General features: G+C 41.2%; 3 protein-coding genes and 1 long non-coding RNA gene across 14 annotated transcripts; 2 read left to right on the top strand and 2 right to left on the bottom strand.

The window, feature by feature from the left end:
* The first annotated feature begins 41929 nt into the window (after window positions 1-41929).
* Window positions 41930-153811, top strand: ZNF827 (zinc finger protein 827). Of its 6 annotated transcripts, none has more exons than XM_074823759.1 (15): window positions 41930-42157; window positions 42406-42475; window positions 67836-68846; window positions 73508-73680; window positions 83868-84351; window positions 96778-97011; window positions 113825-114073; window positions 114781-114838; window positions 119390-119493; window positions 139875-140012; window positions 141553-141724; window positions 143212-143378; window positions 146362-146553; window positions 146648-146825; window positions 149674-153811. In XM_074823759.1, exons 2-15 carry the CDS (start codon window positions 42433-42435, stop codon window positions 150479-150481), a joined length of 4011 nt encoding a protein of 1336 aa, XP_074679860.1. In that variant the 5' UTR covers window positions 41930-42157; window positions 42406-42432; the 3' UTR covers window positions 150482-153811. The 6 variants fall into 6 exon arrangements, 5 of the variants coding, with proteins under 5 accessions (XP_074679860.1, XP_074679861.1, XP_074679859.1 ...); XR_012623208.1 differs by lacking the exon at window positions 41930-42157 and adding an exon at window positions 148130-149391 and having other exon boundaries at window positions 42232-42475; window positions 149674-149744; XM_074823760.1 differs by lacking the exon at window positions 41930-42157 and having other exon boundaries at window positions 42232-42475; window positions 73514-73680.
* Window positions 153812-165723: 11912 nt separating this feature from the next.
* LOC141922371 (uncharacterized) lies at window positions 165724-168394 on the top strand. The gene is made up of 2 exons (XR_012622967.1): window positions 165724-165867; window positions 167226-168394. It is a non-coding gene; the product is annotated as an uncharacterized LOC141922371 (long non-coding RNA).
* A 7913-nt stretch (window positions 168395-176307) lies between these two features.
* Window positions 176308-183433, bottom strand: MMAA (metabolism of cobalamin associated A). 4 transcript variants are annotated; one of them, XM_074823757.1, is made up of 7 exons: window positions 183415-183433; window positions 182059-182532; window positions 180847-180969; window positions 179314-179484; window positions 178914-178999; window positions 178167-178316; window positions 176308-176663 (listed from the first exon to the last, which is right to left on the bottom strand). In XM_074823757.1, exons 2-7 carry the CDS (start codon window positions 182477-182479, stop codon window positions 176376-176378), a joined length of 1239 nt encoding a protein of 412 aa, XP_074679858.1. In that variant the 5' UTR covers window positions 182480-182532; window positions 183415-183433; the 3' UTR covers window positions 176308-176375. The 4 variants fall into 4 exon arrangements, with proteins under 4 accessions (XP_074679858.1, XP_074679854.1, XP_074679855.1 ...); XM_074823753.1 differs by lacking the exon at window positions 183415-183433 and adding an exon at window positions 183090-183408; XM_074823754.1 differs by lacking the exon at window positions 183415-183433 and adding an exon at window positions 183166-183408.
* Window positions 183434-205577: 22144 nt separating this feature from the next.
* Window positions 205578-254015, bottom strand: SMAD1 (SMAD family member 1). Of its 3 annotated transcripts, none has more exons than XM_074823749.1 (7): window positions 253692-254015; window positions 231301-231924; window positions 217937-218194; window positions 215133-215249; window positions 211182-211403; window positions 208878-209134; window positions 205578-206987 (listed from the first exon to the last, which is right to left on the bottom strand). In XM_074823749.1, exons 2-7 carry the CDS (start codon window positions 231698-231700, stop codon window positions 206844-206846), a joined length of 1398 nt encoding a protein of 465 aa, XP_074679850.1. In that variant the 5' UTR covers window positions 231701-231924; window positions 253692-254015; the 3' UTR covers window positions 205578-206843. The 3 variants fall into 3 exon arrangements, with proteins under 3 accessions (XP_074679850.1, XP_074679853.1, XP_074679851.1); XM_074823752.1 differs by lacking the exon at window positions 253692-254015 and adding an exon at window positions 251996-252128; XM_074823750.1 differs by lacking the exon at window positions 253692-254015 and adding an exon at window positions 233564-233687.
* Between the last annotated feature and the right edge of the window lie 31219 nt (window positions 254016-285234).

Genomic DNA, 285234 nt, shown 5'->3' with positions numbered 1-285234 from the left:
TGTAGGCGAGCCATTTGTGCCTTTACCAACAGATAACAACCTTTTTCAGAGCAGATTTGGATGACACAGTAATATGAATGACAGCATCTGCTGGTACCTCAGGAGTACCGTAGCCTGAGCTAAGCTGGCAGGCAAAGCTGTAAGTACCTCTCTTCCTCAGGCATTGCTTTTGTGACAGTAGCCACTATGAGAAACCTTGTCACATGGGAAGACAGGGTTAATGTACTCTAAAACTAGATGTACTTCATGTGAATAGAAACACTTGTACAGAAGCTGTATGAAAATCTAAGGACTCCTGGCCAACTGGTTAAGAGAGAACAGGAGAGCATGGCCAGGCCTGTGGCTGTCCTGCTGTGCACCTGCAGCTTCCCGTCTTCTCCTGCCCTACTTCTCTGGTGGATCAGAGCTTGCGTTTACCCAAAATACCACCAGAACAAAGCTTGGACAGGAAAATAACGTGAGATGGATGTTCTTGGCTATCTGGGTTTATTCTGGTTGCATTTTCTAATGAAGAAAATAATTTTGTGTTTGTATATCTATCTGACCAAACAGGAAGGGTGTTTGCCACACTACCAAGTTACATACAAATAGAGTGATGCACTTGGGACAACAGAGAACTCATCTAGACTTCCCATACAAAATAATTGTTTCTGAGCAGCCTATTGTCACTTGGGAGCAGGATCTTAGGGCTATAGCACGTCATTAATGAAAATATCAGCTCAATGCTGAGCAGCAAATCAAAAAAAAAGAGAAGGCAAATTACACATGAGGGGTTGTTAGAAAAGGAAGTGTCATGGGTGAGGCTGATGTAACGCAAGTGGGGAATGCAAAATAATTTCTGAATGCAAGCTTGATACCACAGCATGGTCCTTGTTACCCTTACCAGTAGCTCAGAAGCACATGTTTTGTGACTTCCCAAGGCAGCAGGTTGATCAGGCACCTGCCACTGCGGGCAGCCAGCCTGGGGCCTGTCAGCGTTGGCTGCTCATGGCATGCTGGTTTTCTTCCCCACCCAAGGCTTACGCTGGCTTTCTGGCTGCTGGCCCTCACCTGACCAATGGTTAGCTGGTTGCTGCCTCAGTCGGTGACATGTCAGTGCCTCCTCCTGCCAGAGAAGATACCCAAAACCCAGCGGTGACAGTCAAGGGTATAAGCATCAGCCATTAAGACATTTTGGTCTGGAAGAGGGATGGCAGAGAGGGGGTATATTAGCTGTTTATAAAATCATGACTGGCATGAGAAGAGCCAGTAAGGGTTGGTTGATCGTTGTTTCAATACAAGAGCTAGTATCAAAGGAAGGCAACACATGGCAGGTCAAAACAAAGAAGTTGTGGCAATTCTTCATGTGATACCTAGGCAAGCTTTGTGGCACCACTTGGCACAGATGTGGTGGGTAATGAAAGCTCAAAGGAGAGAGCACATGGTTGTTAAGGAGGCAGAAAGTACCCTTGGCTCACAGGAAGGATGAATCGTAAATTGTCAGAGGCCAGAGCAGTCTCTGGCAGCATGCACGCCGTAACAAGGACCAGTTAGCTCTGTTATTAGTCTGCTTTTCCCTTTGGCCACTGCTGGGGACATGGAACTGGGCACGGTGGCCCTTGGTCTGACGTAGTAGAGCTGGCTGGTGTTCTTACATACTTACCATTTACCTCTGGTGTGCTGCTGCTTCTGGAATGGAGCTTTGCAGATGTATGGACACCTAGAGCTCAGCCTGATGGTCATACCTGGGTGAACGGAAGCTTTGGCTGTTGATAATAGAGGATACAGTTAAATAAATGTCTTCAGTAGTGTTGCTGGTTGACAACTTTAGCACGTTTTATGATATTTGATGTTTCCAAAGTCACCAGTTCTTGGAGTTATGGGAGAATGCAGAAATATCCATTTCCTTGCAGAGGTTCAGGTTACACAAGCTCTTGGGTTTGTAAGCTGTCTGAGAGGTCAAATCCAGTCAAATGCTTGTGTGGCTTATCTTGTATTAAATATTGCAGTAGTCATCTTATCTATCTGAGAAAGGTGAAGGGTTCAGTGACCCCGAGACTTGAATCTGTGGTGCCAGGGAGTCAGGGAATTTTTCAAACTTGCTGTATTATGCTTATCCTCTTAGAGTCAGACTTTCTTTAAAAGGTGGTGGTAAAGATTGCTATACAGTTTAAAAAAAAAAAAATCACTCTGATTGTATTAATTTGTAAGCCTTGCTTATGCTCTGATCCTACAAATCACCAAGCATCTCAAGTGAAAGGGATTTTAACTTCTGTTGGCTTCAGTGGGAATTCTTGTACTATATGCTTAGTCAGAAATCGGAAGAAGAGAGGGAGCTTGTGCAGGGTTCAGAAATGTCTTTTGAGTCCACTCATGGCAACACTCACAACCTTATCACAAGGTCATGATTTTTAAGGGCTTCCACAACTCTCAGCTCCCATAGCTGTGGTAATGCAAGGATGTTTGCTATCATTATACAAACAAACAAATGTCTAACCTTTGTGACTGAGAAAAATGTAAAAACATTGAATCCATTTATCTCGTCTTGGGATTTTCAGGCTTATTTCCTCTTTTCCCATTGTGCTTCCTAGTTTAAGTTTTGGACAACAAAATTCCTACATCTTTTTGCACATGGGAATAAGCTAATCCTCTAAACAATTCTGAGAAGAAGACTGCTTGTCTTGATATAGTTCTTATGGGTAGGCTGCTGGATCACTACTGGCCCTCTTAGAGGTGGTACTAATGCCTACTGTGGAAGGGCTTTCATCGATTGAGCAAGCCCTGCTATGTGTTATAATATGTTGGTGTTTTCTCTGCTGCTTCTGATACATTCAAAATCATTTCACAAGCTGTTCCCACAAACAGTGGGATCAGGTTAATGTAATAAGCAACACCTTCCCTGTGAACCCTGAGCTACTATCTCATCCAGGCTCTTCATATGCTTAAATGATGAGAAGTATTTTTGTTCAAAGCTCTTGGCTATTCTTTTTGGACAGAAGCACTCTAATTCCGTAAAACTTTTCCAAGCAGCTCTTCTAAATAACACTGATACACAAAAAATGCTCTTCTGATTGTCTGCCTGGATTATGTAATCTCATATCTGAACAGTGTAATTTATTATCAATATCTGAAGTGGATTGCTGCAGCTTCCTCAGTATATTAATAGCTGTATCCATTATTTTCTAAAGAAGAATCTCCTGGGCCTTTCTTGTGATATAAGCATTACTGCTAACTGGGTAGCTGGCTGGAAAGGATGATAGTGTCCCCTGCTATTATAAATCTAGTGAGCTCACCTTTAAATGTCTGTCTTTATTCTCCCCTTTGGGCATTGTTCCAGTCACTTTTTGGCCTTTTTATTTTAAAGAAAATTCCTGTCCATATGGTCAAAGGAGGAAGTATACTTGTCCTCAGATTCAATTAATGTGGACTTGTTCTATATATTTTGGAACCAGACTGCCATTGTGCGGGAGAGAAAAAAAGAGATCCATCTTCAATGGAAAACTAAATTAGTAGCCTACATGCATCAAACAGGAATAAAAGCCCACACTAGAGGATACAGTAGATCTAAATATGCATGCCCTGATTCACGTAGATGGCCAAACTCTCAAACAGAAACATAATTTGACCTATGAGGTAATTAATGCCATGATTATGGGGAGGGAAGACACCACGGTTCAGGCTGCAGCCAGACTGCTTTCCATTAATAGAAAGCTCTATTATCCCCTCCCCCCAACACACATACTTATCTCAGTTTTAAAAATTACGTTGGCTACAAAATTTCTCTGTCTGCACCGAAAGCATAGCAGATTGTTTCTGCAAAATTTCAATAAAGTTAGTGTGAGTTTTTCAAGTTATCCAATTCTAGGTTTTTTCCTCCATTATTTGAAAAGGGTATTTAGGCAGTTTTACTGAAAAGGGTAGCTCACTTCTTCTTCAGTCTTGCCATATAAATCCCTTTTACCGGATTTTTGAGAAAGATAGATTGGCTTCAATTAAAAGGTATTTATTGTTTTTATTCTAGGTAGTTCTGAGCCCAGCCTCCCACACACCGATATCAATGGATTTTTTTCTGCTGGATTTAGCAGGAATAGGAATACCAGCACATGTTGCTTAGCTGAAATCTGGAAAAATCATGAGCATTTTTTTCACACAACCTGTAATCAAACTGTGGTACTCATTGCTACGGGATTTTGTGAATCTCACTTTTTTGTATATATTGAAAATGTAATCAAACAACTTCATGAGAGAAAAACCTATCAGGGACTTTCAAATACACAGATAGTAACTCTACTTAAAAAAAAAATCCTTGAATCATAGATCACTAAAAACTATAGGACTATACTGAGTCTGTGTCACTGTATGTTTGCCCCTTCTTACTCACTTCCTTAGACATTTGCTATTGGCTTCTGCTGGAGGAAAGGTGGCATGGACCTTTCATTTGGTCAATATGGCCAGTCTTGGTTATGTCAACAAAAAAATCACTTTGGCTCAACAGAAAAAGCATTCTGATCTAGTGGAAGGTGTCCCTGCCTGTGGCAGGGGGAGTTGGAACTAGATGATCTTTAAGGTACCTTCCAATGCAAACCATTCTATGATTCTATGATTTTAGAACTGTGGCAACAGCTTTTTAATCAATCACACTAGAAATTCAGTCTTTCTGTTTCGTTTGATACACAGAACAGTTCTGTTATATTCTTCATATTCTATAATCCCTTTTGACAGTCCCAGAGAGTGGTGGTCAATGGAGCTAAATCCAGCTGTCGGCCGGTCACAAGTGGTGTTCCTCAGGGCTCGGTGTTGGGACCATTTCTGTTCAACATCTTTATTGATGATCTTGATAAGGACATAGAGTGTATCATCAGTAAGTTCGCAGATGACACCAAGTTAAGCGGGAGTGTTGATCTGCATGAATATAGGGAGGCTCTACAGAGAGACTTGGATAGATTGGATCCATGGGCCAATGTCAACGGGATGAGCTTCAACAAGGCCAAGTGCCAGGTCCTGCACTTGGGCCACAACAACCCCCTGCATGGCTACAGGCTTGGGGAGGTGTGGCTGGAGCTGTCTGGAAGAGAAGGATCTGGGGGTTCTAATTGACAAGCAGCTGAACATGAGCCAGCAGTGTGCCCAGGTGGCCAAGAAAGCCAACGGCATCCTGGCTTGTATCAGAAATAGCGTGACCAGCAGAAGTAGGGAGGTGATAGTCCCCCTGTGCTCTGCACTGGTGAGGCCACACCTGGAGTATTGTGTCCAGTTTTGGGCACCTCAATACGAGAGAGATCTCGAGGTGCTGGAGCGAGTGCAGAGGAGGGCAACGAAGCTGGGGAAGGGCCTGGAGAATAAATCCTGTGAGGAGCGATTGAAGGAGCTGGGACTGTTTAGTGTGAGGAAGAGAAGGCTGAGGGGAGACCTCATCACTCTCTACAACTACCTGAAAGGACATTGTAGAGAGTTTGGTGCTGGTCTCTTGTCACAGGTGATTAGTGACAGAACAAGGGGGAACGGCTTTAAACTCCAACAGGGGAGGTTCAGACTGGACATTAGGAAAAAATTTTTCACAGAAAAAGTGGTCAGACAGTGGAATAGGCTGTCCAGGGAGGTGGTGGAGTCACCATCCCTGGATGTGTTTAACAGTCGTTTAGATGAGATGTTGGGGGATATGGTGTAGGGGAGAACTTGTAGAGTCGGGCTGATGGTTGGACTCGATGATCCCAAGGGTCTTTTCCAACCTGAATGATTCTGTGATTCTGTGACAATTACAAGGAAAAGGAACATGGTCATATTTTCAGCTTCTAGGGTAAAATATTGACAAATAAACTGTAATCTGAAACTTTTGCATTCTTTGAGGGAATACTTTGTCAGATTAAGAGCCTGAAGATTTCTGGTTTACTTTTTTCCTAAGCACTTCCTATTTCTTTGTATTTCTGAAAATTATACTACTACAGACTGAAATGTAAGACATCCATAAAGGGCAAGGGTAGAGATTTTTTAAGAAATTGTGGTTATTTTTATGAGTAGGTCTCTCTTCATTTGTGTGAATATGGTGAAAAAAGGTAGGTTTTGTTACTGAGCTCTGCTGATCTCTTCTTCTAAAAAAAAAAGTTTTAAAAATATCTTTGAAAATTTAAAGAGAACTCTAGGATATAATCGATGGCCATTCTCTTCCAAAATGTTCCTGAGGTACAGGGCCAGGCCCAGAACTCATGTCTCAGTTCTGCTACTGAAATTCTCCATCCTCCCTAGGCCTTATGAGGACTGTGTTCATACCATTTCCAAAGGTCAGACCCATTCCATTATCCCCGTTTTCCAGTGAGGTAACTGAACGTCTTGCCAAGGGTCACTAGAGAAGCCTGCTGCAGTGCCAGGAACAGAAAACTGGTATCATAGGTTACGCCTACATCCTTGACAGAACCTCATTTGTAAACGGTCCCTATCTCTCCACTTAGGACAGCTATAAAATCAAGCTAATAACATTTATACTTAGTTTTGGAAGGAGCTTTGAGAGTTAGAAATAAATGCTTGCTCTGCAAATGCGAAGATTTATTTTTCACATGGAGTAATTGCAACTGAGTAAAAATGGGAAGACAGTCAAAAAAATTTAGATCACAAATGACTGTCAGTGGCACTTGTTTTCCTTAATATTTTAGATGCTTTTTGTATATCCTCTAGGGAGGCTAATCTACATCCAAGAAAAAGTTTTGGCATTACGTTACCTAACTTTTTGATGCCTGGCCCCTGATGTGCAGTTCAAAACCTTACGTTAGGCACAGTATTTCTGGCTGTATGAATATTGAATACCTTTAGCCAACAGGACAGCAATGAAGTTGCATCAGAAGACTCAGCTTGGAGGCAAGGGTCCTCTGCTAGGTGGAAATTAATTTTTCAAAGGAGCAAAGTCTCTACTCTTACACAAATTTCACTGGGACTTCAAGATACTTCTTGTTTCAGGCAGATACTTCTTCATTTAGGGGAGATTTATCCCAAGGACCTCAGATACAAGAGAGCTGGGATCCTTTGGAAAAACCCATTTTATAATAAAATCTGTATTATAAATACTGGCCCTGGCCTTAAATTAAAAAAGGAGAATTTATGGCTAGAGTTTAAGACTACTTTCCTTGAAGATGTCCAAAGCATAAACTGGGCATCTTCAAGACCTGATAGGGCAGAGATGAATGAGGAGAAGGTTGGCTGTCAGCCAGCAAAGCTGACCACAGAAAGAGAGAAGTATGATGCACTATACCTCGGCCAGCCTGTGCCGTCCTGACTGCAGGCCGTTCTACAAAAGACGTGTGAGGGCAAAGTTGTGATTGGAAGAAGCTGAGGCAATGAAACTCAATAGCCTGGGACCACCCCTGCTTTAAATACCAGCCTCTGAGAATGAATGAACTCAGCTAGATGCAAAATCCATCTGTAGTTAAAATCCATGATCTTTCCAAAGTTTTAAAGCCCAATATAGTAGCGGGGACCAAGAGCTGGCTCTGAGAATGTAATGTTTGAATACAGGGGTCCAGTCTCAGTACCCTGGAAGCAAAGCACCGGCTTACGGAATGGTTAATCCATCTTCCCTCTCTGTCTCTGCTGCCTATAGTTCCTGCTCATTTGAACTGTCATATCCTCTCTCCATTATGTAATAGCCTAGAGGTCACACATGTTCCTCTGCTTTGAATAATACATCTCTATGAAGCCTTAGTATCTCTGTTTGAAAATTTATTTCTTTCATTTTAATATTTTATCAATTTTGTCCTAAATGGATGACCTTAACTGGTTGCAGTTCATTTCATTTCTTCTCTGCTTAAATATTTTAAAGGTTCCAGAGTACAAACATCATTCATGCAGTGTGTAACAAAAATGCTCAGCTTGAGCTTTGGATTATTTAATTGTAATTGTCAAGCTATTATTAAAATTGATTATTTTTTTCTTTTTGCAATTTCTTCCCCCCACTCCTTCTCCCCATTTCTAACTTCATTTGTTACATCCTAATAGCTGGTATTTAGCTACATTTTCCAGTGCTTATAGAAGAGCTACGCAATGCATTAGTACCATTACTTGTAAACAACAGTCAAAAGCCAAAATCATGATGCAGTGGGGATAGGCATCGCATTCAGAAAATACCTCAGTAAAATAACTGATCCAGTACTGAATACGGTATTTGGTGTGAGGTACGAGTAGAGCCTTTTGCCCTTTATTTGAAGAAAAAAGAGCCAAAGTTGTATTTTGTGAGCTGGCACCACCTTGGTGCTGTGGTCAGTCTGGACTTTGTTAAGCTGGAAAAGGTTTGTATTTGAATGGTAGATCATCACAACATATACATGTACAACAGGAGGTAAAAGGAATTAACAAATACCTGGCAGTCTTAGCTGTGAAGTGGGTTGTGCTGTTAGAGGTGTCATTTTGGGCCGATAAGGTTCTTTGTAAGAGTAGCAGTCCTACCCCTTCTCAAGCCTTTTTAGGTAATTAAATTCTATCTTCATGAATTTCAGTATCGGTTGACTATGACATTTGCGCTTCCTGTCCTGAGCAGCTTTGTGTCACTACATGCAGCTTCACACTGACAGTTTCTGAGTTCCTGGTCTTACTGACCCTTCTGATGTATAAAATGCTTTGGGTTATTTAGAAATGAAAGGCAATAAAAGCTAGCAAGCACAATTTAATTTCATGATTGTTATTCTGTGTTTATACTGTGAGGAAGCAAAACTAAGATATGTGCACTTCACGCTATGGCATTTTTATTAAAAATAGGAATAACAACACTCTGAAGGAATCCGACTCATCTCCTTGAGTGCTTTTAAAAGAACTGTAGCTGTTCTGTGTTTGCAAAATATAAAAATCAGCATACAATCAATTTTTTATATTGAAAGGATTTGATTATTTGGGATGGGTCTGTATTTATGCTGATTTTTACTTTCCTCATTTTCTTTTTTCTTTTGTTCAGCACTAGTCTTGCATGACTGTGGCTATATCAGCAGTGTTAGTAAGATGTGGATTCATGCTTCATTTCTGACATCTCTGTGTCGTGTTACAGTGTCACAACCTGTGTTCTGGTTTGGCTATGCAGTATTTCACATCAGAAAGCCACATTAAATCCTTTTCTTTCCCACTACGTCCCTAACTACTGTATTGAGGAAAGCATGAAAGAAATGGCACCACCTCTTTGCAGTGGCTGTAGGATTTTGTTTTACCTTGTGTCACGTCACCACAACAGATGTCATTCAGGTCACTAAAATTCTGCATCTCTGTGCCTCCATGTGAAGAAATGGGGACATCTTGTTTTCAAGTGTGAGTCTTGGGCTGTGCACAGAGGTGAAAATGAGCTGAAATGAGCAAATGCCTCTTGTTTGCTCCTGGGATGGAGATCGTTGGACATCAGCCATTTAGTCCTGTAAGGTGTTTTTATGGTAATCCTGTTTTCCCCCAAACCATAGAATAGTTGTGCTAAAACTGGAGTAAATGCTTTGAGTTGTTGTTTAAAAGACTCTTGAAACACTTCTTACATAATTTTTGCCCTGTAGAAATAGCTCTCCTGGTTTCTGAAAAAGTGACGGAAGGTAACCAGTGTTGCTTCTGTAACTACAGGGATTTTCTTATTCAGGTGGTGTGGCAGGTGAGGCTATCTTGCCTCAACAGAGAGTATGTTAATATAATCCTTCAGAAAGTTTTTGCAAACACATCCTCCACATCCCTAATTATATAATTAAAGAAGTATAAGCATTGAAAATCCTTCTAAATACATATTTAAATCCTAAAGGATATCCTTAGACTGGAGTATTACACTAGATAGAAAGCTCAGAAATTAATTGTTACTAGAGCCTACGTTACAATTATGAACATGTTCTCTTTATTAACTAAATATTAGTAATGGTACTGTGAGTAGTGCGCCTTGTACTTAAATTTAAACAGTGTTAATATACTTTTAAACTGTATTTCTGGCTAGTAGACAAGACAGACAAAACATGGTGTGGGGGTAGAAGAGTAGGGCGTACAAGGAAAGACCAGGAACTGGGGCACAGAGACAAATACTGAAACAGTTCAGTCTGACTCCAGTGTCTGTTCAATAGTAGCCAGGCACAGATAAAAAAAAAAAACAACAAACCTGTAAAGGAACCATGGCATTCTTCCAGAAGTAGTTTTCCCTGGGAAATATGTCACTTTGGCCGAAGTGAAAATGCACTGCTACTCTTTACCTCAACAGAGTAAACATGGTCATGAATATCAGTATTTTCATGTGACTACAGCAGCTCTTTTAACTCTCTGGATAAAGACCTGAATTTTAGGAGCTAAAGGTTATGAATTCAAATCCCAATTTCCACTTGCAGATGTGTGTATACATCTGGCTGGAAACAATGCTGTCTGTATGTATACAGCCATGGATCATTGCAGCAGCACAAGTCAATTAGCCTCTGTGACACGCCGTTGTCCTGTGAAATAATTTTATGAATACTTCAGGGGCTGTTGTCAGAAGGACAGTGCTAAGAACTACAGGACACAAAGGATAAGACTAGCAAAATAACCACCTTTGCCATAGGTTTCCAAACACTTCTGTGTTTACAGACACCTGAACGTCTCTATGTTTCTTTGGTCTCTCTTGGGAAATACAAAGGATAACAATTAACCTTTACTTATTACAAACCACAAAGAGCAATAGGAGAGTCTCTAAGGTGGCATGCCTCATTTGAGCTTTCCTCTGGTGTCTGCAATGATAGACATGTCGTGGAAGTCAAGATAGGTAGAGCTGAGCCTGCTAATTACAATGTATTTTTATAGACCCCATTTTACTTTTAAAGGCAATGATACACAGTAGTCTTCAGCTTTGACCTGCAATGTAGGAATCAGATCATAAAAGATAAATCTCCAACCATTCTTCAGTAGTTCCATTTCACTGCAAGCTATTCTGTTAAAAAACAAAAGACAAGGTGGTTGTTCTCTTTGACCACCAAAATGTTGGGGTTTTTTTACATTTCCTATTTCCATCCCACCCAGAAAATCTAAATTAATATCTCTTAAGAAATACTGAAATTTTGTAACTTTTTTTAAAAAAAAATTTGCCAGCTGCAAATTAAACAGACCTCTTGTCTGGTTTTTGTTTGTTTGGGGGTTTTTTGCCTTGCCTTTTTTGGAAGGGAAAAGGTGTGCATGAGGAAAACTTTATATTTTCTTTTTAATATGACCTGAAATTTGAAAAACTAACAGGTTATTATTTTCTAGTTTTAAAATTTGTGGTTTGAGTTTCTCTCTAATGGAAGCATGAAAGATTATTTTTTTTTAATCCCATTGCTCTGTGTTTTGTTTGTTTGGATTTTTAGCTTTTTCCCCCACTGGAGAAGTATGGAAAGGCTGCTTTTCTGAATAAAACCAAGTGTAAGTAAAAGGAAGTATCACTTTTTTCTTCAATTATCCCTCCTGCCCAATTTTGAAATGGAAAAGAAAGTTTTCATTTTGCAGAATGTTTACAGAAAATTATAGTGATTTTTCTTCCACTCCATCCACTGTGCTTTCCTTCCCTTTTCAATGTTTTTCATTGACTCTATATGTGACATTGTATATTGTCAGGAGGTGAAATTAATGTAGAGATTAAGTGTTAGACATGTGGGAGGCTTAACGGGGGGCAACAGAGGAGAGTAGAAATAGAAGAAAAGAAAATTACTGAGGAAAAGAGCTAAAGATATAATTGTTTTGTTACTGTTTGACATGTCTTGAAAAGAAATTGAGACAAAAAAGTAGGATAAAATTAAATGAAAATTTATGCTAAATCAAGAAAACAGTGTTTTTTATAAATAGACACCCCCTAGTGTAAAAACTATGCCTTTTTCTGCAGGCGGCTATGAGATGGCCATTGGGCACTGGCCAGCCCCATGCCAGTGGTGCCCAGTTCCCCTAGCATCTAATGGGAAGTCAAACATCCGACTGAGTTGAAGCTGGAGAGTCCAACTTTCGAATTAATTCACTTCATGGCTGTCAACTACCCCCTTCAGCCTCATGGCTTTTCAGACCACCTATGAGTGCCAAGCTCTGGGCTGCAGCTCTTGCTATCTCCCACTGCGGCTGTGGTTCTGTCCTGCCAGGCCTGCTTGCTGCTCTCCTCCCAGGGCTTGAGGCATCTCCAGCTTCACCGCTCTGGCCTGGCTATTGCTTACCACCTTCACTGCATATTCCTTGACCAGCTTCATTTCTTGACATTGCTGAAGCAGACAGTAACGTCTAATCCTGGCCCACATTTCCAGCACCTTGAGATTCATCACTTTTCACAGGAAATTATTACTGCCACCCATCCAGCTTTTAAAATTTTACTTAAGCAAAGACAAACTAAAGGTCTTGTATACCGCAGACATGCCACCATCTAACCATGAATTGAAAACAAGACATTGTCATTAAAAGCCTACTATTGTACATGTTTTGATAATGAATTATATACAGAGACAAGCAAGGTAATTATTCTATTTGACAGTCCTGTGCAAGCCTCATTTGCAAGGTTTAGTTCAGTTGTGGGCACCAGGTTTGAAAATTACCTCAGTATGTTGGAAAGACTTCAGCTGACAGCAACAAAAATACCAAAAAGTTGAAAAATGAGGCCTATGAAAAGAGGCTAAGAAATTTTGGCATGGTCTGGCTAGAAAAAACAAAGCTGAAGTGAGACATAATAATTTTTAAAATAACTAAAAAGGGATGTTATAAGGAAAAGTGGGCTCAGTCTTACAGGCTCAGTCTTACCAGTGAAGAAGAACAGGACAAGTTCAGTCTAAACTGTAGATCTAGGTGAAATGTAGCTGGTATGTTAAGGCTAGCTCCATCCGAGGGTTATGCCAGAGAAGACCAGGTAGAAGGTTGAGTGTTGGGGTAAGGACTTTGTGGTGGCAGACAGTCACCTTCTGTCTTTCAACTCAAGCTGGCAAAGGAGAGCACCAGGAGTTCAGCTTGGGGGGCAGAAGGAGAACAACACTCATGCCATGGGGTTTTTGGGCTGGTACCCCAAAGCTGTCCCTAGCCAGCAAAATCTAATTACCTGGTTTTCCTTCTTCTGAATCCACAGGAGACTGAGGCAGTTTTCACCAGATCTGGCAGGTACAGTTTGACTCTGGCCCCACTTTATTTCTGTAGAACTAGAAAGGGCTGTCAAGGGAGTGCAGAAATAGCTGTCTTAGCTATGGTTGAGGTGAGATTTGGTATGTCTCTAGTAAGAAGAATTTAGGAGTAATGAAATCAACTGTGTTCCTTGCAGAAGAATGAAAGTAACCTACTAACAATCCTGTGTCACAGTATCGATTCTGTTCTTACATTTTCAGTGCTTTGAAACTGCTATGGTCTGTTGGTTCATTAAGTTACATTTACAGGTTGTCCCTAAACACTGGCTTTTACATAGTCTGCATTTTAACACTCTTTAAGTGCATATCAATATGTTCTGTCCTCTGTGCAAACCACAGTCAAAGAAATCCCATTTCTGCAATGGCTAATGAGGTACCAGAGCAGTAAAATAAACAGAAGAAGGAATTACACAGTGTCAGGAAGCTCGACCAAAGAAATGTCACCTTCAGAGAAGCAGCAACTGAGAAATGACCTTTCACTTTATTACAGTGTGCCAAATTTGGCTGGATTTAGACAAGAACCTACAATTACTGAATATTCAAAAGTGTATACTCTTATTCATGAGGAAGCTGAATAGAGTTGGGGGGCTTATGTCATAGAAGCATATATTATGAAAGATGGGTTTGACATGCTGACAAGTACCGTGACTGAAATTACAGTTGAATTATGCAATTAGATTTTATTAACTATACATATTATTAAGGATTTTTCATTACAGAGGAAAGGATGTCAGGGTCCTGGTGATTGTACTGACCTCTTGTGCCACTGGGAAAGACGTAGAGAGGCTTCCAAAAGAGCAATATAGTTTCTATTTAATCTTTAAATAAGAAAAAAGGTCAAGGAACCATTGCTGCTATTTTATTTCTCTCAAGTCTTCACCAAGGAGGCATCCCATTTTAATGTGCATTGCCTTAAATGTATACATTAGTAAAATATAAATCACTGAAAGATTACATACTTTAGAATGAACTTTGCACTGTATTTATAACAGAACTTACAAAGTGTAGTATGTGCATATATGTGAATCCTCAAAATTACGTAACTAACGTCTGGAGGTTTCTCATTTTAATTCACTTCATTTCTGATACAAAAATCAAAAAGAGAAAAGAAAGCCCTCCAACAGATTACTTAAGATCTCTGTAAAGATGTCATATCCACACAGACACTCACATCATGCCAAAGTAAGAAAAAAAAAGGTGGCAATTTATATTTATAATGTAGTTTTAGTTAAAAATTAAATTAATAATTAAAGATAAGTAAATGAAGGTCAGCATGCAGGAAACAGTTGGTTCAAGACAGGTGGAGAAAAAAAAAAACAAACAAGGTTTCAAGCACTGGTGTAATTACAGGGTTTTCCTCTTTCCATCTTGAAGTCTGACAGTTATGCTGCAACTTTGGCAAGAAGCCTAATTGTGCCTTAAAATTTGTACTTCACTTCCAAACTGGGAGTGACCCTTTCAGAGCAGGCACAGCCCAGTTCTTCGAATGGCTGATTGCTCAGCAACAACCATACCAGAGCTGGTCCTTTATCAGCAGCTTGGTCTGGCTCATTTCAGTAGGTAGAGCAGTGCAACCTTAGTCTTCCACAGCTTCCACTTCTGCAACACACAGAAAGCTATGTTAAAAGAATATTCAGTTAGAGTCCAGAATTAAGCCTTCAGGATTTAGGAAGTGCCAGTACCAATGCTGCAATACAACCTTACATCAGGCCCTTGGGCATGTATGCTTTATGATAATCTTCAGTTATATGGTTCTTATTTTTTGCAGTGGGATGCAGCAAAGGAACACCAATATTGCAGTGGAAATCAGTGGAAACTCAAGTTCAGCTCTGGGCAGTGGTCAGCACCAGACCAAAGTGCACACAGGCAAGTTTAACAAACTTCAGCCCCTGCTTGTCTCACTCTCTGTAAGTTGTCCCTGTCCCAACCTTGTCACTTTTCCATTCGTGGCCTCCTTCCCTGTTCTTTTTGCTTAACCTTAACTTCTGAGGCTTGTCATCCTAATCCCAGTCTCTTTATCAAGCCAGACCTAGTTTGTCTTCTGGGTCTCCTTTCAGAGTCTTCCCCTGACATCCACCCACTTTCTTTTCACACCCAGGCATATTTCTCCCAGTCCATTCCCCATTTTTCTATGGATATAGTTTTTGATATGTGTTTTAATTAGACAGTTTCCTCTTATCTACTACATGGATTCCTATAAGTCAGTGATGTGACCAGGAGCCTGTTTTCAGTTCTGGTGTCCAGCAAGCTGAGAGTGGCCATTATAAAGTATGTCCTTTTGGGCTGCCATAGGTGTTAGGGCTGCACTGTGGTCATATACTCCATAGTATGAGTTCTCTGGTCAGCCCTCTAATTTCAAGCATGCAATGAGGTTGGAATTTTCTGAGGTTTTAGGTGTTTAAGTTCTAACAGTTCTACCTTGCAAATAATGATTTTCTGTTCCAGACCCTGAGGATATATAGAATATTTCAAAACAAAAGTCTCAAACATAATTTGCAATATATTTTTTGCAAGTCTCGTTCTCAGAAAGAGCTGAACAAGGTAGTCGTCTGACATGGAAAATTTCAGCTCAATCACTTAACATTTGGTCAAGTTATAAGAAGTTGAATATAAAATAATAGAGCAGAAAGCAAGAAAAAGATGGCATTCTGTATTTGGTCTTGAGTGTACGCAACACTTAATTCAAGAAATAATAGTGGGATAGCTGCAGCCACAATCTTAAAATTATAGTGGGAGAGAGAAAGCTAAATAAATTCAGTACACAGATTTTCAGTTTAAGGACAGGGAACTATATAAAAATGAGGCACATTCTCAAAAAAAACACCTTATAAGGAGCAGTGTGAAAAGCAAGAAACCTAAAAGCACCCTAAAGGCTGTTAAAAGTTACTGTGTTAGAAGCCTAGGTAAAAACTGTGCCACAATTCAAAAAGAAAACAAAAGAGTCCAAAAATCCCCCGCATGGCTCAATGTGAAAATGAGTAGTCCATCAAAAGAAAAAGGAAGGCTTTTAAGAAATGGAAAGCTTGCTCAAATAAGAGCAGGAAAGCTCATAAAAATGGCCCATAAAACCCCCTAGAAATTAAGAAAGCTAAAAAGAATTTGAGAAGAGCCTTGCAAAGAATGCTGAAGCTGATAGTAGATAATTCTGTAAATACACCAAAAGCAGGAAGCCAGCTGAGGAGTAGCGGAACCCCACAATGGCCAATGTGTAGAAGGGGCTGCAGCAGGTGAAGGAAGCTCAGTGAACTCTCGGAGATGTTTTTTACAGCAGAAGCTGTCCAATTCCCAGTTCTGATGCATTCTTTGTAGCAGGTAAGTCAGAAAAAAAAGATCAGTTTGAAGTCAATACACAGGATGTATTGGTCCAAATGGACAAGTCCGATGTCAGTAAGTCACCAGGACTGGATAACATCCACCCAGGAATCCTAAAGGAACTCCAGTATGAAATTGCAGAACTGCTGGCCGTGATGTGTGATGTAATAACACAGAGCCACCGTGCTGGAGGGCGGGTGTGTGGCCATCTACAAAATTGCAACTTCCATCTACCAAAAGGGTGCTGGGTGGGATCTTGAGAACTACAGACCAGTGAGCCTTACTGATTCCTAGCATAATGGTAATCTCTAACAATAATGATAAGGAATAAGATCAGTGAGCACATGGATAGACTTGGCTTGTTGAGAAGGAGTCAGATTGGCTTCTGTAATGGGAAATCCTGCCTCACTAAGCTGAAGTTCTTTGATGATGACAATAAGAGTATGGATAAAGGGGATCCATTTGACAATATTTAGATATTCCTAATGCATTTGCCAAGGTTCCAAAGAATAAAATAGAATTGAATAGTTCCGTAGTTCCAGCTGGAAAGGGACCTGCATCATCTGATCCAGCTGCCCAAGGTTATTGAAGAAAGTAAATTGCAGTAAGACTGGAGGAAAGGTCCTTGTATGGACTGAAAACTGGACAAAGGATGGGAAGGAAAGAGTAAGGCTTAGTGGGCATTTCTCAGGATGGAGAAGAGACAGCAGTAAGGTCCCTCACGAATTGGTCCTGGGACCAGTCATCCAGTATTTTCATCAAAGAGCTGAAGAAGGGAATGTACAGTGAAATCTTTGGGTTTGCAAGTGATATTAACAGATTTTGCATCACAGGTTTTAGTGTAGATAAAAGTGATCTAATGAAAAATAATCTAATCCCTACCTACATGATGCTGAACTTAGAACTGAGGTGCTGAGCTCCTGAATTCAGGAAAAAGATCTTGGAGTCATTGCTGTCACTTCTCTGAAATCATGAGCTTGAGGTGCTGTGCCAGCAAAAAGAAAAAACCAAAACAAAAAACCAAAACAAAAACAAACCCCCAACCACCAAGGAAAGTACTGAGTACAAAAGAGAGATGATATTTTGTCACCATACAAAGCTGTGATGCACCCACATACGTGCAGTTCTGGTTTCCACATCTCAAGAAGGGGGCAGTGGAATTAAAGAAGATGCAGAGAAGGTCAGTCAAAATGCTTGTGATGATGGAGCAACAGCCTTGTGAGGAGAAACTAAAAAAGCTGATATTCTTCAGTTTGGAGAAGTTTGGGGTTCAGTTGGGTGAGGGAAGATGTGATAAAGGTTCACAAAATCACAGGTGTGATGGATGAGCTGAATCTTACCAGTATCAGAAAGCTCAGAAAGGAATTAGACAACTGCATGGACAGGATGTGCATGAAAGGATACTAGAATGCCTACATGGGAAGGTAACCTCTAAAATCTTTACAACAACAGCGGATGCTGGAGCAGTACAAGGGCAATGCATTGCCAATAGTTGCAAAATTCATATGCTCTCCCTAAGGCTTTTCCTTTTGTTATTATACCCACTGGCTGCTTCTCCACTGTGGGCCAGGCATTAGCCAACCCCCCCCAAAACTTTCCAGGGAGAAGGATCTAAGGGAAAAGTAAATAAAGGTGAAAAAAACCAAAACTATTTGAGGATGTGTGAGAGACTGCAATGTCATATGACTGTCTCAGAGCTTGCCTGTGTCTGTGCAAACCTCCAAGAGCAGCTGCTGCGGCCTGTGAATTGGTCTGGGGGGATGTCGCCCAGAGAAGCGGGAGTGTATTGAAGGATGCACCCTCCCATTTCTTTGCAGTTGCATTGTCCAGACTCTTTAGACAAGCCTCAGACGTGTACTGAGCTGGCCCCATCCTGTAGCCATTTGTAGCCCTATTGTATAGGCCAGACCCCATGCCTGCATTGCTAATGAACTGATAGAGGCAAACCTTCCTGCCCTGAAGCCAGATGCAACAAAACCTGTGGGACCAGAGAAAAAAAACTAAAGGTGGGCAGATATGCTGATCAGTGGATATGATGAACTTAAAAAGGCAGCAGAATATTTTGCTCAGTGTACATCCACCATCGAAGCCAGGTCCGTGTGCACCCACCACCGAAGAACTGAAGACTGAGGACCAACGGGACGCTGCTGGATCCATGGTGGTGGCTATTCTTGCAGCCCTATCCCACATCCTTGCTTTATTTCTGCCTTTTCCTTCCATTCTGTCCCATCGCTACCCCTCTTCACTTCTTTAATAATAAAAACCTGGTTTGGGTATACGGCATTTGACCTCGTTTGTGTCTTAATCTTGCTCTTGGGATCGTATCGAAACCTCCCCTGACATTGGATCAGGACAGGATGCAACGACAACTCATGGTGCAAGAGCTAAAAAAAAGGGAAGGGGTATGAGGGTCAGAGTATCAATAACATATGGATAAGGAAGTGGAGGGAAACACGGAGAAAAGCGCCCAGGTGTGCCTACTAGAGCGCCAGGGATGAAAAAATGGAAACAGTTGCCAGAACACCCCCTCCTCCCTGTTCTTTTTCCTGCTGTCAGAGACACAATACCAGGCTGGATGGATCATTGGTCTTACCCCAGAGGGTGTTTCTTATGTTTGAATGCTCTTTTATTGGAGGCATTCTTGGCCATCCTGGAATTCAAGGAAAGAGTTGTGACAGGTTCTACAGAGGGTTACTGCATAGTTTGTTTCTGTGTTAAAAAACCTTTAAAGCACAGTCTCACTTTCCAACAGAGAGGAGAGTATAGGGTATTGGATAGAAGACAAGCAATACATGGAAGAAACTGCTACAGGAAATATTTAGGATGGATATAAGAATGTAAAGCTGTATCTTACATAAATCAGTGCTTTTTAATCCTTTTTGATTTCCAGTGTAGGTGTATGGCAAATTTAACCTACTTAGACTAAGTTTGCTTCTTTAATTTCGTTTTGCAGATCCCTTATTTCTCCGTGAGTTCTGCAAACCACAGGTTGATAACCACTATAGAAAAGATATCATCTTGGAACTTACCTGTTTCTAGATTCTTTCTGCAAGGTAAGAGCAAATCTGCATGGTGACAGACCAGACTATAATACCAATGACCATGCTGTAGTAATATTTCTTTTATAGAGCTGAGTAATTGTACAATGCATAGCTGACTTTGGGACTTAAGTTTTTAGACAGATGCTCCTCTGTTTAGAAAAGCAGAGGAAAGGCTCCAAATATTACACGTGATCTCCCCCCAGGGTACATCTGTTCAGCTCAGACTTGCAAGGCACTGAGTTGTCATCATTTGTGAAAGCGGGTCACAAACAAAACCAAAATCCTGGATGTTGAGGCTTACGTGTCAGGAAGTAGTTTTGTATTTTTTGTTTCTTCAGGACCTAATAAGGATAACTGTGCTTATCTTTTGTGATTCCCAGGTGCTACTGTACTGAAATAACGAATGCATCTGTTTCCCTTTCTCTGATACCAATCAAATGCCACATTGTGAAACAGATCTTAATTTACAATAAATCAACACAGGTCTATTAAAGACAATTTCACCTAAAGGGAGTGAGAATTTGGTGCTGTATTTTGTATGTGAGAAATAAATGAACTTCATTTAAAACAAAACAAAAAAAACCAAACAGACAAAACCAACCCTGTATCTTTTGCTATCTATCAACTATGCAAATATTTCCGATAAAATAACAGAAGGTTGCTGGAGAGCATTTGGTGAAGAGAAGAATTAGATAATAGGCGATTATCTAATATCTATTAGATATTAGACTCTAAAGCTAAAATATATGAAGACATGCCACACATTAATTATTTTACATCACCCACTTTCCCGACTAGAGCATGTAGGCCTGACTGTGACAGCACTAACATATAGTCCCATCACATATCAGTCCTATTAAGAGAGAGACATCCAGTTAGACTATTTTTTATCTTAATTCCACTGACTTATCACTTTATAATTTTGAATTTAAAACCTTTCAAGAGAAACAATACCACACCGCTAGAATAAAGTTTTCCAAAACTTCATGATCCTGATTGCCATCTGCCTCACCCCTTGAGTAAGTCATTTTGGCCCTGCAAAACTTTGTGGTGTTAATCTGGTAAGACATTATACCTTCTTTGTATAAGTGTTAGTGTCCCCACCAAGGTAAGATGGTAAAATCAGGTCCAGTGGGCCCATTTGCTTCTATTATACATCAAAAATCACATGTGTGTGTGTGTCTGTGCGTGTGCATGTGTATGCCTAAAACTGATACAGTAAAACAATTGCATACTGAAGTCAACAGTGTAAATTGGGGAGGTAATTCTGCCCCTTTTTCTTCTATCCTCCCCACTCCAACTCTTCTCTTAGGTTTTGTTTCCTTTCTTTACACCACTTTTATTTTCATTCTTTATGCTGATTTTTCTCTTCCTTTTTCTTTCTGCATAGCTACCATGCTCTTACCCCTTAATATACGAGTTGTTCAGAGTTATTTTGAAAATAGCCAATATACTCACTATTACATCTAGAATCCATTTCATTTAGGACCCAGCTGTGATCGCCACTGAATCTGAACACTCCTTTGCCTTGCGAGAGCTAGGGAATACAGCACAACTCTGCATGACTAAAGGTATTGCAATCTGGATCTTTGTGTTGAAACAATTATTTTAAAGATTTTTCAGATTAATTCATTTATCTTTGAATTGTAATTTGTATGAAAAGTTTATGGACTGAAACACAAAGAATGGCTGCTTCAGAGGACTAATTGTTCATAGCCCTCAACTTGTTTCATACATCAGCATGCATCTTTTGTAATTAATATATGAAATTCCTTTGAAATAACATGGTTCAGGGAGTATATCCCTGAACTGCCTACCCAGATACACATCCTGGTAAGTGAAATAACCTGGGACTTCTGGAATCCTGAGAATTTTTTTGTACATGCTATTGACTGGATTGCTACTATTTAGCTTCCCGAACCCTTTTTCAAAGTATGTATTCTTTTATTTGACTCACCCCAAAAAGCACCTTGGCTTTACATAAGCTTGAATGCGATTCACTGGCTGCAGGAGGTCTTGAGGCAGGCTCATACACAGAGGTTGGAACAGAACTGGCCCGTCTGTGCCTCTTCAGCTGCATGTGGCTCTCCTAACTATTGAAGTACAACTCCTGTGCTGGCTGGCATGGCGGCTGTGGCATAATCCCTCCTCTCAGAAGCAGTGGGTCAGCCAGATGAGTGGATTTCCCTGGCCTCTGCCTGTTTGTCTAGATGAGCCCATTCCTCAGGTGAACTCCACAAGGCCGTGTTATCACCAACCTCTCTGAACTGTTCCTCATTGCTCCAGAACAGGCTAGACAACTTGAGGCTTTCAACACAGTGAGGTTTTTGATGAGGCGTTTGGAAGGCTGAGGAGATCAAATAGTATGGGAAAAGATTGTGAAATAGTCTGATAGGTTATGTTTTTAAATTATATCTTTTTCTCAACCACAGTAAATTTTTTTCCAAGCCATATGATCCTCAAATTACGAATACAAATGGGAATACAATTAATATTGGTGCCATACCTTTATAGGGAGCATCACATTTTTGTGCCAGGAAGGCATACCTTTTATTCTATTAAACTGAGCAAAAGTCTTCTCCTGGGCCTCATCTTCTCTGTATGGTGTCATCTTTTCAGGAATACTTCATCATCAGAGTGCTTTGTCCCAGTGATGTATTACACTAATACATCTGTTGCCTTAATGATATATTAGTGTAATACCTTATCAGAGTGATGCATACCAATGATCTATTACTCAAAAGGTGGTGCCATTCAGGAATGAAAGAATTCCTGGACATTTTCAGTATAATTATATAATAAAAGCCAACATACATTACACTGGAAGCTGTTTTCATGGAACCAAGAACACCAGTATTATACTAGCCTGTTCAGTGCCATTTTCTAGTGCCATTGCACTAGATTTGTAATGCTGAAGTTGTTACATCTCTTTTAAACCTTTTAAATATACTAAGAGCAACTACCATTAACCTTGGGTCACTGTGAAGCAGACTGTATCCAGTTACATTATTTTTACTATATAGTAGTACAGTACTTACTTACCCGTAACCATATGAAACCAAGTAACATTAACCTCCAAATAGTCTGAAGAACATATCATATCTCATTATAATAATCTGGGCTTCATCCTTTGCTTGACTTTTATTATTGTCCATTCTCAAACATTTTCGATTACATGACAGTTGAACTTCAGCCTGTCATTAACTTTAGGCCTCTTTAATCCCAGCCTTCATTATCTTTACCATTACATTTTTTTTCATTACTTTAGCCAATGAAAAACAGATGGTCAGTCTGATTTATATTGTTTTGCATGGTATGTTATTTAAACATTTCAAAACACCATCCAGAGATTGCGGCAAAAAACAAGCTCTACCCTCTTTTTTAATCTTTCACTGTAAAGAAGGGTAGAAGATGTAAACCAACAATATAAAAACTCAAAACTCAAAGCTTTTTCTGCTCTGCCTTAAGTTCCTCACTGATTGGGTCCAAGCTGAAGAGAAAGAGAATCAGAACCACATTTTGTCTTACCGTAATTTAACTGAGGTATAAAGTATTGATTAGCTTATTTACATTTCCTTTAAATGTGCTTTACACCAAAGTGTGAAGAATGTTGCTTAGTAGAACACTAAGTCCTCCAACTTGTTTCAGTTCATCAGAGCAGGGAAAGGTATGTAGGACCCTCTAGAATTTTTGCCAAATAATCCAACACAAAACAAGTAGTAACACAAATGAGGGAGAAAAGGACAGGCAAAGTATTTATAATATGTAAATACTGGATTTTTTTTCCTCTTTACTTTCTCTTCTGTTATCTTTAGCTTCATCGCTAGTGACAGGTATCATTTTAATTTGCAGAGAGGGTTGCTCTAGCAACTTTCAGGAATGCACTTAGTCAGGTGCAAACTGAATTCACAGAAACTGTAAATGGGGATACAGTGCGATGGATGCAGAACATCCTACTCTTTACATTCCTACTCCTCCAAGGTCGCTCAGCTGACCTGTGACCTTCCAGTTTGGAAACTGCTGAAGCAGATCTTTCTCCTGCCCCACGGGGGGCTGAAGGGAGCAAAAGCTGTCTTTGTAAGAGTCTGATGCAAGAAGTAAACTGCTCTTAACGGCAGAGCCAGACGGAGTAGAATAGCTTGTGTAAGTGTTATGGAACGGCTGGAGCAGAAGGTGGCGTAACAGGTTACAACAGAGGGTAAGGTCTGCGGCTGTGCAAATGAGGCAGAAAGATACAGATCAGTGCAGAATTTCTGGGGCAGCAAGTGGCACTGGTACTGGTGGGGGCCTTTCTGTCAGAAGGCTCAGGCTCATCACAACCAAACTAAGCCTTGGCTTAGTGTCAGGGTCTGAGAGGAGGTTGCTATAGCTGAGTGTACCAGTCATCATCCTGTGAAACACTTTGGTGTTTGTTTTTTCTCTTTTTATATTATAATCTCATTTATAATCTGGGAATTCACGGGTGAGGCTATGCTACCTGATCTCTGCTGGAGGTAGAAGCAGCCTGCTAGTACAGCATGGCTGCAGCGAGAAGAGGGTTCTTCAGCAAGAAACAGTGATAGATTTATTCCAATCAAGAAACTTGCAAGTTACCTAATTGCATCTTGGGGGTGCAGAGGGGTAAAGGCATCCTCTTTATCTGGCCTGAGAAACCCTAAAGCTCGGTAGGACTGACCTCCAGGACCAGGCTAGAAATCAATATCTTACCTGAAAGTATAATTGCTCAAGACACCATACTAGGATATTTGCAACCTTTCCTGCTCTTCTTATCTGAGGAAATCAGCTGTTTCGCTGAGTATTTACTAGGATTCATCGGTCCCGAAAATCTACTGGACCTGGCAGCTGAAGTTTCTGTAGTATTGGCCTTCTGGTTGTGGTGCGTCTAGTACATTCCCTGTAGAAGTCTGATCTACGACAGAAGCCTCTCAAAGCATTGTTAGCAAACACAGTAACTGTTAATTCTGATAACAAATTTGTGAACAAATAGACCTTTGCGGAACTTGCCTTGTGTGCTGAGCAACTGGAAGGGACAGATTTGGTATGCGAAGAGAGACTAGCAGGTGGGCTTCTGATACTGTTGCTCTTCTTGTGTACATACTTACAGAGCGTATGCAATAACATACACATTAACAGCTCATGATACGTAATATATTTAGGGTCACAACAGTGTAGTAAGGTGGTGGTGGGGGGTGTTAGTCTTTTCTTAAGAGATGGGGATCTGCATGGAGAAAGAATAGAGTGAAATGCTTAATAGTGTACAACAGCCTAGGGGACTGCAGGCAAAGTGTGTGGTCTTACCCGGCACGGCTTTAAAGGCCATTCAGTGGTAGGCAGCCCTTGTTTTCTGCTTTAGAGGTGCTGTTTGTGGGGTCTTTGGGAACCCATCTGAATGATGAGTGACTCTGGGTTTTTGTTTTTCTGAGTTAATATTAGCAACATCTGTTGTCCAATCTTGTTCACTGTGTGCTACACAAATGCTTTTGCTGGTGTGGTGCAGAAAAGGAGGAATGATAGACAAAGTGGGTGGCAATTGCTTACATTTGCTCAAGCTGTACTGCCACTGAATGTCAAACCGTGCCATGTTACTAGGCTGTGTCAGAATGTGTGTGATGGCTTAGGACACAGCACTCCTGTTAGTTAAATGGCATTCCTTTTAGTTCAATGAATGCTGGAATGATAATTGATTTTTAAGAGTTGGAGTTTGCCTTTAAGCTAGGTTTAGGTACCTACAAATTTGATGTTTCAGGCTGAACCAGCCTTTCAGCTTCCTCTGTAGTCCATGGAGAGAGGAAGGCTTCTCTAGAGAAATTCATCCTACCTTCCACAGGATGGGGAACAATTGCCAACTGGTACTGCTTAACTCTTTCTTTTGACAATAGGTAACCTAGAAATCTAGGTTACGTTAAATCTCTCTATCACAGTGAAGACTAGGAGAATTTGCATTTGCTACCTACTGCCTAAAACTCCCCAAGGCTGGTATATTCCATTAATTTCAAAAAGCTTTGAAACAAAACCTGACACTACTACATGTCTGAAACTCTGTCAACAACAAAGTGGCTAGATGAGCTGGAATTGGTTTGAGAGGGGAGAACTGCGAGGTGATACACAACCTCTGACAACTTACCTGTGTTCCTCTGGTACAGGCTGCTACCTACACAGCACGTCCCCAGCAAAAGCTAAGTATATCACCCTATGTTTTGTGTTTCTTAAAATAGAAAAAAAAGGCCACAAAACAATAAGATTTCAAATCTGAACTGGGAAATGGTTAAGGCGGAAAGTGAAATCAACAGAACAGAAGGAGGAGGAAGGGGTGCCAGGGCATCAGAAATGGGTCAACAACCACTTAATCTGGATCAGGAGCAACTAGCTGTATTTGCCTGACTGTATCTTAACACCTGGACTGCAAAATGCAGTGGCTAAGGTGAAGGTATATGATTAATTCTGCTGACTCTGTTATGACAAAATTGACTTCTGACAAAGGGATGGAAAGAGCAGCTGGGGGCAGTAAAATGGCTCAAGCCTTGGAACAATTTCCTTTGGTGCATGAGAACTAGATAGCTTCCACGAGCAAAACCCCAGCTATGAGCAGATCAGTGAGGATTTTGTCATTGATTGAACTGGGATCAGGGCTTCACTGTAATTACTAATTATGGCAAATGTGCAACAGTTATGCTGCTGCTTAGAGCCAAACTGTTTACTTCTGGTTTGGGGGTTTTTTTTGTCAATGATAGAAGCTGGTTCCTTCCCTCTCCCAGCTTTTTAGCATGGGAAGCACGGCTCATAGATCCCTGTGCTACTTGCTTTTAAAATGTGTGACTTAAAAAGTAGGATTTGGCTGATTAGGGTGGATGCATGGAAGGACCATTCAAGCAAATGAATGGTGAGTTCTTTCCTCTTCAGACCCTGAGGCACTGCTTGCTGACCTAAGTGCATTAAATAACTGCATAAAATATTTGTATGTACTCAGGTACAGTAGACAAACCTGATTTAAAAAAAAAAAAAAATAAAGGAACTTGTAGCAGAAAAGGGTCTTTCTGTAAAATGCTGATACTATGTCAGTGGTAATACAGGCATCCTCATCTCACGTTGACATGATAGCCATTTCTGTTTATAGATACTTCTTGGGGAGATTTTTTGCAGAATAGCTCTCTTCTGTTTCCAGCCTAGCTGGTCTCCAGAGAGCTGTGACAGTCAGTAAAAGATATATGAGCCTAGAAAACAAGTTCATAGTACTGATGGCTTCATCAGGACAATTGAAAATTGAGAAGAAACTGTTAAAATTTGAGGTCATGCCTATTAAAAAGTCTGAGGAAAAGCTGTTTTTCATTTGGAAAAAATACTGTTTGGGAAAAGTGTGCAGAGGACTGTTGATTTATCAGAAGTCAGTTTTCTCTAGCAGTGTTGACTTAGGTGACCAGCTGAATATTCCAAACCGAGTTATATATGTCCTGGCTAGTGGGCCCATCCTTTAAAGCAGAAAAATAATATACTTGGTAGGATTTCAACATTGGGATGTGATTCACCTTTTTTCCTAACACCCACTCCTGGGGGGGAAAAAAAAAAAAAAAAAAAAGGAGGAGAAATGCTGAGGTGTTCCACAAAAGGAAAGGAAAAACAATACTTTGATCAGCTGTATCTGTAAGTCTCAGTCACTGGATAAGCAGCCTGACTGCCACCTGAGTCTGTGTTGGAAGGACAGCTGGATGCATTGGCTTCTGGCCTGCCTGGTTTCCTTCAGAAGGCAACTCTGATTCATGGAGAGGCAAAGAGACTGGTGACCAGGAGAACTTCCCTGCAGAGAAGATGCAGTTTAAGACAGACTAACAGAAAGGTAGCTGAAGACTAACAGTACAATCTTGTTATTTTAGCTCCTTATCTTTACAGGATGTTTCCATCAAGCACCCAGGAAAGCTCATTACTATTTCTCTTCTACAGAAATAGACTGAACTATTGGAAGTGGTGGTGGGGAAGATACGCTGAGTTACTCCACACTTCTATCTGCTCAGAGCATGTTCAGGGGCTAGTGTTCAATGGTTGTTCCCAAAAACCCAAAATAAAAACCTCAAACCCACCCAGCCTCCTTCCACTCCCAACCTAAACCTTACTAACATCTAAAACTGCAATTGGCAGAAAAAAGCTTCAGTTGCTATTTAGCTCTGGGAGCACCTAAACTCAGCTTTCACTGTTAAAAGTTTTCCAGATTCATACTGAGACTGAACCATATTACACAGTTTGACCAGTGACTGTAGTTTAGCCATGTCTGAATCAAGAACACGTCCACCAGCCTCCATTGATGGAGGCAGTGGTGACTGGGCTACTCAGGAAAGGCATTGGTTGATACTGTTTTCTTCCAGATTAAATGAGTGGATGAGAAGGGAAGAAACGAAAGGAAAAGATGATGACATGCAGTCTTTCATACTCTAGACCACTGGTTAGTGAACTCCAGGATACAGGTAAGCTAAGTTCAGTTTCTTTCTTGAAAGAACTGTTTCCAGCCCATAACTTACGCTTTATAAAGTGTGCCTATATTACCTGATATTTGGTTATGTAGTATGGGGAAGCTTGTTGAGGAAAATGCTTAAACATCTAGTAAAATTAAAATCTATTTTCTGCCAGCCCTTGGCAGCTTCTTAGTGCGTGGGTTGGCCACAGATCTGGTTCTGAGGCACCTACAGTCATGAGCTATGTAGGGACCTCAGTAGCCTAACACAATTCTGGATTCTGCCCTAGAGGTGAGACTACAAAGACTCATTTTTTTAAAGCAATTTTTCTGTATTTGTGCATTGTGTGGTGCTTTTTATCACAATTAAACATGAGTGCATCAGCAGTGCTATTGTTATGACCAACTTAATAAAATCAAATTAACAAATAGAAAGTGCAGGCCTGAGGAAATCACTCCCTGTTTTCAGTGATCATAGTAGCGATTTTCTAGATGGTCAGTAAATGGTCATCAAAAAGATAATAAAAATGGTAGAACTAGAAAAGGTTAGTAGTGACAACTGAAAACTTGGCTTTTGAATCCAGGATGAGTTGGCACATTCAGAGTGACTCCTTTATTTCCAGTATGTCCTCCAATTCAGAACTTTAAAAACCCACTGGTTTAGCATTGTACTGACTATCGGAGGCTATTGAGTTACAATGGCATAATGAGGTATCTGACTGCATGGTTTTCTCATCTCTGGCACATTTGAAGTGAAACAAAGGTATTTTAGTCTAACACCTTATACTTGCCTTTATAACAGTCTAAGAGGGTGCGCAAGAGCAGTAAAGGAAGCTCAGCTGATGAGCAGCAACTTATTAAACCACAGCAATTTACCATGTGGGATTACCTATATCCTAATTTTTGTGTTTAATTCTTTCTCTGATGCTGCTATGGAGCGTGTGCATTTTAGCAGCAGTTGCTCTCTGTGCTTTCCTGGGGGTTAGTAACATTCATGAATACCTTGTGAAAAAAGGTCTGGGATAGAAATTGCAATACCAGAAAACTTTTTTGGCAGTTGAATGGTTAACAGCATTAGCATTTACACATTTGACTGGTTTGAGATTAATGGGTGAAATTCATAACCCCTCTAGAGTCTCATTCACATCTTCTGTGTTAATTCACAACTTCTGTGTTAATAATGAGCAGATCTGCAGCTAAACCCCCATGAAAATGGCCTGAGCAAAAGCTACTGTTCAAGTCCAGTGGCAGAGTTTATATGATACCAGACTGGGGAAGCTTGTGAGGTGGTGAGGTGTTAAAGGCCAGACTTTGGTTCACCGAGAATCTAGTAGAGTATGTGGGGAGACTTTAAAAGTGCAGGTGGACATGCTGTTCTACTATGTCATTTTCTTTAAAACGTTGCTACTCATGTTGTAGTTTTAATTAAGCGAAAGGAGAAGTTGGCTGCTAAACAGAGCATCTTTGAGCACATGGTGAGACACAAATTGAACCACACAAATAAACTACCAACCAGCTTGGGTTATTTTTAAGATGGCATTGATGAATTCTTCTGAGCTGTTTTTTTTTCCCTAATTCTTGTGTTAATTTACTCAAAAGCTGACATTATTACAGTTTCCGCAACATGGTAGCTAAAGGCCTGCCTGAAATTTTGCTTCAATCATCAAATTTTTTGTGATTCAGCATATTTAACTTCAAGGAACAGAAATAGTAATGCAACATTGTTGCATGTGTTTCCAGGGGACTTGTTTTTTGGTTTTTTTTTTTTAATGGTACTTTTTTTAACTCAAAGGAACCTAAACATTTCCTTTAAATGGAGCATGGTTCCACCAAAACAATGTTCGGAATCACTCTGTGAGAATTGGAGATAAAAACAGAAGCAAGGAAAGCTAAAGTTAGGGCTAGAATCGCCCCAACAGTCTCCAACATAACAGGGCATATCCTTAACTCGCTTCTAAAAATGCTCCCTATTGTGCATGCTAATGAGCCGATGGGCGCATTGCTCTGTGCCCTCCCAGGGTGGCATAGCTATGCTGTGCCAGAAGGGCTCCCCTCACACCTCGGGAAGGAGACCTGAAGAGCCAGAAGAGCCCTTGGGAGGAGTTGGTGCTGCTATAGGTGTGCTGTCTCTTCTCACCTGATAGCCAGGTTCCTTCTGTTCAAATGCATCAAAAAGGTGTGGTGGGTTCCAAAAGGTAGCCGCATCTCAGGCTGATTGTGAATGATGAGCTTGACCTTGCTCAGTAAGATGTAAAAATCACTTAAATTCATGCAGGATTTTTATTCCTGCACCCAGAAATAAGTCATTATCTTCAGTATTCTTAACCGTATCACTAGGAAACAAGTATTGGCCTGTAACTTAATCTTTCTGCATTTGTGACTTCATCTTTCTCTGTACATTAACACAGCCTTTTCCCTCAGCAGATTTTCTCCCTTTTGTGAAAGGGATTTTGAATACAGGAGTTGCCTGTCTTAAAGGACAGGTGAGCAAAGTCCAAAGAGTTGCCTGGCTCTTGGATGTGGGCCAAGAGAGAAGCACCTTCACCCAAGAATCTGCTAGCATAGCTGCCTCAGTCTGGGGTCTGAAGAAGTATGGTCCCTTAGGACAGGGCTCTAAAGGCCCTTTGGGTTTCTTTAATATTTTTTTTCCCCTCCTGACTATGTGGCAAAATCACATTACCACTTTGTATGTAAAATGGCTTTACTGTGTCAGGAAAAACCTGAGGCTCGTTTGTTCAAGGAGAAGATAAAAAGCGTAAGACAGTAAGTAGTATGGGAAGCCTCACTGGGGACAGTGACACTGAGATAATGGGAGACTTTAACAGGGCCTGGAGATGAGCAGTTTGTCAGAGAAGGTCCATTTGAAAAGTATAGGCAACCCATTTTGAAAGACACTGGAGAGAAGTCTTCATACTACAGGAAGTTGTTGAAGGCACAGCAATTTGGAAATGGGAAAGAGTTTGGGAAGAACAGTTGATTTTTAGCAAAAAATTATGCTAGATGCTTTGAATTACATAGGATGGTTGATCAGAGGAAGAATATAAAGTTCAGGTGTTCGTGTAGGTTAGAAGAATGCTCTGGGGCAGGGTGAAGGGGAGGGATGTGCCTCAGTCATAAAGATAAAATGGGAGAAGCAGGAAAGAGTAAAGATCTGGATGAAGCAAGAGTTCAGAGGTAATTTCAGGAAGAGAGTGGGCCCATAAGCTTAAAAGGTTTATAAGTTAGATATTCTCTCTTATTATGTGATGGGGTGACAATTTCAGTCAGCTGAAATGTTTGATCAGTCAAGCCAGCAAGCGTTAAGACTTTCCTTAGAACCTAAAAAGTCTTCATCTTTTTAGAATCTTCTGGTCGTCTGTGGATGGTGTTTTATTTTTGTTTTTCTTTGTTTGTTTTGTATTTTGGAACCTGGAGAATCTAGCTCCAGGTAACTTGTTGGACTTTATTCTTTTTAATAATATATAGGCACTGAGAGCATAAAGCAAGACCTTTGATAAAAGACCATGTGTTGTGAAGATCTCCAACAATATCAGCAATGGAGGGTGACAGTCTTCATATTTTTACATTTTCTAGTGAAGAGTGATGAGCTCTCAACATTTTTAATAAGTTGATTAAAAGCTATGGAAGGGAGGGAAGTAGGTGGGGGTCAGACTTGACCCAGCTTCTTGATTAGCAAACCCAGTTGGGCAGCAGAAGTAATTATGTCTGATGTGGTATCACAGCTGTGGGGACTGGAGGGTTGTATGAATCATCCTGAATGGGAGAGTTCCTGTCATATTTTCTGCATTACTCTTCTCCACTGAGCAGACTTTCTTTTTTTACACTGGAAGATCAGAAAGACGTTCCACACTGTTTCTTCCTAACCTCAGTTCCAGTGCGGTACTTTCTCCAATGCTGTTTTCTCTTGGAAAGCTGAGCTTGAGTACCTTCTTGGCCCTCTTCCCAATTGTTTTGCTACTCAGCTGATGATTTAAAAGCCACTGATTTTGCTTGTTTCCCCCCAGGTAAATGAAAGCATCCCAGTGCCTCCCTCTTGAGTTGACTTGATACAGGTCTTGTAGGGTTCATGAGGCAGCCAAAGTGTTTTGTTTCTGCTGGCCGCTGTTCTTGGCACTTTGGGGTAGAGACCACCTAACTTAATGATTACTGAGACCAAGAAGGCTTACTTGTTTTCTCTTTAGTTGCCATTCAACACATTGGAATGAAGAAAACCTCCCAAATATAATAAAGATTTTGAAGAAAACCCAACTGAGCCATCTTAAACTTGATAGGCCTTGCACAAGTCAACTGCCTTGCTGGACCTCTTCCCTGATAGTTACTGACTTTGATCTTTCCCTTTTATCCTCTGCTTGATGACCTTCGTAAGGCTAGGTGGGTGATCCATACTCCTCCCTTTACTTTAGGAACACTTTGGCTTCTCTCTTTCCCACTTTCTTGTTTAATACAAAAATAAGGGGGGGGTGTGGAACATATACAAAGGGATAAACAGATTCACTCAAATGCCTCCTAGTATATGATTCCATTTTCAGAACCTCAATTCTTCATTCATACAGTTGCTTTTCGAGGAGGGAAGCATACAGAGGGGCAAAACCCCTGCCCCACAACTCCTTTATTTTGTTTGTTTGTGGCTCCAGTTGGGGGGGAAGGTGTGTGAGGGCGTGTTGCATGGGCCTGTTACTCCCTCAGCAGGCAAGAGCATGCTGCTCTTTGCCCAGGGCCACCATGTCCTCTGCGCAGTGTTGAGCACCTTAGGTCTCCAGTAACACTGCTGGAATCAACGGGTGTTTCTCTGTGTGCAGCAGTATTTGTATCTGTCCCAAAATCTAAATGAGAATAAGAGAAACAAGAAGTCAAATTATATGGGTACCTCATGAATTTTTCTTCCATGAAATAGGAACCTTTAGGGCAAGCAGGTAACATATATAAGGGGATATACAGGTAAGCTGTATGCTTATTGGTAAAAGAAGAGAATTGCACAAAGGAAGCATGGTTGCCGGTTAGCAAGAAAAGCAATTAAATCCTGTGGCCGCATCACTGACACATCAGGTATGTGTTGGTGATAATGGTTTGCTGGGAACGGCAGCCTTAAAATTCTACATCGAGCTTTGTTAGTGAGCTACCAAGCGCTGCTGTTGGAGGCAGAGTGCATGTCCCCAGCTGAAAGGTGGAAGTAGCGATGCTTTGCAAATGTCTAAGAAAAGTCTAAGAAAAAAGACAGCAAACTTCCATAGCATGCATTTTAGAGGGGTTAAAAATATAGTCACTCTTCTACCTGCTCTGCAATTACCTTATAGCTTCTTTTAGTTTGTAAAATCTTCAGGCTAGGAACCATACTGGGGTAAGAAGAGTGAGGGAGTAAAATGCCAACCGTGGTTTTGGAATGATTAGTGAATGTTTTCTGTTAGGAAGTACCTCATAAACCAGCAGGAATTTTAAAAATAAGTATTTGGACATTAAAGAATTCTGGATATCATAAGGGTGTTTTCAATGAAGAGTACCAGTAGCTAAAAAGTAGAATGGAATATTTGTATTCTGTAAACTACTGCCATAAAACCAGACATGAATACCATGTTTAGGGAACGGTAAATGCTCATGTTATAATACTTTCCCAGGACCATTTAGTTGGGAGGGCCCTCTTGAGATCATCCAGCCCAACCTCACTGCTCAAGCAGGGTGAGCTAGAGCAGGTTGTCCAGGCAACCTCTCTGGGCAAGCTATGCCAATGTTTGACCATCCCAACAGTAAAAATGAGCTTGTGTCCATTGCCTCTTGTTCTGTCAGTGGGCACTGCTGAGAAGAGTCTGCCTCCTTCAACTTCATTCCTGCCCATCAGACATTTGTACAAATAGATAAGAACCCCGAGTCTTCTCTCCTCCTGGCTGGACAGTCTCAGCTCTTTCAGCTTCTCTTCATATGACAGACGTTCCAGTCCCTTAATCATCTTTGTGGCCCTGTGCTGGACTCACTCCAGTAAATCCAGACCTTTCTTGCACCAGGGAGCCCTTGGTGAGACGCGGCACTCCAGATGCAGCCTCACCAGCTCTGAGTAGGGGTGCAGGATCACCTCCCTCCACCTGCTGGCAACAATCTTTCTAATGTTGGCCTTCTTGGCTGTGAGGGTGCGTTGCTGGCTTGTGGTCAGCTGCTTGTCTACCAGGATCCCAAGGTCCTCCTTTGCAAAGCTGCTTTCCAGCTGGTAGGCCCCCAGGATGTGCTGGTGCTTGGGGCTTATTCTTTCCTAGAAGCAGGACTTGGCGTTTCTCCTTTTGAACTTCATGAGATTTCTCTCTGCCCACTCCTCCAGCCTGTCAAGTAGTACTTCTGGAAGGTGGCACAACCATCTGATGTATCAGCCACTCCTTCCAGTTTTATATCATTTGCAAACTTGTTGATGGTGCACTCAGCTTTACCCCGGAGGGTGCATTCCTCAGCTTTTTTGTGTGGAAATGTAAGCTGCTTCCCTCCAGGCATTACCTCTTTTCTTCCTACTCATGAAGCTTTGTGCTCCTCTGTGTGACTTTTTCATTGCTATTAGTCTACTTCTTGTGGACAAATAATTTGTGTCTTACTGTAAATTACAAACTTAAATGCACTGGGTGGCCTTAGTGTCACTGAAAAGTAGGGACTAGAAACAGTATTTTCGTCAAACTGTGTCAGCAGGGGTTGAGGAGACTAGACTTTATTCCTAGTGTCTCAAAAGACAAATAACCTTTTCCTCTGCTCTGTTTGGTACGATGGGGAGGTGCCAATGCAAGAAGATATTCCCTTCAGGAGGGGACTGGCCACATGACTTCATGCTCAGCAGGCAGTGGTGACAGCAGGCTGACTTGCAGCCCAAACCCTTCTGCCTGCCAGTAGGTGAGGGCTGATTACTGAGGACATGCAGCATGGTGAAGCATAGCTGAATGCCATGTGAAATTCATCACACCAGGCAGGTGAAGTCTGCTAGAAGCTTGATCTCCACATACTCCTCCTCTCCTTTACTTTAATGTGTTTCTTTTCCCTGGGAACACAAGATCTCAGCACCACCATGTTTTCTTGTCTCCCAACTGCCCTTCTATTCTATCTCACCCTTCTTTAAGTTGTTAAGGTGTTGTAAAGAGGGCATAGTTTGCATCAGTACCGCTAACATTCACTTCTGTGCCTGCCTTGCTCCTGCTGTGTTTCTGGTACAGTGCTATGTCAGAGAGAGAGATGAGTTTGGTAAATGCACGGCCGGAGACAGTAGATGATCTTCTTGGGATGTTGCCAGTTCTTGGGGTCCGGAGCAGTCTCAGTATTTTAAGCAGAAAACTAGCTAGTGAATTGAGAAACCAGAATTTATTTCCATGAGGAATTTGCCACCTTGCTGGTGCAGGAGAGACTCTGCCTCTCAACGTATATGTAACAAGGTGTTTAAGAACTTAGACACACTTTCATTTAGCAAACAGCTGTGGCTTAAAATGCTATTGCCTTGCTACTTAACTAAGCTGCAAGACTCCACACTGAAGCAGATGAGGAGGCCAAATGCATTCTGTTTTGCCAGTTTGGGGGTGGAAGCAGATAGCTTCTCCAGGAGGATGGTATTGTCTTAAACCATGGCAGGTGTTTGCTAATGAGCATGTGCCTAAATCTTCAATCATCCAGTGACTAACAAAATGTTAAGCGGAAGCGCAATGAGAGAGGGAGTGCTCTGAATCTCACTCTGATTTAACTTCAACCATTCTTAGGATGGGGTAAAGTTATTGATTTCAGTGCCTTTAAATGGTGAATGGAAAATGATGCAAAAAGATCAGGACTGGAGCAGATCTTTATTGGTTTTTATCTCCATGTTTGTAATTGTCATAGCCCTGAGCTAAGTGTTCCAGACCCCAGTTGACTCTCATCAGTTCAGAAGTTGCTTAGTATTTTATGTGTAAAATATTAATTTTTTTTCTATATTTAATCTGTACTGGGTAAGACATTGCTGGCTCAGATTTGGGGGAGAAATTCTGCATTTCAAGTATCTGTAGACTTAAGTCTACTAGTCATAGGCTCAAGCGAGTTATTTTGCAAAATGTGCTTACAGAAAAGGGGTGTGAAGAGGTGGTATAATGAATTATGGAATTGAAAAGCCAGCTGCACTTATGGTAAAATAAGAATCACAAGACCTCCTTGGTAAATCTGAAGAATATTTGAGTAGCAACAAAGAGGTGCAGACACTAATGTCATCCCTCTCCAGACCTATAGACAATGTATTTCTGGCCTGCAAAATCTAGGATTATATGTCAGCATGGGTTTAAGGCTAGCAGCTTGAAGTATTGATTCTTATTTTTAAAATTTGTCCTGGGTTTGAGTGAGTGGTGGGGGTTTTTGGTAGCAGGGGAGGGGGCTACAGCGGTGGGCCCCCGTGGGAAGCTTCTCGAAGCTCCCCCAGCCCCAAGTCAGACCCACCTTTGCACCAAGGCTGGGCCAATTAACTGCACCTCTGCAATAACGTATTGAAAAAGAGAAATCTGGGAGGAGTTCAGGGAGTTGTGAGGAGGAGTTGTGAGGAGATCATTTGTGTGAACACCAAGGTCAGTGGAAGGAAGGAGGGGAGCTGCGCCGGAGCAGAGACTCCCTGGTAGACTGTGGTGAGATGGCAGGGCTGCCCCCACCATGGAGGTCACCAGCGGAGCAGAGGTCTGTGGGGGGCTCCATGCTGGAGCAGGTGACTGCACCCGAAGAAGGCCAGGACCCTATGGGAAGAAGGCCCTGCTGTTGTAGCTCGGCACTGGGAGGGCTGCAATGCGCGGGGGTGACCCACACACCCGTGGGAGCGACTCATGTTGGAGTTGGCTTGTGGAGGACTGCCCTGTGAGAGGGGGACCCTGCGAGAACAGGGGAGGGATGCCAGGAGTTCCCCTCCGCCCCGAGGAGGAAGAAGTGGCAGGAAGGTGGTGGAGTCACCATCCCTGGATGTGTTTAAGGATTGTTTGGATGAGATGTTGGGGGATATGGTGTAGGGGAGAACTTTGTAGAGTAGGGCTGATGGTTGGACTCAATGATCCCAAGGGTCTTTTCCAACCTGAATGATTCTGTGACTGACTGCATCCCCTATTCCCTGCCCACTGCACCACTGCGGGAGGAGGAGGTAGAGATATCGGGAGCAAAGCTGAGCCTGAGAAGAAGGGAGGGATGGGGGAAGGTGTTTTCAAGATGTGGTAATGCTTCTCATGGCCCTACTCTGTCTGTTAAGTGTTGTTGTTGTTAGTGTCTGTATTATTAAATTTGTGTTCTTTTTTTCTTCCCTTAATGAGTCTGTCTTTTGCCTGTGACCATAACGGATGACTCATCCCTCCCTATCCTTATCTTGATTCCTGAGCCTTTTGTTTTATTTTCTCCTTTCCAGCACTGGGGGTGAAGGGGGGAGTGAGCGGCTGCATGGTGCTAGGGTGCCCTCTGAGCTCAAACCACAACAAATTTAAATTAGGAGCTATATCACCTTTCCTAGGTACTGTGCTATACTAACAGCTGAAAAAAACCACTGGTTGTTCTGAAGAAGTATTAACATGTTAAATTTACATTTCAACTAGAAGCATCTCGTGTTTAAATTATTATAAAATGATTATGGCTAGTTTGTTTGCCAGGATTTAGACAAGGTTCTGAGAAAAACGGTTGTGGTTTAGCTCAGAGATGAAGGATATCTTGCAGTCCTCCTTCTTGATGCCTCTCCGCTCTGAGGCTGCAAGATTGTAGTGGAATTCATGAGAAACTTGGCTTGAAGAACATTCCCGATTCACTATGCTCTCTGTTCCCGAGCATGGCATAGGCAGCTAAAGATTTGGGAGAGCGCTGCCAGTGATTTCAAGGACTGCAAAAAGAGTTCTTGTCTAGGTTGCTGTGATAGTTCACTGACTGTGGCCCTTTCATTTTCCTTTCATTTTAACAAGGAAGAGGTTGAAAACTTTGGGGAAGGAGAACCTCGTTGCGTTTTACAAAAGCCTGTCTGTCGTTTAGGATCCACTGGTTATGTAACTCCACTTTGTAATTGTTTGTTATCTGTCCCAAGGTAATAATCATCAGTTAGTAATGACTTCTGATAGTTGTTTATTGGCCTTTGTGAAACTGGTTGGTGGCCTTGCCAGTCACTAACTTGGCATTATTTATTATTATTACAAATCCATTACTTAATGTGATTTGTTATCAGAGCATTTGCAAACATGGGTGATGGTATCCATAAGCTGTTATCCTATGGATTTGTTCATCCCCTTGTGTTCGCCTCTTAAATGCTGTAGAGCAAAGACGAGTTTGTAATCAAATCTTGTTTGCAGGATTGATTCATAGTTACTGCTGAGCATAGAAATATTGACATCAATTAAAATAGAAAAGAGGAGGAGTTTAGGCCATTGAGGGTATCCCTCCAAGAGGTGTAGGAGAGAGAGGGTAATTTCGATGCAAAACAGTGTGCCTCATATTAGATATTGAAGATACAGAGACTATTGGCAATATCTGCTATGTTCAATAGGAAATTAATCTAAAGATAGGAGTACTGTTAAAGAGAGCCCGTGAAGCCTGAATAGCACTCTCTGCATGCTCAGGGACACACATCTGACCTGACCATCATTTTGGTAGGCTGTACTTTAAGCAGAGGTGGCCCAATACCAGAGTTTGGTTTGGGGCCCAAGAACTGGTTCAGATAGTGCTGTTTTTCCACTCAGTACACTTTTTTAAAACAATCTGAGCTTGGGAACAGAACTCTTTAAAGTTTCAAAGAATATAGCAAAGATGTCAGCTAATTTTTAAGTTTCTGTTTAGCAACCTTTTCAAGTATTTGTTACATTACATAAAGATAGTTTGGATGCTAGACACCCTGCAAAGGTTTTAAGATTTTACACAGTAATAAATGATGTAACATTCTTATTTACTCAATTTGTTTCATTTTTCTCATGTGTAAGTGAAGAAAATATTTACTTTGTTCAAAAGTGGTTTCTGAGGCTGAACTTAATTCATATGTGTAACTAGGTTTGGTGTTTGGAAGGTGCCATACAATCATTATTTATTGATAGCGGGACCTGAAGAAGCAATGCATTATTTATATTATGTTATCTGTGGAAGACTTGCAACTATTTTCTTGTGTTTGGACTAGAAATGTTCAAAAGTATGGTCAGCTGACTTCATTCTTTTTCCTACTGTACCACCAAACGTATAACGGCAGATTATTTTCAAAATGGGATGATGACCTTGGTCATTTTCCTTAAACCAATGTAGAAAAGAATGTAACGTTAGGACTGATGAGTCTTTGATTTCAGTGTGATGGCTGGATACGATCTGTTGACTAGGACAATATGTGGAGTAATGCAATTAGCCGGGATAGATGTGAAGAACCAAGTTGTCCCCATATTTCCAGGCGTGGGATTAGAAACTCTTCAGAGCTAGAGTATATAAAGTTTCCCCCTGATAATTCATTCAACCACTGGGATTTCTTTCACTGCAGAACAGGCTTAAGGCTTGGCCTACTAAACTCTTAGGCAAACTATGGGGATGTCTATCGAAGCCAAGGTCACCCTCGGAGAGATTTAGTGCTGCTCTATTGCTTGCTCTAGTCCCCATGGCCCTTTCAAAGAGCTGTGTTCCAGTAGTGTCTTTGCTGTAGCCACCTCAACTCCCCTAAAGGGGGTTTCAAATGGTTGGAGGGGGAAAAAAAACCCCACACAACATATTGTAAATTAGCGCTGACAATGTCAACATTAATTTACGCCAGAAATGTGTGAGGAATAGAAGGTGGAAAGAGTGATGATGCAGAACGCAGTGTTTCCTACATCCTGTTCTCCTAGAGCAGCTGAAGAAGGGCTGCCACGGCAGCCGTGGATCATAGCACAGAGCCAGCTCTCCGTCCCTTTCGGAAACGGCTACTTTGCGGCCTCCTGCACAGATAGGATCATTCAGATGGACAGAAAGCCACTGCTCGCAAAGCTGGCTTAGTTCAGCACAATTGCCACTAGAATGTGTTTAAAAAATTATTAAGAAGGGTTTAGCACTGCGACTCTTACTAGTGAACAGAGTTCTGTTGCTAGTCCCAGGCATGTCAGAATTGAGGTTTGTGAGCAATAGTAAAGAATGCCTCTGATATTTTTGGTTATCGTTACTAATGCTGTACAAATCTCCAAAACCAGCATACTCTGGAGAACTGAAAGAAAAGGCGGGACCTAAATATTGTGAGGGAATTCTGACTCTGGTACTCTTTCTTGATTACAAGTAAGTGTAAGGTAGTTGTTTGGATCCATCTCCACCCCCAGAAATCTCCAACCCTGTTTCTGTCAGTTATACACTTTGGTTTTCACTTCTGGATTAAAAATAAGTAAATCTCTCCATGAAAATAAAGCATTTTACCTGTATTGAGAGGTGATAAACCATCTGAAGTCAGGAGGAGTCTATTTTGTCTCAGTAAAAGTGTGCTCTGTACGTGTGACTTTGAAACTCAGAACTGCACATGCATGCTAGTGAACCTGAGATTCTTATATATACAGTCCTTTAAATCTTATTTAGTGGTTTTTTTTTTTTTTTTTCCCTGTAGAAAAGATAATTGTGGCTGTAAAATGGGTATAATATTATTTTAAGATATCCTAACTTGAGGTGTTAAGAGTATAAATTGACTGTATAAAAGATTTAGGTTGCAAAACTGCTGTTTTGTGTTTTCCTAGACAGTTGGTTTTTTGGGTTTTTTTGTTTTTGTTTTTGTTTTTTTTTTTTTTTAAAAGAAAGTATTTTGAAGTTCGGATAAAAAATGATGTGATAAAATGATGAGTCAGGTTGTCAAAAGCAAAAAAATTCTAACAGGTATACATGCTAGAATAATGCTTTTTTTTTTTTTTATTTTTGCAACATCTGACTCATGATTTTGATTATGCATTCTGCCAAGTTCAAAGTTTCCTTACACAAAGAGCTATATGAAACAACCGTGCTTCAAACCATTTTACTTCAATTGTAGTAACAGGTTTTAGAGTTTAAATCATTAACAACCTCTGTGTGAACTTTTATCCAAATGACTGCAAGTCACAAAGAGAGCACTTCTCTTTCACGAAGTACCTTTTGTGCTTTAGTGAGACCCAATCCCTCTTCTATTTTTTTTTTTTTTTTGCCCACCTTCATGTCTGTCTTTGAAAAGATGTGTGATTTGTGAAGTAATGAAAGTATGTATCAGTTAATGAAAACTGCTATCCTGGCTTCATAATGCACGCTGGAATTGCTTCAGGATAAAGCTTCCTCTACCTGCATTACAGCAGGGAAAAAAAGTAAATTTCAGAAGTCCAGATTGCTGTGTGCACTGCAGAAGTATCATGTAGCAGTTAAATCAACCATTAGGGGTGACCTAATCTTGATTTCCTCCCCCCCTCCCCACAGAGACACACACACACACTTCTCAAGGAGTTGTGATTTTCACGCTGCTGCTTTCTTTCCACTTTTTTAAAACCTGCACTAGAAATTGTCAGAGCCTGATACCGCAACAGCGCATCCACACGCGAACTTGCCCACCTTCCTTTCCCGCTTAGTTTGTACACTTAATTTGGCACGGAGGGAGTCGGAGCTAATCACCCCCTTCCCCCCACTCTGTGCTGAAGTTCAGTTCCAGCGAGCCCCTCCGGCCCCCGGGCTTTGTGAAGGAATAGCTGAACACAGCCAGGAAATTCTGGGGCGTTCGCTTTGCCCTAGGACAATTTTTCTTTCCTAACACAGCGAGGCAAACCGTCTTATTTATTTTTTTTTTTTTAAAAAAGGGGTGGTTGTTATTATTTTCTTTCCCACCAGAAAGGAGGGAATTACAGCGCGGATGGTCGAGACCCACACCACACACACACACCCCGCGCGCTTTATTTTATTATTTTATTTTTATTAAAGAGCGAATTAGGCGCGGGTGCAGGAGTGGGGCAGCGCATCCCTCCGCCTGCCCCCCGCGGGGGAGCGCGGGGGCACCTTCCCCTTTGCTCTGCGCGGGGGGTGCGTGTTCGTGTCCGTGTTTTTGTGCGTGTGCGTGGTCTGTGTGTGCGCGCGTGTGTGTGTGTGTGTGCACGCGTGTGCCCGCCCGCAGGGCTCCGGGGGTGTGTGTGTGTGTGTGTGTGTGTGTGTGTGTGTGTCCCCGTCCGCCTCTCGCTGCCCGCCCGCCGCCCGCCTCCCGCGGGCGAGCCGTGAGCGCCGCCGCCGCCGCCGCTGCCCTTTGATCCCGGCGTTAGTGTTAGTTCTAGGGGCCGGGAGGCGCGGGGGGCCCCGCCGCCCCAGCCCCTCGCCCCGGCACGGCGCCCGGCGCCCGCCCGCCCGCCGGGAGCACATCCCCGGCCGCTGAGGGATAACCGCGACCGGGGACAAGCCAGGTGCACGACCGGGTTGGGGGCGGGGGGGGTGGGGGGGGGTGGGGGGAGGGAGGGGGGGGAGAGGAAAAAGAAAAGAGAGAGGGGGAGAGGGAGCCCTTCGCGGTGGCTCCGGGAAAACCGGCTTCAGCCCCCTTTCCCTCGGCGAAGAGGGAAAACCCGCCCCGGTTAGCGGCTCCCCCGGGGGCCGCGGCTTTGTGCCTGTCTGTGCCCCCCCCTCCCGGTCTTATTTGATCTCCCGTTAAACCAAGGAGGAGAATGTGAAAAAAAGGGGGAAAATGCCCAGGAGGAAGCAGGAGCAACCCAAGCGCCTCTCTTCACGTAAGTGCCCCCTCTTTTTGCCATTTTCTCCTTCCTCCTCTCCCCGTCTCCTTCCCCTCTGCAGCCGCCTCCGTCGTTTCGTGCATTAGTTTAGGGTTACAGAGGTGAAGCTGACAAAGACACAGCCTGGGTTATTCCTCTTTTAGGTCTGAGCTAAGGCAGCCATGTTGGTGATGAACAGCCTTGTGCCCTTTTAATTTCCTCTCTCTCTCCTTTCCCCCCTTCTTTCTTCGCGTCTCTCGCCCTTTCCTCCCTCTCCCTCCCCTCGCCCGTGATTGTGCATTTGTGCTGGGGGGGGGGCGGTGTGGGTTTCTCTTTGGGGCCGGAGGGAGGGGGGGGGTGTCTGTTTTATTGGGGTGGGGAGGGGGGCTAGCACCGGAGGGGAGGGCGGCGAGAGGGGAAGCGGCTGCTGGCGTCTTGTGCGGAACCAGCCGAGAGGTCCGTCCCCGGCTAAAGGTTGCGGCGGGGCTGGGCGGCCCGGGAGCGGGGAGGGAGGGGGGGAGGCTGGGGGGGAGGCGGGCAGCGGCCGCGGAGGGGGCCGGCGGCGGCGGGGGGCACCCCCACCCCCGACCCCGCGGCCACCCCCGACCCCGCGGCCACCCCGTAGGGAGCCGGAGGCGGCGGCGGGGGAGGGGGAGGCAGACGGTGGCAGGCGAGGTCCCTGCAGAGCGGGGAGAGGCGGCGGCGGGCTCCGGGCTCCTCCTGGCCGCAGTGAAATGAAGGGTCAGGCGGGACTCGGGCTTCGGCGGCGCTGCCCCAGGCGAGAGCAGCAGAGCACAGGGCTAAAGTGCATCCCGATCCTGCGCCGGCGGGCACCCCGCACCCCCCCCATCCCCTGGCACAGCTCGCCCTGCTCCTTCCCTCCCTCCCTCCCTGCCTATTTTCTCCCCTCTTTGCAAAACAGTTAACTTTTCTCCCGCTCGCTCTCCGCCCCCCCCCCCCCCCTCCTTGTATTAAGCGCTCGGCAGCTATAGAGAGGGAGGCGGAGGGGAAGGCACCTAAAAATACCCTGCCCCTGCTTGGCCCCGGGGTTGGTTTAAGGAGAGCGGGGGGGCTGGGGGGGGCCGTGGATGAGGGTCATTTGTCTGTCTCCGGCACATCTGCTCGCAGCGTGCCTGCAGCCCCTCCGCGCCGGGCTCGGGGCAGGGCGAGAGCTGAGCCGCCGCTGCCGGAGCCGGGGCTCGGTCACCGGGAGTTCACCGGGGCGGCCCCGCTCCCTGCCCGGGGGGCGCCGCTGCGGGCGGAGCGCGGCCCGTGTGTCTGACCCCCCCCCCCCGCCTCCTCCTCCTCCCTCCGCTATGCGGGCGAAGGGGATGGAGCAGCGCTCCCCCCCCCCCCGCCCTTCCAGCACCGGCACGGGCCGGGGCCGGGGGTGTCGGCGCGGGGGGGCGGCACTTGCAACCCCACAAATATTTCTGTCTCCTTTTCCTTTGCACCGGAGTCGAGTCAAGGGGTTGAGTTGTGGTGGGGGTCCGCTTGGGGGCTTTTCGGTGGTTTTTGGTAGGTTGGTTTTTTTTGTTTATTTTTTGTTTGTTTGTTTGTTTTTTTTTTTTTTTACATTGTATTTATTTATTTATTTATTCGTCTCTTTCCCCCCTCCTGTCGCTGTTTGCCCCCTGCGCAGCCCTTCCGCCGAGCAGCCGAGCCGGCAGCGGGGCGGCGGGAGCGCGGTGCCCGCCTCTGCAGCGCCCCGGCCCCGGTGCGGCGGCGGCGGCGGGCGGGGGCAGGGGCCAAGCCCGGGCGCGCAGGGCCTTGCGTGGCCGTGGAGGGGCGTTTCGTGGGGAGAAGGGGGGGCTGTGTGTGCGGAGGGGGGGCGAGCCCCGCCGCCCCGGCTTGGCAGAAACCCCGCGGGAGAGCGAGAAGGGGCTCCGGGGGCGGGAGGCGGCGGCGGGGCGGGCGGCTGACCTTGCCCTCGCCCCCGCCCCGGTGCGGCTGCCCTCCGCCTGCCTCTCGGGCTGACATCAAACCTGGGCTCCATTTTAGCTCGCTCGGGCGTGCCGCTGCCGGGCGCGGCGGCGGCGGAGGCTCGGCTCCGGCGGCGGGAGCTCGGCGGCCCCGGCCCCCGGGTTGCGGCGGGGGCTCCCCTCGGCCCCGACCTCCTGACCGCCGCGCCGGGGGAAGGCACGGCTCTTTCTGAGCCGGGAAACAATCGCCTTCATTGTGCAAACCGAGTTCTGTCTGTGTTGTTTGGGTTTGGGGTTTTTTGGTGGTTTTTATTTTTTTTTCTTTTTTTAAATGCACGGCCTAATTTGCGGTTCTTTTGGATTAATTTTTTGGTCCAATTTATGGGAGTTTTTTTTTTCCTGATGTGTGAAGCACGCACATGCTGCATGTCCCGCATGAATGTTACTTTTTAATGGGATTTATTTATTTTAATTTCTTTTACAGCTAGATTGCACTGGATCAAAAGCTATTATTTGACAATAAATAACAATAATAATAATAAATCAGATAATTCAGGAAGAATTACAGGAATACTGTTCTAGCCTGCAGTCCTGCAGATTCAGAAAATGCTCTGGAATCCATTGCATTCTGTGTGCAAATGCTATAAATAGTGATTTATTTTATTTTTTAGCAACATGTTGCTTTAATGGGTACTCAGTGTAAAATACATTTTTATTCTACAATTCCTGCTGGTTTTAGCAAATACATTTCTTAGAGGAACAGTGTGTGTAGTTCATTTTGAAATATTAATGATTTCAGGAGAATGTAAAGTGCACCACGTACATCTAGAAAGAAGATGGCTAATACCGTGCTCACCTTAACTCTGCCCCACTGTGGGTATTAGGCTCTCATCCACTCCTGAGTTATGTCACAGGTTGCTGCTGGCGCAGGAATGCGCACTGCTATGCCTAAATGATGTAGCATCTTACTGAACCTCTCTGTGATATTTTGGATTCTGTTGCAGTTGTTTGGGAAGTAAATAGTAAGGTGTTGATACATTCTACCACTGGTAAATTATACTGTGTAACTGAGCAAATGTAACTTGCTCTGGCAAGTCCTATGGACTCAAGTATAGCTCAAGTAGGAGTGTTCTCAGGATCTCTAGGCCTTAATTAATTTCTTATAAATTGTCGCGTGCCCTGAAATGCACCTGAAGAACACTGCCATGCTTCTTGAAGTGACGGCGGGCGGCTGCTGCTGACCAGGGCTCTGATTTTATACTTCTGTCCGTTGACTTCATTGGACAGCCCTTGTGTAAATTTAGAGGTGATTTCACAAGAGAAGACTGCACTGCCAAAACACACTCTATGGTGAAGAAGTTCTCTGTAGAAGAGTTTGCTTAGAGATATCTCAGGCTGGTGCAACAATTAAATTTAGTTTCAAGGGAGTTGCTAAATACTGATGCTTCAGTGGTTGAAGGAAAACCAGATTGATACGATTAGATGCAGTAATACTGTGTTTTGGTGGCATCTGCTTAAAAGGCCAGAGTTAAGGTTGAGCTCTTTCAGTCTCTGGAGTTTTGCAACATTATTTAGTTTGGGAGGGTCCTTCAGAGGTTGTCTGGCCTAGCCCCCTGCTCAAAGCAGGATGAACCTCGGGGTTCAATCAGATAGATGGGCCCTTTGAGACTCCCATAGTAACGTGTATTCTAAGCGGGGTTTCCCTGCGTAAAGAAGGCAGGTTTTAGTCACAGATGCCAGCAGAATGTCTTCGCTCACACTCTGTGAAGTACAAGAGAAAGCGCATCCTTTTTAATTTAAGATACAAGTGGATGAGGAGAGGACTCTAGGAGTTCCTGGACAGACAATGGCTCATTCATACCCCAACTAAACACTACGGCAGTGTAGAGTCAGTTTACAATGAGAGAGTTAGGTCCATAAGTTAAGAATTTGCTCAGTGCACATGTGTCTTGTGATTACTTTTGGATGCAACTAACTCAGACAAGTCAATTCATTTTCACTAGAACGTTTAAAGGAATTTTACTCGTTCCTTAGTGTGTGTGTGCGCCTGCATGCACGTTAGGGTTTTTTTTTTCCCCTTCAGCTACTTCAGCACTTTATTTTTTTTCCTCATCTATTCAGTTAGCAGCAGAATCTTTAAAATAGTATGTATAAATACAATTTTGCTCTGTTTTTCTTCTCCTTGTTGCCTTACTTTCCATTCTACCTCACACTATTATTTTCTTTTCTGAGAATTCCTGAAAGTCTCTTTCCTCTGAACTGCACAAATGTGACTTGGAAGAGTTCAGCCCGGAAAGTAAAAGTTTTGGGAAGTTTTGAGGCGCTCAAGTAAATATTTAAGATGTAGACCACTACATTGCCTTAAGTGTAGCGATCAATACTCCTTGGGGTTTGATTCTGTCTCAGAGGCTTGTAAGCAATGCAGTTTGTGAATGAATGCCACAATACCATTTATACAAAGCTTGTATTTGTTATAGACTATCAGGCAGAATTAGATGCTACATTGAGAAGTTTGAACTGCTGCTACTTCCTGAAGAATGTGTTTAATGTAGGACAAACTGCAGTGGTATTTTCTGTTGGATTTATTTTGTTGAAGAAGGAGGTGCAGAATTGACATAGTATTAGTTTCACTATCAAAACTAGATATGTGATAATGAGGGAGCATAACTCTTGTTGCGTTCATGGTCAGGTATAATGTTAGATATTCCAGGTACTGTGTTGAAGTGTTCAGCTGTTTATATATGGTAAAAAAAACCCTTAAACTCTGTGAAGCTTTTTATTATATTGTTTTTTATTGCTGGGTTATATCATCGGAGTGTAAAGAAAATACTGTCAAACAAATAAATTAGCAGTGATTTAGAGCTTCCTTCTTTCTGATTTCTGCAGCTTGCTTCATTTGATACTTTCTGATAGCAAGAGAGGATGTGTTGGATGGGTTTTTCAAAAGACTTCCCAATGTCAGAAAAGCCTTTACTATCATTCAGTGTTTGAGAGTTGCCTCCAAGACAAAAGGCTTTTGCCAGGAACAGGAGTCTTTTAATAGTGTTTATTACCTTACTAGCAGACATTGCATGTACAAGGGGAAGCTTTTAACATATTTTCTATTTACTATTTTTAACCTCTCACCGCTGCAGGGATCATGATGTAGCTCATTGTTGACAAGAGGATCCATGTAGGGAAAATTATTATTCTTAGCATGATTAGGTTAATAATTTCATTGCTATCATCATGGTTGTCCTGGTGGTACTGTAATGCACCTCTTGAGTGAACAGCAGCCTTTTGGTGGAGGGAGTAGCGTCCGCATTACTCCACCTGAAAAACACTGTTCTTATTTTGTCCCTCTCATGATAGCGAAGTCGTCATAGACTACATTTCAGAAATACTTTCTCCCTTTATGGGGACTCTTTCTGATGTGAAGTCTCTGTCTCTTTAAACTTGTATCCTAATTATTTTTTCATTATGCAAACTAAGTCACTTGTATAAAATCATTCACCGATCAGTGTCTAAAGCCATTCAATGGTAGACTATGCCTTAGTGTTGTTTGATAGTACAAAATACGAATAAATCACACTGGAGTATAAATTGGACTACCAAAGAGTCAGCATTGTGCTCATTAAGCTATTTAAGCCTTTAGGATATTATGAATTAGATTTTAGAGGGGGCAGGAGTGGAAAACATCATAGAACAAAATAGCAAACTTTTTAGTTGGCCAAACAGGAAAACCTGCAGGTAGACCAGTGGAATGGGAAATGTAAGAACATGCAGACAGAATGCATTTTTACTTTTAAATTTTAAAACGGATGAAGAAGGAATATGACTTAATCTTTGTAATAGAGTGATTGTTGTCTTCTTCATATGTAAGAAGGCAGGAGTAGGAGGAATTAAGTTTAGAGAAAAAAAAAATAAGTAGAAGAAGAAGAGCCAGGAGGAGCTGGCTGTTCAAAGTGAAGTATTAGTAATTTCCTATAATTTAATCAGACCAGATCCCAGAGCAAGATAATGAGAGCATGACCTACAAAAGAGGACTTTTTGGAAGTTAAAAGGGTTTCTAACATGAAGCTTCACAAGGCATGTGATTTGTCATGAAGCAACCGTATAGAGGACTTTTTTTCTTTCACGTTGCGAAGAAATTGTAGTATAGACATTAGTTCAGATGGTTAGGGAGAGCTAATATGGCTTATGCCTGGAATCCTTTTACTATTACAGCTGTTAAACTACTCCAGAGTCATGCTTGAAGAGTGTATCTTCTAAATAATACTTCTGTCTTGGTTTCTGGTATACCATATTTTGTTGCCTAGTTTGCCATTCATGGTACATGATTTGTATCATTTAGGTTTATGCATACAAAACCCTTCAGGATGTATGTAGGCTGAAGTATCGTGTTTCTTACAAAAATAATAGTATGCAAAAAATCTGGACTACAAAGTAGCTGGCAGTATGTAAGAGAATCTAGTTTTCAAGGGGATGGGGGGAATTGTCTTCCTCTCTCTTTCTGCCCCCCCCAAAGTAAAACATTTTAATTCCACTTTAAAAAAATGTTTTCTAGGAAGAGTAATAAATGATATGGGCATGAAGAATATAAATGGTATTGGACTGAAGGAAATAAAAAATCCCTCAAAAGGGTGGATAATGCCCCTTTCCCCAAGGTTTGTGGGTTGTTTTTGTTTGTGTTTTTTTTTTTTATGTAGTTAATAAAACTCAGAGTTGACCCATACTTCGCTTGAAAGGGTGCATGCTGAAGGGTACAGTCAACACTGATTCTGCACATATATACTCTGTTGTGGCTACTTTAATGAAGGATTCGGCAGCATGTATCCATAAGCTCACATGAAAGCTCGTCTTTTATTTTTTCTTTTTTATAGACTAACTTAGGGTCACAATTATGGAAGTGTTATGCTCCCAAAGACAATTTCCTTGTTCTCACTTACCTTCAGTAGCATTTACTGATATCCTCTTTGGTCTGGACTCCAGAGAGTTTGAATGCTCAGTCTGAACCTGTCGGTTTAGTAGTTAGCTCTGTTCCTTAAAGTTTCTCCTGCCTTCCGAGGGATTTCCTGCTTGTGGTATAATTACACTGAGTAGTAGAATCCCAAATTAAGCCTAATGCTAAGACAGGCCTGTTCCGTTTTGCAGGTTAAGAATTCGGGCAGAGTCCATGTTCGATTAATTTGGAATCATGAAAGAGTTATGGGGGATTTTTTTTGAGAAACGTGCAGCAAGGAGAGAAAAACTGTAAACAGTCCTTTCCCTCATTCTTTTTGGTACTCAGGCACTAGGGATGGAAGCTGGGGGGAAAGACTGACTAGTGTTGGTAGTACAGTAGGCCAAGAGAGAGAAGTTTTTATGGAAGGCTGATGATTTAGCTGCTGTTTAGAATAAAACGTGTTAAAAATGAGAGGGTTACTGAGTGGTAGAGGTCTTGTAATGAATGGTCTAACGCACAGTTTCAGAAGGTGAAATTAGGTTCCAAACATCTACATTGTTTTGTTTCTTTTATTTGGGATGCTCTCTCACTAGGGTAGAAGTAAAATTTTTGAAGCAACTCAAAGCAAGCTACTGTCATCATCCTTTTGAATTCTGCATGGTCCTACCTCTAGGGATTCCCTTCTTCAAGAAGGTTTTATAGCTCTGCTGACCCACATCTGGGGTTTGCTGCCTGGGTGAGTTTTTCCTCTATTGCAGGGCTTTCTGTGTAGGCACAAATAATTCTTGCCTCCGTGGTCTTAAATTAGCAGCATGGAAGTTTTATCTGAAGGTTTCTGTAAGGAAGAAGATATGGCACAAGCTTACTTTAAAATTACAACTTCCTATTTTTGGTGAATGTTTTGGATGTGTCCTGGATCTTTGTGCCTGTTAGAGTTTGCAATATGCCATATCAGGGCAACAATGAGAATTCTGGTAAATTATTAAGAATAAATGGCAAGTAACTTTTAGGAAAAGGCATTAAAAGAATTGATGGCTTTAACAAGTGTGTATTTAGCTTGATGAGTGATCCCCGTGTGTGACTTTATTAATGAACACAAATTCTTTGAAAACTACTTTTAGATTTCACTTTGGCTTGTGTAGTAGTACAAATAATAACTCATCTGAAAAAAAAATCAAAAATTAAAATAACAGCTAGATGATCATGCAGTGAAAAGTAGGTGAGGAGCAGAGAAGGTGGCAGGCAAGTGGATTTAGATAGCAGCTGGTGGTGTAGCTGTTTGTGTTTGCTTGCTTTCCTGAAGCACAGCCAGAGTCTCTCCCCTTAGACTGCTGTGCCAAATCTAGACCTGGCAACTAGTGACTGAGGAATTTCTTTATCTGTGTTTGGAGCAGAACTTCCCCTTATCTACCTCTGTATTTCCAGCACTTTGAGCCCATGAAGAGCCCTTCTCAGGCACCAGTGTAAGCATAACAGCCTGGAGCTGCTCTAATTTCTGCTGCTCCCAGGCTCTCACCCTGCTCCTTGTTCTGGAAAGGAAGGGCTGACACGATCCTTTTGTCAGTTCTGCGTTGCCAAAGGGAGTTCTTTGCACAGTGAATAACTCTGAAGGGGGCCCTTCTGCCCGCCTTGAGGTACTTTTACATTGCCCCTAAGGTCTAAATAGACTTCACCATAATTGTTTATATTGTCTTCCTGCACAGTGCTATGCCACATTGAGATAGCAAAGCAAGCTCTAAATAAGCTACCTTGTGTACAGGAGGCAGTTATCACAGCAGTCTACCCAGGTTAATTCAGCTATAATACTTGTGGGCATACTCAAGCTGGCTCAGATATCACCACATAGCACTGCGTTATTTAGTATAGACACACTCTCATGAGAATCAGAGTTGTTGTCTTTGAAGGCATTTACTGGCCTGCATAAAAAGTGTCGGTAAAGCCCACAGAGTTTTCAGCCAAGAAATTCACTTTGAAAAAATAAAATCAAATCCCACTGCCATTGGCAGACTTGTTTGTTTGTTCAGCAGAAAAGCCAGCAGTGGAATGGACATGAACATGAAACTTCCCCTTCGCTTCTAGCTGTTCCTCTGCATCTGAATTTTAGGTGCATTTTTAGGCAGAGTGTAGAAATGGATTGCTGCCATTTATGCAGTGTCTATGCCCTAAGTAGCCATAGTATTAGTTTCTTGTGCTAGGAGCTTGGCACAGAGTATCTCTTTAAAATAAGGTTTGAAGAATGTCCACTTTTTATTCAGTGCTTGCACATTAATTATGTGACCTCTGACTTTTCCTAAGGTTGAAAGCTGAGGCAGTGCCTTAAACAGTGTGTCTAGGAGTGAGGAGTGCCTATTCCACATGGAAAGGTCTGCTTCTGTGTGTTAGCCTACCACTACAAGTAGCTTCCTAATCCTCTCTTATTTGGCTTTGCTTGTTAACCCCAAGCAATCCTCTCAGGGACAGAGAAAGCAGCTGTCTTTGGTAGCAAACACAGCACGACAAAACAAACACTTCTTGAAGCTTCCCTTAGATACGTTACCATAATATCGTCCTTGTGGGAGGAATTAGAAGCACAGAGAATATAATTTGCCATGTTTTAATCTGACTTTGGGAGAGAGGAAAAAATTAAATTATAGGGAACTAGATTCCTGTGACATTCACAGGAAGAAATAATTTCAGTATCTAAAACTTAAACCTTTTGTTTCTGAACCAATCAGAAAACTAATATGTATGAAGCACCTCAGGTGAGTAATGGGGCAGAGTAAAATGGTAAATCAGAAGCACATTATTTACCAAAAATAGAGCAGCAGAAGCTGCATATAGCAAACAAACAGAAATTAATCAAAAACAAAGGAGATCTTTGTTAGAGCAGGTATGCTGGCCTGATGTCACCTGCTATGCTTGAATATTCCCATGCATGAGGTTTGTGAGCTCCTCCCTTCACTTTATGACCCCTTGACAGAGGTTGTAAACACAATAGGGATCATTAAAGGCGCTGCAGCAGCTTGATCTGAGGCTTCCTATGTTTTGTTTATTGCAGCCTACATATTAAGGTGACATAGGCACTTCTGGTTGATTTTGTTGTTTCTTTTAGTTTATTGATCACTGGGACCACCCGCACAAATGTGTTCTAAAGCAACAATTCTGTACATTTTAAAAGTATTTTTCTAAGAGTCAGTGTTTTGAGTGGATAGTGCGGGGGTTCCTCTTTCTGTATTTTAATAAAAGGGAAAGAAAGTTCACAGTATTTGCTGTCACTACCTTTCCAACTGCAATATTTAGAATAATTTAAGATGACTTCACTGAGTTCCACTTAACATTTAAAGTAGGACTTAGTGTTTATTATCAGCAATGGGCCAGCTTTGCAGCCTTCCTCTGATCTCCCTTGTGCTGCTAGCGTGATGCAAATATTATGGAAGTTGCCTTGGCCTTCCCAGATGGGGATTCTCATTGCATGGGGATGTTCCTATGGGGAAATATATACCATTGTTCCACACATCTTCATATCACTGTGACTTAGAATAGGCTGTGAATCAGAGATGGAAGGGGTCAGAGATGAAGCCACAGCTGGAACACTCTCAGATCTACTTATTGCTAGTTAACAGCCATTTCCAGCTGCTGTTGATGAGCCAGTCTCCAGGCTGAGTCTAGGTTAGAAAACACAAAGGAGAATCAGAGAGCTGTAAAGGCTCATGCTGTGTTCCTCCTTTGCCAGATACATGTCACACAGGAGAGAACCTGGCCCTATGCATAAACTGAACAGGAGTGTCTGGATTATTGAATATGTAGGGGTAGTGATTCTTCTGAATGGAGTGGAATGAATTGCTTTTGCCAGAATGCCACTGGGGCTGTTGGAAAGTTAAGATGTCTTATTCGTGCTCGGAGAAGGAAATAATGAGCTGACCAAAAAAGTCAAAGTAAGCATAGGTCAGAATGTACAACAGTACATCATATCATCAAGGCAGGCAAATGCAACCACTTCTTTGACAGTTTTTCAAACTCCAGTATGTCCTTTATATGAAGAGCAGCCAGCCAACCTCCTGCAGCAATAAAGAGGCAGATAGAGACAGCGGCTGTGTCCTTCCTTCCTTCCTTCCTTCCTAGAAACTAACTGGGTTAACTTTGTGCTCAGGAGATGAAAACCTCCCTTTGGCATGCAAGAATTTTTCTCTTGCTCTTTTACTGGTGCTGTAAGTTATTGAAAAACCTTGAAACGGTTTTTGGGTCCAAGGGTTCTAGACTGCAGTGACAGAGCTATTGAGGTTGTATGATGTCTGTGGGGATGTTTGGAGGCTCAGCAGGACGGTTTACAGACATGAAATCTCCAGCTTTTTTGAGTTCTTGTTTTTTCTTTTTTCCCTGACTCAACAGCAAGGTCTCTTCAGAGATTCTTCACACCTATTGGGAAAGCTTCACAGACAGCTTTTTTTCAGCTTTTATCCTTGTGTAGCACTACTACACTGAGGACTAGTTTTCTTCCTTCTTCTCTTTCTCCAAAACCACTTGTGGTGTAATCACTGCTTTTATCACTGATAATTATTCTCTTTTTTCATCCTTTGCCAGTCAATATTTATGGTAAGTTTTCTAGACCAGCTGGAGAAGATTGTAAAGGTAGGAAAGTAGAGAAATACCCATTTTTCATTTTGATAATATCACTACTTTATCAGTGTCACTGCCTGAAGACTACTGGCAGTTTCAGAAGTTAATAGAATGAGAAGTTGTTTGGAACTGGTTCAAGAGAAGACACAGCATGCCTTTAATCCACTGGAGAGAAGAGGAAAAGGGAAGGCTGCCATTTGTATTATCCCTGACATTGTTGACCTGGCTTGGGAAATTAGAACCAGTAGTCATGGAAAAAGCATATCAGAAATACCATATTCTTCTGTAGGACTTCTGATTACTCTTTCACCTGAGTGTCTCCTGGATTTCTGTTTTCTATGGTAGTGATTAGACATCAGAAAGTGCTCTCAAGGATTATCTTGTGTGTGACAGAGACAAGTAAATATTGTTTCCTTCTCCTTTGTTGTATTTGTATAGTGCATAGGAGTACAAGCCAGGGAGTCAGCCTGCTGTCCTAGGCACATGTGACCCAACAAAAAGATAGTTTCAGCCTGAAAGAGAGGTTGTATTCTAAATTAGATGTCCCGTAGGAAAGATGCGCTTAGTTTCTTAGGGAAACCGAGGTAACAGTGGTTGAGGTTGTGCATTTGTATAGCAGTTGTCCCTTGGAGGAACAGAGGTAAGCGGGCAAAAAAGATGGGAAATGTGCTCCTTGAAATGGCTAGATATGTTCTGGATGTCGCTGTATGTTTTTACAGTGCTGTTGAAACCTTCTAGAGAGCTTTCTTCGAGTATTGAAGCTATGCTGGGCTTACATTAGTCTGTCCCTGTACAAACCCATGTGGGAGTTCTCCGTTTCTCAATTCCAAAATCTGACTGTGCCTTTGAAGAGATGCAGAAAACCAGATCTTTGGTTTCACAGGATTGCACTGTACTTTTTATTTAATAACTTCTGTGTGTAGAGGAAAAAGGATGATGTATCATTATCCTTTGGGTTTCAGCTTCTGTGTGATTAGTCAGGTATTTTCTGTACTCCTTTTCTGGAAATCTCTTGCTATTACCAGTGTGAGAGGAAGTACAGAAAGGGAAATTTTACCTGAGATCATGCATATCTACCTTGGCATAGTTTTGATATTCCATTTTGAGCCTAAGCCAGCTCATTGGCAAGGACGATGGCCTTCTGCAGTTTTCCCATACTCTCCTGGCACCTGGCAAGACTGGATTGTTCTTCAGATTCCCACCTGGGGTACTAAAGCATCTCTGCCATGAAGATGAAGGCAGTAATTGCCGTGCTTCAGTAGTATTTGCCCGTCTTCCCCTTCCTCTGTATGTTAATGATTTCTTCCTGTTTTATAGGGGCTTGGGGGGGAAGGTGGTTTGGGCTTGATAGGAAGGAACTGAGGGGAGACTGGGAACTTCATGCCCTGTGTGTATATCTGCTCAGCCATGCTGGGGATACCGATGGAGAGACAGCAGCTGCTCTCGCCGTGGCGTTCAGGGGGGCTGAGGGAGCACTGAGGGTTGTGCACAGACCAGGAGTAAACGTGGAGACAGCAGCCTCAAATAATGACAGCAAGGAAGCTTTGTTTTCTGGAGTTTGGTGTTTAGAAACCTTTTTAAAATAAGCCTGTTGTAATCTTGTTTATAGTAATTAAGGATTTGCTAGTAATTTAAATAGTGGGTTTTGGCAAGGTTCAGATCATCTTCTCATAGGTACTGGTAATGTAAGGATGAAAACATTTACAGAAGAATAAAAGTTAAGGAAGCAGGTAATTGACCGATTTATCAACCTTAGCAGACAATTTTTTTCTGATACATTGTGGTAGCTATGGTAAATTTACTCTGGATTGCTTACGGGCACAATCCTTTATGGTGTGTACAGCACATGAGGGCAGCTCCTTGAAATGAATGGGTGGAGGAGCAGCTAATCAGCCAGTGTGGTTTTGGTGCCTCCACTACCCTTCTGGTCAATGATTTGTCCCCTAGAAAAGTTTGGAATTGCCCTGCACAGCACAGCTCAGAGCATAGGTGACTTACGGCTTTTTCCTGGAGCTTTTAGAACAATTTTGGGAATGTGAGAACTTTCTGCAAACTTACCGCCGTTCCCAGGCCATAATGCTCAATTGCAGTTGTGATCAGGGAGTTACTTGTTTTCATTGCAAATTGTTTGTATGCAAGTGGCATGTTTGAACACTCTTCTCACTTTGGTCAGCCCGTGTTGCCAGCTCAGTTGACACTTGCAACTTCTCATTTGCTTCCTTTCCAACTGTAAGGGTGACTAAAGTCATGTTGCTGTGGTGACCCTGTCAGTTTTAAATAACTAGCCACACTAAAATGAGTTGCACATATTGAGGGTAAATCAGTGTTACAATAATCCATAGCGTAAACAGATCACTTTATTCTCAGCTGCTGTAAATTGTGAGGATTCTTGTGTCTACTTTTTACTGTTGGGGTTGTGACTGTGCTGAGGCTTGCAGGGCATTTCAGGCAGTGAAGATGCATTTTTGTCGCAGTAAAGAGTTGAGACAGCTATCACTGCAGTCAGTTCTGGGGAGGTGGCAGGTCAGGTGCAGGCCTTAATTAATTAAGATGGATTGTTAGCTGATGAAGGCACTAAGAGCAGGCAGTTTATAGATGTAGCTCAAAACTGAGAGCACAGGTATGCAAAATAGAGTGGACTACCAATTTGTTATCAAGTTAAATGAAGATTAGAAAGCAAAGCTTTCCTGCTTTTTTTGGCATCTAGAACATACAAAGTGTGATATAAGAAAATACACTATTTATGCTTAATGCCTTACTTCATTTTTGCTATGGAGGTTTCTTTTCTTGGGAAGTGCACGCTACATGAAAGTGATACCATTAAGGGTGCTTCTCCCAAATTTCTTCTGGTGTTTGCCAGTCTTGAGGATACCACTGACAGCCAAGAATAATATAATCACTTTAAGATGCCTTGAGCTATCCAGCCAGCCGATAGATCCTCTAAACCCTGTTTTATACTTAGTCTTTGTCATGGAGACTGATCATCATGGTGCCAAAAAGCACTGTAGGGTATGCAGAAAGAAATTGTGCTGGCCTTACTTGAGCTGTTCAAGGCAGAGGCTCACCTCTCTGAAAAGGAATAAATTTCCTTTATCTCTGAGCCTTTTATTCCAGGTCATAGGTCAAGTTTTTGTCTAGTTCCATGAACATTCACAGGTGCCCACCTCCTTTCTTGAAATCCATTGCCTTTTGAGGGATGCAAGGTATAAAGAACTGAGGTGGTTATTCTGCTTATCTTAATAACATAGTATTATCTTTCCATTTTCTCAAGCAGAATTGTCCAAGTGAATGGATCTTGTCTTCCATAACACCTAAACAGAACTGTATGATGATAGATTGAGAGTGCTGAGCTACTTCATTGCTTGAGCTCATAGTGATTGTCTCGTCTGACCACGGTTTTCCTTCCTGCTATCTCTTTTTCAGAGAAGTCAGCCTCAGATCTTGTCAGGGAAAAAAAAAAAAACAACCTGTATTTTGATGTCCTCTACCCAAATATAGAAGATTATGACCTAGAATCGAACTGCTACAAAGCAAGTAGCCATTTGGAAATGAGTAACTGAACCTCTGGTTTACAGATAGACTACGTTTAAGATAAGGCAGTTTTGTGTTTCTGCTTAGAATTTCCTAGTAGACACACTAGTTCTGTGTTCCATAAGCAACTTCTCAAAGAAGATTTCATTAATGACTTGCCAAAGGAATAAATTTTTTTCTCATTCATAAAGTTAATTGTCATTCAAGGATGACTTTAAAATATTATGGATTCCTATATTGACCATTTGGCAGTCATGCAATTATCTCCCACAATAATTTGATCTAGAGTGGAAGTAAGTTCCCTCATTTAGAGATCTTCTGGCTGTAGCCAGCTTTTCCAAACTGTTTGCTAGGGTTGTTTGGGGCTTCATTTCTAATGAAGGCCCATGGTGGAAAATCTTGAAATATTTCCCCTCCTTTATGAAGTAGGCTGAGATGATAGGTCTTGACTCTGTATGCTAAGGATAATAGAAGTCTTGAGAATAATGCTTAACTCTTCTTATTTTGGAGGTGCCAGCATCCCTGTTATCTTTTGGTATTCAATACTTTGTCACTGCAACAGCCTGTTGCCATAGACACGTATCTGGAGCAAAACAAATGAACAAGCAAAGTGAATTTTGGCTAGGTAGGAATAACTTTAAGGAGTTTTTAAACTTCCTTATAACTAAGAAAAGATAGAATTTCTCATCACTGTACTGAACTTAACATGTTAATGCACCCACAATGGTAAATGTGTGCTGACATAAAAGATACACTACTGCTCCAGGTGCAGGGAATCTCTCTGTGTAGACTTGTACATGGACCATTTGAACCATCAAAGATTGTTAAAGCTGACTCCCACTTCAAATAAAGCTGTGGGAATAACAGTTGATCTCCCGCATATTTAGTTTGTCCTCAAATTTATAATATTCTTTCAGAGTCTTAATCTGATACCGTAGCTGGTTTTAAAAGATACAGGGAAGCCCAAAATTTTTGATAATCTTGAATCTGGCTCAGAAGTTGCTGCCTAAAACAATGTTTGGTTTTATTTCAAATGGTTTATCATATTTTCTGTTTTCACCAGGCAAAAGAGTATTCCTTTGATATGTTAATGTACAGACTTTGGGTTTTCAGTTGGCCATATTCCTTTAGGGTATAAATCTGTCTGATCACTATCCTATGCTTTATGAAAGGTGTGCCCAAACTCAACTATAGGTTGTTATAGGATGTTCATGAGGGCCTGTGGAAGAAACTTTCAATAAGGCCAGCTGTGGTATTTTGCTCAGTCTCCATAAAAGTGTTACAAGGAGTACATCAGTACCATAAAATACGTTTTGTAAGGAACATGATTTTCTGTTGTTATACTGACACTTTATGTGCTTTATGAATCTGTCTTGGGGCTACTAGTGAGCCTTTGCACCGTAAGCTGACTTCAGAAATACTTGTTTCTTCTGAAAACCTCAATCATAAAATTCAACTGTCTTTGTCTACCTTCTCTCCAGGAGTTCTAGGTATTGGTCAAGTCAGCTGATGAAATCTTTTTGCATAGGATACTCTTTTGTGGCATACTGCCTGAGAAATGGTCTTCAAAAATATTCCCCTCCTCTAAGGCCATGTGTGTTCTGTTTCATACACACACCTCAAATACTTCAGCTCACTGAGCCTCAAATAGTGGCAAAATCCAGCTAGAACAAAGTGATTCTAAATTGTAGTGACACAAATATTATGCATATATTATTATACACATATACTATATATATGTACTTATATAGAGGTAACATTGTTAGATATGACACTGTAAGACATACTGCTCTGCCCACCTACTTTTCAGTTGCTGGTTACTGGGCCTCACTGTTAAGATATTATTTCTGGGTCTTTATGACTTTTCTTCTCCCATGAAGATGCTGCCAACCAGTACTAGAGAAGAGGTTTTTTTTAATTGGTATCAGAAGAATCTATGGTGGCCAACCCAGCTGCAGATGTCCCAGATAAGGCTTCTAAAGCAGCCCGCATGATACTGACTGCTGTGGCCACCCTGACTGCAAGGGCCAGCTCTTCTCGGAGAGGTGTGGTACATTATTGAGGTTTGGGATGCGAGGGAGATCCTCTGGTGTTTTTCGCTGATGGGACATGATATGCTTTGCACCCCAAAAGACCTCAGGAGATAGGGGGCTCAGATTGCTGACTCTTCCTTCTGCTTCCCCATTCCTGCCTCCTTCACATTTTTGTTCTGATTTCTTGTCAGAGTGAGTGGTTTTCTGCCAGATTAGTGAGTTGAAATTGGCTCACCAAGCAGTCAAACAAACAACAGACCAAATGTAAGGGAGAGCACAGGACCACCACTTCTGTCGGTCTTGAGCTTTTGTCACCTTAACAGTGTCTTCTAACTGTACTCTAAGGCAGTGCCTGTTCATTTGGTGCTTAAAATCTCTGAGTCCTAGTGGAAGCAACACTCCTCAAACACTGATCCCACAGCTACTGACTATAACCTCTTGCCTAGAACAGAACGGTTATTCTTTCTTGGAGGCAAGATGTCAAACATCCATCGTACTAGGAGTTATCTTTTGAAGAACTTGTTTTGGGGGAGATCAGACTTGTCACTAGAAGGTCCTGTCTTGTGGTCTGTCAACAGCCTTGAGAACCTTCATCAAGCAGTGACAGCTCACCTCAGGAGAAACCATGTATTTCTGTCCTCTTCCATGGACACTTAGTAAAAGAAGGCTCGTTTTGGCAGGTAACGAAACCCACTTGACGCTTTTATTCTGGGGCTTGTGGTTGAAAGGCCACTGTCTCTGTTTCCCGTTTATCACAAAATTCTTACCCTTTGAGGGAAAGGAAATAAAGGTAGTTTTATGCTGTCTGACAAGCTTTTTCAGTAATCCCGCTTTCTTCTTCCTCGGGAGAATCCATCACACCTGGATTCTGCTTTTGAGAGGAAACCAAGGTGCTGTACATGCATTTTGACCTTTTGTGGTTGTCTAGCAGTTGGCAAACCTGAATGCATGATACTTCTGCCCATTCACAGTTGTTTGTGCATATGGACAAAGCATCTTGAAGAATTCCAGTTACTGCAAGGTAATTAACTTTCTCTAATCTTGTTTGCCTTGGAGCCCTTTTTTAAAAAAGCAGTACTAGAGAAATTACTAGGTGAATATTCTGGGGTTTTCTTGTAAGTGAATTTTTTCAAAGTAACTTTAAGTTGGGGATAAAAGTAGAGGATATATGCCTTGTCTTTAAAAGCTGTGCCCTTCTTTTCCCCTCTCCTCCTTCCCTCCAGTTAGGAAAATCATTATTTTAGAAGATGTGGAGATGAAATACAGAGTCCTACCTAGGGCTTCTTTTCCTGTCTAATTGTGTGAGTATTTTCACACTTCTTAAACACAGGGGAGAAGGACAGAACAGAAGAGCTATGGCTTTTTGGCAGTTCCTTCTTGCAGCTGTGCTGCTCTTCTGGGTCAGCCTGCAGTAGAGAAATTTGGTTCAAGCACCAGCAACACTGCTAAACCATTTTGTGACGAGGTCAAGAGTTGAATAATCATCCCGTTGATAAGTGAGCGAGCCAGAAATTCCATTCAAAGAGGACAATGACTTCCTGTGCTGCTTACCTATTATAGGTCACAGAAATCATGAAGGGAAAATGGGGGACTGAGGGCACTCTAGCACATGACTGTTTATGTAACTGACTTTTAAGTTTTATTTGCTGCTGTTGATATAATAAAAGGAGTTAAGGCAGGCCTTTGCGTCTTTATTAAAATCATGATTTTCTGGGAAGCATCCCTGTGGAAAAATCAACATTGCTGCTGCTCTGGATGTATGGTCTAATCAGATGTGGCTGTAAGTGCTTTTTAGAGGTGGAGCCTGTGGGATGTCAGTGCAGTGTGCCCAGGTTCTCTGAGGCAGTCCTACAGCACCCATATCCACATGGTCTGGTGGGTGTGGGAACCCACAAAGGTTGTTCAGCTGAAAGATGTGACATTCACTTCTTATTTGAAATAGTTAAAAACTAACCTGAATACAAAAAGCGTAGTTTTGTAGGCAGCTAGACTGAGCAATTTGTATAGGGTACCACAGAATAGACTTCCCAGATGTGACTTCCACTTTCAGGCCTGTACATGCTGCTTTCTAAATTACCTCGTTGTGAAAAGGGTTTGTGTGAAGCTGACACCCAGAGGCAACGTGAACTAGAAAGTGATGTGATATTAGCAAGTGATCTCTTGTAATTATTTTTTACCATTGCTAAAATGATGCACTTACACAGTGTGCATAGTTTACCTGAAGGTATCTACTGTACTCAGTCTTTAGCTCCTTCGTTCTTTTATTGTTTGTATTATCTGGTCTGCACTAAATTCTGATGTGATGCTTGTGGCTGATAGTTCTCACTGAATGTACCATTTGCAGTTAGGACTGCAAGTTCCTCTCCTCTAACTTCATCCTGGAGCTTCTCCAGTATGTCTTATGCTTTCCTTGTTCCACTAAAACTGTGCTGCCCAGGGTGGCTAGCAACCAGTCTTTGGCAAATTTCAAGGCTTCCGTGCCAGTGGTACTTAACTGGGTTTGGCTGAAGGAAGTCAGCATCCTTCTGTATTCCAGTTCTAAAGGGTGTAAGTTGGCTGACTGTCACAGAGCTAAGATGGAGACATCATGGGCCTGTGTTCTCTTCTTGAACGTGCAGCCATCATGTGATGGGAAACTTCTCTTATTTGGATGTGATGCTGGTAGTAACAATCATGATGGAACCTGGGTTACAGTGCCTGTAAAGAGAGGGTATTCTGAAATGGACTGCCAGAAGAGCAAAGTTTGGCTTGTGGCCTGATCCATAATACTTGTTTGAAGGTTCTAAGAAAGCAGACAGGAGGGAGTAGGACATGGGAAGCCATCTTGGAGGCCAGATATGAGCACCAGTTTACTTTCTGTCTTACCTCTTCCTTGTCCCTGACTAGTTAAATGCCTTTACAGTTGTCCATGCCTTCTCTGTTGTTGGCTGCTGTTTCTCTTCATTCACTCCCTTTTTCTTGCTCTTCTTGATAAAAGTCACATGAGGCTAAGTTCTAGGTTGTTCAGATGTTGTCTCTGCCTTATTTTTGATGCATCTGCCTATTTACTTGGCTTTAAACTGATTGTTCATTTAAGTCAGTCTGTGTTTCCTCAGAACTCCTTATGGATGGCTTACTCCTTCATTTAAGTTTAATGCGTCCTTTAAAATTCTCCAGGTATCTTTGCAGAACTCCTCAGTTCCCTAGTGTAAACCTATCACTTAATCCTAGCTCTTTCAGTAGGCCTGGTTATAGTGATAATACAGAGAATGGATTATGATAGGTGTTAGAGATGGAGTAAGATAAGATGTTGGGGCAACAAATTAGGAAGATGATCTGGGTGCCAAATAGACAACAAATGCAATTCTAAACTTATTTAGATTGACACAAACTTGAATGATCGTATCTGAAGTTCTTGTATAGATCAAGATGTTTGATATCAAGATAGTAAAAATGAGGTTTGGCTCTCCTATCCCTTTAAATCCTGGTCCCGTAGATTCCTACATTTTTCTTGAAATGTAACTGCTGAAGTTAGGGCAATCTTACCTAATTTATCTCATCAGCAATTTTCCTGTGCGCATTTCTTTGAAATTACTTGACTTCTGCCTACTTATATATATTTGTTTTCATTTTCATTCTGTAATCCCACAATTACAATTTCCATATGTTGTATATCACTGTAGCATATGGATTTGCAATGTTAATTCTCTATTGAGGTTCTTTAATTTACTCATTGCACTTAATGATTAAAGTGAAATTTTATCTTTCTTAGCATGAAAATTCAGTCTCTTGGAGGTGGGTTCCTTAGCTGTAGCCTCTTCTCAGATACTTTGTGGTGGTCCAAATGGTGTTCTTTCAGTTGTGTTTTCACTGCCCATGTTTGTTGCTTAGTGCCACAGCTTGGAGACTCCTCCCCTTTTCCATGTACTGCACAGACTCTTTCTAGATCTAGCCTGCCACATTCATATTTCTCCACTCCAAGTCCTACAAAGTGGAACTGTGGATCATCTCATACTTGCCACTTTCAGGAATGGCATATGTCAGGTACAGCTAAAGTTTCCAGCATTTCAATTGGGAGGCTCAGTAATCAACAAACATGTTTGTCTTTTTCAGTTTTCAGATATAAATAGTTTGGGCAAGTTAATATTTACATTTCTATTGATACCAGGGTCAAATTCTAATCACCACTCTAAATGAAAGGGCAGATGCTCACAAAGTGAAATAATGTACTTCGGGATCAATAAGATTTGTCTGTCAAACTGATCTCTTGAAGACGAAACAGAACTTCTCTGTATTTGAAAACAAGCAGATGAGTGGGCAAGCGAGGGAAACTGGCACTTCTTCAAACAGTGCTTCTGCACACATTTGTGGCTTTGCCAGAGATTGTTTGATATCGGGCTACATCAGTGGCAGCAGTTGCCTAACAGTACTTCGGTGCCTTTTGTCATCACTGACAGGAGTGGGAAGTACTTGCGTGAGGCTCCTGGGTGCTGTGTGACGGGGTAGTTCCGAAGCATGCAGGACACCTGTAACTTCCACTAGCCTCTGCCAGTGGCAAATGTTTTGGGAAGCAGTTCCAGAACTGCCATGGAAACCAGGAAAGAGAAGCATCGACAAGTCTTGACTCTTGAATCATGTTGAGAAGAGGCAACCTGATGAGCAGTTGCGTGGTAAAAGTTGGTGAGATTCCCAGCCAGGTCTTGTTCCAAATGAAGTCAGTGAGAATTTGCCTCTGACTTTGAAGTTACCTTTTCCTGCTTTGCAACTTCCATGTTTCTTACCCAATGCTTAGCATTTCAGGCTGCAATAGAAATGAAATGCGAGTAGCTTAACATTCGTAAGTAATTTTGTAATAATAAACTATGGGATGTTTATGGTGGAGAGAAGAAATTTAAATGTGGTATTACATTTCTATTCCTAGCTGTGAGGACTTCTCACTGTAGCTTCTTAGCTGTGTTGTGAGAGAAGGGAAAAACATGTCATGCAGATGATCTGCCACAGATGTGAAATGCAGCTGAAATTTCTTGACAGGCGCATGGAGGTTGGCTCCTACATCAGACAAACCTGGTCTGGGTGTCCCGTGAACCATCTGAGTTCTGAGGGAAGGTTTTATTGAATTTGAAATCATAGGAAAGTTGGTGGATTGGGCTGATATCTCCTGGAGTTCTCAAGCTTGTTCAAACTCACAGGCTCACAAGTCAATGTGAACTAAAATCCTGCCCTGAAGGCCTTGAATGGCAACTTTGCTTAGAAATGAAATTGCCAGGCTTCACTGTTATGCTTCTAAACCAATTCACTGCTGTTTAAAAGGAGGCTTGACTGAGCTCATGATAAGACACTGATGCTGGCTTTTTCAGCATTAACCTTACAGCCTTAAAATACAGTGGACTTGATACCGCAGCAACTGAGGGAATTACTGGGAAGAGGAAAATTAGAACTGTGTCAGCAGTTAGAGGTCTGGTTTCTGGGTACAGAAAGAAAGTGCACTGGTGGAAAAAAAAAAAATCCAGATGTTTTTTGGCATAGACATGCTGCAAAGGAAATTTGCCCTTGTTATGGAGACTGCTTGGAGATTTGAGAGAGCTTGAGTGGTTGAGATCAGCAACAGGAGGGGGAGCTCTCACTGTGTTGCCCAAAGAGGAGGGAAATTCTGGACTTGGTAGCAAGCCTTTAAATGAAGAGCACTGCACTCCTGCTGCTCACTGTCCATAAAATGTTGGTGGCTGCTCTTCATATAGGCAAGACCAGTGGAGAACATGCACGTTTGGAAAAAGAAAGTCAATCCATGTCCTGTTCCTATCTCTCCTGCTATTGCTACCTTACTTTTTTGATTCCAGGCGTAGTGTAGTTGTGTTACTGTTGAAGAAAGCTGTATTGCAGCTCTGCCATAGAGGATGTACTTCCTCTCCCCCCATCGTTATTATCAACTTCGTATACCAGTGCCCTGTTTCTCAGCTACTGTAAGTGTTCCCTGAGATGTCAGCTTTAGAGAGGAGGAATATATAGTGATGAAAGTATATGTGGGGCGTTACTTCTATGGTTAGAGCAAAAATGGGTGCAGGTGAGAATGAAGAATTGATTTCCGGTGCAAGTGGGATGAGCAAGATTGAGAGATTTGTAAAACAATGTTATTTAACTGGTGTTTTAAAGTCTGGTTACAACTGGGTAGCATATCAACATCAAGAAACTCAGAGGTACACAGCAAAGAACAGAGAAGTTTGGGGGTTTAGTAAGCTGGAGATTTCTCTAAAACAAACCGACTTCCTCTTGTAACCATTTACACTTAAATATCTCTCAAACTGTAATTTTTGGATGACTTTGAAGGGAAATGGAGTTCTCCCTATTTATGGATGGGGAGCAGAGACACAGAGAGAGTAGGGCTTGTGGAGGAGAGGAGGGGTTGTTTTAACACAGAGATATGTAAGCAGACATAAGGATGTAAGTGGTAGGAGACAGGCTAGCTTTGGCTCAGAAGCTGTATAGTAGTGTCAACTCTAGGCTGCGTCCCAGAGGATGAGCCCTGCTCTTGGTGTATCAGTTCTGGCAAAGTGCCAGTAAGATGCTTTTCTGGCTTCCCATCCAGAACTTGCTTGCATCTGGGATGAGTGTACGGATTTCTCATTCGAGTGCACCCAACTGTACAGTCATGCCTCAAGTTACTTTTTAGTGTTCACAGGGTGAAAAGGGAATATGTTCAGTTCTCCTTTAACCTGCATAAGTGCTGGTTCAACTGATTAACATCTATCTTCTTCATTTGAATATGCATGCTATTGGCCTTTTTGTGCATGTTATTGTTAATCTTGCTGTGTCTGTGATGTTAACTTGGATAGCATCAAAATAATTTTAGGTGAGTGCTTTGGCTTTTGTTTTGAATAGGAAAGATGCTAGCCCCCTTCTGCTTGAATTACTAATCCAAGGCAACTGAGTGGCTTTGTTGTGGGCTATTAAAACACTGGTGAATTTTTTTTCAAAGGGTTTTGAGTGAAAGGAACTTACTGTGAGAGACTATTCCTCATATTCTGTATAAAATAAAAAAACCCAAAAACTTTGCTGTCAGAGTGTATGTTGGTATCTCTCTACACTTGTGATACATTTGGCTGGGTTTTCCCTCCTTAAATTCATTGGATCAAGAAATAATATAAATCTAAGTTTTACTTTATCAACTTCTCTCCAAGTTTTGTAATTTGCTGGAATTAAATAGGGAATCTGGGAATAATACATGATCATAGGTACAATACATATCATGCAGGCTTATTTCCAGAATGTCAGTGCAGGGTTATATTAAATCCTTTTGTTTTGCTGTAGTATGACTACAAAGATTCTTTTGTAGCTTGGGACATTGAGTCTAAAAGCAAGAAATGTGAGAGGTATCTGGCAAGAGAAGATAACATGAATTTAATTTTAGCATTGCTCTTGTTCTTAACTATGTTCTAAATGGCCATCAAGATCTGCAAATAAAGTCTTGGTCATATCTGTATGACTTTGAATACCTATCAGGAAGAAGAGCAATCCAGGGTCACAGTGATTTAAACACTGTCAGTTAGGTCTCAGGGGAGACTGGAGTGTTGCAGCTACCACAGAGGAGAAAATGTAACCAATTGCATTGAGACCAACACTTTTTTTCTCTCTTTTTTTTTTTTTTTTTTTTTTTCCCCAGCTAAATAAGTTCAGTTTAGGATGGTCTTTAAAACTTTAATATTGATGAAGAATGACAAGCAAATGACAAGCAAGTAGTGGCTATATAAGAAGAAAAAACTCCAAAGATTGGTTGTGTGTGTATGATACTCCTTTCCCAAATAGTTGGAGAGATGAGAGCTTTATCCTGCATTCATGTATTAGTCATTCCAGCTATTCAGGAATGAATTGTGTATTATTGGTACAAATTTTATTTTATTTTAGATAGGGGTCACTGCAGGATTGGGCAGAGACTTAAAGTCACTGGAAGAAACTGCTTTGAGTAGCTACTCACCTGATCTGCTTTTGAAGGTGTGCCTGTGCCAGCTGTACAAAGACACAAGCAGCCAGTAATTTCTGGGCCTGTTAAATCTCTGCTTCATACCACAGAGTTCATAATATTTTGCAGGATGTACAGACTATACCGATAATGAAATATTTGCAGTATTTGAATATATATTATGTGTGTATTGTTGCATTTAGTTGTGCTGACTGAAAGATGACAGGCTTGTCATGATTTCTTCTTCAAAGAAAGATCTATTCATTTTCAAAAATCTTTTTTCCTGGTCACTCAATCCAGGCTGATGCCAAGTTCATGCACTTTAGGGAGACATTAGGTGGCTGTTTGGGAGGGTCATGCAGAGGCCAGACATACTTCACGCAAAGAAGTTATTTTACACAGATTTGAAAGTAATACTGCTGTTCTTGGTTCCACACAGATGGTACCAGACAGGAAGAAGTGGAAGGTGAGCTCAGTGAAGAAGAACGCTGGTTTGGAAATTCTTCAGAAACTCCTTCGGAAGCATCATATGGAGAAGTCCAGGAGAACTTTAAGTTGTCTCTTGAGGACAATATCCAAGAGCAGTCCACTTCCCCAGATACATCTTTGGGAAGTGCAACTCCTAGCAGCAACACAGCGGAGCTGGGATCCATTGAAAATGAGGCACTAAGAGACACATTACAGAGCAAGGAGCACCTTTCCCCTGATGTGCCATCTCTGTGTGAAGAAGAACCTCCTGGTCCAAATAAGCCACTGAGTAGTAACCTGAGGCGGCTACTGGAGGCTGGCTCCCTCAAGCTGGATGCTGCTGTTACAGTCAACGGCAGAGTCGAGTCCCCCGTAAATCTTGGCTCAAATCTGTCCTTCTCTCCACCTGCTCATCATGCCCAGCAGCTAAGTGTTCTTGCCAGAAAGCTTGCTGAGAAACAGGAACAAAGTGACCAATACAATGCAAGTAGTCACTTTATATGGAATCAAGGTAAGTGGTTGCCAAACTCAACCACCACCTGTGGTTTGTCCCCTGATTCAGCTATCCTGAAACTGAAAGCCGCAGCCAATGCCGTTCTGCAGGACAAATCTCTTTCAAGGACTGAAGACACTATAAGATTTGAATCCTTTTCCTCACCTTTTAGTTCTCAGTCAGCCAGCTCCACGTTGGCAGCTTTATCTAAGAAAGTGAGTGAAAGAAGCATGACTCCTGGGCAGGAGCACCCGCCTCCGGCTAGTTCTTTCCTTTCTCTGGCTTCCATGACCTCTTCAGCTGCCCTTCTCAAGGAGGTTGCTGCAAGGGCTGCAGGCACCCTCTTGGCTGAGAAGAAGAAATCACTGGTTGCTGAGGATCCCCTGCAGCTTTCAGAGATGAAGCAAGAGAAAGCAACGCCACCACAGTCTTTGGAATTATTGTTGCTGCCAGTCCCTAAGGGAAGAGCATCCAAACCCACTAGTACAGGTATGGATACAGTTTGAGCCACTGAGTAGAATGTATTTGTTTTGCTATAGGCTTATGTAACATCTCTTCAATGGGTCTGGATTTGGTTTTATTCCAGGTATTATGAGAATGAGAAATAGGTACTTTAGGTAAACAATAGAAAAGATTTTTAAAATACCACTTAAAGAACAAACTGTCACAAATCTTTCTGTATTTGAAAGATGTGAGTGTATGGTTCAGTTCTTTTTTTTTTTTATTCCATACAATGGTATTTCCCCCTCTTACAAAGTTCAGAATAAATCCACAAAAAATATTTAATGGAGAAGATCAAAGAATCTCTGTGAGGGAGCTCACGGTATCAGTGATCATGGACAAAACTAGTGCTTTTGAAATACTGGACAAGGGAGAATTGTCCCTCCTGCTGTCTCTGTCACAAATGGACTTTTGTATAATCGCTTACTACCCTGTCCTAATTTACCAGAGTATATTATTATGTTGCCACTTTTCATTAAAATTTTTTGCAGCAGTTCAGTATTTTACAATCCTTTGTTGTTTAAAAAAAAAAAAAAAAAGGGAATTGCATTTCTCTAATTTGCTCAGCAAGAACCATTTTACAGTTCTGACTTCCCTCCACCAGTTCCAGCTGTTGGTCAAGGAATCAGGCTTATAGGGAATAAGAAGAAACAGTCTTGGTAACAAAAGTTTTCAAGAACTGGCAAGCCATGCAGGGAAATTTAAATGATCCATCTTCGAAATAAGGAAGAAGAAGGTATCTTTCATCTCTTTCTATAAAAAGTTCACATTATGGATTCATATTTTTGGTAGAACATACAGCTTCAGGTGTTGTCAGTGTTCTCCCTGGAGTGGCGTTCTGCTGCAGAGGGGAAGGGAGCATGACAGCTCTTTTCACAAGATGCACGAAGTGGTTCTGTATGTTAGGGCTTTATCAGGCTGTGTTTTATCAGGAATACTAGCTTGACCGTACAGGCGGAGCTAGCCAGTGTACAGACATGAAAGTTGAAATGGGCGTTGTATAATTGCACGGCTGTCTTTCTGACCTACCCTTTTTGTTTAGGAGTATTATGAGGTCTGATCTGTCCCTCTGCAGCTCTCGGTAAAAACTCCTGGGGTAGAAGCTATTGGATGCACAGCAATGCTCCTTCCTCCCTTGGATGAGGAGAGGGAGGGATGCGATGAGATGCAGCCGGTACCAGTTTTTTGCTCTGAGTTACATGTGTTCTACAAATGCTTTGCTGGTGTGTTTTGTCAAGACAATTAAAGTGGCATGGGTCTGGCCTAAGGTTTTCATTAGTTTAGATGAAGTCCTTTTTGGAGTAACATAAGCTAAACCAAGAAAATATGGGAACAGGATGGCTACACCAGTGTGACTGTGGTCATTAATTTAATGTAACTTAATGTAAGAAGGGCAGCAATGTATAGAAAAGGAGTAAAGACAAAATTTATTTGAAGTTATTAGTTTATTTCCTGCTGGAGAAAAGGCTGTTCACAGTGTAAGTTTTTACTGGGGAAAAGTAAATGGTTATAGTAAAATCCAGGTTCTGTGTTGGACCAACAAACTGTGGGATTTGTCTGTGCAGCTTATACTAGGGGAGTGCTCTGTACCAGCGTGCAAGTGTGCTGGTAGCAATGGCACTTTATAAACTAGCTCTGATGCAGCAAATTCCTAGCAGCAATTCTCTTTGCTGAAGGCCCAAGCATACTGTGTTACTAAAAGATAACAATGGGGGCTGACTGCCTCAGGTCCTTGGTAACCAAGGAACAACTATTCTTTTTTTTTTTTTTTTTTTTTTTTATAATATATGGGACTAGTATCCCAAGAGGAAGGGTGTTTCCTTTCAGTTCATACGCACTGGGCCAATGCCAGTTGGCATCCAAGCAAACTTTATAGTGTAATATTAATAACAAAAGTTCTTTAAGTCCATTTTCTGATATGCTATTAAGTTTTTTTCCTTACTAAATATGAAGCGACTGAAAACAAAAAGCAAGCTGTTCGTTAGCATATCTGGATGTTGACTATGGAAAGCCAGACTCCTTGATTCCTTCAGCTGTGGAGAAATGCGGCTTGCAAAAAAAGCTCACTGTTTAGTAACCTTTGCTTGAAGACTTCACTTCTGTAAAAAGTTGAGTAGGGCAGCTGAGTGTGTATATTTGCCATGAAAATAAATGTCACACGTTCCTGATTCCTTTTGCACCTATGACCTTATGGCACTAAAAGCAAAAAATAATATTTCATTTTATAATGTTTTATCTTTTTGTGTCTGTCTGATTGCTCCTTGAGACCTGTTTTTTTTGTCTTGTCCCAGAGAGAGACATCTTTTCCCAGTAGGCATAGCTTGAGAGGTGGGTTTTTTTCCCTTCCCATATTTTGAACTTTTAAGGCACTGGTGAGCTTACCTTGTTGTTACAAGTCTGATTCACTTACCCACCAGCAACATCTAGCTTTGGTTATGAGATCGATACTCAGTGAGATTAATTAGATGTGGACAAGTAAGGAACTACTTGCTCAGAATTATTTCAGTCAAGAAACTGTAGCATGGCTTATCAGAGCACCTCTGAAACTGCATGTCAGGTTTGGTGGACCTAATCATTACTTGCATAGGTTATAAAAAGTGGTACAGAGAAGACTTAACTTTTCTATCAATCTGTTAATATTGCCAATTTTACAAAATGCTCATGTGTTTGGGAGGAAATTTAAAAGAAAGCCTGGAATATCTGTTAAAGTTCTGATGTTGTTTTTGAAAGTGTGGGTGGCAGACCCTTCTTTTACCGACTGAATGCTTGTTTGGTGTTAACTTTTTGCCTGCAATGCTTGCAGCTTTGATCCTGAAGCTTCTTTGGGAAGCACCGACTGATTCTCTCCTCACTGGAGTCACTCTTTCCAACTAATGGACACCATGTGACATAAAACAGACATCAATATAAATGAAGGAAAGTTGAAGCCCACAATTTTCTTCTTATGTTGAGGTTTATGTAGCATAGTAAAGAGCTAACATGTTCAGCTTTGGAGAGCATTAACATAATTCCTGTGTACCCTTCGTTGTCATTGGTGAAGTCACATGCATTCAGTCCAGTTCTTTGCATATTTTGTAATGTGCTAAATTACTGTTGATCCATCTTGTTTGCAGATTTATTTTTAATGGGGTGGAAAACAGGTAATAGCTTGTTACACGTTTCTTTTCTGGATCCTTTGTGATGATAACCACAGGCTAGAGAAAAGATATGATAGAAGGAAAAGAAAGGATAGGTAAAAATGCTACCAATATATTTTTTTCTGTGGTTTGTCTTTCTCCTGCCTTTTGTGAAGAAGTAAAGATATTTAAAAACTGAAACACAAGCAATTATAGCATTGGTTTTGGCTTACTATTTAAAGGTGCAGAGAGGGGAGCAATTTGATAATATGTTCAGTGTGATAGAATATTTCACGAGGAGAATTTTGGAACTTGCAGAAGTGCATGCTTTGACAATGTGTCCTTTTTTTTACTTTCATAATAACTACCTAATCAGTTGAATTATGGTGGTTTTGTTTCCTACCTAATAGCAAGAGTTTTATTTTAGGCTATGACAAATCTTTCTGGAGGTTTTTATCACTTGGTTCCTCATCAAGGGAATTTGATGTTTGCTATATCCTTATCAGTAGGAAATAACTGATAATAATGAGATTAAATATTCTGAGAGAATTTCTAAATAGCAGGATGCACATTGCTGAGCTCTGGATATTTGAAAATAGTCTGCCTCTTACAGTGAGGAAAAAGGTTTCCGAATCCACAGTAATACTAGGCCTTTCTTTATAAGCAGAAGAAATCGTGGTGAGAGGATGAATGGAGGGTTAGTTGTGTGAAGTCAGCAACAAGGAATTTCTCTTTCCTTCAACCTTGTGATGATTCCACACTCAGTAGACTAACCATACTTGCCTGATAAATGCCACCAAATCCTTTTCTTAGGTGAATGGGGCAGTAAAGCAAAGTGCAAGCATTTAGGAAGGCAGTAGATTTAAACCCCTGGCAACTAGAGGAGCAGAAGGAAACCCACAACCCAAAGACACCTGATGGCTGAAGTTGCAGCAGCATCTGCTCAAGCCACAACTGAACAATTTCACCAGCAGGGGTTCTGCGGTCATTCACTTCTGGAGTTAAATATATCTGATACACAATACCAGCATGCTTTTCAGTTAGGTTGTGGATTGCTCTGTGCTTTATATCCCGCTCCCCTGCTGGCTAACAATCAGATATGGAAATGGATCATTTTTTTAAGTTAAGCATATTTTCCATACCCTACTACAACCGGCCTTTGATAGGAAATGAAGCTGCAAAGTGACAATTATGAGAGACATCCATCTCAGTTCAGTTAAATTATAAGGAACATTAGGACCAGGTGAGATAGAGTAGCATCCCCTACTGATTAGCCAGAGGATGTTTGGGACATTAACCTTTATAAATTATGATGACCTTTCTGAGAGGGAGAATAACTAGATTAAGGGGAAAAGGGATGTGCAGGGGGGAGGAACTGAAATTTCTGGTACATGTTGTTTAACTGATGTGTCTCTTTGCAGATGAAATTCTAGCAAAAAATTGAAAAATGATATCTTGAGTGTGTTTACAAGGGGAAAGTACTCGACAAGTGGCTGTAAAGGATCCTCTCTTTTTCTTCCCTCTTCTGCTAAGCCTCAGAAGAAGAAGGAGGAAAACCTTTCCAGTGTCCGATCTGTGGTTTGGTTATCAAGAGGAAGAGTTACTGGAAACGGCACATGGTGATTCATACAGGTTTGAAAAGTCATCAGTGTCCACTCTGTCCATTTCGCTGTGCACGCAAGGACAATCTCAAATCACACATGAAGGTAGGGGAAGTGTTTACTGGCAATCAAAACACTTGAATCATCAATCGAAAAATGATAGTATAACAAGCCTATTGCATTTGCATTTGCAAGAATAAAATTTCCCTAGTTGTACTACTAATGATGCCTTTATTTAAATAAAGACCATAAAAAGAGAAAGAAAGAACTTTTTTTCCTTTGCTTGCCTTTCCATTTTACGCAATGTGGAAACTGCCTTGGGTCATGTCAACTTGATGCAGCACAAGCTGTCTGTGACTGATTTAGCTCTGGACCTGGAACCACCAGAAACAGGGATGCTAGCTGAGATGTGACCATGCAAACACAGCAGTGCTGCTTTTCAGGATGCCAGCTAGTATCTCTGCATGCCATTACATCACACTAAGTGGGCATACCAACTTGGCCAGCACTAGCAGGGGATCTCTCCATTATGTTCTACAGACAGGCCTGCAGTTTGACTTTTTCTCAGTGTGTTTTTTAACTGCAGGCACTTCAGCAGTGAAGCATCCAAACCAAAATGAATGACAGATTATACTGTAATGTTTTGTTTTCAAGTGTTCCCATTAAATTTAAAGCATGCTTTTAACTCAGCCTAAGTTTTAGGCTCAAACTGAAGATGACCTTTTGAAGGAAGCCACATCTGTGTTGATAGAAAAAAATATGAAATGTAAAGAAACTCTTTGTCTGCTTAGCTGAAGTACTACATAGTTGCAACATTCAAAGTGCCTAGTCTTTCAAGTTGTAGAACATGCTTGGTGAAGTAAAAATCATGTGTCCCATTAGCCCATGGATGAAGAAGCTGAAGTTCAGAAAGTCTCCCTTGTTAATGCAGTTGAGTTTTATAATAACAGTGAAATGTTTTATTATAGTTAGTATTTTGTCTCTTTAAGACAAATGTGTGTAACAGAGTACCAGACTGGTGTGGAGGGGGACAGAAATGCCTTTTCAGCTTTTATATATGCTATTGCAGAATCTGAGATCACTAGACAGGAGTCTAACCTTGCTTACACCCAAGTAACTATTCACTTCAGTGTAAATGATTCAGATGATTCCACTGATCACAACAGCAGATCTTGCTGTATTTCAGGTCTTTGCTAGGTCTGAAATCATCCCCCTAAAGTCTGAAGGCTCATCCCTTAACGCTCCTACTGTGGATCAATGCAATATTCTTGGGTGTATCATGCTAATTCTTATCAGGTACCAAGTAGGTTTAGTGTTTATGGCCCTTCCTTTCAGGGTTTGGTGTTCCGTGTTGACTAGAGGGCACAGATGGCCGTCCAGAGTAGAAGATGAGTAGAAAGAATATGAACACAGCATGATAAGAAAATGTTTTTTTTTTTTTTTTTTATTTCAGTTGCTGACAGCCTAAAAGCTTGCTATTCCCTGGCAAAGACCTGTTATTGTCCCCTGCTTGGTAAAGGACATCCCTATTATTCCCTGCAGAAATTTTTGTTGTCTGCTTTTTTTGCCTTTTTGGAATTATTATTTGAAGGTTGAGGGCCTATCCCTTCCTTTTTGGCATGGTGATTTCCATAGGTGGAAATGGGTAGAATGTTGGAGAAAATGAAGAACTTTTTCCCTGTCTCTGTGTGCTATCAAATTGATGGCTATCTGAAGCCCTTGTGCTCTTTTCTGCTCCCCACCTAACATAAACACCTTCATTTAACTGAGCCCATGTCATCTTAAAACAGACCCCTTGTACAAACATGTGACATGTAGTGTTAATTATTTGGTAATATAGTAATTATTACCAAGTGATGCTCAGTTAGATATCATCAAGGTCAGAGTCAGGCCTAGAGCTGCTTGACACAATGTAAGAAATTAAAACCTCCTTTAGCCTTCCTTACCTTGGAGTTAAGATCTGAAGTCTCCTCAGTCAGTGCAGTCCAGTTATGCAGGTCATGGTGGAATCGGTGGTCTTTGCTGGTAAAACTGCTCCCTATTTAAGATTAAGGCAGTTGTCTTACAAAACTAGACGGTCTGTATTTGTTTTTTTGTCCTTGTTATAGTCTTATGGATAGATGTAAAGAATCACAAGCACAAGAATCTGAAATATAATGTTTTACCTTAATTTCAATATGTTTGATACACTTTTCTCAACTGAGTAGGCCATCCGTAAAAATGTTTTTTCTGTCACATCAAAATTGAAGCAGGTGAATGAGGTGGGGGCATATTAGTCATGTGTCAGACATAATTTGAATTCCCTTTGGTGAAAGTGTAAATTGATAACAAGATTAAAAATAAAAAATATCAGATTTCTCATTATAAAAAAGTGCAGCTTTTAAATCTGTATGTAAATAAGTATAAGATTATAATAACTGACACATATATAAGCCAACAGTGTTCAAAATGGAATGAATACACATCAGAAATGGTACAACACAGCTGGAAGCTACTTAGGATGCAGTGTTTATGCCAGTCGGATGTTTCAGTTCTCTTTGTTGCCTTAGGATCCTTTGGGAGCTAACTGGCCTTATCTCCTTCCTGGCAGGCAACCCATGAAGGTAGAGCTTCCTCTAGCTCTCCATCCCTCTCTTCCTCCCCATGAGTCAACTGCGGCTACAGGTGAAGGCACGTTTTTCAAAACCAAAAAGGCTACTCAAAATTTAGGGTACTAGGCTGATGTCTGTCATTCATTATCAGCAAATTTTTATTCTGGGATGCTGTTACAAGCCAAGCTTTTTTCCTTTATGCTACTCTTTGGTTTTCAGGTTTTATGTTCTATTGATAAGGATGACAGGCAAATCCTGTTGAGGTGTTTTGTCCAGCTGCAGTCCTTAAAATCTAATAGTGTTGTCTTTGTTGTCCCCCTGGGCAGCATAGCCATGAGCTGAAGCACCTCCTTTTTTTTCTAGGCTCTTGTAGATATTTTCTGTTGAAACTGGTTATTTAGAGATTTAACTTCCATGAGTGGTTTGTGTGTGTCCATATGGGCCTTCCTTATTGTGTGTATCTTTAGGCTAACGAATGATAACTATATAATATAAATACTGTGTAATTTTATATGTAATTATAACATGTCAAACTGATTGACCCAGAATACAACATTGCCAGCATTATTGGTGTCTTGTCCCCTGCTAGAGAAAAATCTCAATAGAGAGCTGGATTGATTCCAGCCCTGACCCATATTCAGATCTACATGTGCTACCCACCATGCTGATGAAGTGTTCTTCCTGTAAGGGCACTTTGCCAGGACCCACTCACAACTGGAGGCGAGGAAGTGAAAGGCAAGAAGGGAAGCAGAAGGAAAGTTTCCACACAGATACACAATGAACAAGGGAGGCTGAGTAGACTGCCTTTTAAGGCACACAGTGTTATCTATAATTGTTATATTGCATTTAGATTCCACAGTGATAGGCACCTTAGAAAAATCCAAAAATAGACACAGTACGGAATTTTATTAGTCTGTTTTGGAGACAAATTATAGTACATACATAACCACAAGTTTTGGCCCTTATCCCCAGGAATCTGCTTGATCTAGACTTGATTCTGCTATCATAGCATGGTTTCCAGGGGTGCTGAGAATACTCAGAATGAATGGGTAACTGAGAGGTGTCGTGTCCAAGCAGGCAACAAGGGTTGTGCTTGAGTCCTTCTCTCTGCTTATCTAAACATATATTCAGTTGGAATATATTGTTTTCTTCTTGAGAGAATCTTATGTACTACTTCTGCAGAAATCAACAGAAAGGGGTGGTGTAATTCAACAAGATGTATTGAGGCTTTTCTATTTTTCCTGGTAGGGAAGTAGGGATTAAATTTACCTCGGAGCAATACCACAAGCATCAGTCAGATTTTGGCCAATTGGTGTCTTTGGATCATGCACATATCTTCCTCAGCAATTGGTGGACGGATAGGGTGTGAGATCATACAGATATGTTCCAAGAAAGCAACAGGATATTAGCCTGAGTACTTGGAAGGAGGAATGAGGAAGAGGAGCATATGGCCAAAAATAATATCTATAAATGTTCCTTGTGCTGCTATATAGACATAAGGCAGAAATGGGTGAGCCAGCTCTTCTAGCAGTGGAAAAGAAGTTTGGCATTGTGAACATGTGCTGAAGCATGATGGTATGGCAGAAAATGAGGGAAGGGAAGATTAAGCTTAACAGAAGAGTTAGATGCAATGGCAGACAGGTCACATGATGCTCAACCACGGGATCTTCCTGTTTCTGTTGTGTATGAAGTGGGACCATGTAGTGAAATCTCAGATTAATGTGCCTGTGTAATATGGAGAGGGTTATAATCAGCCTCCTGGTTAGGGAGAAGCTGTTAATTACATGATAGTGGGAATAAGGAAAGGCCCTGAAGAATGTAGGCAGGTGCTCACTACCCCTTAGTGATTTGTTTTTCCCCCTTTCTTCCTCAGTTAGGGTCAGACAACTGAATAAACATTCCTGATCTGTTTTGGTTTGAAGTATAGGACAGGTTATTTTAAAGCATCTTTGCCATATTGGGAGAAGGAGGTTGACTGTGTTTTTTGGGAGGGTTTTTTGTTTAGTTTGGTTTAAGCTAACCTTAAAGAGCCCTGGGAGGCACCTGTGATTCCATTACCGCCCCTCAGCCGAGGGGAGGTAATGCAAACTTGCACAGCTTTTCAACAAGTGAAATCTGTGCCTTGAGTCTCAACCAGGTACCCCAAGTGACTTCAAATATCTGCCTTTTAATCTTGTCACTTTTTGCATATGAGATGAGGGTAAGACAGGGTATGCATTGATACCTGAAATCCTAAAGAAGAAAAGAAAAAAAAAATATTTTGTTTGGAACACCTAGTCCAGTCCTGCCCTGCAGAGAGGCTTTTTTTTCCTCTGCTTTCAAGCAAAGCAAGGAAATAGTTTCAAAAAGAAAATACTATATAAATAATGTATGTGTCCTGAGGGGAAGGATCATATCAAAACTAGCACCATAGCATTAAACTTTTGAAAGTGCAATATTTTAAAAATGAGGGAACCTGTCAGAAAGGAGCATGAAATGAAAAAGAAGAGGGCACAAGATAGATGCAAAATGGAGACCTCTCAAGCGTACTTAAATGCAGTCGCATAATAAGGCATTTTACTAAAAGCGATTAAAAAAAAAAAGGGGGGGGAAAAATCAGTGGGTAGGCAGGTATGGCTAAATGGCTAGGTTGTAGTAGTTGTTGGTTGTAGCAGTTGCTTAAACAGATGCCCCTCATGGAAATCTTAATCCACTTGAAAATTGGTGAGAAAAATAAAACCTGTAGTAGGTAAAGGAAAAAGTGATAATTAGGTCACAGAAAGTAAGTAAAGAGTGACTAGACTTATGTTCTGATTTTGCTTAGGGATGAAGGTTCTCAGAAAAAAAACATTTCCTCTTATTCTGAGTGTTTAAAAAATAAGAACAAAAAAACCCTGTTAGGTCCCACAAAAGAAAGGTGAATGCCAATCCTTTCCTTCTTGTGCCACATAACTAGAAGGGAGAGTCTCTGCAAAGTGTTACCCCAACCTTAAGGAAGGGAAAAAGAAAATATCTACCTCACCAGTACTACAAAATTGCAGGACGTGCCTGTGTCACTGTTTCCCTCACCACTACTCCCCATTGTACCCTGTTAGGTGGGATCACCTGTATTTGTAACTGTGGTGCATCTGTACGGGCCAGCGTGTACTTCCCGTGATTTAAATTGGCCGGTAAATCAGCAGGGATGTTGCTTTTAAGTGTGAAAAGATGATTCAAGAAACTGCTTATGATTGTTAGTATGTCAACAAAAACGTAACAGAAAAAAACCACAATGATACGAATGACAAATGATGTGAAATGATAGGGACATGAGGTTTCTGTAAAAGAAAATAATGTGTTCTTCTAATAAGATGTTTTGAGCATGTCAGGAAAATCATGGACTTAAGAATCAGTTGAAATTTATTTGGTCTTTAAAAAAGCCTTTGGCAAAGCTTCTCACTGAAAAACTGCCAAATAAATTAAGCAATATGATGTACTACGGCACATTAAGAAATTCACCAAGAGACAGTAAAACAAAGGGTAGGAAGGAATCAGCAATTTTAAGCATGACAAAAGGCTAACAGAGGGGTGTTCCATTACTAAGAGTGGAATTGTGCATATTTTAGCAAATGTGATCTGCACAAAATGATGTCTGTGGGTAAGAGAACTGTAGATGATACAACCTTGTGTGCATGAATCAAGATTAGCAAAGGCAAAGCTTGAAAGGAAATGAAAAGGGCCTGGCTGACAGATAAACAAGGGGGCAAATGAAGTTATTGTTGATAAATACAAGGCACTGCACCTTGGAATCAAGAGTCTAATAATACACCTGGGTGTTTCATATAATGAACTGTAACTACTGATGGAAGATATCTGGGTATTGTTGTAGACAGTTCAGTGAAAACCTTTTCTTGGCATGTGCAGCACTGGTTTAAAAGTACATTAGATATATGAATGTCAGTAGAATAAAACAGAAATAACCCTGAAAATATTACAATGCTATTATTAACATATGGTATGCTGCCACTTAGGATATTTACTTCTGGTCACTGCATCAAAAAGCTGTATCAGAAATAGAAGGGATTTTAAAAGCTGGCAATGAAAATGATTAGTGGGATGGCAAGAACTCTCTTTGAAGAAAGAAGCTGAAAAGAATGGGACTGCCAGGTGTAGAAAGGAGATGTGATCAAAATAATGCATGTGATAGAGAAGATAAATCAAACAGCCTCTTTTTTTCTTTCTTGTAATGTGAGAACAAGAAGGCAGAAGAGAAACTGAAAGAAACAAATAAAAAAAAGATAAATTGGACCAATAGATGATTTGTACCCAAGTCCTCAAGCTAGGCCTAAAGTTTGTAAGGAGTATATTATTCTGTTGAAAATAGCTGTGTACGTCATATCAAGCACACACTGAAAGAACCACGAAATATCATTTGAAATTGGGAAGACTGTGGTGTTAAAATAAAGATGATACAAGTACTTTGCACAGTCAAGGAGAATATCCGTGGCTAAATGAAATAAACTCAGTAGGTAGAAGTCCTTAAATGTTTCTGACACAAGTCAAATGGTAGTTTTATGGGATTTTGAAAGAACCATTCTCTCTGAGCAGGTTGTGCGCTGTGGTGTGTTGCAGCGTAATTCAAAGAAATCAAAATCTGGCAGCAGCTGGGCTTAGGCTGAGACTTTGGAGAAAACCTGTCAGCTGCCCTCTTGTCTCCTCCTGCCTGTGGTTCTTGCAGGAACAGCCTAGTTGAGTCTAAAGAGGACATCTGATGGTTTGGGTAGCATTAGCACAGCGTAAGAGCCCTTCCCTGTCTCACGGAGGGAGAAGGCAGCTTTTTGTAACATTGCATGACCTGGATCTCCCCTGTGGCTTTCTGTGTAGCTCTACAGGGTTTCTTGTTTCTTATTCTGCAGCAAGTAGTTGCTGCCTTGACTTTCCCCTCCAAATAGCACAGAATGGCAATTCATGGCTCTTTCAGCTGCTGTTGGATGAGAAAATAAGGGTTAGTTTTTCCTTTAAAGGGACTTTCATTGTTAGCTTCTATTTCTAATAGTGTTCAAATTTAAAATAAATATTATTATTTAGTTTTGAGAATTAAAAAAAAATATAAAGTCTTATGGTGGGACTGGACCCAGGACGCTGGGCACTAAATATTGAACTTGCTGTTTTTTTCATGTATTTGGGGTTTTTTTTTTTGTAGATATAAAATTCTTCCTTTCAAACCTCCAAATATTTAGGTTTGAATTCTGTCATTCCTTGGCTGCAAGTTATAAATGTATTTTATTTTATGAGAAATCCATTGGTGGTGCTACTATTGTCTTGGGGCAGGAGAAAATTCCAAATCAGATGAATCAGTCCCCCATATTCTCATCCATTCTCAAAAGATATTGCAGGGGTGGCATGCCGTGCTCCTGGGAAGAGAAGGTGGGCTCCCACACACTTTGCCACCTGACTGCAGCGGTGACAGCCTTCAGAAGGCATCATATTGATGATTGTGATAAGGGGCCTCCAGAAGAAGTGGTTAAATATGTAGGCAGGGAAATGTTGATTGAAGGGGATCCTGGAGAGAAACCCTGGCACACAGAATCTCAGTGGGTGTAAGAGATAAAGTTGCCATGGTGAGAGTGCTTGCTACCATTAGTACATCTCGGTGCTCTTCATGAAGAAGAGTGCTTACATACTGCTGTGCTCACAGACCATCCTGTTTCCAGTAGTGTAGACAGACAATCTGGTTGGCATTTCTGTGGTAACCTGTTAATATTTAGAATTTATTGTGCTGCTATTCTTCTGCAAGGTTGTTGCTTTAAAACTGTCTTAGGTTAGCATTAGCTTCTAATATTTTTTTTGTTGTCAGGTGCAGTTATAAGATTCCAGAATTACTTTGTCTGTAAATGTCATGTTTATACGATACTGAGAATGTCAATCTGTAAAGCGGCTGGCCAAGAGAAAATTCTCTCTTGCTGTCTGTTTGTTTAGTACCTAATCTCCGGAGCCCTTGAAGAACTACTGAATGAAAAGTTACACAGCACTAATGAAATGGGTCTTCCTTGAAAGCAAAAAAAACTAGAAGAGAGATGTCTCCCAGCTTCACATTTTAGCAGACCTGAATTTAGGTCCTGTGTGTGTAGAGCTTGCAGTGTTGGATATGAGCTTGTGACTCAGTTCCTCTTACGATATATAGAAAATTAACTGAGCCAAATCTACAACCATGGGAAACTCCAACCTGAATTTTGACAGAGATGTGTTTGGGAAATGCTGCTGTTACCCCAGAGCCCTGCAGTGTCTGCACCAGGGCTCTCGGGATCTAGATCTCAGCTCTTCAGGAGACTGGAAAGTGCTGAAAGCCTTAGCTAAAGCTAGGTTTTCCAGGCTCCCTGGTGTAGAGCTGAGCTTTGATTAGAGCTGGAGTTCTTGGGGCTTTTGGACTCCCAGGCTGTAGCAGCAAGCCTTGGATCCCTGGCACAGCTGGCTGCTTCTGAGCCAAGCCCAGGGAGCGGGAGGTAGAGTGCCACTCAGTAGGGTAGGGAAATCACGCTTTGTTTGCCAGGAGTTCATCAAACCTCTTCGTGTTTCAGGTGAAATATTTTGCATTCAACAAATTGCCATTTTCCAACAAAAATCTGTCTCACTGAAATGTTTCCAACCAACTCAAGTCACAAGTGAAAACGAATGTGTGGAACTCAGTCTGGTGCCAGTTTGTCCTGATCACATGTTCATCAATTAGTAAGGAAAAAAATTATGTATTTGCCAGTCTTTCTGCAGGGAGTAGCCCGGAGTGCTACTGTCAGGATTTAAAATTAATTTGTGAAACTATAGGGAAAAAACTTTTCAATATATCTGCCACTATTACACTGGGCTTGATTATTCCTTCCCTTTCATGAGTACTGTGTTAAAGAAGAAATTGTATAATTATATAATTTATATTAATGAGTGTGTTCAAATAGTATGTAAACCATTACATATGGATGGATGGGTTGAGTTCTCTTTAAAAGGTGATCAGGATCGGGCCTGAGGATACTAGGCATTGTAGTTATACTGGAGCATGCAGTCTCTATGAGGAAGAGCCTGCAGTCAAAATATGAGGACAGTAGATTAACTGTGATCATTAATTGACTGATAAAATAGAATAGACGGCAAACACCATCTCTCATGCTTGTATTTTATAACAGAGCTGTTTATTTTCTGGTAGAATTAATTTGCAACACAGTCTTTCAGCAGCGCCTTGGTAGTGCCAGGTGCTGTGTTTTTACTCTAATGATACATGAATTGATGATGGACATTGCTGTGCAGGTTGATTTTTTGCTGGATTGTTCTGAACAATTGTTTATGAGGTTGCACGGAGTGATCATGCTTAGTAGATCATTTAATAGATAGGTGTTTGTTTTTTAATCAAGAAAGCTACTAGTTATAGCTTGGAAGTCTTTTTATGCACTGACAGGTCATCAGGATCTGTTTGTAAGAACTATTTGATCCAAAGCAGACTTCATCATTTCCATGCTGCAGAAACAGATGTTCCTGATTTTATTTTTTTTGAGTCTGATGTTTATGTTCTTTGACTTATGTGTGAAAGAATCCTACTGTTGTTAGTGCCTGACCTCTTTCCAAGTGCTCAGAATGAAGAATTTACTCTGTTAACGTTTTTTTTTTTAAATGGTGTGAGAAGTGTAGAGTTGAAATTTCTATAATGCTAGTAAACTGTTTCGCTTAATACATGCTTTTATCTTTCACCTCTTGAACCAGGTTCATCAGCACCAAGACAGGGGTGAGACCTTTCAATGCCAGCTATGCCCCTTTACCTCCTCCCGCCACTTCAGCCTGAAACTCCATATGCGTTGCCATCAACATTTCCTCAGGACAGAATCCAAAGTGAAGGAGGAAATACCAGAAACTGAGGTGAAGGGGTCACCACAGCTAAATAGTGACTCCTGCCCGGGACCACAGAGGGAAGGAGGTGGACCTGACCTTACGGGATCAGCATCTGTATCTAAAACACCCGATGTGGCTGGGCAGCCCAGTGGAGGTATTCCACCTTTACTAGTGAAGGAAGAGCCCAAAGATGACAATGGCATCTCAGCTGCACCTTTTGCTCTTAGCACTGTTGACAGAGCCCCCAACCACACAAAGCTGAAAGACTCCTCTGACTTTCTGGCCAATACAGCATCAGCACTATTCAGCCAAGACATCTCTGTCAAGATGGCATCAGATTTTCTTATGAAGCTGTCAGGTAATTGAGCAGCGAGTGGCAGCATCAGCTGCTCCTTTATGGGCTAAGAAACACTTTGCCTTGGGTTTGCTAAGTCATGGAATTGCAGGGATTAAAATGTTGCAACTTCTTAACTTACAATTTCTTGTTTCTTCTGATAAGGAGAGGTGCATGACGGAGGGAAGAGGGGAAGCGGTGAGAGGAGAGAGGGATTTTGCTGTTTAATTTCTGGGATTGGGAGTGAGAACTTTTTATCCAGTTTTCCATGTTCGTTGAGAATTACCTTGGCAATCTCATTTGGTGTGTTTTTCAGGCATGCTGAATACCTGTAGTTCTCTTTTTGAAATCACTGAGGCTTGCCCAGCATGTTAGAAAATTCATCTCTTTAAGTTCTCTGCCTTTACCCATCTGTTAAATAGGACCAATAAAGTATTGGTCACCTTCCTCTAGGAATAGTATTTGAGGTCTGACTAGTAAATATGTGTGAAGTATGAATGTTACTGCATTTCTTGATTATTAACACTTAAAAAAAGATAGTCCTAGAGATTCATGAACAGCTTTTAAATTTTTTTACTATTTTAATTGAAATCCATATCTAATGCAAAGCATGTGTTAATTGTGTTTTCTTTCACTGTCAGATTATTGCTGTAAGAATGATATTCATATGTAAGACTGAAGTGGAAGATGTGTTTAAGGGTGAACCTATTATATTTTATGTGCTCTTTTATTGATTTGACTGGACACTTCAGAATTGTGGACGTGCTGGGGGGGATGTTCTATACTAAATGTTTTCCAAATTGGCCTTTAATTTTTAAAGAGAAAGAATTCAAGAAAAATGTCGCTGAAGAAACTTCTGTTTCACAAGGAGATGGCAGTCTCTATGGCAAGTTTTAGACTTTGGCGATAGAAGACATCCTTCCTCAATAGAGAGTAATTGGTCACCTTTTTCCTTTAAATGGAATGTAAGTTGTATTTTAGCAAATTTTATTGTCAGGTAGACTAAGGAATTAGTTCTGTCCTAATGCCATTGCCTTGGTGAAACCACAGCCATTTATTTTGGGAAGGATTGCTGTCCTTATCTGCCCAAACTTTTATACCTCTGGCATTGCAATTCTGTGGGGAATAGAGTGGAATGGGAAAACACAAGAAACCAAGCCTGAGGCTTCGTGGAGCCAGCCAGGAAAAGACCTGAGGACAAGCAGGACATGGGCTGGCACAAATGGTTTGCTGTGTGGGTTGGAAGAAGCCAAAGAAACCTCCCCTTTTTTTAAAAAACAATAGTCTGTTGATATCATTTATTATTATGACCAACAAAAAATGAGTGAGGATGAGTCTGGTTTGATTTGCTTATATGGTTTTTTGCTTGTACATTTTTTTACTTGTACATTTTTTTAATTGAGTTTCAGATTTGGACTCTATATGAAATCCATTTTTTTCATGTTGTCTGACAGCTGTCCCGTATATGTTGTTGTTCTGATGTCTATCTTAAAATTTGGGTTGCTGTGCACTAAGTGGCTCAACACACCAACTGTATTGATCTGTAGATGTTAGTGCTCATGATGGCTGCATGTAGCAAGAATGAGAGCGGAAAGCAGGAGAGAGGGGAAAGCCTGAAAGCTGAGAAAACATACAAGATTTTGATGTGTTGTTTTTCATGTAGCAGTTGATGGGGAGCTGTTTACAGTTTGGCAGGCGGTCATGTTTTCAATGTCTGATCTATTGGCATCAGAAAAAGGATACAAATGTACATCATTCATGCAAAAGGCCTGTGCAGTTATTTTATGGTGACTTACTAAAGGTCTTGAAACCTGACTTGTATGCACTGTTACCTAGCAACATGTTATAAAGTCACTGGGGGAGTGAGATGTATCTGTAATTTTGTATGTGTGCATATTTGGATGAAAATGTACTGCCAGTCACCAAGTTTACTGCACAAGAAGAGCAATGTTAAAAGGAATTTCTTTGCTCCTGAGATTTATATTGTGTTATATACATTTAGCTCATGCTTTCCTCCATACAGTGTGCATAAATTTAGAGTAGAAGTAATTCTCTTTTAGCAAGTTGGCTAAATATCTGCTGCATTTTTCTGAGTGCTTGCTGTGCTGAACCAAGTTCGTTTGAGTGATTTCTTTATTACAATACTCTCGTTAGGCCCGTCAGAACTTCAATTATTGGCCCTACCTTTTCAATGATATAAATCTTTTGACATCTCAAGTTGTGTAGGCCAATTGCAACAGCCAACACAGATTTGTCGAGACCAAATTATGTCAAAACAATCTAATTTTCTTCTCTGACAGGCCTTGTGGCTGAGAAGGAAGCAGTGGATAGATATATAGACTTTAGAATTTGGCATTTGTTCTTATTGAATATTGATGGTTTAAATGAACATTTATTTTTGCTTGCCAATATTTATTGCTCCTCTTCTTGGTTGGTGTCAGTTTGTATGCCTCCAGTTTCATGGGAGACCTCAGGGCCTGTTGGGTTTCATTTCTATGCAGTTTCAGCCTCTTCTTTTTCCAAGCGTGTAACACAGAGGAGTGCTTGTCTCCCTTCAGACCTAGGAGTTACAGTTTCCAGAAGTTTAATTGGAGCGCCTAGCGTGAAAGACAGTACAAAATTGGTGTTTACTAATGATTATGAATTTTAAAATTGAATCTTAATAAGCATGTATATAATCTTCACTCTCAGTATTATTTCTTACTGTGCAACGCAGTACCTTTCTAGTCTAGATGAAGTGGATATCAGATGGTTGGAAAACAGTACACTGAAAGTAGTTCACAGGCAAAAGAGAAGAGTCACAGTCAAACGAGAACTGTAAAAAAATGTGCAACTGTTCATCAAACAAATACAAAATACAAATACAAAACCAGGAACAACTACCTAGGTAACAGTTCTGTGGGAAAGGAACAGGAGTTTTCTTTCTGTGGGAAAGGAACAATGTCATACTGATACTAAAAAGGAAGTCATTGTACTGGGATGTATATACAGAGAAACAGCCTCAAAGAAGGGGGAAATAGTCCTGCTCTTCTCAGTCTTGCTGAAGTCCCAAGGTTTTGGCACTATAGTTTATGAAGAGTGTGGACAACTGGAAAAACTTCAGAGGAGAGCAGCAGAAATGACTAGAGGTTTAGAAAACATGTCCAGTGAGGATGGATAAGAGGGAGTGAGTTGTGAAGCCTATGGAGAAGAGAGTCATTAATAAGCCTTTAATGCATAAAAAGGTTGTTACGAGAGAAGGACATAATCTATTGGTGATTCATCCTAATTAGGACCAAAAAAAAAAAAACAGGTTTATGCTGCTGTAGGGTTTAAATTGGCATTAGGAAAAATCTTTCCAAAAGTTGAGGTAGTTAAACCTCTGTGATAGTTTGGCTGGAGAGATTGTGGCATCTCTGCTACTGGAGAATTTTAAAAACAGGTTAGATAACCACCTGTCAGATATGGTTGATCACATATTAGGCAGTAGGATGGGCTAGATCTGTGTATGTCAGTCAGTGAACCATAGGACATCAGAAACAGTTGTAAGAAATTTCAGCTGAAAGAAAATAAGCAGCAAGCTTTAGAGAAGCAAAGTGGGGAAAAAATTTACAGATGTTCAAAGTTAGACCTGATTTTGACTGGGTCAGAAATGAATTGTGATGACACTGCTCAAAATGTCCTCTGAAATTTTTTCAGAAAGGCTTAAGAGAGCTTAAAATTCAAAGAGGTTGAGAAATATTGGTGTGGGTGACCTTTTGATGAGATCCTTTCAGCCCTAATTCTGTGTCATTGCTTGCCAGAAAGATTTTTAGTTACGTGTTCTATGAAATAAGGCATAACACAAATCACCAAATGTAAATCTAAAAATAAGTCGTGAAATTTTTTTCCAGATTCCATTCTCTAGGTCCTAGTTTAAGGTGGGAGATGCTTTTAAATTCACCAGAAATTTAAAAGTGTTCTCTGAAATTTTATTTAAACTTGAAAAGGGTTATTGTTTGTAAAGACAATTAGTAGATGACTCAACATAAAACCAGAAGGATATTTAAGCATGGGCATGTTTTTACCTTCAAATCTTCCCCCCTCTTATTTCAGTAGGACTGCTTGTATGCTTTAAGTTGCCTGAATACTTTGATGGATCAGTGCTTTGCCAGAATGTTTTCTTTCCCCAGTCCATTAATTCCACATTGAAACTTTGTAAATGCATTCATATCTTAATTTGCAGAGTATTTGCTTTTCCTGTTTCAAAGGTTTCAGTGGCAGACATTATACAACACATCTCTTTAAATACTGATGTCCTTCCACCCACTTTTAAGGCTTGTTTTCTTTTGTAATAAAAAAAAAAGGCTTTCACAGTGATCCAAATTACAATGGCCGGTGTACTCTAGTGAAGTTATTACTGTGCCTGTGTTATGTGCTGCAGTTACTTTTCATAACATTCAAAAATAAATGAATCCCATCAAAATGAATGGGATTCTTGCATTATTGATCTCAAAGGAATTCTGTGTGGAAACAGTAATTGTAAAGCATACTTCATTGCTGGCCTCTTTCCCCCAGCTCTCTGTGCATTGCTCTAGAAAGCATGTCTCTTCATCTTGTGATGATGTATATTACCAAGTGTGCCCTGCTTCTGCGGTTCTGTTGATGTTCCCCAAATTACTCACATGAAAAAACTTTAAAATAGAGGGGAGGAAGGAGAGATAACATGCTGAGGGTTTGGGACTGGCCATGTTAAACAAATGAGAAACTATGTTTTCTCCCAGTTTAAGTCTTCTCTCACTATCATGTGAGGAGTCAAATCTTTATTTTGGAAAAATAATGCCACCATGGGATTTTGGTGACTCCAAAGTACTTGGACTTTGCATTTATGTTTTGTTAGCTGATTCCATTAATGGAATAATGAAATAGTAAATCATCAGACAGCTACATACAAAATATTAGTAGATTAGTTAAGTGATCACTTAGATTATTTGTTCTGTTTGGCTCTTCAAAATTGCTGCATTCCTTAAAGGTAACACAAGCAATTTGAAATGTTTTAGCATTTGCCATTGACAGTGCTGAACTGACTGGCTAGAACTCTTTAAACAGCTATTTTTAATAAAATAAAAGCATGTCCAATTAAGTTGTTATAATTGATGTATTTGTACAGCAAGTTCCAAGGAAAAGACCATGCCTATATTTAGGATTCATAGTTTATGCCAGAATGTAAAATTTCAATTAGAATATGTAAGCGCACAGGACTGGCAATTAATAAGCCATATCCTTAATTTAAAAATACTGTGAATTCCATAATGCTGCTGTCAGTGTAAATACCCCTGATGTCATCAAAATCTTTTTGAAGTGTCTCTCCAAATTCAAATTTTCATGATTTCCATATAGACCTTTAATTTAAAATAAAGCTGAAAAAGGGCAATAGCATGGCTAATTAAAACTTGGGCAAATAAAAGCTTGTACTAATCTTTGCCACTGATATATCACCACCTTTATAATCTCTTTTCAGCAATTGCTAGTCTTACATCCACAGTTTCCTGACATCCTTAAAACCATACACATCATGTTTTACACCTTGAAGGAATATCTAGAATTTAGCATGATAAAGCAGCGTAGACTGTGTTCTAATTTAATCATTTAAAATGCAGGATAACAAACTGCTTTTTTGTGTACTCAGCCCAATACAATTTAAAAGAAGACGTCAATATTATTCTGGGCCAGCTCTGTGCTTACACTTTAGTTTTAATATCTACGCAAACTCTTGTACTTGGAGTTTAAGACTAGACAAGACTGATGGCTCTTTTTCTTCCCTGATTTACACTATTACTCTGGGCAGAAGTTCTAGCTTGTGAGCCTGTCTGTCACATCTATCCAAAATGGGAATTGAAGACATTGTTAGTTCAATCATCTCTGTTTGGTTTGTTTTTTTCTTTCTTAAATATAAAGGTCAGTCTGTTGGTGTTTCTCTCCTCTGTTTCTGTTCCCTTGTAGAGAGAAGAAATTTCCATACTGCAAACAATTCTTTCCATAAGCAACAAATTTCCCTTTGCTCCTTTCACTCTCTTCCCTTCTTTTCTCCAGCTTTTCCAGAATTTTACCTATTCTGCTGTTATTTTGATTTTTACCTGGAAGGGAGAAGATGGTCTTGTCAGATATTACAACCTTGTTTAAGCAGGTGGGACTTTGGCTGTATAACAGACATCGTGGGGCATGGGGGGATGTGTGGTCCTACAGGTGCTTTAGCAGTTTGCCGAATTCCTCCATTCTACTTGCACAAGAACATTGTGAAATTTTGAGGGGACAGTAGCAGGACTGGTCATTCTCCAATGCTGTGTCTCATTTTGCTTGACCACAGCTCCTTAAATGCAAAGCGGCTTTAGAGAAGATCAGCATAGTTTGCTGGCCTTTTCTTAACCTCTGCTTACGCATTTTTGACATACTTAATCAAGACAGTTTAGAAGACCTCGTATTTTAAGTGGTGTCTGGAAGCCCAGAGGTGGCAAGTCTTGGCATCATCATACTTCTCGTGATTGTCTATTCTGCCATTCCACTGCTTTGATAAAAAGAGATGTTTTAATGCTGAGCACTCTTGAGTCATAAGTAGCTTTTTCTTTGATAGTTCCCATCCTCTTCCTTGGAGCCTGATAGGTTAGTGTGTTTGCCTGAGGGCAGAGTAGAGAGCTTTGAAAATGAGATGTAATTGAGTTAGCACTCCCAGGAGGATTAGGTAACATGAGGTGCCCTGGGACAGATTAATACTCCAGGGCAGAAGGCACTAAAAAAAAATGAGAGACCACTTAGACTGTCCTCACAGAAGAACAGTATTTCTCCTTTTTTTGGGCCATTTATAGTGTAGACAGCCTCTGTTTAATAAGTTGAACAAAATTTATCAGTCCAATCGGATTGTTGTCTGGAGATTCTCCAGCAGGTTCCAATTGCATAGATTTTCCTTACAAAGCAATTAGCTCACTGGTGGTGGTTTCTGCAGTGTTTGTACCCCTTACTCAGTTCCTGAATGTCATCAAATATAAGCCATAGCCTCCATGCAGGATGCCAACACCTGCCTGCACATTTCAATTACGAGAGTGAAAATAGTAGAAGACTCAAGTCATACCCTTCATCGACAACAGCTGCCTTCAGGATGACAACGCCCAGTGTTGGGGAAATGTGTCTTCCAAATACTGCAGAACTGATCTGTTAAAGGTCCTTGGTTTCTTTTAGCCACTGCAGCTCCCAATTTACCACCTGGAAGGGAAGTCTCCTTGTGTCAGCCAGATGCTCTAGCTGTCATAGGACCTGGATAAAACACTGGCCTTTCTTCCTCAGGTCGAAGTCATGCCATGGTTCTCTTGCCATGGTGGCTCTGAGGAGAATCACAAAGGGAGTTTTTCCTGCAAGACCTCAAAGAGACCAGTTCAGTTTGCAGTGCCTTTTGGAATGTGTCCTCACTTTCCCCTTTTCCCTCAGCTATGACGGGCCTGCTCTCTCTCATCTTTGTAGCTGTAGTCAGGCATCACTTGTAAAATAATATGATGGTGCAGTGGTGTGCTGCGGCGTTTTCATCACGGTTCCTTTTGACCCAGACTCTGTAGATGCTTTTCTCATGGCCTCTTTTGTGACAGCATTTTTGTTGTGGATTCTTTTTTCTTTCTCGTGGTCTTTGCTCAGACAGATGGAACAGTGACCAGCTCCTTGCTAATTGTGACTTGTAACATTGAGCTTGGCTTGAAGTAATCAGCCCATTTTTCCTCTTTCAATTATAAACATTTTAAGCATTTAGAAATCCCAGTAAGTGGACTGATGCAGTTAGCAGCTTCCATCAGAGTGTTTCAGATTAGTGGCAGATGCCCAAAGCTTTTCTTGTGGCATTTGGCAGTTTGAGAAAAGTGTTATAACTTTCATCATCTACTTTTGCCAAATGGATGAAATGATTCCAGTTGCCAGGAAGATAAAAATCAGCCGTCTGGAATCTTCTTTGATCTGTTCTGTTTGGTTTTTTTCTGGATATGAAATGGAGTGGAACAAATGGAGAATTATCAACCCTGCTTGAGAGGCTGCTGCCTGTTGGTTGCATTTGCTGGGTGGGTTTGGTTTTTTTTCCTCACTGTGTATTTCAAAATTAAATTGCTGGGTTTTTGGGATTCAGTCTGCAGGCAACACACATCCTTCAGTCTGTTCTCATTGGAGTTCAGAATGAAAGTAAATTAAATAAAAATTAAGTATATGTATGTGTATCTATTTTTGTATGTAGATAGATGATGTTATTCATTCTGGGGAGTAATAATTTTGTAGTTCAAATATACTTTAATGGACTTCAGCATCATCTTTTTAATCCTTGTCTAGTTCTAACTTTTAAAAGATTCCTCAGTCATAGGGTTTTTAAAAAAACTGGTCTCGGTCAGCTTTCATTTCCCTTATTTGCAATGTTTTTTCTTACATCTGTTTGTTGTTCTCCCTAATATGACTAGTGGATTCATCATAGTTGCTATTTCCCATGTGTTAGCAATTTTGCCCATAATTGTGGATCCAAGATGGGACAGAGGCAAGAGTGGTGGGGATTTTTGTTGGTTTTGGGATTGTTTGGTTTTTTGGGTTTGGGTGGATTTTTTTTTTTCCCCCTCTAGTTTTAACATATGGATCTGATAGACTGGATAAACTCCCCCCTTTTTTATTTGCCCTTCTATTTAGACTTTATTTACATTGGAATCTGCTTTAGTATATTTCAAGAAAGATTAAAAACCCCATTAATTGAAGCAAAAGCCCCATTAATTGAAGCAACTGGGTTGAAACTGACCTAATAGTTGTCCGATTTTGTTTGGTTTTGTTTTCTGGGGGAAGAGAAATGAAGTAAATTAACTTCTGTTGTTGTGATTTGTCTACAGTTAAAATGTTTGATTTTTGGAAAGAGTGGTCAGTTCAAGGAATGTGCTGTCAGTTAATTAAAGAAATAAAACCCTACTACTTTCCTAATTTATTAATTCTATCTTCTGTTGAAAGCAAAGCAGCTAGAGTAGGCAGAACCAGCAACATAGGTGAGAACAATAGCCTGGGTTTCTTTCCCCCTTCACGCAACACTGCCAAATGCACATCTTCAGGACTTCCTCTGGATTGTGGGCCCCGACCGTGTTTTACATTTCTAATAGGTGATGTCTTGTAGACACACAGTGACAAACTGAGTATACAGATCTTATGAAGAGCTTGTTTACATTATGGCTGACGTTATGCTGGTAGACTTGTTGTCAGCATAGTTTTAGCATTGTTATCCCGGGTGGCGGCTCGGAAGTGTGAGGGAGCAGTGGTTTATAGCAGTGTGTGCTGTCACAGTAGGAGAGCTAGTGTGTGGGGTAGGGAGAGAAAGGGAAAGTGAGATATAGGAAAGGAGGGAAACTTGATGGATGCCCTGTTCAAGTCATTCTGGGTGTGTCACTGTCATGAAACTATTTAAACTCTGATGTGACCTACCTTGAATTTTTGGTTCGCTGAGCTATTAGAACTTGTCTGCATCTTTGCAGTTTGAGAATACCCTGGGATGAAGAGCATAGAGGTACCACTTGACACCTGCCCTTGGATTAGGTCAAACCGGCTGCTGCGTTTTGGCTTGGTGATAAGAGGGTTTAATAAATGCTAATTTCTTCCAAAAGTTCCCCTTTTGATCCCCTTTCTTGTGGTAGGGGAATCCATAAGGCATACTATAGCACCTGACTCTGAAAAATGTTCCTAGTTTAAGACTGTGATGTCACATGAATTCTGTTACAGCGATTCTATTTGTGCATGGTTGTTTTTACATTGTTATTAACCTGGCTTATAACGGACCACCGTGTGTGGTTGCAAACTTACACTGATCTATGTTTGTGAGTTTAATATCACCTCTGTATTTTAAATGGTAAAAGTGTATGCTGACCTCGTCTACAGTGCTTCCTCTACTTCATTTTCTGCCCTGGTTCATGGGCAGAAACATAGTTGGCTTCGCAGGTTAATGATTGTTCTCAGTGGGTCGTCTTTACCTTTTCACTCAAACTCATGTTTCCTTTATTTTCTGGGACAATTTGAATCAATACCTTCTTGAATTGAATAAATTAAAAAGATTTTTTTTCTCCAGGTTCTCTGAGAGAGTTCAGGCAGAATGTTGTCTATCAGTTGCACTCAGCTCCTGGTGGAGGTATTTTTTATATCAGTAGCAGCTAGAGTGGCATGTTTTAAAAGAGAAGGAATGCTGAAGGTAGTGTGGCATAAAAGGTTTGGGTCTTCTTTTTTTTTCTGTCTTCTTTCTTTCTTTTTTTTTTTGGGTGACCATTCATCACCCCAGGTCAAACCCCAGAATAGACTAAGCTAGAAAGATGTAGGCCTGGATAAAGAAGATAGATGGATTATTATTATTTTTTTTTTGGTAAGTACCTTGGTAAAGTTAAGATTGGTTTGAAAACCTTAATCTGTATTTTGATGAATTAAAACATGCTTTAATGTTTCATATTTCTGCTTTTGCTCTTTTTTTTAAAAAAGGAAAAAGCAATTCCTAATAGTAGTAAAAGTGCTTATAAGTCGTGTGAAAATTACATATATAAAGTAATTTAATTTCGGAAGTAGTGAATAGCACCAATGTGTATGTGCATGCTGCTTATATGTACACTGGTTATACCACTTACTTTAATCTTGTTCTTTGGTAATGGCTTGCCAACCAATAAGAAAGGAGACAAATCAAACAACCCTGGAATATAAACTGGAAAGATGCAAGTGTTGTGTTGCAGGGTAATGTAGCTTTAAAAAAAATAATTTAAAAACGCAAAGAAAACCACAAAACAATGGACTGTGAAAATGAACAGAGCTCAAAGTAGCAAACAGCAGTGTCTATTTGTGATAAAGATGGCAATTGTACCCTGTATTTTAGGGCTGAGGTCTCTGGGAGGTGGTGAGCACTTCACAGTGGGATGCAGGAATTCAGGTTCTCTAGGAGTCAGATTTTTGGGGGAACTGCTGAGAAGGAGAGTACCTGAGGAAGTAAGCCAGGAAAGTGAGGAGCTAGAAAGTAGGTAAGAAGCAGTGAAGTGGAGAAGAAGGTAGACCAAGGGCTTAAGCAAGTGAATGTTAGAGATTTTGTTGGGTTGATCTGACCTGTTAGTACCCTTCCCCTTCAGTTGGATATTACCACCTCTTTGATATGCCAGTTCCTTGACTTTTTCTGATCCTGTAATGGTTTTATAAAACAAACTGCTCTCTGCAGCAGGCAATGCACATTGACTTCTAATGCCCCGCTGTAGCCTGTGAAAGGGGTGGTGGGGTACATCCTTCTTACGTGGTCCAGGTGAGATTTGACAGAGCTCATCTGCAAGAGTCATGACGGTAGGCAGGGGATTGTCATGTGGAAGGAGGAAAATATGTTGGAGAGGTAGTGAGGTAAATGGTGAGAGCTCAGAAAGATAACAAAATGGGGACGATGCTCTATCTTTCATATTTGTGGAGACAGAGGTTTAGAGAGGTGAGAAAGATGTAAATTCATCAAAATTTGGAGCACTGGACAAGTCATTTGCTGTGTGTTACTAAGAACTTGAAGTGAAATTTTGAACAAGAAAAAGCCAGTAAGGGAACAAAGTATCTTTAATGGTCAAACATAAAGAATTACAAGAAGAGCTGCTGAAAAATAGTGCAACTTCTTTAGGCTCCTGTTTGTCATGCAGATTACCTGTGAATTTATATTGCTTGGGATTGAAAGTATTGGTTAAGAGATGTTCTTGGTTTTATCCCTTCAACCAAACGCAGCGCGAAGGATCTACTGCTGTCAAGGGATATTGGAAAGACTGTTCAAGAACAACATTGTTCGGTGTGTAGATTTTAAGCAGCCCCAAGGTCTCACGACCCTTCTCTGAGGCTGTGCAGCTGCTTACATGGAGTGTTTGAAAGGATTATTTTAAACTTGCTCTCTTTACTTTATGGATGTAGAACCTGGAACTCTAATAGCATCTTCTAGTGCAGGGCTGTCTTCTGAAAATCACTCTGTTCTTTTCCTTAACAAATACCAACTTTTAGGACCTAAGAATTTGCTGTCTTTTCCCCTTTACTTCCATCTTAGTTTTCCTATCTTTCTACTCTTTATCTCTTGCCTCTTTTCCATTCTCTAAGAACTCAATATGTAGTACATATGGGCTTTACCAAGTTTGCCCTTATGTGAAACGATGTTTTAAATTTCCATCAAGCCTATAGAAGACCTACAAAAATGACCAGGGGAATGCTTTTAGGAGAAGTAGGGGCAAAAAAGTGAGAGGAGAAGGATGGTTTCTTGAGCTCTGGTACATGCAGTTTTTGTGTTTTGCAACTGTACCTTTGTAGAAAAGATGCAGAAGTTTGTTTACCTCTTGAAGCATCTTTGAGTACTGCTTGACATGCTTGCTTCCCGTACCTGCTCTAGCATTTCTCAGGTTATGGTTTCTTCCTGTTACTAGCTGCTCTATGATTATATATTACATAATTCTTTCCTTCTCTTGACAGCTGCAAATCAAAAAGAGCCCTTGACTCCTAAATTTAAAGTGAAAGAGGAGCCTAAGGATGAAGAAGCTGCAAGTTCAGCCTTGTCTCAGTCCAGCTATGTGTTCAGCCAGGAATCCGAAGCCTCAGCTTCAAACGTCTCTGAGGAGAAACTCAAGCCACAGGAAGTGCAGGCAAATGTGATGAGGCAGGACATGTCTGTCAAGGCAGCATCCGAGCTTCTCATGAAGCTTTCAGGTACATGTTCAATTTAGTAATATTCAACTTCTTAATTTTTTTGTTTTCACGTATGCTAGCAGGGTTACCTTGCAGAAGAAATGTTTGGCTTTAGTAGCAAGTGAAGGAACAATTGAAAAGGTCTGTCTACAGAGGTTTATATACATAAGACATCTCAGTTTGGTCTGTCGCCGTAGTATCTAATTATCTGTGCTCTGGTTTTCAAATTAATGACTACGGGATAAGTCAAAAGAAATGATGCCTTAAAGCTTTTAGACTTTGTCATTTTTAAAATGTACCAAAACATGTTAATACCAATTTATTCACATGTCACTTCATTAACATCATAAGAATGTGTGTCTCTACTGAACTATACCTGACATGGCTTTATAAATGATGATTTTTAAAACCTTTTCTTTTTTCTGATGATATCTTGTACTCAAAATTATAAGATACACGTTAAAAAAATAATGTAAACTGCCCCAGCTTTCTGCTGTTAGGGAGACTACTTCAACTTCCCTGCACTGCCTTAGTGATACATCCTTCTACCAGACAAGTAGACAGTATGCATGTGTATACACATGTACTGTTACAGCTGGAGGGAGTCAAATAAAAAATGTATGTTTTGCTAATTATGCTTTGTCTAACTCGGAATGAAGGTTTAATTTTAAGGGAAATTAAAAGGGCTGAATTCTCCCAGCTGCGAACAGGTTAAGTGAATGACAGAAGGGCTTTGAACTTCTAATAGACTTCAATTTTTAGGACCAAGACATGAAAGTCAGTCTGGGAGGCTGGGTTTTGTACTTCTGCACCTAAACTGGATCAGTTAATTTTTAAGTATTCTCCAAAACTGGACAAGACTTATTTTTTTAAGTATGCCGAAGTCACACAAGGTGCCAGTGGAAATGCTTACAAGTTTAGTAACTTCTGAGATCCCTGCCAAACCTATCTGAAATTATTTGGCTTGATTTGGTACTGTCAACATTGAATTAGAGCTCAAATTTATATCTGAAAGACTTTAACTGACTGGGATCTCCCCCATAAATTCTAACATGTAACTAATTCACCCCTGTTCATACCTGCGCGCTTTAATTTGCAGAATTTGAATCCTCAATTTGCAAGCCTTCTGTGTTAATGGTGCAAAAAGTGCTTCCCAGGTACAAAAGTTGATCAGAGCAGACGTTTCCCAGTTTTTCACGTACTCCCGCATACTAAACATTTGGTTATTGCTATAGTGTACTGTTGCTGCTGGTAACTGGTTTGAGTATGGTGTTCTGGTAACAGAACTTTACAGTCTGATGAATGTTAACCTGTGACTTTATTTTTCTTGGTGCATATAAATTTATGTAACTATTTTCATAAAGAAGGAGCTCCATAACTTAATGATTTCTCAAGTACTTCAGAGACACTGGGGTTCTTGATTGTGAATCTTGAATTCGGCACTAGCAGGCTGTGATTAAACAGTTCTATTACGGACTATTATATTAGAATATTTGTACCTTAAATATCTGTTTGTGTGAGTGAAATCTGGCATATATAAAATTTTGGTCAAGTCTTCAGTCACTTCTGTTGGGAACTCCCAGTCTTTAAAGGTTATAGTAAGAAATACACTAGTTTAACATTTCTCTTATGATCTCTTAGTGATGGAGCAGTTTTTGCTGATAGTGGTCTTTTTGGTTAATCCGTAGATTAGAAGGTAAAGAATTACTCTAGGATTTACTCAGTATTGTCACAGTTGGTATTCCTGAATCAGCCAGTGGGTGGGGTTATACCAAGTTTATCACGTACACTGTTTTCAATTTGTACTTTTCTGAATTACCATTTAAAGCAGAAACTGTAAGGGAAGAAATCCCTAAGATACAATTTAATGTAGGACAAATATAAGAGGAGTATCTAAGGTCAATAGCCTCTTCAGTGTTTTTTTAGTGTTTACTTATCTGGTAGAATACTCTGAGATCAATATTGACTTTCGAGTTTATCTTAAGCGATTTTGCATTCTGATTTTGGTGATTGAGAAATTAAACAATTAAGCCACTTCTTTATTCTAAAGTGAAAACCTTCCTGGTACTGGAAGAAGGAAAAAAAAAAAAAAAAAGAATGGAAAGGAATGAGTCTGTCTGGATGTTCTGCTGTCTGTGGGAAATCTTCAGTCAAGTGCCCTTATTAGATTTGATATATTATATAATTGGGTTTAAGTCAGGTCCTTCCGGGCTCTATATATTCTTGGTAGAGACTGAATGGATTACATCCTTGCTTTGTTATTTTCACTTTCTTCTGTGTAATACTAATTACCAAAACCTGCACTGAATACAAATTCAGCAAGGGATTTCCAACATAATAGTATTTCTGCATTCCTGACATACATGCTTCTGTTATCCCCTGAGCAATAATATTGCCAACTGTTGCAGCCTCATGGCAGCCTCTTGGGATTTAGGCATAGACCTTGCAGTCCCTTCATGTGAAGGATACGCTGGGTTATATTTTTCACTGGGAAATCTCTTTTCCCAAACAGAGGTGCTTTTAGCTGAGCTTGTCCAGTGTAGCGGAAGGCCCTTCCAGCTCTGGAGCCTAGTTTGGGCTGGTGCATACTGTAAGAAAGGCACTGCAAATCACCAGCCCCTATAATGGAGGGGCTTGTCAGCCACTCTAAAGCTAGGAAAACTTAGAATATTAAACATATTTTACTGTAGTACAACATTAACAGAAATTTACTAGTTGTCATTGTAGAGGTAGATATACAGAAACAATAGAAGAATCACACACAGCTGTCTATTTTAGTTCCACTACACAAAACTCTCTTTTCTCATTAAGCTAAAAAGCTGTCAGGACACAACTAGTGTTTAAGATCAGGCCCTTACCCTGCTTATTACTTTGGTGGGAGTTGGACCTTATGTGGAGAAGCTTTATACCAGTTTTTTCTCCACTGTTCCACTGAATCTAATTCCACTTAGATTCAGATGTTCTACCTCACAGTTCACAAACTTGATACCTAGTCGTGCTTCCTCCAAAGGATTATTCAAGATGAGAAGGCTAATGTCTCTTGGGCATGTCTAGGCAGAACCATTTCCATCCAGATAGTCAAAAGAAAACTTCCTAAAACTGATCTGCTATTTAAAAATAAAGGAAAGAAGAATAATTTTGGAAGAAATGGTCTTTGGGAGTTAACAGGCAAAATTCGAGCTTCAGTGCAGGCTTTCAACCTACATTTTACGGAAGAACATAAAATGACTACCATGATTTATATGGATGTGCAAAGTTGACATGTGAATTCTGTCCATTACTAAGTCTTGAGTGAGGCTAGATCCAATGATAAGCAAACAGATTTGAGGAGATAGTGGACTGGGGCAAATTGCTCTTAACTCTCTTTGGAAGGGTGCCATCCCTGCAAGATTTTAAATTCATATTTAATGTTGCACAAAATCACTTATAAGAAATCAAAGTAATGTATTTCAATTACCCATGAACCAGTTTTCTACATTCTTACCAGTTCTCTTTCATGGAAAAGCTTAATGTATTTCTCAAAATATTTCATTAAGTGACGTATCCAGTGATCCCTGGTCAGTTTTATACACTCAGTCTTGTAAATTGAAAGGGAGGTTTCAGAGGAGACTGAGATTTAAAATAAATGTTTGCGTTTACATGCTAATGTTTGAGTCTAAAAACTCACTTTCTGTTGAAATAGTCATGCTGCTAATATGTTTTGGGCATGTATTATATTTCAGAAGCATACAGTGTTTTGCCTTCTTGTCCAAAAAATGAATGCATAGCTGGAGGTGTATAAGATCTATTCCAGGTACTAGCCTTTTATAAGCAATATTTTACCCTCGTGCCTTGAACTATGACATTAGTATGTCCCCATCTTTCCTAGAAATGTTGTCTGAATCACATTTGCCTTTGTTTCAGCTGTATCTTATTTGTGAAATGTAGTCATTTTACATTTCAATAGCAACTCAGGTTGTTTTCCTCCTCTCTGGTTGGTTTTTTCAGCGGATTAATTTCTGCTGATCAATGCATCAATATATATTGCACATACTCTTGTTATCACTAGCAAATGCATGACCTTTGTACTATTCGGTTCCTTTGGATTTTTGTGGCTCAATCTTCAGGTCACACAGTACTTCTTGTAATACACCAATTTCCCAGTACCAACAATGTGTCATAATTTTGGGTTATTAGCAGATGCAATTAGTGCATACTTACTTTTTGTACCAAGGTCATGAAGTAAAATGTTGCATACAATTGATTCCAAAAGCATTAATGATCAACTCCATTTATTATCACCTAATTATATGACAATTCCTCTTTCAGCACAGCTGGTTATTGAGGCGGTTTGGTGGGTTTTTCTCCTTTTTTGATTAAGTGTTTATTCCCTTGAACATGTTTATGCTAATTTCCTATTTTGTGCCTTGTAGTTAATTTTTTTGATGTTCTATCTTACATTTAACTGAAACCACATGGATTACAACTTCTATTTAAGAAGAGGAAGGAAAAGAAAAGAGAATGATAGTACAATTCTAGCATAAGATGAAGGCCAGCACACCGCAATGCTACTCCCATTCCAAAAATGGCACATCGTGCCTTAGGACACAGCGAGGTGAAGGACTATCTGACAAGGCTCTAAATTAGCTCGTACCAAAACCAGTCCAGTCACAACAGCACAGACTTCCAGAGGAACTAAATAACAATATCAGCTTAAAAAGTTTGCTAACTAGGAGTGCTCTCTATGCATGTGTGGCTGGACAGCTGGTGTCAGATTGACCTCATTTTAAGGCTTGGGTGGCTTTATGCTTGGCTGTCATCAGCAATGTGAATTGACAACAAAAACGAGTCCATGGCTACTAAGCTATTACTAGCAGTCACAAAATCTTCCCAGGTTTAGCGGGTTGTGTTGGCAGTCTTTTGGTTTATTGTTACTGTGGTGAAGAAAAAGTACGTTACTACATGCTTTGGCAGAGGTGGGGGACAGAGAAACGAACCTTCCTATCTATTTCTTTTTCATAACTTCATGGACTGTTCTGGGAAGCGCCTGTCTAGGCTGCTGTCTTTGAGGTAGCTGTTGTCAGGACCTCGTAAGAGTCTCCATACCTAGATTGTAGGGGAGCTGTCAAGAGTGCTTTCATCCCTGCTTAGAGAGCCTCGATAATGGGCAGAGGAGTGAAAATACAGGGAAGTCTTTTGTTCCTTGGTCTCTAAATAGTTCATTAGAAAGCTCTGGGCAGCAGCAGGTTGTTCTGTAGAAGCCCAGAAAAGTAAGCGGGGAAGTGTATGACCCAAAATAAGACTTTCTCTTGATGGGAACTAGAGAGATGGCAAGTCACATCACCAGATTAAATCCTGCTACTAGCCAAGTGGTGGTTGTTGTGTGGTTTGGTTTTGTTTTAACCAACAGAAATGTGAAATCAATTGTGAATGGTTAGAGTAAAGCTGTGTTTTAATTACAGTATAGAAAAAGAGAAAAGTTTCTAGATAGCTAGATTTATTGTTGCAGTGTGTCAGGTTCCAGATTTTTTTTCAATATTTTGAGAGTCTCCTGCCAATGCTGTACTACATGAAGTTCATATTAGGCCATGGTATCAGTTCATTTGTATCAGTTTAATAAGATTTTCCATGACATCTGCATAAAAACATAATACCAAAAGAACTCAACTAGTAATGGGTTCTTACCTGCTGATGGGGTTTGCCATGTTTCACGACAACATTAATGTCTAAACCCAAAAGCAGGAAAAATGTGAAAAAACCACTGCCCTTATGCAAGAGAAGTATAAGGTAGAAAGTATGGAAGCCTGCAAAGTCTTAAGGTTTTTTTTCCCTATAGATGTTAACCCACAAAACAACAAAAATTACAGAAAAACAAGTACCTTATAACAGAGCCTAGCTTTTAGTTCAGTAGATGCTATAATATACATTTAAGTTATTGCAATTCATATTCTTCCTTTTTCCCATGTTAGGGTAATCTTGACATTTAATGAAAATCATGTTAATTTAAAAGATTAGATAATTTGGAGTAATAAGAAATCATAAGGTCTGTGGTTCAAATGTGCTTCTTTTGGGGTTCTGGGTTTTATTTTTTAAAATTTTATTTTAATTTTTATTTTATGATTTTATTTTATTTTCTAGGAATTGTCACTAAAGAGTTTTAAACAACTCCCCCAATCCTTTGCTTCACTGCTGTTCCTTGATGATGTTCAGCCAAATGGGAGTGGCCACAAAGATATGGAAAGTGGGCATGTCAATTTTTTTCAAAGTGTCAGGGGATTGTGGGTGCTGAGTATTTGCAGAAGGGCCTCTCACAGTCCCCCTTGCCTTTGGAGAGTCGGCTTGTAAAGACAGGAGAACTGGAGCCAGGCTCTCTGCAAAGGCACAGCTTGCTACAGAAATTCTAGACTAGAATTTTCTTTAACTGAGAGACTTGCATAGATTGGAATATGTTGTAAAATAACAATTCACTGCACATGTAGACTTTTTACCAAAATCTTGATCTGTGTTTTGAGGGGTTGGCTGTGTTCTGCAAGTACGGTCTGTCCCGATCCAATGTCAGGGGAGGTTTCGATATGATCCCAAGAGTGAGATTAAGACACAAACGAGGTCAAATGCTGTACACCAAACCAGGTTTTTATTATGAAATGAAGAAATTAACTCAACAGTCAGAATCCAATATAACTGTTAAGCAGGAATTCTTTATTAGCAGCGCTGGGGTTGCCCTGGGGATTCTCCACCATAAGGGCTCCACTGAACTAGCAAGGGACATCAGTTTCCATACACACAAAACATACATATTCGTTAGATTTCCTGGAAAGGGGGGTCTTACGATAATGAGTTCCCGGAATTCATTTACATAGTCCGAGCACGCGTAGTAAAAATAGAGTGAGGGTCTTTGGTGGTCGAGGGAAGAAGTAAGTGATCTTCTTCACGGTGTTTGCTAGTTGACCTTCTTTCCAGAGCCTGCGCTGTGAGGGAAGTCCAGGTGTCTTCTTCCTAAATCCACGAGATCATCCTCCCTAGATTGTATCTCTGTGTCCTTTTGTTCAAGTTCCCCTTTATCTTAGTTTGCCCCAGTGCTCATTGAAGGCTGCCATCAGTGAGTTATATAGGGAGCTTTTACTTTTGTCTAGACAGACAAAGAGGCCTGGGGAAGACAGTTGAGGAGTCACTGGGAAACAAACACAAGGAAAACTTTCATGCATCACAGTTTAGACTTAATCAGAAATTCATTGGTTTGAGCCCTTTCAATTATTAAAAAAAGTGAAGAGGGGTAGCGATAGGACAGAATAGAAGGAAAAGGCAGAAATAAAGCAAGGATGTGGAATAGGGCTGCAAGAATAGCCACCACCATGGATCCAGCGGCGTCCCGTTGGTCCTCAGTCTTCAGTTCTTCGGTGGTGGGTGCACACGGACCTGGCTTCGATGGTGGATGTACACTGAGCAAAATATTCTGCTGCCTTTTTAAGTTCATCATATCCACTGATCAGCATATCTGCCCACCTTTAGTTTTTTTTCCTCTGGTCCCACAGGTTTTGTTGCATCTGGCTTCAGGGCAGGAAGGTTTGCCTCTATCAGTTCATTAGCAATGCAGGCATGGGGTCTGGCCTACACAATAGGGCTACAAATGGCTACAGGATGGGGCCAGCTCAGTACACGTCTGAGGCTTGTCTAAAGAGTCTGGACAATGCAACCGCAAAGAAATGGGAGGGTGCATCCTTCAATACACTCCCGCTTCTCTGGGCGACATCCCCCCAGACCAATTCACAGGCCGCAGCAGCTGCTCTTGGAGGTTTGCACAGACACAGGCAAGCTCTGAGACAGTCATATGACATTGCAGTCTCTCACAGGGTCTTTCAGTGAAGCACCATAAACCTACTATTTAAGTGGAAGGAGCAGCAGATGCGTATCACAACTCAAATTAGTCTATTGCTTTAATTTGCTCCTTTTTTTCTTTGTTGGCTTGCATTTTTGTGAAACTAAGCCTGTAATTGCAAAATTCTACAACATGGGAATTCAGAGGTTCCACTTCTAACAAATATGAGCCATTTTATGATTTTTTTATTAATGCAGGATCCTGTTACATTGATTCAAGGCCCATTGACATTGTCTTACATAAAACAGCAGTTTGAAAAAAATACTAGCAAAATAAAGCATCAAGCACAGCGCCCTAGGGAACGTCAGATGTTACTTGTTGTGTCTCTGTAGCAGAACCTTCAGGGCTTGCCAACTGTTCCCTACCTCTGAGGTTTTATTTAAGCTGTTTTAGGGCATGTTTATTTCTAGCAAATCAGAACAATTAGCATAACAAAATGCCTGATTCTCCATACTGAAAGCTTTTGAAGTCAGTACAAGTTGACCCACTAGTTACCCCTGTCTGCTTGGTTGTGAAAACTAGTACATAAGGCCAATTTATGAGACATATGGGAAAGGCTTTCTTTTCTAAGTTGATTCATAAAGCTGATTTGTAAAGCTGATGGGCGTTTCAGCAAATATGAACAACTTAGAATTTTAGTTGCAGGATGAAGTTTTAACTGAAACGGTGGGAAGAAGCATGAATGTTTTAACAAGGATTCATTTGATTTCAGCAGTGGAAAGTCAGTCATTGGACAGCTATTGTATCAACAAAAGCAATATTTACTACATGACTTGTGGTTTTTATTGAATTTGTGCACTTTATTTTGACTTTCATCTCAAGTGAAAAGTAGACTGTGCTGGATTAGAAGAGCATGTTCAGTGTGTCCGCTTCTAGAGCAGGTAAGTGCTGCACAGAATCATAGAATAGTTTGGGTTGGAAGGGATCGTTAAAGGTCATCTAGTCCAACCCCTCCTTCAATGAGCAGGAACTCCTTCAACTAGATCAGGTCGCTAAGAGCCCTGTCCAACCTGACCGTGAATGTTTCCAGAGTTAGGGCATTTACCACCAATCCGGGCAACCTGTTCCAGTGTTTCACCACCTTCAGTGAAAAAAATTTCTTCCTTATATCTAGTCTAAATCTACCCTCTTTTAGTTTAAAACCATTACCTCTCATCCTATTGCAACAGGCCCTGCTAAGAAGTTTGTCCCCATCTTTCTTATAAGCCCCCCTTAAGTACTGGAAGGCCTCAATAAGGTCTCCCTGGAGCCTTCTCTTCTCCAGGCTGAACAACCCCAGCTCCCTCAGCCTATCCTCATAGCAGAGGTGTTCCATCCCTCTGATCATTTTTGTGGCCTCCTCTGGACCCGTTCCAACAGGTCCATGTCTCTCCTGTGCTGAGGACTCCAGAGCTGGACACAGCACTGCAGGTAGGGTCTCATGAGAGCAAAGTAGAGGGGGAGAATCACCTCCCTTGACCTGCTGGTCGTGCTTCTTTTGATGCAGCCCAGGATATGGTTGGCTTTCTGGGCTGCAAATGCATGTTGCATGTTAAACTTCTCATCAACCAACACCCCTAAGTCCTCCTCAGGGTTGCTCTCAATCCCTTCATCCCCCAGACTTTATTGGTACTGGGGGTTACCCATATGCAGGATTTTCTTTGACCTTCCTTTTCTAGCTGACATACCTGTAGAAGCCCTTTTTATTATTCTTTGCGTCCTCTGCCAAGTTCAGCTCCAGCCATGCCTTGGCTTTCCTGACCCCATCCCTACACAACCAGACAGTGTCCCTGTACTCTTCCCAGGATAGCTGTCCCTACTTCCACTGCCTGTGCATTTCCTTCTTGCCCTTTAGTTTGACCAGCAGGTCTCCACTTACCCATGCCAGTCTCTTGCCTTCACTTTCTTATTTCTTACCCCTGGGAATCAAGACCTCTTGCAGTCTTTGGAAAGCATCCTTAAAGATCTGCCAGCTCAGTTCTCCTCCCTTGTTCCTGAGGACAGTTTCCTGGGGGATTCTATTGACTAACTCCTTGAAGAGCTGGAATTTTGCTTTCCTAAGATTCAGGGGCCTGACTTTACCCTTTGCCTGACCCATATCCCTGAGGGCTGCAAACTCCACCAGTGCATGGTCACTGCAGCCCAGGCTGACTCCAGTCTTGACATCACTGATTAGCTCACTCGTGTTGGTGACCAGCAAGTCCAGTATCGCATCCCCTCTGGTAGGGCTGTCCATTACCTGGCTTAAGATTTTATCCTCAATGCACTCCAGAAGTCTTGCCTACAGCTTGCTGTGCTACTTTTCCAGCAGATGTTGAGGTGGTTGAAGTCCCAGCAGACTTCCCTCAGAGGATGGTCTGTCTGGCATACTGGTCCCTCTGTTCCCCTCAGAAGGGAGTCGCCTACAGCTATAACCCATCTTTTCTTCCTTATGGAGGTGGTTGTGATGGGGGGGTAGGCCTTTCTGACCTTGGCAACACCTCTGGTATAAATGGACCATCATCCCCTTCATTCATTGACTGGCCTTCCACATCCAGAGCCTCATACCTGTTGTACAGAGGCACCTGGGGAGACGAGGTGGGCGAGAAGGGGGTTTGCCTGCCAACCTGAGCATGGACTTGCCTCCATTCACTCCTTTCCTTTAAGCCTAGTGGGGGGAGGATACAAGATCTCCTTGATCTTGTTTTTTTTCTGGTGACTGTTCCAGTTTCTGTCTCAGGGAGGGCAGAGCTTGGTTCAACCAGTCTCTCTCAGATTCCCTGATGCTCCTTAACCTTTCCACTGCCTGCATGTGGAATACTGTACCAGTCTGGGGCTCCCTGGTTCAGAACCACTGTTGAGATTTAGTAGACAATGTAGAGGAAGGCCGCAGACCTGATTAAGGGTCTAGGGCTCATAACCTTACAGGGAGGCATTGAGGGAACTGGGCCTGTTCAGTCTGGCAAAGGGGGACTAAAGGCAGATTTAATCATAGCCTGCTGCAACTACTTGAAGGAAACTTAGAAAAGCAGTGGAGTCAAACTCTTCTCTGTAGTGACAAATGGTAAAAGAAGGGGCAACAGCTACCAGCTGAAGCTTGAAAGGTTCAGAGTGGACATTAAGAAAAATTTCTAGTGCAGCACCAGAACAAGTGTTACCCAAGAATGTTGTAGCCTCCCTTGCTTGGAGGTTTTGAAAATTCTGCTAGATAAACCTGCAGCTGATCTGATCTAGTGACGATGATTCATGGAATAATTTAGTTTGGAGGGGACCTCCGGGATTCATCTTAATGCAAACTCTTGCTCAAAACAGGTCCAACAAGGCCAGCCTGCTGATGGTCTTATTAAATTTTGAATGTGTCCAAGGATGGGGAATCCAACCTCTCTCTCTGCAATGTGTGCCATTATTTCACCATCCTGACAGTGGTTTTTTTTTCTGTATATATAAACAGAATTTCCCATGTTCCAACTTGTCTGTTGCCTCTTCTACTGTCATTATGCATTTCTGAGAGAATTCTGACTTCTCTATGCCTTCCCTTTATACCTTAGAGAGTTGTTGACAGCAATAAAATATCCCCTTAGTGTTGTTTTCTTAAGGCTGAACTAACCTAGTTCTCTTAGCTGTTCTCCTCTTACGTCTTTCAGCATAATAGCATTGATAGCCTTCCACTGAACATGCTCCAGGATGTCAGTGTCCGTCCTGTACTGGGGAGCCCCGAATGGGGCATGGTACTCTAAATTCAGTCACATAAGCACAGAATAGAGGGTAAAAATTTCCTCCCTCTACCTGATGGCTACAGGCTTGATAATATGGCCCAGGATACAGTTGGCCTTGGTTGCCACAAGGGCACGTGCTGATTTGAGCACAACAATTTGCATTGGATTGTGGTAATCTCAATTTCCTGGGAGAAGTAGCTTGAATAAAGCCTTTCTAAAACTTGGCCATCTCTGTCCTAGGCTGTAGAGAGGCATTGTCTGAGACTAAATTTCAGAGGTACTCTTACTGCTACACCTGAGGTGACACTGTTAGGCCTTCAGAGATGAATGCTGTACCCTGAACTCTCAGGTAGCACAACTGTTGTTTCTGTTGTGTTTGTTTTTTGGGTTTTTTTTAGCAAGTGCTACTACTGTGCAATTCCTTGCGCTTGTGAATGCCAGAGAACCTGAAAGCTGTGGAAGAAATTACTTCCTTCTGGAACAAGCATGTCCAATACTGCATTTTTCAAATCTGATGTAGAAAATTGTATCACTCGATGTGAATAGGATGAAGTTCATTGAGGCTTTTATAGGCCAACTGATTAAAAGTTATACTGCTCTGTAGAGAAACAGCATCTCTGTGGCTTGATGATAGTACATCCACGTATGCAATAATCTTCTCTTATTTTGTTAAGATGCTTCTGTATCACAAAGTTAACAGCAGAAGGCATATTAAGTGATTTAGCTCATCTTCTGCGAGATGAGCAATGTTCACTGCTGTGCTGTTGTTCTGAGCTTCATCCAGGTTAGGGTTTGAATGAATAGCAGACCTCAGTAAGTTTGCAGATGACACCAAGTTGGGTGGGAGTGTTGATCTGCTCGAGGGTAGGGAGGCTCTGCAGAGAGATCTGGACAGGCTGGAGTGATGGGCTGAGGCCAACTGTAGGAGTTTCAATAAGGTCAAATGCCAAGTTCTGCACTTGGGCCACAACAACCCCCAGCAGGGCTACAGGCTTGGGGAGGAGTGGCTGGGGAGCTGCCAGAGAGGGACCTGGGGGTGTTGATTGACAGCCGGCTGAACATGAGCCAGCAGCGTGCCCAGGTGGCCAAGAAGGCCAATGGTATCCTGGCTTGTATCAGCAATAGCGTGGCCAGCAGGGACAGGGAAGGGATCTTACCCCTGTATTTGGCACTGGTGAGGCCGCACCTCGATTACCGTGTTCAGTTTTGGGCCCCTCACTACAAAAAGGACATTGAATTACTCAAGCGTGTCCAAAGAAGGGCAATGAAGCTGGTGAAGGGTCTGGAGCACAGGTCTGATGGGGAGCTGCTGAGGGAACTGGGGGGGTTTAGTCTGGAGAAGAGGAGGCTGAGGGGAGACCTCATCGCCCTCTAGAACTCCCTGAAAGGAGGGTGCAGAGAGGGGGGATGAGTCTCTTTAATGAAGTAACAAGCAATAGGACAAGAGGGAATGGCCTCAAGTTGTGCCAGGGAAGCTTTAGACTGGATATTAGGAAGCATTTCTTTCCAGAAGGGGTTGTTGGGCGTTGGAATGGGCTGCCCAGGGCAGTGGTGGAGTCCCCATCCCTGGAGGTGTTTAAGAGTTGGGTTGACCCAGCGCTGAGGGATATGGTGGAGTTGAGAACCGTCAGTGTTAGGTTAATGGTTGGACTAGATGATCTTCAAGGTCTTTTCCAACCGAGATGACTCTGTGATGTTCAGGAGATCATGGTCTGGATACTTTAAAGCTACTTGAGTCTTAGATATCTGTACTTCTATTAAAATCTGGCATGAAGAAAATGACTCTTGTCTACTAACTTTGTGTTCTGATGCAGTGCAGTTTATTTAACCTAGCCCATCTACTCAGGAAGAAATGCAAAAGTGGAAAAAAGCCAAAGCTATAATGATTTTAATTATTTGAACCAGGACACCTTTCGATGTACCAGTCCTTGACTTGAAAAACTTTAGCTGCTCTATGACCACGTGAGATACCTGTGTAAGGAAATAAGGGGTATCACCTTACTCCACAAATGAACTGTCTGTACCACAGAAGGGAAAATAATCTTCAAGAAAGAAGTTACAGCTTGACTGACTGTATGGTGAGATGGGTATGGGTATAACCTTAATTACAGTCTTTTACCAGCACAAGATCTTGGCACAGCTGGGTTGTATGGCTGTGATTGCTGCTCATGGGACAGACTGACTCTGTTTCCCTTTTGTTGGCTCTTGTAAAATTATCATAGACACCCTCCTTCAGTCTTCTGTGTGTGTTTGCTTTTGGGAATCGGAGTATGACAGGGTTCACTTTTGGCAGGGACATTCTGTCAGATCAAAAGGGTGCAGCTGGGAAGATAAAGGTCAAAGGAAATGATCAAATATGTAAATTTAGTTAGGGCAGTTTGAGTGCTAGCTGATTGTGAGGGAGAGAAGGTCATCAGTATTGCTTGACTCTTGCCTTAGTTGGGGTCGTATCAGTTTGTCTGATTCAAAAGCATTTGCAGGACAGGGAATTAAACTGTGTGGGGCAGGAACAGAAATAGAAAGAATATTTTAAAAGCAGAGAGAGCAGCAAAGGTCAGCTTGACTCTGCACCTATATTTGGCAGCTGGGTGCAGAGCTCGGTCTCTCAGACATCTGAAGAACTCATTTGTTTGCGGAGTTACCTGAGCTTTTGATTGACAGTGTTACCTGATGCGTTCCTTTGCTGTTCCGTGTTCACTTTTAATGCACAGCATGCTATTTTTACACTTTTCAACACAGATGCAATGTTCTGTGGTTTTATAATAAGAGGCTAATGGAAGCTTTAAATAATAATAAAAAAAAATCATCTGCTTAACAGGACAAAAAAGGCATATATGGTATTTCTAACTTGTCTTCAGTTGAGAATTCACTATGAAAATTTCGAAAGTCTGAAATGTATTTGGTCAATCATAGACGGTAAAGATTTTTATCAGTGTTTATATGTTTCTTTTAAAGGTCAGGAAATGTCATAAGAAAAGATTGAAACCACTTCATGTAAATCGTTCCTGGAACATACCCAAGTGGCTTTTATCTCCTAGCTTTGATTATTTTTTATTTTTTATTTTTTTTAAGATCTGTAGGCAGCAAAGCCACTTTTTCTCCACTTAAGAACAACAGGAAAGGGGGGAGAGGGAGAAATGAGGGGAGTAAAAAGGATTTGGTGACACACATCAGTTTAATTTTAGGCGGAATGCATATACCTTCATGCTAAAGGGAGTCTGTTTGATTAGAGACTACGAGATCACACCAACCAGTTGACTAGTTTGAAGATGTTATCAGGGATGACCAAAGTATGTTTTGGTGCATCTGAGATTCATTGTAATATTGTGTAATTGAAAACAAAAGGCTGGGTGGTGTTTGAAACATTCACACTTGGAATAAAATTGGTGAGGCTGACACAATCATATGTGAGTTAGAGAGGAGGGGAAAAATAGAGCAGCAACAGATTAATTTATCAAGTGAAGTTAGTGGATTCCCCCCTGGCCCCTTTTCTTCTCTCTGATTCAAAGTTAATAGAAAATATTGTTTGTGTTTGGGCTTTTTCTTATGAACTGGTATTCATTTATTTATGTTTAATATCAGAGCCTTCTAAATAGCAAAATTTGAGAGATGACAAGGCAACTTCCATGTGAGGGAACTCATTGTGCAGAGTGCCTCCGTCAGTGACCTGGTGCTATCAGGACAGCCAGCCCCTGTCTGCACCAGTTAACATGCTGGCCCATGGTCATAGATCTGATCACGTCCCCCCCAGTCTGGACAAGGGCCAGACTGCTCCCTCAGGTCTTAATCCCCTCAGCACCTAAGCTCTCTCTTCTCTGGCTCTGTGTGCTGCAGTGTGCCTGTCCCTACCCTTTACCACGGCCTCTTTTGCTGGGTGCTAGGGTTGCCTTTTCGTCCTTCAGGTCATGAAGTCTGAGCAATTCAAACTCACGTTTTCCCTTGATTCCAGCTGTGGAGGCTACATAGGCGACAATTTAGGGCATGTGCTAATCATGAGTAAACAGAAGAAGATTTTCATTAAGGTTTTCAGTATCTTGGCTAGTACCAGAAGAATATGTACAGGTTAAGGCAAAATTAATAAATCCCATGTACATTTTTTTGTTGGAATGAGTCCTTACCTGGATGGCCCTTTTGGTATTTAATGTTCATGCATTTATCTATTTCTTGACTCTCCCAGGCATATTGCTTGTCTTAGGCCGCCTGTTTCCAGAGTGTCTGATCAGCATCCAGCTAGCAGAGGCAACACTTAGTTGGGCAGTTCTGCCATGGTATCAGTGTCCTTTCAGGAACACTCTGAATGAAAATATTTTAAAAACTGATCATCTTTCTCTGAAACTAAACTGAGAATAAATTCTACAGGTCTTCAACTTCTCTTTCCACAGAAGAAAGTCTGAATTAAAATGACTGTATAGGTATTTGGGGTGTGGTAGGCGAATTACCTTGGAGCCTTGATTTTGAGATTTCAGAGCTTCTATTCTGAAGAAAAAATGATCCCTTACCTTGCAGCCAAACTGGAGCATTCAGCAACACCTGGGAATCTCAAGTGTAGAAAGCAAACTACAAATTGTCTTCTAGGCTATGGTTTTGTTGCTAGACCTAAGACACTGGAGAAGAAGACATGGAGGGAAGGATATGGGTTTATTGTTACCGTCGTTAAGGTCAATGGATCTTGTAATGTATGAGGGAATATCTATGCTAGTTACAAAACCAGACTTTAGAATAGTATGGGGCCCAGAAAACTCCTCTCATCTTGAAAGCATATGCAGATAGAACAAAATGGTTCTTCACATAGTTGCCTGTTTTTTTCCTTAAAAGAGAAAGAGAGTGAAAGAGGAGCAGATGAGGTTTCCTCCTCATCTATCCCCATACCAATACTTCTGACTGTCCATGCTGGTACTTCTTCTGATAAAGAGTAATTTAGAGTTTGTAAGAGGCCTTCAGTGCCCACCTTTGGAGAGCTGGTGTGTAGTTGCAACTTCATTTAATAAGTAAAAACAAAGCATCACAAAGTGGTGTGTGATCACCCGGTATTCACAGAAAGTGCTATAACTCTCATATTTACAAATATGCAACTGTTTTCTGCTCTCTAGTTGGAAATTTTTTTTTTCCAAGAGATTGCTTCTATTTATAACCCCCAGAAGAATACTGTAGCAGTCAGCTGCTTGCTTCTCTTACCATTTGCAGTGATATGGTATACAAATTATAACTTTGTAATTGTGATTCCTGCTTTGAGTACTCTGAAAAATTGTAGCCTAATTAAATAATTGTGGCGGTTGTTTATTTTTTTTTAAATACATATTTGCAGCAGAGAGTTACAAGGAAACCCAGATGGTAAAGATAAAGGAAGAACCAATGGAAGTTGACATTCATGATTCGCAGTCTTCAGTGTCACCCAGCCAACCCAGCCAAAATGTTGGCTACAACACTTTATTAGGGCGAGACATTAGTGAACACATACAGAAGGCACCAGAAGGTCGTGTGCTCCCAGAAAGAAATCTATTCAGCCAAGATATATCAGTGAAGATGGCATCTGAGCTGCTCTTCCAGTTATCAGGTAAAAGCAGTGGAAATAGTAAATGGTTGAATTTAAAGAACAAAAAGAGATTGTGTGTAACCATTAAGGTACTGTGAAAGTGTGAGATTGCTAAGGCTGGAAAATAATAGGAGTCAGAGCCCTTCTACCCTCACATTTGGAATGCAGAAGCCTTGCCAAATGTCCCCCATAGTTAGCATATGCTTTATAGCACTGTGACAGTCAGGTCAGGTTCACAATATTTGAACTGAATTGGAAAAGCCGGAGTTCAGCTCCTGTATTTTTGAAAGCTAATTGAATAATTTGTGACAACAGGTTGATCCAGGCCTTGGAGTATAGGGGAACCTATAGATGGCAGTTACTGGTATAAGTGTCCAGTGGCTGCACCATACAGTGCTCCTGGGGCTGCGCTGTCTGTTTCTCTTGACAAAGAAGGTGAACCTTAGCTGTTACATAGAGACAGTGATATCAGCACTGTGTTTAGTGAATGCTTGTATTGCACACTTTGTATGGAGCACTAACGCTGAAATATGAAGCTGAAAAAATTTGTTGGGTGTTAGTTTAAATAAAGTCATGCCCATTCTCTAATCATGCTGTAACCATTTACCCTAAATTACCCTGGATTATGCTGTTATCATAAAACATTAAAATACTTCTGCTGAATAAAACCTGATAGGGAAAATATGATATATGCTAATCACAAAAAACCCATATATGTTCCTCTGCAGAAAAGGTGAGCAAAGAGCACAACCACAATAAAGATAACGCCATCAGAACTACAGCCAGGTAAGTACAGTCCACTGTTATCTGCAAAGCTGTAGTGTAAATGGCATTGCTTCATTTTGCCTTGTGAACTCAGATGTGTCTGTCTCCTGCAAATGTGACCTGATATTACAAGTGTAAGATACTTTCATGAGTAATGTAACCTATATCTGAAAAATTACACCTGCAGATCTGATTGCTTAGAGTTCATGAGACAAAAGGCCTTTGGGCCAAAATGACTGTTCTCCTTTGATCAAATATTCACACATCATTTTAAGAATTATTTTTTCTATTTTTTCCTACAAAAACTGAAACTTAAAAGAAACTGCATAGTACATGCAGTGCTTGAGGGAGAAACAGGCTGACAACTGGATTTCAAGACATGGACCAATGTAAGAAGAGGTGATTTTGATTCAGTCTTCTATCAAACTTGTGTTTCTTTAGTAAAATTTCTGATCAGTATTTCTATCTTCTCAATGCCTTCTAGAGATGAATTTTTAAAAGTCAGACTGTAAGACAATGCTAATGAAACATTTGTTAAAGATTACAGCCACATTAATACAATAAATGAAATTACCCAGGAATTAAAAACGTGATCCAATTACAGCACATGCTGTTAAAGAAATACGCCCTTTACAGTATTGTGGCTGGGAGCAAGCCCACAAAAGTTGTTTACATATACATGAGCAGCTAAGTGAGGTGTCCCTCTGGGAAAATTCAAAGCTCTTACGTAATAAGTGGTACCTAGAATTGGTAAAAACTTAGGAGCCCGTGGTGAGGAGAAGTCAGGGTTTGGCAAGGGTACGTTTATTTCCTGCCTGAAAGTTCCCTAATCAGTGTGGATGGGTTGGAGACTGAGCACACTGAAGTGATGAAAAGTTCCCTCAAAGATGACAGTAAGACCTTCTGTGCCTCTGCAGCCCCTTCTACAGAAGTTCCCAGCATGTTCAGTGCCTGCTAACTAAGATGACTTTGTCCAGACAGAAATTGAAAAGCATTTCAGTTGCAGAAGAAAAGATCTCCAAAATATGTTGTTCTTAAATTCCTAGGCCTATCCCATTCATTCATAGTAACTGTAATAAATAAATAATTTGTTTTTAATAAACTGATCAGCTCAGTAAATGTACATTAGGGACTTTTTGATGTTACAAGTTGAAAGATAATTAAATTGAGCTTTTAACTTCTAGCTACTGTGAATGCTTCCCCTATTTGCTAGTTGGGGAATTTGTGCAATGTGCAGCCTGCATAGCCTTCCCGTGACTACTTAAAAAGCATAAGCCTGAAAGATGCATATGGAGATAAATGTGCATATTGTCCAACTACTCATTAACCATCCAGTGTGCATTGCAGGGGGGTGACAAATAGTTGAAAATAGATTTCAGTGTCTTGTGATGTTACCGGCAGGAGTGGTGTGAGAATCCAGAGCTACTTTTGAATCTATCAAAGATAATTCAAACTGGAAAGGTTGAGGACAGTTCAAAGAGAACTTGCCCTTCTTTTGGCTGCCAGCTTCGAAGAGGGTAGCATAGTTAGCTGTTGTCAAACTTGCACTGAGTTTTACTGAGAAGTCCTGATAATGGCTGCTACCTATCAGGGCATGAAATGCTGAGTGCCTGATTGAATTCTTCCGGCTGCTTTTCTTATCTCACCTATCTATCAACAGAAGAAGACATGAATAAGAAGAGCTTCTTAAGGGCAAGTGAGTCGGTCTACTAAACCCCACGAGTTCAAACAGATTGACTTGAAAGACCTTGCCAAAAAAAACCCACCCAAAACCAAACAAACAGCTGGAAGTCTTTACTGGTAATGGTATGACGCCTTCTCAAAAATAGAACGTGATGGAGCAGCCAGTGGAAGATAGAGGCACTCAGACTGCATTAAGAAAACGTGTGGTGTTGCAGTTTGGCTCACCAACCTACATCTGGAGTAATGACAGAAAGGCATTTGAATGACAATTGTTATGTGAAGTTTGCTGTCAGCTGCAGAGAGCCAAAGTGAGGTCAGTGTTGTCCACCTGTGAGTAACTGGGGAGCAGAGAGATTAAGCCGTGTCATTGGCGAGAGTCAGAGTCTTGCAAAGCCCAGCAAAAGGGCAAGAGCTTTTTGCTGTCTTATTCCATATTAACTTTTCTAACTGTTGCCTATCTGTTGCTATTCCTCCTGTGAGTATTCCTGGACTTTACGATCATACACTTCCATATGACTTTGCTTAAGCAGCCGAAACTGGCAAGGATTCCTCACAGCTCACTGGCTGAGTGAGATGGTAGATCCTGCCATCTGTGATATGAAGACAGAAAGTGGAGAAGCAAATGATCTGGAAGTGAGTACGCCAGCGTAAGATGCCAAGATAAGTTTCTTTCATCTAGAGAACTGTGTAGCCATAAAACTGGAAAAGTGCAGCCAGAGAAAAAAATCGTAAAGCTTAATTTTCATCAGAAGGGACTTTGCACAGTGATTGAGAATAATTTACATGGTTTCGTACTATGAAGCAGGAGCTCCTCCCTCCATACTTTGCACTGGGAATTGGAGGACATGTCTGCTGAAATAAAAAGAATAATGGGGCCAATACTGAAGCGACTCAGCTGCCATTCTAGAGGAAGGCAGAAAAGAGGTATCCAAGAATGGTTCTGTAATTCATTGGAGGCCCATGGCGGAGAGGGAAATCCTTGGGACACAACATGATGCAGTCTTCAACAGCAACCTGCTTATGATACATGGCCTAGCCTGAAATAGATAAACTTTACGTCATCCATTTTGCTTAGAACCGGCAATAAGCAGTGTCCCAGTGACTGAATCTAAGGAAGGCCAACATGAAGACCTGAGTGGATTACAAGATTTTGAAGAGTTACGACAGTAATAAAACTTTTTTTATTAATGTTTTTCTTTCAAATCATTATTAAACCAGTGAGAAAAATGTTGCAATAAATGATGCCATATTTTTATACAGCGTCAGTCTGTTTTGTATTATGTCACCCCTGAGTGGGAGTACGAGTCTTGGAAAAAGTTCAGTTTTGCACATGTTGGCTGGAGCTGTTTTGCTTTATCCTGATCACTCGTTTTCTTGAGTATTATGCATTGTTCAGCTATCTGCGTACACTAAATTGTTCAGGTTTAGGGCAGCTTCATGCCTTACCCTTCAGCACAACCTAATGTTGACAGTGTTTATGGTCATGTTTAAACTTCTGTAGAAGTACCAAAATGTCCCATTAACTGTCACAAGTGCAACAGCACAAAATGAATAATGGCCAAAAAACTTGACGAGAAAGTAAATAATGTGATTGCCTAAAGTGTTACATGGTCAAGTTAACCAATTATCAACAAGTTCTGCAAAGGCAGAAGAGATCTGACTAAGAATACAAGTGTCTCAGTGGAGGACACCTTGTTCACTCTCTGCAGAAAGACTGTATAAGGGAAAAGTTGTGCAAGTACAATTGTTTGGATTGACACTGTGGGAATCTGGTCTGGTAGGGTCAACTTGGTTGGTGCTGCTAGCACAGTTTCTGGGTCTGGACTACCCGCTGTGCAATACTTCGTAATACCTCATACTATGATCTTTATCCTGAAAAGGTTTTTGGCTTTTATTACTGAATAAGAACAGGCTGGAGAAATGAGCTGCCCTCCTGTTCTGCACCTTTAAGACACCTGCTATATACCAGCCTGTTGAGGATTCTCAATATAAGAGTGATCAGACTTAATGTAGTTTTCATTTTGCTTAGAAGAAATTAATAGTTTGCATACAGATGGAATACACTGCCTTAGAAAACAGTTTTCCAAGAAAGACTGTCCTTTTTCATTTTGAATTTTCTGATGTACCTCTTACTGATGTCTGTCTGTACTGTAGACAAGGAATTTTTGTTTCTGTTATGATCTTCAATTGAGTAGAAAACGAAATACTTTGACAGAAATGCCAATTAACTGTTGAAATTGACTTTTTACTGCCTGTTAATTAAAACCAAAGCATGCTATGCTTTTTGGAGTCGAGTAGCTGGTAATTTTTGCACTTAATACTCTTTGAGAAGTAACCATTCAGTTAGCTTATATGAATTGTTTCCTGTTTTAAAAATCAAATTCATGGAGTTCATTTCATTATGTAATGCCGTGTCAAAAGAAAACTATCCAGCATCTTAACCTAGGATTTGAAAATTTTTGTTTTAAAATTAATTAGTGTATACCTCAGATTATTGAATAATAATATTTTCCACCTTCCCTGATTGCCCTCTCCAGATACGACAGTAGAATACAAAATTTTGGACAGTAGAATACAAATTTTTAAAGCATTAATTTTAATGATCCATACTGTGTTGTGATATAGCAAATCTGAGCTGTTGAAATGTAGTTAAAAGCCTTTTGGGAGGACTTCAGCTTTCACTGAGATACAATTTTACCAAGCATGCCTCTTCTCCACACCTTGCCTCGTGGTCTGCATATCTTCAACATGAATTCTGTAAATGAAACAGGGCTTTTAACAAGATGGTATTTGTTACATTATTAAGATGTTAGGGTCAAGAATCATATTTACTTTTTTTTGTTAACTGCTATTTTGTTTACAAAAAGACATCTTATATTTTTCCTATAGCCCTTTCTTTTCTGAAGACACATTTAGACAATCACCATTCACTTCCAACTCAAAAGATCTCCTGCCTAATGAAACTACTCTTCATGGAAGGACATCTGCACCAGGTCAGATACCTTTTTCTTTCATTACTTGCAGTTATTGTATCTTTTTAAAATTTTCATACTGTAAATGCCACCACCTGACCAATGCTCTTAAAATGTAGTTGCTTTGTCAAAAGGCAGATATCTCTCCATTCACGGTAAGTGCTTATTATTAAGAAGGAAAAGAAAAATGTTAAAATATTGCTGAGCATTTGTATTAATAGTCTTTAAACGACTATTTCTGTGAATTGTACTAGAGTCTGCAACAGACTAAACTCAGCAATATTAAGAGAAGTGGGCTTTTTGTGTGTGTGTGTCTCCCATATGTAAAGAAACTTTACTGACGTCGGATTACTGTCGGCTCTTCTCCTGTTACCGGCCATTCCCATCTTTATCTCTGAGGGCAGATGAAATGTTTGCAGTACATGTATCAGAGTGGCTGAGCTTGGCAATACAATTTTCCTGCCTTTAACAGTAATTTAGAAACCTTTTTGGAAGGATGTGGAGTTCTTAAAACGTACTGAAAGGCCTCAGTATCTGTGGCTACATTCCCACTGATCTGAACTAGTTGACAGGCGTTTTTATGTCCCAGTGTAGCTTGAGTTATATTCTGCATTAAAATGGAAAATATAGGCATGTAACAATACTATTCAAGGTGGCACTGAACACATGCAAAAACTTGATACGTGCCTTTACTGTCCTGTTGCAAAATAACTCATTTGCTAGTTCACTGCTATCAGTTCTTAAATTAATAGCTTTTGGGTTCTAAAGGTCAGTAATTACACAGCCAGCTGTAGGAGGGGTTATTCACCTTTTCTTAGCAATCAATAAAGTTTTGGGCACGTTACTGCTAATTTTCAGCTATAGACTGTCATTTAATTTACAACTTAACAGACCCTTCATTTTTTTTAGTGCTTGAATAGTCATTTGACAGCTTGTGAAGTGGCAGATGAGGTTAAGAGCTAGATGTTGTCTAAGGGTAAATATGCATAGCAGGAAGAAAAAGAAAATTTGTAGCATAAGGACAAGGGTCTTCAGGCTAGCCTCAGCTGCAATTTTGTGAGGAAGTTGTGGATTTTGTAATTCGGGCTGAGGAGAACCAGATCAGGTGTGGTGCTTTTAAGTATTAAAATGTAAACCAGGTTAGCACTTCAATCCTGGCTTTTGACCTTGGCGTAACATGGAATATTCATATACCCAGATGAAAGACAAGAACTCTTAGAGTCCTCAGGCAGTGCTTGATACCTCAGAGGACGTGGCCTCTAGCAGCAATACTCTTACATCATACCAAGATGAATGTGTAAGAATTTTAATTCTCTGTAAGACTTCATTTTAAGTGAGGCCACTCAAACTGCGGATGGGTTTCGGTGACATGTTTAATCTTCTGGTTAAAAGATGTGAAGTATCTGGTTAGGACATCCTGGAGTGTTAGAATGGCTTCTGAGGAACTGGGGTTTGTATGTTTATGCTGCCCCATATTCTGGCTTATGGAATATAAGTATTACCCTGATAGGTCTGTGTATTATAATACATATTGCTCTGTGATTATAAGACTCTGATATGTAATAGCAGCATGTATACTGAAAATAAAAAATGCCAGTTTCTGCTTCATTTTTATTTTTGGAACAACCCTATCATTCCAAATATGTTGATTTTTCTCAGCTTCATAATAAATTCTTGGACCTGAAGTGCAACTTCACAGTAGCACCAGGAATGTGATTTAAATTTTTAATCAATTACAAATGTGATATTCATGTAAAAGAACAGCAGAATACCCACAGGTAGATTTCCTACTAGTTTTAGCCTTGCAGGAAGAAATAGTCTATGTGATGCTGCAGATACCTCAGAAGAAACTTTATCCTTGCAGAGAGTAGCATAAAGGAACAGTAACAAACCGTTGTAAAGGCCAACAGGATGTAACAAAATGCTGTGTAAATGTGTGTGTGATGTTCAATGGATAAATGGTACGTATGCCTTCACTTGAGATTTGTTTTACTTCATCCCTGAATCAGGATAGTAAAAGTAGAAAAGAACAGCATAAGAAAATTACAGGAAATTCCCAGTCCAGTGCCATCTTCAAGTCATCAACTAAAATCCAAGCAGGTGAACCGCTAACAGCCAAGAGCATTCATTAAGCAGTGCCCATATCCAAAAATGGGACTCTGCCACTGTCACCACAGCTAGCAGAGTCCGATGAACAAGCGTGGAGTGTGAGCTGCTGCTCTGTGCTGGCTCTCTGTGACCAGGCCCGACTCAGGCAGGCCAAGTGGTGCAAGGAAGCTGCCAGTTGATCTGGGTGGCCTTGGTGGAACCCCATGTACATAGTGCTTCTTTCCAAGAGAGCACCAGTATGGGTGGTTGTATCCCCAGACTCCTGCCAACTTTCTGTCTGCAGACTTCTTGGCACCCTAGCTGCAGAGGAATTGGGAAAAGTGACAGGAACATAGGACAGTAAGATATCTCATGTGTCAAATTCAATTCTTTTCTATAATAGGTAACAACATTATGTAATCTCATCCATTATCAAGATCCATTTTAAATCTGTCATCCTTATTATTTGTGTGAGAGCACTGTTTCAGAAACTCACCCCTTTGAAGGGCTGGGACCACTCTCTTTTCAGCCTGAATTTATTCACAGCAAGTTTTACTTTTGTTGTTTCACCAGTGCTGTCCTTCAACTTTGATAGTTCTTCTCCCTTGTGATGTTCACCATCTGATGTGCCATCTTACATCCCCCTAATTGTAAGCCAGCCAATGTCTTTTAGTCTCTTTTAGTACGATAGGGTTTCCATTTCCTGACCAACATCATAGCCCTTCTCTGCCTCCCTTCAGGAAAATTAATTTCTGCAAATATGAGTAGCCAGAACTATATATGCTATTTTACAGGAGGTCTTACCGATGATTTCTTTAGCAGCGTGCAATCTTCTATATGTATATTGGAAATGCCTCTCCTGATTAATCACAGTCTTTGTAACTACAGCATGCTGATGACTGTCAGTTCACTTGCTAATCAAATACTAACACGTTTTTCTTTTCTTTTACAATTTCAGCTGATGATTTTAGCATGCAACAGAAATTCTTGTTCCTACTTTCTAGGCATATGACCTTGTAATTTGAATTGCTTCACTTGTTACTCTAGCTTTCAAGATTATTTATTTAATGCTCTGAAATTTCTGCATATTGGTGATATTGCTTTCATTAATGCAATGCTGGGGTTTTTTGTGTTAAAGCTATTGAAGAGGATTTTTAAGTACAGTTGATCCAAAGTTCAGTCCTTAAGACTTCAGCTTAGTGGCCTCCTCAGCGCAAACCACTTCATTTCTCTTTGTAGCCAGTTTAGAAGAAAAGTGCAAGATCAGGTGTTTAAGAGGAAGACCACTCTTTGTAGGGCATTGAGTACGTAAGAGCCCCAAGGAGTAATGAAATAATTAGGAAAGATGTATTAAAAGATGTGTGAAAGCAATGCACTGATCTCAGGGCATTTGGTGGAGGGGGGGGAAAAAAAAAACAAACAACAAAATGCCACTCCCTAAATAAATAAATAATGACACATAGCGATGGATTTGGCCTGAAATAAAAGTGAAGTAATCCTGATCAGCAGCAGTATCACAGGCAGAAGAATTGATTCTTACACAGCAGCTTTTAAGTCCTGGTACCCAAGGAAATGACAATGAAATTTCCAATAGCTGTCATAAAGGGACTCAACAGCCCTGCAGAAGTCATGGTAACTCCCTGATAATCTGGGGTGAATTCTTAATATTCTGAGAAGGGAAGACAGTAGTTTCCTATAGTATGTAGTTGGTCTATTGGGTAGATCTGGGGTAGATCTATTGGGTAGATCTGGGGAACTACTTCCCTTCCCTTTTAAGGTATTTTGTATGTTAATAACCATACAAAGTTAGTTGTAGTTACATTACACATTCCAGTGTTACTATTACTGTTCAAACAAGCCCATTTTTACTCAAAAATGGAAATAAAATAAAATAGTATTGATGTCCACATCAATCAAACACACTTCACTCAAAAATTACCATAGTATCAAAGTCATATCTAATACAAAGTCATATCCAAAACAATTCAATAATTTCAGCTTTCCCCCCATAAGAATAGCAAAATGACCTTTTTTGGCCTAGCAGAAGGTAGGGAGAAGAAATTAAAATTTTCATTTCAAAGAGTCGCTTTAAAAAGGGCATTTTTATCTTCGGTTTTATAAAACTCTTCTTTTGACAGAATAGAGTTTAGTTTTATGTCAGACTATATAGTTCAGTCCAGATAGCTAGATAAATTAAAAACTTGATCTTACGCTGGTGTTCCTGACCCTTAGCCAATCTTTAATGTGTTTTAATAGTTTTTCACTATCTCACTGACTCATTCTGTAAATCAAACCTGTCTTCATGAAATCCAGATGAATGATATTCACTATTCCTTTTCTGGTCAGTTCATTAATAGTGGCAAAGACTCCAGCCATGGGTTTTTGGGAGTATTTTTTCTCCATGTATATCTGTGTGTAGTATAATAATATTTCATTACTTTCTCTCCTGTTCACTAAGGACCTGGTATTTTCCTTCATTTACATTGACAGTGCCAAATATTATTAAACTCATCTGTAGAGGATTAAATTTTTTTAAAAAACCAACATATTTTTGTGAAAATTTACTGCTTCTTGCAAAACTGTAATTTTGATTGTGGTAAGTGAATTTCGCATGGCTAAAATAGACTTTTGAAACTGTAGATTTGGAGTTGTAGTCCATGAATAGCCCTGACGTTTTAAAATTTTGTCCATTGGTGCCAGAGCTAAATTTACCGGTGTTATTTCAATGAAATAAAGCCAATAAAGCTTCTGTCCTTAAGTACCTTTTTGAAAATGCATCAGAGCCCCTTCTGTCACTGTGTCTCCACACTCTTTATTGACCTGTAGTATGACAGATAGGCCATGCTGCTTCTTCAGAAATGTCCAGAAGCCAGTATTGAATCAGTAGTATGATACTTCGTTCAGTAGAAGATTGGGAACATAATGCAAAAATTTGGATTTTGGTACTGTCAGTTGTATTTTTATTGATGATGTGATTAGTGGCATTACCCCATATTTATGTTTATTGAATTAAGGTAGTCTGTGTAACAAAGATTCCTGTAGGTCTGCAACTACAGGACTATTCTGGAGATGTACACATTTCTTCTGTTATGGTTCATACTCACACCATCCTCCTTTTCTCTAAAGCAGTAATTCCTTGTAGCTTTAATATACTTAAAGGGAGAAATCGGCCTGCTCCCTAGGCCTCATCTTTGCACATTGTCCAACACAGCAGTACCAACATCTGTGTGGCCACATTGTAAGCTAGATCAGGGGATGTAGTGAACTAATCTTTTTTTTCTAATAGTTTGTGGGAATGTTGGGATGTGAGCAGGGTGAAGGCAAGGCCATATCTTTCGGCCGTGTGAAATTTCAGCATTTGTGTGAGATTGACATGGCTGTGACCACACTTAATCTTGTTTACTTTCTTCTGTGACTGTAGTTGAAAAATACCTCCTGAGGGTTTAGAGTTTTAAGTTGAACGTGATAAATCATCAAGCTGTTCATGTTGCACAGATACCACATTCTTTAGTATGAAGTATTTTGCATGTGTCTTCCTTCCTAATCCCTTTTTAAAGACACTTTAAGGTCAATATACTTCCTGATGTTGTAATTTTATGTGGTTTAAAGCATCTAGAAAGTAGATAGCAAGAGCTCTTTTGGTTCAACCAGCAGACATGCTCATTCGTATATAGTATTTTCCAGCAGTATTTGTGCTTGATTCTGGTCTCCTCTGCTCTGCAGCAAACTAAACTTCTGCAACCATCTGCAGCAACCATCTCTGAATTTTGGGTCATCACTAGACTAGTTAAGAAAGTTGGGACTTTAATAAATTGAATATGAGGTTAGAGTGGATATAGTTTCCATTCTTCACAAGCTGCCACTGACAGTTTTCCTTCACCGTCTCTTTTAGCCTGCTGCCAGACTTTCTACTTTGAACTTAACTTACACTGTCCCTGAGACCACTGTAACTGCACTACTGCAGAAATGAAGGGACACCTTGAGGGTTTGATTTCTGAGTAGGGGACTGTTGGCACTTCTGTCACCATGGAAAATGTCTTTAGGCCTTAGGGGACTGTGAAATGCCCGGGCCTGGAGGATTTCTGCTAAAGTGATCAGCAACCAAATGTTGGCATTTAAATTGTCCTTGTATAGCTTCCCAGCTGTGTACCCATGGAGTTAATTAGAACAATTCACACCTTCTTACAGTGGTTGTTGTTTGCTTACATCTGCCAAAAAACCTCTAACTTCACATAGTGGGTAATCCTCTTGTTTACTTTAGGAAGACTTTCTTCACAGTCCTAAATGATAGAATTTCTAATGGAAAGCTAGGGGTTAAGAGTACAATTACAAGCAATTGATTTCTAATTCATTCAGGACAGCAGAACCTGTGGATTATTGTTTTTGAGAGCAGAGTCACCTTGTGGGTCAAGACTGTGTCCAGTCAAGTTTTGGATATCTTCAGGGATGGAGACTCCCTGGGCAATCTCTGGGCAACCTGTGAAAGTCGTTGACCGTGTTCACAGTAAAAAAAGTGTTTTCTTATGATTAAATGGAGTTTCCTATGTTTTAATTTGTGCCCTTGCCTCCGCTTCACTGGGCATCACTGAGAAGAGCCTGACTTCATCTTATTCCCCCCGCATCAGGTATTTATACAGATTGGAAAGATCCCACCAAGCCTTCTCTTCTCCAGGCTGAGCAGTCCTAGCTCTCTCAGGCTCTCCTTGTGTGACAGATACTCCAGTCCCTTAATCATACTTGCAGGACTTCAGACTTCTTTGGAAGTCTAAAAGAATATTTCAGGATCCCGGTAGTGGTTTCTGTCTCTGTGATGGAACAGCAACTTTTATTGCTAATATAGAAGCAGAGGGAGTGCACATGCACATGAATTGACTTATATAGTGCATTTTTTCCCCCTGCTTTATCCCGTTATTAGTGGTTATGGTCATTTTACTTGCTTTCAGTTTTGGTCTGAGTTATGAGCTCTGCCCACCCAGGACATTAAATATCCCCTTCATTTTCTTGATGATGAGAGTGCCTGACCCCTATTGGCTTCCTGACAGAGTGGAAAAGTGTAGAGTGGCACTTAATTCACTACGCAAGGCATGCTCCATTGGGCACTTGGTCCAGTTGTTCATTTCTATCTTGGTATTTCCGTGAAATTTGCTTGTTGAAAGTGGTGCTGCAGGTAGATGCCACACTGCTGTCACCACTGCCTGCAGAACACAATGGTAGTACTCACTGAGCCTTGCAAAGTCTGGTTCTCTCAGTCCTCAGAAGCACCCATTTAATTTTATTCCTCTTTTGGTACCTGTCTGCGGTCAGATTCAACCCGATACTCTTCTTTGTGTGTGTGTGTATGTGTAAAAAATTCATGCAGATGCATGAAAAAGAATACTGGAGAGATCCCTCTGACAAATCCAACCTGTATGACAGCTTCATAGATGGTAGCAAAAATTTTTGTGACAGTGTGGCAGATTGATTTGAGTAACTGATTTTAGTTCCTTATCTCCAACATGCATTTTGCTTTGATTCTTCACACAAAAAGAATGTCTTTTGGGTACACATTGACTGGTGTACACTCTGTCTTTGCATTCTCTAGAAGGCTAGGGACTCTCAGCCGTCGTGGTTTCTCTCTGAAGTCTGATAGCAAGAGACAGATAGCTGGCAAGTTGTGGAAAGTGATTCTAGGAAGGTGAGATAGTTGGACTTCTATAGAAGTGGGCTGTGCTTGGCATAGTTCTCCAAAGCAAGACAGATTTTGCAGAATTTGTTCAACATAATTCAGCGCTAAAGTGTGTGACAGTGGTTCTGGCTCTATCATGTTTTTTATCTATCGCATCCTGTCTTCAGATTGCCATGATCGTCTGCCTGGGTGCAGCCTTCTTTTGCTAAGCACCCAGCTGCCTTGACAACCACTTTGCACTGCAGTCATTGAGCAGAGGGTTCCGAATTTCTGGTTCATTTAATGGGATCATAACCAACGTGGCTGCAACTGATTACAACATTACATTTCCTTTGCAGGTTTTTCTGAGTCTGCTGCCAGGCAGGTTTGCACCTGGTGCATGTGTGCTGCAGATCTGCGATACGGTAATAGTGACCATGTCCTGAGCAGCCACACAGTCTTCAAAACTAACAAGTCCCTTTCAGAACTGGAAATATTATTATGCAGAACAGATCATTTCAGATCGGCAAATTGCCTCTTGCTCAAACATGCACAGTGCGTTCTTTGGCTAAAATAGGACAAGTGAAATGTACAGCATGTGCGTAGTTGTATATGGTTTAGTTTTTCTCAACAATCTGTATTTATTAGCCATTCCCACAGCAACTAAGGGGAATGTGATCAGATCCTTCTGAGGAACACATGAAACTCCTGGTGAATTGGCCCGTTCCTCTCTCAATACAACACATGTTAAATAGCAGGACTTTGCACAAATTGTTACGGGCGTAAAGAGTTCACTTCTTTTTCCTTGTGAAGTCACTGCACTAATTATTTTGCCAATTATTTACAGGACCTTCAAGATGAAAGGTGTTAATTAAAATAGACAAATAGAAAGATACACATTCAGGTCAATGTCTAATGGCTGTCTTGAGAGGCACTTGACATCTATCTTGATCTATTTGTGATCCTTGTTTTATTATGGGCTGCCTTTTTACAGGGTAACTTTTTTTTCCCCCTCTAATACTGTGCAGTCTTTCTCATACAGGCAAACATATTTATTTTTATTTCATTTCCCTTTTATGTTTGTTTCTCTTAAAGCAGGATCAACCTCCTGGTAAAGGACAGAAGAACAAAGTAATTTCACTCAGAACAAATACGTTCTGGTTTCATTCAGAATAAAATCAAACTAGACCCCATTCATTAAACCCAGCAAACCAAAAGCTGTTAAGAAATATCAACATAAAATCCAAAGCAAAATGGCCAAAGGTAACTGTTTCATCCCACATGGAAAAATAAAACGTAGCAATTGGGGTTTTTACCCTTTCAAACAGGGCAGATTTTGGCATCTCTTATAATTTTTTTGATATGTTTTCTGGGTCTCTTAATAGTTACTCAACAGTGAGTGATTTTTTTAAAAAGTAAAATAATTGTCACTATCAATATGTTTAAGTAAATATATAACACAAGTGGAGGTTGAATTTGAGAAGGGCTTCCTGAGCAGCTACACTTATCCAAAGTACAGAATGAGATATGTGGGATTTTGCCTAACTTGTCTTCTGCTGGCAAGTGAATTCAGGACAACACAACACTGTCAGGCAAGTTCTTGGGACCTGTGTTTTGATGCCAGTGGCAGAGGGCAACTTGGTGAAGAACAACCATGGAGAGATAGAATGTGGGTCTTGGGAAAGGAAGAAGGGAAAACAGCAAAATAACAGCAGTTGGCTTCAGGAAGGACAGCTGTAACCAACTTGGAGATTTGTATGGAAAGAAGCCTAACAATAGTTGTTGCCAGGTCCTTGAAGAAATCTGAACTCTTGAGTTTGAGTAAGCCTTTTTGTGCTGCCACCCACAACAGGCTCATAGTAAGCAGGGAAACTGAGAGTAGGTACAACTATACTTAAGTGGTTAAGTGTAGCTGTCAAACCCCAGGGACCATGTGTGGTTCTGTGCTTGCTCTGGTGTTAATCAGTCCTTTTATTAATGTCGTGGATGTCAGAAGAGAAAGTGCTTATTAAATGTCCTGGTGATACCACGTGTGGAGGTGCCATAAGCACTTCAGAGGGCAGAATTAGAGTTCAGTCTTACCTTGAGGAAACTGAAAAAACAGTCTGGAAAATAGTAGCCAATTCGGTGAGGACAAAATTCTGTGCCTGAGGGAGTGATGAGTGCTACAAAGAAAGTGGAGGGATGAATGCCCAGGCAGTGCAATTTAAAGGGAGGGATCTGTGTTGGTCTTGGTCAGACACTGTATATAGAGCTGACATTGTACGCGTTGCAGAAAGGGCAAACATCCGGCTGAGATGAGGGGAATGTTGTCTGTAAGGCACATGTGGTAATTCTGCTCTACAGCTGGAGCCCTGAATTCAATTTTGGGCTCAGTAATCCGAGAGCAATGTGGAGGACAGTAGTGATCAGAGGTTTAGATAACATGAGCTGTGCATAAAGGTTGAAGAATTTATGTTTATTAAGTCTGGAGAAGAAAAGGGGAGAGACATAATGGTATTCAAATATGTAAAATGACAGCTTTGAGAGAAAAAGAATAAATCTTACCTATGTTCATGTGAGCAGAATAAGGAATAACAGGCTTAAATGACAGCAGAGGGGATTTAAGTTGAACACCAAGTAAAACTTTGTAGCAGCAGGGTGGTTTTGCACTGGCCAACTGTCATAGGAGGCTGTGGAACCTCTGTCATGGGAGGGTTCTTAAAAAAATAAGTTAGACAAGCACCTGCCAGGATGGATGGGTATGTTTGGTGTGTGGCTGCTGTGCCTCTGGGTGAGGGAGAGACAACATGGCCTCCTGAGGTCCCTTCCAGCTCTAATTCTGTGATATAAATTCAGTAGCAAAGCTATAATGGCGATTAAATAACCTCTTGAAAGAGATTTGATAGATGAAGCTTTTGGTTTATAAATACTCAGCGTGCTGTGTTTTAGACTGCATCTTATTCAAACCCATCTATAGTTTCATATCCTCTTTTGTCTTTCTTAATATCAGAATCTTTTGTAAAAGTGAACATCAGCATTGAGTCAGACTGTTTCCTGAATATGAAACTTTTCCAGACACAAGCTCAACATGAAACAGAAAGACAGGTTTTAGAATTACTTTTCTCGCTTTGCAAAGGAATTGGAACACATCATTCCTGACATTTCTTTTTAGAGTTACCTTGGGACTCTCCAGTCCTCACCTATCTTATCTTGTACAAGGTTGTCTTCTGTAATATTTGTCTGTCTAGAGTAAATTAAATGCAAAACGCATCAGGCTATTTGGACAGGTAGATATATTAAAAAAAACCCAAAACAAAACAAAAACCCTATTGTTTAAAAATAATCTAAACAAAGCTGAGGAGAAGGGCTGTTTTTTTTTTCTTCTACAGCATGATTTCAATCAGGGTACAAATTTGCTCTACTGATTGCTGGGTGTTTTAGTTGAGTTTGGGGCAGTTGGGGTACTGACTGCAAATGCGACCCGAGCAGAAAGCAGATGGGAGTAGTGCAGGAGGAAGGAGAGGATGGTTTTCAGGTAGAAGCATGTTCTTGTGATAAGAGAGAGGTCAAGGAGAGACGTAAATCTGTTAAAAGAGTGAGTTAAGGGCTTCAAGGAAATGGCAGATTCACTGCTTATCACTTGGGGAATCTGCAATAAAAGTAGTGAGAACTTGGTCTTTTACAGCAGCAACCCCGTACTGTGAAGGGAGGTGCCTTTCCCTGGCAGCTTGCTGAAACGTGGAAAGGTGGATCTGGCTGAATGTTTGCGGTTCCTTTCATCTAGTTTTGACTCTCTTGTATTAATTCAGTCAGCTCAGGAAGAGGGACTCAGTCTGCATTTGGGGCTTTATTTTGCATTCCCCCACAGAGGTTTCTGGTCACCAGCTTCCAGTTTCTCTAGTACTGCAGCTTTTGCTTCACTAAAAAGGATGCAGAAGGCTGAAAAGAAAAATGCAGTCAAAAGGCCAATTTGTCTTTATTTGTGTCTGAATTCTGGATGGGGAGTACTAGTGTTAGCCTCTGCGGAGTGCCCTAGATGTGTTATTACCTTCTCTCTATGAAAGAAAAGCCCCAATTTCAGGTGGACTTGCAAGCAGAAATTGGCACCGTGACAAAAACAAAGGAAAGAAATGAAAATTTGTACATACACCATAGTGGTCCTAAATGTGCACAGATGTGTCTGAGTGATTTTTAAAAGGATTTCTTAGGAACTGTGTCTTAAGCATAATTGTAGGAAAGCAGTTAAAAGGCTAGAAACCTATTGGAATTATGGAAATCAATTAACTGTGGTTTAAAAATAACAATAGGAGCAAATTATACTTTCATAAGTTCATGCGAACTCAGTGTTGTAGCACCCAAAATAAATGTTACAAGCAGTGTAAATGGTTGAGCTAAATGTGAGGGCCACCTGCTAAAGAGAACTTACATTAATTCATTACAGCACATCTTACAGTTATCATGATTGAGAGCAGCCCTGAGGAGAAGGACTTGGGATGTTGGTTGATGAGAAGCTCAACGTGACCCAGCAATGTGCATTTGCAGCCCAGAAAGCCAACCATGTCCTGGGCTGCGCCAAGAGAAGTGTGGCCAGCAGGTTGAGGGAGGGGATTCTCCCCCTCTACTCTGCTCTCGTGAGACGCCCCCTGCAGTGCTGTGTCCAGCTCTGGGGGCACCAACATCAGAAGGACACAGACCTGCTCGAGCGGGTCCAGAGGAGGCCACAGAGATGATCAGGGGGCTGGAGCACCTCCCCTGTGAGGACAGGCTGAGAGAGTTGGGGGTGTTCAGCCTGGAGAAGAGAAGGCTCTGGGGAGACCTTATAGAGGCCTTCCAGTACTTAAAGGGGCTACAGGAAAGGTGGGGAGCATATTATCAGGTTTTTCTCTGACAATAGATGCAGAATTTAACTTTTATTTACAATAGTAGTTATTTCTAAATAACCAAAAAAAGTAAAGTTATGATGATGGAGCTCTTTACTACTGAAAGGGCTGATTGTTCTCTTGGCCAACAATGATCAGGTAAGCTTTTAAAAACACTTTTGAGGGAGCAGATTTGTTGGTGCTTCCTATACCTTTCTTGCAACGTCTCAACTCCCTCAGTCAAAAAAATAAACCTGTTTCCATCTAGGCCATATTGCGTTATTTCATCTATAGTCATGAAACCAAAGTGACCTTCTTTACTGTGATAACTGAGTGATTGAAGAACTCCTGAAGCCTGTGCAGTGAGCTGCCGGGACCTTCCATGACTACTTCTTTTTGGCCAGTAAATTCACAGCTCAGGGCCTTACTTTGCTTATGTCAGGAATTTTACATGGTTCTATTCTTTCTTACTGTGTAAGGAATTAAGTTACCACCAAACCAACCCTGTTTATGCTCTATGCTAAAGCAGTACAATGGATAATACAATTTGGGGGGAGTAGAGGGTGCCGTCCAATGTTATCCTCAACTTGATGTCATAGTGTACATGTTGTAAAAATAAATTTCAAGAAATGACTGCAACATCATTGCAGGTTTAGGATTCCTTAAACACGTGCAACTCCAGCCACCTTGCACAGAATTTACATAGACTGACTTAAGTTTTGAACTGGGGATTTTTTCTCTTCATTTTTTTCTTATGTTTTGAGCTTAATACAGACAATAAAAGCAAATCTCAAAGGTTTATAATGCAGATGAAAGTTATCATAAGCCTCATTGTTCACTTATACAATAGAAGACTTCTGAGTAAATTTAAAATGGGTGTTAGTTTTGACGCAAAGGTAGAAGGTGGGGAGTGGCCTTGTGTTTTGAAGTCAGTGCGCCCCTACCTTGTCTTTGCCCTGACTCAGGTTTCATTTTTCTCACCCTGCTTCTGACTGTCCATTTTTGAGCAACAGGCTCAGTCTTAGCAGTGAAATGGGCTTCCCTGTTTTCCTGTGTTCTTCTACGGAGGCATGTTTAAAGTTCATCTTTTATTTGGTTTTATTCTTTTCACAAACCTCAACATCTTTGTCACTTCTCAGTGAATTTTTCAAGTGTTGTTGCCTATCACTGGTCATTTGGATTACTTCTGTGCACAATATTAATGTTTCTTTTTGTGGGTCATGCAAGCTATTTATTGAAATATTTCCAACTTAACATGGTTGATGTTTTTAGAAAGAGCAACTTAAGCACCATGCTACTGATACATGGATTCATTTGGGTTCTATTTTCTTCCATATCAAGGATTTTAAATTCTCATAACATTATTGCTTTTTACCATACTCCATAGTAATGTTAGATATTTGAAAAAGCATTTGAGGGAAAAATAAGAGCACCGGTAAAGTTTTTTTATTTAGCGAGGAGACTTTCTCTGCTTCCTCTGTGCAGTTGTTCTGTCAGACTGTCTGATTATGTGCAGTTTTTCAGGACTTATGAAACAGACGGTATATGTCCACAAGTGAAACTGGGGTTCTTTTATTTGAGCAATAATTTTGTGTTAATTTTTGTTATTAGAGTATTGTCAATTCCCTCCAAGTAACTTCTCATGCCTGCCATATGTTGTGACTGAGAGCATGGCTACGCAGACCCTTCCTTTGGTCATGCTTTGAAGGTGCTCGCTTGGGCATGGGGCTCTGCTGCCAGCGCTGGGTGGTTCCCAGGCTGGTGCAAGCTCACCCCTGGCCAGCCCACAGCACGCAGAGCGGGACTCAGGTTTGTCTGAACAGATGCCCCTGGACTGGCGTTAGAGGGGACAGCGCTGACTGCTTGTCATAGCTACAAAAAGATTAAAAAAAAACCCACCACAAAGGGGTCAAGGAAACCAGCTTGCAATTCCAGCTGAAGCTTGATTTACAAAAAAAGAAAATAGTTTTCTTTCTTCTTTTTATTTTCATGGGGAATATAGGAAATTTTTATGCCAGAAAAGCAGTTGCTTATCTCTGGCTAATAGTGGATGAGTCTGCTCACAGTAAAAGACACATCCTAAAATAAGACCAGACAGGTTGCTGTGATGCTGGCAGTAACAAATGAAAACTGCAGGACCACTTAGGATCACAGATACCTTAGATAAGTCGCAAGACATATCTTACTCGGGAACTACAGTATCTGGAAGGATTCCACCGTTTATTTTAACTGACTTACTAGAAATAAGAATTCTGGTGCTACAAGTAAAACCTTCATGAAAGTAAGTTGGGAAGGGAGTAAGATATATAGGATTTGGAGCACTGAAATTTCATCTAGTCAATATATTTTTGAGCTTGCGAGCCTTTCGCAGGCTTTTGGCAAACAAACTTGCAGCAGAGCCTTAATTACACATTTCACAAAAAGAGTTCTCAATTTTTAAATACAGTGTGCTTGCCAGAGGTGATAGATGCACATGTAAATGGAAGGCTCCAAAGCAATAAAATTCATCTTTGATGATGAGAACACTGCAGAAAGTAGGAAGACATTATAATAACATAGATGAATGCAGACAGAAGGAAAGAAAATTTCTGTGACCAAGTAAATGTTTTTAAGGCAGTGTTTGCATGATTGCCTGACCTGAATACCTTGTTTCTGAAAAAATCACTACTTGAACTTTTTTATCTTTTAGACGTAACGAAATAGAAATAACCTTACAAATGGAACAAGCTTTTGAGACATTCATATAGAGCTGCATACAGTATATTTACCTTTTGGGTAAATGTGTTGTATTCGAAAGATTGCAAAGGACAGGCTGGTAGTAACGAAAAGTTACCTGATGACTGTTTAATGTCCTTTCAGAGCAAAATGAGGTGCCTTGCTGTGGGACATCTGCACTACTGGTAGTGTTCATCCTCTTGCCATGAGCTCATAGAAACCAGGTTACCTTGTCCAGCACTATTTCTCAGTCAGTTTATTCATTTTCTGGTTTGGTGGAATTTTTTTAGATGCATTCTCCCATGGGAGCTTCATTCTGCATCTCGTACTCTTCACATCAAGTTTTATCCCCTGGAGTATGAAGAGGGAGGTACTGCACACTTCCTTTCCGCTTTTTCTGTATCAGCTATCATCTACCTTTTCCCAATTCACCTCCTGTTCTGAGTTTGGCCATCTCTTCCTCTTAGCGCTCAGCCTCACCCTGAGTGGCTATTCTGTCACCAGATCCTCTAGACACGTAACTTGTTTTCTTCAGAGATTGGTTAAAAATAGTCTAACCACCACTGTCTATTTTCTTCCTTCATAGGATTTCTGTTCATTTCATTTTCAAAATTACTTACCTGATTTCCTTTGACCATCTGTGTGGTGTCAAACTGTCTGAATAACCCAAAGTATAAATATGACATACACTTCCAGAAGAATGGAGAGATAATAAATTTTGACCTTCCTTGTTAAGACTCATCAGCACCTCTCACTTCCACCCCTTTAAGGAATACTTATTGCAAAGGACAATCTATGTAATTTATATCTGTAGGATTCCATGTGACCATAAGGATCTGCCCTTGTGGATTTTGTTGCTTCTGAGGTCTATGGAGGTGTGAAGATGAAACAGAGAAGCACCTGTTTAAGTGAGTTATAGGATGTGAGAGCAGACACTAAACCAGCAAAGGTTATAAATATGAATTTGTCTTCTTTGGATGACACTTCAGCATACTTTTTGTTTTCTTAACATTGTCTTTTTCAGTTAAATAATGGTTTCATTCTTTCTGTTATTAGTACAAAGATATGAAAGTAGGCATGGCATTGAACTACAGATGAAAACATAATGTAGTCTAAAACACTGTGAAGCAGTAATCGAAAAATCCGTAAGCTAAGTAAAAGAAAATAAGTAATCAAAGTACCACCTATTAGAGTCCAAAGCCAGTCCCTAGGGAACTTTTTGTGCGTGACAGCTACTAGCAGTCACGGGGCTGCTTTGGTGACTCTGGAGAGTTACTTGTGTATTCAGGTCACACTTTGTTCTCTTCTTCAGTTACAGCCTCAACCAGATATGGTATACTTTCTCAACATTTCTTGACAAAAGTCAGGCTAAAGGCTTTTCAGAGGGGGTGGTTAATGCACTCTCCACATTGATATTACCAGTTTGAGGATAAGAGAAAAAACATTAATCACTAATTGTGAAAACTGAAAATACATACATGTTCAGAATTATGCTCATCAGTTTAGGAAAGGGATAAATAGTAACTCTCTCAAGCTGCTGGGCTTTTTTTGCCAGAAGTTAATCTATCTGGAGGAGCAAGAGCAGGGACAGAACAGTATTTCTGCAGTTGATGTCCAGCTTATCCTCACCTCAGGGAAAATACAGATGGTGACAGTCCTAGTAGTTTCTAACCCTATCTTCTATGATCAGCTTTACACAGCTACTTGTTACGAAGTTGACTTGGGGTTAGTAGGGAAATATACCAGGAGACGCAGTAGGGCAGGAAAGGCGTCCATAAAGATGTATTTCACTAAACTTCATTGAGATTTAAGTTTTACCTTTACATAAAATCTTAGCTCTTAAGACTTCTATGCAAAATTATTTCAAAATAGTTTTATTACTAGCCTGCAATATACTGAGTTGTAATACTTCTGTTACTTTTTCATGATGTACTGAAGAACTTGGAGGCCTTCCATTTGACTATGCATTTTTTGTTTTAAACTCCAAAACCCATACAGAAATGCAGTCTATTACTTCCGTAATAATTTCAATATTATTTTGTCATGTATGGTTTTCTAACATAGAAGTTTTGGAATTTGCTGTGGAGTATTCGTTTAAAGCAGAAATCATGTATCAAGTCCTTTTTGTTCTTTTTTTTTTTTTCCCCTTCATTTTAGTGTAGGGATGTCATGGTGAAAGATGGCTTTCTGTGGGACATCTCTCACAGTGGTGATTTATTATTTAACATTAGTTGATCTCAGTCCATCTTCTTCCTGGCCACTGTGTAAGGTATTCTTGATCGGTAGCGATGCTGCCTGTCTCGGTAGAGTGCTTTGGGATACACAGAGGACACTGTGTACAAACCAATGTTACGGTCTCAGAGTCATTTGACTCGTACTCACTTTGCAGAAAACACCGTTCCCTGGCATTAATTAGAGACAGAGCCCCAGGTTTGAATGTGGGTGTTGACTCACCTGATTCTTCAGGTCACTTGTGAGGTCAGTTGCTGGGTATGTTCTGGGAAGATTTCTGGACCACTGTGTGGACACAGAGCTCCAGTTTCCAGGCTGCAGACAAAGCTGCCCAGGGGGTAAGGTGGGTGGAAGTAGGGGGTCTCCCTTGGAGCTAAGAAATCTTCCACGAAGTGCTGAGGGTCCTGTTGCAACAGAGACCAACTCTGGTTTGCGATGAACAAGCTGAAAAGTTTGTTGAATAGAAAAAGCACTTTGCTACAGAGAGAAGATTCATTCAAAAGAGAAGAAAGAAGCACTGTAGTTCGGACTCCAGGAATAAATCTTTAAAGTAAATAGAAGTACTTTTCAAAATACCTACGGTATCCTCTTTTGCATCAATGGAGAATTATGCAGCTGCTTTTGCAAGGGACTAGCTTTCACCAGATAATCAGAAAGCTGATATTTTTCTATCTTCCCATGAGCTTCCCAGAACTGATAGCTATATGACCACATAGGGAAGAGGATATTCTATTTCTTCTTCTTAAGAGATAAAAGAGGGGTGATGACTAATGCTGAAGTGAATTGTTAAGAGACTTGTTTACTTAATTGAGCCTGCTTGTTTGGTATATGTCCCAATTAATTCATTTTTGTTGTGACCATATTGAAGCAACCTACACCCTTGTGACCTTCTCTTATAATTATTACCATATTCCTCTTTTGATTATGTACTCAAAAAGCTCTGCTAAAATATCTGTAGCATTAATACAGAGTCAGATTTTTCCATTGTTTTGAACTCAGGGATAGTAACAAAAAGAGCATTTCTTTATTGCAGTTCTTGGAGGTTATGGGTCATTTACAGCCCTTAGGGGATGGGGGGGTGTATTCCTTTTTAGTTTCACAGAATGACTATTTTGAATAGGCAGAACTTGTTCTCTAACTAGAAATTCTTTTAAGAAAAATGTGTTGTTGGGTGGTAGCACTCAGAGGTGCTCCATCATTCCTCTGGTGTGCTGAATATTGTACATATTACAGAGTCACAAGAGAAAGTAACAAGCAGCTGAAGAGGGGCTGGCAAATATGACCATCCCTAAACTTGCTGAGATTGCTGTGTGGAATCTCTGCCCCAAACGAGGCATTGCTTTTATTATTGTTTAAATTAACTACAGTATTTGACAGCTCTTTGCCTAAACCACAGTGGAGCTGTCTGGATACCTATCTGTGGAGGAGAGACTCTTTCAGACACAGCAGTCAGATTTGCAGTGGTAGGTGACTCTGTCCGTGAGGGCTTCGCCTGTACAAGGGGGGTGCTTATTCCTCAGTGCTTCATCGGATGAAGATTGTGCTGTCCTCTACAATAGTAATTCACACTCAATAAGATGTTTCTGTACTCCTGTCCTCAGCTGCTCTGTCTCTGTTTACCTGAAAATCCCAGTCAAATGGTTTTCCTCCATCACAGTATGCATACATGCCCTGGTGGAGCTACTTCTGGGCAGCAATCCCACAGGCAGCGTCGGTTTAGAGAAAGGTGCTCTGAGTGTTGCATCTTCCGTTCCAGTGGAAATATAAGGTCTTTTACCAGACGTAAGCCTTAAACCAAGCCCCCTCACCACTGGCCACTGTATTTGGAAAGCTGCTGAGTACCCTTGCAGTTTTGTGCGCCCCTTACATCAGCAGTTCCATCTCCTCAGACAACAGGACCCTTGCAGAGAGTATTTCTTTACACAAGGCTCACTGATACTGTTTCTCTTATTGAGCTAAGTAGTATCATTGCTATCCCCAGCCTCCATCGGCTCTCTGCTCCCTTCTGTCCAGATCAAAACTGGCCATGCTTTTAACTTCTTGAACACTGTGTACCTTTATTTCTTTTCCTCATTCCCAGTCCTTTTCTCTCTACTTTCTTACACAGTGCCTTCCTGTCTGTGTTTTGTGCTCTGTGGAGTTTCTTTTTTTGTATGGCAGACTCTCTCTGTTCCTGAAACAATTAAAAACACTTCTTCAAAGATAAAGGCATGCTCTGGGTCTCAGTTTTTCAGTTGATGGCCCTCTAAGCTGCTGGGGGTCTTGATGCCTGAGGACAGCAGGTGCTGGGTAGAGCTTACTCCGGATGCCACCCCCTCATTGGCATGTTGTGTCCTCTTGGTTTAACGTTTGTCTGAGCCATCTTCTGTTCTCCTTCAATGTAAGTCTGCTCATGTAGCAAAAATTTCTGCATCAGTAGAAGAGAAAAGGTTTGGAAATCTTCCTTCAGCAATGAATAATAATCCAGTGTAAAACAGACCACCACCTCAGACCAGACATTCTTCATGCACCAGGCAAAGGTGGGTGAGTGAAAAAGCCAAAGGAGTGGTCTCTCCACAAAAACAGAACTAGAGGTTAATGCTTCGTCTTGCTTACTCTTGACTTTCTCTCTTTACATAATCTGGTTTAAGTCTTTGACTATGTCTGGAACATTTTGACTAAGTGTTCTGCTTTAGAGTACATATGAGAGGTTTTGTATGAAAGATTAATTCCCTTTCCATCATTGGGAGTTTCCTTTTTACATGAACTCATGTGCCAGATCACACAGCATGCAGCCGAGTTGTTGCATTTTATACGACACCTACACGACTCTACTGAATGAAATCTTTAAGTCTTCAGAGTTCTTAAAATATGACTCTCTGTTTATGTGGTTTTTGGCATAGAAACAGAAAAGCTGGGGCTGGAGGTGGGAAATGGATTGCCATCTTGGAAATTTAATGACCAGCTCTTTCCCTGTGACGTGTGTGGAAAAGTGTTTGGTCGACAGCAGACTCTGTCCCGGCATCTCTCGCTGCACACAGGTAAGCCGATGCTTTGTGGTTGGTTGGTTGGTTGGTTGTTACAGTGCTGAGGAAATCTGTGTGTTCATCAGGGTTTGTTTAAGTGGAGGGGGAAGAAGGTAAACGGAAGAGTGTGTGAGCCATCCTCAGCTCCCTGCACTTAGACCAGAGCCAAGCGCAGAAACAGGATCGAATATCAGAGTGGGGTTCAGGGAGTTAACTAACATTTTATTTCTTTACAGCCTACTTTACATGTCTTTACAAAATGTGTAAACTCAAGTTTGCCCAGGTTCTAGTAGACCAGGCTGTAGATACCAACTAGTTAACCAAGCCTGTTAATGGAGTTCTGAAGAGAAAGTCCAGCCTTTCTTACATTAACCTGATGAGCTTTTTAAATGTCACTGAACAACAAAAGATTTGGCCTTGGTGTTTCAGATCTGGTGAAACTGGAAAGATTTAATACCTGTCATTCATCTTTGCTCTCATCATCTAGTTCTTCTGGGAGGACCAGGGGCTGTTCTACCCCATTCCAACATCCTTAAAGTGATCAGCTTCCAATCACTGAGACTAACAGAGTTTTGATATGGAAGATGCACCTTGTCAGCCTGCTGAAGTGCACTGTACAAAATAAGACTTAAAAACACAAATTTCTGATGCAGTGCTGAAAAAGATGTTGGTGTAATGCCAGTGTATGTTATACCGTCTAGTAGAGCCAAGCGGAAAAGGTTCACGTGCTCTGTTCCATGGAGTTGTGGGGTTTTCTTAGTCCGAAGCTGCTCTATTGAATGCCTTGCCCCTAACACTTGTAGCGTTATATTTCAAACCTAGAGCAGCAGCTCCTCAGAGGGAAAGGTTGTAAAAGCTGATGTAATGTTTGGTTTTTTTAATCAAGTCTTTGCAAAATAAAAGCTGGCACGTACAAAAAATGTGCTGCCAGGATTTAGACACGTTTAATTTAAAGTAAAATCATTTTTATTTCAAATTGTTTAAGTTGTGAAGCATCAGAGACTCATGATGAATTTGTTTAATTTCTTCAACTGTTCTTTGAGTGAGTGTTTTTCATTCGTTTGTTTGGAACTGGTCTAATGATACAGCGTTCCCTTTCCTCCCCACCCTCAGATTTTAATACAAAATCATCAACCATCAACTCTCTGCAAGTGATCACATGGGCAACCTCAAGAATAACTGGACCCCAAAATCAAATAAAAGATGCTAGGTAAAGGAAGTAGTTGTAGATTACTGACCTGTTTCTCTACTGGCTCTGCTGCAGCTCTCAGAGCAGCAGTTGCCCCAGTTTTCCAGTTTATAAAGATTTGTATTATCTGGCTACAAATGGTAGAGCAAGTTAAAAAAACTAGCCCTAAACTACCTCCAAATTAGGTTTTTTCTGAGTAATTGCTGTGAACTCCTATAAGTTTCCAAAATGTCGAGCTTCCGAAGTACCTCATTCTGAAAGCTGCTTGGAGAAACCCAAAGGAATGCATACTTGGTTATTGCCAGCTTTAAAAATAGCTTGCTTGAAAATGAAGTATACATTTAAGGTTTTCTGTTTCTTTTTCAGAAGAGAGAAAATACAAATGCCACTTGTGCCCCTATGCTGCTAAGTGCCGTGCTAATCTGAACCAGCACCTGACCGTCCATTCTGTGAAGCTGGTGAGTACAGACACTGAGGACATTGTCAGCGCTGTCACTTCTGAAGGCAGCGATGGAAAGAAGCACCCTTATTACTACAGGTGAGGACCCAGGCAAGGGCTGTGCACCAGGCGCTGCACTCTGAATGTCTTATCTGCCTGCTAAGGGCGTATTACAGGGCCACCCTTCTGGTGCTGCAGGGTGGAACTGCGATGAAATTATTTGTCTTGCCCATATCTGACTCAGGCTAAGCAGCAGAACCCAGCTGGCTGCCTCATGCTGTTTGACTTGGCTAGCCATTGGGAAAGACTCCGGGGTTTGGTGTAGTGTTGTTTTTTTTAAACGGCTTTGTGAGGCAGATGGGCTCTTGGAAGCCTCCTGAACTTTTTTTGCAGTGTTCGTGTAAGTTTTGTGTTTGGAAGCATCCCACGGTGTACGCAGATTCACAAGAGATCTAAAGCACTGTGCTTCCAGTTGCCTCTAACAGCTCCATTGTTTTCAGCCAAATCTATGAAATCAAACAGTAAAGCCTAATAAGAATTGTATGGGAATACACATTTCCTCCATTTTCTAGAGGTGTCTACATTCGGTGACCAACATGATGAAAGAAAGAAAACCTTCAGGAGAATTTGCCTGAAAAGTTAAAAGGAATTGCCCAGATAAAATGGATATTTGGACATTCTCCTTGTTGTATGTGCTGTGGTGCGCTCTGCAAACTGTGATGTGCACTCTAGTGGCCAAGCAGATTACCAAATCACTCTTACTTTTAGTCAAAGTGCCAAGAGCAGATTTAATTACAAAATCATAGAAGTAAGAAATAAATTGAGACCTGCTGGATTAGATTATCTAGTTCATCCCCCTGGGAAAGCAAAATAGTTCCCTAGAGTATACACCTTTTAAAATGTTTGGGGCTTGTTTTAAATGTTAATGGCCTAATCAAAGCAAGAGGAGGACTCTGCAAAGAAAGTTAAATTAAAGGGTCCTTTCCATTGCCTCTCAATATCACTCTGTTTATGCACTGGCCGTGAAATCTGTGTCCCTGCTAATTATTTGCATAGCTGATGGCTGCTGTTTTCCAGTCAAGCATAAGAAATGTTTGAACCCATTTTTACTTGCTTACACTGAAACTGCCAGGCAGTTTTGCACAAGATCCCAGTTTGGCATGGGAACCATTCCAGGGCTTGAAAATAACTCCTGGAGTGTGCAGCAAGCTCTCCGTTTGTCAGTGTATCAGCTGTACTAAACATCTTGGCAAAGCTGCAATGCCTCTTATTGCCCAAAGGAATCAGCTAGGTGATGCGCAGCATCTGGAATCTGTAGTTTTTAATTAACTTTATGATTATTTAGCGTCATTATAGCATGTACAGGATTGTTGCATTGTGCCTGCCCTTAATCACATTGGCATGGCCATCAGTTGAAAGGCAGTTCAGCAGACAAAAGAATTTTGCAGTGGACATTCAACAGTGAGGAAGAGACGAAATCTGTGCAGTGAGGTTTTTTTTCTTGCAAATTCAGGGAAAGGCAATATGCTTCTGTTTATGGTTTGTTTTTTAATGTTTCTTACTCTTGAATTCCCTTCTGCCTGCAGCTGTCATGTGTGTGGGTTTGAGACGGAGATGAATGTCCAGTTTGTCAGTCATATGTCCCTCCATGTGGATAAAGAGCAGTGGATGTTCTCCATTTGCTGCACAGCGTGCGATTTTGTCACTATGGAGGAGGCAGATATGAAGGCTCATGTCAACAGCAAGCACACAGGTGATGATCCCGCTCTCCCAGCTGCAGTGATCTCTCTCTTCCTTGCTTTTTAGGTGCAACCTTCACACTTCCCATTAGCACTCTACTTTCACTGAAATGCTTGCTAATTAAGGCCTGATCTCAAAGCTGAAGTGAATTGGACTCCAGCCAGGCAAATAATCTGTAGTGCAGATCAATTTTCAAGCTTAGCGAAATAAATGAAGGACTACTTAGCCCTCCTCCTTCCTATTCCCCTTATCCCCCAAATCCCCTCCCCCTGTTGAAGTCAGCATACTTCATTTGTTTTTCTGACTGGTTTACTATTTCATCAAAATCCTGCTTTGACTTCAGCGATGATAAGGTGACTTTGAGTGCTAATTGTGCACACCCGGCTGTAAGTTTGAAACACATAATACGTTGAGCTTCGCTCTTCGGTGCGTTTGCCTCCACAGTCTATCAGTTTGGAATTTCACGCTGATGTTTAGTTGACACTGTGATTCAGCAATACCATAAATGTAACTTTATATTAAATAACAGAACAAGTCATGTGTTCTCTCCCCGGTTCTGTTCACTTAATAGCAAAGATAAGAGCAGTAGCAGTTTTCAAACAAGCTCCATATGCTTAGTCCAACTAATGAAGTCTGGCATAATTTAAGGAGAAGAAAATTACAATCCTTTTAATTAATTTCTCTTATAACACCAGGCAGAAGCATTTTGCTGCCACAAACTACCAACAGTTGTGTTGACAACACTGAACCTGAATTACATCCAGCACAGTTTTTCTATTGCTAAATTGCTTTTCCTGTCCTACCAGGAATAAGATTGGGAAAACAGGGAGGGGTGGAGAAGGAGAAGGGAGAGAAGAATGCAGTTGTTTGTGCTCACAGATACAGAAGTTAAATGTAACTACAGAAATACAGACTCCTGGAAAACTCTCACGGGATTTTATGCCAGCGTAGCTCACAGCGCTACTCCCTGCTATCTGAGGCGTTTGCATCTAACTCCACTTCTTACATAGGAAGTCAAGGCAAATGAGTAACCCCACCCATAGCCATGTGAAAAGCTTGCCTCGGAGCTCAAAACTGAGCCGCGCTCTACTGTATCTTCCTATCATGGCTAAAAGGTTGGAGCTGCGCTTGTCTTTTAAAGAAAGACAAAAACCCCCTTGTTCTTCCTTCACCCTGTCAAACTGAGCCATTCAGCTGGTGATTCAGCCAAATGCTTACACATATGGCAAATACAGAGAGTAAAAAATAGAATGAATTTTCTGGGTCACTTGACTCCAGTCCCTTATCCTGTGATGTTACCAAGTCATAAAAAGGCCTGTTTGTAAGGATGTTGGCTTGTGTCTTCAAACACGTGTAATTGTTTTAAAGCAACTATTTCTACAGACAGGCAGCTGCAGATTTTCCTCCGTTAAAGATTAGGGACCTTTTTAAAATTTCCAGCGTGTGTCTTATTGATAATCAGAATACACATACGTTGTTCTTGTGCCAGAACTGTCCTTTATCTGAAACAGCAGTCCACCTCTTATTCCCTCCACCTTCCTTCCCTCCTTCCACAGTATTTATTCCCTTGGTATATTTATGGAGAGCAACCCTCTCCCCTCTAAATGTACATCGAGCCTTTTCTTATATGATACACATTTTTCTCACTGTACCAATCCCTCGCTGCATATGTTCATGTTAGAACCCCTGCTCTCAACGTACACAATCACAGCTGTACATGGTGAAAATGAAATAAGTAGTGGTGGCAGTGTAAAACAGCAGCAGCTACTGGGAACAGCTCACACAATAACATTCTGTGATCATATTTACCTTCCTTGAAGGCTCCCCCGCACCGAGTGCTTATATTCATCCCATGTTCTGCTCAAATTCTTCTTTTGTTTTCCTTGACTGTTCCCAACTTAAGCACTCCTCATTGTGGCAAAAATTCTTGTTCCTGGCCCTTCAGGTCATAACCTTGTACTCTGTACTATTAAATTTCATTCCATTTCTATTACTGTGGTCCCCAAGGTCAGTGAGTCTTTCTGTACGATATCCCAGTCATCCTCCCTATTGACAGCTTGGGTCATCAGATTTCATTAGTGCATTCCTACATTTTTATCTTAGACTTAAAGGTGCCGCTCATCTGTTTAAAGCTAGGCGCGTAGGTACTGGTGTTCGCAGAGGCCTTGATCAGGGGACTTTATCACAGAGAGAATATGAAGTTTTAGTAAAGTCTCTTTTTAACACAGCTCTGATTACACCCATATGTAGGTGGGAGGTAATAATGTGCCCATCCTTGCCTCGTTACCTCATGGCGGTTCTCATATGAGAACTCTCACTCTTGTCATTTCTAGTCTGTGATAGGGTTTGGGATTTGAACTTCATACATTTATTGCATACATAAGGAAACTCAGCTTTAGATCCAGTTAAATAACGAGGGTTTTTTTAATTAATTATTTTCAATAAGAGGTCCTATTAAAACCAGATAAACCTTGAGACCATGCTGTTATCTCTTACAATCATTACTGAGAATGCTCCTCAGTGCAATGAGTGAGATTATTCTCCTTCCTCCCACATTTACCCGTTGGACCCATATAAATGGAAAGGTGGGAGAAGTTTAGCTTGGACCAGTAGGCACTTTTGGTTTCAGCATCACAAACCTACAGAAGCTCTGTTTCCTTTCTAAGTGACAAGTTCTTTATTGTTTTTTGAACTCTGAGCTAATCAAAGTGTTTTCTTGGGATTTTTTTAGCCTGGTAATGAGGCTGAGTTGCATGCTTCCTTCCCACTACCATTACAGAGACTCAATTCTAGGATAAACTGAGAGATGTATTGTTGTAAACGCTAATAAAAAGGAGGGAGGTGTGACTGATTTCTTAACAGATCAATTCATTTCAGACTTGTTTATAAGCATGTTTAAATTAACTTTAAATATTTCTCCTAAAATTTAAAGCAGGTTCATAGAGATTCTGTCTAATGTGCTGTACTAGTTATTGCTCTTTATTCCTGTTTTTCAGCTGAAGAGAGGAAGACACCCAGTGAATCTAACAGTCCATCTTCATCTTCGCTGTCAGCGCTGAGCGACTCTGCCAACAGCAAAGAAGATGCAGATATAACCCCAAAAAGCAAGGGTTCAAACAACCTGCTAGTCATTTCTGTAGTGCCTGGTAGTCACACCTCAGTGAACGCTGAAGAGAAGTCAGAGAAAGGTAAAAACACCGTTAAACACATACACACTGTCACTTTCTGTGCAGTCGATCTGGCCACGAGGTAAGGAATACATTTTCCTATTTTTTCTTTCAGGCTTTGAATGTGTTTTTTGTAACTTCGTCTGCAAAACAAAAAACATGTTTGAGCGCCATCTGCAAATCCACCTGATCACACGGATGTTCGAGTGTGATGTGTGCCACAAGTTCATGAAGACACCTGAACAATTACTGGAGCACAAGAAATGCCACACTGTCCCCACCGGTGGGCTCAAGTAAGGAAAGCAAGTACACAAACTTTTACTGTGTTAAGCACCTCTAATACTGTGAGGATAGGACAAAAGGAAGGCAATTAGAAGGGGGTAGTTAAATGTCTGGTAATCCGGATTTGGGGCTTCCTGTTATTTCGATGACCCAATCCCAGCCCTTTAGTGTAGGCTTGAATCGTGATAGCAGATCGGTAACCGAGTAGCAGGTGTAGTGTCCGCTGGTCTTAGAGCTGTAACCAACTATGGTCCTTTCCCCTTTCAAGTCAAATAGGAGACAGTATGTGATGGCTCTTACAGAGAATAAGGCAGCACGACACAGAGGTGTTGGCAAACAACGAGGGGGTTTTTTCAAGGCATCAGAGCAAAAGCGAGCACGCAGCACAGGCTCTATCCTGCACCTGGCTCAAAGAAACTAAACCCTGTACAGTCTCTGAAACTAGGTACGAAGTTATAACCTTTGTAGACTCTAATGCAAAGTCAGACCTCTCCAAGAACTAATAACTTTGATGCTTTCTGCTTTGGTTTGCATGCCCCAGAATGATCACTGTCTTATAAATTCACATGGGACAAGTAACACACGCTTTAAAAAAAAAAAGCCCTTTGGCTTTGGCTAAGGTGGTGTCCTTTGAGGTCTCTTGGTGCAGAGCAGAGTTTCTAGGGAATGAGTGTGCCCTTATGTCAAAGTCGGACCCGTGAGGGAAGGAGTGACTGCTGGGCTTGCGCTCTGCGGGCAGGCAGTGTGACGCTACCCAAGATGCACATCCCTGGTCTCTGTTTGTTCCAGCTGCTGCAGGAAAAGAGGCTGGAACCACTGCGAGCCCAGCTGGGGTTCAGCACAGGGCTCCCTGCTTCTGTTGCTCTTGCTAAGCAAACTAATGTTTTCAGTGCCCTGTAACTGTCAGGTGACGAGCACATCACGTTTCGTGTTACCACGAGGAGCTCTATCAGTTTGCACTGCAGCTTTTGAAAATTGGTTCTGTTTGCCAGGCCGCGTCTGGTCTCCAGCTCAGTAGTTCCATGAGATGTGATGACTGAGTCTGGGAAGACGACCAGACTGAGAAACAAGTAGTGTGCCAGACGACTGGATGTCTGTCTTGGACATACAGACCAGTTGTCTAATGCGCTTTGGGTTTAAGCTGCACAGAATCTGTTCTATTTACCAAGGAAAAACCATGACCTATGACTCAGGCCTTCCTGACAGAACAGGCTTCTCAGTCTACATAAGTTCCTTCTGCCCAGCTCAAGTAATAATTAGGTACCTTGAAAGCTGCACCTAAGAAAAAGCTCTGATTTTTTTTTTTTTTTTAAAGGCATCCAGAAGAGCCTGAAGAGATCTAAGTAAATTGTATTTTTCTGTCTCCTGTTTGCTGTGGGGGAAGAGGCAAAAAAAAAAACAAACCATGATTCCTCCGGCTCCAGGTCAAAATCTGAGATTCTAATCCAGAGAGCTTGCAGCCCAGGAGAGGTATGTGTGCACAGACAGCTGAGTCCTCTGTTGCAACAGAGCTAATCACATTAGCAGCCTCAACACCAGGCTCCCTCTCTGGATCGGAGTACTTGATGTGCATCAGGAAAACCATCCGGATGTTTTACTCTCTGTTTGTCCTCCTGTATCCTCCTGTGCTCAAAAGTCTCTTGATTAGCAGGTAGATTAATGTTAAACCTGAATGTGCAACCAGTTGTAGCAAGGGAAAACACACACGGACAGAGAGGATCTCTGCTTAGAAGCTATCTGAAATGCTAGAACACAATTGGCAGACCTGCTAAACAGTGAAGGCAGATCAGCAGCAACTGGAGACATCTGTAAGGCAGTAGCCAGGTGCCTTAGTTGTATCTTTTTATCTAGACCTGCTCTTTTAGCTCACCAGTTAGGTCTGGAAGGGAGCATGCTTTGTTTAATACGGCAGAGATCCCTGGCAGGTAGCTGTCCTCACCAGCTTCCTGTCAGCTACATAAAGCAAAAGCGGCAGGTGTGTTTTGGGTTTGTTGGCGTCCAGGCTTGTTCAGCTCAGGCTTCCTTCCAAGCTTTCAAGATTCCCTCCTCCAGCCTTCTTGGACCTTCCTGGTCCAGGAACCAGGGGTGAGGCCCTTTGCCACATCCCCCCCCGCTCCGGACGCTGGCCGCTGTGAGTAAGCGGAGCCCACATCCTGTTCCCACAAAGGAACAATTCCTGCCATGGCAGAGGCGGCTGTAGGCAAACGCTGCCAACCACACGCCCCCTTTGAGCATGGCTAGCTCGTCTCCCAGAACTGGGAATCCCTACAAGTCATCCTAACAGACCGGCTTTCAGCTGCTCCTAGCAGGCTACCCAGCAAGCTTATTGTTCAAGGTCACGTAGAAGGAATGTCCTAAGCTTTTGGTGTACATGTGGTATTACAAGTTTATTCCATCTTTACTTAAACAGCTGCTTTCATACTCATCTGTAAACACTCACTTTAAACCACTTCTTAATGGAAAAAATGGCCAGAGTGACTTCGTGCAATCACTAGGAATGTCATTACACAAAGTACCTGTGAATCAGTCACCCACTCTGCACTACCCGGCCTGCTTTGCAGAATCTTCCCCATCAAGGTAAGCCAGAAGATTAAAGGGATGCTCCTTCAGAGTGAATCAGTGTTTTCCTAGGAATGCGTGAGCTCTACTGCCATTAAACGGGCAAACCTCCTCGAAGTAGAGATGTGTCAAGGTAAACCAAGTGTTCAAAAGAGACTTCACAGGGAGAACTAAGTGCCTTTTTCTCTGCTTTAGTAGATCAGAGAGGGGTTGAGTGACAGGGTTAAACCAGGAATGCAGGTCTTCAAGCTGAGTGACTTCTCTTTTCTGTGTCCCTGCCTTTCCTTGCTGTGTTGCCAGGTGCCCATTCTGCATCTACTCCACCAACCGCCCCGCGGCGATGGAGTGCCACCTGAAGACTCACTACAAGATGGAGTACAAGTGTCGGATCTGCCAGACAGTGAAAGCAAATCAGCTGGAGCTGGAGATGCACATCCGAGAGCACCGCCTTGGCAACCATTACAAGTGCGACCAGTGTGGCTACCTGTCCAAGACCGCCAACAAGCTGATCGAACACGTGCGTGTCCACACCGGTGAGCGCCCTTTTCACTGTGACCAGTGCAGCTACAGCTGCAAACGCAAAGACAATCTCAACTTGCACAAGAAACTGAAGCATGCTCCACGCCAGACTTTCAGCTGCGACGAGTGCCTGTTCAAGACTACCCACCCTTTTGTCTTCAGCCGCCATGTGAAGAAGCACCAGAATGGGGACTGCTCTGAAGAGGAGAAGAAGGGCCAGTATTCAGCCTCCAAGGAAGCCAGTCCACTCCTACCAGTGAACAGCTCCAGAAACCTCCTGTCACCCCTCTCCGTTATGTCCGCCTCCCAGGCTCTGCAAACAGTGGCTCTGTCAGCTGCGCAGGGCAGCGGAGCAGAGCCAAACTTGGCAGTGAAAGCTTTGGCCATCAACGGCACTTCCCTGTGCTTTGATAAATACTGGAACTCAGAGTTTGCTCACCTTATTCCTTTAACAATGTTTTTCCCCAAAAACCACTATGATCTCACATTCCATCCACCCAGACCTCAGACTGCACCAGGAGGTGCCTCTTCACCTAAACACTCCTTCCTTGCCTACCTTGGACTAACAGAAAGGGCAGAAACTGTCTGAGGGCAGTTACGTTCTGTACCAAAAATACCCCAGCAAACCCAGCAGGTATACATTGCTGCAAAACGTAGACCGAAGAGGTAACGAACACTTGTACTATATCATTAGTAAGGTTTAGAAAATGGCTCCGTGTGTATACTTATTGCATTGACATGAAAGCTGCTTTATTAAATCTTCAAGAGGTGACCTACTGCATACTTCTACCTTCAGAGGCATGTTTCCAGTACTCTTATCTAAGAAACTATTTTGTCTTGTTAAGCTGAAAAAGAGTGTCCTTAACGGCAATCAGCACTTGTAAGATTACATATTGATGCATTTTATTTTTTGGGCTTTGTGTGCGTGGGGGTGCGTGAAAGAGAGTCTGCCTGTAGCGTGCCATGACGTTGCTTTTGCACATCCCTTGTATTGGCTTATTTAATTATTCTTCTTTTCCCCTCTTCACACACTTGCTCCTTCCCTTCCCTCCATCTCCCCTGAACTGTAGGGCTGTGGAAGGAGTAACGCTCGGTTCAGGGTGGATTGGTGCATTATTTCAGTGCTGTTTGCAGCTTCCTTTACTTGTTTGACGCCTTGTACTCAGTTGTCAAGGTTTGAGGATTTGGGGTAGAACTGATGAGGAAAAAGTTGCTTTCAGCACTGCAGGATGAGAGTATGACAATGAGAAGCGTGTGTATGTACACACACACATATGCATATGCAGTGTGTGCAGTCTACACACCCACACAGCAGGCCCAACTCTTAACTGTTAACCCAGGTGTAACCAACACCTGCGTCTGGGCCATAGCAGACATCTTTTGTTTTAAAAGGGCATATAAATATTATATATATATATATATATACTGTATTATGCAGTGGTTACCTTTTAGTTTGCAGGAACAACTTGTATAACTAGAATTCTATGGTGGAAAAAAATCCAACAGGGGATTTAAAAAAAGGGTATGGCTAAATTCTGGGTATAAATACTCAGACTAAAAAAAAAAGGCAGTTTTGCACAGTGCTTTAGTCTTGCACTAGTTTGTTTCTCACTTGCAAAAAAAAAAAAAAAAAAAAAAAAATCTGTGGGCTGAAGGTAAGAAGACTGTTTATTTGAAAAGGTACCAGTAACTTCTTTGAAATATAAAGCTATAAAAAGATGCTGTTTGAACCATACAGTTCTCTTTTATACCCTCAGTATTTCAATTGTACGTGCAAATTCTACAGTCCTATCGATACCCTCCATGTTATTAGTAATACTTTATTCCTTTTTGTTAGTGGCAGATAGAGTGTACGCTGCTAGGAAGCTAACTTTGTACTTATTTAACGCTCCTACTTGTGGTCATTAAAATTACATGTTATACGTAGCACTTTATTGCAGGAAGAAGCAAATGCAGATTGGTTGTATAACCTTTGTTAATCTCAAAATGCCAAGAGTGATCTTAATTTAAGAGAAGCTAACTGACTGTTAATTGATTTGTGTTTCTTAGACAACTTAATATCCAGGAAGAAAGACCAAGATTAAAAATACTCTGCATTAAAATTGGAAGTATGAAATACAAAACGTGTCAGAATTATCACGTGACTTACAGGAGTGCTTTCTTACTGGATTATTTTTTCCCATGGTGTCTCTTGGATTCAGACCTCGCTGTCTCTCACCAGGTGTTAAGAAACGTCTGACCTAGCTTTTGTCAGAGTCCCCTCTCTGTCCCTTGGCCAAGCCACTGTAGGAGGTGCCCTGAGTTACATCTAATGTGCTGTCTACCTACCCTCATGCTGTCCTGAAGGAACTTCTTCTGCAGGTTGTTGTGGGATGGGGACATGTGACAGGCCAGCTGGAGCCAACCCCTTGTTTGTTACAGCACTAAAGCAACACCCCAGTTCAGGAAGGCATTTCTGCTCCACAAGGACTCGTAGCTGTATGCACAACTAGAAACATAGCTCAATCTTCATTAGTTCTTAACTGAAGCTTGTGTAGAAATACTTTTTTGATGCAAAACTTGCATCACTTAACCTATTTGCAAGATTCCTACATTTGTTTTGCACTGAGACGGCCAAACGTTCTCCACTGTCATGACCAAACTCTTCCTGTTCGGGGAGGACATCCCAATCTGTGCACTCCTGTTAACATACTGGAAGCTATTTACAAGGGGGAAATATCCAAAATAGTAGCAGGTTATCATTTGGAATTATTAATTAAAAGACAGAGAAGTCCCACCATTTTGTTTACATTCCAGCAGACGGTCTTTGTTCTAGCGAGTATGTGGCAGTTGTGTCTGTCCAAGCAGTAAAGAAAAGCCATCTGTTCCAAAGCCTGGATAAACCTTCGTAAACAACCTACCTAACTCAGGGCCCTGTTTGCCACGCTTTACTCCATCAGAACCCCTGCTAACTGCCCCCTGCCCCTGGAGTAGAGACAAAATAGAAAATGCTGTTTGAGTAAATACTCAAAGCGCAAAAAAACCAAGTATCACAACAGCATGAAATATGCAGTCTGCATCCAGAAATGATACCAGTTCTTTAAAATACACTCAATGCATCTATCTCTGACCCCACCACAGAAGAGCAAACACTTCCAAATCAAAAAGCTTATTTTTCAAACTGAGAGGTAAAGTACATCTGTCTAGAAGGAAGAAGTAGGTATATTAGTAGGACACTTTATGTAAATCAAATGGCAGTTTAAATAGGGCTGGAACTTCCAAGAATAAGCTGTCAGCATGCGAAGGCCACGTGTTTGACCATGTTCCACTGTACCAGTATCTGACATAGTAAAGGTTAACGTACCTGGGAAATTTGTTTAGCACTTTGGAAAGGATAAATTAATTCTTTCTGGCAAGTTATAGAAGTATTCTCTGTAAGGAAAAGTGTGTTAGGAGGTTTTTATTTTTTTAAGAAAAAGAATACAGTATTTATCAGAGCTCATGCATATTAAAATAATCGGTTTGCAGTTCAAGGCTAAAGAAAGGAATGTTCGTCAGAGGTTCCCCCTACCGACTAATGACCAACAGTTCTGGTAAAATCCCCCCCACCATAAAGGTAATTTCATACTGGTTTTCACTATGCATTCTTTAACGAAAGCTAGCGTGTTTTTCCATTCAGTAATTCAGTTAAAAGTTCTCAGCACTTTTTTCTTTTTTTTCTTTTTTTTTTTACTTGTTGTATTATGTTGAAACATCATTCTGTCAAGGTTTGTGTACATTAATAAAAATTTGTATTGTATAAAGCTTTTTGCATTATAAGGCTGTACAGGGTCATTTTGACAGTAACTGGTATATTCCTTTGCATCTTCTGTTGCATTGCCAATTTCTAGTGTACCCAGTTTGGAAGTACAATATACTCTAATTAAAAAGGTTGGCTATATTCTTGTTTCTTTTTGGTTTTCTTTCCTCTCTTTTTTTCACCTTAAATAGATTTAGGCTTGATTTGGAGGGAGGGGGAAAGGATTCTCCTACAAGACGAGAGGATACGAACTAAAACGGTAAGATGTTATCAATGGTTGAAATTGAAAAGGAAAGCTCTCATTATTACTACTGTGAAGAAATACTGCAAATACTCTTAGGATGGCTACAGGACTTTTCTCTCTGTGGGCTCTGTACTTGTACCAGCCTGCCAGGTCAGTTCTGCAAGGGAGATAATGCCTCTTCTGAGGAGTCTGCTCAGCTGGGAGGGTGATGGAGCTCTCCAGCCCTACCCTTCTCAGTCCTGCAGTTCAAAAATCAGATCCTTAAGCAGTAGTTCGGTGATCCTGGTCATGCTTGGGAGTAGCCCTAATGAAATCAGGAGAACTCTTTCCTTAAAGAGGAGCTACATTGTGCATTAAAAGACTGTAGTGGAAATCTGAGGGGTTTTATTGTAAAAATATCATGTACGTGTTTTGGCAGCATTTTAGAAAAAGCTATTTCTTTTCACCAAAGATTAATTAAATAATTCAAATGCACAGAGGAGGCTAAAAAGGAAATCCTAAGAGCAGACAAATTTCCAAGAATCAAAGATGATACTGGCTCCACTGAACAAGGAAGTTAGGGTATTTAAATACTAACCAAGGAAAAGGTTTAAGATGTAAGTTCACATCTTCAGTTAGAACAAGCAGAGAAGGTACAGAGAGCAAGTCAGCACCTTGGCTGGCAGAGGAAAGGGGACACGGCTGTCCCTGACACAGTGTGCTCTGCACTACTTGGCAGTGTCTCTAGGAGGGGGCTGAGCAGAGGACTGGATTATCCCACCTGCCTAAGCAGTCAGCTAGCAGTTAAGTGCAAGTCTTGTAGCAGCTCCAGCCCTTGAGTCTTACTGTAAACTTTTAAATAAAAGCTCAGGCCCAATCTCAACCAAAACATCAACAGTCCTCTTGCAAACAGCTTCTCTAGCTTGACCAACACTCATACATCTGACAGAAGAAGCCTATGTGCACCCAAATAGGAGTATTAGTGTCACATGCTGATGGGTGATAAAGTGTCACTGTTCTTTGCAGCAGGTGGCTATAACATGCTGGTAGACCTGCACAGTTTTAATTACTTAACTCTCACTAATCTGTCTTTCTGACACATACACCAATATATATGTACAGTGATAGAAAACATCTTAGTTTGTGTATTGACCCTCTCAGGACAGCAAACAGTGGCCTGTTTGCATTCTGCCTCTGTGTATATTTTTAATATGCCATATATGTTAAAAAAAAAAAAAAAGTGGACATTTTTCAAGCAGAATTATTTCTTTCTTATAATCCTACACCTGCCCTAGTCATCACAAGCCCAGCAGAACAAGGCTGAAGAGAGAGACTTTGGAAAAAACCCCTAAAATTCTCTGTAACACTTGACTGGAGAGAGGCATTCTTTTGCAGGGGGTGGCATCATTTATGCAGAGCTGTGTTTTAAAATACATGTTGTGTTAAAAATATGTCAGTTATGCTCCTAACAAACAGACATCTGCATTATATCATCCACCGTCATATCTGCTGCTAATTGGCCTCCTTGTTGACAAGTCTCAGCAGCAAGGTTAAGTACTGGCTGTAAAAGCAATCTAGCCTCTTGCCCGAGGGGTCAGAGCTCGGGCAGACTGTGCAGGAGCCTGCAGAGCCTTGTCCCTGCTATATATTTTCTGAGAGCTAATAAAACACCAGCGCAATCACTCCTAGCCGGAGGTCTGCCAACCACTACAGTGTCTGTGGAGCTGCAGTAAGTGGTATGTCGCCATCTCATTGCAGAGGCACTCAAGTAGTCTTCAAAGGAAGAGGCACCATCTTTTGCCTCAGAGTTTTAGAAATTACCAGAGAAGCATCTAAAAATTCCAGAAGGGACAGGTACCCTTGGACATGGAGCAGCTGAGGCCCGAGTGCCTGGAAAAGGGGTGGGGGTGGGTTTAGTGCCCTGAGTTCAACGCCCCCTGAAAGGTGGGTGTCTTCAAGAAAATTCATCTTGACCAAACAAATCCACCAAAGTGGATTTTGCTTTTCAAAACCTTGGCCTAAAAATCCTGGTGGGAGGTTGCAGGGAGCAGCCTGGTGCCTGTTTCCCCAGGAGCGCTCACAAGCTGGAGTACTGGCACCAAGCCCGTGGGGATGGCTTAGGTGTCACACGTGTCTTGGCAAGTCTAGGCTGAGTTAACAGGTCACATCTGAACCAAAGACCAGAATTTTACTTGGCTTGTGGGCTTGTTGTGGACCTCTTGGGAACATAATGCTAGGAAGCCATCCAGTTGCTAGATACCAGGTGATACCATCAGAAATGCAGCTGCTGCGCTTCCACATGTGCACAACAGCTGTCTTTGACCAACCCGGCAGTGGCTATATTTACACATATGACTCTCTAAAGTACCCACCATTTTAAAAAAGAAAAGGAAAAAAAAAAAAGGAAAAAGACAATTTAGGTAATTTAAAGCTGGAGCTGAGCAGTGGGGGGGGGGGACACACACCAACTGGAAATGTTTCATTAAGTTGAAAACAACCAAAAACACCCCCCCCCCCTCAAAAAAACCCCAACACTAACACTGTACAGTGAAGAGCACAAAGTGATACTCTGGCACTTTCCTTGCAGCCTCATGAAGCCTCTGCAACCTAGTTCCCTACTTCAAGATGGGGGCAGGGGGGGCATTCCATGCTAGGAGGTGGCTTTGCTTTGTTTTGTTTTTTTAATTGTTCAGTTTCCCTCCCCCTCAGCCATGATTAAAATGCAACATATGGCACAACTCTAAAAAAAAAAAATAACCACAAAACCAACAGTTTTTTCCAATTTAGGCTATAACTAATGAAAAAAGACTTTGAGTTCCTGTAGTATCCTTTGCTGTTTGCATGTAGTTCTGCTCTACTTTACTTTTCAAACCTCTACTTTCTATCAGTCACATACATACCTTTTTTTTGCAGCACTTCTCAGACAGCATTTCACTGGAACTGCAGACTTTGGATTGTTTCTCTTCTGGGAAGGTGCCTGTTTAAATAAAGAATAGAAAAATGCTCTCTATTGCTAAGCCCCTGGACCTCCATGCCAATGTTCGCAGCACAGCCTAATGTGACCAAAACCAAAAATAGGCTTTGCTTTCTGGCTGATCAAAAAAATATCAAATATTTTCTTGATTCTTTCCCTGTTATTTAAGACTGGAATGTTCATTCACACACTAGACTGAAGAATTTGCTTTTTAACATATTTAACAGGAAGCCAGTTGGGAGTGTCAAAGCTGTAACTAACATGCTCGTGCATAGCTGAGTAGGACTTTAGAACCTATTTATGCATAACTGCATGAATGAACACAAGCATGTTTTCCCCGGCTCACTCCCACTGCCTCCTTAAGCATTTTACCACACGAGCCCGGTCTAGCCCCTGCTCAGAACAGGCTTGCTGCTCCTCTCTGCCTGAGCGCCCACAGCAGCAGCACTACCCGTGCAATGTCCAGCGCTGACTGATTTGCCAAAAAAACAGGCTTGAGTGCTGGAGCAGAGCACTGCCCTGCCGGCAGCACCAGGGCCAGCCTCGGGCACCTCCACACCATCACACATCTCACACTGCATAGCGTCACACACCAGGGTTTGCCTGGCTACTGAGAGCAAGTGTTGCTTGAGGAGAAAGCAAAAAGTCACACAGAATCATCTAGGTTGGAAAAGACCTTGAAGATCACCTAGTCCAACAATTAACCTCACACTGACTGTTCCCAATTCTACCAGATCCCTCAGTGCTGGGTCAAACCGACTCTTCAACCCCTCCAGGGATGGGGACTCCCCCCCTGCCCTGGGCAGCCCATTCCAACATCCAACAACCCCTTCTGTAAAGAAATACTTCCTCATATCCAGTCTAAACCTTCCCTGGCGCAACTTGAGGCCATTCCCTCTTGTCCTGGTGCTTGTTCCTTGGTTCAAGAGACTCATCCCCAGCTCTCTGCAGACTAACTTCTCTAAGACTGTGTGGGTAGATTAATGCAGAATTTCTTACTAGAACCAGCAAAAAAAATTATGATAAACTATACCTGTCTTGTATTTCTTGTATTGCAGGGATTATCACTTTCCTGATATCTAGAGTTCCCAGTACGCAGCATACAACTGCATTCCGTTACAGCTGGAACAGTTAGAAGTAGTCGTTGTTTTAGCAATAAAATCACAGTGTATCACTGCAGCAAACAAAGTACTTTTTTACATAGTGGGTACAAGTTACACGTGTAACGTGGAACAACGTGGTGCTGGAGATATTTTTTTCCTGAAATCGAGAAAAGAAAATTAAATGGAATGGGAATGTAAGTAAAGATAAATAGTTGCAGGAATGCTCCCTCCCATCAGTGTGATTCTGAAATAATATGCATACATTGGTATACATCATACATCCCTCATGCCAGTGACACTTTTAAAACGTACCAGAACAGCTCTGTTCGCAGGTGTTATCAGAGCGATGCCTGTTTGCACTCTGAATATTTAGTAAGCAAGCATTAAGACTTCATGTTTTTATAGCTAGTTACCTATTTGTAATGGGACTGCACACCTAGAACTTAATGAAAAGATCTAAATATAATGTTGATGTGATTTAGAAATACACACCGTATCTTTTAAGTTGACATTTCAATTAAAGATAAATAAGATCCAGTTATATGGCAATACTGTGATAAGGTTGCATTTTTACCGGTCAAGTTTCATTCTTATTCAAAGTGACAGATTTCTTTAGGATAGACAGAGCCAGAAAGAGCAGTCCTCCAGACACTCAAACCAGGAAAATATAATTAAGGGTGCACTTAATCACTTTCCAAAATTGGGATATCGCATTTTATGGATAAATGCATTTTGCGATAAACACATTGTTACTTTCCTGTGGCTAGTCTATTAAAGCTAATAATTGCATAATAAAATTTAATTCACATCCAATTTTAACAGGAAAACAATGCCACGTGTGCTGCAAAAGGTTATTATACACATCTACATGTGCGTACCTGCCGTCTAAAGCTCCTGCAAGTACCTTCTTTAAGCTGGTTGCAGCAGCTCTGTTTTATGACTGTGGGCCCACCAGCACATACAGGTTTGGCAGCGCTTGGCTGGATGGTGTCAGCTCACCAGCAGCCCTACACACACCCACTGGTGTGCTGAGCTCCACGGCGCTCCCAGCTCAACTCATGTAGCAAGGAATTTAACAGGAAAAAAAGAATCCCAGAATCATCTGGGTTGGAAAAGCCCTTGAAGATCCTCCAGTCCAACCATGAACCTCACACTGACAATTCCCAACTCCACCAGATCCCTCAGTGCTGGGTCAACCCAACTCTTCAACCCCTCCAGGGATGGGGACTCCACCACTGCCCTGGGCAGCCCATTCCAATGCCCAACAACCCCTTCTGGAAAGAAATACTTCCTAAGAGCCAGTCTAACCCTGCCCTGGCGCAGCTTGAGGCCATTCCCTCTTGTCCTGGCGCTTGTTCCTTGGGTCAAGAGACTCATCTCCAGCTCTCTGCAACCTCCTCTCACGGAGTTGTAGAGGGTGAATCTGCTCATGTTTTCTTCTAAGCTCTATTTAAATAACTAAGGTCCCTTTGGCACTGCTGTAGTAAATCACACCTGACGTATTCCTAAGGTGACTGCCTGAGACATAAGTACTTCTGATACAGGGATTGACCTGTTGCCATCGAACCTGGTCTTTTCTTTAAACCTATTCATGTCTCCAGCACCACGTTGTTCCACAAGTTACACGTAAACCCACTATGTAAAAAAATACTTTGTTTGCTGCAGTGATACACTAAATTCTGCCCCCTCACTGAAAAAATAGTCCCTGATTAGCCTTCCTAAGATATTTCATTGCTGCCTGCCGCAGGCCCTTGAGCTGGACAGACCCACTCTGTTTGCTCTCACCACAAGCAGAGGCCACTTCGTACTTGTGATCGTTGCTGCTACCCTCCTCTGGCCCTCTCCACTTACATGAAGAGCTCATTCTGCTCATAGTTCACTTCCATATGTGGTAAAAGAGTTGACCCTGCTAGATTGGCCCATTCATTCTTCAGTTCCAGCCAGTATCCTGCTCTCAGGGTAAATGCTACTGACTAGCGCTTCAGAAGAAGAATTTTTAAAAATCCAGAAATTAGGATTGCTCAGAGGTTTCTTCCAGTGGAAGGTTTTGCTGTCAGACAAGTTTTAAAAGACACAGGAATTTCCTGTGGAGCAGAATTTGTGGTTCCGCACAATGAGCGCTACTGGCCATGTTCTGACCGACCGCCTTTGGATCCGGTTCCCAAAATCCTTTACACAGAGAGGTTTTCCTGAGCGTTCTTTAGAAACTGGATGTTTCAGGATTTTTGATTCTGTCACTGTAATAACCAGTTCCTCAACTTTTATATCTGCCATTGGCAGCACAATTCAGATCAGTGTTGTCATCAGTTTTTTGCCCCCTAATCAATAGCTTGTCAAGATCCAGACTCTTATTTGGTGGTAAAGACTTCAAGAATCCTCCACATTTAGGGAGCCAAAACTAAATGGGTGGGGTGGTTTTTTGTATAGTTCAGAAAATTTGTTTCCCATGGGACTTTTTTAGCTTCCTGAGCTAGACTAACAGCGGAACTGAGACACCTAATTTTTGCTTTTAATGACCAAATAAAAATAAAATAGATCACCAAAAATCTGTCACTGACAGCCAAAGAGAGTCCAGGGCTCTGAAGTCTCTAGTGTGAATGTTTCCTAGCTGCCAAAAGCTTGCATGGTTCAAAGCTCGCTCTTGGCACTGCCAAATGACCAGGGACTACCTCCTCCCAAGTCATCTGCCAATTCATGACAGGCCAAAAACTCAAAGAAATCCCTTAGCTCTGCAGCTCTTTCTAGAAACCTCAAAGAGAAAGGCTATTTACCTCTAACTCCTCTGAGATCTGCTGTCTGTACATATGTTGACATTGAATTTACTGTGCAAACACTGAAAGCCAGAGAACTTCCACCCCAACAGTACTCACAGAAGTGCACATACCTTGTCTACTCTTGCTCTATTCTTGCAGAGAGTGGCCCCCTTGTTGCAACAAGTTGCAGTGTCATAAACTCAAATCAATTATCCTGCTTCTACATTAAGACTGCTAAGTCCCTCAGATCTTCTCATCACAGGCCCAGTAATGCAAGGGGACTTTCTGAAGAGTTTCTACCTGTTAACATGAAAGGAAAAAGCACCTGCAACACCCAATAATGCAATTAATATTGTCAGTCAAGTGAAATCTGAAATCTTACACCATTCCAAGGAAGCATTCAACTTGAATTCTGATGGTAGCCTTGTTTCCCCTTCCTGGCAGTAAATAGTGCAGCCAACAAAGAAAGCTACCTTCAGGGAAAGATCCCCTCCCACCTATTCAAAGGTCTTTGAAAGATCTCCTGGGAAGGTGGGAGAACACAGAGAAACCTCCCCCCCATGGGCACAGGCCAGAGACAGCCACTAAATGCTCTGAAACCACAGGGAAGAATGTCTCACCCTTTTCAGCTTCAGCAGGCAGTCTGAGACACTGGGCAGAGCCAGCCCAAGAGAGGACAGCAGCCTGCCCACACACCATCCATTCGTCCATACTGATATATCCCATGGTGTTCTTGATAACAAGCACGGTTCCTCTTACTAGTGGACAATCAAGCATGTGCCAGACCCCATCCAGTCTCCAGGTCATTAAAGGGAGGACCTGAGACTCAGGTGGTAACACCTGAGATGATTGGCAATAAAACTCTCCAGGAACAGCGAGGCAGGAGTTTGAGGTTTTAATCAAAGAGCTGTAGGAGGACCCAAAACCAACACTTTTTCACCAGCAAGCTCAATATGGCTGTGCCCTGACAGACCCTGCAGGTTATTTTGGACATGAGAGTTGTCAGAAAACAGATTAATGCAGCCTAACTGGGAAATGGGGAATACATCCACCATAGTTCACGGGCTGGCCCTGAAGCAAAACAACTGTTTCTTCTTAATGTATAAGGCATGGAAGTTAACCTGGAGGTACTTCCAAGTTCAAAATATGGTTCTTTTTTCCTGTTTATGATCAAACAGTACAGCATAATTCAAACCCACATCCTGGAAAGGTGAACAGCAGACAGCCATACCAGCTGCTCAGGGCACCTGCTTCCAATGATCTACCCACCACACCTACCCTCTTCCTTGCACAAATAATGCCAGAACATGAACACCTTATTTAAGTAATTATCCATCTTCATCCCCTGACTGCACATCTTATTTTGTCTGTGCTGCCACTATATCATACGTCCCCTACACTACACAGGATTTCTTTTACTAAAAATATAAAATAATGCAAACACACTAAATACCACGGTGCAGTGACTTTTTTTTTTTTTTTTTTTTAACACTTAACAGTGGTATTCTTTTTTTTCAGGAAGAAACTACAGACAATCCATGTCAGCAGCCAAATGAAAACAAACAAGTCTTTCTGAACAAAAGGTGCTCCTTCCAGAGACTTGGACTTGCTCATTAACTCCAGAGTTAATGGACAGCAGATTCTTCAGCTTTTGGGAAATACAATTTGACAATTTGTAGAGGACAATTGATTTTTGTTTATAGACATCTATGAATAAAGACTTCATACTGACACCAGCCACTCAGATGCATGATAAAAGTTCAGCATCTTTTGAAGGGAATGGTCAGGATTTTGGGCGAGGGACCAGTGCAGATCCTTTTCTAACTCCAACTAAAAAATGCATTTTCCCTTATCACATCTAACACTGGGGAAGAGGGCGGCATCTGTCAGGTGCCTCTTACTGCCAGGATGGCAACCTGCCCTCTCAGGGTAGAGAGAGGTCTGTCAGCCTTTGCCAAATGAGTCAGAAGACAGTGATGCAAAGATACTGTGCGGAAGGAAATGAAAGAGTGGAGCTTTGCAAAAGTGAGATTTTGCTCTTAGTAATTAAAAGTAACAAGAATTTCACACTGGCTCTAGCAGCTTTCCATCTGCAGACAGAAGTAAGGAAAAGGGGAACAATACACAGTGCAATACATTGCCAGAAAGATTGCAGAAATACACCTTCATGAGAATCTTAAAAGATGAGCAAGAAGGAAAACTTGAGGGATGGAGAGTTTTAGCAAGGCTGCACCATGTAAACAAAAGATATCATAGAAGGGGCAGGTGTGTGTGCATATGTGTGTGTGCAGGGGGAAGGATCCAAATGGATTTGAATCTGTTGGGGCTAGAGAATCCAGGTTTCCTGACTAATAGCAATGCCTTGCACTACTTAACCACAAACAGACCTCTCAGAAAAAGTTATTTTCACAATAGCTGGGAGTTTTGATCTTGCCAGCCCTGCATCTTTTACCCTCCAGCTGCAAAACCTTTTATAAGCTCAGTAGTTCTTGCCCATCACAAAGCAGTCAAAAATCCCTGGTCAAAAACAAGTCAAAAGTGCAGAATCCAGAAGAAAATGAGACATGAGGCAATTGATTTAGGACTCTGATCACTGTTTTCTTTAGCCCATTTTCCCTGGTTCCAAGTAGTCCAATACACTTCTGAAGGAACAAAGAGAAGTTTGACATATTGACTAGGAGAAAAAAAACCATGGTAACAAGTGGTTGTTCCTTTTACTGCGGCTGTAAATCTGGGTACAACAGTGCACCACTTCAATTCCAAACAAATGCAGACAGATATACAGCATGCTGCTTGCCCTGACCAAGCCATAGAGCAGCAGAGAAAAAATAAGGCTCTCCAGCAAGACATAAAAATACACAAATCTGCTGTAAATAGGAGTCCAGTTTTAAGGAGGTCTAAACCCTCTTAATTCCAGAAAAACATCACTGCTATCTAGACAGAGTAAGTCTGCCCACAGATCCCCAACAGCCCTATAGCAGATGCAGATTCCAGTTGGTAATGTGAGCATCTTTAAGGAGCAGAGTGATGCAAGAAGGCTATTCACCAGGATTAAAAAAAAAATAAAAACACTGAAATCAGTTCAAATTGAATCTTTGATAGGGGTAACATGGTAGCTATATCTTGGTGTTTTTTTAGGGAGAGATAGAGAAGTTCTGAGGAAGTACAACTATCTCCATCTGAACCATCCAGGAACCTTATGGGAGGTGAAAAGCCACGACTGCTTTGCTATAAATCCAGCAGATCTTGTAATCTGGATCACAAAATCTGTTTCATGTCATGCTTGGTGTTAAAATACTATATGTTTTGACAGGTTTGTAGGACAAAAGTTGAGGACTGACAGCAACTCCCCTAGCTCTTGGAAACGATTCATAACAAGAGGAACCACTAAGCCATCCAATGCCAGAAAACACAAACCACACTGACCTTGAAATCTCCCTTTCTGCCACAAGGACTCAAGCTTCATGCTGCCCAAACAGCGAGACCAGGAGCATGAGCTGAGAGACTCTAAAGAGATCGTTCGTCTCTTTTTTGTAGGATGTTTTACTCAGGTCTTTCTGGAGTTCCCTAGTAGGGAAGGCAGATGTACTCAACACTGAAATTATGTAGCCATCAGCATTTACCATGAATCACTTGGCATCAAACATGAGATTATTTTTTTTTCTCTCTCACTTGAAAGTACACTGTTTTTCCTATGTGGGACTGTTTGACTATGTCTGGCTGACTTGATCACCAGGAAGAATGAAAACAGGATGCTTGAGCAAATACCAAAACATCACTCAAAACCACTGACTAACATTTACACTTCAATCTCTGATCAATTATTTAACCAACTTCAGTTGTGAAAACTCAATTGTGGTTTAAAATAAACTAAAAAATAAAAAAATCTGAATCCACTTGAAAATAATTAAACAGATGAATTAGTAAAAAAAACCCAAACAACTGCACACCAAAAAATGACACCACAATTCAGTACAGACAGCAAACTAGATAGAGGCAGGGAACATCTACATTGTTTTTTCAAAGCAATAACTATTCTGACCGGTACTTCCGAGAATTAAACAGAGTAAGCTCTCCAGTGTTTTGACCTCCAGAAGGTCATGTTCACAAGTCAGTGTCCCTAAGAGCCAAGCTGGCATTCTCAGTGCCCACAACAATAGATCCAATTACTTCAACCAACAAGCATTAAAAAACAAATGCAGCACATAAAGCTCCTATTGCTTTGTTAATTCAAATACATGTATCTGCAGATATAAAGATGAGAGAACAGCACCCTTGTCATTTCTGTACACTGGTCTCTTAACTTTCCTTACGCATTTTGTTTTCCACTTCTTTTTCTCCTGGTGTTTGCCTGTTTGGAAACACTTCACCCAAACTCAAACCAAAATAGGGCTGAGTAAATCGATTCAATAACTATTTGTTTTGTGAATGTTGTTCATCCCATTATTATTCACTGCAATTTTTTCAGACTTGGCTAAGAGAAAACACCATTTTGTTCTTCTTTCAATTGCAGATGCATAGATGTAGGTGCTCAGTAAAAAAATAAACTCAAGCTTCATACTTACTACTCAGTGACTATTTTGAATTTGCTAAGTAACCTAGCAGTTCAAATAATGCATTTAGAGGAAAAACAAGAAACAGAAAGCTTCAGTAACTACACTGCTGAAACCAGTAAGTTCAGAGGGGATCAACAGCATTTTAGAAAAGGCAGATTAAAAAAAATAATCTATAAGATCCAGTAATACCTACCAGATACCCTAGCCCCAGGGACATTTGAGGAATGGGTGGGACCAAATCTCTATGAAAATCCCTTCACAAGTATTCAGCATCCTCTTCCCTGCCCCACTGGGTGGGGATGGACTTTGCCTCCCTCCCTGGAAGGCCTAAAGACCAAATCAGACCCGGTGGGCTCCCATGCTTGCACCTCAGCTCCTACGCTGCCCGGCTACACTAGCACTGGCTCTCTCTCACACGACGCAGGGAAAACGTTGCCACCAAAATCCTCTGTCACCTCTATGTTCCCCCCAGGCAGACAGAGCTCTGCTCAAAGGCTTCAAAGTGGCAGAGGAGAGTACCCCGGCTGCTGCCCACGGGCCCACAAACACGGACTGATCGCAGTAGAGGAGCTGTACTAATCTGAAAAGGTGAGCTGAACACGCAGTTTAACGTGACTGTTAATGGGGAGGCTATGCCTACTTTTTAAATGTCCCTATTTACTTTAAATAAATAAAGTTGTGTTAGAAGAGCCAAAACAAAAATATAGTAGACAAAACTAACTGGAGGTGATACTGCCCCAGAAAAATGCGATGTAGCCAACTTTGCAAGGTTGTTAATTATGTATTATTAAGGACATTATACAGCAACCTATTAATACATCTAGAGCCCTTTGTTGCCCTATTATCAATAACAAACGGGAACCTTCTATGCTATTTTGGGAAATGACCTTTCTCCACAGCATTGTAGCGTAGCACAAGCCAGGAACCTCCCGAGCTGTAATTCCAGCTCCACCGTTGACTTGCTTCATGATGACAGAAAGTTGCTTTAACCTCTCAGGGGCTGTTTCTTTTTCTGTAAAGTTGTAGTGACGCTCACCTACCTTTCAGCTCGGTGGAGTGCTTTACTCACTTCAAATATTTGAGCAGAGCTTTGAAGATGCAAAAATGCCAGATCAGTGTGACACATTGCTGCAGCTGCTTAAGGATTTTAACACGGCAGAAATCCAGCTGCAGCTGGAAGAACATGTTGCACAGAACTAAAAGATTCCCTTTCCACAGGTGAGAATTTACAGCCACTAGCTTTAGGCTACAAGTCACCACCTAGTAACATTCAACTTGATTTAACTTGATTTCAGCTACAGAGTTTCTCAACACACAAGAAAGAAAAGCTCAGTACTTGTTCCCACCTACGTGCCAGCAGAATTCAGGGTAATGTTAATAACTCACATAATGGCAAAGGATACACCTAAAATAACAGCATGCAGAGACCATAGGATGAAAATTACTGGGACGAGCAGAACGCACAGTGGAGACTCAGTTTATGCAGTCTGGTACATTTCAAAGGTCAAAAAAAAAATAGTTGGGTTTATAGGAAGTTACAGAGATTAAAAAAATAGAGCAGAGACTGTAATAACACCAGCTCTTTCTCTCTCCCTCTCTAAATAAATAAAAGTCATGACTAAATGAAGTCATTCTGAAAACATGAATTATTTAATTTGCTTTGGCAGAATATTCCCAGGCTTAACCCCCTCAAACTGTGGTAAAAGGCGGGAAACAATCTGATCCATTTACAAATTACAGGAACGTGCATAAGCACACAATAAAACTAGAGGAAGGCGATACTTCCAACTTAGAAAATCCAATCACTTAACTCTTTTCCAAGGGTCAGAGATCAATTTATCTTCAACACCTTGCTTCTCTCCTGCCTCACTACAAAGGAAAAGGCTAGATACTGATACAGTATTTGAGAGTTGTCTAGTAACTCCCTTTCATACTTTCACCAACAGCTTCCAAATAAAACTTACTTCATGGCTTGAGACCCATCCTGCTGGAGGAAATTCCGTTTCAATTCCTTTTCAATTGACAACTGAAATTCCTAAATCTGCATACTCAATTCTTCAAAAATAAAGGGAGTTTCACAGTGTGGAAGATTTAACCTGAAAGCCACAACAACACACCTGTATTTATGTGAGGAAGTTCCCAGGGTGAGCACCGTTATTCCATCACAATGATCCTCAAATGCCCTCAAAAACTCTATAGCTATTATTTAAAAGCATTTTATTTTACAGACAGATAGACAGCAATATATTTGGCACAGATGTTTAAGCATGACATGATTCAAGTTTTATAAGAAGTTTAAGCATGACATGATTCAAGTTTTACAAGAATTAAATTACAGCAGTTATTGAACTCCATGTTTGAATTTAATATTTAATATGTCTCTACTGACAGATTGCATTTACTGATCTTAATTAACAGTGCCCAGAGACAGTTTATCCATGTTCTCCAGATTGAACTATGGCAAAATTTTAGACCTGGGCTATGGATCCATGGATATACAGGCAACAAAGGACAGGAATACACATTACTTAGCAAGTGGCTGGGTATAACACTTAAGAATCAAAGCGGGGAGTTTCCTCTCCTGAGCAGAAAGCTTTGACTGTTGTGGAACACCTTGATGTGATCACACAGGCCCTGATGGACACTTTCGCTCCTACCCCTTATTCCAGCAACATTTTGCAACTGATTTTCTTTTACCCAACAACTTCATGAAACAAAGTTTAAATTTCATCAGTAGCCCCAGGTCAGTGGGTGAAGAAATCAGGTAGCTGCTAAGGAAGCCCTTTTAGCAGTTTATTAAAGCCAGTTTATTGAGCCCGTGGAGCAGCTCCCAGCTGGGACGGAGCGGCGGCGGGCTGAGCGCTGCTATATAGCACCATCTAAGGGCTTTCTGTAAGTGCTGCAACTGGCACAGAAAGACATAAGGACTGCGGCTGCTGCCAGCCCGCCTCCAGGCTCACATTCATCCCCCTTCCAGCAGTGTCGTCGTAAGAAAACTTTCCAAGTTTTCCCTGTGGATCGCTGTCACTGTTTCATCAAAAATCATCTAGAAAGTGAAGCTACTAAGAAGTTGGCTGAGGAACGATTATCAGAATAAAAATATTTACCTTCGTCATTTGTAGCAATTTGTTTCTCTCCGTTGCAATTTCTTGGTATGCAAACAAGGTGGTTTACTACAAATACTCTAGATTAAGCATGTGAGGAGTGAAAATGTTATGGCTTTTAGATTTGGAAACTAAAAAACAAGAGCGGCCTCAATTCTATCCAGCTTGTGCAATATTTAAATCTCTATTTCAGCTTTTCAATGCATAATTACTTTTCTCCGTAAATTATACAAGTATTGCTTGTAAAAATACTTCCTTTTGGGGTGATTTTGTGATGCAATCTACATGAGGAAATGACAAACTAACCTGAGGATCCACTTAGTCCAGCCTTCATCTTAAGCAGCAGCCAATAAAGCAAAAAAATTATGAAACCAAAATGATTCAAACTGTCCCACAGAAATGTCCTTGTACTTTAGATGCTCACCAAGAGATACTTGTTCAAAACGTTAGATGAGAGCTCTCCAGACTAGATTCATTTCCAGGATCTGTGCGTATCGCCAGAGCAATGTTTTCTAAGATGAAAGAGTTGGCAGTGGACCAAACAAGATTCCAGTTTCCCTCTGAAGTTTCCCGTCTCATTGCATATGGAATTTACTACCCCAAAAATGGAAAAACAAATTAATCTAACGGGACAAAACTCAGGTGGGCTGTGTTCTAGGACCCCTACTCAATCACACTTAGGAACGTGCTCCAACGCTGTCCTTTCCTGATGTCAGGGTATGGAGAACGGTAGCGCTTCTAATATCAGCAAGTGCACAGCAAGGAATTGTATGGAGGTGTATGGAGCAGTGTCTGCAGCTAAACTGAAAGCCATGTGCATCCTGCAAGACAGGAAACTGGGACTTCCCTATTCAACACATCAGAATTCGGAATAACTGATTAATCTTGGTACAGAAATAAAACATTCAGTGGCTTTTAGTTGTGCTAGTGCTGTACAGTGGGCACGGTCTGGCCCGTTGTTGCAGATGTGGAAATGACAGCACAAAAGAGTCTCCCAGTTTATAACAGAATGTCACATTCTAACGGATAGCTAAAAGGAAAGGTGAAGGATAACAATATTTTAATTATCTAAAGTTTGAAACATTAATTTTCAAATCTACTCAGGTTCTATTGCCACTGCACACAGAAAGAACCAGGCAGGTATACTGCATCACATCACTTACAAAAAATAGTATTTTTTGCTTTTACTGAAACTGTTTTTAAAAGATTTTGACCTAAGTTCCTTCCTTCTCCTGTAAATCAGAAGTTAACAACATGACTTCAGCTTCTTGTTTTGAATCCTGCAGATACCAAATAGTAGCAGCTGTTGTTCACTGCAGACAGACAAATAGTATTCACAGCTCAAAAAAAAGAAATCCTGTTTTGGTGAACAAAATTTGCTCTGCTCAGCAAGCAAGGGCATGAAAAGTAATTCCTCTTAGTCTCAGATAGCAGTCAGAATTTCCAGGTAGATCACTTTGTTGAGATTTGTGCAATTAAAAAAAAAATAATAGCAGCATTTCCAATGTAATTCACATTCCAGTTTGCTGTTTATTTGACTTGATTGAGTGCTGCCAGATACTATACACTTGCCATGCCTTTGACATGATACATAGGACAGAAACCAGTTCTTTTGTGGTTGCCTTTTCTGAAGTATCTGATCTCAACTGTGCGATTACAGCAGTATTAGTCCTCTCCATGTATTTTGTGAGACTGGGATAGCTGAACAGCAGAGTTTCTCTTTGAACTTCAGAAGAGAAGGGACACCAGAGCATGCCAGGCTTGTGAAATGCATGCTGACCTTCTAATATGTTGACCCATACTGCTGTTAACAGCTATCAACAGATCCTGAAGTGTGGATAGAGAGGAAAAGTCAGTAGTGGAGGTGAGGGGGAGGCAGGAGGGGAGGGGGCAAAGGAGAAAACCAGCAGACTGACAAGGCATTAATTTCCACATAATGTCCACAAGCTTACAGATGTCTCAGGATCATATAATTTTTGGCAGAAAAAGTATACAAATACTTAGCTGTTTCTTACTTAGATCTAGAAGTAAAAGACAATCATCTGAGCAACAGTAAAAGCTCCTAGTGAAAGCTTCTGACATCATAAGGCATATTAATTGTTGCAGTTTGTGATGTCACTAAAGATCCTTTGTCCAGTTAGACGAGCAATTTAGTTTGGAAGTAAGGTGAGACAGGCAACTTTTTGTATTTTACAGGCTTTGCCAGATTTGATCAGATTAAAAAAAAAGAAAGTAAAAAAAGGGGAAACTGCCTTTATATCTACATTCAGTGCAGATCCCCAATCATTTTCAAACACATTAAATATCCCTTCTAGCTCAGTTTGTGAAATCCCTCCTAAAAGATGTAAACCAGGAAATTCTTAGCACCCTAATTTCCCTTTCCTCTATGGAGTAGTTTACCTACTCCAAAATACTGGGAAAGCTTCTCTAAATAAAAATAATCCTTACTGCAATGGCTGAAGTCTGTTCCTCCTGCCATGAGGGGAGGGTCTGACATCACCACCTGGGAACCAGCTCAGCTCCTTTTCCCCATATGCGGCAGGATACACCTTAGCACAGTTGGCTTGTCTCTCAACTTCCCCTCCTCCACACCTTCCTAGGATGGTGCTTGTTTTCTTCTAAGACTTGATGAGAGAGAGAAAGAAGACTAAAGGGCAAAGGTAACAAGGAGGTCAAGAAGAGACCGTTTCCCTCAGACGCTGCTAACAGACACTGAACAACAGTTTCGCACGACTTCAGAAATCCTTGTCTTCTGCGGGTGAACTCTGTCCAAGCCTGGGTTCACCAAGGTTACAGAAGAAGAAAAGGTTGTACTTTTGTTGATCAACGCTGCTAAGCAACAAGTCATAAAAACTAACATTACTCTTGTCTTCTGCTGGGTGCAATTAGGAAACTACAAACAGGATCTTTGTGTCACAGATTCAGGGCTGAGAGAAACCTGTAGCAGTGTGACTTTGTAACGCTACGAGCCACACGGTCAGGGAGAGTATCTTCTCATTACACCTACATTACACAACCCCAGCCATCGCAGTCTGCCACAGTGCAGGTCTGCTCGGTCATCTGAAGTTATAACAGTCTTTAGGTTATAAGAGGTTATAAGCTTTGGGTTATAATAGTCACTTTCAATAGAAGAAACAAAGAAAAAATACTGTTAATCGCTGGTTAACTTTATGAATATTTGAGTAATTTAAAAAGGTGTATAACTAAAGCTTTTCTATGCTACTCTACCAGTGAAAGAGATCTAAACATAAAAGAAAATGAAGACGTAGTAACTAACATACGGCTGGAACTCACTTTGCCATAGTATTTTAAGGAAAAATACAGAAATCTCATCATGCATTCTGAAAAGTGAAGCTTTTGAATTCTTTGTTGCAAGTGAACAATCCATTTACTCAAATTACAAGGACTTAGAGCACAATTACGAACAAAACCACCTAGATCCAAAGGACAAGTGTCTGCATGAGACTAGTCCCCCGCAACATACAAATCCAAAAGAGAGAAAAGGGAATTTATCATTTTTGTAAAGCTCAGGCAGCAAACACTGTGGATCACGCCAGTTTCTGCAACTTGCCAGTGAATTGCCTAAGGTAATTCTTATGCTCCCATGGGACAAAAAACAGATAACAATAGACATTCTTCTTGCTGCTCCATAACATACCTTTCTCCACAGACTGTTTGTTCACCAGCTGACCCATACCTTGGTATGGTAGCAGGGAACGGAATATGTCTGTCATACATCCATTCTAAATAAGTACTCTAATTGCTTATGAGTTTTCAGTTTTTAAATTTTTATTCTCAATCCACAAATTTTGTTAATGTTCTAACATAGGGTGGGTGGGTATTTTTAAATAAACTGTAAGGAATATGTCCATGGAGTATCTGAACTATTTTTTGGAAGAGGAACCCTAGTCAACCTGTGCACTGTTGATTGTCCAAATCATAAGTTCCAGGGGAACACACTGATTTTTTCTTTAAATACATGTTTTATCAACTTCTATTCAATCACTCTTCAAATGAGACACGTTTTAGAATAGTCCAGCAGGAACAGTTATGGAAGCACTAAGCTCTAAATTTTAACTCATGGATAATGTTATTTCTTGACCGTGTATCCAAGGTGGGGAGCAATAGAGCACTCTGAGTAAGGAAAAGTAAAGGGGAAATAAGTATGTTTACACCAGTACAAAGCAAGCCAGTAATTTAATCTTGCCACATTACTTTAAGAAAGAAAACTTTAGGAAGGAAACTGCATAAGGTTAAAAAAAAAAAAATTCATTTGTATTCTTTAGCTTTCTCAATCCCCATCCCCCAAAATCTCAAGACCCACAAACAGACAGCCAACAGACTACAGATTTCACAAATAAAGAAACAATATATGCGAGGAGAACATAAAGACTGAGCAAACATGCATAACAGGAAGTAATGCATTTACAAAAGGCAAGGGCAGATTAGTTATCACAGAAAAGTTTTCTATTACTTAAAGCAGGACATTACAACAGAACAGTAGTCAAGAAGGGGTCACTGGGTCCTGTCACTGAAAACAGAGAGATTAGATATGAAAGGAGTAAGTCACACTGAGAGCATGAACTTGCTAAGAGCATTTTTTCAACCTTAAGTAACATGGCCGTAAATATACGTGGGGCTCAGAGTAAAGACTACTGAACTGTAACCCTTACACTGTACTGACCTGTTGCTGAGTCCTGGGTAAATCACTTGATCTCACCACACTTGTTTTTCCAGCTGTGAAACACCAGCAACATCTATTACACAGGGACCTGGGGAAAAGTTTCACACTTACGTACAACTAGGACACGGGTTTGCGTATCTGAAGAGTTTGTTCCTTACCTCCCATATCAATTTGTCTAACAGCCTATCACACCTCTAGCCACAAACTTAATCTTGCTATTATTTTCTCATACTGTTCTGCAGTAGCTGTTGTTTTAATTGTTAACATGAGAGCAACTTAACAACTCTAGAAACTAAGAATATGTCAGCATCCTACTCAACAGATTTGTTTACTAACTTTTTTCAGAAGCCTGTTTACATGAACGACAATGTTTTCATGCATTTTACCCAACTTAATCCCACAGAGCTAGAAATGATGAGCTGGAAATGCTCTTCCCTATCTTGGGAAATACTGAATTGTTTACCAAATTGTAGCCTACCAGCTAAAGCTATGAAGCCCTTCGGAAGACAATGCATTTCCCCAGTCCATGAGGACATAAACAAAAGTGCACAATTAATTGAACAGCAGCTGACTCCAAAACATGCCACAGCAAAATTTTATAAGCTATAAAACAATTTGATTCTCACATGTGAGGCTCAGTTCATCATTTGCACAGTACAGCTTTTCAATTTGGTAGGGGAATCGCTGAAAAACAAAACAGGTACCCTTATCCATCGTGCCATTTCTGAAGACCCTTTTCAGCATAAGGGCATTTCTCTGCCTACTGAAGCACGAGGCACAAATGAACATACAAAGGCACAACCTAATTTTCATTTAATGTTCTACTTTAAGAGGAAAATGCAGTTGAATGAAAAGTAGAACTTGCTTACACCATTGTACTGTCTTCTGCTAAGAGTTCATTAGTAAACTAATGGTACTTTAAAAGAAACAATGAAATGAGAAAATAACAATGGCCCATGGCTTGAGCCATGGTCTTTGACCAGAAAACAAACACTGAAGTAGTAAAATGTATTCAGCTTGAGAAGCCATCATTTAAACAAAGCTGCATGTTCTATTTTACTTACTTGACAGCTCACATACAACACACAAAGAAAACAGCAGTCCCTGACAAAAGTAATGACAATAATAAGGGTTTGATCTAACAGGTAAGCACAAATGAGGTCACCTCAAAAACTGTCACCAGAAACAAATGGACTATCAAAAAGTTGAGAATTCACCAGTTAAAATGCTGCTGCTCTCATTAATTCATTTTCCACCTGACTGTCATTTCTTCTACTAGGCACCATAAAAATACAGTTAATATTTAAAGCTGAAAGAATAGAAGACGCTGCTTTTGGTTTGGGGCACTTTTTGTCATATTCAATAGAGAGTATTTAAATAAACTGTAAGTGCTACATTTTTTTTTCACAAGAACTCACCATAGTCATAACAAAGTCACTGTGCTTCTGCCACCCCCTACATTCCTTCAGCTACGTCTACGTAACTGATCACAGCAATCCCAGATTACTCATTTGGGATGCAAAGTTTAAGAAATAGGAGTAAGGGGGTCAGAACATTAAAGTTCTGACAATTTCTGTGGTGGAAACCACTAATACCAGCTACACTGGTGCAAAATTTCTTAACAAAGAAATGCCCTGGCTGTACGTCTCACAAAACACCACGATGCTGTTTGTTAGTATTTCATTGCTTTTCCTTACACAGTATTTTTACTTTGCCTTGTAGTTTGCTTTTTACTTTCTGGTCATACTTCATATTGTTAGAGTAAAAATATATGTACAATTACACAGACACCATCATAAAATGGGAAGAATAACTGAAATGCATTGAGGATTTCTTCTGTATCATTTAATTTGTGCCACTTTGACAAACCAAAGGAAACAAAATCCTCAGCATTTTCTTCCAACAATCATTAATCTTTTCCAATAGTTGCCAAATTATACCTATGCAGGAACCAAAATTCTGAAGCACATAGGTCTAGTAGGAAAAAGGAGAGGAGAGGAAGAGGGAGAAAATTACTCTGGGGGGAAAATATGAAGGAAAAAAGAAAGATGATCTAAGTAAACCAATTCATTGCTACCTTGGAATTGTCTCAAAAATTCAGACTCAGGTTGCCAGAAGGCAAACACTGTGTGCAACACCTACTTCTTAGGAAGCCAAACAGGTGAAACTGAGCTAAAATAAAAATTAACACCATACCTTTTATGTATGTGTCCAGAAAATTGAAAATATGAAAATCACTTCCAAGGTGATTTTTTTTTTAAAGTCAATTCATGTAAGCAACAATAGACTCACAAAATCTCCTGTTTTACTGGTTTCCTGTCAGGTCTCCAAAAATCCGCATTTTTCCACTTTACCCATATTTAGTAGGTACCAGATGAGCTCTGCTTTCTGGATCACAGCCCTGGAAAATGCCTCCTCTGGATTTGATCTCAAGGGAAATTTTAAAAAAAAAAAAAAAAAAAAAAAAAAAAGTACTTTTGGTTGTAAGCAGACACGTCTTCCTCAAAAGAGGGAAAAAAACCCCAAACCCAACCAAGCATTTTGTTTGAACCTAAAAAACTTAAGTCAGATCATAAAACTTCAAACTATTATTACTAGAGATCAATTATTCCAGTATAAAGACATTTGCTATCTATCTGATGCCTGCATTAAAAAAAAAGTCTAACTTAATTTTGCTTTTGTATTAAAGCATCTATTTAGAAACTGGGATGGTTAAAATTCCCTTCTCCTAGTGTATAATACCTAACCGTAGCGTCCAACCAGGGACTGAACACCACTGTATTCTATTTATATGCATACAATTTATTTAAAACTAAGGCTGTGGTCAGGTGCAGCCAGGGGTTCCAATGTTCCTGCTGTCACTCAAGGTGAGGGAAGAAAAAGCAATCCAGACCGGCAACAGCTGATGCTGTGTTAGAAAGGAAAGCTGCATCATCACTGCCTAAAGATGGTCCCGTAATTGGAATAAAACTCTGCACTACCACAAATTTCTGTCTCCCACCCTCCCCAAACTAGGCACATTTTGACAAAGGCACACATTTTTGATCACCAGATTTATGGCGTGTACAAATAGAAGACTTGGAAAAAAGTACATTTCTAATATAGTCTGTAGTGATCTCTGAGTGAGTGTTTGGAATTGTCATAATTTTTGCATATACAGAATCCTACAGTATTTTTTTGCAGAGTACTGGATAGGTATTCTATTAAGGTCTGTCGTAGTAAAACATTTGAATCCACACATAGAAAAACTGTATTTAATGTTCATGTTTATGTAAAGCACTTAACAAGAACAGAGTAGGACATAACGCTTAGAGACCATCTTTGAAAGCTTTCAGTAGCAGGTCGGCTGCCAGCCCAGGAGACAAGACACCACTCAGAACTTTTTCTTCTAGAAGTGGAATCTTATCCTTGACTGCCAAGTGACTCCGGAAATGTTCCAACATATTTTCCTGGATGAGATTCCACATCCACACTTTCTGCTGTTTCCGTCGTTTGGCAATCAACTCACCACTTGTGAGCATGAGGTCACGAAATTCTGTCATTTTATCCCACATATCAGAGATACCCTCTCCAGTTTTGGCAGAGATGCGCATTACCTGTTGGATTCAGAAGAATTTTTAAAGCCACGTAACTACTGGGTTTGAGGGTTCAATTACTGCATCGGGTAGATTGCAAGAAAATGAAGAAATGTGTAAGGCAAGCTTACTTCGATACACTTCAAGCTCTAAGCAGTTTTGTGCTGCTTTTTTTTTTAAAAAAAAATCTCAAAATTGAGATTCTACCAACCATAAGTGGACCCTGAGATCGACAGTATTTAGATAAATACACCTTGTCCAACTGTTTGCATGGTGAGTGAGAATCATTTCCAATAAGTCCTTTAGCTAAAAGGTAGCATTGCCATTTTACTTAAATGTAGTGTTAATTACATATTCTGGTAGATATACTCTGGTAGCTATTCATTTGCACCTAAGATATTCCAGAAAGGAGGTATTTGGACTATTTTTGGCATTTGCTTTCCAGACTAGGAATTCATTTTGCCAAAAATATTTCAGACACCCAACATTATCTTTTAAACGGAACAGTTTGGGTTTTTTTAAAAAAAGTCTCTCTCTTTCCCCAGTCTAGTGGATAGAATACAGCCCCTACACAGCAATATTTTCTTCCAGTTGTCAGGCACTGTCATCACTGAGAGAGACAGATTTCTCATAACCTGTTTAATTCACTGGTCTCAAACAGTTCTTTTGGATCACAATTATCAGATGTGACCTCTCCTCAGATCTAGAAACAAAAATTACAAAATGATGGCTAAGCCTCAAGCAGCCCAGCTGATTTAAACTTAATTCAATGGGTCAATGTTAATACCAGGGTAGAACAAACCTCCTTTATATATACACACATATAAATAAAGGGAGTGAGAGTGTGTGTGCTGCTTATTTTATATACACATATTAAAATTAGTACTGAATATTTTCCTTAATAATTTACCATAACCTTTTAATAGATGGAATACTGCATTAAAACTAAAGGCCCACAGGATGAGAATTCCAATAATCTAGACACTGCATACACAAGTAGATGAGCTTCTTGCCCAAGAACTTTTATTATGTGAGAAATTTAAGGAAAAAAAAAAAAGCAATAAAGGAAGCACATGAACAAGTGAAAGAACAGATATTCATAGGCTTCAGAGTTATAAAAGAGGGAGAAATAGCTTATGGGACATTTTAAGATATGCATAGTTTACAAAAAGCAAGACAAGTTTGTACCACTCCTGATGTTAGTAAGGGGTCTGCCAGTGCTGAGACTGTCGCTCAGGACAGGGATCGTGGGGAGCAGGACTGGCTTTGCACAGTGTTTCACATGGCACACCCTGAGATCCAAGGTGAAACAGAAACAGCTGCAACCAACTCTCTAGCACAGTGTGAAACTAAACAACAGAACTGAAATGTTTATAACAGTGTCCAGGAAGACTAGTAGAGCTAGATGAGACAGTAACAAGCGCTCATTCAGTGTTTTTTCTGGGGGAAAAAAGAAAAAACAAACAAAACCAAACCACACCCAACACCCCCCTCCTCCACCAAACTGTAGAGAAGTACACAAACCTTTGGTCTCCAAACCTTTGAACGTTTGCGAAGCAGCTTCATAGCACTAACATACTCAGCTTGTATTCTCCGTGCAGGCACAACTAAATCACCATCAGCTTTATTTATAGCAACTAGATCGGCCATCTCAATTATACCCCGTTTGATACCCTGGAGGGAACATGGAGAGAAATCATGAATACCCAGGAGGACTGTGACACACTGATCTATCGCAAAAAGCAGGTCAAAATGCTTTGTTCGTTTCTAGGGCTCTTACTGGCTTTTTTGTGTGTGCGCTCGTGCTAGTCATGCAAGAGTAGTACCAACGCCTCTGTCATTGCTAGTTACGACTCCACTTTGACACAAGAACACTAAATCTGGATATCAGCTCACATGATAACCTATTTCACGTGGAGAGTTTAACCAAAACAGTTTAACCAAAACATGTCCAAGTTTGCAAACCTATTTATATTGATTTCTGTTTTCCCATAATACAAAGCCACTCCCCCAAATCATACATAACTAGTAAATAGACCAAAGTAAGTCAGAGTATCAAAATTTTACACCCTCATACTTCCAAAATCAGGGGGTGGGAAATATCAGATCCTAACTGGGCAATAAATTGATAGCACTGAAAAAGACTTCAATAGTAGCAGTATCATTTACAAAACACGATCAGTATGGACTTTCTACACAGACACTACATCCTCAATTTAAGTTTCTCTTTCTAGTCCTAGGTAATGCTTAATAAGAGAAACTGAAAAATACCTGTAATTCATCTCCACCTGCAGGTGGTAGCAGTAGTATAAACATATCAACCATATCAGCCACAGCAAATTCTGACTGTCCCACACCTAAAAAATTAAATCCAGAGTTCACCATTTATTGCAAACTTTCAGTCACATTGATGACAGTGATTATGACAGATCCCAGTACTGCACCATGAACAAATCCCACCGATAAACAAGGACAACAGGAAACACAACAGTTTTCCCCGAACAGTGTTTTTACAAACCGTACATAGAAAATTGACAGAATGGGCATTCATTTTCAACCAGTGACCGTGTATGAAAGCACAAGCAAAATCAAGGATGATAGTACGCAGTTAGTAACACACCTTATTTAGATATCAGGAGAGGGTAATTAAAAGAAAACCCTAAGCACATACCTACTGTTTCCACAAGAACAACATTGTAGCCACCTCCTTCACACAGCAGAATGGCTTCATTTGTGGTCCTTGTTACACCTCCCAGCGTCCCTCTGGTTGGAGACGGTCTGATGTACGCGTTCATGTCTCTTGACAGCTCAGTCATCCGTGTTTTATCACCCAGCAGAGAACCTTAAACATTGAATGTTAAATTATTTCAAAAGGGCAACACAGCCAAGCTTCCCCCCCTCCCCAATAAACAAGTGAAAAAAGACAAAGTCAGTCAAATAAGAATATCCCGATAATAGTTGCTCAAGACTTTGCTGAGGACTAGGAAGTGACTGCCTGGTTCTTCTGCCTGTCCAAAGCTGGAAAGGCCTGATAAGCAGACCTTACTGCTAACAAATATGAAAAACCCGTTCTAGGTCAGAATGAATTCTACAATTCCAATATACAGCAGGCCACACAATTAAATCTTTGCTGTTTCTGTCCCAAAGGGACAAATCTCTGCCTTATGATTCTGGTGTGTCTTGATGGTAGATTTTCTGGTTTGTTTTTAAGAAAGCACATCCGTGCCTTCCTTCTATTCATACAAACTTTAAATGGGATTCAGTGAGATCTACACACGTGATGCACATTCCAAAAGAGGAGAGACGCTCAATTCTTTTACCTGGTGCAGTCTTGCTGTCATATTTTGCTATTCTATTGACGCATCTTGAACGTACGCATTCAAGAATATAGTCTGTCTTAGCACCAGGTCATTGCAATACTTATTTTTTGTTCTTTCTAAATAGTTATACGTTGCAGGATCTTCTCTAACAGTGTGGAAGCCAGAAGAAGGAATGATGTGCCCTGGAAGCTGCCCATTTGAAAAAAAATCAAAATCAAGGTTCTATTATTTATGTCAGAGATACCATTAATCATTAATTACCCTACAGTTTTGATGTGAGAGTGACAGAAACCAGCCACACAACTTTGAAGAAATTCAAATTTAGGGAAAAAAAAAAATCATGCTACAACTCAAGACAAATGGTTAATGATACTGCATCAGAAGACCCTGAAACCAGTATAGTCAAGTCCAAAAATTCCTACTGAGAAGAACTAACGCATGTTCTAAAATCCAACCTGATCTATATGTTTGGATTGCAGCACCCTCTAAATAGTTTTAAATCAGCATATGCTTCCTGCCCAGTGATCACCATTACCACTGTTGAAATTTAAGCAGAAATGAATGCCCTTCTACTCCTTCATTCACAGGGAAATAAATAAACAACTAAAACTAGAGAGAGAAAACCACAGCTATCTAAAGTTTCAGACAAAAAATTGTATGGCAAAAATCAGAACACTGGAAAAGAGGAAATCTGCCAAAATGAAGACACTGATATGTATTTCCCAATTTCATATCACATAAGGAAAAAGTGAAAACTTAAGACAACATTTATTTTTAATATTTTACTTTTATAGGCCCAAAATTTTCCTCCGTTTGGCCCAAAGAGATACTCCTATAGTTGACAAGGTATTAGAAACCTGACTCAAACTTCAATTCACACTCACCACCACTTGTACTAGAGGAAGGGTCTACAGCCAACACAGACACTTTGTATTTTCTTTCCGTAAGCATCTTCCCAAAGCATTCTATGAAAGTCGATTTCCCAGCACCGGGAGGACCAGACAACCCTAAATAATCATATTAGGAAGAAAAAAACCCATTTTGTTAATCAAATAAATAATACATCGTGTGAACACCATCAACATCTAAGTCAATAATGATTCATACTTTAACACAAGATCACAACAAAGGCAAACGAAAGCTATGCCACAGCTGATACACCCAACTAAGCAGATCTAATTGACTTGAAATACTCAATCTTGGTTCACCCAACACAGCAGCGCTCGCTTCACCACCCCTCATCCTACCCATACCAACATAACGTTGGGTTCATTCAGCCCCATTTCCTCCCCTCCAAATAAATTTATTTATGCTGACTTATTCTTCAGAGCTTTAAGACTGTCCTATTCTCAATCTGGATTTTTCAGATTTCCTATTTATAAAATAAACACTCTAAAAGCAAAAGCCTTTACCTTGAGGAGCTGTTATTTCAAAAAAATGAGGCAATTTACTTCCAAGTCAAGGCACACAAACTAAGATTAGCACCAAACATTTCTCACTCCCATGCCCAAGTTCTTGCTCTTACTACGTTTGTACACACACGAGAGACGACAGCTGGGCATGACATGCTTTAGTAGTCCACCTTTTCCCAAGGGAAAAATATTTTATAGTTTTCAGGAGAAGCAGATTCAAGTCTCCTCAGATGAAAAGTAGGCTGCTTTAAAGTAAGGCCATAAAACAGGAAAGCACATGGTTTTCCTTTTGTAGATCGTGGAAGGGATTCAGGAAGTATTCAGGAAAACACCTTCTTAAGGAAATGATCAGGTCTGCTTAACTACATCCTTCCCTATCTAAGCATAGATAACAGCTGCATCGATCAATCTGCAAACTACCCAACATTTCCACTTAAACTATTTATTAAAAAGACCCAAATAACACCCCCTTGGGAAGCAACAATAACTTCTAGAGCTTTTTCAAACACATTTTCCAGCTCAAGTCAAAGTTCTACTGGACAACAGAAGTGGTCTAGATTGGTTACAAACCATAAGAAACCAATGAACCAAGACTACAGACCATGATGCTTAAAGAACAATAGTGATAATGAAAGGTGAAGACTGTAATTCCATCAAAGCATGGACAGACATAAAAGGACTAACCCACTCTAAAGGCAAGTGGTTTTCCTTGATTTAACTTTTCTTGTTCCCTGTGGTAGGATAATACCTTCTGAAGGAGAAACTGCGCTATTTTCTTCTTCCTACTCTGAGTTGATTCTACAAGTGTAATGGCTTCTGCTAAACAGGCTCTATGACCCTGGATTAATCCATTGTAAAGTCTGTCTACAAGTCTTTGTTCTCTGTCAGAAAGTCCCTCTATTTGCTGGTCAGGGGCCACTTGTTGACACAGCTCTCTCCTCAAACCGTTCGATGACCACATCCACTTTACACGATCGAGGTGCGCTGGCGTAAGAGATTCAACGCGCAGGAAATCTGCTCTGGAAGCAAAGTCGAAGTTTGTGAAGTAAGTTCTTCTAGAGAAATAACAATGAGGGAATCTCAGCAGCAAAGAGGGGATCTTCATCTTGTTTGGGATGAAATAACAGAGGTATCAGTTCACTTCTATTTGCAGACACCCTAAAGAGAAAGAAAAATGTTCTTACTTCCTTCAAAGCACCTGTAAGGACTCAAATGAAACCTACGTATGCAGGTGATCATCAGCTTTTATTTTATCCATACCTACTGTTTTAAACAAAAAAAGACAGCTCCCTCTTCCCGTTAGAAAAACAGAATAAAAGGAAGCTTCAATAGCACAGCATCTCTTTATTATCATACTTAATAAATGAACATATCATTTTTATAAATAATCAAATAAATATAAAGCATTTTCAAATAAGACAACCTCTAAGGGCACACACAGTACCCTAAAAATCCATGAACAAACCTGAAATCGCCATATATTCTACTTTCACGGCTGCAGGCCTTTTTAAAACAATTATTCAGCAGGAGCTTTTTACACGTTATTTCCAGAAGGGAAAAAAAAAAAACAAACCAAAAAAAGCCAAAAACCCCCAAACGGTCTAGACACGAGCACGTTTAGAAATAAAGTCAAGGAGCTGAAACCTCCCAGAGGACGGACACGAAGAGCAGCACCAGGCACAACCCCCACGCTCGGCGGGCCTCCTCCTACCCACCTCAGCGCCGCCAGAAGCCTGAAAGCCCGACCCCGGCAGAGCTGCTCCGAGGGCCCGTCAGGCCACTCTCCCTCACCGCTTTCTGACGCCTTTGGCGGGAGGGGAGAGGCTCGCCCCGGCCGCCACGACGCGCTCCCGGCGGGACAGGGCGGCTCCCCCCACCGCCGCCGCCGCGGGTCGAGGAGGCTGCCGAGTCGCCCCGTCCCCCGTTACCGGGCCGCCGGACGGCCCCAGCCCCGCACCCGCTCCATCATCTCCTCAGCCCGGGGGCGACGTTGGGGGTACGGGGTATCGCCTCGCGCGACCCCCCCGCCCCGCCACCTACCGGCGGAAGTAACGTCATAACGCCGCGCCGGAACCCGCCCGGCCACGGGGCGAAGGGCCCGCCCCGCCAGAAGTCGGCGCCCGCGTAGCCCCGCCCGCGGCGGCGCTCCGGCGGCGGGAGACGGGGCCCTCGGCAGCGGCGGCCCGGGGGCTGGGAGAGGGGAGGGGCGGCGGCAGCCCGAGAGCCTCCCGCGCCTTGATGCCGGCAGGAACATCTCCTTCACCCTCCGTGCCTCCCGTGATCCGGCTCTGGGCGGAATCGGGGTCACCCCCAGACCAAAGGGGCACTGCGTGAGGGCGGCGTGGGGCTGGGGTCGTACCAAGGCAGAATTTCCGCAGCTGCCCGCCGTGAGCTGCGCCCCAAGCTGCAGAGGGAGACCGGGCCCATCATCCACCACTCCGCAGGTCCTTGTGCATCAAACCCCATTGAAACCTCAGCCTAGGCTCAGGAAGCGACTCAACCCTCATCTAAAATCCTAAGGATATCATAACTAGCAAACTCAGTCAGTGCAAAAACAAACTTTCTATAAAGGAATGTTAAAGATTAATTGCACTAGAGGTACAAAACAACAGTGGCAACCAAATCTCTTTTCAAGTTCTCTCTTTGGAGATACACTCAAGACCCAGTTCCAGTTACTCCACCTTGATGTAATAAGTTTCTTTGCCTTCTCCTTGTTAAGAAAAGATGTTACAAATCCTCATTTCACTCCTGGCCTGAAGTCTTAAAAATGCATTGACAATTTACTAATCCCTGATTTCATTTCAGATATCAGGAAGGCAGAAGAAATGTTTAAATCCCCCAAACATGTTTATTAAATCATATTTCTTTTCAGTCTTCCTTTTGCCAAGTTAAACCTGATCTTTAAAATTTCCTCTCAGGCAAGGGTGGCTGTGGGTTTGTTGTTATTATTTAGTCATCTTAGCATCCCTTTCTTGCACCTCTTCTTGTTAAAGTACATGCATTTATTTCCAACAAACAGAAACGCACACAGGCCCCTGGCTGAGCAGTTACTAGTACCTTAGAATGATACCAGCACTTTTCTAGAATGTGTTAGACTTGTTCACAATCCTATCAGATTGGCAGTGCAACTGATGGACTGTATAAAATAACAAAAGTTTTGTTCTTAACTGCTGAATGCACGATTTAATCTCATTCCTATTATTCCAGTCCACAAGATTATCATACACAGAGAACTGAACAATCCATTCTTCAGAGTTCAGAAAACATGCAATTTTGTGTCCATATCAGCATGTGATGAAACCACAGCAGAAAGGGACAAGAATTCCCATTTCAAAATAGCCTCGTGTAGTCTTTTTGTTTAAGCGTGTCTTTATTCAGAGCTATCATGTATCGCTATCTCTTCCTTAAACAAGTTTTCTAAGGCTCTCTTTCAAGTGCTGTGCTTAAACCAAGGTAGCACATCCCCGTTATTAAAATAATAACAGTGGCAACAACAACAAAGCCATTCTGCTATGGTTTCATCACAGATCACTGATCCTGCTTCTTTTTCCCCACTTTGTGTGCTTTCATCTTGAATACTTCTGTCATTGACCTTGTTGCAAGAGCTAGATGAATGGGTACACAAAATTGCATGTTTTGTCAATGCTGAAGAGGAGAGTGGATTGTTCAGTTCTCTATGATAATCTTGTGGACCGGAATAATAGGAATGAGATTAAATTGTGCATTCAGCAGTTAAGAACAAAACTTCTGCTATTTTATACAGTTCATCAGTTGCACTGCCAATCTGATATGACCATGAACAAGCATTATGTGTTTTAGAACAGTCTTCCATTTTCAAGACCTTGCACACTGGTGAGGTGTGGAAGTCCAAATTGTTCAAGTCATCTCTTCTTTTTCCCCCTTTCCCCTCAACTCTATTTTCAACAAGTTTGCTTTTCTCCAGAGACTATAGTCGCTGAACGTCAGATATGACAGGAAGACTCCCTGTCACATTGTCAATTATATACACCCCTTCTTTCAATATTCTAGAATAGAGACTACACAGGTGTCTCAGAACTGTGCACTCTTCTACCATCTCTGATTTTATGTTACTCTGACCTCATCCAAAATTGGCAAAAGAATTCCTTGGAAGTTGAACCGTATCTAGAGTTTCCTTAATCTACATTCTGTCCTATTATACAGTGCTCTTATGTTTCACCTATCGTCTTTTAAAGTATGTGACCAAACATGGGGTTTTTGGTCTTTATTGCACACAGCTCAATCAATTTTGGTCAGACTCACTGTTTTAATGCTTTGTGATCTCCAACATATGGAGATCCCTTGGGTCATGTGTTCCTTTACCCGGTCATTATTAATTCACTTAACATCCTAGCTGAGGTATTCGGGAGGGTACTTCAGTAGATTTCCACATCAGCCTCTTTGTTTCTCTTCTTAATTTTCCTTTTTTTATTTTTTGGGGGGGAGTGTTTGTGAGGGTTTTTTTAATTTCAAATTTAATTTCAATCTTCCTTTTTAAGTTCTCTCTGCTTCTTTTTCCCAAGGGTGTCAGAAAAATAAAAATGTGCATCCCATAGTTATTCCATCACAGTCTGCAAACTTGTCTGATATTTAAGGAAAATGATCTGGTTTAACCTCCTTAATCTACCCCAGATGTTAAAGAAAACAGTACTGCTGGTTACTCATGAAATGGCAGCCTTCCTTCTGAGCCAATACTAAATCAAACATCCTGTAAAGTGTTATAAAGTATTGTGCCATGGAGTAAGGGTGCGGGGAGGCACAAATCTTCAGACACAATGTGCAACTGAATCCCAATCATTGTCAGATAATAGAAGAGGAGCCTTCTGTAACTTCTCACAGCAGAAACAGTATTACCATTAGCATCTTTGCCAAATTCCACCATGCAAATTTACATTCCGTCTAACTGGCTTCCCCTTGCAGTTTTAGTTGGATTCGTTCGTTTTTCCTTTCTCTGGCAGCACTCCGATTTCCCTGCTCTGTTCACCTCCTCTTTAAGAAGTCCCGAAGTAATCTTTGTGCACACTATTATCACAGCAATATTTAATATGTTCATAGACATAGCTATAAGCAATGTGCTGCGAAGGCAAATACAAAACTAACAAACTCTATGATCTAAATTAAATTACAACAGGACAAATAATTGATGAAATTAAATAAGCAGCATCAGCTTGAAACTCACCAACTTTTCCCTGAACATATAAAGATGTACCTCTGTTAGGAACTCTGTTGGTCCCCCATTCTGGATGTTAAAAGGTCTGGCATGGCTACATTCACTACTGGTTATGGTTACAGAATTATGAAATTCACATCACTTACAAGAAGAAATTATGATTTCTTAGAGATGAGATTTTATTTCATCAGCTCTTTCTCCCCCTGTGAGGATTGGAAGGGTGTTTAAGAAGGATCTGCCATGCTCTCAAATCCCTTTCTCCACTATGCCTTACTGCAAAGTGAAATTCTCATTCAGGAACACAAATTCAATGGCAATTCCTACACTTACTACTCACATTGCACTTGCAGTGTAGCACCTGGTTGTCTTCACTCTCTTCCTCCCAATGTTTCTGCATTCTGCATGTAATAGTCCACCCTGCTCACTTGCAAATGCATGGTCTTGGCTAATATGATTGCAACTAGACTAGTGATTTTATTGCTATTACAAGTAGTCCATGAAAAAAACCCAAGATGTTCACAGAATCATCTAGGTTGAAAAAGACCTTGAAGATCACCTTCTCCAGTCATTAACCTAACATTGACAGTTCTCAACTCCACCAGATTCCTCAGCGCTGGGTCAACCTGACTCTTAAACACCTCCAGGGATGGGGACTCCACCACTGCCCCGGGCAGCCCATTCCAACACCCAACAACCCCTTCTGGAAAGAAATACTTCCTAAGAGCCAGTCTAAACCTTCCCTGGCGCAACTTGAGGCCATTACCTCTTGCCCTGTTGCTTGTCACTTGGTTTAAGAGACTCATCCCCAGCTCTCTGCAACCTCCTTTCAGGGAGTTGTAGAGGGCGATGAGGTCTCCCCTCAGCCTCCTCTTCTCCAGACTAAACCCCCCCAGTTCCCTCAGCCGCTCCCCATCAGACCTGTGCTCCAGACCCTTCACCAGCTTCGTTGCCCTTCTCTGGACACGCTCGAGTAATTCAATGTCCTTTTTGTAGTGAGGGGCCCAAAACTGAACACTGTAATCGAGGTGCAGCCTCACCAGTGCCAAATACAGGGGTAAGATCCCTTCCCTGTCCCTGCTGGCCACGCTATTGCTGATACAAGCCAGGATACCATTGGCCTTCTTGGCCACCTGGGCACGCTGCTGGCTCATGTTCAGCCGGCTGTCAATCAACACCCCCAGGTCCCTCTCTGGCAGCTCTCCAGCCACTCCTCCCCAAGCCTGTAGCCCTGCTGGGGGTTGTTGTGGCCCAAGTGCAGCACCTGGCATTTGGCCTTATTGAAACTCATCCAGTTGGCCTTAGCCCATCGCTCCAACCTGTCCAGATCTCTCTGCAGAGCCTCCCTACCCTCAAGCAGATCAACACTCCCACCCAACTTGGTGTCATCTGCAAACTTACTGAGGGTGCACTCGATCCCCTCGTCTAGATCATCTATAAAGATGTTAAACAGGAGTGGCCCCAAAACCAAGCCCTGGGGGACACCACTCATGACCGGCTGCCAACCGGATTTAACTCCGTTCACCACAACTCTTTGGGCCCGGCCATCCAGCCAGTTTTTTACCCAGTGAAGCATGTGTCCATCGTTCCTTAAACTACATTAGAAATTTTGGCTGACATAATAGAGATTGAAGTTCAGCATCCAAAATCTATGAGGGTCCATTCTGCAAACACTACCTGCCTGTCCCCGCGCCTCCAGGATCCAGCGTTGCAGCGCTTCCCCTTTCGTGGCTATGAACCGACCCACTGCCTCCCAACTGACAGGAGAAACGAGGGGTCTTCTCCATTGCAACCTGCAACAGCTGACTGGAGCGACAAACAAGTATCAGTCTGTGGTGAGGGTTAAATCCTACCTGTCTATCAGGTTTAGCCAAGTTACAGAATAACTACAGTCCCTACCACAGTACAAACTGATACTATAGTGGCGACTGAATGACCATTTGTCCTTTATTTCAGAGGACACCCCTCAATTCATTTCAGTTTTCACACAAGCAGAGATGGCTGAACCAATCTCCTCTTTGCAGCATGATGCTAAGCAAGGTAACTGCTGATTACAGCCTTATTTTCAGTAAAGGGCACTAGCCTTTTAAGAACAGATTTAGACAAAATATTCCTTTACTCAGACAAAGTATTCTTTCTGCCTCATCTTAAAAGATAATTGGACACCTGAAATAAAAACTACAGGAAGCATATTCACAGCTGAAAGTTTGCCCATTTAAATGCAACCTGAGCCCAGGCCTCAGGTTTTGCATTTGTGACTCAGGCAAGGAAACAGCACAAAAGCAGCAAATCTCCCCAAAGGCTCATTAACAGCTACATAAACAGGTGTTTGCTGCATAAGGGCATTTGGACATTCGAAGGTTTTACTACAAAGGCCAGGACAGAGCAGCAAGTCAACTCCCTGGCTAGGTCTGGAGACAAAAGCCTTACCACAGCTTCCCAGGTTCAGGAACCTACAAAGAGGGGATGACTTCAGCAGCTGAGCGGATTCACTGTAGTCGTGCTGGTGAGGGGCCATAAGGTGGTCAGAGCTGTTAGAGCTGCCTGAGAACCCGGAAAAACAAATTTGTTCTTTGAGCTTTGGCTGAGACCTACAAGAGAGCATCTGAGGAAAGAAGAGGAAAAATTCATCTTGAATAACTATGGTTTGTATTTGTGCAATGTTTTTATAAACAAGGGAGTTGAAGCTTCTTCACAAAACCTTACAGCAGTGACTTCAACATTTTCCTGTTGGTATTAACTGAGCTATTAGTGAGAAATGACATCAACCATTACAGGAAAGTTTTCTACTGCTTATGCACAAATTTTGTAATTGTTCATGATGAACTGCCTGATATAAAATGACATATAAAGGGGACAGATAAAAAAACATTTTCTTATAAAAGCAATTACCTTTTCTGTAAACGTTTGCATTTCTGAGAAAATAAAAATAAAATTACTATATGGGCAAAATCCCCCAAACATTATTCATATAGACTACTGGTTGTAAAAGCAAGTTAAATAATGTTCTCCAAGACTGATTTGTTGTTAAAATTATAAACCTGGAAGGGCAAGTCACTTGCCAGTAAAATACTAATTTTTCCTTCATTTAAGAAAGTATTTAAAAGCTTGGCTTAAAGAGTATATTTGTCTCCATGGCCACCAATGACTCATGATATCAAAATATTTCTCATGTAGTTCATTACTGCACAGCTGAAAAGGAAATCATTAATTGCCTCCTCCTGATTATTTGCAATACAGCAATGAAACCATAGCAAGTATATCAGTAAACACAAGAAGTACAGTACAATCTGACACTTGACTTCGACAAGGAAAGGCTTCATTGGCTGCAACATCTAAGTTCTGTAGGAGCTGACAAAAATGGGAGCAGAGGACTGGCACTTTCAGGTGACTGAAATCCTCCTTTCCCCCACCCCAGTGTCCTAAAGATTTATTAGGTTGGCATGAAATTAGCACAGTCTTATACACCAAAAAGCAAATACCTTAGGGGCAAGGAATGAATGATGAATGCATAACTCAGTTTACCATTGTAGACGAACATGAAGGGTAAAAGACATAATCTTTCATGCACCAAGTGTTTTTCCCCGCATCTCCAACAGCATCAGTGCTCAGAGGTCTTTGTCTCAACATCCCTGCGCTGAGCGCTTCACAAGCAGGTGGAAACCACAATTGGTGGAAGTGAGATAGTGGGTAGAATTGTCCATAGGAACATAACATTGCAGCAAAACACATCAAGACACATTTTCGGTTCCAGGATGACACTTACAGCCAAAATGAAGAGGAAGACCAAGCCCAGAATAAATCTGATAATCAGGATTCAAGACTGAGATATAGGAAAACCTAAGTGTTTCCAATTTGGACCAAATACATGGTATGAACAGGGAAGCCTGTTTCCTGCAGTCTACCTAAACACGAGGCTATCATTTATCACTCCGGAAGTTTCTGTTTCTCTGGTATGTATGTATGTGCATGCATGTTGTGTTTGCATGCTTACTCTCCAGCATGCCCACAAAAGCAAGACTCTGGTGGTCTTATAATGCAAAATTGTTTAGTGATTTAAATGTCCTATTTTTCCAGGTTGCTGTAGCAGATGGGAGTGAAAAGGACAAAGATTCTGCTAAGATGGTATGTTATATGAGCAACTCATCCAGAAGTGTAGTAATACAGCATTCTAAAAGGCCAGCAAACTAACTTAAAAAGGGCTTGTCAAGAAGCATGTTAGATCACATTGTGTATTGTTGCTTTATACCACAAAAGAAACACCTTGATGCTAGTAGACCCTACGTTTACAAAGCTTATGCTACTGCTACAAAATATTGTGCCACAGAATTAAAATGAAAGAAGAATCTTTAAATAAGACAAAAAGGCAAGCAAAAATACCCCAAACTAAGTAAAAAAAAAAGTTACAATCATAACTGATGCAGCTGCATAGGGAAAATTAGCATACAGAATATGAAAAGCAGTAAAATATTTCTTTCTAGCACAAGCTAATAGCAGTCTAGAAGGGACACTGGGAATCTTTCTGTGCAAAAGTTGGTATTTTTATCTAATTGCTTTCCAAATTAGGCCCATGTTTAGAAAAGAATTTTATGTTCCAACAGTGACCCCATCTCGACACATTATATTACGTTGCAAGAAGATGTTCCACCAGCACTTGCCCCCCCTCCCCCAGTGGCAGTTAAGCATTAATTTGCTCTCTGAAAACTAGTGTTTATCTTTAGCACATAGAAATAAAATTGAGAAATAATTCGTGTGACTCTCTCCTTCAGGATCACTTCCTGCTTTTGGCCAGAAGGGGAAGCTAGCGCTATGTATTTTTTTCACACAGCTTGGATCTATTCTGAACCCAGAGGAATTCAGTATTACTTCATCCTAACAATCGTAAATCTACCCTGTTTAGCCGCGGTAGAATTTTAGCAACCGGGGGAACTTAAACACATTGAACATTTATTCAGTGTGCATTGAGTAGGTTTCAGAAAGTAAAATAAAAGAATCACACCTCTGCCAGCGTGGAGTCCATCTCAGTTTTGTTTTGGAGAGTTACTCACAGAAGATTAGCAGCAAGTGGCTATAACCCTATTTAGGAGTCCTTTACAGGGAATTTCTGGCAGAATTTTGCTGTTGCCCTCTCTGTGATCACTGCAGTAAGTCAGGGATCTCCATATTACATAGGAATTGTCATCTTATTTCCCACCTAAACCAGAAACAAAATACAAAGCATAAATTTTAACCAGTAGCTTTGTTTCTGTGTTAAGACACCTATTCAGAGTATCAATGTGGGGAACAAACTGAAAACTTCACATGAAAGGTATGAAGAGTTACCTTGTTGCATAAATCCCTGTTAAAGGACTTTATGTTTTGTTGTTGACAATGAAGAAGAGAAATTTGCAGTATCCACCCCAGATGATTCATGGTCATCAGCATCCTTTATCCTTTTCAGACCAGATTCAGCTGTATTTATGTGGTGTTTTGCAATTTTAGTAGAGGAGGAGACAGTTTGAATGACTGAGGTTTTTCTTTCTGATCAACTATTCTATTTCAGCTTCTCAGCATGAAACAAACAGCTGTTTATTTGATTAAAGCTAATCTATCAGTCATGTTAGATGGCCTTTTTCACAGCACTGTGGAAAGAAACACCAGCAGTAGGACGTCAAAAGCTGTATCTAGTTCTTTCCAGAGTTTCTAGTTTTGTATCTACCTGTGTGTCCCTCACCTGGCCTAGACTCAGACTTTCCAGGAGTGCTCCAACTGTCAGCTCTCTGTTCAGCCAGAGGCAGACTATTCAAATTGTCAGTGGATGAAACATTAAAAAAATGAACAGAGGAACTCCCAAATACAAGGTTGTGTTACATATATATACACACACACACCATTCCTTGTTCTTGTTAGCTGCTTCTTCCAGGAGAATATATTCCTAGCGCTATTTCCTTCTCAGGTTACCAGACTGATACTAGAACATGATAAACAGATGCTGAGTAGTTCGATGAGGATGTTAGTCACCAATAGTGGAGGTCTGACAGAAGGACTTACATGCCCATTAGATCTTAAAAATGACAAGATAAGCAAAAATTGATAGTGTTGCATTAAAAGTATTCAAGAAGGCCTCCTTTGTTGAAGTGTTTCTTCCCCACCACCATCCCTTTCTGCTGCTGACTTTTGCTACCTACTTATTCTAAAAGAGTTGCAGCGACTGGAGATTCAAAGGATTAAAACAGCAGAGTTACTTGGGGAATGAGAAGTTTCTTGAAGGGAAGGGATCTTAATTTTGTTTTTAAAAAAGCTTCTCATATTTTATACCAAACACTGGGCTATAAAGATCTTTTTGTTAAAGAGTAACGTCTAACAAAAAAAACCTCACGCAGACCCCAAAACAAACGAACAAGGAAAATCAAAGCTCAAGGAAGAGCTCCCAGCTCTAAAGCTACATTTCAGAATCATGACAATGACATTTCACCCTTTCTGTGCTACTGTTCAGCTGAAGTAAGCAGTCATTCAAATCTTCACTTACTTTAGCTGGTGGCTCTGGAAAAACAGCATTTCATGAGTTAAAGCCTCATGATCTGTCCATCTAATTGTGGAAAGCATAAAAATTCTGATGTCATCTCCTCAGAGTGAATCCACTCTTACAACTAAGCCTATGACAAGAATAAAAATGGCATCAGCAATCTGTTTTAATGACACTGTTTGTATCGTTTCCAATTACAAAAGTAACATTTCTCCAAAGTCATTAGTGCCCTGCCATTATAGCTGTCACCGCTTCTCCAGTCTTGCTGCTCTGAGAGCAAAGACTCTGGGTAAGTTCCTGTTAGGAATATTGATAAGCTTCAGGAAAAGCTCTTTTCCAGATGGTCTTGTATGAGACATGCCTACTCCAGCCGTTCCTGACGAAGGTTAGATGCTATTAGCAGAACACGCTCTCCAGCAGAAAGTGAGGTTTGTCACTAGGTTAGCTGGGCAAATCATTAAGCTGTAACTCATCTTCACTTTAACTACATAGGCATATAGAACAAGCAGAAGAGGGGAAAAATATTCTTGCCTGTTTTATATTAAATCAGTGTGTCTCAAGAGGCATGAAAATATGGTCAAGTGACAAAGGGATCCTCAACATCAGCATCTCTGACAGAATTCAGTTCTTAAATGTTCAGACCAAGCCCTAAACACTCAAGTCGCAGCACAGAGCAGGAAAGCATCCAAAAAAGCATCAAGGACACCTGTGTTACTCCCAATATGCATGTTTCTAACCTGTCATTGACAATCTCCAATGACCAGTCCTCCAAAACCTATCCAGATAACTTGCTACAGTGTTTTACTATATTGATAGGAATTTCTGCCCCCCGCTGCCAGTATTAAATTTTATCCTCTGCAATTTAAGCCTGCTATTTCTTGTCCTATTCCCCATGAATCAGAGAAAAGGGGCTGAACTCTTCCTCCTCAGAGTAGCTTTCTATGCATGTTTCAGGACCTCCAGATTTGCTGAAAAAATGTGAGTACAAGCCAAATAGGTCAACCAGAACCACTGAGGATGCTCTTACCTATCTAGTCCCTATATTCACACAGTTGCTTACTCTTGTTGCAGTGTCAGATATCACATTTATCCCTGTTAAATAGCAAGATATTTTTTCAGCTACAGTTACCCATCTCAGTAACTCAAGGGCTTTAGGAGTCAATGCAAGTAGAAGGAAAGCTGGCCTTCTTCATTCCTTGCTCTTCTGGTCTTTGCTACAATTAATTAAAAACCAAAACCAAACCACAGATAAGTTCACTGTCAAAGCAAGGGGACATTCCAGTAGTCTACATGAAATTAACTGGGCAGACCACAAAGATAACGGCATGTTTAAGCAGTTAAATCTGGTTTGGTTTTGTTAACATAGTATTAAATGCCAAGACAGGTGGTAGAAGCAGCTCCTTAACCATAAAATACAAAATCTCCAATCTCTTCAGACAAAAGCAGAGACAGAGGCCACTGACCAGAATCTTCAAAGACTTCCAACTAAACAAGTACAGCCCTGATCTGATTCTTTAGCAAGCAGAGCAGAACCGTATCTAGAGGGGGGGGAGATTAAAAAAAAAAAAAAAAAAAAAAAATCAAACCTCGTTTATGTGTCACAAATCCATTCCTCTGACCTTTTCAGTTAATTTTATGTATTTATTTACTATTATATTTTAGAACAAAACTTGCCATAAATAATGATAGTAATACAGTGGGTATAGTGAGCTCTGATGGGCAGTTTCCTTGCTTGATTCTAACACCATGCACACAGACACTCCTAGATTACTTGATGATGACTGCAGTGTCTCAGACGCTCTGACAACAGTGCAGCATGTATTTTAGTGAAGGTTATTTCTGAAAAGTTTATGGTCAGCCTTTCTGGAAGAAGACTACAGCTACAGACCTAACACTAGGTATCTAACCATGTACTTTCTTAATTCATACATTCTAAATAACAAAGACCACATTTTAAAGTCTGACCTTAAAAGAAAACTCTTCTTCTTCCCCTGATCTATGAAAAAGGTGACAGCACATGCATTTTTTTCCATTAAAATAAGAAGCAAAGAAGAAAAAAAATATCTTTTGCCTCCCTTCTTCACTTTAATGCAACTGCTGAAGGGTGTACTGTTCCCCCCCCTTTTTTTAAAAAAAACCCCAGTGACTCTCAAATGCTTGTTGGATAAATATTTCAACACTTATTTAAGGAACAGTAAATACTTACAAAAAAAACCCCACCCATTTCTTTTAAGAGTTTTAGTTTTAAAAGGTATCAGAGAAACAGTGTCAAAAAAGAAAAGGCAAGAACAAAAAAGTTTCATCCAAGGGAACTATATTTGCCTATTAGCTTAATTAATCTTTTCTGAAGACCAATCCAGACATTCCCCATGATCAATTTCCAAGTGATATAAAATTTAAGATTTTGGCTCAATTATGCATGTAAGAGTCATGGAATTAGGTCAACTTTTTCCTCTCCTCACTGCTTATTCTCACAAGAGCCTTATGAAAGCATCACAAGATGAATGCATGCATCAGGATTCCCAGGAAAATACGATGGAACCCCACTGTATTTCTAGTGAGATGACAATCACTAAAGGCAAGCGCAAGAGACAACATTTTGTATAAAATAAATACATACATAACACTAAAAAAAACCCCAAACATTTGGCTAGGCACTCATCCTACTATAAAAAGGCTTGGAAACCACTGACTGGAAATGCTGTTGCAAAATGCAATTCTGAGATGTATTAAGAGGAGTGTTACAAGAAAGAAATGAAGTCATCTTTTCACTTTACTCAGCTCTCCACTCAATAGCTCTGAAGTATTGGTGAGGCCTCAAGTAGACTACAGCCCTCAGTTTCAGGCACCTTACTAGAAGAGATGTAAGCAAACTGGAACTCAAAGGAAAACTTCACCAAGTACATTCAGAAGTGAAGAAAAGCAAAGAATTTTTAAAATGAGGTTTTTGACAAGAGAACTGGAAAAGTAGGGGAAGAAGTGGGAGCATACCTTTCCTTCAAGGCATAAGGTGTTATGAAGATGACATTGAATGATTTGCTGCATCACCATCAAAAGCAGACTAAGAAATAATAATCAGTTTCACTTGTAGAAGGATAAATTTAAGTCAAATTGTAGAAAAAACAACATTCTAACTACAAAGGTGATTAAGAACTGGAACAGGGTGCATAGGGAGACTGCAAAATACCTTCCATTTGAATTTCACTTAATCATTACAGAAAGTCCTTCTGTCCATATCATATACCACCTGAAAGAATGCATCATGCAGCCAGCCTGTCACTGACTGGGGTTTACTGCACTTCTGCATATGCATAACATGTACAAGGCTCAAATACGCTTCAGATGCAGCATTCCTAAAAGAATTTCTCCCAAATCTTTATGTACCCAAAGTGCTGTTTTAGATTTTTAAAGTATTTTCCCTCCCCTCATAGCACTCAGGCTTTTACGAGTGATCTTTTTAGAGGCCGAAATTCATGCTTCCTCTGAAGACCAGAGAATCTGTTCCACTGCGAGATCTCCCTCTGTTGCTGGGTCAGCTTTAGCCAGAGGCAAACCACATGGAGCAAATCCCTTCAGATTTTTCCCTCTCCTCCTGTAAGACCTAAAGGCAAACCCCTCCCTAAATATCAGGATTATAAAATTTCTCACCTCTTTTCATCCAGCCTTCCAGGAAAAAAAAAACCAAAACCAAACAACAACACACACAAAACCACCCCAGAACCCACAAGAGATCATCACTTAAGCACATTTAATGAGACAAAATAAAGTGATGCACCCCAAGCTTGGTCCTGTCATTAATGTTGTGTATTTCCAAATCATCATACCATGTGAACGTTACTTCCAACCTAGCCTGGGTTTGAGTCTACACACTATGCATGTTTTGTTTTGTCAGACACCACGGTCTCTCAACTTTAGTTTCTTAACACTTAGTCCATTATCACTTTCAGAGGTGCTACGCCTATCTAAGGAGTATAAACACCTGTGGAGCAAAACAACTCCAGGACCACGTGAAGACCTGGGCCCTGACAAACTGCTGGGCCAGTTAGTAGCTACTGGGTACTATAAAAACAGGACTGAGCTCCGTTTTTCAGGTACAGTAATTTCAGGTACTCTACTATTTTGATAGTCAGAGAAAACACATACATAGCTGACAACAGGTGCTGCCAGAGAACAGCAACAAGCACACTCAGCTCCTACAAACATCACAGACCCATTTGTTTGGCAATTATCCTCAGACTTGCACTCCTTTGAAAAGTGACTAAAGGGTGCAACTGCCACGCACAACAAACCCATATGGAGCAAAGTCAATCGCTAGTTTCTATTCTCACCTGCGCCTTAAAAATAGGGTCTTATAAAATCTGCCTTCTCTAAAGAAAGTGAATTTAAAATTTAATTCCAATCGCAGAATTTGTACCTTAATAGTGAACCAGCAATACCACGTTAACCATGTCATACTTGCAGTCTGGAAGGTACACGCCCAACAATCCATGAACAATAAACAGGATACTTTAAAAAACAAACCAACCAACACAATTGTTTGTTTTCCCAGGTACACACTAAATACCTTCTCATGGTACCACATTACCTACTTGTACTCTATTTTCTTCCATGAACCAGCCCTTTAACTATGCTCTCAAAAACCTCTGCAAGAGCTCAGAGCTCAGAGGAGTTTTGAAAAGAGGGAGCAGGCTACAAGGAACAAGAGGTAGGAACTTCACAGGCATGCTCTGGTTCTGCATTTGAAAAAACAAAACCAGACACAAAATATAATCTATAGATTATACATGTGAAAATATGGAAATTGAGAGTGCCTAATTATATAGGCCTAAAGAAAATATCATCAGGCTGTTTTTATATTACATATATTTGAGGAAATTAAGCCAGCTTTTACTGACATACTAGCCAGCAGTTAAAAGTACACTGTATTCCATCTCTGACAACTACATCTTTAATAATGTATGCTACCTCTTTGCTTTTTACTAATTGTCATCAGAAACTTCAGATAATCAGAGAAACCTCATGTTTGCTTCCCAGTGGTGCAGGTCCAGCCCTGTTCCAGTGTAAATACTAACGTTCACGCATGCAGACTTTCACCCGCGACTGCTGTACATAAAATACTTGTGTCTCGGATGAATTTTAGAAAAAGACTTAAACGTGTAAGGCAACATCTGGTATCTACACATTCATCCAGCACGTGGAAGCCAGTTACAACCACATTTTCCAAACTTGCATGGCATGGAAAGGTTACCATATGGAGATGACTAACAGTGTTATTTGGATTAGGCTTTCAGCTACGCTCAGTCCCCTACAAGCGCTGTTTCCTGTTTATGCAACAGGCACATCACATTTTTCAGGCATGCCATACACAGTTGTAGAAATAATGAATTTTGACTGGGCTTCTCATATACACCACCTGTGTGAGGCCACGGTGATTTCCAATGCAAGGAGACACAGTAACGTTTTACAAAACACAAGCAGTGGCCAGAGCACGGAGAAAAACAAAGGGAAGGCCGCATACGCTTTCATCCGCCTTACTACTGAAGGATTAACAGTGCAAGAGCACCCAGACAACTCTGAAACAACACTGAAAGTAAACACCGCACACAATCCTTTCCCTGCTCTCTAGTCCAATGCGATGCTCACATGCAAGACAGCCTCTGTCCGTGTTGAGCTGTGAAGTCCCAGGTCTGACCAACACGTTTGGGATTGCTCCATGTAACGGCACAGCCGTACCCCAGTCACCCCCCCACAGCTGCTGGCACAGGAAGAATTGTTCCCTGTACTTTCTCAAGTGACAGTAAGGAACACACTCCCTTGGTAGTTCCTCAACCAGCCACTCTGCCTGTACCTGCTCTTCACCAGCTCAGCTCGCCAGCTACATCAGCATCACCACTGCTGCTCCTCTTCATCCTGCAGTCACCGACGCAGCGCTAGGTTGAGTTTGTTTCTTAGAGTGATTGGGGCAGATAAGAAAGAGAAATTAGACTAACAGTTTTCAGTTCTCTTCATCTCCCTAACCAGTTTTGCTTACCATAAAATACCATACACATGTCCAATTGAAATGGGGGGGTTGGGGGTGGAAGAATCAGAGGCCACTACACTAAATCTACCTCTGAAAGATGATCAGGAAATCAATTGCTGTTGTGTAGCCTCAACCCTAACAGCCCAGCTTGTTAAAAAAAAAAAATAAATTTAAAATTCACCAAGTTCAGTGAACCCTCCCTTGCCACTGTCACGTACCTTTTTTGCTTTGCTTCTGTTGTTACTGACAATACAGATTAATATGGAGCTTGTATTGTTCTAACAGATCCCATAAGCCAAAACAGGTGGCACCTTACTGAAAATATGCTCTGATGGATCAGGGTCCTCGAACTTGAGGTTCCTACCTCAAGGTACCTGCTTAAAATTGCCACATGTGCCCATGCCAACATCAAGACATCCCAGAGCTTTTCTAGAAACCATTGTGAAGATGTTCAATGTCCAGAAAGTTTAACGTTCTCATATTTTTATTATAAGAATGTGAATAGTTGCTTTCTATCAACGTAAGCTCATCAAATTGAGACTAAGCCCTATTACTCTACCTGTTGAAATTTGCTCCTGTGATGGGGAAATCACAGGAACACTTAGGACAATGACACGATTCCTGAAAGACCAAGAACAATACAGCAGGTCAAAAACCAGACTGGCCACAATGCTCAGAATGTATTCCAAATTAGTGCCAAATCAATCGTTACCAGTAGGGGTACAAAGAAACCCCACACCCAAATTAAAAGCTACCCAATGAAAGAGTATTTACAAAGCTACTCTCCTGGCACAAGATAAAAATCTGACTGCTGGAACTGTAAGTCTTCAGAGCATGCAGATCAAGGTAGCTTCTCTCTGTACTGCTTTAGAAAACACGATGGACCAAATCCAACAAACACAGGGATCAAGCTGTGTTTGAGAGACTTGTAAAGTTGTTTGTAGTCAAACCATTGCCCAAGTCATGTTCAAAACAAAGCCATGCTTGGATCCAGTTCTTAAATACTGCTGTTGCCAGCACTACGGCTTATGGTGATTTTGACTTGAGGAGACTGGTCCACAAGCTTGAAGAAATATCTGATAGGACAGCAGCCATCTTCCAGTCTCCACATAGATATCTGAAAACACTCAGGATTACCAATCCCAAAAGTATCAACAGAAGGCAGAAGTGAAGGGCTCAGAGATGATACAGACCCTGCTCTCCAGCCAAGAACCAAGCACTCTGGGAAAATACTAAGTCTTACTGCAGCACTACACACATCGAGTCTCATTCTCCTGCTTGTACTAAGTTTGACTCCGTAATCTAAATGAACTTCTTGGTTTTCTGTTCCAAGTCATCATGTAAGGAAGGGGAAGGGAAGGAGAAGTTAAGCACACCATTTTTCTTCATATAAAAGAATGTTTTCCCATGTTGCAGGGATACTGGGGAAAGAAGCAAGCTGCAATAGGAAAATCAGAATATTCTTTACAAAGGCAAACTGTGCTGTTCCCACCATGTCTAAGCAAGTGACCTGTCCACTTAAACCAAACTCTTTGAACAAGGAAAGCCTGTTTGGCATCTGCAGAGTCCCCTCTGTAACACAATTACAGCTCAATTTACATTTCCTACAGAGTTGTAAGTGGCAGGTTTTTACCACTGCTGTGAGAGATCTTAAATCCTGCCTACAATCTGAAGCATGTGAAGGTGCTCACTTCTTCAAAATTTATGTACCACAGCCTCCTCTGAGCTTTACAGATTTAAAGTCTCAGATGAGCTGGCAGAATCATGTAGAGAGGATATAGATTTTTCAACTCATACCTTACCAGCAGAATGAAAAGGGAAAAATCACAAACCAATTCCTAAAACTAGGAGTCTGCACCCATTAGAATAAAAATTCTTACATTCCTGAAAGATGACTGAATCAAACTCCAGACTTTTGGACTGTTTGTGAAATTTGGGGGTTTGTTTGACATTACTTTTGGTGACTTCATCCGCACATGTCAAGTTAATATACACTGAGGATCCCCATGCCATTTTTTAAACTGTAAAGCATTTATTGGACCCAAATAAAAACTATACCCATCTTGTCCATTCACTGCAATAGACCTGCTCATGTTTGTACCCACGTCAAGCCCAGGGGATGCTGACATTATAAATCTTATTGGAGTTACTTCTGTGTTTGCAACAGACTTGATCAGGAGGCTGTCTCTCCATTGCAACTGCTTCATGAAAACCAATTCACCATACACCCTGTCAGATGTAGCTGTTGCAGCTGAAATAGGATCCACCTTGTCAGCCACCTCAACTAAACTGAACAAAAGAGGGAAATCAAAGCCCTCTGCCCCAGCAGTTCACAGCACATGAACATACACAAACTGGTGGCAGTTTGCCACACCGCACGGACGTGTGACTTACGGTGGCACAGGAACAGGTACAGCACCTCACGAGGATGGCAGCCCCTGGGAACGAGGACCTCTTCAGCCAGCCTGCACATATCAGCAGCCCCTGCGAATGAGAACCAGGCACACAGCTTCATTTGTCCCACAGAGGTTTCTCCTCTAAGCAAGTCGCCAAGGTGAGCTGAGAGTACAGGAGCTTTGTTCTACAAACCACATAAATTGTTTATTCCAGAGCCCGTTGGGAGAGAGAGATGACGAGAACAAGTGCAAGGCTTGCTTGTGAAGCTGAAGGCAGCAGTCAGGGAACACAACTGCTAAATACAAAGCCTGAGCATTCTGGCTGACAATTCCTGTCATTTCACAGAATCACAGAATCGTCTAGGTTGGAAAAGACCTTGAAGATCATCCAGTCCAACCATTAGCCTAACATTGACAGTTCTCAACTATAGCATATCCCTCAGCGCTATGTCAACCCGAGTCTTAAATACCTCCAGGGATGGGGACTCCACCACCTCCCTGGGCAGCCTATTCCAATGCCTGACTAGCCGTTCTGTAAAGAAATGCTTCCTAATATCCAGTCTAAACCTTCCCTGGTGCAACTTGAGGCCATTACCTCTTGTCCTATCACTCATTACTTGGTTTAAGAGACTCATCCCCAGCTCTCTGCAACCTCCTTTCAGGTAGCTGTAGAGGGCGATGAGGTGTCCCCTCAGCCTCCTCTTCTCCAGACTAAACCCCCCCAGTTCCCTCAGCCGCTCCTTGTACGACATGTGCTCCAGACCCTTCACCAGCTTCGTTGCCCTTCTCTGGACAAGCTCGAGTAAATCAATGTCCTTTTTGTAGTGAGGGGCCCAAAACAAAAAAAAAATTCAGTCAGATGCAAACCAAGTGACCTACTACTGTAGAGGGAACAATAATCCCAAGCAAAAGTGAAATCCAATGGCGTGAACCTGTCTCACGTCACCCTCCTCTTCCAAAAAGCATTTGAGACAGCAGGGGTTGAAAAAGTGGTGCCCATGAAGCACGCATATCTTTACGGGTGGCTCCTAGTGCCTACAGCAACCCTTAATTCTTTGCCTGCCATTGGCAAGCATATTGTAGAGGGTTTTTTGTCTGACTGAAACATACAGCATCCAGAAGGTACCAGAAAAGAATCAGACAAAAAGCTATTTGCAAAGAGTTAAAAAAAAAGTCATCAAGAATATAGGAGTTGTGGAGGGGGGCATAGAGAACAGAGAAGAGAGAACATCCCCTAAAAGGATAACACGACAGGGGTGTCTCTCTTCATTGAGCTGTTTAAGTCAAGGACAGAAGGAGACAGAGTAAAATAAGAGCCATTTTCACTTCTCTCCTGCACAGAACTACAAGTGTATTTGAAGAAAATGAACTGTGAGATGATGTGTGTAAAAAATATATTGCTCTACCATGACTGGTGATGGTAGTTACCTTGTATGTTTAGGCATGCATCCAGAAAAAGGTGACTGCTGGTTCACGGTTATGAATCATGAATCTCAAGAGCAGAATAAGAGGCTACAGTGTGGTGAACAGAACCAACCAGCAGCAATTAATAGAGACCATCAAAACACAGCTAACTTCCAAGATGTCAATAAAAAGTTTAATGTGTGGCAAGACAAAGGAAAAATCAAGGAGATAAACACACTAAGAAAGAGGCATATAAGTTTCAGACACCTCTGCACAGATTTATTGTCTTCAAATGACAATAGTCAAAAAACTCCATTCTCTGAGGCTAGAAAAGACAACCGCAGTTGTGAAAACATAGGTACAGTAGCAAGAGAAGTGATTTAGTAAGGGAATGGCTTTATCAAACTAGAGAGCAATACCAGGTTAGTGAGCGTTAGAAGATCAGGTCCATGATTCTGATACAGGATACGTTAAAACACAAATTCTTTCTCTCCATACCTTCCTAAAGCCACACAAGTAACCATGACTACCTCTCTTGGCTTTCATCAAGTCTTTTAAAGGTTCACCAGAGACTTTTAAATGGTTAAAAAGTCATCTCCACCTGGGGAGAATTATTTTCTTTCCATCACTTGAAAGCCAAAGCACAGATTTCAAAACACATTCAGCTCCATGGAAGTATCTGTCTTCACATCTACTGTTCATTGCTTTTCCTCAATTCTTTTTCTAAACCAGTTATCCCTACCTTTTCAGTTTCTCTTAACAGGGACCGTCTTGACTTTTCACTTTGAAGTAGTGTCTTCTGTGTTTAACTCTATTGTTCAGAAGACTAGACCCAGAAAACTATGGGGAAATGAAACCGAATAGGCAGCAGGGACTCACCTGGTTACAGAGTTGACGCTGTAGGCTCTCTCCAAGTTTCTAATTCTCATCATTTCCTGTTTTGTGAGAAGTCAGCAAGAAACTCTTTTCCTTCTGTCTTGTCCTGTGCCTTTTCCAGCTTTCTGACTCCAACTATCCAAAGTGGCACAAATCAGGAAGAAAGCTTCTCCAAAATGCTTGACAAATCTTCCCAAGACCCTCAGGCTAGCAGTTGCCTCCTCCCAGGTAACTTCTGTCCTAGCTCCTACTTTTCTGGCTATTAGTCTCAGGTGCTACTCCAATCCACTCATCTTATTTAATAAAGTGCAACTGGGATACTTTGTGTCACCACATGAAGGTACACTTTTTCCTTACACCTAATGTCTCCCCACCACAAACAAAAAGCTGGATAACAGATAAAGAAAATATTATGTACACTGCACTTCAACAGTATCAACAGCACAGAAAAATTCACAACAGAAGAAACTTAGAAAAACTGCAGAAGTATTACCATTGAAAGTTTCTGAGACACTGCAGAGCTAGTATTTCCTGATTTTAATCCATGTTTAGGAAAAACAGAGAGCCATTACAGCCCAAAACACACAAGACACTAACATTCAAAAGCAGTCACAACATGAGACTGTCTTTTCTTACTCCAAAGCTATTTCAAAGTTTACCAAAACTTGCACAGGATCATCCAAGTATGAAAACATCCAAATAGAAACACTTTTAAGACTTGCGTGATGGATGGTTACAGCACTGATTAAAAAAAAAAAAAGTCACTACCTCAGTACTGCATTCCAACAAAAGGAAGGAAACTGGTTGGGAACAGCTGGGAGTTAATGTAGCAGGGGCTAAAGATGGAAAAAAAAAAAAAGAGACAGTGACTGAAGTACAAACAACATTCTTTCTCTTTTTGGTCATCTTTAATTTTTACTTATTTTTAAGGCTTACATTTGTGCTATGCTATGACTGCTTCTTTATGAAAAAATATATGTTAAACTGAATTTAATAAAACAAATCAATCTGTTCTTGGAACATACAAATACAAAAAAGGCACTAACCAAGTTCTCCTAAATAGGGAACTTGAACATTATGGAATTTTTTTTATCCCTTAGCAGGGGAAAAAGGATTAGTTTTAAAAACTTATACTGAACCAAGCAATGGAATTAACTTTTTTTAAAAAAACAAAACCAAAACCAAAACGGATGGGATTGACTCATTCTCCAAAAAGGGCTGTTACTCATTACAATGACATACACACGCCTACATCTGGCTGAACACACATTCATCTCTGTTGCTCAGCTTTCCCTCATGCTCCTGGTCCATTACAGCCAGGCACAGGTGCTGGAACTCCAGTCAATCCCCAGTCTCTTAAACTCCATCATCCCAGCCCAACAGACACTTCACAGCTGCGAAGGGACAGTCCTTCCCTCACCTCTCCACAGAACAAAGGCAGAGGTGTGGAGAAAGGAGCATGGAGACTCTTCACCACAACTATGGCAAGGAACAGTGAGGGCCTGCCAACAGTGCAACCTCAGCAAAATCTCCTCTCATACAGATATTGTACATTAAAATCCCACAGAAATTTAACTAAGTGGCTAGGATACTTCAGTTACTGCACCCATTCTAATCTTGCCTAGTTAAGAAATCTTTCTCTCTGGGGTACTCATCTCATATACTGAGTTTAGTAGAGTTACTAACCTGTACTAATCATAAATGTCTAAGCTCAGCGTATCCTCATTTCTAGTGGTTCCTCCTCCAAGACCATATCTCTATCTGGTTTGTTAAGAGCCTACCAAGAAGTGGACAACACAAGGTTTTAATCAAATGTAAGCAGTAACAACAGGTTTTATTCAAAACTTCCAGTAAAGAGGACCCACTAGTTTTGGAATAAAGGTACTTAAAGTACTACAGCTTACGTGAATATAAAAGATCAAAGAAGAAAATAAACCAAGCAGTAAAAAAAAAAAATTAAAAATATATATTTTTTAAAAGTTTGAAATAGACTCACATAGGGATTTTGTAGTCCTCCAAACAATTAACAGTTACTAGGTTTGGCAAAACAAGATTCTCTTACAAAATTAAAAGCCTACTTCTGTTACATAAACTGTATAAAACTGCTCAATAGTTAGAGAGCACTCTGTACAATTTTGTCTTGAAATACATAGAGCTGCAGCCTTCAAACTGCAGGTATTAATCATTTCATCCTCTTCACGGGTAAAAGAATTAACTAGCTGCGCAATTGTTTTGGGGGAAAATGAAGAGGCAAAACCAGTCAGAATTAATAAGATGAAGCCACTATAAAAATGAACTGCACAGCAAAACTCAGACCTCAGTTTAAACTAACAAGCTATGTTTACAATATATTCTACATTTCAGTTGTCATTTTCCCTTCCCACTCCCACCTCCCCCCATTCAAATATTCCTAATTCCTTTATGGTCTAAATCTAATTAATTTCTAGACTTTCAAATACACCGTACATACATTTAGCAAAAAACATACCTAACATTCTTACAGCAGTATGGTCAGGACACAATTTCAAAGATTATTACACAGTTATTGAGATTAAACCTTATGACTCTTTTTTTTTTTTCTTTTAAAGAGAACAGCAACCATCAGCTTAGACGAATGGTTTTAAAATGTACTACAGAGAGCCTGCAAAAAGCAGACTTCACCAACATCGGCTCTTAGCCCCAGAGAACACAGGGGGAAACAGCGAGCGCTGAATGTAAGGACGAAAGAGAATCTCAGAGTGCCAGCTACAGGAAGATCCTTCGGGAACTCAGTCCAACAGATTGTGGTTTCAGCTCGGTCGTCCCAGTTGCACTAAGCCCTGCAAATCAACTTTGTAATAGTACGTTACAATGTAAACTAAAATTCCTGATACCAACAGTATGTCAAAGGGGTTGTTCTGTTTTTTTTTTTTTATTTCTGAATCCAACAGTTGGTCACAGAAGTCAAGTATTTTCATGGCTCTTATTCAGCTGTTGCCAGTTCAGGGGGGAAAAAAAAATAAAATCTGTGTGTCTGACTCATACGTCCTTCAAGTACATGCAAGGCTCAATTGTTTCCAAAATGCAGGAGCTTGGGACCTTTTAAGACACTGAAGAAATAGGATTATGAGGAGAGCCCATCTGAGTAAGTACTTTATCCAGCCATTGAAGCGGACCATGAAGATGTATTTCTATCCAGCATGGAGTGCTTGTTACATCTTGGCGATGATATTCAGCTCCCCAACCCTGAAAACAAAATCATAAGTGGGGAAAGAAAAAAAATCATCTTATTTTATAATAGCAAATATGTGAGAAGCATACTTCAATCATCATCTTTCTTACCAAAATACTCTAGCTTTCAACAGTCATTATCAACAGGGTAGCAGGGTGCCAACTATTATCACATTTCAACAAACAAATCTGAATTTAAAAAAAAAAAAAAGAAGAAGAAATTTGGAGGAAGTATCATTGTGAGATCTCTTGATCTCTTGGAATAGAATTCTTTACATTCTTAAAGACATAACCTGTGGCAGTGCAAAATTTCCCCATACTTCACTGCCAGCTGCATGATGTCCCAATAAAGCCTCTGAAGAGGGGGATAATCAAGTCTTCTCTGCCAAGACCAAAAATAGAGCAAACTGGGGGGAAATGCTGCCAAACATCAGCAAATTAGAAAATGAGGTCACAGACTGACATTATGGAAGTGGGGGGTGAGGCATCTGTCTGACAAGAACCAAAGCATCATTCACAGGTATGGGCATGATAAACTGAGCAGCAAGTCAGAAGCTTTCCTTTCTGGAAAAAGAGGGCATGGTCATTCCCCAGCAGGCTATTTCTCAAGTTAAGACAAGATATGTTTTGTTTCAGCTCATACCTGATTCAGTTACAGTAATTATCAAAGATATAAGGAGATATTCAAGCAGCACTCAAAATCATTTTGTAAGTGAACCATTTTTGGGGCAGGTATGGAGACAAGACTAAGACAGCCATGGGTACAGATAGGTCTGCTCTGTATTCACCCCTAATGAAGGGATTACCCAGCTCCCAACACAGGTGGCAGCCGCTCTAAACACTGTGTGCTGCAACATCCAATACGCAGGAGAGGTCCTGTGCAACTGTTCAGGCAATGCTGCCGTGCGGCTCTATAGGATGCAGACCTATAAACAACCTATACCATTTTAAGAACCCCTGTCCTAACACATCTTAAAGTTTCTATCCTCCTGACAAGAAGAGCACTTCAGCATATTACTATCCTCATCTGACCACTTTCCTATATGTGACCAGCCCTTTTATATTAGTACCTATGTTGACACTCACAGGCACATCACAAATCTTGACCTTGCATCCCCCCTAGAATAAAAAGCTATGTATATTATTCTAAATAATTACTGCAGCACCTAATTTGGGAGCTGCCGGTCAAGACAGATTTAGAGGATTATGCTATCTACACTCCCACAACTGCTATAATGACTTACACTGCAGTCCCAGCTCAACTGTCCAAAAATATCACCAAAGAAACAGGAGCATGAAGTTCAGCTGAGCCTCTTACAGACTAGGAGATAGCATGGACTGTAACAATGGTCAAAAGAAGGGGGCAAAAGCTGATGCTACATAATCAACTGGTGGATTTTCCACTTTTAGGCCAGGTAATTAATGACTTAATTATTTTCAAAACTTACTCATACTGTATCTTACCATATCCCACAAAATTAAAAAGACAAGCCCCATAATTCCAGAGTAATTATGCAAATAATTCTATATACATACACAGTTTATACACATACTAAATACAAGAATTCAACTGAAACACTAAAAATTTACAAGAGGCAATTCAATGAAATGAGAATAGTTAACAGACATGATAGAAATGCTTCACAAATGACTACAGACCTATGTGAAGACTTCTTCAAGTCACCTCAAGTTTTCAAAGTATGTGCATCAGATGGACTTTTGTCCACAAAGACAACTTTGTTTCATTAAGATTTGTCTTACACTTAAGGAACATTTTTCCATACTTAAAATTCAACAGCTATTAACAGGTCAATAGAGGGAGGCACTGGACCATTCAAAATCACCACATTAAGAAGAAAGAATTTATTTTGCTTACAAAATTACCTCAAGCAAATTTTCACATACCTTTACAAAACTCATACGGAGAGTGCACATCTTAGTAAGCTCATACACTGTCTCAAAGCCATGATTAACTGACTGAGCCAAAAGCTGAGCAAACTCTTGATTATTGAAAATTTTCAAACTGCAGCCACTGGGGATTTTGCAGACCGTGGTGGGATGGAACCCATGATGGTAGTTGCAGTTCCGACTTTGCACAAAAATACTGCTGTCGCTCAGACACTCAGCATACACTTCCCCACCAACGTAATAGAGATGAACACCTGCGAAGAGAAGGTTGACATAAGGAGATGAGACAAATTCACACTGTGTATCTATTTCTCACGCTCTGTTGCCACAGAAATATGTTTCTGCTTAAAGAGATAAACAGTTTTTGCATATCAGACCATCATCTGTCTGTCTTCAAACTTGGTATTTACTTTTCTGTTTCATCAGTAGGCAATTTGTGCAGAGAGTGCCTATGTACATATATATAATGGAAATGGGCAATTCCTGCATTTTAACACATTGCATATTCAACAATAAACTAACAAGCACTGCAGTAGTTCTGATGCAGTACATTAGATAGCTTGACCACTTGAACTTTTTCTCGTTATATTTATGTAAAACAATACTTGGGAATGCAAGAGGAGAGAGCAGAAACCTACTGCGTAATTTCTAGATACTAAAGCAGCCCCAAGCTTGATTCTCTGGAAAAGTACTGAATGCTGTTTTGGATAGCATGAGTTTTTTCAGTTCACTTTAATTCCAGAAAGCTGGAAAAAAGAAAGTTGCCTTTACGTTCCTCAGATGTATCTGTCAAATGAGGGTACAAACCAATTTTATAGTCCTTTCCCCTTCTACTGCCTGCTCCCTCACCTGCCACTGATGGCAGCAAGCCCCAGAAGAGTGACATACAGGGAACCTTTGTGGAGATTTGCTGTCACCAGGACTCAATTCCAAAGGCTTTGAGAGAAAGAAAATTTGCCTTTTGTGTTTAAAAATGGATTATTTGCTGTTTAAACCTTTCACCTCCCACAGCGTCATGAGTCAGAGAAGTGAACACACAGAATTTAAAAACTAAACTGAAGTCCAGTCAGAAAGCCTTGACTGTGCCCTGTTATCTAAGATTGACTATGTACGTACCTGTGTGGGTACATAAATACTCTCACCTGATCTGCAAAAAACTTATGGCTATGTCTTCGAGTTCGGGATTTACTCCTCCTTCCTCAAAGACTAACAGTTTTACATCATCATTAGTTACACGCATGTGCTTATTCAACAGCATCCTTGTCTCTTCCGCACTCTGCTTCGGTACATATGCAGTTAAGTGCTTCAGCAGAACTCTGCTTGCAGCTGGGTTACTTTCAACAGGAAAATGAATGAGGTGTTAAATAAATATCCTGATACTTGGTAAGATGGATGGGGAGGAAAAGAAGTAAGAAGTATTAGGACTTGAGTGGCACAACACAGGTGTGCTGTACTGCTGAGTGCTGCACAAGTCCTCAGCTCTCCAGACCGAGGGCTTAAACTTGAAGTTCTCTTCAGTTACAATTCTTTTCTCCTCTATGGAGGAGGAAGATATTTCATTAATTGGCACTTACAACATATGCCTCGCTGCTTGGGCATGCTGAACCCAACTGTCTCAGAAAATTTATAGTGTTTTAATAATGTAAACACCTAAAAGATCTGTCTGGCAGGAATGCCCCATTCCAGGGGGCAATGTCAGTTTTGCCTGTCATTTGCATTACAGGTGGTTCCTCAGAGAAGAGGACTGTATTAAGTCAGACATAAACCAGAAGATTTTCTCTTTTGCAGGACGTTGTCACAGCCATAGAAGAGAAGCACAGAATTCCCACTGAAAGAGTAACCAGCCTGTGATAAATGCATTTGGAAAAGCTATTTTAGCAGGTTGTCTCTCTAAATACATGTTAGGATAGCTAATTTATGTTGGAACTAAGGCTAGCTAAAAATTTGGTGCCGAGAACTATAATTTGGATTTCCACATACACCAATAATCAAGATAAATCAAGACATTTCATTAGACAAACTATCTTAAGATGTCATTCCAATTAAGATTATGACAGCCTTTGGGCAATTAAAAATTGATTAAGGGTAAAAGCTTCCTGTAATTACACACCAGGTAAGAACAATACTTTGCTTATACAATCTGACCAGAAAATTACATATTTACCAACACAAGCACTTATCCCATGTACTTGGGAAGACCAGCCTGCTCTTGAGGCAAGTGGCCCAGGTTGTCATGTCTAGGGGAAACACCCCCTCTCCCTCCCCAAACCCAAAAAATGGATGCAAAGATCCAAAACTCACCTTTGCCAATATGCCGCCTAGTGTTCTCAATGGTGGAGTTGCGGTTAACGTTTGAGAGCAGCCCCAAGCAAAATCTGTTCTTGTTGTTTGAAGGATCAGTGAAGCCATCCACCAGGATGCTGGTGGAAGAAGCGTGGAATGCCTCCCCGACGCGATTATTCAGCTCATAGTAGACAATGGAGCACCAATGCTTTGGCTCTTCATAAGCAACTGCCTGAACATCTGTAAAGCAACAATGGAAATGTTACAATCTAACACTGCTGGAACACAGACTTGAGATGTAAAGATTCATAAACCTGCAGATTTTGGCTGAAGATGACAGAAAGATGAGCTGGATAATTAAAAGTGCAGCTAAATGAAGGTTCTTCTCTCTTCAGTTATTTTTGAACTGCTGCATCTTCTACAATACACTATGGTGTGGGCCCAGACAGCAGAGAAACACTGCAGTTATACAGCTCTGCTTTCTTACCGATTTAGTAAATTCATTTCTACTTCAGTTCATTTTACTCGGATACCAAATTACAAGTCACCTTTGTGCTTACCATAAAGTTGTATAGTGACAGGGAGAAACAGCATCACACAACTGCACAAGAGACCATCTGTAACTTTGGGTACCAAGAAGTATAGCAAAGTAGCTTAAACACGAAGTCAGCAGATCAATCTTTCAGCATTCAGGGCATGCACAAATCTTGATCCTGGGCTTCTTGGGGGAAGGGTAGGAGACTTCAAAAACTAAGAGAGATTGACATTTGTCTGCAGAACATGCACGAAGCACATCTTCAATATGAATAGATACTGCTTGGGATTGGAGGCTGAACAAGGGCATAGCGCGCAGGATCCTGACAATTACGCTGCGCTGAAGAGCGGATGAAATGGAGGAAGGTACTATTTAATGAGAACCTTTTATTCATCAAGTGCTACAAAATGCAAAATCTGAAACTGTTCATCACCAAAGGAATTACTTGCTGAGTAATGGCAAGGATTTCTCAGAATGTGGTTTTCCAGACTCTGGTAACAAGAAGCTCCTCTTGAACAGCTCCTAACTGAAGCTGGGAATTGTGCAGAACGCCGACAGAAAATTCCTGGTTCACGACTTCTACCCATCAAGCTCTAGAAACACATGGAAGTCTTGAGGTAACACTTGTGACTGTGCACAGGGAACAATTTATCCAGATGATACCAAAGGTCTTTACGAAAAAGTGCTTCCCAGTGAGTGTCCAACAACAACACGAGCTTCTTCAGATATCTGCACCCAGTGCACATTCTTTCAAGTGCCAAATGCAGCTACAAATTATTAAACTGCCTGCAAATAAAAGGAGGCTAGTGAAGGGATGTGGCTGCTTTGTGTGGTTTCTTTTAAATGAAGGAGGCTATTTATTTTACTGCTAAGCCTAGCACAGTTGGACTTGCTGCTAAGATACCAACTTTGCAGATTAAAGATCCAACTACATGTCGAAGTGCTAAAATGAAAATCAGACTGGTATTATGGGAAAACTTGCTTCTCTGGCCAGAGGTTTCCTTCTCCCAGCCTCAAGTCTTTACTGAAATAAGCCAATTTAGACCAGCGTCCATATTTTCCTCTGTTCACAGATCATACCGCTATGAGTTTTGAGACACGTGCAAAACAAAAAACAAAAAGTCCCTGCAAACCAGCAGTACATAGCAGATACAAAAGGTGGCAAATAATCAAAAGCAGGAGAACACATCCTGTATCACTGTGTAAAACTTTTGAGCATAGTGCCTACTGCTGACCAATAACTTGATTAAAACACTGGTAAAAAGGAGCTGATCTTTCCTGATAGCCTAGCATTTTCTATCCTTTCACATAACTATAAAAAACCCCAACACAATAAAGAATAATGAAAATCAGTCATTAATTATTAGTAAGAAGTTACTACACTTTTAATTCCCATGAAGATGCCAGCAATTATCAAAGCTGCAGCTTTGCCCCAGTTCTCAAAGTCAGGAAGAAATCTTGCCAGCTGGCCATTCTTACAGAATGAATCATATCTCTCTCACACAGATTTCATACTAACTTCCTTACATTTGCTTTAAGTCATGCAGAGCAGGTGCGTTTAGTCTCTCTATTCCCAGCATGGGCCAACAATGGAAATTACCCAACTTCATTGACAGGATGCAGCTTGTTAAATCAAATCTCTTAAGACTAACAAATCACCATGAAGAATACGCTTCTAAAAAGTTTGCAACAAAAATGCTGCAGTAAGTTCACAGTAAAAACTCTTTTACAACCTGCAGCAGATTTTTTTTTTGAAGTAGTGCAATTACAGCATATGTATATGAATAATAAACACATGAAGGCACATATAACTAAGGTTTTTTGTGTTGTTTTTTTTGTTTGTTTTTTTTTTAATGAAAGGACAGAAATTAAAATCCATTGTACTAAGCTACTAGGAGGGAAAAATACTAATAGACACAATTTTTACTCTGAAAAGGTTAAAAGTTAAAAAGCAAGAAAAATGTAAACTCTTTTCTCTATCAACTCTCATGTAATAAAGGAATTCTACAGTACTCATGTATTTTGTGAGAAGGACAAACATGGAAAGGTCTGCAACTAGACTTAAACATTGATAAACGTGCTTTGGGCCAGCAAGGACTATACATACACACAGAATGTACTGGATCAGTGAAAAGTGGAAATGTTACAGACAGGGTTTATCACATGCAAAACTCATTCCACACAGAGAGTAAATAGGTTAGCACAAAAGCTATACAGATTGTTCTAAGAGGGCAAATATACTTCCTGAAACCAGACATCAAGCTTAGCAACAAAACAAGTACAAAAAAAAAAAAAAAAATCAAACAACAGTTAAATTGTTCATATGTTTGTGATCTTGATAATCATTTTGGCACAGCATCCAGCTTGCTGTTCTTTCTTGGCATGGGCCACAACTGTGTAAGCTTATGTGTTCTCTAAAGGGGCTATTTCTCACAATGTGATGAATGCACTAAATCCTTTACTCAGCAGTCACGGCTGGCTGCAAAGGCTTCAAAAAGCAATGTGTAAAAAGATGCCTGTGTCATAGTACATAAAGCAGTATGGGTTTTTTAATACAGATTTTAAAGTCTGTAGCAATGCCACACCTCAGGCAGACAGCTCTGAATTGTGAACCAAGTGCTATCACTGCATGACTCAAAGATGGAACAAAAATGGTGGGAGAGGATGGAACAAAACAAAATATGAAAGAAACCCTCAAACACCCTTATGACCAGGAGAAAGGTAAATTATTAAAAGCAGAACATACTCTTTAAGGACTGAAGTTTAGAATTCAGGACAAAAACAAAATAAGAAAAGACAATTTTCTGAGATGTACTGTCTCAGAGTTAAAAATACAGATATTCCAGTTGCCCAGGTAAAATGTCTCTGGGAGTTTAAACAACTGATAGTATTAGCATCCATCCTCTGATCAAGTCTTTGCTTGGAGAGCTATACTTGACCACCTCTACTGTCATCCACAACTCAGTAGGCTCTATATAGCATTAACTGCATTGTTTCAATAAGTCAACGTAATCATAAGAGAAAGATTCCTTTCCTTGCACACGTGTCATTTCAGCATCACACACAGAAATGTGAAGCATCACAGGAATTCTTTCTGTTTAGTGATTAGTGGAAGTTCCAGATACAAAACATAAAACAACTTTAGTTGTTGAGTTGGTTGGGAGTAAGAAAGTAATAAACCCTGTACATTTTACATGCGATAGCTTCTTGTCTTAAATATTTACATTTATAAATTTTTATCTCCAGATTTACCATTTCATCCCTTACAACAACAGAAAAAACTACATGGTTGGGTTTTTTTTTTTCCTTTTCTACAGCTAAAAATTTCCATAATCAACATACATCCAAAACTAAAACTCAATTATTAAAAGTAAGTTCTGAAACTTCTTTACTCTTAAGAAGCGAAGCAGAGGACAAGAAAGAAGTGTTTTTACCTCCTCTGTGTATGTCAGGGGGAATTGCGGGTGCCATCATGTTGGTATCCATTGGCTGGGAGGTATCATGTGTCATCTGATCTTCCGGAGGCAGGTAAGCCGGAGGGGGAGTATCAGCTAAATATAGAAAAGGCACAGATACACAAGTCCTTTCCTCTCTTTAAAGTATATATACATATCCACATAAACACTTCTAGCCTGGAAATGCTTCCAGCCTGACTCAGCTATAAACTGCCACCCACCAGAAATCTGAGAAAGCAATCCCAGACCTTGAATCAGGAAAACAAAGAATTACTGTGCATATTAAGCACAACTACACTATAAACGAGTCACTCCCCCCCAACAAACCACAGAAGAAAGCTCAGCTATGTTTCCAGCCCACGTTTTTTGCAGGTTGAAAGTGCCGTATAGACATTAAGGCACAAAGAGGTCTCAGGACTGGGCCAAGAGTAGATATTGAATGTGGTAAATGTGAACAGGAGTTGGAACAAAAACTTCTAGTTTGAACTTTTCTGTTTCCAACATGATTCTATCAGCAAAGTATTCAAATATCCCAGATATATCCAGGACCTTATTATTGTCATTGAGAAGTATTAGCTCTACTTCCCTAGATTGGGAAGAGTAGAAAGTGTTCAGGAACACAAGTTCTACAGAAGTAGCCATCTGGGTCTGGAATTTATTTGTCAGTGTCTCTTACTGGCCGTACTGCCCCATTCAGGATTGTATCACTAGCCTAGAAGTAGCCTGTGCACAATGACCATACTCACTACCACACTGCTTTCAGCCCTGTTTGAAGCACCCCAGCCAGGTACTCATGTTGCCCTTCAGTTGCCTATTCCACTTCCGGGAAAGGTTCCCAAATGGCTTCTTAGAAGCTGCAGGAAGTTGCCGATGTCACCATTTCCCAACACACCAGAGGACACTCTCCTCCAAATCAATTGCACAGAGGTACATGCAAGAGAAACCCTTGCCTGATCCCTGCAAGCTTTCGCTGCAAAAGCTGAGATTAGATTACCACTGTACTATCTCTGGTGAACACAGCTGCTGTTCATCCCACATTTACTTCCATTACTGAGAGCATGAATTGCAAACTACCACAGCAAATAATCACAGGGGCCTCCAAAACCCTGAAAACCAAATAAGCATCAACCAAAGGCAGGTGAATCATACCACTGCTTTGGAAGTTTTGGGGTTTTCGTGGTGGAGTTTTTTGTTTGTCTGGTTGTTTTTTTTTTTTTAAGAAAACCCATATATTAATGAAATCTATTAACTGCTTATTGTTTAGGAGATACTCTGTTGAGAGCTTTACATATAATGCTGGCAGGTACCTTGCTAATTCCCTCACTTGGATACCCTCAGTTGGACAAGAGAGCAGCAGAGAAAGACAGATGACAACAGGACTGTATTAAAAGCTTAACAGAGTTAAAGCCTTGCGTTTTACTAAGCCTTAAATGTTCGTGTGTGTGCAAACATTATGTTAGCGATGCACAGATAGGGAAACAAGGTTGTAGGGTCACAAGCAACAAATTAGCCAGTATCCAGAAAGTTTTCAAGATCTCTGAATAGCTGCCTTGCTGCCTTTTTTTTTTTTTTTTTTTTTTCCAAAAGTCAGCTTCTTCCCCCATTAGGGCAAGACGGACAACTGTCCAGAGCTAAGCATCAAGGACATCAGTATCTTGACCTCTCCTCTAATTGAATTTCTTCACTGACTTGTCTTTACAGGCATGTGGACAGAACAGACCCTCAAAAGATCAAGTGAACTTCCACAAGTCAGTGTTCAGGAAGACCTTGTTAGAGAAGCCTTTATCTCTGCTGGAAGAGCCCCAACCACACCAATCCTATTTAAAAAAAAAAAAAAAGAAAAAGGAAGGAAAGAACTGGTTTTGTGGCAAGTTTTCACACTGTTTAGAAAAGCCAATACAAACTCTCTTTCCTTCCCTCCTGCCCCTGCAAATTCAGTAGTCTTCACTCACAAGAGAAACATTTTAGAGAAACAACTATCAGCAGCAGAAATCTATGGATGTTTATTTCATGTAATAGAAAACAGATTTTCACAAGTCTGCCACTTTGTTTACACACGCCCTCCCTCAGCCCCTGAAGAAAACATGAAAACAGAACATGAGTAAGCATTTGTATGGAATCCTAGAATTTAGATCAAATCTGTCACAGACTGCTTCTGCAGTATTTTTATCCATCTGCATATAAAGACCAAAGACAGACAGATTTTTCTATGGACATCAGTCAACAAAGAAAGGCTGTTACTTCTTTGACTTTAGGAAGTAAAACCTGCCTGAAGATTTCTGTTCAGGGCCTTAAGGAACTGTTTTTCAGTTGAAGTAATTTGTTCCTTGAAATTACATCATTATGTGAAAAAATTCTATCAAGTAGCAATAGCATGATCCCCTTGAGAAACATCCTTCTTTTTCAGAACTAAAACCTTGTGCTACATTTATGATGATCTCTTTCCTAAGCAAGGATGGTCTGTAGCATTACACTTCTTGTGCATTAAACACTATGCTTTCTAGGCTAAACTGTTTTGGGGACCAATTTAACATTTTGAATCCCTCCCCCTGCCCCAGAAGAGTTTTACTGTAACGTTTTGTGTTTGAAAGAGGCACAATATTAAGCCACTCAATATCATTACTAGATGAAGTGATTACACAGTCTTTATTACCTTACATCTCTCAGCTGCTATTGAACACAAATGTTGGCTGATAATTTGGTGTTATTAAGCAAAAAAATCATGATACCAGTGATGTGCAACTACCTTCTCCCTTCTGAAGGGAAATCGAAGTTGACCGTACCTGGCATCTGGAAAGGACTTCCCGGGTCTGAGCTGGCTGGAGAATGCGGGTAGGTGCTACTGCTGCTTCCAGGCGAGTTTGGATAGCTGCTGTTGGGTGAGTGAGGAAACGGGTGACTATTGGGTTGCTGAAAAGAGTCTGGGAAAGTAGCATTGTGTGGCATGTGGGGCTCGTTTTGTCCCAGGTTGCGGAACTGGGCCAAGAGGCTGTGCTGGGGATTGTACTCGCTGTGCCTTGGAACCAGCACCGGAGGAAGGACTGGAAAGGGAGAAAAAGAGAAAAGCCACAGTGTTAGACTCAGTTCTGAAGGACTAGGCTATACAGGGAAAAAAACACTCCACATTGTTCCTCCCCTAGGGCACATTCCCATCTGTCTTAAAAACAAGGTAGTCAAATCTAGGAGCGCATGTCTAAGCAAGAACTCTTTTCCTTATATCCGGTTACTGCATAGCTTGAATTCATAGTGATCATGCTAGCTACCTGGTTTGCCAGATGGGAGCTTGTTTTCACAGAGGGCCAGTGAAGAAAAGCCAAGAACAAACCGCAGTTCTGCATTTTATTTTTATTCGCACAAAGAAATGCTGGGAAGTAAGCGTGTTACAATGCTGACATGCAGTTCATTTTGCTGCACTTGTGATCCTGCTAATCATGTAATGGCCTGTAACCCAAAACCTTGCTAATAAGGACAGATATTTTTTCTGAAGACAATACTAATAGGCCTTGAACTCAGCCTGGTTCCAACAGCTGTAATTTTATTTTTAACCTGGACTATGTTCTTACAAGTTAGTATTAAAACAGTTATTAACTCTTCAAGTCAGTTTACAAAATGTGCAATTTAAACGAAATTATGTAGTTCAAAACAACCAACTGAGCAGCAATTGAGCTTCAACTATAGGCTACTATGGGATCAGAGAAACACACATCAGAAACTACTAGTCTCACCACACTCCCAAAGCTTCCTCACCAGCAGGGAAACAAAGGTCTCTTTTTAACTGGGAATATGAACACGATACCAGATACACTAAGATAAAAGAATCAGCTCTTTTTCCAGTGCCTCAGCTTCTATCTTTGAATGCCTCACAGCAACACCCAAGCCACTCAAAAGATTAAAAGCTAGTCTTGTTATAGATTGAGATTTTTGGGCGATGAGGGGAAGGGGAGAGGGAGATCCGTGAACAAAATAGTGGAAGTGAAATGAAAAAGTTATTCCTTTCCGCATCTGCCTCCCTTCAGCACCTCCATTTTCCAGCTCCAGCAGGACTAGAAGAAACCCCCCAGGATAGTCTGCCTTCAAGTGAGGGTGCAGAAAAAACACAAAAAACAGTGAAAGCAAGCCAGACTACCATTCCCTCTCCCCGAGACTCCTGCCCTGTCCCCAGCAGCAGGTGGGCACACAGAAGAGGAACAGGAGCACGTATACAAAACAAGCCTATGCAGACATAACTATCACTCAGATTCAGAAAGGTGTTTTGCAGACAGCTGCTTCACTAAAAGGCTGAATTACAAACTAATTGCAAAAAAAACCCAAACATCATCTTGCCAAGACAAACAGGTTCTTCCAAGACACTGGGGCATCTTTACTCTTCCAGCACTCTCCTTACACAAAAGCATTCAGATACTTATGTGAGCATCCTCAAGTCCAAGAGTACCAGGACACTGCTCGACGCATAGACCAGGCCTGAGGTCTAGGTGTTTAAAATGGATATAAAAGGATGCCACACACAAAACTCACTCTCCATTCCTAAAGCAAGCGACAGATTAAATAATAATTAAAAAAAAAAAACCACGAAAAAACCCCACACCAACAAAAAAAGTAGCAGCAGGTTTCCCTTGCTCTTTTTCTTTTTGCACGTGCCTAAGAAAGAAATTAAGCCACCAGATTTTTTGCCCGCTAGTGGCATTAATGCATGATACATTTGATCCCAGAAATCTTCATTGACCATACACTGAAAAAAAAAAAAACCCTCACTACTGAAATTGAGGCTGCCTGTCAGAGTCAGAAGCAGGTTTTAAAGATTTAATGACATTTCACTTTCTTAGAGTGGCCTCACTGAGATTCCAACAGATCTCAAATATTTGAGATGAGGCAAATGTCACCTCTAAGTAGATTAAAGATGTGAAAATTTTAACCAACTCCACTTTACAATAAATATACAAAGTTCCTAATTATGGCATTTTCTGAAACAAAACACATTCATCTGCCATTCTACAGAAGTTCTCAATTGCCAAACACCCCCGGGGAAGCTGCATCTCCCTTGACTGTGCAGACTGTCCCTTGCCTCTAACGCAACCATTCTCACACATCACTGGAAAAAGTCATTAAAAAAAAAGTTACTCAACATTCAGGTGGACATCACAAATCCCCTCGTTCACAACACGGCAAATATCAACTCCAATCTCTCAGAATATTAAGATCTCTGAGAATTAAGCTTGTTCTGTTAAATCTAGCAGTCCTTTTGTAGTGAGGTCAAGCACTATTTAATTGTCATAGCCAACATTTGCTGGGCTAATAAATTACCAGTGAAAAAAAGTAACAATGAGATCATGTGTTAAAAAGTATTTTCCCTTTCCTGTCTTTATGATTCTTCCTTACTTTTCCAAGCATTAAAAACACAGCTTTCCTATCTCTTCCTTTCCTATGGATGAAGGTCAAACCATTAACTTTCCTGAAGTTAAGTTGTGCAGAAAGTACATCACCCACCTTTCCCAACCCCTACCTCGCATTAAACAATGACACACATGACATCACAGGAAGCCACACGATTTATAGCATTTTAAAATAGCAGAAGAACAGGATATTTTCTGTATGTTTTCTGTAATCAAAATAAAGTAGTGCCAGATTTTCCCAAGGTATAGACGCATGTTTTCTCTTGTTGGGCAGAACCACTGGTGAAGTTTAGAAGGACCTGAAATAAGAACAAGTCTCTTCTTCCCAGCTCCCCCTCATGCAAACCTAGACATTTTGTCCAACTACTTCAACCTCAAATGATGAAATGCCAACTTCTTCAAAATACACATAGAAAAGGGGGAAGGGGGGAAAAGAATTCAACTGATATTGATACAGCACAACTATATATCAAAAGTATCATTGCAGAATTTCCTTTGAGTGCTGCCCCTAATTCACATCCTCCCTGCATGCATACAACCTTAAATGAGGAGGAAAAGCCCTGAAAGGCCACGTTAGGTGGGACAGGGACTAGAGAGCTCCAATTAGTCCAACTCCAAGACAGTCACTCACTGCCATAACCTGATCTCTCTGCAGCTCATGGGCTTTTTGCAGGCTAGCCGCTCCTACCGGAGTCACAGAGGAGTTAATCTGAATGCTATTCACTCAGGAGTGAAGATGTGAGCAGGGACTGGGCCCTTTGCAAGTATGGAAGGATGCCAGGAGTTCAAAATGTAAAGGGGGATGCATACCCTTCTTGCTCCCCTCGCCCCTGTGTAAGGTGCTGAGCTTCTGGTCAGGTTGCAGACCTCAACCATATGGAATAACAAATTACTGAGGCTCTGTACAGCAGGGGAGGAGGCTGATCTCTGTTGCAGCTGCCAGCTATAATTGAAGGGAAGAAAGCATGAGAGTTATTCTGTGCTAAGCCAGCACACCTGTTGCTATAAAATAATGAAGCAGCACACATCTTTGCCGTGAGGATCTCTGCAGGTCACTGCTCTAACCATTTGCAGCCAGAATTTCTCCCTTCCTCTTTACCTTCTTCAGCAGAAGGGAACACAGATACAAAAAAATAAGATTTTTTTTTTTAAATTATCATGGGCTGCATATATTTAAAGGAAACATACTATTAAATACACTGTTGTTTTAAAAAGCTACTGCAACAGATTTGCAAATTCAACCTCATTAAAATGGTTAAAACCAGTTAATGGAGTAGAACCACAAGTCATCCGACAGCTTGATTTCTGTACTTTCTCAAACACCAGATTAAAAGGTTTTACGGGCTATACCACGGCTAAATTTTGCTCCAAGATTTTGTGTCTATGTGGACCTGGAGTTGAGAGTTAATACATGACTACTAGCAGTAATGCTACTAGTAATGGTTGAAGAGGAAGACAAACCACCTAGAAGCCAAGCTGGTATGTTTGTGGAACTGTGGCTCAGAAGAGATACACTACCTGTCAAGACAGCCTGGGAATCGGGTAGCTTATTTTTACCATGCAAATAATACCCAGAGTATACCTGCACCAAACAAGTGGAGCTGTATTAAAGAAATTACAGCTACAGGGCAATTTCACCCAAAGGGCTATTTCATTTAAGAGCCAAGAATACCAAAAATATAGAAGATAGACCAAAGACAAGCTGGCTGTTCAGACAAATGTTCCAACTAACCACACCAAGAAAGAAATGCTTTTATGAAAATGTAACGGTTGCCTTTGAAGAGTGCTACTGATCTCTACTCTTTGCATCTCCAGCATGCCATCCTCTTCTTTGGAAAACTAACAGGTGTGCTGTCCTAGAGTAAAGATTTTCTTGGTTTTCTTTTTCTGTTTATTTTCACCTTCCGAAGATAATGATTTTAGCAAACATAGAAAGTCTCCCAATTTATGACTACAACTTCTTTTGTTTTTTAAAGTTTCTCTATAAAAAAACCCCTCTAACCCAAGCCAAAGGACCTGCTGTACTTTCAGAGTAGCATATTTTCGTCCAGATGGGTTTTGGTTATCTTACACAAGCTCAGATGACAGCTAGTTTCCCTCAAGAGCTCATTGTTTTTGCAAGTTACATGAAGATTTGGGTACGTATCTTCCTTTCCATGTCTGAAAATTGAAAGACCAAGTAATGAATTACAATAAGGGGCCACATATAAGAAAGCAGACTTTGATCATCTTTCCTGACAAAGTAGATTCTACTTCTTCTGTGAGCTTTATAAAATTAAAAAAAAAAAAAAGCGCAATTGCTGCTGCACTTTGTGCTCTTAAAAATCATGACTTGGTCGACATATGCTCTGTAGAAGGGTTTGTACAGGCTTATACCACAACATGGCTCTCAGCCCTAATGAAGACCTGAAGGCACTATCATTAGACAGTGCACTTTAATTTCCAAGCATCATATAGCTGTATTTTCATATGAATATATGCAAAGCCACTTATGTTTTACTAGAAAAATAGAACTGTGGGTTGGGAAGGAGGGAAATCCTCACGCAGCAGTTCATGCTATCTGGAAATGGGTATCAAAATGGGGTGGGGGGGTGGGGGCAGAGGAACTTGTGGCTTGTACTCCACGCTCTAGATAGAAAATCCTGCAAAGATGAAGTTGTAAGAACAACAAAGAGTTAGGAGAAGAAGAAAGAAAAAAAGCAAACCACCCAACAACAAAAAACCCCAAAACACAGCAGCAGTGTTAAACTAACAAATTTCAACTCTCCTACAGACTCCTAGCTTAATTTCCTGCCTTTGAGGCCATGGCAGCTGAAGCTGGCTGTGGCATCCTGGTGAGCAGCCCAGTCCCACGGTGGGAACAGAGCAGGTACCAATGCACGCTCAGCTGAACGTGCTTAGCTTTGCTTGCCAGCTGTAGCATTAGAGAGTCAGGGAAGCATGCTGACTGAAAGGTCTTGCCAAGATCTTGCTTGTAAACAAAAAATTAATAAATGTTGTGGCAAAAGCAACCTCTGAGGATCTAGCTACTTTATGTTGTTCCAATAGCACCTGGCTTAAGCAAGACTGTGCTATTGGCTGTGGTAGCACAGCTTTGCTTTACTGTCTTCTCAAAAGCAGAGACACCAGCCTTTTAGACTTCTGCCCCAAACCTGTGTTCTAGTAATTACAAGTGAAAAGGCTCAATAATAGCTATTCAGCAGCCTGTTTTGGGGGACAGATGGACAAACATGCCGGACTTTCTATTCCAGGAGAAATCCAAGAGCTGTCTTGTTTTCTTAACTCTTAATTTTATTTTGCAGTTTCAGTAGACACCACAGGTTGATTTGTCATTTTACATAGTTACAACTGAAGACTTGCTTTACTGGCTTTACTTTACATCAGACATCTGGTCTAAATGCATTTGGCAAGTAATATTAGTACATTTCCTGCATTACAATATTCAGCTAACATTAGATTTTATTTGCGGATGCTCTGATAAGCTAACATTTTGATTAAACTGACATTTGTCAAGGCCAATTTCAGATTTTAGTACTAATTGTATGCACATTAGTGAAGGAGCTCTTGTAAGCGGATTTGGGGGGAGAAACAGTCCTGATATGGGAGGAAGTTACAGTGTGATAGCGTATATTAACTCAGACATTTACACAGACCAGAGTTCAAATTACCTGTATGAAAGCCGCAGTCACCATCCTACTGAGTAGGTGAAAACTTGGAAGTCTGGTCTTTTAAGTCAGATGAAACATCTGAATCTGGTTAATTTTAAAGAAAGAAAGAAAAAAAAAAAGGACACCAACATATCCTTCTTGACAACTTATATCCCTTTATTGCAGTTTGTTTTTCTGACACGTGGTGAGGTTAGACAAGGAAAACCCTGCCATTAGACCATTCCCTCCTTTCTGCCTCCCTATTTCAGTTCCTCTCCCCCAGGTCAGTTCTGGTGGGGAATTTTAGAATCAAATTCTGCAAAACTGAAAAGAAGAAAGTTTTATACTAACTTGCCAAGCAAACTGACAGTTGCTTGCTATTTTGGGGAACCATCCCATAATTGTGCCCACCTGTTGTAGCATGCTATTTTTAAAGTTACACCCAACAGCAGCATTACACAAGTGACATGGCAAAACTCCTCAGCAACACCACCCTCCCTCAGCCCCAGCCTGCAGAGGTGCAGAAATCCTGCTATGGAAATCAGGCGGGAACAAGGATTTTTTTCTAATTTGGTTCTACATATTAACTCTGAAGGGACACACTGGTTTTCCCCTCCCTTACGTCCCCTGGAACAGCTTCCCTTTCGCCTTCAACCCGCTGGCCCCTCTCCCCTGTTATCCTCTGCCAGGCCTGGTGCTGTGGGAGTCGGGCCAGCAGCTGCTCTGCTGGGCTCCCTACAGCCTGGGCCATCAAAGCTCTTCCATCTGGCCGGAAACATCGCGGAGGCTCTTGCCCCAACCCCCCTTCTCCCAGGTGCTGTGGGCTGGGAGCCACCAACCAAGCGCCAGGACCTCAAAAAGCCCAGCCAGGCAAGCTTGCGGTCCCAAAGGGACTTGCAGCTTACTCCCAACTTCTCTCTCCTGGCTCCAAATTTGATGTGGACAGACTCACACACCTGCCAATTCGACAGTCCCAGGAGCTGCATTTGAACCCTGTCACTTGCTGAAAGCAGCATTAGCAATCTGACAGGGGACCTGCTGCAACAGGCTGTGTCAGGTTTGAAGTGCAGGGGGAGTATGCTGTGACAGGTTTTTAAAGACCCTCTTCTCAATCTACCCTGTCTAGAAACACTTTGGGAATATTAATTTTATATGTAGTGATCCTAGGCCAGTTGAGTACAGGGGGATGAGATGGGGATGACTGACCCATTTAATTTTTCTGTAAAGTACCTAGAAAGAGAGAGCTCACAAGTATGACCAGACCAATATACACAACCAATCATCCGTGTGATTGCAAACGGCATTCAAAAGCTCCTTTAAACATGACATATTTTTCTTTCACTGAGGACCAGAGTTGCAGAGCTGTACAGGGGAGCATTCAAGAAGCATTTACTTCAGGACTGTGAGAGTCTAAACCTGCCTTATCCAGGACTTCCACCATTTCAACCTTCTTTCTGCATCCCTGATGCCTGCAGTAGGTGTGCAGCCTTATGGAGACTCACTTAGACCAAACAGCAGAAGAGATCAAAGACAAATATGAAAACAATCATGTTAAAGTCATAGGTAAGGAGTCCACGCCGGGAGCAAAAACAGCATGACACACCTAGTGCTCTCCTCAGAGCCTGGGGACCTCGCCTGTACTTGTGGCAAAAAGCAGCTATACTTTTAGGTAAAATGTTTCTTGCCAAAAACAAGCTTGCTGAAGCAGACATCCACTTTGAATTCATGGTTACAATGGGAAGGAACATCACAGTCTTTAGGTAGAATTGAAAATTCAACCATTCTAACAGTATACTTGTCTGCATCACAAAAAAGCAACTGCTGCTCATCCCCTGATTTGGGTGGAAGATTGGCACCATCAGCTTCATAAAGCCCCTTGATGTAGAGCAGACTGCAGCCAGCTCTCCAAAGAAGAGAAGCTTCATAGAGGAAAATCATCCAGCCTTTTTTATGTATGCTTTATTGGTAACTGCAAAAAACCTGAACCAGTGTAGTTATTTTCTGTTTCCAAGTGGCTGTGCTAATGGGCTGATCCACACAAGTAGAATATTTCAGTGGATGGATTGTCTGATTCTGGACTGACCAGTTTTAGTACCTCCTGGCATTGCACGCTTCAAGCAAAGCAGAGCATCAGTAAGCACCTCCAGAAACAAATATCGAAAAGTTCACAACTGCATTTCCCAAGGTAGGTTTAAAAGCTCACTGAGATCAATGAACAGTAGGTTTCTCCTGAGCCTGATCCCTGAGGAGGTATCATCAGATTCTGGACACTCTCAAGAGATGGCATTCAGTTGAAGGGCAAGGGGTGGCCATTTACATAAACACTGCACTTTCAACCACTATTTCCACACATGAAGCATAAAAGAGAAGTTAATTCCTCTTTTGCCTTCTTTGTAACATATTAGAAGCTCAATCCTCTTTAACCTAGCAAGCTGATGAGCAAGGACGCTTAGCAGAGGCAAACTAACACAATTCTGCATCAGATGGAACTGAAAGCTAGTGTTCACTAGTACTATGAGAAAATTAAATACTCAGTTTCTTCATCTTCCTTCCTTTCCTTTAGCTAAGGCAACAGAACTGAAGCTCCTTCCCTAAAGCCACATTAGAGGTGTGATTTATTATTTTTTTTTAATAGCAGCATCAATTTAAGCACCTCTTTATCCTCCCTGCTCTCTATCCCATTCCTTTTGTTTTGCTGTTAGAGCAAATGGGATCCAGGCTTAAATAAATAAGAAAAAAAAATTTTTTCCCCCCTAAATTCTGGAGAACATCATTCACCTGAGCCCCCTGACATAACTGAGGACAGAGGCAAGCAACAGAGGCTGTAGCTTCACAGAAACCAAAGGAATAAAAGAAGGGAAAGCAGTATCTCTGGAAGGACTTCAAAATGTCATTTCACACATTCTCCAGCAAAACCTGAGAGGTTGTATGTGACTTTTTCCTCAGAGCCTCTACATATGCTCTACATCTAATTATTTCTCAAGTCTTGATCATACTTAAGGATAGTCTCAAGTCAGGTATGAGCCTGATTTCCAGGTATCTCTAAACCAAAAAATAAAACTGAGGAGAAGAAGCAGATTCAGCCAAGTGAGCACACCAATTCAGCTGAGCATGCCAGTTTTTAAAAGGCATCAAGTTCAGACCCTGCCCTCCTTAATTAAAAGCTTTGCTTTGCCTTGCCAAGGGAGAAATTTGACAGCCACTAACTACCCTGCACCAGAAATAATTCTGCACACAACAGATGTACAAAACAGCAGCAGTGAGCTACTGTAACACGTTTTAAGGAGATATTTCTTCCTGGCGGTTGAGTACAAGATTGTATTCCCAACCCCAGCAACAAAACAGCCTATACTTTCTCTCATTTCCCACCACCTCCACTCCTTCCCATATGTCATCTGTAGGGCTGTGTTGGTACAGATGTTCCCACAGCCACGCCACGAGCCACAGCGCTGCTCTGATCAGCCTGGAAGATAACACAGCAGGGAAGGGAAAAAGTGACTGCGATCTGGTTCAGCACGAGGCCACGCAAACAGCTGTGCTGGCACAACACAGCGAGCAGGAGCTGTTTATACACCTCACCACTGATCAGGTCTCCATCGCCTGGGGGGAAGCTGGCTGTTACCAGGCTGACTGAGCATCCCGTCGTCACAGGAAGGCCACCCCTCCTCACCTCCACCCTGTGCCCTCATGGTGCCTTGCCCCCACCTGACTCAGCAGCAAGCAAGCTGAGGGCACCGAGCTTGCCAAGCTAACTGTGCCAAAAAGCCGCTTTCTGTCTGTTCCGTTTTCTTGATCGACTCCCCGCAGGATCAGATAGGCACCGGTGCCTGCGCAGAGCCTCTCGGTCAGGTTAGGCACGAATATGGTACCACCACGTTACACCCATGTGCCTGTCCGATGCCACATTGCCCTCCTTGCTCAGGGGCAGCAGCACAGCCCGCACTCAGGTGCGCCTGGGAGGCTCCCTGTTTGACACTGCTGATAAGTTTTCCACCTCCTCTCAATTGTTTACAACCAGCTCTTGTCTAGCCTGGCTAACAGAAAAATCTCGTTTGGATTCAGGTGTAGCTTTGTACCTGGCAGACACACCACAGCTTGCCAATTCTCACGTTTCCCAAGCTTCTCTTCTCAAGGTAAACAGCAAGGATGGAACAAGGTATCAAGGTAGAAAATCCACACATCCCTCTGGCACCATGAAAACTAAGATGCATCCACAGCATTAACTTCCCAACAAAGAGCATTACCTGATTTTAGTGGTAAATCCTCAAATACATAATCTGTTCCTCAAAACTTACAAACACTGAAACAAATCAGAGGAGAACCAGCAGAAGAGTGAACGTACAGATGCCACCCCATGCATGAACCGAATGCTTGAGCTCTCCAGAAACTGGATCTGCACAGAGCAGTTAAATATAGACCATGCTATCAAGCAGAGCCAGAATTTCACGATGTATCTTGCACACATAAACTACATCGTACACAATCTGAGCTTCCAATTTTGTTTTGTCAAGAGAAAGTACATTTCTAACCCTCCTGGCTGTGATGCCTTGGAAACACAAACCTGGATATCTGCTCGAGTCCGTAGACTGTTGGAAACAGTGACTCATGCATGAATTCCCACTACCCATTAATCTCAAAGCGTAAGCACTTATGCAGCAATAATGGTGTTTTAATGTCCTGGCAAAAATAGGAAAAAATGGTTCGCAGAATTTGGGAGTGACTGTCAGGAAATGAAGATAAAGATGATGCTTGGAGGACAGCAAGAACAAGGAAGGACAGGAAAAAAAGAAGTCATAAGTTATGAAGCACAGCTCTCCAAGACAAACGGGAGTTCAGCTACCACCTGTTTCCAAAAGCCATGTTCTACCACTCATCTCCATGCAGTATTCCTCAAAACAATGTGTGTCAAAAATCTGTGGCTGACTAAATATAGACCCCTCCTCCTTTACATACCCAGCCAGACACCTCAGTAAAAGCAAAGTGGGCTTCAAACCCCACTCTCGCACTTTGGCAAGCTGTTACAAGTTCAAGATGTAATTTCAGCTTGCATCTAACATTGTACCTCCAGACCCTGATTTAACAGAGCACCTCAGCAGAAGTGAACGCTACCTCCTGGTCAGCAGCTACCTCCAGAATATCTAAGGTTGTTAGAGCAGCACATCGAGCTTGTGAAAGACTGAATACTCCTGCCTGCTCTGCCAAACTGACTACAGCCCTAACGCTTACAAGAAAACTGCCCAGTTGCCCATTAGGCAACTGTCCAAGAATATCTAGTTTTCCCTGAAGAAGGGTACACTCTGGACAAAAAGGGAAGCATTTTATTTCCACCATCTCCAACTTAATCAAGTTACTGTTTTGGATTCTTTTTCCAGCAAAAATTCTGTAGCTACATGAACGTAGAGATTTTTATCTCATCCAAAAACAATTAAAGAGCAATCCAGAATTCAGGCTTAGGTAATAACTTTTTGCTCTGTTTCTCAAATACAGAATTCGTAAGTTGACTTAACACCCAAACCCCAGGCTTCCAACCACTTAAACTACTTTGTAGCACTCAGCAAAAAGGTACACTTTAGTTAGACACCTTTTGAAAGTTTTATTTGATTTTTATCTTGCAGTTCTCATTGAAGTGACATGACATTTTCAAATACCTATTTTTAAATATGGTATAAATGGTCCAAACTCAGTAATTGTTTCCAAGATTAAAGCAAAATGAGTTAGAACATGCCATTTGACATTACAGAAACAGTATGAGCCCAGCTGTTGCTCAATCTGATGGAAATAGACAACTTTCAGGAATCCGAATTTTCAGTATTTTGGAATACTGAATGCAAGCAACTAGTGCAGACAGCTAGCAGTACAAGGACATAACTATTTTACTATCCTGCTTCTGCTTAAGAAGGAATTGTTTAAAATTAACGAATAAATGTTAATTTTTTTCTTTTTCTTAAGAACTATTCTTCCAGTGCAGAGTTCCTTTGTTCAAGCTTCTGCTGCATAACTACATACATTATGGGTATTTCCTCTGCCATTCACATGATTTCCAAGTTAATACTAACACACCAAAGGGAAATATTTAACATCTAGATATGCACCATGTGTTGCAATTTCCATCCATAGAAAAACAATCTTGCAACAATCTTATTTTCACTTGGTTCTTAAGGTGTCCATGCCACTCTGCAGAGACACCTTCACAGTTTATGAAATGCCTAACACAACTGAACTTCCCAAATTTAAACCAGGGAAGTCCACCCATGCCTGCAGTGCATTTCTGCAGATCTCGCTGTACCACCTCACAAGCAGCTGGAGACTAGTGTAGATCTGACCAAGTACATTTCATCTTAGTCCCTAGAAGTATTCCCTGATAATAAACTTGCATAAGTAAAATTAAGCACAGATTTATCAAAAAGAGGTTTGGCCTTTGAAGAGGAGACAGAGAGAATGGGTTGCACCTTAAAAAAGAAGTGGGGAAGTGGGTAGCAGGTAAGCAAACCGTGCTTACAGAACAGCCAACAGTAAAACTTCACATGCAACCAAACATTGCTATCAAAGTTTTAAATTGAGGGGATTATAGTCTGCTGTCTAAAATCACAGTCTTTTCAAAAGGCCAAAATTGTGGCAGACCCGAAAGACAGTATTATCTTCTGGGGGATGAAGAAACAAACATGATACAAGGGAGATAATAATTCAGAAATAATAAGAATACCACTACCACAGTATGTCAGAACGGTTTTCATGCACAGACTACAATAATCCTTTATGTTAGCTTGCAACGTTTTGTACAGATTCACTAATCTGCCCAATTCAGTAAAAACCAAATTAATTGAGGGATAGTGGTCACTAACAAAACCAGGTGATACCAGGCCCAGCAGCTCGAGGCATATACTAAGACTATGCCTCTGCATAGTGATAAAGCATTTACACAAGTGAAGCATTTGCCATGTGAAAGGGAGAACTGCTAATTAATGCTTACATCCAGATAAATAGCAGAGGAAGAGTCTGACATTTGCAAACAACCACTATTGCTTATTTAAGCTGATGAGTCACATGATTAATTGCCATACTTTGCATTGTTCAGATAAGGTGTAAAGGTACAAACAAGGAAAAACCTACCAGGACTCTCTACCCGCTTGTAGTGGTAGGGATTGATGCAAACCTCCTTCTGTTTTGAACCAAAGGGAAACTCGCAGCATTCCAGTGGTTTCAGTTCGTGATGGCTCTGCAGGTCCGGCCAGCGCCACACTCTACAGTAAATGACATGCGGAAGCCCTTTCCGGTGTGACACCTGAAGTCTGCCGTCCAAGGAACGAGGAATTGTGACACAGTTGCTGGGCTGACCAGGACAGCTTAAGGCTTTTTCCAGCTCCTCCATAGCACCTTTTTTCTTCTTCAGTTTTTTCACTAATGCATCAACAGCTTTCTCTGCCCATTTTTCTTCTTCATCGCCCTGCTTCCATCCCAACAGCCTCTTCACTGCTGGGCTGGTGAAGGAGAATAAACTTGTCACATTCATGGTGACCCCACTGCGGTGATACCACAGAACCGAGCAGGAGAGACTGTCCTGTTCTTCCACCACCACCAGGGTACAGCAGATTGTGTCAGTAGTCAAAAGCAGCCTGTATCAAATAATTCTGATCCTTTTTTCTTTTCAGTCCTCCAGTCCCAGGAAGGCAGCGCTGACATCCCCCCTTGACAGACACGACCTTCTCATTATTCTAAACTCTTCCGGCTGAGAACCTGCAGGAGAATATGGGGGGGGGGGGGGGAGGGAGAAAAAAATTATTTTTTAAATTAACATACAGCAGTTAAAAACATCCTCCCCCAACCTGCAAGAGTGGTGTGACCAAAAAACAACCAACAAGAAAAAACAACAAAGTGCTGACAGCCTCCAGAACTGGACTTAAGGCATATATGATTAAGACTTTTAAGCAGCAGAGCCTGCTGCTGAACCCCGTATATCCCTCTCCCCAAAACAGCCCTGAATAAATGAGGTGATCACCCTGGAAAATGACACAGCATAAACAAAACCAAAAGAGGTTGGGGTGTGGGGGTTTAGCAGTAGGAGAAGGCAAGGGCTAGAGGTAGGTGGTGGGACAATTCCCCATCAGCTCAGTTCCCTCATCCAATTTGCTGTGTGGCCTCAGTGATTTTTGTGCCACGCAACAAGGGGGACAGCAACTGCATTTGCCAGCTTCAAACAATACTTGTGCTCGATGCCCAAGCACACCCTCGGTTCATTCCATGAGAAGCTCAATAGAAAAAGCCGAAACACAGGAAGATATGGCTGTATTCCCACACATATACTCCACAAAAGGGCAAGGGTCCTACATGAGAAATGTAGTTCACATTAAATCTAGCCTAAAACAGTCCTTCAAATTTCATCTTTCACTGTTAAGGGTGAAGGACGCTCCCCTCTGCCTATCAGCTGTTGCAACCTTAACCAGCAAAACATCCCAAGGAACCAGTGCAAGATCACTAGCACTTTTTTTAAAGTTTATTTTAGAGAGCAGCTGGAAGCAATATGCTGCAACAGCATTGTGCTACCCAGACCTCACCAAACTGCCAGTGATGCAGCTCAAAAAATCACTGCACTAGACTTGTGCATACCATGATCTGAAACAAAAACAGTTCAGATTCACTTCCAACTTACTTTGAGGAACAAACAGAAAAAATTAGAAAGGAAACTAGAGAGATCCTTGCTCTCACTCATCTTACGTAAGAATGAAAACTCCATCTCCCCACCCCACCAAAAAGCCCTCATAGCTCATAAACAGACTGTGAGGGAAAGATACCATGAACTTACTTCACCAATTACATCCTGACCCTTCCCGCTGCAATGCCTGCCTGATGTATCAAGGACACATCAAGGAGTGGGAAGAAGGAGGAAGTCCTGATAAGAGGATTTTAGACAGCACAGTGGTCCTCGAGTTTGGAGACATGGAACAGGGATGAAGCGCTGGGTGGAGCGGGGGAGGAACTCCACCTATGAAGAAGCCCCTGCTGTGAGCAGTAAATTTCGTACTTGCCTGGGCTGGGAGCAGACAAAAGGCTTTATAGGGGAAGTAGGAGAGACCCTGCACTGGCAGGGAGGGGAAAATGAGACAAAGAGCACTAAACCACTGATTTTCAAACAGAGCATGAAGACAGACAGGAAATGTATCCTGGACTGGATACCAACAGGTTGCAGAGGAAGGGGGAAGGGGAAAAGGATATGAATGTTTTTGCTGCCATCAAAAAGACACAAAAAAACCCCAACCAACCAGCAACGTATACACACACAGAATAGGTGTCAGCACACCCACGTCAGACAGAATTTCATAGCTATACTAAGAAAAGAGTGCAGATCTTAAAATTTTAAGTGTTATGCCACACTTACCCTCTTGACTATCATGCATTGTAATGGTTTTGTAGCATACCACTATACTTGAAGCACTTTAAGCTGAAAACCATCCACTTGATTCCAATTAATTTGTCACTAAAACAATTATCTAATTGCAAAGGTTCAGTTTTATTAGTCTGAATGCATAAACTATATTTATGTGAACAATGATTATGGACTAAGACACAGACCATGTCTACCTGTACTTTGTACTTCCCATTCCTTTTATGCTAGGAATTGTATTTGAAATAAAGTCAATGCAATGGAAGATTTGCATGAACCTGGGGCAAATTTGAGAATTTATTTTGTTACCTGGGCATGTGCTATACTGTAAAATGAACTGAAACTCCATTACTGTCACTGACTGTACCCCGGGTGTACTCTATCCTTACACGCACTGTAAAGTGCTTTGTTAAAATGCTGTGCTAATTTAAGAACCGTATAACCAGAACCCCAGTACATATGCTTCAAATACGTTTGTAACAGAGTTATTCTCTTATACAGTCTGTATCTCAACCAGTATTCGAAATATCTTTTTTCTGTATCTTTCAAAAGATACAAGTTCCACACACAAAAGTTACAAGTTCCATTGGTATATCACCAAGTAATCAAGTCAAGCTTTCTACTTCACATTCCTTCAAATTAAACAAAAAATAATCAAAAGACCTGAGTTACATTCTAATAAAAAAGAAAGTACAAAGTCTAAATCTCGATCCAAACTTCTTTCAACATTGATAATGAATGTAGACATGGTTCTATCTAGGCCTGACCCATTTCCACCAAGCTACTTTAAAAATAAGTGGCCAACCTACTTGCTTGGAAAAGAAAAAAGTCCCTTCTACTAAGACCGTATGTTTATACCAGTGCCTGAAAATACAACCCTAACATGAGCTAGTATACAAGCTCTGCAAAGTCTAAGACAACATCATATGCAGCCCCAAGCAGTTAGACCACAGGAACAGATTTTCTGAAGTTTTTGGATCAGATCCTTCAGCACACAAGTCCCACTCCCACAACCATACACTCCAAAACATATTTCACCATTACAATCAAAGGTATTATCTTAACAGCTGGCATCCCTGTAGCAACAACTGCAGCAAGAAATGCGCTGGGAGCAGGAGGAATAGCTTTAGGTGCAGCACTTGTAGATATGCTCTGAAATAATGCAGCTCAGCAGGACCTAGCCAAACACCAGTCTCCAGCCCAGGGACTCCTGCTGAAGTCCTGCCTGCCCGAACAAAGCCTAAGCACACTCCAAATCCTGAACAAGCCACAAGATAAAGGGGGACAAAACCCACAGGCTGCTGTATACTACTCACACTAAGCTCCAATACCAGTATTAAGCTTAAAAAAACAAACAAAAAAAGAGGGCAGCGTAGGTGGAGTTTTTCGCTTCCAAGAAGCAGAGAATGCGTCCGCAGCGCTGAGCCCTTGCCAGTACATTCCGTTTCCCTTTCTGCCACTCTTGGTTTTTGCAGTGCATCATTTCCTGTATTACTTTCGCACAAAGTGGTCTTATCAGCTGGAAGTGCAAAATAAAGATTAAACCATGAGTCAGCAGATGACACAGTCCGCACCTTTCTTCCCCAAATACACATGTCCTTCTGGGAAAGCAGGAGGTATTATTTCCAATAGCTGAGTGACCACCAGCCCTTGAAGGGTACGTTTATCCACCAGGTACGGGTGAAACAGAAACCTAGGCCAAACAACAGGACACTCTCCAAAAGGCAGCCTGGAATCAGTTTAAAGGATATTGAGTTGTTACCCACTTATCAGTCACTTTTTACACAGCAAAACTCGTGCACTCTTCATTATGCGTTCTGTCTGCTAATGGACGAGTTGGAATCAAGAAACTTCTTTTAAATCCCAGTGCTGCTATTTATATTTGCCTTCCTTCACTGCTGCTGTCTTTTGTGTAATCTCTGGACTAACACACTAACCTGCACGCAGCTTGTGAGAAGCCTATTAAAAAAGTGAGCATTGTATATATAGCTGTTTAGCCAGCCTTGTATTTAAACAAACATTATTTAGGCAAAATGCCTAAGAGTGAAGTTCTATTTTTCTAGCCCTCAAAGAAGAGATAGTTACTCTGTCAGCAACACGAAGCAGACAGTAAAATATTCAGTGAGACTGTTTTCAAATTCCCACAGGAGATCCCATAGGAAACTATCCCACTTTGCATAAATGACTGTTTTTGGTGGGTGGAGAAAGGGTTAGGACAATTAGATGATCCTCTCCCGGGGGAGGGAGAAGTGAAACAACTCCTAGCCCAAGTTTCAGGCAAACAAGAAGCAGCTCTAACTATTCTACTAATTTCATTATTTGTATTACAGGCTCAGTGATGCAGGGAAAAAGGATCCTATTAAATATTTTTAATATATGCTCAGTATAGTTAGACATAAAAATGGGCAGGAATCACAGTAAAGAGAATCTACATAATTGTTAATGGAGAAAACCATCCAGTCTTTGACTACATTTTAAAAATTCAATTTATCTTATTTTATTCAACGTACCTTCTCCCAGTGTCCATTACTTATTGACAATATAAAGAAACAACAAGCAGAGATATTTTAATTCGCTTCTTTAAAAATATTTGGTAATTTTCCTTCTCTGAAAGACACATTTTTTCAGCAACTCACATACTCAGTACAATATTTAAACCTTTTTTTTAAAAAAACCAAAAAACAAAAACCAAAATGGATTTTGGCACAGAAGCCAGGGAGCTGTCACTTTACTCCTGCAAGAACTGTTTCCATGTATTACTATAAAGTGTGCAGTCTAAGCAGCTGTAATGCTAGAATGTGTTACAACAGATTGTGCACTAACTTCCTCTGGCTCCCTCTTCTCACAGCAAGCAGCAAAAAGTTTCAATTTCTTTCTTCAAGCAATGTGACTTGTAAAACAAAAAGTCCAGAATCTTCTGCTGAATTACTCTGGTTTTAATCAAAGAGTTCTTTCTTTGCATCTTCTTATGGTAGAAGATCAGATCTTGCTCATCTTGGAAAAATGCACAGAAACCTGGTAGAAGCCTCAGTGGCATTACAATACACATGCAAAAAGAAAGCAAGTTTCATTTCAGAGTGCTGTAGAACTCATTAGAGGGTTCATACAGAACCTGACTTGGCTTCCCTTTTATTTCTGAAAAGAACAAGGAGAAAGAAGAAAAAACAATTAACTCTTTTATGTGTCTGGGCATGGTAGAAAGAATTCAAGAAAACACTTAAATAGGCAATCCTGTATTAAGTTCTGATATGTATCATATCGTTTGCGAAAAGAGGAGCACACTGGTGTTGAAAATACTTCAACATACTTAACAGGAGTAGGTGTCTTTTCCTGACACTGCATTAGACTCCCTTACCTAGGCCCAGCAAGGACAGGGAGGATATTTCCAGCCTGTTCCACGAAGCAGCCTCTGCCTTGGATCCCAAGAGACAAACCCAAACACCCAGTCTGTGAAACCTCCTCTAGGCCCACTGCTCACGCCATTTGGCTGAGGGGTTGCCCTTCCAAGAAAACCTCCCATATATCACTGTTCAGCCCACAGAGAAAATCCTTTTAGATACCTACGTGCACCCTTTAGTTCAGCAGGCGGTAGGAGAGCAAGAGTGTCACATAAAGAGCAGGCACTGCCTGCACCCCAGCTAACTGTTAACAGCAGCCCGTACAGTTTATTGTAAGAAATATCTAGCTGTTCTCAGCAGGGCAGTAATATCTGCCTTTAGAGGAAGGACTTGCACAACTTCTAACTTATTTGATAAGCCAAATCAAATGAGTTCCAAGTGTGTCCTGAGCACCAAAGAGCAGATTCACCACTCGCTCAAAATGAGGCTTTACCAATGGAGAGGAGGGCAACAGTGACCCAAACAACAAACCCCCCACTGCTCAGTCACTCCAGAGCATGAAGAAATGACCTTATACTATCAATAACTGCCAGCTCCTTCCCAGTGTTCACCACAGTTCAAACCAAGTACAGAGTGTCCAGCCAGTTTCTACAACGAACCGCAGCTTTTCCTCCACTCGCCTACCCACTCAGCTTCTGGCAGACAAGGCACTGACCCTTGCCCTTGAAGTCTCGATTATCATGATTACAAGAGTAAAACAATAGCAAATTCTTACAAGTTTTCTGGATTTGTACTTTGCCTTCTCAAATTGAAGTTACTAGATTTGAAAGACTTACGGTAAATTCACGGTCGCTTCTCCAGAGAAACTACCCAGTTTCCATATACATTAGAAACTGAATCCTGTGTTATAATCCAACTGAAACAGCATAAAAGTCTTTGTAAGCAAATACATAATTGTGAGAACAGAACACAGCAAAGTGGCTTCCCCAGTTTAAACAGAGATGCATCAACAATTAAATTTGCCCTTTTTCTGATTAAGAACACTTCTTCCCAATGCCTTTGCAACTGTTTTGACATATTAAACACTGTAATCCTGAAAACAAATTTGAACACCACATCTTGCAAGAGCCTTACCCACACCTTCATTAAAGCACAGCTCCTCCCTTTTTACACAAAACACTAACACATTCAAATCCTGCAGTTTTCACCAGAGTTGAGAAACAATGGCAGATTTCTAGCTTGCATTGTCGAATTTTACTCATTCCTGCATTCAGATGCCCTTGAGACTCTCCGAAGTCTCTGCCAGCTCTTCCTTTAATGTCTGCTGGTCTCCTCACCATGCCGATTTGACTTGCCAAGACTACAGAAAAAACTAATACCAAGTTTGGTCAGGAAACTGGATAAGCCTGGTACACACTGGGGCTAGTACAAGTAGGACACATCAAAACGTACACCCAAGTGTACACAAATCCCTTCTGGTGTCAGCAAGCAGTTGGGACTGAATCGGATGCGTTGTCAAAGAATATCTCTAAAACCACAACTTAATATTTTAAGTGAAGTCAGGAAGGAACTGTAATTTGATGATTCAGTCAAAACTCTGGCGCAGATGGGATTACAAAACTATGAACTTCACTAAAATAACCTATAAGATGAATACAGTGCTGTGAACCACAAAATTTGCCAGAATGGTGTTCATGAGATCTTCTTTCTTCCTAAATGCTATGAAGGAGGCGACTTCATTTTTCACACTCTCTCTCCCCAAGCTGGAGGCCTCTTAAAGAAATCTTCAAATTAAGACAACACGTTCAAGAGAAAAAATTATCCAGAGAGTTGTCAAGAGACAGAATGAATTATGAGCCGTCACAGTGGGCATTTCATTGTGCATCTTTGGGGCAGGTTTATCCACTTCACTTGCGCTGTGGGGCATTTAAACTCCACATGTCATCCCACCAGGCACTAGGAGCACTCCGGAGTACAGGAGCGGGCAAGGAGCTCAGTCAGCATTGTTAGATGACACAGGCCAAATCCTGAGAAGTGAAGAACAACCTACAGACCAATTTGGAGCACTGGCTAAGGCTTTGTGAACACGGGATATCCACAATGATGCCATGACTAGTCTAGCTATTAAATTAAGTTGGAAGTCATTTTCTGAAAGGTCAAAAAGCTGGGGAAAACGGGGGGGGTGGGGGTGGGGTGGTGTTTCCCTTTCATCATAAAACTCCTGTATAACTCCCTTTTTCCACAAAGACCATTCCCTTTCCTGACTTTTTGAACTGTCTTTAGAAAACAGGTGTTGTTTACAACAATAACAAACACACATCTGTGTGGGTGTGTTAATACACACAAAGGCAGGATAACTGAAACCTCTTCCTATATTTAGATCTGTCTGGTCAGCTCTAATTGCATAATTTAATCAAAACCCTCTCCAACGGAAACACATCCATATTCATCACAGGCATCAAAGGAAACATCTTTACAAACTATATCCTTTTACAAACCAACACATGGTCCCACACCACTTGTCCGATTGTTGAATTCCTCCTTTGGGAAGGGCATGGAATTTTATTTCTTTTTATCAGCTGAAAAAAGCATTTCCCTCCAATTCATCAGCACAGGGCAGGAGGAACTTCCTTCACAGGTGAGATGGGGAAAATTTACTGACATGTCACTTTCAGGGATTTTTCTCTTTTTTTAAAGTAGTTAGATCATACATTTGCAGAATAAAGAAAAACCTTTAAAAAGGAAAAGAAAAATCCCCATTGCCACTCAGGCACCAACATTTTTGAGTAAAGCTCATAAAACGCAAGATGTGTTTTGTCTTGACAGAAAGGCACGGCCTAGCACAGACTGCATGGATTTAAAAAGGGGTTTGTCAGCCCCAGCCAGAGTCGTGCTACAATGGGGTATTTTTCAGGAGGGAACCCCACCAAATGCACTCCAGTTATGCTCAGCTTATGCGAGCCACTGCTCCTACAAATGATTCATTTTACCAAGAGCATGCACCAATACAGTTACATCAGCTGCATTAAACCACTTCTAAAGATTGTGACCCAGACCTCATTTATCAGAGATTAAGTAAAGATGTTAAATTACAGCTCAAGATCCCCAGCTTTAAAGCAGAATGTTTCACCAAAGCAAGAGACAACAAAAACTGAGAAAGAAAAATTACTTAGTCACTAATAAAAGCATTATTAGGTCAACCCTCAGGAAAGCAGAATAAACTGATTAAAATTAAACCAAAAAAAGGAACAACGTTAAAATAAATAAATCTTTTCACCGATTAGTCCCCCATCCACCATTTATACACTTGAAATAAGAATAGTCTCTTCAGTCTGCCAATATTGAAGACATTTCAATGTACTTCATGAGATGCACGCTTTACTTTTTTAAAAGGATTCCTCTAGCTTTCCTCTTTTTTGCCTTATTTGCAAGAACTAAGGTGGTGGTTTTTGCCTTTAAATAACCTTTAAAACACTGTATCTTCATCGTGTCTTTAAAATGTCAAGAGGCAGAGTGAAAGATCTGCGCTAAATTTTGTGAAGTGTCCTGCAATTCACAACTACCATTCTGGACAGAGAAAGTGTTTAAAGATGATACAGATTTGCAAGCCAAGTTTATACAACCCAGAAACAAACATCAAGATTTGCCAGATATCTACCCTCTAATGAAACACTGCTTAATTATGGCATGCCATTAGTGGCCTTCTGAAAACCAGAACTGGACTTCAGATGACACGAAACCCAGTTTGCTCCTGGTCCCCAGGACAGGGAGCAGCAGCTGAGCTACCACATTGCAGAAGATCCTCCCTGGCAGTATCTTGGTATTTGTCAAGCCACATGAACTCACCAGACCCTTTACAAATGGAAGGAGCCAAGGTCACAGTGTTTAGAAATGCCCCTTCCGCTTACATGCAAAAAAATAAGACTCTTTAAAGATTACAATTTACAGATAAATCCAAATTTATAGGGATCCTCCTGAGATCAGGTCAAGGAAACTTTGGGTTTGCATTTAAAATACACCAGCAAACACGAAGGTTGGTTGACAAACAAAAGGTTGGTCAAGGCCTTTACTGGCATGCAAGGTACAAGTCTGTGCTAACCTACACTAAAAACATGAACTGCCTTCAACTACACCCCAATGCAATCCTAGAGCAGGGTACAATGTCTCCAATATTAAAAACTATACTTGTGGAGGAATAAAGCTATTGACACGAAACTACAAAGGCACTTACAGGGTCTCTTAGTTTTACAAATGTTTTCATCCAGACAATTACTCTGCAGAGCCAAAGAAACAACCCTTGTTTCAACTGAAGACCAGGCATTAGGAGCTTTCCCCTGAACTGGCAGGCACACTTGGAACAAAACAGGTATCGCACGTTACTGTGGTTAGAGGCCAACAACCTTCCAGATGACAGTCGGTTCACCAATGAAGTCTAAAAGCTTCATTCTCAGGGGCACTTTAATCCAAAGAAGTCTACTGACTGCAACTGAATTTGCTATCAGTGCAATTTTTTCCTGCCATGCCTAAGCCTGTAAAACATTGTTGGCAAGAGTACTGTCGTAGAGAGTGCTGGGCTGCTGCTCAGATGACACAGCTTCCATCTCCCTTGGGCAAGCCACTTCCTCACCACGAGCCTTAGCTTCTCCTGCTAACAAGTAGAGAACAACACTCTTGAAAGCCATTGAATGAGAGGCAAGTATTAGACAAAGAACGCCAGGGAGGTGACCACCGGCACAAAACGTTTGCTGGCACAATGGCACCAAGACAGCTCTGTGAGAGCATGTGCTATTACCCCAAGCAACACCTCCACGCCATGGAGGAAGTCACTCGGCCAGAGGCAGCTTGCCCTGAGCAAGAACAGATGACCGCTGACTGCAGCAAGGGGTCAGAGGGTAAAGGCACCAGGGCTGAGACTGGGGCACATGCTGGCACTACTGCACTCAAGGCAGCCAACAGAAGTGCCTCCTAACTACTGCCAACAGGGCACAGCCACGCACAGACCCAGAAGTCACAGACACACCTTTCCCCTTCTAAAATCACAAACCGAGGGTGCGCCCGTACGTGAGGAGTCAGTGAGATCCGAAAAAACTGCAGGATGAGGCAAAAGCAGCTGTCACAGCCCTGTGCCAGAACATCTGCAGAATCTCACGTCAAACTGTTTTCTCATATTCCTGAGATCAAGGCTTTGGAAGGTTCTGTACAAAGGCTTCAACCCACAGATAGGAACTGATAGTTCATACAGCACTTGGGAACCGCATAGCTTGAAAGGAAGTGGGAGATATCCTCCTACATTGCTTACTGGGAATACAGAAGTTTTACAACACAACAAAACGGCTGTAATCTATCTATCTGATCCCCCAGTTATCTGTAAGCTTTTTATGATATTGGAGGAGGAATCAAACCACATAAAGAATTACTCAGTGCCCTTTCCTTATCTGTGAGCTTTTTTTATTAACAGAGCCTATATGATTCTGCTTATGGAATTAAGGAAACTTATTATTCGTTCCGCCACAGTTTTCCAAGACCAGTTCAAAGTTTCAAAATTCAGATTTTGTAAAGTAGTACTGCAACCTTACTGATGAGACACCAAAACACAGTATTTCCCAAACACCACATGCTCTGCAGGGTCAGCAGCAGGTTAGCTAAAACAGCCATAATGCTTCCCAGATTTTCCGTTGCTGCCTGCTACTGAACAAACAGTCATAGCTGTCCTAGTAGAGAGGACAGAAGGATTCCAAGCCCTGAATATGTCGCAAAGTGAGACTGCAAGGATGAATTTCCAGGTCTTGCAGCTTTCCAAGTCTACTTACTTCTAGGCTGAAAGCTAGTGCACAAAAATAGCACACAACGATTTCAGACTCCTTGTCTTTAAGCTGACAATCTAGATGCCTTTAATTCTGGGGCTAAAACCAGTACTCCCCGGTTCCCAAGATAACAAGTCTTTAGCCTCAAACAACCCTGACTGCTGGCTGGCCTGGAAGATTGAGGGCCCTCGTGTCCCATGTCACAGGAGGCAAGAAGCCAGGCAAAGGTGTGATGGAAACCTGCCTATGCTAAGAAATACAAGACTTCAGCGCAAGCAGCCTGTCACCAGTGCTCCCAGTTCTCAGCTGCTCCCAGTTCACAAACCACAGGGGATTCATTGGGTCTGACCATGAGCAAGAGTCATAGCTGATAAACTAGTGGGGACAAGGGCAAAGGGAACAGTTATCCAAGGAACTGTAGTAAACAGTCCTGGAGTATTTATGCCAGTTACGTTAGGTGATGTTTTCTGCACAGAACAAAATTTCAAAAAAGCCTGTAGCCAAACTAGAGGGAAAAAAAAAAAAAAACCACATTACAATCAGGTTCCCAGGGGTCTGGATAGTTCCTTGGCACAGTGGAAGGCTACAAGGGAATACAGCGAGAACCTTGCTCCAGCACTGCAACTAGGGAAAATGCCTGAAGTTTACATTTTGATTTTGTAGATAGTCTAGTTCCTTGAACTTAAGAAATCTATTACAAAGACATAATGTTTGAAGACATTAAATAGCTAGCAGTAACAAGAAAAAGTAAGGGTTTGTAAACACGTTTACCATATACAGTTAAAACATGTCCTTTCTAAGGTTTTTTTGAGAAAAGTGGATGAAAAGCCAAAAATTTAAAAGTGACTTACACAGTGGTGCAGAGCCCAGGAAAGCTACAAGCAGCGTATTCACTTACAGCACGTATCAGCTTCAGGTGCCCTAATTGTCTTCACTTGCAGTGATTTCTGGTAGCACCAGCCTGCTTTTACAGAATTTTTAATGGATTTAATATTCAGCTTTTCTCTAACTTTGTGATAATGCTGCTGCTAACAGTACCTGGTCTGCTAGCTGTTTCAAATTATTTCATCCTCTAAAGGGGAAAAGAAAGTTTCTACTACTAAACTTGGAGGACATTCTTTTCCCCATGAGGAAAAACATTTGTCCTATCTCATACAGAATGTGCACTAGATGTGCTCTGTTCATATGGTTGCATTAAACTAGAAAAACATTTCTAATATAGCTTGCAGTTTCTACTAGGAAAACAGCACTTGACCAGAAAAGCTTGTTTAAGTGTTCCTCCCCATCCATCCTCCCTCATCCCCCATAAAATACACTGTATCATTAATCACTGTCGGTTTGCTGCCAATATAACTACACTGGGGCTTTGTGAGCGACTTAACTGTTGGCAGTCTAACCTCACCATGCTAATCACCAGCATAAGTATCTGGGAAAAAAACCCTGTAAATTAGACCTTTCCTTGGCAAGCATATTAAGGAAGTCTTCATCTGGGAGTACTACAGTACTTGTTTATAACTGGCTACCTCCAACAGCTGCCTTGGGCCAGCACAGTCACAGGTCCACAAGCAGATGAGCAGCCTAACGGCTTCCTCCTACCCAAAGAGAAAAAGGTTCCCTTTACTCCCTTGTGCCAGCTTTGGTACTCCAACATAATTTCCCCTCTGCTTAGTCTGTCACCTTCCTAACCTGACAAAAAGCAACAACAAAAAAAAACATTCTGCAGAACAGCTGGATCAGCTCAGAGCAGGATGAGCACCGAAGTCACCCAGCCAGCACAGGCGAAGAAATCTGTGGCTGGGGTTGAGAGGAGCCAAACTCTTAAGAGTTCTCTCCATCCTATGGAGCCGCCACCCCCCTAATTTTAAATTATATCCAGGACAAAGAGCAGCTCACACTCAGACATGAGCACTTCAGTCAATTTGCAAAACCTCATCTCATCCCCAGAGCAATGAGCTCTGCCCTAGCTGGTTCTGAATAACCAAAGGCTCTAGCAAGCACTTCAACCCCTCTCTGCTATCACTGTCTCCTGCTCTAGGTAACTAGACAGCAAACTTCAGAAAAAAGAGGAGCAATTTCATATCCATCTGTCCAAAAATACCACACACTACAGTGCTTTAAGCTGAGGGTATTTATAAAATATTTTCCAGATGAAATCTAATATGACACATTACAGAAACTATAATTACGTGATCTGAAGTTTTTAAGCTAATAAAGACAAAGACTTTTCCTTTGGCTACTACATCCAAGTGGAAGCATGTACAGCGACATTAGCTAGCATGGATAATAAAGGGCCTGTTATTAAGCATGCCAGACTGTAAAGCCAGCAGCGGGCAAAAATGCAAAACAGGAAACTGTAATAGCCAAGATGGCGACCTATATGTAAGCCAGGTTTTCCAAGACGTTCAGCAAGGCCGACATTCACATTTTTCAAAATAGTATAGTTTGTCACTGCATTCACTAGGTAATTACCAGAATGAGGATGAAGACATAACTAATGTCTGTTTTATCTATCTCCTCAGTGATAAAAAGGCAGAAGTGTCTGATGACAAGAGGAAGGACCAAGAGACTGTGTGAAGGGAGATGAAACTCTGGTCCTCAACACTGGAGATTCATGGTGAGAGCTCAGTAAAGCCACATGAGTTGAGTCCCTGTCTCCCTCACGTCCCTGTTCCACCTCTGTGCAGGGAAGCACACACTTCAGATATGCTTGAGATTCCTGAAAAACTACACATTTGAAATTAAATCAGTGTAATCACATTATGCATTTAACAATCCCTGAAGCTATCAGGTACATGTTGTCAGGTCTATGAGAAGGTCTAGGTAAATTTCAAATGTACTTTCTTCGCTGTTGTGACAAAACAAGAATGCTGTTGTCATACAACTGGGAAAAAAGAAGCCATCTGGACACGGTCCTGGGCAACCTAGGTGGCCAGGCCTGAGCAGGGGATTGGATTGATGACCTCCAGAGGTCCCTTCCAATCTCAACCATCCTATGATTCTGTGAAGTTCTCGAAAGAACCACCTGCTAATCATTTGAAAACAAGAAGTTGGTCCACATCAGAAAAAGAATTGATTCAGGAAAACTGGACTCTGCTTGCCACGGCACAAATACAAAATCACATCAAGTGCTACTAGACAGAGGTAGGGTCTGAGCTCTATTTGCCGTGCATAGGCAGAGTCATGAGAGAACTGCTTTTTAAAGTAATATGGCATTTTCACCAGGAAGTCAAACTCAATAGATTCAGTGCTATTAATCAAAAATCATACATTTCAACGAAGGATAAAAGATTTGTCCCAAATTCTACAAAAAATAGACTCACAAATTACGATGAAAATCTCAATCAGATCACTTTGTTTCCCTGATTTTGACCACTTCACCAAGTCCTATTTAAAATGGCCTGTGACCTTACTGTACTACTTTTAAGAATTTCAGATACAAACCAGGGAGAGCAGAAGGCAAAGCAGACAAAAATATAATGAGAAATAATCCCTCTCCAAATTTTACGTAACTTTTGGAATATTTTCAAAGCAGCCGGAAGTCTTCTGAATTGCCTCACTCATCCTTCCTTCACTGCTTGTACTGCTGAAGTTTGGCTTCATGCATGGCTTCATTCCACTAAAAATCAAGTCCTCATCACTGTCACCTTGCTTCACATACAGCCCTGGTAAGAAGCCACAAAACCAAACCAAAACTGCCTTCCTCAAAGTAGACTTCAGTCAGGAAACCACAACAGTGGCAAAAATATGTCAAATTTCACAATGGAGCATTTAGATATCAAGAGGAAGACCCTTCATCAAATGGAACTGTGTTTTATTGCTGAGCCAGTTTTAGTAACTTTTCAGGACATGTGAGCAGAATCTACATTCCTAAGCAGGTGCTAGTGGTCTAACTCGAAAGTAACTTTCTTGTTTCATACAACACAGCTCAGAAACCCTTGGGGGGGAAAAAAAAAAAAAACAAAAACAAAAAACCAACCCCACCAAAAAACACACAACAAAAAACAACTGGCCAACAGTGAGCAAAGGTGTTCTGCCAACTTTTCTGTCCTACCAAAATACTAGCAGAGCTTGTTGTGCAACACCTTGGGAGGGCTAGAAAGAAAAGAAAGACAAAGAGTTAAAAAACAACAAAAAAAGCAAACCAACCCCCAACCCATACACTTTTGCTATTCTTCAGCTTTATAATTTACAGGGAGGGACACCACAGAGAATTAAACCATGGAGTGAAACGACAGGAGATATCAGTGCCACACCACCTTCCACCCTCTGTCTCACACACACTTCCAAATTAGTCTTGGGGAAAAAATTTCTGAGAACCCGCTCTCCACTCCCTCAGGAAATACAGCTAGTTACAAGCCACATATTTTATCCCTCAACATGTCAGCTGAATGAGAGTCCATACTAGTAACATACAGGTAAGACAGCAAGGACATTTGATTAATTCCTCCCACATTAATATCCAAATGAAATCTAACAGATACAAAGGTGAAATGTATTGGTAGAATAAAGTCAAATATGCAATTCATTAAGAGCATCTGACCAAACAGCAGATGTTTCCTCCTCCTATCACCCTTAGAAACACATTTAAATGGAAGCCACAATTTGTTGCAACATGATTCTCCAGTTATTTACTTCACCTTTAACCAAAACTGATTAAGCAGCATTTAAGTATTTATATATAAATAGTTATTACATACACACACCCTGATAAATTTACAGGCTGTTCTCAACTATATATAGGTTTAGTCTACCTTTATCTGATGCAAATAGTTTAACTTTCAACAGCAGTGAATGTTATTTTAGGCACTCATATATGCACATGAACACAGAGCATACCTATCAAGCGTGAATAACCCTAATAACCCAGCATAAGAATAAGTTATCTTTAAGTCTCAGGCCCTGGTTCATCACACTACGCCAGACAGAACGCTGCTATTATTGTCAATGCCTTATAATGCTTGAAATCAGAAGTCTGAAATGATTTATAAGAAAAATATCCTCAGTAAATCAGTCTTTCCTGTAAACACAGAAGAATGAGATACTAATTCGCAATACTGAAAAAAGTGAGGAAGAAAAGCAAGCAAAAGTATGATCAGCTACGGTCACTGTATGCCCCAAGCAATCTGAACATAAAGGATTCTCTGAATTCATAGAAAACCTTTTGACCTGCTACCTAAGTGTCAGGTGTTAGCTCTGTGTGCACACATGCTTTTTTGCTTTCATCTACCTAGACAAGTTTTTAAACACGTACACCAGTCTTGCAACCTCTGTAGAAGAAACTCTGTAACGCTGTAAATCCTGAACTCCAACTCCTACTCATGCACAAAATCTGTATTAACAGGATACGTTTTCAGCTTCCCCTCAGATAGTTCTGACTGCTACATCAGTCGAAGCTGGAGGGCAGACATGACTCTTACACCCGTGCTGGGGACAGAAGCAAGGAGACAGTGAAAACTCTCGTGATTCTGTCTATAATCACTTTAGCATTGTAAAAACTTTTTAATGGGTTTCCAAGTCACCCAATACTGGATTGATAGTCCATAGATCACTTTGATGTGGATTGGCGTTTTAATGATTTTAATGACAAAAACATGCAAGTGAAATGCTTCTGAATACCATTAAGTGCTATAATTCAGACTGTCTATACTGACTTATTCAGACAGTCTCATATGCTGCCATGTTGGGAAGAGCGTTCCCTTTATAAACACAGAAATATGAAATAGTGCTTCAGAAATCACTGGCGAACCACATTAATGATTTGCTTACATGCCAAGTCAACATAATAGTTGCCTTTGGATGATACTGCTTTGAACAGTGCCTAAATATAATGACTTACATAAAGGCATGTTTAAAAATAATTTGTTTTCCTCCTTGTACTCCAGACTTTGCCTGTGCATGCTAGGGAAAGGGTGGGGGAAGAACTAAATGAGAAAGACCAGTGACATCTATTCTAATATCACTCTCCCAAGTGGATACCCCACACTGAAATTAAAGTGACATACAGTCCAGAACAATTACAGAGCTACGTTAGAATGACTGAATTGTGCAAGTGTCCAGAATAGCTGTACTAGTCAGGTTCCCTGCACTGGCAAGTCTAGAGGGAAAAAAAAAGTTTCAATTCTTGATCTAAACTCAGTTTTTACACAGTCTCCCAAGACACAGCACTCGCAAGAAGAGTACAACTGAGTAAAGGAATCCGCACCTGCAGAAAACCCTTCGTAATTTGATGACAGCTCAGTCCAGCAGCTGTGTCACACACAGCATGGCTATCAGGGGGCAGCACTGTGGGCACACAGCTGCGCAACACTTCCACCCCAGCAATCCTGGTGCCACAGGACCTGATACACAGCCTTCCTCCTCCCCCAAAATAAAAAAAAAATAGAAATGGACCCAACTCAGCAGAGTTCAGCCTTACATGCACTGAATAGTTGACCTCACACAGTCTAATTAGAAGTAGTGTGGCTCGATCGTTGTTCCTGTTCAACTGCAAAGCACTTCCAAAGCCAAGACATGCAGGCATAAAACTGAAGCAGGGAGAGATCCTGTACAACCTGGGTTCATTCTGGAAAATGCTTTACATTCCTTGAAATTAGCCTGTTTATTTTATGAAATGTTTGCCTTCTCTATCCTGTTAAAAACAAAGATGCCCCCCACTCAAATACACACAAAATCAAAAAAGCTTCCGTAATGCAAATTAACATTTGTCCTCCGAGGAGGATAGGGATCTTTGTGGCAGTCATTAGCAGCCAAGAGGGTCCTTCTCCTCACCCCTGAATCCACCCTCTGCAAAGCCCTTCACAAAAGGCCCAATCTAACATTTTCTCTGGTTATTCTGAATCTTGAAGAATAGCGACATTCCAATGGAAACAATTATACAACAGCCTGCAGGGATACAACTCTATCAATTAAAAAGTATCAATTTAAAATAACTTCTTTCCCATCCCAAGCAAAACCCGCTGTTCTAACATAAAAATCCTCTATGCCATTCTAGAGTTACACTATCGTAGCTTGAGCAAAATAGCTACAAAAGTGCAAGATGCCTGCGTAGATGAGCCTTTAAGTCACCAGCGTTTCAAGCCACACTTGCCAATTTGGTGTTTTGATGTTTTAAACTCGAATTTTCTGTTCAGTAAACTTCAAAGGTAAACTTCTAGGAACTGCAAATCATCTTTATTAAGACTCATATGCATTCAATTTTTTGGGACACTGCTATACACAGAAGAAAGGCCTGTGGAAGAATACTCATCTGCAGCTACTAGAGGGAAACAAGGGAAGTTTTTATGGGCAGAACAGACATTTCCCCACTCTGAAAGCACAACTGGGTGAGTTTGTCATCAAAACCTAAACCAGAAATTAAAAAAAATAAAATAGTAGAATCACTTCATTAACCATAAAGCAATTTGTGAACTCCGATTTTCATTTTCACAGATTTTATGGCTCTCTTCAGTAAGGTGATATCATTTATTCATCTGCATCGCTACAGCAGAAGAGAGCTCCATATCCACATTTTATAAGACACTGCACCCAAAAGACAGCTTTAATTCTTTTATCTGCCACTCAGAAAGCACCTTAGCTAAAGCACATGCTGTTGAGATGCAACTGAACCTGAAGACTAATGGATCTCTCACCACTAGCGATCATTTATTTTCTCTGCTTCTCTTGTGTCCTTCAAAATTATTTTTTTTAGTTACATTTGTGACTAAAAATAAGAGCTGTTTCTCTCTTGGCTGGGAGATGCAGTGCAGAGTTCACACCAATTCAGGTATGAGGAGTTGGTTTAACCACTAATATGCACAAAACTCTCAAATCACCAAGCAGCACACTGACTAGTAAAGAAAAAGGAGTTTTAGCAGGATTTTCCCAAAACACTTCATATTGATTTTATTAGCAGAAACAGCAAGACCTAAGATGTTTAGTATATGATAAATGTTCTGCTATCTGTGGCATGCTACCCTCTAAGCTATTTGGAGCAGAAACATGGATCTGAAGCCACAGTTGCCTTCACTAAAAAAAAAAAATAGAATGTCCTACGCCAACCCGTACTCAAAATTACAGTCTCTGTTCTAAAATAAGTTTGGACATATAGTTGAAGATGTGACTAAGATGTTCTGACTTATACAAGAACTCAGATCTGCAGGAACATTTCAACAGGCAGTTACAAACTTTAGAAGGATAAAAATACTAGAGGGAAAAAAGCCCAAACAATTAGCTTGTTTGCCTGTTTGTCCCTTTGATGTCTGATAGCACAGTCTGCAGGTAAAGTCTAGCTGATTTCGATGCTTGAGAAGGGATATGTAAAATTCAGATACGCACTCACAACCACTTCCCCACACACACACCTCCAAGCTGCCCATGACTCCATCTATTTCAGTCACTAATGACTGCAAGAAAGAGGTTAAGAGTCAACCTAAATTGGTTCAGCATTTATTCTTCACAGGGCCACAAGCTTTAATTTCAACTACTCTTTGCACAGCTTAAATAATAAACACGGTGCACTCTTTATTTGATTCTTAAACCACCCATATCTGAAGCACAATGGGACATGTCACAGACACTTGCTTCACTGCCCTCATAATATGGTTTAATTATGATGACTGAACTAACGGGCTCACATCATAGACTTTTACAGGTTGACCCTGTGTCATCCTGATGTATCATTTTGCACCAGTTCAGTGCTGTAAATCAATTTAAGATCTCCAGCAGGTTGAAAAGGCTGGTAATGATGCTTTCTCTGCAGTCTCTGGGGACTCCACATTATACACAACTTACATTATTTATAAAGCTGAGATGATGCCTCCATTAGGCTTGTGAGACTACTCGAATGAGCTTTTATTTTACACACACAACTTGGGCTTCAGAGCAGAACACTGGCTACACACAATATGCAGTGCATTCATGCTTCAATTTAAAAAAAAAACAGAAAGTCACAACCCCTTCGTTTTTAAAATTTAAATCTTTATACCAAGCAAAGAAACTCATAATTTAATCTGAATAATTTCCCAGTATTCAGAAACACAATTAGGATTTTTATTAACCTTTGTATTGCTTTTCCTTACGTTCAACTCTTTACTTTGTGTTCAAACTACAGAGGAAAAGCAAACACTAAACACATCAGCTTTTAAACATTTGATTTGATAGTTAATATTTATACAGAAACAGAAAGATCTCCATCTGTGTATTCAGACACTTTTCTCACATGTACTGGATCATCTCGTCTTCAAGGGTACACAAAAAAGGCAAGTTGAACAGGACTGAGTAGGAAAAAAATGTATTTGATTACATACCCAATGGTTGATGGGGTCAAAACCGAAGCAAGGACAAATCCCTACCCTTAGGGTAACCTGATCACGGCTTGAACTGATCCTCTCTGGTAGCTGTGGAAGGCTTCTGGATCACCCGAATCAAGGGAAATTTCTCTCACGCTTACAGTCAGAAGTAAATTGCAAGATTTCACCCCTAAGACCAGAGCAAGAACTTCAAAAAGGGCTTAGATATCTTTCGTTTTCATACCGATGCTCTTCCAGTCACAGTAAAGAAGCAAGCACTCAAAACTTGCACTGAAATCCAATGAGAACCTCTGAAAAGCTTCATAGCACTGCTCTCTGGTTCAATGGGGAAGTAAAATGACTATTAATCCACTGCAACAAACAAACGCACCTCCCATAATTCAGCAGAGTAATTACTGACAAGTAAAAGAAAAAAATTAAGTGAGCGTTAACACCTCAGGTTCCCTCACTCGATTTGCTCCTATTGTTTGACAGGACAAGGTGCAGACAGCGAGCCACATGATGACTCGCAGAATTACAGACACACGCCTGCAAAAAAAAAAAAGTGGTCTCTGTGGGTTAGTTTTTAGTCTTAGCCTTAAATGCTGCTTAAAAACACATGTAACTATCGGGGGGGGGGGGGGGGGGGGGGGGGATAAAGTTTTCTCTTTTTGACTTTTCTGTATGCCAAAGAAATTTGAACTCTCAGCTATGACATGTTTGAAATACAGCTTTTTCCTAAGCACGTTAGTTTCAAGATGCCGAATCTTTAACACTGACATTCATTAAACACTGACATGTTTCACGCAGTGACCTTTTCCATTTGCTCGCATCTGAAATACACATCCACTTTTACTCCTCCCCACCTGGATCTAACACCACTTCTCCTTCCCCAAATAAAACTGTTGCCTTTTTTACATGCAGTGAGCACCAATTTTTCCTAAAATACATCAAAAAAATAGATTTTTTTTTTTCTTCGGAATAAACTCCAATTATTCAGATACCATAAAAGCAAACTGTTGTCAGACCACCTATCTTCTTCGGATTGATCTACTAACAAAAGAGCAAGCACAGCAACCCTTCCTCGATCACAACTACCACTGACTTCAGTTTATATAAAAAAAAAAAGTCAGGATTTGGCCCAGATTCTTTCGAACGCATGACTGAATATTTCCACACCAGTAAATTTTAATAAGCTTTCAAGATCTATATTCAGGATAAGATTATTTGGCTGTAGAGCCCGAGTATACGAAGAAACTACATTAAGGAGGGGAAAATCTCATGCATCCAAACCTTCTCACAGGGAGGAGAAAAAAAAATTAAGTGAACTTTCCTTGACCTCTAAGCACAGATTTGTCATTAAAGGAAAAAAAATAAAGAGGGGAAGGGGGCTGAGGGAAGAAAGGAAGGGGAGAAATTAAATTAAACGGACAGGGATACGGTCCGGCCGAGGCAAGAGGCGAAAGGCTTTCCCCTCGCAAAAACAAAGGCAGGCACTTGCCCCGTCTGGCCGGGGTTCGGCCGCGTTCCCCCGCGGGGCGCACAAAGGGGCCGGGGCCGGGCGGCGGCCGCGGCGCAGCCCCGCGGCCCCAGCGGAGGCTTCTCCTTGGAAGAGGGCGGCTTCTCGGCGGGGAAGGGACGGGAAGGAAGGGCTCTCCCTCCCGGCGGGGAAGAGAAGGGCTCTCCCTCCCGCCGGGCCCGACGCGGCACCTACCCACAAACTTCGAGCCGGGAGCGGCCGGCGGGGAAGCGGCGCCGGGTCTCCCCCGGGCTGCCGGAGGGACGCCATCATGCCGGGGACGAGAGGAGGAGAGCGGAGCTGCGCTCCCTCGGCGGCGCGGAGGAGCCGCTCCCCACAGCCCGGCCCGGCCCGACGCGGGAGCCCCCGGAGCCGGGGACCACCCGGGGGAGCGGCGGGAAGGAGGAGGAGGAGGAGGAGGGCGGCGCAGGCACGGCCGGCCGGCGGGGGCAGCAGGGAGAGGCGAGGCGAGAGGGACGCGAAGTTGTTACCGGCGGCCGGGCGGTGAGGGAGGGAAGGAGGGAGGGAGGGAGGGAGGGAGGGAGGGAGGGGGGGGGGGGGGGGCGTGGGGGGGGCCGGATCGATCTGGTCTGGCTGGCGTCAGGCAGTCGGAGCCGCGCGCGCGCCCGCCACTAGTGCGCGGCTCACCGGCACGCGCGCGCGCGCGCTCCCCTCTGCCTCCTTCCCGCCCCCGGCCCGCGCACGGGATCCTCTCCCCAGCGCCGGCGCGAGGCCGCGCCCGCCGCCGGCACGCGGCCGCCACTCAAGAGCGCGGCGGGAAGCTGCGGCGGCGTCAGCCCCCGTCCCCCCCTCCCCGTCCCGCTGTCATAAGCCCCAAGCGCCCACCCAGCCCCCCGGCCGCAGTTGCTGGGCGGCCCGCGGAGGTGTAAAAGGCGGTTGAGTACCCGCCGGAGCGCGGCGGCTGAGGGGCTCCGGCAGCTGGGGCTTTAAGGGAAGGAAGCGCCAAGTAACTGTGAGACTCGTCGTTGAAGTTAACTCCTGTGACGCTCTGACTGGATTTCATCCTGTCTCTTGCTCACAGGTGATTCCCCAGATCAAGATCCTGGCCATAGGTACTGTTGCAGTTACTCCTAATTTCTGGAAGTAAACCTATTAAAGCACACGAGGCTTCTTGTGCCATCAGATACACGATAGTCTCACCCCCATGGCCCTCCGAAGTGAACTTGAACTCTGAGCCTGCAAGCGTCTGCTCAAAAGTGTATCTTGCTGACAGCGTGAAGCCCGCTTGAGGAACGGGAAGTCTCTCTTACCCACTAGGTTTCTTTTCAGCACCCAGATGAGCGAAGCGCAAGTAGGATCGAACTGAAACAGATTCTTTAACAAATGTTTTGGCTTTTACCCAGTCATCATTCCTGGAAGGAGATATGAAGTAACAAGTGCAAGATGTTTCTACATAGCAAAATATTACAATACACCCATACTGGCGTAATTACATCTCTATACATATACCAGTAAATTTTCACATGCCTATGAAGTTCTAGGTATGGTATTAACCTCATTTTAAAACACGGCAAAACTGAGGCCCAGAGAACTTAAGACACAGAGAGTTTTACCAGATGAACAGTAGTCCCAGATTTACCCACCTGCCCACGCAGGTGTGTGACAAGTCTGAAGACACAGGACTGGAATGGCTTGCCCAAGGTCACAGAAGGAGCATGACAGCAGCAGTAAGAAATACCCAGTTTTATGGCTGTGACGTTATTGGCACTTCTTTCTAACTTCTTAATCTAAAATTCATCCATTTCTTTGTCACGTAAATACTACACAAATTGCAAACAGGTAAATTGTGCAACGTTGTTAGGTAGCATGCTACAACAGAAGCATAGTGAGGAACTCCTACACAGAATGATGCCATAATGTTGATGGGGGAAGCCTGGAAGAAAATTAGTATTATACTGCTTAAATTTTGAACGATTCGAGATGAGTGAACTTTGGTAATCAGCTTTGACTTGTATTTTGGTAGTACTGTATGCAATTACAGTTGGCAAGTAAACTTTACGTGCAGTCACGTGCAGGTACAGTGCAGATATTACTGGTAAAGGTTTATTTCAAGACAAACCAAAATGTCTTTAAATTTTGTCAGTGTAGTGAAGATATTTGTAAGCAAGGTACAGAAGAAACATGAGACTGCTACTGGTTTTTGTACTGTGGTAGTGCTTAAATCAGGGCCAAGTGTCCTGGATCAAGAGTTGGTAGATGCAGCAGTAGTATCCGCCCCAAGAGCTTGGCAGTCTGGGTGATCCTCTCTCACACAGAGAAATACATGGAAAAGGCCTTACGTGTGCCCGAGGTCTGCTCCGCTCCGCTCCACTCCGCTCTGCTCTGCTCTGCTCTGCAGGCTGAGTTGGCAGGACCAGGGCGGGCAGCAAGCCCCATCCGCTGGGTCCTCGTTGCCCGAGTATCTATTCAGTGCATGATTCACACTAAACAGATATGACAAGAAGATAATTAGGGAAGCCCTGCACTTTGTCAGGTGTCTTGTGAGAACCATGTTTTTACTGCTTTTGTTGTTGTTAGGGTTGACTGGCTGGTTCGCTTTGGCATGAGAGAATTAAATTATTTTTTACTTACAATGAGGCTTGGGGAGGATCACAATATGCTCCTTTACCTAAAAAGGGCTATAAAACAGCCTAGTATGGCCTTTTGCTGATGCTTAATAACCAGAACGGTTGCTCTGGAAAGAGCTGGTTAGAACTGCCCTCAGATCAGCTGTGTGAGAAGACCAGAGGGCAAGCAGAAAGAGCGAGCCATGGTCAAATCTGCCACGAGGCTTCCCTGTCTGGGCTGTTTTGGTACACAGCCGAGTCAAAACTTCAAGTCTGCTGCCTGCTTTAGGATGTTCAACTCACAGCTACCTGTTCAAACCCATTACTCTGTGTGTGAGTAGTATCAGCAGTGTCTTACTTGAACATTCACCACTTCTAACTCCATTGGCTACTTTTAATACACCCTAATAAAACATCATAAGCATCTGCTTAGCTTTTCTGAATAACATGAGGAAATGGAAAAAAAGGAGAGCAGAGGGGCACGTACACTTGGGTATCTAGCTTGCTGCTACTCCTACAACAGTGTTCCTCCTCTGCATCGGGCAGAGTAACCGTGCTATCTCGAGAGGCGACAGAGAACTTATTTTTTCTCTTTTTACTCTGCAACTACGTGATCATTCAGACTGGTGTGAGGAAAACAGGCCGTGAGGCTGGGGCAATGAAGAAAGAGAAGAGCCTCCCTTCTGTAAACAGCCTGATTTTTCATCAGGTTAGGTGTACAACCCAACAACACCATCAGTCATAAGGCCTGTGAACCTGAATTTTAATGGAGTTGGGACACTTACGCAGATAAACTTCTAATAAGATTCTCGAAGGAAACTTTAATCTCAGAGACACTTTTTAACATTTCACCAAGCACCTGTGTAATCACCTTTAAAACCTGTGTCTCAGAAACAACTTATCAGAAGGCAGAGTGCTAAATGATACTCATTACGCTGCATATTTTATACTATTATATTATGTAATGAGTATTTAAGAAATACTACTACTAATACTGCTGCTAATACTATTAGCTTTTGGCCTTCCTCTAAAATCAGAGTTTACATGCAGATTAAGATTTAGTATTTCTTGTTAACCTCAGCCTGGCTTCATCGAGCTTATTCAAGAAGTTCCAGGGATAGAGAGTGACTACTGGAGACAGTTTAGCTCCAAACTCAGTAACCTTTACGTACACCAGGCTTCTGCCAGAAAGTAGAGTTTCACAGATAATTAAATTGTATCAAACACATAACTTATTATTTACATTAAAATCACTGGAGTAATTTTCTTTTTAGCCATTACAGTGTTGGCCTAGCGTGGGAAAATACCAAGAGTATTTTCAGAGAGAAGAGGCAGTTCTGTCAAGAAGAACAGCTTTCTAAGGATAATTGATTTCATTATTTCCTCCCTTCCTGGGCTTGTTGGTAAAATTTATCAAACCCTATCCTTCATGGCTTGTCTGTCTCTTCTTTGAATAGGTGAAAAGCCTCCCACCTCAGCATTATTAAAGTAGGATACGCAGACTGTTTAGCAACTACACAGATCTGTTTGGGAAAGATGCCTTGGGCAGAAGACAGCACGTGGGAGAAGGTAAGGAGTATTTTTAGGAGGTCATTGTAACTGTGCAGAGCGGCGTATGGTTTTCCAGACCCATCTGGATACAAGGACCTGTCTAGCCACAGCAGCACAGAGTTCATAGCTGACTTCTGCATTGTGGTTTCTGCATCCCCCAACAGAAGCCAAAGTAAACTGGTTTACGCCAGAAGTTGATCTGTCCTTGTCTTTGAGTGACAAGATTCAATTTTCCCTCACTGAAGAGAAGCCTTGAGCTGGCACTCTGTAGGTTACACCCAAACAAAGAGGAACTAAGTTGTGAAAGGCCTCGAAGACAGAAGTTGTGACATGAGGGCTCTCTATACTCCTGCTTTGGTGTGTCCGGCCATTTTCTAGAATGAACCCTTCATGAGTTTATAGAGTCAAATGTCTACTTGGGACCTGCCTTAGTTTCCTGACTCACTCTCATATGCAAAAGAACAAAGAACCCATTTCGCTCTTAGAAGTTCTTCCTAAACTGACCTACCATGATTAAGTGGGATTTATATTAAATAAATGTGGAACTGATAATTTTACAAGGTTATTCCATGTACTTCCCTCTGTTACATTAAATACGGCTTCTGTCATAAATCTATCTGTATATACCAGAAAGGTCTTTGATCAGACTGAGTAGTCATTCATCTTTTCCACCCTTGAGATGATGGAATTCAGACAAAAATTCATTACTTTCATAAGATTAATGTACCCAGTGAAAGCTGCCAAGATCCTTATTAAAAGTTATGAATCCAGAAGGTTTGGGCTGAAACAAAGTCCTAAGCAGGGCACTCCCTTATCTCCTTTACTGGCTGCTTTATAGACTCTGACGTCAGGACTTTGCTCCAGCAATATTACACTGCTGGTAAAGAAGGGAGGTTGCACTCTGTTCTGATGGCTAGTCACATGCTGCCACGAAGCGCAGTATTCCTGCCCGCTGTACTGCACCACTATTGTACCTTCTAGAGAATGAAATTCTACCTCTGGATCTTGCCTGCATCACTGTAGAAGCTTCTGAAGGTAGTTTCACTTTCTCCTGGCTATCTCCTCAGCAAGAGATAATGGACTCCATGTAACCAAACATTATTAGTTCTTTTAAAATTAAATTTCTCTTCAGTCACTCAGCTTTAAAAGATTTACATAACTGGAACAACCTAGCTCTATTACTGGTTTCTTGGAAGACACCACCAAGATTAATCTTATCTCCCATTTTAATTGCTGTTTTCAAGTTCTTACAGTCCTTGTCCCAGTTACATCTTGTTGCAAAAACCACCAGAGAACGATATATTAAAATTTATTCAGACAGGTGGCAGATACAAAATGAAAGCTAATAACTCTATGAGAAAAGAAATCAAAGGTGGTTTGGCAACCCTGAGCTCTTACTACTCGGTCACTTGGTTGTGCTGGCTGTACAACTGGTGCACTAAGGACGGGTGCCATGCGAGTGGCTGTGTGTCACAACTTGCTCCGCAGGACTAGGGAGTGCCGCCGTCGGGCGGCCCCACTGGTGTCCACAGGCTGAAGAGGCCTCGGTGCAGGACTGGAGTGCGGCGATGGGTGAAGGCTGGGCAAACCACGGTAACTGTCTGGATACAGGGCTCTATCTTCTTCTTTGTACCCAAAGAGGAGACAATTCTGTTACACCACTGGAAGACAAACAAAATCACGCATGTTGCATCTAAATGCATCCCTTTACTTCCATGTTTTGTTGATATTTTGTGACAAAATACTCAGCCCATTTATTATAATGATTAACAATGTAAAAGCATACATATCTTATTTTTATTCCCCATATAAATGGTACTTATCTTGAGTAATTTAGAAACCTCTTTTCAATTTTTCTAAACTGGTGCAGGTCTAAGTCACGTTGCCTGAGTTCAGTGTCACTCTTGGCTGCATAAGTCAGTAGTAAACCAGTCGCACCCTCCCTCCTTCACAGCGGCTGCTCATCCCTGACCCCATGTCACCCACTCCCTTTGTGCTGGCACAGTTGTTGGTGCAGCTGCAAACTGAACAGGCCTAGGGAACTGATCTGGCTGGGGAAAACAAATGTTTCAGAGGCCAAGCTCATTTTTAATTTGGATCAGTTCCCTGATCTGGTTCATTGGGTGGTTGTCCAAATCCTTCTGCTGATCTTGTGCAGGGGCAGGACCAAGGAGGGAGAAAAGGCAAAACTTTTTGATAGTGTTGTTGGCTTCAGCCAGTTCAAAGTGGTATGACACTGTGGTAGACTTAGCAAGCTTTTTTTTAAACAAGGAAAAATACTTTCATTTTGAGCACTACTGCAAATATGGGTTTAGAAGAACCGCACTAAGCATAGGAGCAAGGGTCCCTGGTGAATAATGGAAGAGTAGGAGAAAGCATGATAGGGCTGAGGAATTCAGTGAGCTGGTGTGATCAGTGCGTATCAGAAAAGGCAGCTGTTGGACGCTGCATGATACTGTAAAAAACAAAAAACCTGTTGCCCTTCTGCTGTTCATGAACCACCAGAGGCCAAAGAATCACAAGGATCCCACCAAAAATGATTAATTGACTCTTCAAAAGGCAGAATTGTGCCCAGCTGGCTTAAAAAAGCTGACACCTGGGCACCGAGTATGCCTGCATTCCCATGGGTTTTTTCTTTCCTGTATTCTCCAATTTCAGAGTTTTCCTTTGCTCTTTGCTTAAGGTGTGGAAGAAACCGAACTCTGGAGAGTAAGTAAATCAGTATTTCATTAGGCATCCCAAGGCAATGGGTTCTTAGTGTGTTCTCAATAAAAGACAACCCTGACAATAAATGTACATGGATTATTTCAGATTTCATTTGCACGTTCAGGAGGAAATTACCTTGCAGGTTTCAAACAGCCTGACAGTCACACTAAGTGACTGGAAAGTGTTCGAAAAGTTTGCCCACATGACAAGAGCATTTAGACCTGTTTTAAACTCCACTATTTTCTTGCTTGACCATAAATAGCCAAATTTTTGTCAAACAAGTTTGAGCAGGTTTAAAAGCCACCCCCTCTACACTTCATACACTATTGCACAAATCACATCTGTAAATCCTCACTATAACGAAAAATTGAAAAAAAAAAACCACTTAAAAGTTGCGACTGATCAAAATTAGTGTTGTTAGTATAATCTTAGTTAAGTATTCAGTTTGGGTGCATCCTGGTACCTGTATTTAGTTGCATACTCATATATGTTTCTTCCTAAAGACCCCTGTCTCATCCAGTGAACAGAATAAATAGTGGTCAAACAATGGAGAGTGATTTTGTTTTCTTCCCAGGTTCACACTGCAGCTAGCCATTATGAAAACTGTTTTTGCAATATTTAGTTGCAAAACTGAGACTGGCTTGCAGCTCATAGCTCATCTCTTGACACAAAATTCATCTTTCCCTTCCAAATTTCATCTCTCTTCCTGAGTGGACAGGAGCACTAGAGCCTCTCAAAAAAAAGGTCTCTAATATTTTCAGCCCTGGCAAATCAATTTGTTATTCTTTATCCTTTTTCAGAAATACTTGAACTGTTTCACTGACATTTTCTACACGTATTCCTGCCTGAAGCACACACTGAGGACAATTAATGTTTGATGAAGTTCTAAGCACATAAAATCAATACTGTCAATGTAGGAAGTAACTGGGCAACCTGAATTACAAGTCATAATCTCAGTCCACTAATAATATAGCTTAAAAGACCAAAGCACGCTATGCATATCCAGAGATTCTGCTGTTGTTGGAGGTGTCAGAGAGAAGGGAAAGGACTACAAGACTTATACCAACACTCAGGAAAACAGTTTTCTAAATACCACAGTCAATGGCTCTTTAAAATGTGGGAGACAAAAAAAAAAAAAAAAAGGCAGAATTAAGGCAGCCGTTTGCCTCTTCAGACAAGGAGGTATAAAGTAGTTTTCAGTGTAAAGCGTTTTATCTGGACATCTAAAAGTCTCATCTTTAAGGACAAGTATGACAGTGCAGCATGGCCATCCCCACAGAAGGCCCCCAGAGAACCACAAACAGCAGGAGGCTGCAGTGCTGCCTTCCTCCAGCTGAAAACCTGCAAACTGAAAAGGGCCTTAGAGCCAATCCAGCATCCGTAAAGACCAGCCACACAGTCTGTGAGCCCTACAGCGTGGGGAACCCTACAGCCACCCCACCCTGCTCATGTGCCTACAGCCTTCAGCACCTAGAAGACAGCACTGACAGACGGCATCACCCTGGTTAAGCAAAGCGTCCACTTGTCAGAGAGAGACCAGATGGAGGATTACAACAATTTATGGCCTGCAGTTAGACAGGCTTGCACTGTGATCTCATCAAATCTTGAACAAAATAGGTCAAGCTTGGTCAGTGTTCAGATGAGATACACTCTAGGGAAAACACAGATACTGTGAGAAACAGTTTAGGATTCGGATTTAGGATTCAGCTGACAAAACTGCTAAGGCACTGTCCCAAGTTTAGGCTAGATTCCCGGATGTCTGAGGCACCCAGAACAGGTCCCTGGTCTGTCACGTGGAAGGGACACTGTACTGCTGGAACCATATTTCTCATTTTTCAAATGAGAAATGAAATTACAGTCATGCATTGTGATTAATTAAATAAATCATTCTTGTCTTTGCTTGTGGATACGGCATTTTCAGAGGCAACGTAAATGGAGAAAGGGATCTTGTTTGGTTTCTATGATCCTGGAACAACTTGTTAGCCCTCTCTCTGCAAAATCCCATTTTAAAACTTTTCAGTACCAGGGCACCAAAAGCAAGAAATCTAAATTCCTTTAAGACTCCAAACATCATGAGAACTTTCTAGCAAGACATGCAAAATAAAGCAAATTATATAATCTATCGCTTTACAGATACATTCCTTTTACATTTCTTTTACATTCACATTTCCCATCCACTCACACTCTCACCAACTTTTACCTCAACTCGTTTCCCCAGATGCTGTTCTAATGTGGTTTCATCCTTATGTTGATTTTAAGCTCCTTGGTTCAAATCCTGTATTTTTTTCTTTGCCTGCAAAACACAGTATGCATGCAGAATTTTATGTGTAACTATCACGCTCCAAAAAAACATGCACGTTTTTATCTCCAAATACTTAAAGACAATGACAACTATGCTGCTTGGGAAATTAAGTAGTCAGAATGTAACTAATCAAACTGAAAGTTAGCCAGGACACCAAAATGACACTGCTGGCTCAAGAGTAATGTGCTTGTGAGGATTCTTGTTATTGCAAGTGGTCAGGACGCTGCTCTCCTATCTCCCTAATGGTATAACACCTCCTGCGTGCTGTTTGGTGCAGGATGCTGCAGAGAGAACCCTAACGCCAAAATTAATTTATAAATGTCACGTTCTCTCTCTGACTGTATTGCTTGGATGTATCAGTCTATCAGTCTACAAAAGAATTAATTTCTAGATTTTTTAGGCTGAAAAGCATCTACATATTATGTGCTTTGTTTTGATTTTTGTTTTTCTTTGCCTTATGGTCATTCATCTTTGATGAAAGTGAACCAGAGCATCAATGCCTGCCTTATCGTTGATTTGCTGTGTATAATCACGTTAAAGACAGATCATTGGTCTCCTCCTTACTACAGTGCCATTTATAACAGACAATTATCCCTGCATGGTGCAGTTGTCATGATCTAGTAATTGTAAATGCTTGTTATCAGTGCGGAGCCAGCTAAATGCTGTGTGTTCCTCTTTAAAGCTGATTTGATTTTCCAGAGCTGTCTGTCATCCTTGAAGTGTTCTCTAGTGCAGCTCAGTTCCCAACCTACACACAAGTGAGGATCTTTTCATGCGAAGCATGTGGGGCAGAATCTGCGTACTGCTCCCACCTATTCCAGGCAAGGACTATAGTCCAGGAAAAAGAAGAGCAGCATGCCTACACTGCGGAATCTCCAGGCATTACGCTGTGCTGAAAGGAAGCCCTGCTAATGGCAGTGACAATGTGCAAATGCCAAAATAAAGGGCGGGGGGGTGTGAATATAGTGGCATTGTTTACAAGAAGGAAATGTATCCAAACACTCCAGTTGGTTTTAAAATTAGCTGGAGAAGATGCAAAGAGGTCTAAGTCTTAATGACCATGATTCTACAATATGCCACTAATTAGCTCTATGATGAATAACTGGGAACAAAATAAGGAGTGAGAGACTAGGTCAGCCAGTGGCTTGCCAAGCCCTTGTCTCATCTTTCCTACTGGGGCCTGTATGTGATGATTTTTGATTGTGTGTACAGTATTTTTTAATAGTAATCAGGACTGGAACTGCATTGTGTTATACACTATACAAACATACACCAAAATACTGCACTTGCTCTTTGATTCTGTAAGGCATGGGAAGAAGCAGCTCCTCCCTAGCTGATATTTGTGCAGCCTCTTCTGGTGGACATGCACATGCCTTCATTTTTTCTCTGCCAACCATCTCCCTGCCTCCTGCTGTCTTAACCCAGTAAGCCCCACATTTGTTTCTCCTCTGCCTCTTTCTGCAGCTCTATGATTATTTTTTCTCCTCCATGTATTTACCTCCCTGGTCTCACTCCTAACAGTTTGTTCTCTCTCTCCCTCCTTCCCACATAATGACGACCTCATTCATTGTTTTAAATTAGTATCTTATTTACTCTATTTACATTTTAAATCTGTAAAAACTGAAAATGATGACTTTGATTTCCCTATTCCTCCACTGAACAAGGAAAATGTGACCTTAATCTATCAATACGCTGCCTGTGTGTTGAGTGTGCTGGAGGACCCAAAATACCTGTTGGGGGATGCCCGCTCTACTCTGGTGGATCTTACCAGAAGCAGATAACAGTGAGAAACAGAAACTGCTGAAAGTAGTCTTAAGCCTGTTAGTAAACCCGTTGCTCCTGAGAGCAGCAGTCTGGTCCCTTAGAGAACTTCAACAGCATGCATGTCAAGAGGTGAAGAACGTTACCCTCTGCATTTTTTTCTGCAGGTTAACAATTTCTTCTTAGAGCAATACACATATATACAGCTTGGTGAAGAAAGATTTCTGGAACCCTTGACTATTGTATCACTCCCAAATGTCTCAGTCCTCCTTAAAATCCTCCAGGCTTCCTCATAGCCCATAGGATCTGTACTTTGGGGACTCCTGGACCTGTTATACATTTCTGTACCCAGATCAATTGCACAGACCCCCAATTCAGCTTAACATATGTCATAAGCAGTCAGTCAACACTGAGAAACCACTCTGAAACACTATCAGTTTGCTGAGAAGACTGTTGCATACAGCTCCCCCAGCGCCAAGCCATCCGGAATCGTTTTGTATTCTTCCTGCTAGGATTTGCCATTTGAGTGTGTCTTGAAGGGGGGTGTGCCTTTTTTTCTTTTCAAAACTCATCAGGCCAGTGGCTACCAAGAACACAAATGCTATAAAAAGGCTATTAGAAGCACTGTCAGTTATTACATCACTGGGGATCTGGCAAATATTAGATCAATGTCCTTCCATTAATAAAATGGATGGCTAAACATCACAAATCTAGACCACTCCACCAACATATATTATCAAGGTATACAAGCTATCAAGAAGAAAGTACCCTGCAGGTATGCAGGTGTTTCTTATGCAGGGGTGGGGCACAGCTCAGCAACAACATTTAGAACAGGAGGCCAAGGCTTTTAAAGGGACCGTGCTCCTCTTGCCAGTAAAACAACAAAACCCATTAGTTAATAAGTCTTTTTTTTTTTTCTCCTATTAAAGGGCTTGCCATAAGTAGGAATGCTGTAGTTCTCTTCACATCATTAGTCTTTATTTCATTCATGATAAGTACTTTAATCACACATTTACCAAGCAGTGGGTAGCTAGGAAGACTTCAGCCCTTCCAACAGCCTGGCCCAGCGGAGTGTGCATTACATAGCTTTCCTCCCATCCCCGTTTAGACTAGCACTGTGTTCCCCCACTCACATTTTATTAGCGGTTAGAACAAATGCCAGCTTAATTCTCATCTATTGGTCATGCATACAGAGGCATACACGCAGCAGACACCTTGATGACAGAACTTTCTTCCTCTTTATTGTAGGGAAAGTGATGTTAGCCTTCTAGCATTAACAGGTATGAAAGCAGACGCAGTTACCAGCAGATCTTGTGAACCCAGAGCCTTGCTTTCAGCAAGACAGACATGATAACATCTTTCCTCTTTCTTCAATAACATGAGTAATAAATGTAGAAATTCCCTTCTCCTCTCTCCCTTTGCCAGTATCTGTCTTATCTCCGGTTCTTCCTTAGACATAATTTCATACATGAAAGACATGTCTATACTATGAACAGGCAACCTTAATTCTGGCATGAGATCCATGGCACACTGCAGTTTAGTGCTAGAGAGCTGAAGCTTAAGATCTGGCATCTACAAAACATGGTAACTGGAATTTCTGCTGCTGACTCTCTCCTTGCCTAGTGAGATACTGTGCCTGGGGTTAGCATGCTCTATCTTGTGAAGGCAACGTCAGGCTCCACTTCAGATTTCTTACCAAAGCAGGTGCACAGCTGAAAAAACGTGGCAAGTATTTCTGAAATGGGTTCGCCATTAAAGACTTTATCCAACAAGTAAGGGGGAGCATCCTGAAGCCTTCCTGGAACTTTGGCAGCATTTCCGAGAGATTATCTGCAAATTACTAGAGATGGGTATTACACGTATGCTGTAGGCAATAAATAAGAGTGATTTTAAGGAGCAGTGTATATTGACAAAGTAACACCTCTAAGAACAGAATACAACCACTGGCAGAAGCAGTAGAAACACGCTAATAAAACTGAGGATGACCTAGGGATTGTCTTAAACGTATATCTAATAGCAAAAATACTAGTTTAAACAACAAAGTCCAAAGAATACAAAAGGCTACAACCATACTAAACCCACTCAGTTAACTTGCTAGTTTATTGTATCCAAAGATCACAGTAACCACACTTTAACTTGAGCACCCAGAATACTCCCAAACTTCTGTATGTGCATCCCAGCCACATTACAGCCTCACATCATAGTGAGACATACGCATCCATATGGCTCCCACTTTGTCTTTCACTACAGGGAGAGAAACAGCGGCATGTTAGCTGAGGGGGAACCATGGTGTGCTTTGGCCAGGTGCCTGCTCTAGAAGGCTGGGAGACCAAGAGCATGATTGTCATTTGAGCCATTTTTACTTTAGCAACTTTTATTTACTGTTTGCTCAACACCACATGACAGCCTCTATCACAGGAATATTTAAAAGTTAAGCTAACTAAAGTTGGTGTTTCTTAAGACCTGACTCTAATTCAGTGGGAATCAATGGGAATTGTTTCAGTGACTTTTATAGAAATCAGATCCTTTAGAATTGCTGGATATCTCAGTTTTAGAGCTATGCTATCTTTTTTTCAAGATAACTTAAGAGTTTTCTCAGGGGTGAAAATTTCATTTCAAAAAAAGTAAATACTTTGGGTTTGTGTATCGATGACCCAAACCAAAATAACCATATTTATAAAAGAGAGCAGTCTACTCGTATTTTGCCCCCAGATCTGAATTTTGCAAAGGAAACTTATATTTCCCCCCCCTGAGACCATACATCTTTCCTATGACTTTTAATTTCCAGTGCAAGTGGCTACAAGGAAAAAAAAAATTCTCTTGTGCTGCCTTATAGGCAAACACTGAATCTTTGTCCATTTGGAGGAAAACCTGCAGGCAAAATTGGTAAGTAGCAGAAATAAAATAGCTATTTCCAAAACCAGGCATGAACACCACAATACTGTGTGTTGTGACACAAGTCAGAGAATCCTAGAATCATAGAACAGTTTGGGTTGGAAGGGGCCTTTAAAGGTCATCTAGTCCCACCCCCCCTGCCATGGCAGGGACACCTTCCACTAGCCCAGGTTGCTCAAAGCCCCATCCAACCTGGCCTTGAATCCTTCCAGGGAGGGGGCAGCCACAACTTCTCTGGGCAACGTGTTCCAGTGTCTCACCACACTCACAGGAAAGAATTTCTTCCTTACATCTAATCTGAATCTGCCCACTTTCAGTTTAAAGCCATTACCCCTCGTCCTATCCCTACAAGCCCTACTAAAAAGTCTGTCCCCAGTCACGGTCACGGGCCAATACCGAGATTCTCCAGTGCGGAACCTGGTATTTCTGTACCATGTGAGGGAAGAGTTAGGACAATGTTACAGACAGGTGTTTTTCTCAAGGCATAATTAATTTCTATGAAATAATACCAAGGAGAACTGTAGTGTTGGTACCGTTCTTAGCCTGCTTCAATAGGTTATGACATTTCTTTTGCAATTCTTTTCCGAACGTGAATCAATTCCTTTCCATATGAATTCCTCTTACCCTACTCTCAGAGTCAATAAGATCATTTGCTGAGACACTGTCTGTATGTGATAGATTCATCTGTCATTGGACAATGTTGGGGGGGCCCAATCTTTTGTAGGTATGGCTAAACAACGTATTTTGTGCAGATGACAACTTGCTCATGCTCCAAGCTGACCTGAAGCCCTTCAGCTTCATTAGCATGATGCTGAGCTGAAACTAATAAGAAGTGCTAAAAGTGCCAAGTTACAGCAGCTCTGTAACTTTGTTGGCTGGTTGATAGCGAAAAGGCATATGCCTGCAATGTACCATGCTGTGTTTGAAGCCTTCTCATCGAGGGCCAGCTGTTTGTTCTTTTTCAACATCCACTGATGTTTGAAAAAGGTGGAAAGACTCCTGCTAAACTCAGAGGGATGCCAGAAAAGGCTTTAAGACTTCTGAATGACCTTCACTAACCTAGAATATTTTAAAATATACTTTAAAGATTCAAAACTAATGTTCTCCTTTATGGGAAAGGCAATTGTCCAAGCTAAATGAGGTCAGTTTATAGTTTAAAAATAGCACTTAAAACTGCATGGTTACCCAACCCACCTCAAATGTTAAAGCATTAGGCAACCATGTTACCCTACTGTGAATGACCACTAGCTAATGCCAATTGACTATAAAGCAGCACTTTATTTTGTACTATCTGTTTATATTATACAGAGTTCAACTTGTGGTTCTGCCAAACCTGGGGTCATAGCAGAGTGGGATTTTGGTAAGAGTTTTAGACAGATCAAAGGGAGGGGGAAAAAAGACATGAACGTTCAGAATTTGGCCAGTGACAAAAGCAAACTAGAACTTTTTTCTGTTGATTGCATTGCCCTTCTGAGCAGAAACAACAAGATGAAAGCAGAGAAGAAACTGTTTTTGCAAACTCTCATAGATGTAAGATATCATAAAGCCTTGAAATTCTGCTGTCTTGAAACATTTTTAACCTACTGTTGCTTTTGTCTGTGAATTAAGACTACTCCCCTTGCCGAGGAAAAGCAAATACCAGGATCTGAATGCTTTACAACTTTATGCTAGAAGAGGCCACAGATGGGGAAGCAGTTTGATCAATGTGGGAGGGATCAGCCCAAAATAACAGTAAGATATATTATACCATCAAGAAATGGCATGTCTGGAAGGAAAGTTTTGAGCATAAATTAATACTGACCTTAGCCAGAATAACTTGCTCTCTTCAACATCTGCAGCTGTGTAGTTACTAGGGAGTTATCTGGCTTCATATGCTTTTTCACATCTGTCTACTAAATCAAAGATAGAAATACAAAAATCTAACACAAAGGGACATTATATGGATTTGTGACACTCCCTGAGGGACTTGGGGTCTTTAAACTAACAAAGATATTACAACTGGACACAGGTATAATAATCTCTTTGTGACAGGTATAATATTGGTCTAACATTGTGCCTGTTCCACTGTGCAATGGAAAAACTATATCTTTTTTCCTCTGATGAGCTCTCTGAAACTTCCAAACATGGATAAACAGAACTACAGTATATGAGACAATAAGTTTGGCATACATGCATGAAACTTCATACTTCTGGGATGAGCAAAATGAATAAACTCAGTTCGTATTAATTGCCTTACAACACCATGTGTGAGTGAAAGCAACAGTGGGAACAGATTGAGAGAGGACAGAGAGACTCTCTCAGTTTAGCTCATACAGTATTTGCATCATTCTTCATCATTTTCAACATCACTACTGACTTCCAAAGACTAAACTGTGAAGCCTTCAGAGAAATGGGCATGACAGGGTTATTCAACAGGAGTAACAACATTTTTCAGCATGTAGCATGTGAGTTAGTGAAATGAGTAGTATGTTGTATTTCCCCTGCCTGCATCATCTCAGGTTATGTTATGGTCCAGTCTAAATGACAAGGTGATGAAATTGCATAGGTGTAACATGCCTTTACTTCAGCAGCATGCATGACACAAAGTACTAAAATCCCTAAAGTATAAGTCTTGAATAATATGGTTCTAAATCTTCAGGTGTCAGTGGGATATTTGTATGTTATTGCCCCATGCTTGCAAAACATGGGAGTTGGTCTTAAATTATGTTCTGAGCTTGTATAAAAAACCTCAACCAAACCAAAATGCAATAGCTTTTGCCCTCATTTTGAACAGCTGAACTTTTAATTTATAAAAATTTTGCATTCTTTTATATCTTTATAGGATCAAACTACATTTTAGGTTAAAAAAAAGGGTGATATTTCAAATGGGCAGCACAAATTGATGCAATTTTAATGTACTAAGAGATTTAAGGACACAAAGACATAAATATATAACCAAAATCAAACAAATGTGTAGGCATGCACGGACATAAACAAATAAAATCAATTTACAGTCATTAGGCAAGGTGAAGAAATTCTGTGTGATTCCCTCTGGAGAGCCCCCAATATAACTTGTACCTTATAACAAGCAAATAACATTTTCATACAGGGAGAAGAATAGAGAAGGCCATTGTAGACACAAGCTAAACAATAGTGGTGACGGCTTTTAAAGGTGATAGAGATACTCCTTATGTGACAGAAAACTATTTTCTATTGAATTTGTTTTCTGCTGGATTATCATAACAGGACAGCTCAGAAAAATGTCAGCACTAGTGCAAAAGAAGGGCTGCAGCAGCAAAATTGGTTCAGATGACTGAAGAAGGAGCCACTGCTTTGGATGCTGTCTGATAAGCTAGAAGGCCACCCCTCAGAAGCAACAGTGGTCTGAGTCATGTGTCAAACATTCAGGTTCAGAGTGATCCTGGCAAAAGCTCAGGAGGAAGTTGCTTGGCCCACACTGTAACATCTGAATGGACAGTCTAAGGGCACTGGAAAACAGAGGCGGGCACGTACACTGCTGTTGACAGCATATAAAACTTCAGTCAGGATCAGACCACTCTACGGGGCATGAAACAATCAGGAGCCGGGACAAATAGGAACTTGTATGCCATAGCATCCCTGCACCTTACTTGGCAAGCAGTGCCCAGCATTGCTCCATGGACATAGCCTTCCAAAAATAAGCCCTTCAATGTACAAAAAGGCTTCTGTACAGAGCTGGTGTCCTCAGCTCCACAGAGGACAGGGAGTGCCTGGCAGCAGACAGTATGGCACAGCTAAATTCTCTAGAGCGGGCAGAGTCTGAAGGAATCTAACAAACTGCTTTGTTGAAGAAAACTGGCAAGCTGTTTTGACTGAAGATACGCTTTCTAAATAGCTCTAATACCATGCAGTATTATTTTCTTCATTATCACTAGTAGTGTGGTCATATGAGCCTACCTCTCGATATTTCTTTCTTTAGTGAAAAACTTCTTCTCCTCTTGCTTCTTATAAGATAGCGAACCTTGCCCAAAGATGGTTTGCTCCTAAAAGCACTTCATAGCACATTAAAAATCTGTGTACGTGGCCAACCTGGCTCAAGCTGATGTTAAGGATAAGGTCTGCTTGTGGAGTGAATACTTTGGATTTGGGCTTACTTGGCCCAAGTTTTTACTGACTTATAATAATTTCTTGCATTGCATTTGGTGATATCTATAGCTCTGACTCATAAAACACATCTTTAAATTACCCTGAAATCATCTAGTCTGTGATTCCAAGGGTTAATTTGAAAACACATTCAATTATGGAGCAGATTACTTAGAGCAAGGGAACACAGAAGCGTGATTACTACAGAAAAAAAAATAAAAATCTAAAGTGAATTTAAATTTTAAAATTAATTTTCTTCATCCTTATTCTTCACCCTTCTTTTTTTCCCCGTGATTACTGAAGCTGCTCTTGTATACATGTCCACAGATAGAAAATGTCAGTGTCCTGCAGGAATGGCAGCGGGAGCTCAGTTTATTTTCACATCCAAGGAGAGGTATGACAGAAAAAAATACCTGCATGTTAAAATAGTGATCCTGGCCAATAACAGTCAACTAAACATTGGCATAAAACAAATAACAGAGAGCTTTATAAATGTGCATAAAACGTAAAAAAAATTTCAGTATCAGAGGAAATAAACCAACAAAACACATAACCAGAGAAAGGCTTCTGTAGTTGGTCTCATTTTTACAGTGAACTTTTCAGTGACTTGCAGTGAAGAGGTTGTAATGTGACAAAGTGAGGGTTTTTTCCAGCCATAAATAGAAAAAGTAGTTATCCTAAATACTTGTCAACAAGGTCACGGCTGGCGTGAGGTTTCCCTGAACATAGTGTTTGGTGGCAGGCTTAGTGTATCCCTGCTTCTGCTCACGCCCTCTGTGTCACTGCTTGTTCTCTCTTTCTGACTGCAGCCCACTGGGGCGTCCCCACAGGTTACAGCCATACATACATTTTCTTTCAGGCACTCTGCTGTTATCCCATTCCTCCAACCCCACCACCTCATTCCTACCCTCTGCTGTCTCCTCGGTCATATCATGACAACTCTTTGTGGGGTAGCTTATCGGGGCTGTTTTTACGTAAAACTGTGATTGTGTACTCAGCTCTGCAGCCGATGCGTGGGCTACATTCACATCATCGGTCCAGCTTTTCCATTTTTTTCTGTATGCTCCTTAGTCTTCTGCATACAATCTAAAATTCAAGCTTTTAAACTTCAGCCATTACAGCCAACACTAAAACACTTCCAACAACTTCTTAATATCTACAAAGTTCTTTCAAGTAAATCCAGTGTTTCTTGAGAAGTTAAATCTGGTTGTTTTGTGATGATTTGGAACTGAAAACAGACAGCCTGGGTAACTGGAACTTAAAAATGCGAAATTAACAGCAAATCTAGTTTAGTTTTTGGCATCGTGTTGTGTTTGTCTCAGCAGTAATAACAGTTGTTACGTTTTAAAACAAATATCTAGCACACAACAGGTCAGATATATTTCAAAAAGCAAAAGTCTTTGTATTTTTTTCCATTTGTTTGACAAGGTGATTCATTTACGCATTTCCTACTAAATCACAGGGTGATTTTAATAGGAGGAGAAATCTAGGATCGCCTGAGATGGATAACTGGGTCAAGTTACCCTTTGGAAGAAGTCAGCAAACCAAATGTGAAACAGAAAAATCCACTGCCTTTCCCCTTTAAGCTTCATGCAAATATGCTCTGGAAACTTGGTATGTCTCATTTTCTAGGGCTCAACCACAGTACCAGGTCTCCAGGGATATACTTTCACTAACACCTTAAGCAGTTGCTGCTGCTGAAACCCGCCCCCCGCCCAGTCTTTCCCTCCACTCCCATACCCCGCTCCTTCCTGCCCCCTTGCCACTCATCTGTAAAGCTGATTTGGTTAAAGCTAAACAATGGGTTTGTTGGTTTGGCTTTGACACCAGGCACAGTTCATCAGCTGGCTGCGCAAATGCTGGTGCTGGCACAAGGAAGGAGGTGATGGGGAAGCAAAAAACAAGAGCTAGGTGGGACTGCAGCAGGGTTAGCTCTGGGTACAGCTAGAAGATACAGCCGAGCCAATTTAATAGCTTGCTGCTGCCAAAAACATCAATCCCACACCCTCCTTCCCTTCTCCTCTACACCTGCCTGCAGCTGTGGAGCCAGGTCCTTCTTCCTTGCGCAGCCCTAAAGCCCAAGTGACCTTTCAGTGAGCTAGTTCAGCTCATCAAAGCATGGGACAACTGTTGTCATGTTTTACACAGCTCACTGCAGGATCAGAGGAACAGCAGAGTCAGGGCGAGAAGCGTAAGGAGCTCGCAGCCAGCAGCAGGGAGGCAGGCTGAGGGGGCGGACAGAAGAACCACCCCTCTTCAGCAGCAATGACCTGTTAGTTTGGCTCAACTGGATCTTCTAACTTCACCCTTGCACTGTTTTGGGCAGCAGTGCTGGCTTATGTCAGCTAAAAGTGTTGTGAAACAACATCCTATGTCTCATTTCAGCCATGTAGGTAAGCAAGACTTCAATGAGCAATTCACATACCTACAGTTAAGAATATGCTGATACATATTTTGCATTAAAGCCCTATCTCAGGAGCCACATGTAATTTCACAGGAAGCCCAACAAATGGCCTTCAGAGAGGTTCAGTGATCTGCATTTCAAAAATGTGGACCATTATGCCAGTAGTAGTTCTCTCCTGAATTATAGCTTTAAGCACTTGTTATTGATTCAAATTTTTAACTAGTTTGTTTTGATTCAAAACATCATTACACCTACAACTTCATTTGTGTTGAGTTACTGTCCAAGCCTTCACAGAAATTACTTTATCAGCTCACCAGAGGTCCAAGACTGTGGTTCCCTGTGCAGATGGTGCTGGCTGCAGGAGCTCTCAGCATCCCCCTTCTGTTTGTCCTGACCTCACAGTGCTGCATCCTGTCCCTTCAACTTTCCCACTTTGTGGGGCTACACTGCAAAGTGGATAACCAAACTCAGACACAAAAATATTCCAGCTGCTCCCTTCTCTTTTTGGGGGGAGGTAGTGCCTCAGGCTGCTGTTTCAGCAGTAATACCAGCTTATTGTACAGCCAAACATGGTAATTTCCCCCCTGCACACACAGTTTATACCTGCCCACATTTCACTCACAACACCTTTTCCCTTGTGTCAGTGTACATGGCTGTGATGGCAGTGGGAATAAAGGACCCAAGCTGTAACGTAGTCTGGGAAATTAAAAGAACTAAAGGCACTTAATTCCCTTCTCTGGTTCACAGCAAAGGTACTCAGTGTGATATGCTGATATGACTGAGGCCACGGTTAAACAGATATCTGTAGGCATTTTGCTTACAGAGATCCTCACTGTTCCTTTCACTTCCCCAGTAGCATATTCCCGTCCATGAGCTTCTTCCTGCATTGTGCCAGAAAACAGGCAATTTGATTTCTATGTTAAAGTCTATAATAGCAGATAGCTCTAAGAAACAGAAGTTTTCTGTCCATCTTGTTATTTATGCAGGAATTTTGTATTTTTAAACAAGCCAAGGTATAAAACAGCCCCAGAAGTCACCCAAACAGTCACAAAACAATCAATGACATCTGAAGCTGTAGGGACCTTCTTAAGAAGATCATCCAGCATGGAAAAGAAAAGCTACTGAGCAAGAGTGAAGCACCCTCTGCACTACCAACAGGCACAACAGGCTGTCCTGGGTGCCCCAGGCATTATTGGCTTTGGCAGAGCAGACCGTGCCATATCCGAACCAGTTAAACTGGCTCCAGAAGTACTGCAGGAGCCCAAAGGCAGGTAGTTGTTCATCTGACTGGGACGGATGCAGGAGCTGCAAATAGTGTCAGGGGTTTTTTCCCATTACTGTTGTCATTTTTGATTGCCGGGGTCGCTGGGCCGACAAGTAGGACAAGAAAGCATGCGAGCTGTGGAGACGGTAATTCTGCTATGTCCAAATACCCCTGGCGAAATCTGCAGAGTGGCAGGTTCTGTGTAACATTGATCTGTCCATGGCGAGTCTGACAGTCAGGTGTACTCTGATGATGAGTTGGCCAACAGTGTTTTGATAGTGCATGTTAGGTGAAGGGATTGCAGTTATCTTACAAATGCTGCTGGCTATGTTGCGTCTGTGATAGTTTTCCTGATGATGAAATAGGGTTCCTAGTCTGATAGGGAAGAGGTGGGGTATATAATTAACCAACCAAGTAGCTAGGAGCAAGTCCTGGGGTATTTGTGTAATGGTTCCTTGGGTGGACTGTACTTGTTTGGGAGAGACAATTTTTGCTCTTTATTAAACAAACAGTAAGGATAATTTACATGTCAACACCGTTAACTATTTCAGCAGTAGGGAGGAGATAAAGACACAGATCTGCTCAATTAACTGTGAGCAATGTCTCATTTTGGTGCCACAGTTAAATGATATTTGGGAGATACCCTAATTTCTGTGCCTCCCAAAGAAGAAGTTCAGTGGAACTCAGAACATATTCAAGCCAAGTCAAGACGCCCAGGCAAGTAAAGTAACAACACAACCTACTGCCTTTTCATGACCCATGTGAATAGGGCTCATTTTGTGAGTGGGACTTAAAAGAGAGTGGTCAACTCGTCTCTGGACTCCACTGCTGTCAGAATCGCTTTGCTTTGTTAAACCTTCCAAAAACGCTCAATACCTTTGTGGAAATGAAGTTACGCAAGACGGGGTCAGAGGATCCAGTAGGCCAGAGCTCACCACTGCTGCTCACCTAGTCTCCCTGCTCTTCTTCCAGCAGTGTGATTACTCTGTTTACCTGCTGCTGTCCTCAGAGCTTGTCAGACCCGTTTCCTGAGCCAGTTCAAATCACTAATCTAGGAGAAAAGTGATCCAGAAAAAAAGGTGTCTAGTCTTTCACTGGGCAAGTGATCTGAACAAAAAGCGTAAGAGAGTACAACATATACCAGAAATGATTCAAAGGTGGGGGCAGAACACATGGCTGAGTGATGAAATGAGGAGTCAGTTTTCAATAATTATGTTTCTACTACACAAAGCCCATTAAGATTCAAGATTGCCCCCCTTCCTTTTTATCACCTGCCCCAAACTAATCAAGTTTTGCCTTTAGTGCAGTAATACAGTGGTTATTTTATTACTTGTTGGTGAGTGAACTCTCACATGGTCTAAATTTCTGATACTGGCAAGGCAAACTTCATTAGCATGTTCACAGGATTTGATAATTAGGTTGAAGCTAGCTAACATGTTCTCATAAATTCATCTTTTATCCAAATCTAGACAAGCACATCTAAAAAGTGAGAGATTCCACAGGCTCATACACTGATTTTACCAATAAACAGGTGATAATCTACTGAATCATGCTTTTGCAGGTGCAAAAGGTACAGTCAATGAGAAAGACAGTATTAGTAAGAGATCAGTGATGTTGGGGAATGCAATTTGCAAATTCAAAAAAAAACTGATGTCAGTAAGAAGGGAAGATTTTGAGGAGTATTTTGCAAATACTCTAATCTAGCCACTATGGAAGAGTAGTTTAGGACCCTAAAGGATACAGATTCACAGAACTATGTGGATTTCTCAGAAACATTAGCATAAGGTATCCCTCAGCTCCTGCCACTGCCTGTTGCTCCCGCACCATAATAGCCCACTGAGGCAGGTGGGACATTTGATCTATTTTAAATAACACAAATGCAGGTCTTGTAAGGTATTCCCAAAAGCTGCATTTGTTCATTGAACTGACTCACAAGAACAGGGATGTATTTCCTAACCACTTTGTACCACAAAAAGACAACCTTACAATCAAGGCAAAATCATCGCTATTGGACAGCAGGTCACAGTGGTGCATTGATTACATAAAAGGTTTTATGTCAAAGCACTTCAAGAAGACCAAACATCATTTCCGGGGAAACAAAGACACAAAAAATTGCTTCTTCCACCCCTAGCTAGCCAGAAAGCTGTTCCACTTTTTCAGTTAAGCTAGCTATTGACCAGTGGTTTCTTTACCTCCAGCCTTGCTTTCCAAAACAGTCTTCACCTGTTGCTGAAAGCAAGAGAAAAAAAGGACTTCAAAGCTGATAACCTTTAGATAACAACCAGTTCAGCTTTGGGAATTTTTCCAACTCCTGTTTGTTCTTTAAAAATATTATTCACGTTTTCAGTGCTTTTGTCATCTGTCTTTGTTCTGTTCCTGTTTATTTGTACCTCCACTTCCTGCCTGTCCCAACCCATGTGTCCCAGTTCTCCACGTGAAACAGCACACACTTTCTGTTCTCTCTGCCCCAAGTCTCTGCATGTAAAAGTATATAGTAAAGTACGTGCAGGCTCCATCCAGGCAAAGCTCTTCAAGTCCTACCGCCTGTGTTACAGCAGGGGCCCCTTACACCTCTAGCTGGTTCTCTGCACTCCTCAGAGCCTCATCAAAGCGCTGCCTCCAGGGCCTTCCCCTCATTTCCCTAATACCTGCATCTTCTGCTTGCAAAGGCACCTCCTGAGACAACTGCCTCTTGCCCTACAGCCTTGCCCTTCCTAGCTCCCTTCCCCAGCTGCCATGCCCAAACCCGTGAGCCTAGGCTCTGGCAGGAGAGGAAGCACCGCAGGGCCTCCAGCACTGCGGCAGCAGCCTGGCTTACCCTGGGCCAGGAGAGGGAAGAGCACTGGGTCGGAGGAGCCAGCTTCTGCCCAGTCCATCGGCACTGCTGCGCATGCAGAAGGCAGCTCAGCCCCAGCTGCAACCCTTCTTCCCATTCATTCCCTTTCCAGCCATCCTGAGGGGGCTGGTAGAACTGTCACGCTCTTCGCAAAACCACCAGAAAGAAGGAAATTTTTGGGTGGGGGGAGGGAGTTGGAGAATGAGAGAGAGAAAATGAGGAGGTAAAAGACAGAATATTTGTGGCCTTCCTGCATCCTCGTTGGGGGAGCCACTTCTGCCCACCCCGTGCCACCAACGTGCCAGCATCACAGGCAGAGTAACATCAGAGCTTTGTGTTTACCATTTTAACACCATAGCTGATGCTTGCCACCATTTTTTCTGACTCCAGCCACTTGAAAGCAAAGGCTTTTTCCATGAGCCATGTTATACCCTGATTTCAATTTACTATGCTATCTACTGTCATACTCTCTCCAGCCAGCTGCCTCTCCCTCTTCTCTTTTCCCACTTCTCTTTTCTTCTCTCCCAGGATATGCATATTATTTCCTCTCCCTCTTTAATGCTTCTTCAAATATTAGGCAGACCTCCCTGGGGAGGTGATATCTCACCCAACAGAAGTGCAAGACTGAAATACGCATAAGATCAGTGTCCTGCTGGGAATATGCAGTGTTGTCCTTAGCGAGACAGCGGCCTGGAACTTAAAAGCTGTCTATGCGATTTGTATCACTTTGTCATAATCCTTCTCCTCTTCTTGGCAGAAGAATATCCTCTAAAAAAGGCCACAGTCAGTATCAGAAAACCAAAATGGGAATAATACTTTCAGTTACTACGGAGTTTTCACTAAGCTACTAAAATAATAATTCTGTGCTGGGTAAGTCAAATGGAAATCATCCACCTGGAAAAGGCAATTCCTGCTGAAAACTCAGGAGAAATACTCCTTCACTTTACCATAAAATGCTATCCACTGAACACATCTTTGGTACAAACTCACTAAATTTAAGGGAGTCAGACCCCTGTATTTCTTCACAGGTTGGAGGAGAGATGCTATCACAAGATTTGAGACTATAAAGGTGAAAGTCAGGAAATATATTAGTAATTAATCTTCCATCCTTTTCTCACACATTACAATCTACCCCAGTTCTTCTGTGTCAGCTATCTTTGCAATGCTCACAACAAACTTCTCCCTTGGTTATATTTATATGTTCCTGCAGAACATTAACAAAATGTCACACCTTTCCCAAGAACACTGTTAACTGTTAATTACTCATGATAACTACTAAAAGGTTGAAGTGTTTGCTTTACTAGGCTCTACAAAGATACATTTTAAATGCCACAGGATAAGCTAGTTGCAATGAGAAGTTTGTTGTTTGTGTTGGGTTTTTTTAAAAACAATTCTACTCTTTGGATGCTGTGGTATGCAATTAGGCAGATAGGTTTAGCCTGGTGAACATGAAAAACCTGAACAGACTATGTCCATTTCCTCTACAAATCTATTTTTAATTCAAATATAATTCTTTTTAGAAATAATGGATATTAACTTTAAAAAAATCTTTGTAAGTCAAAATGAATAGTATATGCTCCTATTTTTCCAGCTCTATGTACAGTATTTTTCACCCCATGACTGTCATTAGCATTTCTAGAAATCACGGAATTCCTTTGCAGCTTGCAGAAAGTTACCCTAATAGGGCAACACTTTGCTACTCTTATTCTGCAAGTCACCAGTCCCATCCTACAAGACATCAGTCACATTGATATCAAAAGCGTGGGTAAGACAAGCTTGGCTCTCCCTCCTATTAAAGACAAAAAAACGCAGATTGTTAATCCCTTACAGTTACAGTTCAGAAGGTATTCCTGAATCTAAACCCACTGATATTCTAAAAAGTTGATCATCTGTAATGATTTTGCCTGTAATACCTATCAAACTTTAACCATTTTTTAACGTAAGGAGAATTGTGCCTGCTTTCCTAAACTAATCAAGACTCATGCACAACCTCATCAGATGTTACTCCTGTTTATAAATGCAGAAACTGAAGTTGAAAGAACAAATGATTTGCCCACAATTATTCATGCAATCAGGGGCAGAGCTAGTGTTTGAAAACAAGACCTTCCCAGGTCCCAAAAACATGTCCTGATTACAAATCATGATGACCTACCTATATATGTTATATATGAATGATATAACGATGCAGATGTAGGAAGTGACTGTAATCTGACTGTGAAAGAAATGGAAGCTAATATTTCTCCAGGGAGTTTTCAAATCACAGAAACTTCCTGGTAAAACTCTTAATCCCTCACATTTCAAAGAAAATGCTGTATGCTGCTGTACTAAATCAAGATAAAATTAACACAAACAGCATTTCCAATGCAACAGAAATATGGTGAACACAAACCTTAATCTGGTCACCAGTCTATAAACTGACCAGAGCAAAGAACTTGTCAGGCATCCGAACAGCTGACAGTAGTTTATCCTGAAGTATCTACAGAGACTTCCATTTGCAGTGCCCTTGCTAGATGTATCTCCAGGGCAATTAGATGCAAAACGCTTGTATTTTTTGGCTACTTCAGTGCTTTCTGAAAGGGCAAACCAATTGCTTCTTTGCTTCTTCTGCCACTCGTTACCTAGTATAAAATCCATAGGCTACATAAAAAAATAAAAGAGCACAAGGCAAGAAGTATGTTTCTGAAAATATAGGTGGGACTGCCAGCACCCAGGAAGAGTGCTGGATGCTGTCTCTTTTTGCACTGTGATATGCAGTCTGATATGACATTCCCCAGAGAGGCAGCTGCTTCTTAGAACTGAATATTCATATTAAATCCCAGTGCAAACTTCCTCTCAGATGGGGTCGGTGATGGCATCTCCACACTGCTTCTTAACCATCTTCTGAAGTGATCGCTGTTGAACAGTGTAAACTGCTCCCTCTTGTAGGCCTGTGCAAGGGTTGGAGAGTAGCTGAAAGAGAAATCAGCACTCAGCTGGAAGACTGTACTGACTGATAAAATTGAATGTGATGTTGCTGTAGAACTTTGAAAATTCTTTGCAAGAAGAAGATTAAAATTCATCTGTTCTTGCAACAGAGACCAGAAGCTTATAGGCAATAAGGACAGGGGACATTTTAAGTAAAGACATAGAAGGGGAAAAAAAAATCCTTTTTCCCCAGTGAAAAGCAAGCATTTGTATTTTTGCTCTTCAGTTTAGTTGCAAAACCTTTGTTCTGACATTCTGAGAGTGCCAGACGTAATCAGGTGTGTTCAATTTATTTTCTTTATGGTTTTTTTTTGATTTGTTATACCTCTGTTAGGTATTTGGCTCCCTCGCTAAAAAAGTTCTGATCTTTTTGGTCTATCATTCACAAATCTCTCCATAATAACTTCTTGAATTCCTTCTATTTCTGCTACGCTTTACAATACAATAAAGTAAGGTTTGTGGGAAGAGGTCTTTTATTAGAGCAAGTATTAGAGATGGGAAGAACAACCAAGCTTTCAAATACAAAAGATGGAACTCCTTTTTGATGTAGGCAGTATTGAAACTGAGCAAAGTCTCCCAGGTGAGTATCAGTGAGCTAAAGAAGGTATTCAAATATGCTTATATATTGAGAAGACTTGAATTACATTTTATTTTAGAAAGTTTGTATTTATGCAAGTCTTCACAAAAGCATTAAGGAGTGTGAACTTTACCAACACTTTTTGTTAAACGCTTAATCCACACCCACATCAAAACAAAGACAGAAGGCTGAGCTCTTTACATATGAGAAGGTGACTTTTCACACATAACCTTTACAGCAAACCTTTTGCTTTTTTCAGGGAAATACAAAGCTCCAAGATAATAAAGTTTCCTTAATTTACATATCTTCCAAGAAGTGGAAATTACAAAACTACAGACAACAAACATTGGCTAATCAGTCTAGGGAAAAAGGTGCAAAGGGAAAACTCAGAAATGTGTTTGTTTAAAAGCTACAACCGGCAGAAAGGACCTTGAGCTATTAATGCTTTTGTTTTGCTAATCTACCTAACGTTCTAGTGACAAAAAAAAAAAAAAAAATCCTTGAATGAATGATTCTGACTTGTACTAGTGTGAATTGAGTAGCTTCTAAACAAGTCTTCCTGAAGACCTGTTTTCTCAAACAAGTCTTTATATGGGAAAAACAACTGTTGATTTTGTAGTCATCATGTGAGTAACGTCTATTACAGTCAGCAGGGCCTTGCTTACTGTGAGATTTTTTGAACCTGTAACTCTTAATCAGTAGAGCTGTCAGCTGTAGAGCCTGAAGAAGCTGTCATACAGACAATATTCAAATGCAGTTGTGTTTTTCCCACAGTGCTGTTGAAAGAAAACGCTTTTGTTAGCAAAGCCTGAGAGACATCAGTATCCTAAAACGGAAACACATAATAGAGTGAAGAAGGGTCTCCTAACCTGATAAACGCTTTGCAAGTGCAGTGTGTCCCCAGAGCTGAAACTACACACCAGGAACGATTTTTAAATCTCTTTCACAAATATAGGTTAGAAGTGTTAAGAATTTGTGGGAAAGTTTTTCTTCAGTGTAGACCACGGCTTGATGTTTATTCATATGCTGTAGTAAGCAAATGAGAAACTAAGCACTTTGTAAACGGTGCATCATTTTGACTGCTTGATCCACTCTACTGACAGAACAGTTTGGCATAATTACTGGCATACTTAATATTTTCAAATGACAATTCTCCAAACAAGCCAGGGCCTGAGCTAACAGCAGTAAAAGGTGAAGAGAAGCTGCCTACATATTCAGCTGAATTCTAGATTATTAAACGCTACAGACAATTAAGATTTATAGCTGATACTGTCCACAACATAAATGCATTCCTCTACCTTCAGTACTTCCAGTTCCACAGCATGTACTGGTATCTATCTTCAGCTGTTGCTTTAGATCTGAGAAGCTAATTTCTCTGCTACATCCTTTCGCTGCCATTTGACCACAACTGTTTTGAAATGAGCCCCAAATGTCTTCAGTGTTGCCTCTACATGCAGTTTTGATTTAACGTTGGTAGTATCACTCAGCTCACGCTGTTGCTTCTGAGTCATGTCAGGCAGTTCCTAGTGGAGTAGCTTCAGCTCCGTGCTGCTGTGTATCTTGGCTTGTAAGACAGGCAGGAGTACACATGTGGTTGCCTTGCTAATGGGTAAAACACTTCATCAAGAGTGACTGACAGAAAACGATGAACAGCACTTTAAAGAAATCCAAGAGACGACAAAGTATGGGCAGTAACAAAGGTCTAGGGCTTTCAGCAACCTTTCAGTATTACCCTGATGCCAGAATATTGTCACAGGATTAAGATGGAGAGCCTAAATTTTCAAACATGCCTATTTTGGTTTGGCATCTCAGGGTTTGGCTATCAAATTCCTCACAATTAGCTGCCACCACAATTAAAGAGCACCTTTTGTAGAAGCAGTCAGGGAAGCAAAGATACAGTGAGGGCAAGGAGACTGATGGCAAGAGGGACCCAGAGAGCGGGATAGCCGGTCAATATACATTTAGCGGCTGCAGATATGCCAGCCCAGAAGAAAAACTACAGCTGAGTTTCAACTGTGAGCAGCCCGTAGTGGCACAAGCAGCAATGAGTTGGTCAGAGTGCCCACAGGGAAGAGTCATACAGACACAGGAGAAAGATACCTGTCTGTAAAACAGAGCCTGCACAGGACAAACTATGAGCTGTTCTTAATGTATCTGTTTATTCCTGGTTTCAGAATAAAAGCTGAGTATTGAAAGTATTTTCCCTATTGCCAGAAAGAAGCACTTCTCATTTTTGTCCTAAATCTTCCAAAGGTGTAATGCCTACAACACTTGCCAACACTGCTGCATAAAACAGGTTCTGAAACCTTAATTCTTTTTCCATAGTAGGAGAAAATCCAGCTTTCCTATCCTGTAATGCTGTTTGGAACAAGAAGATCTTGTAATCGGTAATACTGTAATACCATACATAATGCAATTTTAGGTCCTTTGACGGTTTGGCCTATATTACTTAGGTCATCCAGCTAGTTACTGTCATTGCCATCTGCTCCACCTGGTCAAACTGCATCTTGTGTTACTGAAATGCTCCTTCCTGCTGCCATTAGGGAGCTTGCCGTAGCCTCATGCTCAGGCTGACGGTGTCACAGACTGCTTTCCCTGCAATCCCATGGCATACAGCTATGTTTCTCTTTCCAGAACTAAGTTTCTGATGGAGAACTGCAAATAACCTGTTAACTCTCAGAAAAATCTGTGACCAGTCTTCTACCTCAATGATTTATTTTTTTTAATCATGCCATGTTTTCAAGGCTCTCTTTGTAAGGAGAAAGGCTAGAAACATTCTAAAATCTCTTTCATCTTCCAGGCCTCACAAACTGGAGAGGATAGGCAGCCACAGGCTTTGGTAAACTACAAAATGCCAGCCTCTACTTTCAGCTGATTCTTCATCTTCCTCCTCTGACTATTAGGAAAGGTAATTACTGTGATGGTAGTTATAATGATTTTGCTGTCAGATCGAAAAAGCTTCCACAGCAGCTCATCTAGATTGCAGACCAATATAATCTAATCAATAATATATGAAAAAGATACTTATATGGCTAAAAGACAACTAGGATTGACAACTTTCTAGACACGTGTTCCAAACTATAATTTTTCTTTCCCAAATTAGAGTTTAAGATCATGCTAAGTAGCCATTTGTCTTAAATGCAGTAAACATGCCACTGATAATGACACCTTGCCTTCTGGAAAGGCACTACCAGCACCCCTATATACCACTCGTAGTGTGTACATAACTTTGTTAACTGTAGAACCATTTGTCTAGGTGACTCTTATGAGTACAACAGAAGAATCAATTTGATGCATATGGGGTGAGCATACTGTAGATGAGCAGCTGCTGTTCCTAAACTAAAGGCACAATCTGAGAATGAGAGCTTTTTTGTTTTACCACAATGATGGAATTCTGGTTTTAGGCTGAACCACTGTTCTCATGTCAGCTGAGATTATTTTGTGACAAGGCCTATTACAGAGAAAGTGAAGGATAGGCATGGTGCATTAATACATAAGAGATTTTTCCTTTATCATTACAAGTTTCAGAAAGCCGAGGAGTTCCTGAACTTCCCAAGAGTTACTAATAAAATTTCTCTTTATTCTTTGTCCTAATGGAAACAAAATCATTACGATAACAGTGTCTCTGTACATACCTCTCTCCCAACCTGAATACCTTCTGCATCCATGGGGCAACTGCAGCTAGATTTGAGAAAGCATAGAAGTCTCAAGGCAATTATATTCCTACTAAGTTTTATGGAGAAAGGCAATGCACAAAGGACAAATACCCTGAAAATAACTCTCTGTGTACGCTTATCAGGGATGGATCAG

This window comes from Strix aluco, chromosome 4 (genome assembly GCF_031877795.1).
Source record: "Strix aluco isolate bStrAlu1 chromosome 4, bStrAlu1.hap1, whole genome shotgun sequence".
Taxonomy (NCBI): domain Eukaryota; kingdom Metazoa; phylum Chordata; class Aves; order Strigiformes; family Strigidae; genus Strix; species Strix aluco.
This window is presented reverse-complemented; position numbering and strand designations above follow the sequence as displayed.

Coding starts and splice junctions, on each gene's coding strand:
- ZNF827 (XM_074823759.1), top strand. CDS start 42,433: ATGCCCAGGAGGAAGCAGGAGCAACCCAAGCGCCTCTCTTCAC. Junction 84,352..96,777: donor TTTTCTTATGAAGCTGTCAG/GTAATTGAGCAG, acceptor TTCTCTTGACAG/CTGCAAATCAAAAAGAGCCC. Junction 141,725..143,211: donor AAGCACCCTTATTACTACAG/GTGAGGACCCAG, acceptor TTCTGCCTGCAG/CTGTCATGTGTGTGGGTTTG.
- MMAA (XM_074823757.1), bottom strand. CDS start 182,479: ATGAAGATCCCCTCTTTGCTGCTGAGATTCCCTCATTGTTATTTCTCT. Junction 179,000..179,313: donor TGTTCTTGTGGAAACAGTAG/GTATGTGCTTAG, acceptor TTAATTTTTTAG/GTGTGGGACAGTCAGAATTT. Junction 176,664..178,166: donor CAAAGGTTTGGAGACCAAAG/GTTTGTGTACTT, acceptor TGAATCCAACAG/GTAATGCGCATCTCTGCCAA.
- SMAD1 (XM_074823749.1), bottom strand. CDS start 231,700: ATGAATGTGACAAGTTTATTCTCCTTCACCAGCCCAGCAGTGAAGAGG. Junction 218,195..231,300: donor CAAGCGGGTAGAGAGTCCTG/GTAGGTTTTTCC, acceptor CTCCCTTTCCAG/TCCTTCCTCCGGTGCTGGTT. Junction 211,404..215,132: donor CCCTGACATACACAGAGGAG/GTAAAAACACTT, acceptor GTTGCTTTACAG/ATGTTCAGGCAGTTGCTTAT.